Source organism: Schistocerca piceifrons, chromosome 1 (assembly GCF_021461385.2).
Source record: "Schistocerca piceifrons isolate TAMUIC-IGC-003096 chromosome 1, iqSchPice1.1, whole genome shotgun sequence".
Lineage (NCBI taxonomy): Eukaryota > Metazoa > Arthropoda > Insecta > Orthoptera > Acrididae > Schistocerca > Schistocerca piceifrons.
Window position 1 is genome coordinate 1,123,800,325 of NC_060138.1, and position 288,358 is coordinate 1,124,088,682.

General features: G+C 42.6%; 1 protein-coding gene across 1 annotated transcript; it reads left to right on the forward strand.

The window, feature by feature from the left end:
• The first annotated feature begins 25,565 nt into the window (after positions 1-25,565).
• Positions 25,566-195,339, forward strand: LOC124778201 (opsin, ultraviolet-sensitive-like). Its single transcript, XM_047253628.1, has 6 exons — positions 25,566-25,722; positions 148,466-148,574; positions 148,608-148,746; positions 180,588-180,782; positions 182,311-182,691; positions 195,076-195,339. Exons 1-6 carry the CDS (start codon positions 25,566-25,568, stop codon positions 195,337-195,339), a joined length of 1,245 nt encoding a protein of 414 aa, XP_047109584.1.
• The last annotated feature ends 93,019 nt before the right edge of the window (positions 195,340-288,358 follow it).

Here is a 288,358-nt window from a genome sequence, read left to right on the forward strand (position 1 = left end):
TAGCACAGTCCGCATTAACTCTGTAGCTACATGTCCTGTAATCTCATAACAAAATTCGAACGGAGGGCGATTGCTGCATCTTTTTAGAAAAATGTCAAAATACGGCTAAGAATTCTTTATTGCTATTAGAAGCGAAACTAAAAAGGTGCCATCAGCCCAAATTTTAAACTAACAGCTAATTTCACTGTCCTCACAGTTCACACCGTTTAGTACACACGCAAGACAGCCAGAAATGTGCTAAAGTCCAACCCGAATTATACGTGATTTTACAGTCAATACTCTGCTACAACATGTGAGTTTCACACTCGGTCATTTTCAGTAGATTTCTTTAACAGAAATTGCTCGCCAAAAATGTTCCGTAATTGAATACTGAACATGCCACGCGGAATTTCGCTACACAAAGGCCGAGAGTTCATACGCGTTTCTCACACCAACAAATTATTTCACAAAGCTCAAATTTTCACGATCTGTCCGTAAATGCATCTGCTTTCAAGGCGATATAAACTGAACGCAAAATAACAGTGTCTTCTTCATTTTACATATAACTTCTTCGGACACATCCAACATGACCTGTGCGTCCGACAGCAAGCCTATAACTGCCTCAATGCCATTCCTCACAGGGCGTATATTACTTGACAGAGCGCGGGAAAGATTTCACTCTGATTGGTTGATCAAATGAGCAGCCAATCAGATCAATCTTTCAAGATCGTATTCGCGCCTAAACTGTTTTACTGCAATCAGCATTCAAGGATGCATTTACGTCGTTTTATGCTGCAAATATTAATAATATCTTCCACCAAACCAAACCAAGCGAAAACTAGTCTTTAAATAGGTTAGTTAGGTTAGTGTTGTTTAACGTCCCGTCGACAACGAGGTCATTAGAGACAGAGCGCAAGCTCGGGTTAGGGAAGGATGGGGAAGGAAATCGGCCGTGCCCTTTCAAAGGAACCATCCCGGCATTCGCCCGAAACGATTTAGGGAAATCACGGAAAACCTAAATCAGGATGGCTGGAGACGGGATTGTACCGTCGTCCTCCCGAATGCGAGACCAGTGTGCTAACCACTAGTCTTTAAATAGCTTTCGAAAAACATTACTCTACAAACAACTACTCTGGCTGCCTTCTTACAAAAACAAGTACGCTTGGACATACGTCATCAGCAAGCAAGGGGGGTTACAGCTTGAATTGTCACAGCTTGCTGCACGTTTTCCCATAAGAAGGTTACATTACGCTTCACATAAAATATAATATTGAAACTTTTCGTATGTCCATCATACACACTCTAATTTAATCTCATTTACTCAAACAATAAAACAAATAGTGCTCAAATGAATGTTGACTCTCACTGAAGTTTGTATTATGAAAACGGAAAATGCAGAACACTGTTTAAGTAGAAAAAAGTCTAGCACATTGATCTAACATTTTGTAAGCTTCTGTATTAATTCCAAATGATAGTAGAAAGCTCAGATTTTGCAACCAGCTTCTTTTTAATAACAAAATGCTACATAGTAAGTTTTATCAAAATTGAATAATATTTAGTGTAGTTTATTTAGATTCTTAAGGGCTTGAATATTCTGTCGCTGGAACTGATTCAAGTAGCGCTTCCCATGGCCATGCTAGCGACAGGTGCGAGTGAATCACGCCGATATACAAGCGGCTGTCAACGCCACCGACTCCAAAGCTACGAGCCCGCACTGCAAGGTAGCTTACTGCAACAAAATGCTATTGCGGTTTGACTCGCGACGCTACATCCTGAGGCCAAAAACCGCATAAAATCCATCACTCATATCGGATTTTAATTGCCCTGAGGCCAAAAACAACGTAAAAAGTATCAATCACTTCGGTTTTTAATTGTCCTGAGGCCAAAAACCGCATAAAAAGCATCAATCAAACTCCAATCGGACTAATATTTTCCGTGTGACTGGCGCAAACCATGTTCAGCATGCTGTCCTCTGTTTTCTGCAACAAGTTGAAATCGAGAAACAGCATGTTCCACGACAGATCGAAGTGTTTCCGGGGTCACGTTCAGAATGTGTTGCGCAATGCGTGCCTTCAATGCAGCTAAGTTTGCAGTGGGAACACTGAACACAGCGTCCTTCAAATTGCCCCACAGTGAGAAGTCACACGGAATAAGAGAAGGTAGTCGGGATGGCTAGGCTGTAGGAAAATAGCGGCTGATAATTGTAGCATTTCCGAAATGGCGCTTCAGCAGCTGCTTAGCTGCGATTGCAATGTGCGCAGGTGTGCCATCTTGCATAAAAATGATCCTATCCACACATCCACGCTGTTGGAGAGCTGGATTTACGTGGTTGCGCAAAATCACTCATAGCGCTTACGTGACAGTACAGGTAATAGGACGGGAAGCACCTGTCTCTTCGAAAAAATGTGGCCCTATGATAAATGATGCCGTAAACCCGCACCACATAGGAACCCTTTCAGGATGGTTGATTTGCGAATGGACTTTCCATTGTCCATATTCGACAATTCTGTATATTGACATATTCTATCAGATCGAAGCGGGCTTCGTCTGTTCACAAAATCTTCCACGGCTCATTAATGTCCACTTCAATGCGAGCAAGAAATTCTAAAGCAAGGCAGTTCAACAAGAAGCATCTCGTGCACATAGGTAATTTTGATGTTTCGCAGGATTTTACGCACCACGCTGGCGTGCCACAGGGGAGTGTTATGGGACCATTGCTTTTCACAATATACATAAATGACCTAGTAGATAGTGTCGGAAGTTCCATGCGGCTTTTCGCGGATGATGCTATAGTATACAGAGAAGTTGCAGCATTAGAAAATTGTAGCGAAATGCAGGAAGATCTGCAGCAGATAGGCACTTGGTGCAGGGAGTGGCAATTGTCCCTTAACATAGACAAATGTAATGTATTGCGAATACATAGAAAGAAGGATCCTTTATTGTATGATTATATGATAGCGGTCCCAACACTGGTAGTAGTTACTTCTGTAAAATATCTGGGAGTATGCGTGCGGAACTATTTGAAGTGGAATGATCATATACAATTAATTGTTGGTAAGGCGGGTACCAGGTTGAGATTCATTGGGAGAGTGCTTAAAAAATATAGTCCATCAACAAAGGAGGTGGCTTACAAAACACTCGTTCGACCTATACTTGAGTGTTGCTCATCAGTGTGGGATCCATACCAGATCGGGTTGACGGAGGAGATAGAGAAGATCCAAAGAAGAGCGGCGCGTTTCGTCACAGGGTTATTTGGTAACCGTGATAGCGTTACGGAGATGTTTAATAAACTCAAGTGGCAGACTCTGCAAGAGAGGCGCTCTGCATCGCGGTGTAGCTTGCTCGCCAGGTTTCGAGAGGGTGCGTTTCTGGATGAGGTATCGAATATATTGCTTCCCCCTACTTATACCTCCCGAGGAGATCACGAATGTAAAATTAGAGAGATTAGAGCGCGCACGGAGGCTTTCAGACAGTCGTTCTTCCCGCGAACCATACGCGACTGGAACAGGAAAGGGAGGTAATGACAGTGGCACGCAAAGTGCCCTCCGCCACACACCGTTGGGTGGCTTGCGGAGTATAAATGTAGATGTAGATGTAGGTATGTCCAATCTTCAGGCAATTCTCCGTGCCCTACACGTTTGTACACCACTACTCGTCTCCCCCTGCATTGCTGTGGCCACTGCTTCCACTGACGTCGAATCACTTAGTTTCCTCCCTCTACCGGTTGCACACCAAAATAACCTGTCTTTTCGAATTTCCGAATCATTTTCTCCAGACCCACGGCAGTCATCAGACCAACGCCTTTCTTCAAACCCTTCAGTGTCCGGAACATCTGCACAGCGAGGTGTGCACAGTCATCATTCTTGTAATACAGCTTTACAAACAGAGCGCGATTTCAAACGAGACATGTCCGACCAGGAAACATGTTTCCAGTCATCAATAGTCCATTGTCGGTGTTGACGGGCCTAGGCGAGACGTAAAGCTTTGTGTCTTGCAGCCAGCAAGGATACACGACTGGGCCTTCGGCTCCGAAAGCCCATATCGATGAATGGTTCGTAAGCAGACATATGCTGATGGCCCAGCATTGAAACCTGCAGCAACTTTCGGTAGAGTTACACTTTTGTCACGTTGAACTTTTCTCGCCAGTCGCAGTTGGTCTCTTTCTTGCAGGATCTTTTTCCGGCCGCAGCGATGTCGGCTATCTGATGTTTTAGAGGTACAAAATGGTTCAAATAGCTCTGAGCACTATGCGACTCAACTTCTGAGGTCATTAGTCGCCTAGAACTTAGAACTAATTAAACGTAAATAACCTAAGGACATCACACACATCCATGCCCGAGGCAGGATTCGAACCTTCGACCGTAGTGGTCGCTCGGTTCCAGACTGTAGCGCCCAGAACCGCACGGCCACTCCGGCCGGCTTTAGCGGTACACTCCTGCAATAGTCGTGGAGGAAAATCCCCACTTTATCGCAACATCGGAGATGCTGTGTCCCATCGCTTGTACGCCGACTTTAACACCAGGGTCAAACTCACTTAAATCTCGATAACCTGCCATTGTAGCAGCAGTAACCGATCTAACAACTGCGCCAGACAATTGTTGTCTTAGCCGGACGGTGTGGCCGTGCGGTTAAAGGCGCTTCAGTCTGTAACCGCGTGACCGCTACGGTCGCAGGTTCGAATCCTGCCTCGGGCATGGATGTGTGTGATGTCCTTAGGTTGGTTAGGTTTAATTAGTTCTAAGTTCTAGGCGACTGATGACCTCAGAAGTTAAGTCGCATAGTGCTCAGAGCCATTTGAACCATTTGAATTGTTGTCTTATATAGGTGTTGCCGACCGCTGCGCCGTATTCTCTGTAATTGAAAACGCATGCCTATACCAGTTTCTTTGGCTCTTCAGTGCATATCTTCAAGCCTTACGCCCTCCTAACACTGTCGGTTCCTGACATTCGCGCTGGATGGCATGCACGTTTGAGGTATTCCAACAGTCATCAAGTAGTCGTATAACGGAACAGAGCGTGCGCAGTATCGTTAATGGTTTCATGAATCCAAATCAGTTGCTACACTTCAGAGGCGATCCAGGACTAAATATCGCAAGCCACCACCTCAAAGGCCAACTGTTATTAATTGGTACACTCGTTCACTGAAACTGGCTGTCTCTCGCAAAGGACGCTGGTACAGGGTCGACCAACAGCCTCTGAAGCAGCAGGTGAACAGCTTAGAATTGACTATACAGTGTGGAAGGTATTACAGAATTGCCTGCCATTCAACCCTACAAATCAGAAGCATTGCAGCCTTCACGACAAAGTGACAAACAAAAATGAACTGAATTTCGTGTAGAAATAGTTAACAAAATGCAGACTGAAGATGATTCTCTTAATAAAATTGTGTTCAGTAACGATTCCACCTTCCATACCTGCAGTAAGCTGAATCGGCATGAAGTTCGGATACGGGGTGAGTAGAAACCACGTCACGTAATCGAACATCTACCTGGCTCACCCGAGGTAAATATTTTTGTGCTGTAAGCTGTAGCAAGGCTTACGATCATTTATTTACAGAATCAGCTGCAACTGGCATATCATACCTGGACGTGCTTGAACATCTAATGCCTCACTTGCAACTGGATACGGGCACATAACTTATTTTCCCACAAGATGGTGCGCCACCATAATATTATCGGGAAATAGTAGAATATCTCCGTAGGAATGTGCCGACGTGGATTGCACATGGTGCAACGTATAATGACTACCACAATCACCTGGTTTAACCCCAACAGACTTCCGTGTATGAGGTTACATTAAGGTCAGACTGTTTGTTTCTGCGCTTCCGGGAGACGTCAACGAGCTGCGGCAACGGACAACACAAGCAGTTGCCACCATACATCAATATTTCTTCATACGGTTTGGTAGGAAATTGATTACAGGTGAGACGTTTGTCGTGTAACAAATGGTAGCTACATTGAACATTTGTCAATAATATATCAAGATAATTCTGTGCAGTATTAAATATTCCTGTAAGTCATTTTTGCCTTTTTCACAGTTACAGGTCACTTTTGTATAATTGATTTATAAACACCCAGTCCTGAAGGGAACTGTGTAGAAGTAACTGTAAAACTAATATACACACATCAAAAAAAAGTTTTGCGTCACCTCGGTTCCGGACGTTCCGGGACCTGTACAGAAAATTAGAATAGAGATCAACATAAACATCATGTCCGCCCTTTTTATTGCTCATGAAAAGAACATATTGCATATTGTACCACCATACAGCGAGACCTGCATAGGTGGTGGTCCGGATTTCTGTGCTCACCGGTGCCTCTAATAGCCAGTAGCTTCTCCTCTTCCATTGATGCATACCTGTATTCGTCGTGGGTTACTATCCACAAGTTCATCAAGGCACTGTTGGTCCATATTGTCCCACTCCTCAGTGGCGATTCGGCGTAGATCCCTCAGAGTGGTTGGTGGGTCACGTCGTCCATAAACAGCCCTTTTCAATCTAGCCCAGGCATGTTTGATAGGGTTCATGTCTGGAGAACATGCTGGCCACTCTAGTCGAGCGATGTCGTTATCCTGAAAGAAGTCATTCACAAGATGTGCACGATGGGGGTGCAAATTGTCGTCCATGAAGACGAATGCCTCGTCAATATGCTGCCAATATGGTTGCACTATTGGTCGGAGGATGACATTCACGTATCGTACAGCCGTTACGGCGCCTTCCATGACCACCAACGGCGTACGTCGGTCCCACATAATGCCACCTCCACCTTGCTACATTCGCTGGACAGTGCCTCTAAGGCGTTCAGCCTGACTGGGTTGCCTGCAAACACGTCTACGACGATTGTCTCGTTGAAGGCATATTCGACACTCATCGGTGAACAGAACGTGATGCCAATCCTGAGCGGTCCATTCGGTATGTTTTTGGGCACATCTGTACCGCGCTGCATAGTGTCGTGGTTGCAAAGGTGGGCCCCGCCAAGGACGTCGGGAGTGAAGTTGCGCATCATACAGGCTATTGCGTACAGTTTGAGTCGTAACACGACGTCCTGTGGCTGCACATGGTGCCGTTGCTGTCTGGGTTCCTCCGAGCCATAATCCGTAAGTAGCGGTCATCCACTGCAGTAGTAACACTTGGGCGGCCTGAGTGAGGCATGTCATCGACAGTTCCTTTTTCTCTGTATCTCCTCCATGTCCGAACAACAGCGTTTTGGTTCACTCCTAGACGCGTGGCACAAAGTAACAACGCGGACGCGATCGAACAGCGGTATTGATCGTCTAGGCATGGTTGAACTACTGACAGCACGAGCCATGTACCTCCTTCCTGGTTGAATGACGAACGGATCGGCTGTCGGACCTCCTCCGTCTAATAGGCGCTGCTCTTGTATTGTTGTCTGCAATTTTGGGCAGGTTTAGTGACATCTCTGATCAGTCAAAGGGACTGTGTCTGTGATACAATATCCACAGTCAACGTCTATCTTCAGGAGTTCTGGGAGCTGAGGTCATGTAATTTGTGTGTGTGTGTGTGTGTGTGTGTCTGTGTAGATACATTCATTGGTTTCGAGTCGGATACGTCATTGGCAATGTGCCAACCCATTTATTTCGTAGTATATCATGCGTCCTGAAGATAACACCAGTTAACAGCAGGCGAATCATAGAAAAGGAAACCACAACAAGACGTAATATTAATGGCAGTTGTTAAAGGCAGGTAACTCGGGGGCAGATTACATGAACAGTTATGTGAAGTAGGCTGATTTTCCGGAGGATGCAAACTTCGACGAAGAGATCCAGAGCAGATCCAGGTAAGTGGATGAAGACTTCAAAGCAAGCCTAGTGCCATCTAAAAATATTCAGCTACACTCCACGCACATGCGGAAAAATCCAGTTATACAAACTGACTACAAATTAATTGAAATGTATTAGTATATATTATCTTATAGAAACTGGCTGCCTAAGAAAGTGTGGCATTGCAGGAGGGCAGGAAAACGAAATGAAACTCCACCGATTAAGACGGTACATGACGTTATTTCGGTGATTACAAAATCGAGTTAAATTTGGAAAAAAAATTAGCAGTATGAACAAACTTCTTCTTTAAAGGTTTTTTCAGTTGAGATGGTTGTCATAGAGTTTTTTTTATCCTCTCCTGAGGCACACTAGTCCGAAAGTATTGTAACGTGTCCTTTATATCCCGGATACTGGTATTCGAGTAGAACTGATGTCGAAACTGGTTCCACACATGTAAGCGTAGGCTTCCGTGGCCTCTGTCACCCCTGTGGGGCCTGTAACAACAGTAAACAAGAGCAACACTTATACACTAAGGGGCCGTTAACAACAGCAAACACAAGCCACATTTATACCCTACAGGTCGTTTAACAACAGTAAACACAAACAATACTTATACCTATGGTGCCTTTAACAGTCGTAAACACCAGCAACACTTATACCCTACGGGGCCTTTAACACAGTAACACAAACAACACTTATACCCTACAGGACCTGTAACAACAGTAAACACGAGCAATACTGCCCTCTGCTGGCTGTTCTACACGTCACAATGAACTGCAATTCTAATCAATGACATAACTGCTGATGATGTTGTAGGTGTACTTACTGAAGTCGATATCGTTCCATATCTTCCGGGTGATCCAATTTTTTTTCCAGCAAGTGTCTGTTGTCATGTGGAAGCATGGAAGAAACTGAGAGTACACTTACAACGGATCAGTATTATCATCATCAGCTTTTTTTGTACTAATACCTAATACGTTCATTCTATCTAAATTTTCTTTGAATTTTCTTCTGAGCACCTTGTCTGCCTGCTACACAGATGGTTATGTCGAAATAGGCAGCTGTAACTCAGTTGATTCAAATCTCTCGTTTCCTGCATTGCACGCATGGCACGGGCTGGTGGAATTGGAAAAGTTTTCGTAATCTTGCGATAGCCTCCGAACTTCATTAAACTTTGAGTCTCTGCTTGCTCTTCGACAGAAAAATTGATACGTCACTGCGTTTGCTTGCCCGCTTCCTTGTCCTGTAAATCGGAAACGAACTCTCAGCGACTGCCGATGTTCTTAAGAGCAGAGCGAAGAAAGCATTAGAAGCTCTTGAAAAAATTCTGAAACATCACTCAGCGAATATTACGAAATCATTATCACTGCCATTCCAAGAAATGAAGCTGCCTGCTTAATTACTGACGTTGCTGATATTCTATTTGACCTACTTACTGCAGTTAAGCGTGTGCCTGCCTCTGTAGTTTCCACCTCCGCCCTCCTCCCCCCCCCCCCACCCCCTCTCCTACATACACTCATTTCTTTTCTTAAACTGTCAATTCCTTGATTCCACAGGACGTGTCCTATAAACCGATCCTTTCTTCTAACCTAATTATCGCATAACACTCTTTTCTCCCCAGTTAGATTCAATATACACTACTGGCCATTAAAATTGCTACACCAAGAAGAAATACAGATGATAAACGGATATTCATTGGACAAATATATTATACTAGAAGTGACATGTGATTAGATTTACACGCAATTTGGGTGCATAGATCCTGAGGATTCAGTACCCAGAACAACCACCTCTGGCCGTAATAACGGCTTCATACGCCTGGGCATTGAGTCAAACAGAGCTTGGATGGCGTGTACGGTACTGCTGCCCATGCAACTTCATCAAGATACCACACTTCATCAACAGTAGTGACTAGCGTATTGTGACGAGCCAGTTGCTCGGACACCATTGACCAGACGTTTTCAATTGGTGAGAGATCTGGAGAATGTGCTGGCCAGTGCAGCAGTCGAACATTTTCTGTATCCAGACAGGCCCGTACAGGACCTGCAACATGCGGTCGTGCATTATCTTGCTGAAATGTAGGGTTTCGCAGGGATGGAATGAAGGGTAGAGCCACGGGTCGTAACACATCTGAAATGTAACGTCCACTGTTCAAAGTGACGTGAATGCGAACAAGACGTGACCGAGGCGTGTAATCAATGGCACCCCATACCATCGCGTCGGGTGATACGCCAGTATGGCGATGACGAATACACGCTTCCAATGTGCATTCACCGCGATGTCGCCAAACACGGATGCGACAATCATGATACTGTAAACAGTACCTGGATTCATCCGAAAAAACGACGTTTTGCCATTCGTGCACCCAGGTTCGTCGTTGAGTGCACCATCGCAGGCGCTCCTGTCTGTGACGCAGCGTCAAGGGTAACCGTAGCCATGGTCTCCGAATTGATAGTACATGCTGCTGCAAACGTCATCGAATTGTTCGTGCAGATGGTTGTCTTGCAAACGTCCCCATCTGTTGACTCAGGTATCGAGATGTGGCTGCGCGATCCGTTACAGCAATGTGGATAAGATGCCTGTCATCTCGATTGCTAGTGATACGAGGCCGTTCGGATCTAGCACCGCGTTCCGTATTACCCTCCTGAACCCACCGATTGCATATTCTGCTAACAGCCATTGGATCTCGACCAACGCGAGCAGCAATGTCGCGATACCATAAACCGCAATCGCGAAAGGCTACAATCCGACCTTTATCAAAGTCGGAAACGTGACGGTACGCATTTCTCCTCCTTACGCGAGGTATCACAACAACGTTTCACCTGGCAATGCCGGGCAACTGCTGTTTGTGTATGAGAAATCGGTTGGAAACTTTCCTCATGTCAGCACGTTGTAGGTTTCGCCAGCGGCGCCAGCCTTGTGTGAATGCTCTCATTTGCGTATCACAGCATCATCTTCCTGTCGGTTAAATTTCGCGTGTGTGGCACGTCATCTTCGTGGTGTAGTAATTTTAATGGCCAGTAGTGTATTTTCATCAGAATAGACCCACTGACGTATTTTTCAGCGTTCTTCTGTAGCACCGTATTTCAAAACATTCTATCTTTTTCTCGTGTCAATCGTTTATCGTCCGCGTTTCACTTCAACTTTTTTCAGAAATACTTTTTCTTTCTATTGCCAGTTTGCGTTTTATATCCTTCGCACTTCGCCCATCATCATTTGTAGCTAAATTGGTCTACTATCTCTAGAATCTTATTTGGTAACCTAATTCCCTCGACGTTCCTCGATTTATTAGATTACAAACCACTACCCTTGTTTTACTATTGTTGGTGTCTTTTCAAGACACTGTCCATTCCGTTCAACTGTACATCCAAACCCATCAGGAGCCCTGAGACAACTGCAGTTTCATCGGAAAACCGAAAAGTTTTTACTTCTCCTCTCTCAATTTTAATTCAATTTCCAAATCTGTCCTTCGTTTCCTTTACTGTTTGCTCAAGGCACAGATTGAATAACATAGGGGACAGGCGACAACCCTGTCTCACTCCCCTCCCAGTCAGTGCTTCCCTTTCGCGTCCGTCGACTCTTATAACTGGCTCCTAGGACCCATCACGGACCACTAGTAGAACAAAAACCAAACAACACCCGATTTTCAGTCAGTTCTTACTACTTTTTTCTTTAAGCTAGCAGTTTGGATACTTCATTGGTGCTATCCTCATGCCCCTGTACATTACAACATAAACAACTACACAATGTAGCTTATGTCTAGAGTACAGTCAGTTCCACAAGAAATTGTACGCCATAATTTTAAATGTAACGTCCGTAACGACGTCTCGTCTAATGTCTATCGGTCCATTACGGCTTCGAATCTGCAATCAATGCGCTTTTGCACAGTGTATAGATAAACAGTTGAGAGTTGAATGTTTTGTTTTGTCGGTTGCAGTTTAAAATGAGTGTAAAATATCTGAAATGTCATTTATATTTATATTTATGTATTTATCAAAAATGCCTTCTGAGGACCGTTAAGAGGCAAGCTGGGTGCTTCAAGAGGATAATGATCCGAAAAATCGTAGCCGTCTCTGTGCCGACAATGGGGTGTCCACGATGGACTGGCCTGCAATGTCTCCGGATGCAAATCCAATCGCAAATGTTTGATCGTATATTAAGATGAAGCTTAAAGGAAAGCCAGTATAAACTTTGAATCATCTGCCATATCAAATCAGGACGATATGGAGATCGTTACCGAGAGAAAGTGCAGCAAATATCGTTAAAAGCATGCCAAAAAGGTGTTGTGCTATAACCGATAATGTCGGCGATTGGCTGAACTATAAGGTTATTAGTAGCAACTTGTATTTTCACGTAAACGTACAGCTATATTTATAATAGTGTCTTATTTCATACAGATAAAGGCGTACGCTTTCTTGTGGACCTGACTGCATTCCACAAAATAATAATGCAGGTACAAAGCAAGACCGGCTGAGGTCACTTAACTATACAAAATTAACTCAAAAGGATACCAAAAGTTAAATGTGCATAAAAATCGCATTACAACAGAACTTGTTCACGTACTGCTTGGCTTCAGAAACTACAAATAAAAGACATGTAATAGAAACTACAAAAGAGCATGAGATTTGACATAACCAGTCAAGTGCATGAAATGATCATAAATCAGAACACATACAAGTAAAGGGGTGCTTTTCTTATTCAAAAAATAAAAAATAAAAATAAAAAGATTAAAAATGAAAATGATTAAGCTTTGAAAATTACTGTTAATAAAACGGTTTTGTTCCAACGTCTGTAATCGATGTAGGCGGCAGAGAATTATGCTGAACATTTCCTATGATATTGATTTAAAATGAAGGCAGAAAATACCCTTACCAAATGCAGTAAATCTACGTCGAGAGCGTTACGAGAATGGGTGCGAAATCCCCAAACCAAAGAGTCAAAGAAATTTTGGTCTTATGTCAAAGCGGTAGGGGGATCAAAACAAAATGTCAGGACACTCTGTGACCAAAATGGTACTGAAACAGAGGATGACAGACTAAAGACCGAAATACTAAATGTCTTTTTCCAAAGTTGTTTCACAGAGGAAGACTGCACTGTAGTTCCTTCTCTAGATTGTCGCACAGATGACAAAATGGTAGATATCGAAATAGACGACAGAGGGATAGAGAAACAATTAAAATCGTTCAAAAGAGGAAAGGCCTCTGGACCTGATGGGATACCAGTTCGATTTTACACAGAGTACGCGAAGGAACTTGCCCCCCTTCTTGCAGCGGTGTACCGTAGGTCTCTAGAAGAGCGTAGCGTTCCAAAGGATTGGAAAAGGGCACAGGTCATTCCCGTTTTCAAGAATGGACGTCGAACAGATGTGCAGAACTATAGACCTATATCTCTAACGTCGATCAGTTGTAGAATTTTGGAACACGTATTGTGTTCGAGTATAATGACTTTTCTGGAGACTAGAAATCTACTCTGTAGGAATCGGCATGCGTTTCGAAAAAGACGGTCATGTGAAACCCACCTCGCGCTATTCGTCCACGAGACTCAGAGGGCCATAGACACGGGTTCACTGGTAGATGCCGTGTATCTTGACTTCCGCAAGGCGTTCAATACAGTTCCCCACAGTCGTTTAATGAACAAAGTAAGAGCATATGGACTATCGGACCAATTGTGTGATTGGATTGAAGAGTTCCTAGATAACAGAACGCAGCATGTCATTCTCAATGGAGAGAAGTCTTCCGAAGTAAGAGTGATTTCAGGTGTGCCGCAGGGGAGTGTCATAGGACCGTTGCTATTCACAATATACATAAATGACCTGGTGGATGACATCGGAAGTTCACTGAGGCTTTTTGCAGATGATGCTGTGGTGTATCGAGAGGTTGTAACAATGGAAAATTGTGCTGAAATGCAGGAGGATCTGCAGCGAATTGACGCATGGTGCAGGGAATGGCAATTGAATCTCAATGTAGACAAGTGTAATGTGCTGCAAATACACAGAAAGATAGATCCTTTATCATTTAGCTACAAAATAGCAGGTCAGCAACTGGAAGCAGTTAATACCATAAATTATCTGGGAGTACGCATTAGAAGTGATTTAAAATGGAATGATCATACAATGTTGATCGTCGGTAAAGCAGATGCCAGACAGATTCATTGGAAGAATCCTAAGGAAATGCAGTTCGAAAACAAAGGAAGTAGGTTACAGTACGCTTGTTCGCCCACTGCTTGAATACTGCTCAGCAGTGTGGGATCCGTACCAGATAGGGTTGATAGAAGATATAGAGAAGATCCAACGGAGAGCAGCGCGCTTCGTTACAGGATCATTTAGTAATCGCGAAATCGTTACGGAGATGATAGATAAACTCCAGTGGAAGACTCTGCAGGAGAGACGCTCAGTAACTCGGTACGGGCTTTTGTCAAAGTTTCGAGAACATACCTTCATCGAAGAGTCAAGCAGTATATTGCTCCCTCCTACGTATATCTCGCGAAGAGACCATGATGATAAAATCAGAGAGATTAGAGCCCACACAGAGGAATACCGACTATCCTTCTTTCCACCAACAATACGAGACTGGAATAGAAGGGAGAACCGATAGAGGTACTCAAGGTACCCTCCGCCACACACCGTCAGGTGGCTTGCGGAGTATGGATGTATATGTAGATGTAGATATGCGAAAACTAAGTCCATTTCGTAATCACAGTACACGAACTATTCACCAGCCCAAAGCAGTACAGACCGAGCGAGGTGGCGCAGTGGTTAGCACACTGGACTCGCATTCGGGAGGACGACGGTTCAATCCCGTCTCCAGCCATCCTGATTTAGGTTTTCCGTGATTTCCCTAAATCGTTTCAGGCAAATGCCGGGATGGTTCCTTCGAAAGGGCACGGCCGATTTCCTTCCCAATCCTTCCCTAACCCGAGCTTGCGCTCCGTCTCTAATGACCTCGTTGTCGACGGGACGTTAAACACTAACCACCACCACCACCACCACCACCACCAAAGCAGTACAGAGTTCAACAGGGTGATTTAAAGATTAACACACGAGAGATGGCGACTAGAAACTCGTAGTCAGTCTGTCCTCAGTTCCGCAGCACAAGCGGGAGAAGTTCAAACGGTTCAAATAGCTCTAAGTATTATGGGACTTAATATCCGAGGTCATCAGTCCCGTAGACTTAGAACTACTTAAACCTAACTAACTTAAAGACATCACACACGTCCATGCACGAGGCAGGATTCGAACCTGGGATCGTAGCAACAGCGCGGTTCCAGACTGAAGCGCCTAGAACCGCTCGGCCACAGAGGCCGGCTGCGGGAGAAGACAGACTCCTAGTAATGAGCACAAACAGACTTCTCGAAACAAAAAGTACCTTCAAAATTTGGGCACTGTAGACACCGGTCACCGACCAGCGTCTGTCACCGACATGACCGAACATTACCCAATAACACAGGCAGGTCTGCCTTCTTCCAGCACGAAACTCCAAGTTCACTGGACCGCCCCCTTGAGCTCTTCATTGGGAAAGACCCAGTCTCTACTTGACTCCAGTAGTTTTCCATTACTGTATACTTTTCCATTAGCTGAAGGCTGTCCTCACCAAAAGTACATCATTCTTAAGTTTAAGGACATGATCTGACTCAACTTGACTACTATCGAGACTAAACTAATCAACAATATTTAAATAACTTTCTGGTCTGTTCCTAAAGACTGGAAGGTAGCATAGGTCACACCAACATTCAAGAAAGGAAATAGGAGTAACCCATTGAATTACAGACCCATATCACTGACCTCAATTTGCAGTAGGATTTTGGAGCATATACTGTACTCGAACATTGTGAATCACCTTGAAGAAAATGACTTATTGATACATAACCAACACGGATTCAGAAAATATCGTTCTTGTGCAACACAGCTAGGTTTCTATTCCCATGAAGCAATGAGTGCTGTCCTCAAGGGATCTCAGATCGATTCCATATTCCTAGATTTCCAGAAGGCTTTTCATACAGTTCCTCACAAGTGACTATTAATCAAATTGCGTGCATATGGAGTATCGTCTCAGCTGTGGTGACTGGATTCTTGATTTCCTCTCAGAGAGGTCACAGTTCTTAGTGATAGACGGTAAATCATCGAGTAGAACAGAAGTGATATTTGGCGTTCCGCAAGGTAGAGTCATAGGCCCTCTGTTGTTCCTGATCTACGTAAATGATCTAGGCGATAATCTGAGCAGCCCCCTTAGATTGTTTGCAGATGACGCTGTAATTTACCGTCTAGTAAAGTCATCAGACGATCAATTCCAACTACAAAATCATCTAGAGAGAATTTCTGTATGGTGCGAAGAGTGGCAATTGGCACTAAACATAGAAAAGTGCGAGGTCATCCACATGGGTACTAAAAGAAATCCGATAAATTTTGGGTATACAATAAATCGCACAAATCTAAGGGTTGTCAGTTCGACTAAATACCTAGGAATTACAATTACGAGCAACTTAAATTGGAAAGACCACATAGATAACATTGTGGGGAAGGCGAAACTAAGACTGCGCTTTGTTGGCAGAACACTTAGAAGATGCGACAAACCCACTAAAGAGACGGCCTACATTACACTTGGCCGTCCTCTGCTGGAATATTGCTGCGTAGTATGGGATCCTTAACAGGTGCGATTGACGGAGGACATCGAGAAAGTGCAAAGAAGGGCAGCTCGTTTCGTGTTATCGCTTAATAGGGGTGAGAGTGTCACTGATACGATACGCGAGTTGGGGTGGCAGTCACTGAAACAAAGGCGGTTTTCTTTGCAGCGAGATCTATTTACGAAATTTCAGTCACCAACTTTCTCTTACTAATGCGAAAATATTTTGTTGACACCCACCTACTATGGAGAAATGGTCATCATAATAAAATAAGAGAAATCAAAGCTCTAACGGAAAGATTTAGGTGTTCCTTTCTCCCACGCGCTATTCGAGAATGCAATGGTAGAGTAGTAGTACGAAAATGGTTCGATGAACCCACTGCCAGGCACTTAAGTGTGAATTGCAGAGTAATCATGTAGATGTAAATACTCAGTCACACTCTGATCATTCAAATAATTACAAATCAAATTTGTTCGTAAATAAATAAGCCAGTATTCTTGCACAAGTATGCTCACGTTAAATGACAACGGTTTTTCCTTAAATGTTCTTTAGGCAATTATTTTTACCTTAACAGAAGCGTCTTTTGGTTCTCTTTTCGGTTGTGGTGTCTGTTAAAACGCGATTAACCACTTAAATTAGCACACGTTTTTAATAGCACTTGCAGTCAATATTTAAATAAAGTAACTGGCACAATAGAAAAGTGTTCATAAAATAACTACTCAAGTACGACAATATGTGAGAGTTACGCTGTATACATTGGCTGTGTGATGGTGGAGACTATGATGTTCTGACAAACACTTGCATAATAAAACACATAGGTACACTACGTGATCAAAAGTATCCGGACACGTGGCTGAAAATTACTCACAAGTTCGTGGCGCCTTCCTTCGGTAATGCTGGAATTCGGTATATGGTGTTGGCCCACCTTAGCCTTGATGAAAATTTCCACTCTCGCAGACGCGCGTTCAGCCAGGTGCTGGAAGATTTCTTGGGGAATGGCAGTCCATTCCTCACGGAGTGCCGCACTGAGGGGAGGTATCGATGTCGGTAGGTGAGGCCTGACACGAAGTCAGCGTTCCAAAACGTCTCAAAGGTGTTCTATAGGATTCAGGTTAGGAATCTGCGCAGGCCACTCCATTCAGGGATGTTATTGTCGTGTAACCACTCCGCCACAGGCCGTGTATTATGAACAGATGGTCGATCGTGTTGAAAGATGCAATCGCCACCCCCGAATTGCTCTTCAACAGTGGGAAGCAAGAAGTTGCTTAAAACATCAACGTAGGCCTGTGCTGTGTTAGTGCCACACAAAACAACAAGGGGTGCAAGGCCTCTCCGTGAAAAACATGACCACAGCATAACACCAACGCCTCCGAATTTTACTGTTGGCACTACACGCGCTGGCAGATGACGTTCACCGGGCATTCGCCACACCCACACCCTGCCATCGCATCTCTACATTGTGTATCGTGATTTGTCACTCCACACAACGTTTTTCCACTGTTCAGTCGTCCAATGTTTACGCTCCTTACACCAAGCGAGGCGTCGTTTGGCATTTACCGGCGTGATGTTTGGCTTATGAGCAGCCGCTCAACAATGAAATCCAAGTTTTCTCACCTACCGCCTAAATGTCATAGTACTTGCAGTGTATACTCATGCAGTTTGGAATTCCTATGTGATGGTCTGGATAGATGTCTGCCTATTACACATTACGATCCTCTTCAACTGCCGGCGGTCTCTATCAGTCAACAGACGAGGTCGGCCTGTACGCTTTTGTGATGTACGTGTCCCTTCACATCTCCACTTCACTATCACATCGGAAACAGTGGACCTAGGGATCTTTAGAAGTGCAGAAATCTCGCAAACAGACATATGACATAAGTGACAGCCAATCACCTGACCACGTTCGAAGTCCGTGAGTTCCGCGGAGCGCCGCATTCTGCTCTCTCACGATGTCTAATGACTACGGAGGTCGCTGATATGGAGTACCTGGCAGTAGGTGGTAGCACAATGCACGTAATGTGAAAAATGTATGTTTTTTGGCGTCCGGATACTTTTGATCACATATTGTGTAAAAGACGTCATAAGTCAATAAATACTATAGGTTCATATGGGTGGCTTTCTGGGATGATAGCTATCATGCAATGCTATTATCTGAGATATCGTTTGTTGAAATCGTATGAAGCGGATAAACGTTGTTAGTAATTCAGAGGTTCATTGTAAAAATGTTTATTCGCTGTGAAATATTAACTTCTGTAGTTTTCAAGAGGTAGAAAATATTGTTGTGTCAATGAATGTGCTTCATTTTTCTGAGATCGCTAATATGTTCAGATTTGCTTTAGTACCTGACACTAAATTACTATAGATTCTCAGTGCGCTGTAATTCGTACAACAATTTCACCTCGCCTCATATTACCTCCAGGCGGCCAAATCGCTAGCCTACGTGCACGTAACGCTACAAGGAGACGGAGGATGGCACTAGTGAAGTGCTGAAAGTAGAAGCTTAAAGAAAAGTGCATAAGAATTGATTGAAATAGGTTGTTGTTTGGTTCTTGTTCTACATGATGGTTACTGCCGTCTGGTTTCTGTTCACGCTGCAAATAATATTTCATTCGCATTATTTTTCTCTTTTTTCACATTGAACTGATCTATACCAGTCTCTCCATTTACAATTCGTCTGGTACCACTTTTGGGCGTTTTTGCGTGATTTGAAATTTTCACAAGGAAATTGGTTTATCTTTGTATTTATCCGTTATTAATACTAATTTAACCTTTTTGATAATTATGAGAACATTCGGTGGGATTGCTATACAACAGTTTGTGGACTTCAGAAAGATAGTTGTCTAGACACCGTTTACGTTGAGTTTAATTAAAAATAAATAAATTTATACATTTCGTACAGTAAAAATAATTGAATGAAACTATTTATTCAATAAATCTGCTCGTAAATTTGGTGCCACTTTGTAATACATGTTGTTATTATTGTTTTCTTCAGTCCAGAGACTGCTTTGATGCACCTCTCCACGCTACTCTATCTTGTGGAAACTTCATCTCCGAGTAACTACTGCAACCTACATCCTTCTGAATCTGCTTAGTGTATTCAACTCTTGGTCTCCCTCTACGATCTTTGCCCTCCGTGCTTCCCTCCAATACTAAATTGGTGGTCTCTTGATGCCTCAGTACGTGTCCTACCAACCGATCCCTCCTTTTAGTCAGGTTGTGCCACAAATACCTCTTCTCCCCAATTTTATTCAGTACCTCCTTATTAGTTACGTGATGTACCCATCTAATCTCCATCATTCCTCTGTAACACCACATTTATAAAGCTTCAAATGTCTTTTTGTCCAAACTATTTATCGTCCATGTTTCACTTCCATACAAATACTTTCAGAAAAGACTTCTTGACACTTAAATCTGTGCTCGATGTTAACAAATTTCTCTTCTTCAGAAACGTTTTCCTTGCCACAGCCAGCCTACATTTTATATCGTCTCTACTTCGACAAACAGTTTAATTTGCCTCTTCATCATCTGATTTAATTCGGCTGCATTCCACTATCCTCCTATTGCTTTTGTTGATGTTCACCGCATATCCTCCTTTAAAGACGCTGTCCACGTCCGTCACTGTCTCTGGCAGAATTACATTGTCATCAGCAAACCTAAAAGTTTTTATTTCTTCTCCATGGTTTTCAATTCCTACTCTACATTTGTGTTTTCTTTCCTTTACTGCTTGCTCAATATACAGATCCGGAATAGGCTGCAAACCTGTCTCACTCTCTTCTCAACCACTGCTTCCCTTTCAAACCCCTCGACTCATAACTGCCATCTGGTTTCTGTAAAAATTGTAAATAGCCTTTCGATAATACACAGAGAACATTTATTTCGAACTAAATAATCAAATATGTATTTTTGGTGTAACATTACCTTTGAACTCGTGATCGCGCCAAAGTGGCATTTATAACTCAGTTATCTGTGGTACACGTTGTTGGTTTTCTGTGGTTGAAGGAGCCAGACATATTTAACTGAAACTGTTCGATGCTGTGACTGTCAGAAAGATTTGAGAATGGAGATTATTTTCTGTGAACATTCTGTTTGTGAAGAAGTGTCTGATTAGAAATGAACGCAATAAATCGCCGAGATGAAAACGGAAAATGAGTTTCAGTCGTAACTATCTGAAGAATCCGGACCGACATATTAGAAAGGACGGATTCTTGATTTCAGCCGTATACTACAGTAGCTGTCCACAAGATACGTAGAGACTGACTTTTTATATAGCTTTCACCGAATGGGCTATTTTTATGCTGAAGAAAAGCGATGGTTCACTAAAATTTCATGCTGTCATTTTCACCTGTTACTGTCAGAGATACCATTGTGTGGGATAGTTATAACAGCTGCAATCATAATTTCAAAGATTTTATTTCAGTCAACATATTCACAAACTCTCTCTAAATACATAAATGCTGTAAACGTAAATCTCCCTTTCTTTCTTATAAGATGACGATTGCTGTACATACGAAAAGCTTCGTCTGACTTAGGCTCTGCAGCACAAACAATACATGTCTACGCCTATAGCGTACGCTACAACGAACTGTCATTTATTGCGCCAGGTGCTCTGTCTTCCATACTAATGGGAAGCCATACTCAACCCGTTAGTGATATTATATACTGGATGCTAGTTTAGCGTTACTCTCAAGGCAACAAGTGGTGAGGATCAATTTAAAAGTCGAGATTGTTTTGTTGGTAAATTTATCCAAAATATGGGAATAACAGCCAGTTATTTTGTTGAACGAAGTAGCGCTTTAAAGGCGGTCGAAACCCATTTTCAGCTTTCGTCTGGGAGGCGTTTGCCGGTATGTGGACAATCCCCTGTCTAGGTCCCTATCGGGCGCCAAAATCGCGTGCGCAAATCTGCGTCCAATTAACGCGAATTACATGACCCGTGCCGGCCGCGGTGGCTGTGCGGTTCTAGGCGCTCCAGTCCGGAGCCGCGCTGCTTCTACGGTCGCAGGTTCGAATCCTGCTTCGGGCATGGATGTGTGTGTGATGTCCTTAGGTTAGTTAGGTTTAAGTAGTTCTAAGTTCTAGGGGACTGATGACCACAGATGTTGAGTCCCATAGTGCTCAGAGCCATTTTGAACCATTTGTACATGACCCGTGCGTAGCCATCTAATGCCATATATTGCCACACCCTGATAACATAGAATCAGTGATGCATTTCGTTCCAAAGATGGACAAACAAGTTATAAAGTAGGTGGTTATAATGTTTTGGCTCATCAGTGTGTATAAGACGTCTATCATTTTAAAATATAACCTCTGTACTCGGGACCAGTTTAAAATAACATTACTGCTATAGTAGCGTGTATAGGAAAACATAAAAACCACAATATATAGCAAAGAACATTACTCTAGACGGGTTGATTCCACGCTGGGTGTCGAGCAATGCTCTGTGCGATGTATTTTTAGTTTTTATGTTTACCTTTGTATGGCACTATGGCTCACCAGCTACTTCGACTACTATCACAGATTCCTTTCCTGCATTTTATTTTTTTAACAACTGAGCAGCAACATCGCAGACATGGCGTTCTCCATACTTTGGCCTCGATAGTAAATATTTATGCACATTGGTGACTTTTGTGAATAAGCAAGTAATAACGCAGAGCAAAGGATAGTGAATCGCTCATACCATGCTGACGATTTTTTTCACGTTAAGTACCCAATGAAACCTTGAATGCCAGCCGTCTCAAATAAAATGTCTCTTGTACGTGAACGAGTAGTAGTTCCACATTTTGCATAGTACGTAAATTATTTTGCAGCATCCGTTTGAGAAACAATAAAGGTATTATAGTGCTTAGGTAGAGAGATAACGTGTTTCGTTCACAGCTAACGTAGTTACGCTAATGCACGTTTAGCCACACCAGAAATTTAGATTGCGAATTAAGAAACGTTGTGGCAGTGGTGGAACATTGCTGAAAGATTAATTCATTTGAGTTTTGATGTACGGCTTGATATTTATCTCGTCTCCCCAACAATGTACAAAAATGCCGGCGTATCTGCGTCAGCTACTCTCTCCTCGTGTTGACTTCTTCTTCTAAAAGTTTCATTAAAAATGCAAGTCGTCTTCGCATCGGGATGTGAAGATCGTAGTTCGATAGGAGAATAGAATGCAAACTTGCGATTTCTACATATTATAATTATCACAATATTGGGATAGTGCAAGTACATACGGCTTTATCGCACCAGCTCTCAAGACCAACAGGCACCGACATCTGTGAGAAAAACAACTGAGGTACATTAAAAAATTGATAGTATAGCTTTCAATTTATTGTCAGCTTACTCAGATATGATCAAACCTACCTAAAATAGTCTAAATCGTTTCAGGCAAATGCCGGGATGGTTCCTTTGAATGGGCACGGCCGATATCCTTCCCCATCCTTCCCTAACCCGAGCTTGCGCTCCGTCTCTAATGACCTCGTTATCGACGGGACGTTAACAACACTAACCACCACCACCACCACCACCACCACCACCTAAAATAGTAGGCCGAGGCGTTCTAGGCGCTACAGTCTGGAACCGAGCGACCGCTACGGTCGCAGGTTCGAATCCTGCCTCGGGCATGGATGTGTGTGATGTCCTTAGGTTAGTTAGGTTTAAGTAGTTCTAAGTTCTAGGGGACTGATGACCTCAGAAGTTAAGTCTCAGTGCTCAGACCATTTGAACTGTTGCCCTCTTAAAAAAAAGTTTTTAACTACTCACGTAATTATCTTAATTCCGTTTTGTATTCACATCGTGTTCGTAAATTTCATGGGTGCTTCAAAACTTTGTACGTATATGTAAGGTTTTTCCAAATCAGTACATATTCTGATTTACTGGTTATCGATATATATTACAAAAGAAAGTGTGCAATGTGCGTGCCGCTGAAAGTCAGAGACGAGTTCCGGTACGATCAAGGGAGTTACATGGTGCGGCAGCCCTCTATCTCCTCTCCTTGAAGAAGGTTCCTGTTTTTATCCGAAGGGCGTGCTTTTGAAGATGTAAGGGTCGGGAATTTTCACCCTCTAGAAATTTCTAGAACATTCCAGAACATTCGAGATAATTCAAGAGCATCCCGCAACATTCGAGAAAGTTCTGAAACGTTTTCCTACAATGATCCTGGATGTTCTGGAACATTCAGGAATAGTCTGGAACGGTCGTGAAGATTCCAGAATATTCGGAAGCATCCCATTACATGTCAAATAATTGTCGAACATTCCAGAACACTCTCGAATTATTCAAGAGCATTCCATAACATTGCAGAGTATTCTGAAATGTTCTACAATAATCCAAGATGTTGTGGAATATTCGGGAATAGTCTGGAATATTTGGGAAGATTCCAGAATACTCGGGAACTTCCCAGATCGCTGTGGAACCATCCAGAACACTCTCTAACGTTGTGGAACATTCTGGAACATTGTAGACCATTCGAAGCCTTTTTTGCATGATCTGGAATTAGCCACAGGTGGGGCTGCCCATTGGTAGGGGTATATAAAGCAAGACCCGTCTTGGGTTCGAACGTCAGTTTCTTATCAGTGACGAAGGGAGGAAACGAAAAAGTAGTGCAATGAGTGAATAAAAACAAACATTGAAGTGTGAGTAGCCAAAGTGATGCTGTGACTGAATATAAACGAAAAATAAAGTGTGTAAATAGTTAGAATAGGTTTTCAATAATACACTACTGGCCATTAAAATTTTTGCACCACTTAGATGACGTGCTACTGATGCGAAATTTAACCGACAGGAAGAAGATTCTGTGATATGCAAATGATTAGCTTTTCAGAGCATTCACATACGGTTGGCGCCGGTGGCGACACCTACAACGTGCTGACACGAGGAAAGCTTCCAACCGATTTCTCATACAAACAGCAGTTGACCGGCGTTGCCTGGTGAAACGTTGTTGTTATGCCTCGTGTAAGGAGGAGATATGCGTACCATCACGTTTCCGACTTTGGTAAAGGTCGGATTGTAGCCCCTCGTGATTGCGGTTTATCGTATCGCGACATTGCTGCCCGCGTTGGTCGAGATCCAATGATTGTTAGCAGAATATGGGATCGGTGGGTTCAGGAGGGTAATACGGAACGCCGTGCTGGATCCCAAGGGCCTCGTATCACTAGCAGTCGAGATGACAGGCATCTTATCCGCATGGCTGTAACGGATCGTGCAGCCACGTCTCGATCCCTGAGTCAACAGATGGGGACGTTTGCAAGACAACAACCATCTGCACGAACAGTTCGACGACGTTTGCAGCAGCACGGACTATCAGCTCGGAGACCATGGCTGCGGATACCCTTGACGCTGCATCACAGACAGGAGCGCCTGTGGTGGTGTACTCAACGACGAACCTGGGTGCACCAATGGCAAAACGTCATTTTCTCGGATGAATCCAGGTTCTGTTTACAGCACCATGACGGTCGCATCTGTGTTTGGCGGCATCGCGGTGAACGCACATTGGAAGTGTGTATTCGTCATCGCCATACTGGCGTATCACCCGGAGTGATGGTATGGGGTGCCATTGGTTACACGTCTCTGTCACCTCTTGTTCGCATTTGTTACATTTCAGATGTGTTACGACCCGTGGCTCTACCCATCATTCGATCCCTGTGAAACCCTACATTTCAGCAGGATAATGTACGACCGCATGTTGCAGGTCCTGTACGGGCCTTTCCGGATACAGAAAATGTTCGACTGCTGCCCTGGCCAACACAGTCTCCAGATCTCTCACCAACTGAAAACGTCTGGTCAGTGGTGTCCGAGCAACTGCCTCGTCACAATAGGCCAGTCACTACTCCTGATGAACTGTGGTATCGTGTTGAAGCAGCATGGACAGCTGTGCCTGTACGCGCCATCCAAGCTCTGTTTGACTCAATGCTCAGGCGTATCAAGGCCGTTATTACGGCCAGAGGTGGTTGTTCTGGGTACTGATTTCTCAGGATCTATGTACCCAAATTGCGTGAAAATGTAATCACACGTCAGTTCTAGTATATTTGTCCAATGAATACCCGTTTATTATCGGCATTTCTTCTTGGTGTAGCAATTTTAATAGCCAGTAGTGTATTTTTTCTTACCTCTTATACTTTAAGGTTTACCCTTTTATTCCAAGTACCACGCAATCTCGTATCAGCTCCCTGAGTGAAGCTGTGTACACTAGCAGTACTTTTACAAAGCATGACCTGTTGCCCCGCTGTTTCCAGGTGCCGCTCCCTGAGGACTCCGGCCAACGTACTGGTGACCAACCTGGCCGTCAGCGACCTGCTGCTGCTGCTCAACCTGGTCGTCTTCATCTACAACAGCGTCCACCGCGGACCCGCTCTGGGCGTTCCAGGTAAGCCGACGCGCCATCGCCGCCTGCTCCAGCCCGGGGTGCAAACTGCGAGATCAGTCACCCGGCTGCCCTTCTACATCGGACCTCAACGGCCCCTCTGGTCAGATTTCCTCTTCTCTTTCCTTTACTCTGGCAGATCTGTCTCACGACATCAACTGGACAGCTCTGTCCACTGTCAGTCCCGCTGATCTCGGAAAGAAGCAAGTGTTTTCGTCTGGTTTGGGTTTTCAAACTACTTGTAATGCAAAATGTAAAAATTCAGGACATTCACAGCATGTGGCAACAAGATTATATATATAATTTTATTACATAATTTGGCCAATTATAGACCGGTTAAAACCTAAGACGAAGGTACAATCTTCTTTTTATCTTGCCACAACGTCTTCATGCGTTGGCTGACGGCCTGCCTCTTTTGATTTGGCATTACCCTCATAGGTTGTGAATTTCGTTTTTGGGCAAGGAAATTTGCAGTAGTGATGAGTGGCCCGAAACTTTCCCTGTTCTGTATGATCTTTTCTGCGACGTGAAGTGTTCTCAAGCCCTTCCTTGTCTTTTCCAGCCATCCAGCCATCCAGTGGAAATGAAGTTAAAAATTCTCTTCGTTAGCCTATTGTCATTCATTCTGTACATATGACAGTAAAATTTTAATCTCGTTTTTCTTATTGGTTTTGTATGTCCATCCTTTTAGCAGGAGGTCTCTGGGACGACGGCCGTTTACTATCGTGACAAATAAATAAAACCACCTACAGCCATCCTTATGATTTGATTTTATTTTGTAGCCACCAGTTTTAACGTTTCAGTGCGTCATCTTCAGGCTGTTTTTGATGTCTGCGATTGATCTATGTTTCTATACAGATCTTCATTTATCTTCTTCTTTGTTGGTTTTTTATATGTATTTCGTCCAGCAGTTGTGTTTGTTCTTTATATATATATATATATATACTTCGTCTGTTATGCAAATTTGTAAATACATCCCTAGAAACTCTGGTGATGAAACTTCAGCAAAACACGTGTGGTTAGTATAAGAAATAATTCCGTTTTGCCCTAGCGCACGCTCTCCAAAAACAAATTTATTTTTACGCAAACACGGACAGAAGAGCTTCAGCCTAAAGATGATTACTTGTAGTTTGCTTGACAACACGATTAATCTAGTTCTTATTTTAGCGTATGGCATCCAAGTTCATTTGAATATTGAATTACGTTACCTTCTTTCAAATAGATAACACTTACAAACAAACATCTAGTGATTGCAGACCCTGTACAGGACGACTCAAAAGTCCTGTCCCATAGACCAAAGTCTAAACTTCAATAGTCTTGGCCTATGGGGCAAAGTCTTAATTAGTGGAGATAGAGAAATTACAAACGGACGAAAGCATGCTGCGGATGTGCTTTAATCGTACAAACAAAATGTTACATCATCCGACATTGCAGTGAATGCGTTATTCCAAACTATGACGCAACATTTTTCGGACATGCGTCCATGTCCGAAGGAACAGGCGCTGGGGCGACTACAGCCACTATTAAAGACGTGAAATGTATTCACAGTTGCGAATATGGACTACCGTCAGCTGTGTAATGGAATTACAATGAAAATTTGTGGCAGGCATTGCAACATAGTATTTATCCGCCGATACCAGGCAAGCAACTTCCAATTAAAATGTCTCCCAAGTATAGGAATATACACAATGGATGTATGAGTGCATGTTACGGACACATGGCTGACGACATAAGGAAGTTTGGGTGCAGGCATGAGTCGTTGTAGGATAGCCGAATGGTAAGGCGACCGCTCGAGATTATCCGGAAATTTGGGTTCGAGTCGCGGTCCAGCATAAATTTTTATTGTTGTCATTACATTATACAGCTGATGGTTACTGCCGTCTGGTTTCTGTTCACGCTGCAAATAATATTTCATTCGCATTATTTTTCTCTTTTTTCACATTGAACTGATCTATACCAGTCTCTCCATTTACAATTCGTCTGGTACCACTTTTGGGCGTTTTTGCGTGATTTGAAATTTTCACAAGGAAATTGGTTTATCTTTGTATTTATCCGTTATTAATACTAATTTAACCTTTTTGATAATTATGAGAACATTCGGTGGGATTGCTATACAACAGTTTGTGGACTTCAGAAAGCTAGTTGTCTAGACACCGTTTACGTTGAGTTTAATTAAAAATAAATAAATTTATACATTTCGTACAGTAAAAATAATTGAATGAAACTATTTATTCAATAAATCTGCGAGTACATTTACGTGTTACATCATTGGTCAATGCGACTTGAAACTTAACAGCACAGTGCAACCGCCAACCCTAGTCAGTTGTTCACACTTACGCCTAATTCAAAAGGTGTTCCAACTCAGCAAGTGACACATTTGAACACGACCGAACATTGTCGTTATTGATATTTCTGTATAGGTCCTGGCGATATTCTCGTGCAGGTCAGATAGCGTTATCGGTTTGTTTGTGTACACCATAGACTTGAGGTGCTCCCAAAGGAAAAAGTCCAGTGGCATCAGATCTTGGGAGCTAGGGGGGAGCGAGGTGACCATTCCATCGAACCCCATCTACCAATCCAACGCCGAGGTAGAACCTCATCCAGGAGTCGGCGGAAGTTTGATCCAAAGTGTAGGGGTGCGCCACCTTTCTGGAAGAAAGCACCACATCTCCGTTCGAGAGGCAGAATGTCCAAATAGGGTAGTACTATTTCATCAAGATGAGGTCTGTAACATGCAGCAGCGTGCCATTATAAAATGTGGGAGCAATGAGAACGTCCCCATGTACGCCACATCACACATTTAACCTAGGGTTAGTCCAAGTGCAGACATCGACAGCGAGATGGGGATTATCGTTTGCCCTGCAGATTGCATTAAGTCTATTTACTCTGCTGTTCAAATGGAAATTATCGTCCCCACTGAAGGTAGTATCAGCTTCAAAGTTCCACTGATGTGTGCTTCTTCAAATAACTCACAGAACTATACCCAGCTGTCTGTACTATCACCGTTGAGTTATTGCACAATGTAGATCAGACAGACATGGAAGTGATCAGAGGCCAGTATCCTGGACAGAGAGCGATGGCTAATGCTGCATCCCTGTGGTACCCTCCTCGTAGACTGAATTGGGCTCACTATCGCCTGTCACAGTTGCTGACTGTGTATCCACTGCTGCTGTGCGTGGTTGTCCAGAGCGAAGAGTCTATTACAGCAGAACTTTTGAAATGTGTCTGACAAAAATAAAAAATGAGCTAAAATTAATCGTTGTAAAAAACCTTGAAAACAGAAAACTTCCGCAAGAGTGGAAGTTGGCTTTGATACACTCACTGCATAAGAAAGGCAATAAACAATACGTTAACAACTAGAGTGGGATTTCTTTGCAACCAGTTTCATACAACATATTCTCGAAGATTATACTAAACAGTAGAAATAACACTGGAGAGTAACTTAGGTGGTTTTACGAAGCGCAAATGATGCTCTAAACAAATATTTAATCTGAAGTCAATCATGTGCCACAAATTACTGAATTCAAAAAATGTTTGTTGATTTGCAAAAGGCCACTGATTCCGTTGACAGAGACTGTAGATAAAATAAAACTGTGAGTAGAAACAAGTTGATGCCCCTTTCAAGTTCCTAGAATATTTCACCTGAGCGAGCGGTGGCAAAAGGTTGAACACTCTCTAAACATTTGCAAGTAGAGTACAAAGAATTTATGAGCAGCAGCTCACATATCAGCTTTGTAGCCCAGTGATTAAGAGTACTGAATTTCAATTTGTCAGTTACAAATTGAGTCCCGCTGCTCCCATATTTTCTTTGATTTTATTTTATTTCTCACAATGTTAAACAATTAATTACAACATTTAAAGATATTCGGACAGTTCAGTTTATATACATAATTTTATATATTAAATCTAGTTACGGTTGCTATCCTGTAAGTCTAAAGGCTGCAAGTCACCACATTATAGAACATTGGTAAAATTTTGCATCAGCTGCCACTGACTAACTTTCAAAAGGAATACGACACGCTTGTTTAGTAGTTTCCTTGTTCGCAGTACACATCACAATTAAAACGCGTATCACCGATAAATCAGTTTTTTAACATCAGCCAAAGACACGCAACTGCCATAATAACTTGACACGACAGTCACCTCCAATCTCGCTCAACGAATTCCTTTGTAAGGTCTCCTCTATCAAAAAATGGCTCTGAGCACTATGGGACTTAACTTCTAAGGTCATCAGTCCCCTAGAACTTAGAACTACTTAAACCTAACTAACCTAAGAACATCACACACATCCATGCCCGAGGCAGGATTCGATCCTGCGACCGTAGCGGTGGCGCGGTTCCAGACTGCAGCGCCTAGAACCGCTCGGCTACTCCGGCCCGCGGTTCCTCTATCGTCGTCTCGATAGATTCCTACAGCCCATCATATCTCACTTAGCATTACACCGAGTACAATGACTTACACTTTCAGTGAAACCACAATTTCATATTACCATGTTCAAGGAAAATAATTTAAATGATATGAGGTTCACCCAGAAAGTAATGCATCGCATTTTTTTAATCAACAATTCTTTATTGAACATAATGAGAAATACACACACGAAAGAATGGTGTTTTAGCCACGCACCCCATTTTTTCATGTAATCTCCATCCCGTTCTATGGCCTTCCTCAAGCGCGAAATAGGGGCGTGTATGCCCTGTCGGTACCAATCCATGTCCTGGTGGCGGAGCCAGTGCTTCACTGTGTGAATCACCTCATCGTCCTCAAAATTACTTCCGCGTACGGCATTCTTTAATGACCCAAACAACATTAACTCGGTGCAGCAAGTCAGGTGTGACAGCCGTGGATGGTCTCGCCGACCGCTGCGAATCGTGGAGCTCCGTCGAACCGCCTGATGATCTCACTCTCCGTGCCCAGCGACTAACTGTGCTTCTCTCGACACCAGATGCCCCATAGACTTTGCGCAAGCGTTCGTGAATATTCCCCACAATTTTTTTTCTCTGTAATGAGAAATTCAATGGCCGCAAGTTGCTTGTAACGTACATCACCTATCGACGCTATTTTGAAACAGTCCTGCAACTACGCTATCTGTTGGAAGTGACAGGAACTTGGCGCGCTCACTCAGGAGACTTCAAATAATACATAGACAACGTTTCGCATTCGTATCATTGTTTTCGGCTGAGAAAAAAAATGAGGTGCATTACTTTTTGGGTAACCATCGTATGTTCATAAATGTGCAAGCACGCAACATCAGACAGAATAAAAGTAGTAATTCCATAAGGTATACAGAATCATCATCATCATCATCATCATCATCATCATCATCATCATTTAAGACTGATTATGCCTTTCAGCGTTCAGTCTGGAGCATAGCCCCCTTATAAAATTCCTCCATGATCCCCTGTTCAGTGCTAACATTGGTGCCTCTTCTGATGTTAAACCTATTACTTCAAAATCATTCTTAACCGAATCCAGGTACCTTCTCCTTGGTCTGCCCCGAGTCCAAGGACCCTCTACTGCTGAACCCATGAGTCTCTTGGGTAACCTTGCTTCTCCCAAGCGTGTAACATGACCCCACCATCTAAGCCTGTTCGCCCTGACTGCTGCATCTATAGAGTTCATTCCCAGTTTTTCTTAGATTTCCTTATTGTGGACACCCTCCTGCCATTGTTCCCATCTACTAGTACCTGCAATCTTCCTAGCTACTTTTATATCCGTAACCTCTACCTTTTTGATAAGATAACCTGAATCCACCCAGCTTTCGCTCCCATACAACAAAGTTGGTTGAAAGATTGAACGATGCACAGATAACTTAGTCTTGGTACTGACTTCCTTCTTGCAGAAGAGAGTAGATCGTAGCTGAGCGCTCACTGCATTAGCGTTGCTACACCTCGCTTCCAGTTCTTTCACTATGTTGCCATCCTGTGAGAACATGCATCCGAGGTACTTGAAACCGTCCACCTGTTCTAACTTGGTTCCTCCTATTTGGCACTCAATCCGTTTATATTTCTTTCCCACTGACATTACTTTCGTTTTGGAGATGCTAATCTTCATACCATAATCCTTACATTTCTGATCTAGCTTTGAAATATTACTTTGCAAACTTTCAACCGAATCTGCCATCACAACTAAGTCATCCGCATATGCAAGACTGCTTATTCTGTGTTCACATATCTTGATCTCACCCAGCCAGTCTATTGTTTTCAACATATGATCCATAAATACTATGAACAACAGTGGAGACAGGTTGCAGCCTTGTCTTACCCCTGAAACTACTCTGAACCATGAACTCAATTTACCGTCAACTCTAACTGCTGCCTGACTATCCATGTAAAGACCTTTAATTGCTTGCAAAAGTTTGCCTCCTATTCCATAATCTCGTAGAACAGACAATAACTTCCTCCTAGGAACCCGGTCATATGCCTTTCCTAGATCTATAAAGCATAGATACCATTCCCTGTTCCACTCATAACACTTCTCCATTATTTGCCGTAAGCTAAAGATCTAGTCCTGACAACCTCTAAGAGGCCTAAACCCACACTGATTTTCATCCAATTGGTCCTCAACTAATACTCGCACTTTCCTTTCAACAATACCTGAGAAGATTTTACCCACAACGCTGATTAAAGAGATACCTCTGTAGTTGTTACAATCTTTTCTGTTTCCATGTTTAAAGATTGGTGTGATTACTGCTTTTGCCCAGTCTGATGGGACCTGTCCCGACTCCCAGGCCATTTCAATTATCCTGTGTAGCCATTTAAGACCTGTCATTCCACTGTATTTCATGAGTTCCGACTTAATTTCATCCACCCCAGCTGCTTTATTGCACTGCAATCTATTGACCATTTTCTCCACTTGCTCAAATGTGATCCTATTTCCATCATTATTCCTATCCCATTGTACCTCGAAATCTGAAACATTGCTGATCCTATATTCACCTACATTGAGCAACTCTTCAAAATATTCCCTCCATCTGCCCAAGGCATCCACAGGATTCACCAGCAGTTTTCCTGACCTGTCCAAAATACTTGTCATTTCCTTCTTACCTCCCTTTCGAAGACTGCTAATTACACTCCAGAATGGTTTTCCAGCAGCTTGACCCATAGTCTCCAACCTGTTTCCAAAGTCTTCCCAAGATTTTTTCTTGGATGCTGCAATTATCTATTTGGATTTGTTTCTTTCTTCAACATAACTTTCTCTGTCTACATGAGTTCTAGTATGTAGCCATGATACGCCTTCTTTTTCCTTTTACAGGCTGCCTTGACTTTGTATACAGAAACGAAGTCCAAAATGAAACAAAGTTACAAAATCCATACTATATTAAATATTCCAGATTACTAATAAGAGAAAGCAGAAAAGGAGAAAGCATAGGTAAATGAGAAAAAAAATCGTATCGGAGTGTTATTTTTGCAGGTGCAATTGGAAAACATAACACCTGAATACAAAATGGCTCTACAAACGGTCGCCTTGGGGAAAATTGCTTACTTTCACTTCTAGATTCTACACTGCTTCGTTAGTGCCAATGAATATGCATGGATGTGGTAACCTTATGTAACTACGTTGTATCTGTGAAGTACTACCAATATGATCACATATTTCTTGCGACCGTAATGGTACTCAAAGTAATTGTACAAGTTTTTTTTTCGCCCAAGTCGGTGTGTCTGTCTGTGTGTCTGTGTGTCTGTGTGTGTGTGTGTGTGTGTGTGTGTGTGTGTGTGTGTGGTGTGAAAAAGAGAGAGAGAAGGGGGAAGAGTGAGGGGAAGAGACAAACGAGGTGAGCTCCTGACAAATAGCTGTTTGTGACTTCGGTTTTGCAGGTTGGCAACTGGCGGTAAATTTGCTTCGGATATACGTCCAGCTCATAACTAAAAGTCTCGAAGGTCGAGAAACTTCTCCTTACCGAGAGATAAAGAGCTGAAGTTCAGAAGAGGGAAGCTACTGTAGCTGGACTGTCTGCATGCTTTGAGGTCCCGCATCCAGCAAACGAGGTCTCGACCGCCGTAAGGTCACGTCTTCCCCTGAGTAGGGAGATTTGATGAACGCCTTAGTTCTGTACTGCCATAAAGAACAAAAAAAGCGTTTCATCAGTGAAAAGCAAGTCTGTCTGGCAGCTTCTGTCAGGCGGCAAGAAGGTGGATAGAGCCACAGAGTAACACCGCAAAGGGCGGAAAGATGACAGGTAGTCACGTGAGTAAGCGATGCGCTAGTTTTTTGTAGCTACGGCAACGAAACCGAACAAAACCGAAGACGAAGACTTCTCGAGGATATAAAACTTCCTTCCAAAACTGCGTCGTAACAGTTTTACGTGCTTCTAAAGCAGTTCTCAAGAACATGCCTCGTAAAATGTTATCGATGGTAGTCAATATCTCCATTTTATGCGTCACATTAGCGGAGCATTAGTTCCTTCTTCGGCTTTTACTAGTGGTCATCAACAATTTACTGTTTAATTCATTATGTAGTGTATCTGAAACGTTACCGTCAAAATTGTGCAGATACCACAAGATTCTCTACATTGAGCACTTTCAGACACGTCACTTATAATAGATTTTTCAGTTACAATAAACAACTCAACTTACACTTTGTAGGAACACTGAAGCTTATAGCAACTGTGCGAACTACCTACCGTCGGTCCAATGCGACATAACCCAGTGACGAATCGCGGAATCGACACACAGCAGCAGACGAGGTCAACAGTGAACTGAAAACTGAGCTCTTTTCATCATCATATACGGGACCGGCAAAAGAAACTTTCTTGACGGCCGCTTATATACCCATACGGTAAACGCCGTGTAACGAAAACGCAGCGACCACGGCATTTTGTTCGGGGGCAGAGAACCTGTGTTCAACTGCCAAGTACATTAATTTTTTTCATTTGCATATTTTTCGTTTCGAAATTGATAGCAATAGGAAGGTTAATAAGAAAAATAAATGTAAATATCGTGTGACTAGGGCCTCTTGTCAGGTAGACCGTTCGCCGGGTGCAACTCTCGATTTGACGCCACCTCGGCGACTTGCGCGCCAATGGGGATTAAATGATGATGATTAGGACAACAGCCAGTCGCTGAGCGGAGAAATAATAATAAGGTAGGCAAACAAATCTCTCGGACAACAGACGTCGTTCACATTTTAAAATATTTATTTCTCGGGAGTTAATTTTGATGCATATCACGCGTACAGTCACATTTCCTGAAGAAATTGTGCTAAAAGCTGATCGTAATTTGTGCTGTGAATCGTTGTTACATCCACATGGTTCTGCAGCTCCCGATGGCTTTCTAGAAGCACACTGCTAATATGAAGCCTCGAAATTAAAACTTTAAGTTGGCGATAAAAATAAACATTACGTGGCTGGCACACAGGACTGCAGTTTGGCGCTAATAATTCTAACTTACAAGTCCGCTGACTCGTATTGTCCTGTTGCAATTCCCCAAGTCTGTCGGAATGCACAATCGACTTGAATGGATGCAGGTGATCAGACAGGATGCTTACGTACGTGTCACCTGGTAGAGTCGTATCTAGACGTTTCAAGGGTCCCTTATCACTCCAGCTACACACGTCCCACACAATTAAAGAGCCTCCACCAGCTTGAACAGTCCCCTGATGACATGCAGGGTCCATGGATTCATGAGGCTGTCTCCAAACCCGTACACGTCCATCCTCTCGATACAATTTGAAACGAGGTTCGTCCTACCAGGCGACATGCTTCCATTTATCAGCAGTCCAATGTTGGTGTTCACGGGCCCATGCGAGGCGTAAAGCTTTGTGTCGTGCTGTCATCAAGGGTACACGAGTGGGCCTTCGGCTCCGAAAGCCCATATCGATGATGTTTCGTTGAATGGTTCTCACGCTAACAGTTTTTGATGCCCCAGCACTGAAATATGCAGCAAGGTCCGGAACGGGTGCACTTCTGTCAAGTTGAACGATTCTCTTTAGTCGTCATTGGTTCCGTTCTTGCAGGAACTTTTTCGGCCGCAGCGATGTCGAAATTTGATGTTTTACTGGATTCCTGGTATTCACGGTACGCTCGTGAAATGGTCTTACGGGAAAATTCCCACTTCATCGCTACTTCGGAGATGCTGTGTCCCATCGCTCTTGCGCCAACTATAACACCACGTTCAAACTCACTTAAATTTTGATAACCTGCCATTCAAGCAGCAGTAACCAATGTAACAACTGTGCCTGACTCTTGTTGTCTTATATAGGCGTTGGCGACGGCAGGGCCGTATTCTACCTGTTTACATATCTCTGTATTTGAATAGACATGTCTATGCCAGTTTCCTTGGCGCTTCCGTGTATAAACATGCTATCATACATGACGGAATTATTTTGTCCATGCAAGGAATCAACACTTGTTATCAGCAACATATGGCTTTAAAATGTTATCACAATTTATAACTTCCTGGTAGATTAAAACTCTGTGCTGGGCCAAGATTCGAAATCACGACATTTGTCTTTCAGAAATAAGTGCTCTAGCAGGTGAGCTATCCAAGCACGACTCATAACACCTCCTCACAAGTTTACTTCCGCCAGTACCTCGTCCCCTACCTTCCAAAATTTGTTTTGTAAATTTATTTTTTTATTTTACCATATTTTAAGGCAGTCTCATAAACACTTTTTAACAAGTAGTTCAAACGATGGACCTCTCCTATCCCCTTAGAACCAAATTAATCATTTGTTCCTTATAAGCACAGGAGAACTTGAGACAACATTTTTCCAGATACAGTGATGGAACATTGGGCAGTGTACAAATGTATCATTTAATTACAGTAATGATGGAAGCTGAAGAAAAATGAATTAAAGTTAGTGCCACAGCACACAGCTTGAACCTGTGTCTCCTAGCTTACTAGGCTGGTGTGTTACCCATTACACCACCTTAGAAGTGTAGGTACTGCCCTAGTCCAGTGCCCTCCTCAACACAAACTTCATTTCACATCTTGAGCTTATTTTCCCTTCTTAAATCGTCACTGATGCTGATGCTCTCCGATACTGGAATAGCACCCAAGCTTTCAGCACAATTGGGTAGTTTGCACAGCTGTTCTATTTATACTGCTCTGGTGGTACAATGCCTAGCATACCTGCCTAGTAAGCAAGAAGACCCATATTCAAGTCCCAGCCACATCACTAATTTTAATTCATTTCTTCAGATTCCGTCATTATTGTAGATAAAGTTGAGACTCATACGTCTCAATGAAAATTTAATTATGTCAGCATTATTTCATGTACACTATGAACTGTGACGAGGGTATGTTTTTCTGCCTTATGTGATAAAATGCTTCGACTGCTTGTCTTCACAGCACCCTTACTCTGAATTGTTTTCGTGTTACAAGGCTTAAAATTTTAATTCTTTACTAACCCAGATCAATTGAGAAATTTATTTATCTACCTTGTTATTGACTGTAATTGAATTACTTACTGTATTAACCGCCTATTACTACTGCTTTCATTGCACAGCAGTGACCTTATCGGTACATAAACAGTAGTCAACAAATTTTCTTTCCTGGATTTCTAGGAAAACGTGTTGCAGATGCATGTTGAAGACTGTACCCAAGTCATCTGCCAAATATGAGCCAAACTGATTGTCAGTTCCTGAGACCTTCCCCTTGTGCATGTTTTTACCGTGTGGCTGGTTGCTGCTCGCCAGTCAGCAATGGTGGTAAGGAAAGACCCTGAGTGTAAGTGACTGGGTGTGGAGCAGAGATCAGAGACGGAACGAATACGAGGGTAATGTTGCGGGTTGCATACATTAGAAATCAAGGCGCTGCCGTCACGCCGGTGCCACACCGCCTTCCTTCCTACCTTTCTTTCTTCCCACTGTAGTCTGAGAAGTGTGACGCTGCAGATATTTCATCCTCCGACTAGTCTCTCTCTTACTGAAGCTTGCAGGGCTTGAAGGGCTACTGTTGACTTACAAGGGCTCCGTGCCTGCCTGTCATCACCTTTTTCATTCACACACTCCTGGAAATGGAAAAAAGAACACATTGACACCGGAGTGTCAGACCCACCATACTTGCTCCGGACACTGCGGGAGGGCTGTACAAGCAATGATCACACGCACGGCACAGCGGACACACCAGGAACCGCGGTGTTGGCCGTCGAATGGCGCTAGCTGCACAGCATTTGTGCACCGCCGCCGTCAGTGTCAGCCAGTTTGCCGTGGCATACGGAGCTCCATCGCAGTCTTTAACACTGGTAGCATGCCGCGACAGCGTGGACGTGAACCGTATGTGCAGTTGACGGACTTTGAGCGAGGGCGTATAGTGGGCATGCGGGAGGCCGGGTGGACGTACCGCCGAATTGCTCAACACGTGGGGCGTGAGGTCTCCACAGTACATCGATGTTGTCGCCAGTGGTCGGCGGAAGGTGCACGTGCCCGTCGACCTGAGACCGGACCGCAGCGACGCACGGATGCACGCCAAGACCGTAGGATCCTATGCAGTGCCGTAGGGGACCGCACCGCCACTTCCCAGCAAATTAGGGACACTGTTGCTCCTGGGGTATCGGCGAGGACCATTCGCAACCGTCTCCATGAAGCTGGGCTACGGTCCCGCACACCGTTAGGCCGTCTTCCGCTCACGCCCCAACATCGTGCAGCCCGCCTCCAGTGGTGTCGCGACAGGCGTGAATGGAGGGACGAATGGAGACGTGTCGTCTTCAGCGATGAGAGTCGCTTCTGCCTTGGTGCCAATGATGGTCGTATGCGTGTTTGGCGCCGTGCAGGTGAGCGTCACAATCAGGACTGCATACGACCGAGGCACACAGGGCCAACACCCGGCATCATGGTGTGGGGAGCGATCTCCTACACTGGCCGTACACCACTGGTGATCGTCGAGGGGACACTGAATAGTGCACGGTACATCCAAACCGTCATCGAACCCATCGTTCTACCATTTCTAGACCGGCAAGGGAACTTGCTGTTCCAACAGGACAATGCACGTCCGCATGTATCCCGTGCCACCCAACGTGCTCTAGAAGGTGTAAGTCAACTACCCTGGCCAGCAAGATCTCCGGATCTGTCCCCCATTGAGCATGTTTGGGACTGGATGAAGCGTCGTCTCACGCGGTCTGCACGTCCAGCACGAACGCTGGTCCAACTGAGGCGCCAGGTGGAAATGGCATGGCAAGCCGTTCCACAGGACTACATCCAGCATCTCTACGATCGTCTCCATGGGAGAATAGCAGCCTGCATTGCTGCGAAAGGTGGATATACACTGTACTAGTGCCGACATTGTGCATGCTCTGTTGCCTGTGTCTATGTGCCTGTGGTTCTGTCAGTGTGATCATGTGATGTATCTGACCGCAGGAATGTGTCAATAAAGTTTCCCCTTCCTGGGACAATGAATTCACGGTGTTCTTATTTCAATTTCCAGGAGTGTATTTATGGAATAGGCAGGGCTCGGTCAGAAATGAAAGTGACAGGGTGGGAGCTTCAGGTGGACCAACGTTTAGAGAAAAAATAGCATATTTGGTGCAGTTAGGGGAGGCATGAGCTATTTGAGCTTTCATAGTTTCCAGGCAGGGGCTATTGCACCGGAAGAAGTACAGAACGGTAATCCGACGGTTTGCCTACTGTCATGTGTCAGTGTTTTCCAGAACTGACCGGTAACCTGGGAAGTAAACCAATATGCACATCCGAGTAGGAAAGAGGTGGATATTGTTTTCTTATCTGTTTGTTTGTTCAGTACAAATTTTGCACTTCATTTTACACTAACTTCCTGATGGGCTAGAGATCTGAAACTTTAAATACAGCTCATAACTTGATGACAGTTTCGTAATGCTTTCTTTTCTGGTATGTGGCGGAGGGTACTTTGTTTCCATTGTCATTTCCTGGTGAGCTATAAACTTGAGACTTTCGACATAACTCAGAACTGGATAATAACACATTATCAACTCGTTTTCTTGTCTGGTGTGTTGTGAAGGGGACTTTGTATACAGCTGTTATTCGCCCTTTTGCATTTCAGTCCCGAATGGGTTTTGGGAAGAACAGCTGCTAGTGAGCCACTGTGTGAGCTCGAATCTTTCTAAGTTTTACCTTCGCGGTCTTATCGCGACGTATATGTAGGAGGAAGCAATATCTCGGTTGAGTCAGGTGAAGGGAAACTGAAAGAAACCTGAAGTTTAAATCTGTCCGTTGTAATCTCATCAAAAACCTTGTGATTTATTTCATACACATACAAGATTGAAAAATAAGAATAAGTTTACAGTACTACTTATTTAAATCTGACTAGAAAGCATAAAAAATTTTCCCCTGGCTCCACAGATTTCTAACCCCATACAGATTGTCCTCAGAATTTGTACTGTATATTTTAAATAGTTATGAAAATACTTCCAAGACTTACAACGAAAAACGTTGGGAGCAGGCAATACATAATTGATGCATGAATAGTCCTCATTTCGGGAATCGCATTCGGAGGGATGACGTTTCAAACCCGCGTCTGACCCCTCTGATTTAAGTTTTCCGTGATTTCCCTAAATCGCTTCAGGCAAATACTGGTATGGTTCCTTCCCTAATCCGATTGGACTGATGACCTCACTGTTTCGTCCCCCTCCCCCAGGTCAACCAATCAACCAATCTTCTTACCTTTACACTGCTTACTAACATGAATAGTTCACTTCCTTATTATTGTCTATTGTATGCGACCTACTTCTTCGTTTTAGATCTTACAACTATTTTCATAGCTACAAAAAATCATAATCACAAATTATCTGGGCTATCTGTGTTGGGTTAGGAATCTGTGTATGAGGCTTGAAGAAATTATTTTACAGTTTTTAGTTTGATTTAAAAATGGTTCATTTTAAAAATTCGTTTTTATTTAAATAACTATTTTATTTATTTACGGGACGAAATGTCCCTGAAAATAATTTGAAGGTCATTTTCATGCTCGAGTAACAGTTCATGTACATAAAAGTTGATGTACGTAAAGTTAATGACTTGTTCGACATGTCCAAATTACCCGCTCGTCGCGTTGACGCTGCTGAAATATTTGAGTAACGCAATTAATTATCATTTAAGGACCACAGTTACGATAGTTTTTTTTATGTGACCGATTTAAGAATTTTGAACTGACACTCAAATGTTTGGAACATCATTTTGTTACCCCATCAAAAATTAGATTTTACTGTGATTTAAGGATGCGCCAGTGAATTGCCTAATTTTTGACTCCATGACATTTAGATCTATGAAACCTTCGAGAGAGTTTGAAATTTCTAAAAAAAAATGGTTCAAATGGCTCTGAGCACTATTGGACTTAACATCTGTGGTCATCAGTCCCCTAGAACTTAGAACTACTTAAACCTAACTAACCTAAGGACATCACACACATCCATGCCCGAGGCAGGATTCGAACCTGCGACCGTAGCGGTCACGCGGTTCCAGACTGAAGCGCCTAGAACCGCACGGCCACACCAGCCGGCAAATTTCTAAAGTGGTCACATTTACTGAAGTATTCTAACAGTGACCCTGGAAAGATCATTGACTTCCTGAAATATTTCAACAGCAGCCTTTCATAAATTTCCTTATTACAAAATTACATATTGTTATTTACTTCACACCCGTAAAAATGTCCCCAGTGCTTCTTGACACAATGGCCTTTCTGCAAACATCGGGTTTCGCAATCTCCTTCCTTTTTATTCCGTACGTACTGACAGCGACGCAGATACACTACACTGCACAGCACAACAAACATCAAAAGACCCAAGCAGAGAATTATGCTTCTGATATGCCAAATAATCACCCGCCACCGACTCTTCAAGGATTCTAATTCCCTCTTGTAAAACAGCTTCTGGGTCTGATTACTTCACAAATGAGGTAATGCGTTAAATATTTGACGTAAGGAATGCAACACTTTTATTGCTGAAGATGCAAAACCGTAATTATTTTGGTATTGTCAGTATCGGATTAATGATCCATAAACTAATGAAAAAGGTGAAACCAAGGGAAGCTAGTTTCTAACGCATCTCGATGTTTATGATGTCATGTGTCTTGAACTTATGTGTCGTTCGGTGATATTATTTTTCTCATACATTCGGCGCTATACGTGGATACCGTCTGAAAAACGTGTTGTGAACAGAGTCCGCAGTATGTAAGTAATAAATTAAAACATCAGCGCTGATGCTGAATTTTTAATGCAGTCAGCTCAACCGTGGTACTACTCAATTTTTAGAAAATCAAAATTACAATCTCACCACAGTTATTTCAAGGAGATAGGAAGCCCGGAATCACTGTTGATGGCCAAACTTGTGACTATTGTAGAATTTTAATTTGACTCAAAACAAATTTTATTACAAATTTCAATTCGCACATTTGCCCTCTTACTGATGCAATATACAAATCTTCACTTTAATTTAATTACATAAACACGAGTAAGAATCATTATTTTGCGTCCGCAGCCAAAATCATTGATAGTAGATACAGTGAATAATCAATCACAAACAATAGTTTGTGTTTAACCATATCTCAACAGACTAATAACAGTACACACTTCCAACCAAAGTTACACAGCCAGACAATACCACAACTTCATAAACAACAAGAGATCTTAAAGTTTAATAAAATTGAACTGCACACATAGAGGTCCACAGTGAAACATGCTTGTACTAAAAATACAAGGTGGGCCAACCACGGTTGCAAAACTTGAACACAGAAATAATAACAAGTTGCATGTTCATTAAAAATAGACAAATGATTAAAACAGGTGTTAAATAAGAATGGCTACTAATGACTCAACCAATAAAATTACTTACGGAAGCGCCAAAATTAACAAGGTGGCCTCACTTAATTAATGGACATAATGACTCAGAATGACTCCCAAACTGCACCTAACTTCAGGCCCATAGCAGTGTTTGGAAGCAATAACGCTACGGCCGGCAGACAATACAAGCGTTCACTGCCCACGGCTTGTACACAGGATCACATAGCAGGCGGCATATATTTACATATAATCCGACCGGCACCACAATGAGCGGTCCTGACAATCCATAACCGCACCGACGCCAGGAAACAAGCAGTCTTAACAAATGGCCTGCAGCACAAATAGATTGCAATGAAACCAATGTCAAATCACAGCCACACTGGAATAAATAACATGCACACCCCCAAATTCTTGCGGAGCAATACTCTAACATTACCCGTCTCCCAGTAAACGAGCGGGAAACTTTAGAACTCGCTTCCAGTTACCTTAAGGCACTTTCAACATCAAATGAACGTACCAAATTCTGCCGTGACAAATGATTAAACCATAACTCTACGGCTGCCGGGCACGTACGCAACCACAGCCAGTCCCAAAGCTGGCAATATGAGCTACAACAAGTTAAAATTTGCATCAAAACCACTTAAAACACACGCTCCGCGGATAAACAGAAACGGAATGAGGAACATCAGCCTCCTTAAAATAGCCACTGCGGAACCAAGTTCAGAAACATCTCCGACAGCAACCCATGCCACCATAAGTTTCAACAATCTTGTTAATTGAACGCAGAATAAAACTCCTACGTAACTTGGAGTTTGCAAATTATGAGCTGAGAAGCTGTTTAGCGTGAGACAACGAATCCACCGCAATTTTGCACGTCAAGGCGCCCAGTGATCGGCACCGCACATCCGGCACGCGCCGAAAGACAAGGGTGGCGAGCACGGCGAGGCCCGTGCACCACTGTTAGGGACGCAGGCTTGTTTTCAACACAAGTTGGCTCGTTGAGCGCCGACCGGAGATTCACCCGTCACACGTTCACCCGGAAAACCGCCGGGGGAGCAGTCAGAGATAGCAGGACAGCCGAATATCGATATCAGCGATGCAAGTGAAGCACCCTAGCGCCAGCCACCACGGCACATCAGCAATCTACTTTCTTCCTTTTATCATTTAGTGGAGGGCGTCAGGAAAAGTTTTGGAAAGGTTTGAATTTGCGTCTAAACATTGTTGTAAGTCACTAGGTGCTCTCATCCTCAAATACTGGATGAATGTAGTGTAGATGATTTTTACTCCGAGCGTTATATCGCCTCGAGAGATACACGCAGTTTCTTACTTCGATGCTTATTGTGTCAGAAACCGCCCGGATAGCCGTGCGTGTTAAAACGCCCCTTCCAGGATTGGGAGGTGCGACGGCCCCGAATCGAATCCGATTCGTTTATGAGGGTCGGTGTGCAGGACAGCCTGAATATGGTTTTTAGGTGGCTTCCCGCATCCCATTAGTTGAATATCGGACTCATACCAAAGTCCTGTACAAGTGACACGACCCGAAAACATATAAAAACTTTACACGTCTACGTCTATATACATACTCCTTAACCCACTTTGTCTTGCGCGGCGGAGGGTACTTTTGCCACTACTAGTCATTTCCTTTGCTGTACCACTCGCAAACAGAGCGAGGAAAAACGACTATCTACATACCTCCGTATGACCCCTAATTTCTCGTATATTTGTGGTCACTGCGCGCAACGTACGTTGGCGGCGGTAGAATCGTTCTGCAGTCAGCTTCAAATGCCGGTTCTCTGATTTTTTTCAGTAGTGTTCCCCGAAGAGAACATCTCCTTTCCGCCAGGAGTTCCTATTTGAGTTCTCGAAGAATCACCGTAACACCTGCGTGTGTTTCGCACCTGCCGGTTCAAACCTAGCAGCCCGCCTCTGAAATGCTTCCTAGTCTTTCTTTAATCCGACCTGGTGGGGATACCAAACACATGAATATTGCTCAAGATCGAATCGCAGTAGTGTTCTATAGGTGTTCTCCTTTAAAAATCGACTACACTTTCCGAAAACCCTCTCAATAAACCGAAGTCAGCCATTCGTCTTACCTACTGCAGTTCTGAAATACTCGTTACATTTCGCATCGCCTTGCAACGTTGCGGCTACATACTTAATTAACGCGATTGTGTCAAGCAGCACACTACTAATGCTTTATTCGAATATTACGGGATTGTTTTTCCTATTCATCTGCATTAACCTACATTTTGCTCCATTTGGAGCTAGCTGCCATTCATCAAAACAAATAGAATTTTCGTCTTAGTCATCTTGTATCCGCCGGCCGGTGTGGCCGAGAGGTTGTAGACGCTACAGTCTGGAACCGCGGGACCACTACCGTCGCAGGTTCAAATCCTATCTCGGGCATGGATGTGTGTGATGTCCTTAGGTTAGTTAGGTTTAAGTAGTTCTAAGTTCTAGGGGACTGATGACCTCAGAAGTTAAGTCCCATAGTGCTCAGAGTCATTTTGAACCATCTTGTATCCGCCTGCAGTCACTCAACAACGACACCTTCCCGTACATCGCAAAATTATCAGCAAACAGCCGCATATTGCTGCCTACCCTGTCCGTCTGATCATTTATGTATATAGGGTCCTATCACACTTCGCTGAGCGGCTGGGTGTTTGTGTTGTCCTCATTATTTCATCAACATTCATGTAAGTGGCGAGACTGGACTGAGCAAAGGTTGGGAATTTGTACGGGCGCTGATGGTTCAAACCAGGTCAAATGGTTCTGAGCACTATGAGACTTAACATCTTGTAAGGTGTCAGGCAAATCCAACACCTTCCATGAAAACCCTGACATGATAAGCAAATCCAGCAATATGTCACATAGCTCCGAATAAATCGTGACATTAAATTAACCAAAGAAATACGAGTAACGAGTGAGCAAATGGAATACCACAGACTAACACAAGAATGCCTAAATGCATGTCGTACCTTCCCACCGTGAGACAGACGCAGTTCCGAGGGGAGAAACGAGAACAGAAGCCGAGAGCAGAACCGTGTTAAGCTAGAAGGCCCTACGATAAGGGACGGACACCCACGTAGCCAGCCAACCGCCAGGACCACCCCCCCCCCAGCCCATGTTAAAAGATAGAGCCCTCCAGAAGAACAGTATAGATCTTACAATAACACTAAAAGGGCCACACCAGCTGCAAGTTTTAGCGTGAGACTTTTTCGCGTCTCTGTTACGTTGCAAACGTTAAAAACATTGCTCCACCACGAAAAGTAACCGCCAGGACCACCCCCAGCCCATGTTAAAAGATAGAGCCCTCCAGAAGAACAGTATAGATCTTATGATAACACTAAAAGGGCCACACCAGCTGCAAGTTTTAGCGTGAGACTTTTTCGCGTCTCTGTTACGTTGTAAACGTTAAAAACATTGCCCCACCACGAAAAGTATAACGTTTCTCATTCGATAGACAGAATTTTTGTAGGTGGAGCTTAAGGTTAACATTGAGACCCTGATTGGTCAGATGAAAACGCAGCCAGTTTTTTTTAAGCCAACTTCGGTAAATTGTAGTAAGGAGAAGTTAGGGGAGAGTTGCTTCCGAGACGGCGAGCTGTATGGAGCTGCGCCGCCCGCCGCCCCCTGACACTGACTAACCAACGACAAGGTAATGAACGCACGCGATGCCGCATAACAGCGCATAAAGCTTCACTCAGAACTGCAGGAGTCTCATCTGTTACACCCTCTTTTTACGTAATACTAGTGTCGATCGTCAACTAAAGCTCCTGGTATTCACATCTGCTACGTAAGTTAAAATCCGAAACGCGATGATTTTTCTGTTATATAATTATTGAGAAGCCACATCAGCCACTGTAATTTACGACAAGTTAGATAAATAATTAAAGATAATTGAGGGTCACTGTAGACCATTTTGATAGTTTTCTCTTTTGTGAAACTTAATTTAAACCTTGATTATAGATGTGATATGGCATAGGTCATCCTTCCATCCATTGTAGAACTTGGAAACCCACTCAGGGAATATTCGTTCACATTTTTGTTGAACGCAGTTGGTTTTTATCATCCTGTATTAAAATATTTCCTTTTATCAATAGTGCAATTTATAAACAATGTTTTGTGAGTAGAATAAAATTTCCAGTGGTAAACTTAACTGCTTTTTCGACGTTATTTTACCAGCTAACTAAAAATAGGAAAGCCTTGAACCCCTTCCACTAAATTTAGTTAGTATTAAGATTCTTTTACAGGGAGTGCAGTGGAGCTGACGCTGAAATCTTCTGAACTCTACATGTCATGTGTGGTCTGGCGTCTCCTTACCAGCAACAGGTCCCAGGTTCAAACTAGTCAATTCCCTAAAAAAACACGCTCAGAGCGTCGTTGCGCGAAAGTGGTAGGGAGACACGATATAGAACAAACAGACACCACGCAGAATGTTAGAATCTGAGGTCATCAGTCCCCTAGAACGTATAACTACTTAAAACTAACTAACCTAAGGACATCGCACACATCCATACCAGAGGCAGAATTCGAACCTGCGACCGTAGCTACAGCGCGGTTCCTGACGGAACCGCCTAGAACAGCTCGGCCACGAAAGCCGGTACGGGCACCGATAACCGTGCAGTTGAGCCCCACATAAACCAAACATCATCATCATTATCATCGCTAAGGCGAAGACAAAAAAATGGTTCAAATGGCTCTGAGCACTATGCGATTTAACTTCTGAGGTCATCAGTCGCCTAGAACTTAGAACTAATTAAACTAACTAACCTAAGGACATCACACACATCCATGCCCGAGGCAGGATTCGAACCTGCGACCGTAGCGGTCGCTCGGCTCCAGACTGTAGCGCCTAGAACCGCACGGCCACTCCGCCCGGCAAGGCGAAGACACACTTGTCTCTGAATTCTCGTCAGCGAGGACAACGTACTGGGTTCTATTTTTTAGGATGTCTTCGAGCCAAACACCTTTCTGGGAACCTATTCCTCGTTCCTTCTTTAACAGTCTGCAGTTGGGCACAGTGTCAAACGCTTTTCGTAAATTCTCCATGCTGCCCTTGTCGCAGGGTGTCATGTGAAAAAAGGGCAAGCTGAGTTTTGGACGAGTGATGCTTTTCAAGACCGTTCTGAGTTTTGGAGATAAGCTTTTCCTCCTTTTATTTTATTCTTTAGTTCGGCCATTGTCACGTGCATAGACGGAGATACGGAGTCAGTTGGGATACACATCTTCTGTTCCGGAATTGGGTGGGGGGGGGGGGGGGCGGGAGGCCGGCCTAGGGGGAGCAAGCGGGGTGCCATTAGGAAACCTAAATAAACCATGGCAAATCCGTTAATAACCCTACTGACCGTGCGCCGATGTGGGAAAAAACACAAGAAAAGGAAAAATATTTAGTGTGTTAAACTTTTAACGTAATATTATAGTTCTTAATGAGTAAGTTGACAGCAATTTCAATTTTTAAACTGATCAATAACTATATGAAATACTGAAAATCAAATTTAGGCCATCAGCACATGGTTCCAGGTGCCCAAGTGACTGTTTTTGCGCTTTTAGGAATATAGGTCACTCATCGTAAATGCCATGTTCAGTAGTATTCAGTCTCTTATGACATAGATCTGCAAAAATAATTTTTGTCAGCTGCATGAGATATTTTTACTGAATTATGTGTTTTAGAATGCGCTGATTTCTGAAGTGATGTCCACTTTTTTCTATCACTTTTTTTTGCAATTTCAGACAAATAAATTGGTAAATTCACAGGTTTATTCAGAATTATCAAATGTAATATTTTTCTTACAACCAATGAAACATTATTTTGAGACATATAGTAACAATATTATACTTATTCGTGTTATTTATGAAAATTTTTCTTATTTTCCTTGATACTTCGTCGGCTCTTTTCCGATTTCTATCTTTAGTTTCCCGCTTAACCGTCTAATAGTAATCAGCCAGCGTAGTGACATCCCATCTTCCTTGTTACCGTTTCTAGATATCACGGACATCCTGATGAAACCGCTCCCCCTGTTCTTCACTGTAAGCTCCCAGGTTTTCAGGAAAACTGTCTATGTGGGAGTGTAAAAAATGGACCTTCAAGCTCATCTTGCAGCCTTGAGCTTCGTATGCTGCTAGAATCCGTTGAACAATGGTTTTTTAGTCAGGATCCTTTGTATTTCCCAAAAACTTTCGCGCTACATCCTTGAACGATACCCAAGCTTCTTTTTCCTTCTCATTCATATTTTCCACAAAGAGGGTGTCGGTTGAAAGTTTTCTTATGTCGGGGCCAGTGAAAACTTGCTCTTTCAACTTTCCTTCTGACAGCTTCGAGAATTTTGTACATAGATATTTAAAGCAGTCCCCATCCTTTTGCAACGATTTTACAAATTGTTTCATCAACCACAATTTGATATGGAGATGGGGCAACAAAACCTTTTCTTGCGGCACCAAAGTAGTACTGATAACATTTTTCTCTCCAGGTTTTAAAGTTTCTTGGGGTGGCCAATCACTTTTAGTCCAGTGCTGTTCTGTGGCTCTACTATGCCACAAGTATAAGAAGCATGGGTATTTAGTATAGCTCGCCTGCTGACCCAAAAGCATCGTGAATATTTTGAAGTCCCCACATACCGTCCACTGATGGACCTGATATTAGATTTTTTCCAGGATAATGGCCAAATCGTTATCGTTTTCGTCCATATGCACAGAATGTCCCATTGGAAACGATGCAAATTTATTTCCATTGTGCAATAAAACTACTTTAAGACTAGTTTTGGATTTTCTTCTGGCGCCCAGGAGTTCACGGTAAAACCTGCAAGTGGTAACAAAGAATAGTTAACATTGTAATTTTTTTTAAATCTAAGTTTACTTTATCAATTATAATTGATATAATTTTTAATAATTATTAAATTTAAAAAAACGCATACGTTTATTACTGATGAACATAAATACTGCAAAATACACTCCTGGAAATTGAAATAAGAACACCGTGAATTCATTGTCCCAGGAAGGGGAAACTTTATTGACACATTCCTGGGGTCAGATACATCACATGATCACACTGACAGAACCACAGGCACATAGACACAGGCAACAGAGCATGCACAATGTCGGCACTAGTACAGTGTATATCCACCTTTCGCAGCAATGCAGGCTGCTATTCTCCCATGGAGACGATCGTAGAGATGCTGGATGTAGTCCTGTGGAACGGCTTGCCATGCCATTTCCACCTGGCGCCTCAGTTGGACCAGCGTTCGTGCTGGACGTGCAGACCGCGTGAGACGACGCTTCATCCAGTCCCAAACATGCTCAATGGGGGACAGATCCGGAGATCTTGCTGGCCAGGGTAGTTGACTTACACCTTCTAGAGCACGTTGGGTGGCACGGGATACATGCGGACGTGCATTGTCCTGTTGGAACAGCAAGTTCCCTTGCCGGTCTAGGAATGGTAGAACGATGGGTTCGATGACGGTTTGGATGTACCATGCACTATTCAGTGTCCCCTCGACGATCACCAGTGGTGTACTGCCAGTGTAGGAGATCGCTCCCCACACCATGATGCCGGGTGTTGGCCCTGTGTGCCTCGGTCGTATGCAGTCCTGATTGTGGCGCTCACCCGTACGGCGCCAAACACGCATACGACCATCATTGGCACCAAGGCAGAAGCGACTCTCATCGCTGAAGACGACACGTCTCCATTCGTCCCTCCATTCACGCCTGTCGCGACACCACTGGAGGCGGGCTGCACGATGTTGGGGCGTGAGCGGAAGACGGCCTAACGGTGTGCGGGACCGTAGCCCAGCTTCATGGAGACGGTTGCGAATGGTCCTCGCCGATACCCCAGGAGCAACAGTGTCCCTAATTTGCTGGGAAGTGGCGGTGCGGTCCCCTACGGCGCTGCGTAGGATCCTACGGTCTTGGCGTGCATCCGTGCGTCGCTGCGGTCCGGTCCCAGGTCGACAGGCACGTGCACCTTCCGCCGACCACTGGCGACAACATCGATGTACAGTGGAGACCTCACGCCCCACGTGTTGAGCAATTCGGCGGTACGTCCACCCGGCCTCCCGCATGCCCACTATACGCCCTCGCTCAAAGTCCGTCAACTGCACATACGGTTCACGTCCACGCTGTCGTGGCATGCTACTAGTGTTAAAGACTGCGATGGAGCTCCGTATGCCACGGCAAACTGGCTGACACTGACGGCGGCAGTGCACAAATGCTGTGCAGCTAGCGCCATTCGACGGCCAACACCGCGGTTCCTGGTGTGTCCGCTGTGCCGTGCGTGTGATCATTGCTTGTACAGCCCTCTCGCAGTGTCCGGAGCAAGTATGGTGGGTCTGACACACCGGTGTCAATGTGTTCTTTTTTCCATTTCCAGGAGTGTACATAAAAACCTATGCAGTTTTATTGTCGCAGACCTGTGTAATCTTACTGCTGCGTGCAATCTAAATGCTGACTGTAAATACAGAAGCTACCATCTTCATTTGCATTGCTCTCTTCGGTAATTCATGAGGCAGCCACCCATTCTGAATCAGTAAGCCCCACACTACGGAGCACCCGCGGCTCCGCAGACTTACTGTACATGGATATTTTACGAGTTGTAACGTACAGAACCTTCAGCCTCCCCGCCCTTTTGTGAGAGTTAACTGCAGCATCATTCGGCCGCCCACGTGCACCTGCTTAAGTATTCATTGCTTTCCCGAACTTTCTACTTTACTGGAGGTGTGAACTTTCACTTTTTCGGTGTGGGTCGATAGAGTTTACGCCTCTGCAATCTAAAATCTGATAATAAGCCGCTACGTGTTCTGTAAATTCGCAGCCGGAATATACAATTATGTTCACTGCTTTCGTGCATTTTGTCTGGTACGTTCAATGACCGATTTAATAATTAAGTATTTTAATGGAACTTAGGTGATAGAATATTGACCCAGTACAAGTATATTCCATACTGGTTGTAATTGTTTCCGTTCAGATATACGGAAGGCTAAATTTGAAGAAAACAGCACAGGCCAGTAAGAGACTTCTGTTTATTTCTTTTCTTGTCCGTTCTGTCGCTCTTTCATTTTGCGTAACTGTTACTACTGAATAGCGGAATTAGTTAAGTCGGATTTCATAAACGTGTCGTGTAAGGTGGAACGACCTGACGTAAAGTACATTTCTACACCACAGGCCGTATCTTTTATTTTTTGGTCATCCGTATTCTGACTGTTTACGGAATTATTAGACGTTCATCTTTCTTTATATAATGAATTACGTGTTTACTCAATTACCCTTTCTCGATCTGCTTGTGACGTCGGCATCTATACCTCAACTATTGCTGTTGGCGTACGTGTGCTGTTGTTCTGAGAAGAATAATCCTATCATTGAACTGTTTCAAGTTAGCCACTTTCGGACTTACTTGCCTATTCATAAGGAACTCTCTCAGTCGCTCCCGCATTTTATACTACTATATATTCATCTGATCAGGAATTATTATCGTAATTCCATTTCACTTCACTGACACATTAGTTATCTAGACTGAGCCTTTAGTTTTCCTTCTCCAGATCCTCTAGCTTCCCTACCACGCCCAAACGTCTGGCAATTCCACTCCCCGAATCACAGAATGTTACCGTTTCGTTTATTCATTTCCTTTCTCGTGGTCACCTCCCCATTGGTATTCCCTCCCCGATACACGAAAGGGAGACTACCCCGGAATCTTTTATCAATGGAGAGATGACCGTGTTTCTTTTCACTTACAGGCCATATGTTCTGTGTCTTTATTGCAGTGATTTTCGTTGCCTTCCGGAGCCTTATCCCGTTCAATACTGTTGATTCTTCCGCTCATGATGGGCTGTTTCCGTTCCCAATGACATGAGGCTCCCCTGAACCTCTGTTCGCTCGTCCGTCCTCTTTGACAAGGCCGTTGCATAACGATGATGACTTCTTACACCGGGACTCTTCTACCGCCGTTGTCGATGACTTTTCTTCAAAATTTAAGCAGTTTCTGGGATGGAACCCGGAGCGCCGGACGTTTTGATTACTAGCCACAGACGCTACCTCTGGTGCACGAACTTAACAGAAGTTATACTTATGACACTTTAATGCGCGATTGGTAGTTTCTGTTTTATAACTGGGGAGCTACGAAAGTTTTGTCTTTCATAACACCGGCGCCATATCTGTCCGAAACTTGTTAATTTTGGTAAAATTTGTCAGCAAATTGTAAGGAACTGAGACGTCAATGGATAATACTGCTAACATACATACATCCAAATGTATAGACGGAAATAATTAAGTTCTCTGACAGTGTTTATGTACATCTAAAAACTTAATTGGAGATTAACTTCCAAGGTGCGGACGGAAATAAACTTTACGTTGCCTGGGACGGCACGCACATTCACTATGTGGTCAAAAGTAACCGGCCACCCCCAAATACATACGTTTTTCGTATTAGCTGCAGTGTGTTGTCACCTACTGCCAAGTACTCCATATCTACTAGGCATCGTGAGAGAGCAGAATGGGGCGCTCAGCAGACTCACAGGCTTGGAACGTGGTCAGGTGATTGGGTGTCACTTGGGTCATACGTCTGTACGCGTGATTTCCACACTCCTAAGCATCCCTAGTCCCACTGTTTCCGATGTGATAGTGAAGTGGAAACGTGAAAAGACACGTACAGCACAAAAATGTACAGGTTGATCTCGTCTGTTCACTGACAGAGACCGCCGACAGTTGAAGAGGGTCGTAATGTGTAATAGGCAGACATCTATCCAGACCATCACACAGAAATTCCAGGCTGCATCAGGATGCACTGCAAGTACTATGACAGTTAGGCGGGAGGTGAGAAAACTTGGATTTCATGGTCGAGCGGCTGCTCATAAGCCGCACATCACGCCGGCAAATGCCAAACGACGCCTCGCTTGATGTAAGGAGCGTCAACATTGGACGATAGAAGAGTGGAAAAACATTATGTGGAGTGACGAATCACGGTACACAATGTGGCGATCCGATGGCAGGGGGTGGGCAAAGCGAATGCCCGGTGAACTTCATCTGCCAGAGTGTGTAGTGCCAAAAGTAAAAATCGGAGGCGATAGTGTTATGGTGTTTTTCATGGAGGGGGCTTGCACCTCTTGTTGTTTTGCGTGGCACTATCACAGCACAGGCCTACATTGACGTTTTAAGCACCTTCTTGCTTCCCACTGGTGAAGAGCAATTCTGGGATGGCGATTGCATCTTCCAAAACGATCGAGCACCTGTTCATAATGCATGGCCTGTAGCGGAGTGGTTATACGACAATAACATCCTTGTAATGGACTAGCCTGCACAGAGTAGTGACCTGAATCCTATAGAACACCTTTGCGATGTTTTGGAACGCCGACTTCGTGCCAGGCCTCACTGACCGACATCGATACCTTTCCTCAGTGCAGCACTCCGTGAAGAATGGGTTGCCATTCCTCAAGAAACCTCCCGGCGCCTGATTTAAAGTATGTCTGGGGCTAAGGTGGGCCAACACCATAGTGAATTCCAGCATTACCTACGGAGGGCGCCACGAACTTGTAAGTCGTTTGCAGCCAGGTATTCGGATACTTTTGATCACACAGTGTGTAAATAAATATTGCAATTTAAATTACATGTTATATAATGGAGTTCTATTTGACCGTATAATGTGCACAACTACTTTTGGTTTGATCAAGTACCTTGTCAGTTGTATTTGTATAGCACTATATGGTATTATTTTTTAAAATTAGTCACAAACACTATAATAAACCACTGTATCTGTTGACGCATCCACAATGTTCTTTACGATATTAATTGGCCATCTTTGAAAATCGCCAGTAAAGTCAACGCAGCTGTTTCACACTTGTCCGTTTTCGCTGGTAAATCTGGGTGCAGAGCGCTGAAGCAGCAGGTCACAATTGTGGATCTGTAATCTTAGACCGTTTCTGAACGCTCGCCAGTTGCATTGCAAACCGTATCCACGTCCAGTTTCACGTCTCATGTGACGATGACTTAAATGGTTCAAATGGCTCTGAGCACTATGGGACTCAACATCTTAGGTCATAAGTCCCCTAGAACGTAGAACTACTTAAACCTAACTAACCTAAGGACAACACACACACCCATGCCCGAGGCAGGATTCGAACCTGCGACCGTAGCAGTCCCGCGGTTCCGGACTGCAGCGCCAGAACGATGACTTAAGTGATTTTCCGCTAGTAATAGCATGATGCATAGATATTGGCTGATTTTGCTATCAGTTCTTTTTTCTAATCCAACAATTTTATACCTAAGATGCTTTTTGACAAAATAAAAGCTGTTACTAATTGTTTTCTCTTTTTCAACAACTTGGAAGTTCTAGCACCTTTGTTAATGAAGCAGATGCTGTTACAAACTGTTTTCTCTTTTTCAACAACTTATAATATTACGATACTATCTAGTGCAATCCTCGTTGGAGTCGCAAGATAACACTTACAACCAAATCGTGTTCATGTAAGATGTGCAAATGCAATGGTCATTTATTTCGCAAAATAACGAGTAAATTATGTTTGTTATTGACCACTGTGCACAAGGACAATCCCGTCACGGTGAAGTGAATCAGTTGGGTATGAAACAGATTATACTAACGTTTTAATGGGTAGCCTGACCAGGATAAGTTGTAGGACAAGTTAAAGGATCTTGAAATCTAAATCAAGACTGAAATTGACAGTTATTTGCTCTAATGACTGACAGAGATTACAATGAAAGGAACAGAGATCAAAGTTCTATACAAGTTAAATCGAATTACAAAATGACGCTAACACCATGCGGTGCCAAAAAGAGTGGAGGACTCTACAGTGTAAGCACAAGATCTGCGCATATGGGCAGCTCGCAAATCGGAACTGTAAGTTACGACAATAAAAAAGCTAAACTCCCCCGAACAGGTGATTAAGGTCCAAAGGTACCGACCGGCCGCCGTGTCATCCTCAGTCGACAGGCGTCACTGGATGCGGATATGGAGGGGCATGTGGTCAGCACTCCGCTCTCCCAGCCTTATGTCAGTTTCCGACACCAGAGCCGCTACTTCTCACTCAAGCAGCTCCTCTGTTTGCCTCACTAGGGCTGAGTGCACCCCGCTAGCCAACAGCTCCCGGCAGACCGAATGCTCACCCATCCAAGTGCTGCGCCAGCCCGACAACGATGAACTTCGGTGATCTGACGGGAACGGGTGTTACCACTGCGGCAAGGCCGCTGGCAAGTTACGACAATAGGGCACAAAATATAACCAAATTAAGCAACACAAGTTGTGTGGGATAGTAACCAAGTAACAATCTGCACAGAATGTGGAGCTCGCTACTGCAATTGCGACACTTGCATTCCCCTAAACAGCGAACATGCACTGACGACCACCAGACGGTGGCTGGAGGTTACAGCATCTCTGTGACGGCCAGGAGCGGGACTCACAGCCCTCAACTCCCTACCCTTCAAAAAACCTCCACAGGGAGGGGGCGACTCCATGGTGTTGGCAACGTGTCGGGCGAGAGCTGTTGCTAAATTCAAGAAAAAGCGTGGGAAATCACACATAACTCCTCTCCTTTTGCGTACAGGACGTACATTTTCAACCCGAAGGTGGCACTGCTCCGGAGCAGTGTCCTCACGATTGGTCAACCTTACATACCAAGAACACTGTCCAGAGTGACAAAATACTGCTGACTGAACCACAGTTTTGGAGCGAGCGCAACTGACTCTCCCTCGCTGGTAAGGCAGTGGGCAACGTCTGGTTATTTGAAGTACCAGTATATGTAGAAACGCAAATATTTCGTGCTCAGTTATTCTCTTGGGGCTGTGGGGTTGGTTGGTTGGTTGGTTGGTTTGTGGGGTTGAAGGGACCAGACTACAAAGGCCATCGGTCCCTTTTTCCACGATCATGAAACACCCACAAGGAACAAAAACAAGCAACGGAGATGACAAGGATCGACACAGAACAAGACAGACATACAAAAAGACAAGAAAAGAGGAATTGAAAACACACAGAGTGTTACAATGTTTGGCCGACCATGGAAACAAGAAAAGGAAAAGCCAACCACCAAGAGACACACTAAAAATCCCAATCTAGAACCGCAGGCGAAAGGCCAGACTCAACACAAAAAAAAGACAACTCCTCAGATCGAATAATAAAAGCCCCCTGCTCGAATAAAACTCAAAACGAAGCCTGCCATTGCAGCGTCATTTGTTAAAAGAGCAGGGAGCGTATCAGGCAGCGCAAACGTCTGCCTGACCGCAGTTGAAAGCGGACAGTCCAACAAAATGTGGACCACTGTCAACGCTGAACCACAGCGACAGAGAGGTGGGTCCTCGCAGCGCAATAAATAGCCGTGCGTCAGCCAGGTGTGCCCAATGCGTAGCCGGCAGAGGACAACGGAGTCCATACGAGAGGCCCGCAAGGAGGAGCGCCATACACTGGTAGTCTCCTTGACGATCCGAAGTTTGAAACTTCCTGGCAGATTAAAACTGTGTGCCGGACCGGCACTCGAACTCGGGACCTTTGCCTTTCGCGGGTAAGGAAGAGCACTTGCCCGCGAAAGGCAAAGGTCCCGAGTTGGAGTCTCGGTCCGGCACACAGTTTTAATGTGCCAGGAAGTTTCATGTGAGCGCACATTCCCCTGTAGAGTGAAAATCTCATTCTGGATCCGAAGTTTGTTGGGTGAAGGCAGGGTGCGCCATTCATCACCCCAGGTGCCAAGGACCTTCTGCCGCAAAACTGACTGGAGATCACACTCCGAAAGGCCAATCTCCAGGGCTGATAGCCTGTTTGGCCAGCATGTCAACACGTTCATTGCTCGGGATGCCGACATGACCTGGGGCCCAAACAAAGACCCCGGAGCGGCCGCAATGGGAAATGGTATGGAGCGACTCCTGGATAGCCATAACCAGACGAGAGCGAGGGAAACACTAGTCGATAGCTCGTAAACCGTTCAGGGAGTCTGTACAGATAACGAAGGACTCACCTAAGCAGGAGCGGATACACTCTAGGGCGCGAGAGATGGCGGCGAGCTCTGCAGTGAAAACACTGCAGCCTTCCAGCAATGACTGTTGTTCATATTGTTCCCCAAGAGTAAAAACATACCAGACTCGACCAGGAACCATCAAACCGTCGGTATAGAGTACGGAAGAGCCGGAAAAAACGGCAAGGATGGAAAGAAAGCGTCGGCGGAGGGCCTAAGGAGGGGCTGAGTCCTTTGGGCCCTGTGTCAGATCCAGCCGGAGGCATGGGCGAGGCACACACCACAAGAGTAGACGTACATGGGCCTGGAAAAGAGATGGGAGAGGGAAAGGCTCAGTCCCAGAGAGAAGAGACCGGACGCGAACCGCAATCGGAAACCCTGACTGGGGCCGCCGCTCGGTAAGATGGACGACCGAGTTGGGGGACAGGAGACGGTAATTTGGATACCAAAGAAAGCTACAAACATGTGCAGCATAAGCGGTCAGTAGTCGTTGGCGCCGGATCCACAATGGAGGGAGACCAGCCTCCACAGGTATGCTGTTTACAGGGCTTGTGCGGAAAGCTCCAGTTGCGAGTCGGATCCCGCACTGAAGTATGGGATCAAGCAACCGCAAGGCGGAAGGCAGTGCCGAACAGTAAGCCAGGTTCCCAACGGGACTGAATCAACCCCTGGTACAGACGCAGAAGGGTAGACCGATCGGCACCCCAGCTGGTGTGACTCAAGAAACGAAGAGCGTTGAGACGGCGCCAGCAAGCTTGTTTAAGCTCCGATCATGAGGTAGCCAAGTCAACTGTGTAACGAAAAGCAAGCCCAAAAATTGATGCGTCTCCACCACGCAAGAGGTTCGCCGTCTAGATAAAGCCGTGGCTCAGGGTGAACAGTACGACGCCCGCAGAAATCCGTGACGCAAGTCTTGGCACCGATAACTGCGGATAGCGCCCTGTAGCTGCCGTTCAGCAATCACAATGCCTGTGGAGCTATAGTACAGGCAAAAGTCATCAGCATACAATGATACGGACGTTCCCACAGCTGCAGCTAGCCCATTGATAGCAACTAAAAACAGGCAGACACTCGACACAGAGCCTTGCGGGACGACATTCTCCTGGACTCGGGATGAACTATGGGAGGAACCAACTTGCATGCGGAAAGAACGTAGCGACAGAAAATTTTGAATAAAAATCGGGAGTGGGCCCCTAAGACCCCACCCATGATCTATGGTGAGGATGTGATGTCGCCATATGGTATCGTATGCCTTCCGCATGTCAAGAAAGACGGCAACCAGTTGCTGACGGCGGGCAATAACCGTACGGATGGCAGACTCCAGGCAGACAAGGTTATCGGTGGCTGAGCGGCCCTTACGGAACCCACCCTGAGACGGAGCCAGAAGGCTACGAGACTCAAGTAGCCAACTCAACCTCCGGCTCTCCATACGTTCGAGCAACTTGCACAGAACGTTGGTAAGGCTAATGGGGCGGTAGCTGTCCACCTTCAGTGGGTTTTTGCCAGGCTTCAACACTGGTATGATAAGGCTTTCCCGCCAGTGAGACGGCAACTCACCCCCAGGCTGTGGGGTGGCTTTCGCATTCCCTGTAGAGCGGGCTGTTGATCAAATATCGTACATCGATGTTTTTCAAAAACGTATCAATATTTATCAGCGATATTACTTTCAACGATATATCGATATCGAAATGGCAATATAGAATGCCGATATTTTTATTTTATATTGTATTTCCATCGCAATTTTTTGGTAAACGTCTGAAATTGTTCTTCTGAAATTCTAGTAGAACACAATTTCGCTTCCGTTGTGTGAAGGAGTCTTACTACTTCAAAAACAGTTGCTACAAATGATGAACAAAAATCTAAATGAGAAGACTGATCTTTGCTGTGGGCGGAGACGTGTGAGGGGAAATGCTGACGTAATCGGCGCTCGGCGGTACCAACGTTTAACTTCATCACGCGATTTTGCACTACGACTGCTAGGCCGCTGGCGTTTGCAGAAATGAAAGTCGACATGGAATGTTCCGCACAAGTCCGATACGTGACGAAACCAAACAACGGACCCATCTGCCACCTTTTATTGTGCCACTTGCATGCAGTTACCATTGTTGGCAAAGTGGTTATCGCCAAGGGTGAACGAGCATAGTTTTCGTTTCAGTTGTTGCTCTAAGAGGAATAAGCAGGCTGATAGCTTGTTGATGTACGGAATATCTAATAATAAATTAGTACTTAAATATACAGCTCTAAATATGGCAGTGTGTATACAATGTGCAGCCGATATTTGAATATGCCTATACGTCGATATTTTTCCGTCGATATACCGATACTTTTCCCCGACGTATCGAGGGCCGATTATGATATATTTTTAAATATCGGAATTTTGGATTCCCGATACTTTTAAAAATATCAACAGTCTCGATTCGGTGACCACAGAGGTGCAGGCGCCTGTCCGGAATTCAATAGCAGTCTAGTGGATGGCTTCCTGACTTCCGTATAATTGGCCCTCTTATCTAATGAGATTCACAGACTGCCTTCTGCCGTCAAAAGAGGCCAAAGAGGAACTTCCAGCGTCACATCAGACCAGCATTGCGAGCATAAGGCTGTCTTTCCAAACACACCGCTCCAGAATTTGCACTAAAATAAAGGAAAAATAGCGGCAGAAAATGAATTAATTGCAATATGTGACAGTAACGTCGCATCATGACGGTAACGTCACATATTTATTAATCGCCTTCCCTCCTAGAGTTATTCAACGTCGTATTAGTGAACACTCTACTGAATGCCTGAGATCACACCTTTACGCGTCCTCAGGGAAAATCTTCTCTGCAGCCGCGAACGTCACACATACTGGAACTTTCTTGTTGGAAAATGTAGTGTTAATTTCATTTTAGGAGGGCCCTTAGTACATCCATAGCTGTACCAAGAAGCTAAACTTTCTAGTAGCACAAGAAGCGTTCAATCAGTAATGCAAAACGTATGCACACACTGAAGAGCCAAAGAAACGCACACATGCCTAAAATAGAGTAGTACCCCCGCAAGCATGCAGAAATGCCGCAACACGACTTCGCATGAACTCGACTAATGTCTGAAGTAGTGCAGGATGGAACTGACACCATGAATGCTGCAGGGTTGTTCATAAATCCGTAAGAGTACGAGGGGTTGGAGATCTCTTCTGAACAGCACGTTGCAAGGCAACGCAGACATGCTCAATAATGTTCGTGTCGGGGGAGTTTGGTGGCCAGCGGAAGTGCTTAAGAGGCTCCGGAAAGGCTCAAAATCATGAAAAGTTCAATTTTTACTTTTTTGCGTTTTCTGAATCTGCAGACTATTACCTTTTAATAGATATATAATTTATTCAATTCCGAAGACTACAACTATTTTTAAACTTTTTTGAAATGTGTTCTACATGGCCGTGACCCACTGTGGCGCTGTTAAACTGCTGTCAAATGGTGTTATTATTAACGACCGTGTTCATCAGGTACATTTTAGTGATGTGAGATAAAGTATGTGTTGTGGATAACATGTCATGGTTCAATATATATCGCTGGTGTGATTGTCGATTGTTGCATGTTTATTTACTCTTTCGTTATCTCGAAAATATTCGTAATTAATTCTGTTTCTTGAGTCTCTGTTTTGTTGAAGTATAATAATGAGTAAAAGTAAAGTTATTAGAAATCCTCTGAAGGCTTTTAAGAAAAGGAGAAACATTGGAAAGCCAAAGGTATGTGTTATTACTGTAAACAATAAAGACGATAACCAAGTGAGTGAACCTAACCTCTCAAGTACACCTGCCCATAGCAGTCAAAGTGGGAAAGAAAATACTTCACAGAAGAAGCTTGGTTCAATGAGTGAAAACTATGAATGTTTTATGGGCGAATCGGATGTGAATGAAATATTTGATATGTCGGTTCTCAAAGGAATTCTTTCAAACTGTGTAAGATGTATTCATTGTAGTGAAGTTGGTCTGGAACTCTCCATAATAAAGCACGTAGGACTTGCTAGTGAAATACAACTGAAATGTGATAAGTGTTCAGACATGACCACCTTTTGGAACAGTGTTGCAGTAACTGCAACTGAAGAAAATGGTAGCAAAATCTACGAACACAACAACGAGCGATGCTTGCTTTAGACAAGGAACGCCTTCGGGCTGCAGACAGGGCTGTAAAGAGTCTAGAAATACAAGCAAGAGTAAACAGGAGGAGGAACAAGAGGAAGCTGGAGGAGGAGTTTGCAGAGGATGAAGATAATCCATCCTATGGACCTGGAATGCACTAAAAAGTTAATCCAATCTTTGTCGCTCGATTCCCAAAACTTTTATTTTCTCATATTAATTACATGTTTTCTAAGGATCTTCCAAACATATTTGTTTCAAATTTTCAGTAAATGTTACACAGTACCTTCTGCATAATTTAACACAGCCTTTTTCCAAAAAACTGTATATTTTTGAATATATAAATAAAAAATTGCAAAATAATGTTGTGAATTTTCATTACAATTGAAAAAAAATCATCTTTAATAACTGAACTAAAATTTTGTAAAATCCCTGTGTTAAGTTGTAGCCCATATTCCAATAAGTAATCTGTAAAAAGTTCAACTTCCTACCTCAAATACTTTGTGAGGAAAGATGTAATTTATAAGCGTTATTTTAACATTGCAAGTATAGGGCGTTCCGGAGCCCCTTAAACTCAGAAGAGTGTTCCTGGAGCCACTCTGTAGCAATTCTGTACTTGTGGGGTGTTGCATTGTCCTTCTGGAATGCAAAGATCAGCGTAACATGCAAAGATCAGCACATTCCTGAAACTGGGGAATTATCAAGAATGGGGTTCCACACGGGTCAGTCTTGGGTCCTTTGTTGTTCTTATTATATATTAATGACTTGCCATTCTATATTCATGAAGAGGCAAAGTTAGTTCTCTTTGCTGATGATACAAGTATAGTAATCACACCTGAGAAACAAGAATTAACTGATGAAATTGTCAATACTGTCTTTCAGAAAATTACTAAGTGGTTCCTTGTAAACGGACTCTCACTGAATTTTGATAAGACACAGTACATACAGTTCTGTACAGTGAATGGTATGACGCCATTAATAAATATAGACCTTAATCAGAAGCATATAGCTAAGGTAGAATATTCCAAATTTTTAGGTATGTCCATTGATGAGAGATTAAATTGGAAGAAACACATTGATGATCTGCTGAAACGTTTGAGTTCAGCTACTTATGCAATAAGGGTCATTGCAAATTTTGGTGATAAACATCTTAGTAAATTAGCTTACTACGCCTATTTTCACTCATTGCTTTCATATGGCATCATATTTTGGGGTAATTCATCACTGAGGAATAAAGTATTCATTGCACAAAAGCGTGTAATCAGAATAATAGCTAGAGTCCACCCAAGATCATCCTGCAGACATTTATTTAAGGATCTAGGGATATTCACAGTAGCTTCTCAGTATATATACTCTCTTATGAAATTTGTTATTAACAACCAAACCCAATTCAAAAGTAATAGCAGTGTGCATAACTACAATACTAGGAGAATGGACGATCTTCACTATTCAAGATTAAATCTAACTTTGGCACAGAAAGGGGTGAATTATACTGGCACTAAAGTCTTTGGTCACTTACCAAGTAGTATCAAAAGTCTGACAGATAACCGACAAGTATTTAAGAAGAAATTAAAAGAATTTCTGAATGACAACTCCTTCTACTCCATAGAAGAATTTTTAGATATAAATTAAGAAAAAAAAGAAAAAAAAACAAAACAAAAATATAAAAAAATAAAAAAATAAAAATAAAAAATAGAGAAAAAACACAAAAAAAAAAGTTGTTATATTAACTTAAGTATGTTGTTAAATTAACCTAATTATGTCATGTATTGGAAAATTCGACTCGTTCCACATCATTACGAAATATCGTATTCATGATCCATGGAACTAGTATTAATCTAATCTAATCTAACCTAAATACATCGGAATGCACAATGGACATGGATAGGTGCAGGTGATCAGACAGTGTGCTTACATACGTGTCATCTGCCAGAGTCGTATCTAGATGTACCAGTGTCCCATATCACTCCAACAGCACACGCCCCACACCATTACAGAGCCTCCATCAGCTTGAACGCACGAGCTGTTCGAGTTTTGACAAGCTAGAAAAATGAAAATGTTTTCAGGCAATTACCAGACTGCAGCAGAGAGATTCCAAGTTTGGAATATTCTGGGAAGCGAGTTGCGGTTCCGACATTTGCGTCACATCCAAGGAAATCCTGACAAAATCTTTGATCAGAATCATAGGACCGGGGCGGGGCGGGGAAGGTGGTGGCGAGGGCGAGACAAGAACTATTTTTAATTTTATTCTGGGACAACGTGCTCTAACAGAGAAACTACGTTATATATATATTGCTCTAAAATCCCTCTTACAACCTTTTAGGACTTTCAATTGAAACTCATGTCCGAAAACATCCCTTTTCCGTACTACGTGCTACATTCATTTGAAAACATGTTGGTAATTCGACCGTTTTAAAAATAATTTATTAGGCACGATCCAGTACATCACTTCTTTAACAGTTTCACTCATTAATAACCAAATAAACAAAAAGGAAATTTAATAAGTTTTCACGAACACTGTGCCTCTTATAATTCGGGTGTGCATCGTCTCTTTGGAGCACCACATCACCCCTCTTACTGTGGAGGTACCCCTTTTTCGGATCTGTTCCGTAATTGTGGTGAAAAGGGCATGCGATTGAGTCAGACATTGTGGATAACGGTCTTCATAAAAGCTACGAGCACCTCTTCCATTGCCGTGAGCTTCGCCGTATAAAATGGCCATCTCGATGCATTCTGCAAACGTGTCTTCTCACATGTTGTTCTAACATTCGCAAACATGTGAATGAGGCTCGAACCAGGTTAGAGAGGTAGGACAGACGTCAAATGACATCAGGGATTGGAACTTAAGAAGTGGCAACTATTTGTTCACAACCGATACAAAAGAGTTACATGTTCGCGCCTGTTACTGTCCTTCAAAGTCGTCACCGGCGTTGTGTAGAACCCATTTCCAGCGATGTGGAACGCGTAGTATGCTGTTAGCAGAGCCTGTTCTGTTGATGGTGCGAATGGAGCAGTCTATTTCCTGTCGAATCTCTGGAACAGTTCTGAACCGAATGCCACGAAGTGGTTCCTTCATTTTCGGAATCAAATAAAAGTCACAAGGACTTAAGTCCTCGGAATAAGGTGGATGGTACAGTACTTCCCAGTCCCATCGACCGAAAAGAGTAGCCACAGCTTGCGCTGTATGCGCCCGCGCATTGTCGTGCAAAATGATGGGTGGGTTGCGCAAAAAGTGTCGCCGCTTCTTTCACAAAGCTGGTCACAGGTGATGCTCCAAAAACGAACAGTAACATTGTGCATTGACGGCCTGCCGTGGAGGAACGTAATGCGTTAGGATAACACTATCATAGCCGTACACGAGAATCACCATAACTTTTACCATACTGGGGCTCTGACGCACTTCCGACTTACGCGGCGACCCATAATGACGCTATTCGTTGGATTCGCGTTTCAGTTTTGACTCGTACGATGTGACCCATGTCTCATGCAGTGTGACGATACGACGTAAGAAAGCTTCTCCTTCGCTCTCATAGCGCTCCAAGTACGTCTCAGAGCGTCGTAACGCATCCATTTCCGTCAAGTCATGCGGAACCCATCGTGATGAAATTTTTCGCATGCCCATAAGTTCCTTCAGGATGCGAAGTATGCGCTAATCCGGTATCGTGGGCGAGCTCACGAATTGCATGGCGTCCATCACTGTCCATAACGCGGCAACAGCTTGCACTACTTCTTCAGAGACGCTAGGACGACCTGTCCGATTCATGTCTGCCACAGTTTGCCGATCTTCGTTGGAGACTTTTACCCAACGTGCCACTGTTCTGTACAGCAATGCCGATTCCCCGCACTCCTCTTGAAGACTTGATGACACTGTCGTGCTTACGACCTCTGGCACATTCAATCTTGATCCAACTCCGTTGTTCCTGTTTCGAAAACATAGTGACACCGTTACGTTAGACCGCTCACTTACAAGTGACTGTGTTTCCCTGGATTGTTCGCACGCCGGTGACGTGGGACGGGCGAGTCCATTTGCTCAGAGGTAAGGTAGGTATGTCAACAACATGTGCTATCAGTTGTAAGTAGGCTGTTTAGGTTTTTTATATTGGTAACGCCACGTAGCGCTCTGTATGAAAATCACAGGCCGTGCTGTGTGCAGTCTGTGGCTGGTTTGCATTGTTGTTGGCTGTTAACAGCGTGTAGCGTTGCGCAGTTGAAGGTGAGCCGCCAGCAGTGGTGGATGTGGGGAAGTGAGATGGCGGATTTTTGAGAATGGATAATCTGGACGTGTGTCCATCAGAAACAGTTCATTTGTAAGAATGGATGTCATGAACAGCTATATATATTATGACCATTAAGATAAATACATTGTTTGTTCCCCATTAAAATCTTTCATTTGCTAACTATGCCTATCAGTAGTTAGTGCCTTCAATAGTTTGAATCTTTTATTTAGCTGGCAGTAGTGGCGCTCGCTGTATTGCAGTAGTTCGAGTAATGAAGATTTTTGGTGAGGTAAGTGATTTGTGAAAGGTATAGGTTAATGTTAGTCAGTGCCAGTCTTTTGTAGGGATTTTTGAAAGTCAGATTGCGTTGCGCCAAAAATATTGTGTGTCAGTTTAAGCACAGTCATGTATAATTTTTCTAAGGGGACGTTTCATATGGCGACCCTGCCAGGATTCGAACCTGGAATCTTCTGATTTTTTCTTGTAGTTTGTGCAATTAGTGCAGCCTTTGTTTATTACTAGCGTGTAATTGTAGAGAGAATTTCCTTTGTAGTTGTAGTTTTTCATTCTTGTACAGTAAAACAGTTGTGGCGTGCATGTAGATTTGCACCAAGTATTTCGTAGCTCCACTTGCAATTAACGAGATATCATTTTCAATGCTATGTTAATGTGTTTTCTTATTTTGCTCTTCAAATTGTGCTTTTCTGTTTTGTCGTGTGAAATATTGTGACAATAATGGCATGTGAAAAACGTAATACTAGGCTCCAAAGTAAACTGAGAAATGACAGTGAAGACGAAAGCAGTGTGTTAGTGCCACCGTCTAATGAATTAACTAATGTTCAAAGTAGTAAGTTGGTAATTGTGCATAGGCAAATGGAGCGGGCTGCAAATAATGGTATAGACAGTGAAACAATTAGTGAACAGGGAAGCATTATCGATCGATCGGTGGGCAACAGCTCGCCTCAGGAATTCGAAATGACAGGACACAATCTCGCAAATACTGTAGATTCAGGTTTTTGGTCCTCACCATTTTCTCAAAGTAGTCAAGACACATTTTCTGCTTTTCAAAATGCGAATATTGCCGGTTCAAATGCACTGCCCAATAGCACTGAGGAACATGTTTCAGACACCAGTGCATTGTTATTGCAATTAATGCAACAAATGGGACAAAAGCTTCAAAAGTTAGTCACAATGGAACAAAATCTTCAAAAGTTAGACACAATGTAACAACACCAGAGACAAACACAGCAACAGTTAGACACAATGGAACAAAATTAGAGACAAACACAGCAAAAGCTTCAAAAGTTAGACACAATGGAACAAAATCAGAGACAAACACAGCAAAAGCTTCAAAAGTTAGACACAATGGAACAAAACAGAGACAAACACAGCAAAAGCTTCAAAAGTTAGACACCACACTTGAACAAACACACGAAGATTTAACTACTGAGTTACATAACATTGAATCGAAATGTCAAAAAGTCTGTAATGACGTAAAAACACAAATTTGTGAGCATTTTCAGCCTTTTTTTTTTCGCGCCATGAAAATGCGTTACAGAATCACGAAGCAGCCATAAAAGAACTGCAAACCATTTTTCATGAAAATCATGAGACCTTGTGGGCTAAAATTGACTCAGTTGCATCTACCGATTCGGTTACGTTACTTGCAAAAACTCAGGAAAACTTAAAGGACACAGTAGATACGATTTCAACACAAATCGACACTCTGAAACTTGGTTCAGAAAAACACACTGAGGAAATAAGTATGCTATCGGAGAAAGTAGCCGAACTTTTGGATCAGTTCACTAACTTATCTGCAAAGGTACATGATGATCTGAGTGACACAAGACCTGTAGCCATCACTGACACAGAAGAGTATGAACAAATTAAGAAATTCAAACAAAGTCAGATTCAAATCAATACACAGTACAAAAGAGAAATCCGGGAAGTACAAGATCAGTTGACACAGGTAATACAAGAATTACATATTTCAGAGGATACTCGTGCTCCAGTACAGGAAGAGGGATATAGAAATACGGAACAGCCACAAAATAATAACACAGGGCATTTCGGAAATTATGAAAGAAATTGTCAAGGTGCACCGAATTTTGAGATGGAACCACCGACACGACGTAACAGTGACCGATATGCTACTCGCCGACAAAATTATTTTGACTATAAGCTGTTCATTACTACACGTAAATTCAAACATTTAAGAATTCTGGTAACGACATTCATCCACAAGCGTGGCTCCATCAATTCTCTCATTGCTTTCCTCCCAACTGGTCATTAGAGCACAGATTAGAATTTATGTGTGGCTACTTAGAGAATGAACCAGCTGTAAGATTGCGATCGGTCATTCACGACTGTCACAGCGAAGGAGAATTCTATCATGCCTTCCTCTCAGCATATTGGTCTCAAGCTATACAAGACCGAGTAAAATATAGCATCATAATGATGAAACATTTCGAACAATCTGAATTTGCCAGTCTTGTGAAATATTTTGAAGACATGTTGCACAAGAATCAGTACCTGTCAAACCCATACAGCCCCTCAGAACTCATCCGCATTTTCTTAATCAAATTACCTGAACGTTTACGAAATATTATTTTGGCAGGACGTTGCAAAGAGGACATTGAAGCTTTTCAGGGACTCTTACAAGAACTGGAAACTGACACTGACAATCGCAGAACGCGAAAACAGGAACACAACATTTACAGGTCTCATCCGTCACGATTCCGCGATGAAAGAAATAATAACTGGACACGACAAGGCTATTCTTACAACGCAAATCGTGAACAAAACAGACACCACCCATATGACAACCACTGGCAGAGTTATAGTTACAGAGAAAGATCGCATTTCCGTAGTAATGAATATGACAGAGACAATCATAGAAACAAACAATATGGCAACCAGAACTATTATTATCACGGGAGACAGAATAACTTCAGACGCAACGGTCCACCGTGCAGTGATAATTCTGGGAGAAATTCTCCACCACTTAACCGACAAGAAAGAAACTACAGGAACTACCGACATGACGACAGACGATATAATCATAACGACAGACCTGAATTTCATCAGAACTGGCGGGATTCAAACTGGGCAGGGCCCTCTCGGCAAGGAAAATTTGTAGAAGTTAGGTCTCCAAATCCCAATAACGATGCGCGCCAACAAAGAGACAATAAGCAATGACGCATACCGCTGGCAGCCGCAAAACGTACTTCTGAAACTGACGACGCAGCTGCTGTAGCTAGCAATTACGTAAAAATGGAAGACATTAGGGACATCTTACTCCAGGAACACGACGTAAAACATAACAACATTGCATATCCTGTGATTCACATTACTGTAAATGACGTAAAATTTACGGCAGTGCTTGACTCTGGCAGTCCCCTTTCAGTAATTAGTGAAACAGCCTTTATCAAATGCAACAAATCGAACGATTGCCCCACACTTCCGCTACGTAAGATTAAATTACAAGGTGCAATCGTTGGAAAGAGAGTAGATGTACGCCAACAAACCAACTTAGAATTCTTTTGTGAAAGCCACAGCTTCTCTATGAACTTTCTTATTGTTCCATTATTTTCGACGGAAATTATATTGGGAGTAGACTTTTTGAATGAATACAAAGCAATCTTAAACTTTCACGATGCTGAAATAGGTTTAGAGAAAGAAGGTAAGTCAATAGCTTTGAAATTTGAAGATTGGCTCTCAAACCATGACGAAGAAATTAATGGGCTTTACCTCCTGTTAGACAACAGTTCGGAATTTTCGACAGAACTTGACACTAACAATCACTCTGCAAGTACTGACAGGGATGATATCGACGGCGCATTTTATACTAATGAGTTAATTCAGAATAAAATTCAAACAATTGAGAATTGTAATGACACTGATAGGCAAGACCATTTTGAGATTTTACAAGCACATTCCAGAGTTTTTACTCACAAAACAGGAACAATCAAGGGATTTCAATACCAATTTCGTGTTCGTGAGCATACTAAATTTTGTGTTAGACCATACGTAATTCCAGCACATTTAGGGACCGTGTTAGAACAGAAATACAATCTGTGCTTGACGAGGGCATTATTGAGTTTGCAGTAAGCTCATACAACAATCCATTACATGTTGTTGAGAAGAAAAATGGATCGATCAGGCTTGTCTTAGATTCGAGACAAATCAATGCTATCATCATTCCTGAAACAGACAGGCCGCAAATGTTAGAAGAACTCAAAATTTTAACGATGTAAAAGTGTTGTCTTCTATTGATCACAGATCCAGCTTTTATCAGATCGAACTTCGCCCAGAATGTAGAAAATAAACAGCTTTCCTATGTTTCGGAGTTTGTTATCAGTTTGGTTTGAACATTTCTTCGGCAGCATTCATTCGTGGGCTAAATTCCATATTACCTGAGTTCTTAAAACGTCACATAACCTTATATGTGGACGATATTCTGATAGCAGAAGCCTCATGGGAACAACACAATCGCATCCTCAACAGCATGTTACATATTTTTGCAGAATCTGGAATTACAGTTAACTTGGAAAAGTCTGAATTCGGTAGGACATGCGCTGCTGCATTACCTCGTCCCTTAGTTTAGCATCTGAGCTCAGTAGATTTAAGTTAGCTTAAGATGGGGTAGGCTATATAAGAGAACGAGTTGTGATGAATGGAAAGAAATGCATTGAGAAGCTATAAGAAAATGGTTTGGCCAAAAAATTATTTTCAAAGAGAATATGAACAAAAAAGTAGGGTTTAGGGACAACAGGTTTAGGTAGGATTTTCTTGGAAATAAATAATTAGGTAAGATAATGGAAAATAAATAATGAGGTAAGAAATATGTGAACATATGAATACAGAAAGCATGCTTGGATAGGATTTTTTTGGTGGAAACGAATGTTGAAATAAGACAAAAGATGTATGGAATGAAGTAACAAATGTTACATTGAAAACAAACCCTGTCCTGTATTTTTGTGTTATTACACTATGTGAATTTGTGTTTTTCCTGTCTATATGTGTTTAGCTAATAAGATTTATGTTGTAGAATTTTTCTGATAATATGTTATTTACCTTGTAAAGATGCTTAGACATTATTTATTCTGTTTTGTTTTAATGCTCATGTGTAAAGTTGATGTTTCAAAAGTTATTCTGATCTTTTAGGTATTTACTTATGTCATAATTCCTGTAACACTGATGTATATGTTTATTTCTATTGTTTTGTAAAGCCTGTATTACTACAATTGTTATCTGTATTATTATGTTTTTGATTATGTATTTTGTACCTTTGTTATTGTATTCCTCAGTTATAAAATTGTAATTGACACCAGTTCATCAAATTAAGTAACTTGTAAGTTACATTTCACCGCACACATTTCTGTTGGTCATAGTATATGCATAATACGTGAAAAAAAAGAGGACTGTTAGTACTCGCATGTGTGTTAATAATTCAGCAAGGGACTGGTTAACAGCATTGTTGGTTCTAAGGACAATTCCAAAAGCTTTGTGAGTGTACAAGTGGTGGTTTATGGACTTGCTATATTCTCCGCAAGACTCTTCGATGGTGATTGTGCACCTGCACAGTCGCAACAGATGCCTGCTAGCCATCTCTACAAGGACTACAGTGGGTCTACACCTTTGATGACTCACCAATACCATTATTTCTACAAGGACTGCAGTGGGTCTGCACCTCTGGTGGCCCAGCAATACCATTCTCTCTACCAGGACTACAGTGGGTCTACTCTGTGATCACCTACCTATCAATATTCTTCAAAACTTCGACTGATTCTGCTGTGGGTTTGCTCTGTTGTGGCCCATTACCTGTCTGCATGTCAAGAATCAGCGCTGTCTTTCCGTTGGAAGGACAACACTACTTCTTCAAGACTGCATGGAATTCCACTACTTCCGTGTGCATTTTCTTTTACTGCTCAGACTTTGAGAAAAAAACTGCAGTTTTACTGTGATGGATGATCAGGACTGTCTTTATGGACTGTGAGAAAATTTTAGCTTTTGACCAACATTGTATCAATAAGTGTGTGCATTTGATATCTTTGTCATTGTAATTATGAGAAATTTTTTCAAATCTGTATTGGCCATGGCCCAAAACTATTTGTAAAATTTTTTGTGGGGAGCATGGGGGCTATGTAAGTGGGCTGTTTAGGTTTTTATATTGGTAACGCCACATAGCGCTCTGTATGAAAATCACTGGCTGTGCTGTGTGCAGTCTGCAGCTGGTTTGCATTGTTGTTGGCTATTGTAGTGTTGGGATGTTGGCTGTTAACAGCACGTAGCGTTGCGCAGTTGGAGGTGAGCCGCCAGCAGTGGTGGATGTGGGGAAGTGAGATGACGGGTTTTTGAGAATGGATAATCTGGACGTGTGTCCATCAGAAACAGTACATTTGTAAGAATGGATGTCATGAACTGCCATATATATTATAACCATTAAGGTAAATACATTGTTTGATCCCTATTAAAATCTTTCATTTCCTAACTATGCATATCAGTAGTTAGTGCCTTCAGTAGTTTGAATCTTTTATTTAGCTGGCAGTAGTGGCGCTCGCTGTATTGCAGTAGTTCGAGTAACGAAGATTTTTGGTGAGGTAAGTGATTTGTGAAAGGTATAGGTTAATGTTAGTCAGGGCCATTCTTTTATAGGGATTTTTGAAAGTCAGACTGCGTTGCGCCAAAAATATTGTGTGTCAGTTTAAGCACAGTTATGTATAATTTTTCTAAGGGGACGTTTCACAGTGACAATATTAGATTCCACTGCATAGTGTCTCCACAGCAGTGTTGACACTACTTAAGTTCCAATATATATACACTGGGTGTTACAAAAAGGTACGGCCAAACTTTCAGGAAACATTCCTCACACACAAATAAAGAAAAGATGTTATGTGGACATGTGTCAGGAAACGCTTGGTTTCCATGTTAGAGCTCACTTTTAGTTTCATCAGTATGTACTGTACTTCCTCGATTCACCGCCAGTTGGCCCAGTTGAAGGAAGGTAATGTTGACTTCGGTGCTTGTGTTGACATGCGACTCATTGCTCTACAGTACTAGCATCAAGCACATCAGTACGTAGCATCAACAGGTTAGTGTTCATCACGAACGTGGTTTTGCAGTCAGTGCAATGTTTGCAAATGCGATGTTGGCAGATGCCCATTTGATGTATGGATTACCACGGGGCAATAGCCTTGGCGCGGTACGTTTGTATCGAGACAGATTTCCAGAACGAAGGTGTCCCGACAGGAAGACGTTCGAAGCAATTGATCGGCGTCTTAGGGAGCACGGAACATTCCAGCCTATGACTCGCGACTGGGGAAGACCTAGAAAGACGAGGACACCTGCAATGGACGAGGCAATTCTTCGTGCAGCTGACGATAACCCTAATGTCAACGTCAAAGAAGTTGCTGCTGTACAAGATGACGTTGACCACGTCACTGTATGGAGAGTGCTACGGGAGAACCAGTTGTTTCCGTACTATGTACAGCGTGTGCAGGCACTATCAGCAGCTGATTGGCCTCCACGGGTACACTTCTACGAATGGTTCATCCAACAGTGTGTCAATCCTCACTTCAGTGCCAATGTTCTCTTTACGGATGAGGCTTCATTCCAACGTGATCAAATTGTAAATTTTCACAATCAACATGTGTGGGCTGACGAGAATCCGTACGCAATTGTGCAATCACGTCATCAACACAGATTTTCTGTGAACATTTGGGCAGGCATTGTTGGTGATGTCTTGATTGGGCCCCATGTTCTTCCACCTACGCTCAATGGAGCACGTTATCATGATTTCATACGGGATATTCTACCTGTGCTGCTAGAACATGTGCCTTTACAAATGCGACACAACATGTGATTCATGCACGATGGAGCTCTGCACATTTCAGTCGAAGTGTTCGTACGCTTCTCAACAACAGATTCGGTGACTGATGGTTAGGTAGAGGCGGACCAATTCCAAAGCCTCCACGCTCTCCTGACCTCAACCCTCTTCACTTTCATTTATGGGGCCATTTGAAAGCTCTTGTCTACGCAACCCCGGTACCAAATGTAGAGACTCTTCGTGCTCGTATTGTGGACGGCTGTGATACAATACGCCATTCTCCAGCGCGTCAGGGATTCCATGCGACGGAGGGTGGATGCATGTATCTTCGCTAACGGAGGACATTTTGAACATTTCCTGTAACAAAATGTTTGAAGTCACGCTGGTACGTTCTGTTGCTGTGTGTTTCCATTCCATGATTAATGTGATTTGAAGAGAAGTAATAAAATGGGCTCTAACATGGAAAGTAAGCGTTTCCGGACACATGTCCACATAATATGTTTCCTGAAAGTTTGTCCGTACCTTTTTGTAACACCCTGTATGTGTGTGTGTGTGTGTGTGTGTGTGTGACAGAGACAGAGAGAGAGAGAGAGAGAGAGAGAGAGAGAGAGAGAGAGAGAGTATATCTCTAAGACGACAAGACGAGTCATTCTACAAAAAAATGTTAATATTAGTAAAGAGGCCATCTGTCTGTACTATTACTGGCCACCTCCCAACCATCCCTCCTGTGTAGGCAAGGTCAACTTTGTATTTTCAAATGGCAACTCCCATTTTTATTGCATATTCCGATTCTACACCAAAAAATACGTACAGTTTACTCACACCATTGATTTCCATTCGTGGTTGCTGGCACTTTAATCGACAAATATGAATTAAGATACGACACATTTGATTCTACGTTTCTTTTACGATGTAAATGTAAACAGCTGTGTTCTGACGGTTGATATTTATTTCCGAACTTTACTTTAGTGTTGTAAATTTGACTGTACAGTACAATCTGGCTGGCGGTTACAAGGTCTCGTTAGAACCTACTTTCAGCGTGATCCAGGAACAACGACGTGGATGTAATAGATTCTTGTTCCCATAGGGATGCTAGATACCAGTGAATCCCCTTGCCTCTCACCATTCGGATGCTTGATTTCGGTCAGTCGTATTGCCTCTCACCATTGGGGTACTTGATTTCCGTAAGCCACTTTCATCTAGTCGTAATTGTAATTCAGAATAAATGCTCAAACGAACGACCTTCCACTTCGATGCATATGTTAATTCGTGGTCGGACTGCATGTACACAGGGATTTTCTCTGCCTCGTGATGACTGGGTGTTATGTGATGTCCTTAGGTTAGTTAGGTTTAAGTAGTTCTAAGTTCTAGGGGAATGATGACCTCAAATGTTAAGTCCCATAGTGCTCAGAGCCATTTGAACCAATCGTGGTTTCTTCGTATCTGCATGAGCGCGCAGTTACAAAACGGCATCCTATTCTGAAAATCATTCCCATGAAGAATTTGATGCGTGGGATGGTATATGACATCATTTGATCACCCAAACACGTGTGAAATTCCATATTGTCGCGATATGTCTCGGGTACTTTCATGTGGATTATGAGCCACCGCAGCTAGTATTGCAATATCATTATTGATAGTCAAAATATCCACGGGTGTGCTGCCGGTCTACAGTGTCCAACGGGCACAATATTTCGGCGATCATACATGTCGCCATCATCAGGTGAACTGACGGACTGAGCTCCTGTGAACGTGCCGGCACGGAGATCCGTACGCTATGGCTGCTCAGAGGGAACTGGGTTCGGTCGCGGCCGCGACCGAACCCAGTTCCCTCTGAGCAGCCATAGCGTACGGATCTCCGTGCCGGCACGTTCACAGGAGCTCAGTCCGTCAGTTCACCTGATGATGGCGACATGTATGATCGCCGAAATATTGTGCCCGTTGGACACTGTAGACCGGCAGCACACCCGTGGATATTTTGACTATCAAATACGCCGGGAGAAACTCAAGGATCACATCATTATTGATGCTCCCTTTCGTTTTTAGGTGCCACACTTCCTCTGGTAGTAAACTGTTGTACAACTAGATGAATAGTTGCACACGATCGTGGCCTATCGGCAAAACGTTCGGCATAAAGAGCAACAGCAACGTTCAGTTTTCTTGCAGCCTCACCATAAATTAAAATTTTTTGTGCCTTTTCTGCAACAAATGCAACGTCTACGATAATGATGGAAGCAGAAGAACTGAATTAAAATTTGTGCCACGGCCGGGACTCGAAATCGGGCCTTCTGATTTACTATGTACCACCGCTGATATATGCTGCGCGAAGTACCCAAGGTGAGTGCCGTCCCCAACTCAAACTTCAATTCATATCTTGAGTTCATTTTCCCCCTACATTGTCACATATGCCAGGGCTCTCCGGCACTGGAAAAGCACCCCAGCGTTGGACGTAATGGGAAAGTCCTGCACCGTAGGTGATGTTATAGATCTTATAATTAAATTTTTCCCCGAGACATTTAAGTCTTATCTTTATCTACGATAATGATGTAAGCAGAGGAAATGAATTAAAATTTGTGCCACAACTGGGACTCGAAACCAGGTATTCTTGTAGGGGGAATGTAGGGGGAAAATAACCTCGAGTTATTGAAGTTTGTATTGGGGAAGGCAATTGACTTGTGTACTTTCTGTAAGAGTGTTGACCGAAGTGCTGTGGTGGTGTAATAGTTAACATTCTAGCCTCGTGTTCGGTCAGAGGGTTAGCTGCCCTCTGTAATAAAAAAAACTGAGTTAATAGATCAACAACGAACTTAAAAGGGTGTCTTGCGACGTCCGTCCCGAGCAGATACAACGAACAAACACGAACAATAAGATCGCCGGCACCGTGGCTCAGCGTGTTCGGTCAGAGGGCTGCGTGCTCTCTGTAATAAAAAAAAAAGACTGAGTCAAGGAACCAACGATCAATTTGAACGGACGCTTGTGACGTCCGCCTCGACCAAACGCAACGAACTATATCGAACAAAATGAGTAAAAAAAAGAAAAAAAGCCTAGTAAGCAAGACGACCAGGGATGAAGTCCCGGCCGCGGTATAAATTTAAATTCATCTCTTCTGCTTCCATCATTATCGTAGACAAAGATGAGACTTAAATCTATAGGGGAAAATTTGATTAAAGGTCTATAAGATACAACGTCAGTTGTGCCAGAACAGGCTCCAAAGAGGCGTGGTGCAGTGACTACTGCAAATCGACATTAGCGATATCAGTCTGTAATTCAGCGAATTACTTCTACTTCTACTGGTGTGACTTGTGCAACTTTCCAGTCTTAACGTACCGTACGAATTTTTCGGCAAACGAGCGGATGTATGTGATTACTAACTACAAGTATGGAGTTATTGTCAGCACACGCTGGAAGGAACCTGACTGGTGTACGATCTGAAACGGAGGCCTTGATTTTATTAAACGACTTAAGCTGCTTCGCTTCACTAAGGATATCTACTTACTCATGTTAGCAGTTGTTCTAGATTAGAGTTCTAGAATATTTACTTCGTCTTCTGTGGTGAAGGAGTTTCGGAAAATCGTATTTAGTAGCTCTGTTTTAGTGGCACAGTCATCAATAACATCACCATTGCTATTACGCAGTGAAGGTATTGATTGTGTGTCTTGCCGTTGGTGTGCCTTACGTATGATTAGAATCCCTCTGGGATTTCTGCAAGATTTCGAAACAGACTTTTGCTGGGGAAATTATTGTTTGAAGCTCGGCCCAGATTTCAAGCAGAAGTAAAACTTCGACAACCTTGGAGATTTTGACTTCTTTTAAAATTGTCACACTTTTTCCCTTGCTTCTGCAATAATGTTGTCACCCGTTTTGAGTACCATGGGGGAGCAGTACCATCCCTGATTAATTTGTATGGTATATACCTCTCAGCTGCTGTTGATACTGTGCACGGCGTGTTCAGACACACTTGTACTCTGCCCAGCATTAAAGTCTGATGTTAGTTCCGCTACAGTTCCCCGCCTGTCCTGTTTACCAGTCTGCCCAGCCCACGACGTCCGACGTCTGTAATGCGGGGTGATCGCCCGACCCCAAGACGTCTGGACGTGGTTTCGCCTTAGTTTCCCCACGTGTTGAAGACACTGACCACGGCACTCCTCGAACACCCGACAAGTTGCGCAGTTTCCAAAATGCTCATGCCGATCCTCTGGGCCATCACAATCTGCCCTCGGTCAAACTCAGATACGTTACGCGCCTTCCCCATTCTACACACAGACACCGAACTCACTGATACTCGTACTACATGCACAGTGCATGTGTCTGACTAGCAGTCATTCCTAGCCACGTGACTCTACTATCCCCTGGACGGCTGTATATCAATAGTAGATCGGTAGTCATAATGTTCTGGCTGATCAGTGAATATTTTTCCAACTTATCGAGCATCACCACCAACTACAACTATTTTATGAGTAGGGTACCCATTTGAAACGACACTCAGGTGTTCTTTGAACTGTTCAGCATCTATAACATTTGAATCAGGCTGTGGTAAAAGGAAGCAAGTATTAATTTATTCCGGCTGTCGAGTACAGCCCCTACCCACACTAACTCACAGAACTGCCTACTTCGATTTCACTACAAAGTAGAGAACAAAAACTATTAGGAAACACAGAGTGAAACAAATTCAACAAATAATTGATGACACAGGGTGCAAAAGCTACTCTTAGATGAAGAGGTTTGCGCAAGAGAGGAATTCGTGGCGGGCCGCATCAAACCAGTCAGAAGATCGATGACTCAAAACGAAATGACTCAGATAACTTCAAGGTCGATTCATCACTGTTTCAAACCTGATAACGGATACCTGCTATCCCAAACCAGTCGCCAAAAACTGTATTGTGCAAGTAAGACTCTATAATACATACTCCCGCAACATGGACAGCCCCGCAAGTCAAACGAAGACACAGATTAATCAGTGTTTCAGCAAATGTAGATACACATTTTGTTGATAGCTGAATGCATGTCTCTTAGCCATGGAAAAAAACTAATTAATCTTCCATCTCAGTGACAGTGCGCGACTTTCTCGCGTCCATTGTGCTTATTTGCTTCCCCAGATTAATGAAATGCTTTTAATGAGTCTCGGTAATTCGCCCTGTTAATCCTGTTCTGTGATGTCAGTATAATTCTCACAAAACGCCTGTTTGTTTACAGGGTGAGTGTTTGGCAGTTCGTGTACCAGATTCAGTTTGTGAGAAATTCATTGTACACATTTCCGTAGGAGCGACCTCACAGCAACAGTCTGCATTCTCCGTAAAAAAACTCTTTTGGCACGTTGCCATTTGGCTTCCCAGTAAATTATCTTCCTTGCATCCTCTCTAGCGAAACTGTTCTTACCACTTTTTGATTTACGTCACCTGAGGAACACGGGTATCAAAATACTAATACCCGTCGAAATGTAACAATACGTTCTTCTTGGCGTGTATTCTGACGTACATGTTGTCAATAGGCAATGTCGCCATGTTTTTCAGTTTCTTGCATCTGTGAGAAAGTATTCCCACCATTTGTATCAGCTCAGTATGATGAAAATAATACTACCTTGCGAAATCGTCCAGTTTGTAACTAATCTCTACTTCTAATTCTCCCAGCCAATGAAGACTGTATTCTCCTGAATACCGGTACGCTTCACATTAATTGCCGAACTATTTCACAAACGAAGATGTGAACTGAAAGAGCTTAGAAACTGATGAATAGACCCACAATGACAACAGTTACCATGAATTAATCGCCAGTATGATACTGTTATAGTGAAATTGAGAACAGGCTCTAAATCATTCATCTGAGTGGTATTCTTTTCGCTTATTACACGGCGAATATCGTTTGCCGAGATCAGTGTTTGATCAATGAATTATTCATTGGTGGGAAGCGTCGTACTTCATCCATTATTTATAGTGAGGCTCGTTATTCAGTCTCCGTGAAAAGTCGGTTAGGAAATTGACTCATTATATTTGTATTGCTCCGAGAAAGTGACATTTATGTTGCATATATTTGAGTCAGAAACCAGTAGTGCATCTGTCGACAAGCCTCTCCAGACTTCGTTTCAGGAAGTCTCTATTCTGATAAAATATTCATGCTATCTCATCCTATACCAATCGTATTTTGAAACAAACAGCGGATACTGATATCAATTTAGTTTATCGTACATCTTTTATGTAAGACAGTCTTCGAACCGTAAGATTACATGTATTCTATCATACAGTACTTTAGTGTTCTACAGTACCACACTATAATCAAACAGAGGAACCTAAACAATGGGCTATAGCAAGATTCTATTCAGGCACCCACTTCATTCAATATTTATATCTCAGATCAGCCTAACATAGCTGCAAGAAAATGGGTATGGTGATGATCTAGCTTTAGCTGTTCAAAAATTATCCGGTCGCTGAGACTATTTCAACAGAAAAATGGTCGAATGTGTGTGAATATCTAAGGGACCAAACTGCTAAAGTAATCGGTCCCTAGACTTACACACTACTTAAACTAACTTTGACTAACTTACACTAAAGACAGCACTCACACCCAAGCCCGAGGGAAGACTCGAACCTCGGCCGGGAGGGGCCGCGCAATTAGTGACATAGCGCCTCGCATTTCTGTAGAAGATCTGTCCACTATGAAAGGGTAGTGGCTCATGTTGTCTGTAGTTCAACCATGCCTAGACGGTCAATACCGCGGTTCGATCGCATCCGCATTGATACTCTGTGCCAGGAAGGGCTCTCAACAAGGGAAGTCTCCAGGCCTCTCTTAGTGAACCAAAGCGATGTCGTTCGGACGTAGAGGAGATATAGAGAGACAGGAACTGTCAGGCCGCCCAAGGGCTACAACTGCAGTGGATGACCACTACCTACGGGCTATGGCTCGGAGAAACCCTGACAGCAACGCCACCGTGCTCAATAATGCTTTTCGTCCAGCCACAGGACGTCATGTTAAGACTCAAACTGTGCGTAATAGGCTGCATGATGATCAACTTCCTTCCCGACGTCCATGGTGAAGAGCGGTACAGATGGGCCCAACATCATGCCGAATGGACCGCTCAGGATTGGCATCACGTTCTCTTCACCGGTGAGTGTTGCATATGCCTTCAACCAGACAATCGTCAGAGACGTGTTTGGAGGAAACCTGGTCAAGCTGAACGCCTTAGACACACTGCCCAGCGAGTGCAGCAAGGTGGAGCTTCCCTGCTGTTTTTGGGGTGGCATTATGTGGGGCCGACTTATACGGCTGGTGGTCATGGACGGCGCCGTAATGGCTGTACGATACGTGAATGCCATCCTCCGACCGACAGTGCAACCATATCGGCAGCATATTGGCGAGGCATTCGTCTTCATGGACGACAATTCGCGCCTCCATAGTGCACATCCTGTGAATGACTTCCGTCAGGGTAACGACATCGCCCGCGTAGAGTGGCCAGCATGTTCTCCAGACATGAACCCTTTCGAACATGCCTGGGATAGATTGAAAAGGGCTGTTTATGCACGACGTGACCCACCAACCACTCTGAGGGATCTAAGCCAAATAATTGTGGAGGAATGGGACAATCTGGACCAAGCCTTGATGAACTTGTGGATAGTATGGCAGTACGAATACAGGCATGTATCAATGCAAGAGGACGTGCTGCTGGGTATTAGAGATAGAGGTGTGCACAACAGTCTGGACCACCACCTCTGTAGGTCTCACCATATGGTGGTACAACATGCAATGTGTGGTTTTCATGAGCAATAAAAATATCGGGTATGATGTTTATGTTGATCTATCTTCCTATTTTCTGTACAGGTTCCGGAACTCTCGGAACCGAGATGATGCAAAACTTTTTTTTATGTGTGTGTAATCGTTAAAGCTGGTATGAATATATTGTTAATTCATGAGCTATAGAATTTTTCTGCTAGGAAAATACTAAATATTTTTGAAACTAGTTGTAACGGGTGTCTGGGAAGAAAGGGCGAATTTTAATTTTGAGCGATTTTGTGATATGACGATTGGTAGCCGTAGTTTTTTCGTGTTTGTTATTTGCGATCCTTCCCATTAGAGGCCTGATGAGTATTGTGTGGTGAGCATTGTTGTTTGATGTTATTTTTGTCATGAAGCAGCTGACAACTGAGCAACGTATCCAAGTGATAAAATGTTATTACAAAAACAATGAAAGTCCTACGGCAACCGTTCGTAATAGCGTATGACTCTCACATGCAATGCTGGTCCAACCGAATCATCAAATCGGAAGTTGATACGGAAATTTGAGACATGTTCTGTTTAAAACGTTAAGAAAAGAGGACGAGCGAGTTCTGTTCGATCGCAAGGAAACACTGCTGTCGCGCGTGACAGGGTGAGCGTAAGCTCCAGAAAGTCGGTTCGCAGACTAGCTCAACAACTGACTGTGTCACCAAGTTCACTGCATGAAATCCTTTCAAAAGATCTGAAAATGTGTACGTACATGCTTCAACTTACATAAGAGTTGTGGCCTGCAGGTCATGGAAAAGAGACATCGATTTGCCCAATGCGTCTTGGCTCGACAAGCGGAGAACGAGAACTTCACAGAAAGAATAATTTTCTCAGATGAGGCGCACTTCCACTTCAGTGAGTACGTAAATAAGCAGAACTGAAGGATGAGGGGTAACAAGAATCAGCGAGTGACTGTGGAAGACGAGATGCGTCCACAATGCGCGACTGTGTGGTGTGGGTTGTGGGAACGAGGAGTGATCGGCCGGTGCTTTTTTGAAAATTATGAGGGAGCTGCCGTCACTGTGAACGGCGACCGTTTCCGAAACCTGCTTTCTGATTAGTCATTCCTTCTTATTGATGAAAATGTCCACCCCGATAGTTGAGTGGTCAGCGTGACGCATTGCCGTCCGACGGGCCCAGGTTCAGTTCCCGACTGGGTCGGGGATTTTCTCCGCTCAGGGACTGGGTGTTGTACTGTCTTCATCATCATTTGATCCTCATCTGACGTGCAGGTCGCCCATGTGGCGTCACCAAGGCAGCCGGACCTGCCCCGCAAGGGGACTCCCGGCTAATGACGCCAGACGCTCATTTCCATTTTTTCATTGATGAAAATTACAATTTTTGGTTTCAATAAAATGGTGAGATTTGTCACACATTCCGTAAAACGATTGCTCTGTTGAATTAAAAGATTCCTCAAAAAGTTATGTCTTTGTGTGGTAACCAGGACTTTTTGTGGCGATTTGTGAAATCAAAAGTGTACGTGAACAAACCACAAACAATACATCAATCGAAGGATGAAATTAAAAGGGTTATTAGCGGCGTCTCACCAGATGTTTGTGAACGCGTCATCGAGAACTTCAATGAACGGATTGCTCGTTGCCGCGAGGCCTTGGGTGGTCATATAGAGCATATACTTTTTCGTACATAAATGGGAGAAGTTACTTAATGTGTCTGTAAAAAAACATTACATTTCCAATAAATTTTTTATGTTCTATAGAACTATAATATTCGTTGCTACTTCCCGGACACCCTCTACAACACTGGACGGTTACATCGTACTTCTTCAGTCGTACTCCATCTTAAACCTTGGAACAGAAGTAGTTCTACTTCCGTGGAACGTGTTCCAACATATGAAGTATTATTTCTACTTATTTTCTCGTTTTAGATAAGGATGTCTCTCAGTAAATTCGGTAAGAAGAGGTTACCTGTGCATGCAGAATCTATCAAAAAAAGCAAATGAAGGTGCCACCGCCACTGATCACAAAAATATTTCAGTTACGGGCATTTAAGGAGTATAGTGTTAAACTGGCAACATTTCTCAGATATCTTTATAGCCTAAAAAAAATTACAGGAATTCTGAAGAACCTGCTCGTATAGCGTAATGTACAGCACACTGGCCTGTGGGACATGATGAAGGAAAAAGGTGCAACGCTGAATAAATAAACGATATTTCAAAAATGATTATGTTTAGCCTAAAAATGGTGAAATAATCCTAAAATACATCGGGCCCTGAAACTTTCAATCATTATCGAATATTACTGATCGCATAATCCATTGTAAAATTTTGCACAACATCCGGATTTATGACGAATTTATTGTTATTTTTTATTTCATTTAGCTATACAGGGTGTTTATAAATTAAAATCGTGGTTTTAACGCTTTATAATATTTATTACATTAAACTTAGTGTTATAAATGATATGTCAAATGAAAGAGCAACTCAAACAGTTGTGTTTGGCACCAGTGCGTATGCGCAGCACGCAATGTTTCCGCCGCAATTGGTTGAACTTCACTGTACTCAAGCGATGGATAGGCCCCAAGGGGCCCAATGACAGGGCTAGCTTTGCATGGCCTCAACGTTCACCCGACCTAACCCCATGCGATTTTTTCCTTTGGGTCTTCATCAAGGATCCTGCGCATGTGCCTCCGCTACAAGCAGACCTCCCTGAATTAAGAAACCGGATTGAAGCAGCTGTTGCTACAATCACTGAAGACACACATATCAACTTTTGGGAAGAACTCGGCTATAGACTTGATGTGTGACGTGTGACAAATGGTGCTCACATTGAACATTTATAACGTTCTTGGTAAAAATGTTTGAGTTGCTCTTTCATTTGACATATCATTTATAACTATAAGTTTAATATAATAAATATTATAAAGCGTTAAAATCCCGATATTCATTTGTAAACACCCTGTATATATTTCACCATAGGCTTATTTTATTTGGTGTGTTGTGATTAATATTTAACTGAAGATGCTGCTCAGTATTCTGTGGCGATCCGTAATTCTTGATTTATTCCTGTTTAAGTGTTGGGTGACGCTGCCTACGAGTTCGAAATCACTGCACATACTCTTCGATACTAAATGTAACTGGGTTTTCTCTTTTGATGCTAGTCAATTGTCAGGATGAGCATTCTAAAGCATTATGTCACGGTGAAAATACTAAATTAATTAATTTTTCTCACTTAACAACATGTGGGCAGGGTGGGTTCTTCCTTGGCTCGGGTATGAGGTCGAATGAAACATCATTTTTACATAAGATAACTTTTATTGAAGATTTGTACAACTGTTTCTTACTCGATGTTCTGGCTCGGAGAGCGGCAGTTGTGTCGTTTGCGAAGTCTTCTGCTGCGGCAGCGGCGACGACTGATTACGCGTGGCAGTGTGTATCTCGTGTCGCCGTCCCGCCCAGCTGACTGGAGACGCGCAGCGCGAGGTGGCCCGTTTAATTATTGCGAGGGAAGTCGTGCATCGGATGGTGATACCTTGGATGTGGCGTCCCAGTGTTTCTCTTCTCTAAGCGGCCGCGTGTGTTGTGCGTCGGCCAGCGGAGCGGCGCGGCGGGGGAAGGCCCGTGTCCCAGACTCGAACAACGGACTCCCGCTGGCCAGTCTTCGGCTGTCAGATCTTCATCCCAGCTCACAGGTGACTGGTGATGTGAGGCCGTCTCCTTCCCATCCTCATGAGTCACCCAGGTACGTAAAAATCAGACTTCAAATACCTTTTAACTTCTGTCTTCTGGCGCCGAGGCCGCTGCTTGCTATTCCATTACAGCGGCGGATTTGGTGCGTCTGTGCATGATGTAGTCTCTTCTTGCATGACGGTCTTCAGCACCGAAACTGACTGAAAACTACTGCTACTCTTCTCTTCTTCCTTCGTCTTCCTCGTCTCACGTCTGTTGGGCCCACTGCATCTCGCGTATTTATTCACTTCAGTTTACTGGAGGTGAACGACTTCACGGTCATTGCCTCTTCTGTCACGTTGAGAAGCTTCTCGAAGAATCTTCTTAACTTCGGTCATTGGCTCTTGGAATGTAGGCGAGGGCCTTAGCTCACATGCGACAACTGAGAAACACGTGAGCCGGTTGGGCGATGCCCTGACCGCTGAATCGACAGCGCCCGCTTATGTGGAACTTGCTGACTTCACGGTCATTGTCTCTTCTGCTCTGCTGTTCTGCCCGCTGTTTGTCAGTATGTAACTCTCTAAACTAAACCAAGTCTTTCATTTATATTCTAATTTCTACTTCATTTTTATTTCACTAATTTATTTACTCAACAGATAAGACGAATCGCGTTCTGTGGGACATGCTCTCCAGTTCCAAGTTTTCGCCCGTTTCCGGGTTCCCATGTTTATTGTCTAGTCATTCCATAATCTGGGAAGAAGTAGGAGGCTTCTGTCACAGTAACGAAAATCCCCTTGTTTCCACTGGAGAGAATTACACCCTGTTACTTGTAACAGCTTTAGAAAAGCTTCATCCTGTTCGGATTATTCTCTTAGTATTAGGAGTGTGGTACCGTTGTAGGGGGTATAAACATGTACTTCCCGTTAACTGTGTGCCGTTGTAACAAATGCTATTTTATGCACAGATTTGTGGTATTTGGTCCAGCTGCATAGTCATGGCATGATAATCTCTATAGAAATCTGGTAGAAAATCCAAAAATCTTCTGCTCGTATGAAAAGTACACCAGGAACAAGGCACAAGCGATATCTTCACTGGATGTTAGAGATGGTAACGTTACCTGTCACACTACCACTAAAGCTGAGTTACTAAACACGGTATTTTGAAAACGCACCAAAGAAGACGAAGTAAATATCCCAGAATTCGAATTTGTAATTGCTGCCAAAATGGGTATCTTACAGTGAAGACCGGAAGAAACTGGTACACCTGCCTAATATCGTGTAGGGCCTCCGCAGAAGTGCCACAACACGACGAGGCATGGACTCGAATAATGTCTGAAGTAGTCTGGTTAGATTGACATCATGAATCCTGTAGGTCTGTTCATAAACCCGTAAGAGCACGATGGGATGGGAATATCTTCTGAACAGCACGTTTCAAGGTATCCCAGATACGATCAATGCTGTTCATGTCTGGGCAGTTTGGTGGGCACAGGAAGTGTTTAAACTCAGACGAGTGTTCCTGGAGCCACTCTGTAGCAATTCTGGACGCGTGGGGTCTTGCATTGTCCTGTTGGAATGCACAAAGGACATGAATGTGTCCAGGTGATCAGACAGGATGCTTACGTACGTGCCAGCTGTCAGAATCGTATCTAGACGTTTCAGGGTCCCATATTACACCAACTGCAGACGCCACACACCATTACAGAGCCCCCACCACCCGACATACAAGGTCCACGCATTTATTAGGTTGTCTCCAAACCCGTAGACTTCCATCCGCTCGATACAATTTGAAACGAGACTCGTCCGACCAGGCAACGTGTTTCCAGTCATCAACAGTCCGGTGTGGGTGTTTACAGGCTCAGGCGTGGCGTAAGGCTTCGTGTCGTGCAGTCATCAAGGGTACACGAGTGGGCGTTCGGCTCCAAAAGCCCATATCGATGATGTTTCGTTGAATGGTACGCACGCTGACGCTTCTTGATGGCCCAGCACTGAAATCTGCGGCAATTTGGGAAAGGATTGCACTTCTGTCACGTTGAACGATTCTCTTCAGTCATCGTTTTTCCTGTTCTTTTTCGGGATCTTTTTCCAGCCTCAGCGATTTCGGAAATTTGATGTTTCACGGTACACTCGTGATCTGATGTTTCACGGTACACACTTGAAATGGACGTACGCGAAAATCCCCACTTCATCGCTACCTCGGGGATGCCGTGTAGACTATAACATCACGTTCAAACGCACTTAAATCTTGATAACCTGCCATTTTAGCAGCAGTAACCGACCTAACAAATGCGCCAGACACTTGTTGTCTTATATAGGCGCTGCCGACCGCAGCGCCGTGTTCTGCCTGTTTACATATCTCTGTATTTGAATCCGCATGCCTATACCAGTTTCTTTGGCGCTTGAGTGTAAAGCAACAGTCTGGTGGTTGACCTGTGTCGTACACGCAGTATACGATGGGGAATTTGAGAGTTAATTGTTTTTCGCTCATCGCACATATTTTTAGAGATATGACTCTGTTTCATTGGTTCTGTAGCAAATGGCACCACTGTCCAATTCTTATTTTGATGTTGGCTTACTAATGATGTGAGACTATTTCACTTCTGAAGATGACAGTTTAAACTGTCGAAACCGGTAAAGTGAACGGAATAAAGGATTTTTTGTGCAGCTAATGACTGATTTTTTTATCTTTATTGAAATATTCTGCAGATGCTGTACGAACAAAATCATGAAAGCAAATTAATTGTAACTGCATCTGAATTAAAGGAGGCGATGCCGACGGAATCGGTTTAGCAAGTTAGACACTGTAAGTAGTAAATGCGTTTTACCAATAGGGTAGTAAAATGATGATGGCCTACGTGCAGAGGATATAAAATGCAGAGAGATAACAGAAATAAGAGAGTTAATGAAAGTAATGGTTTCGTTAGCATCGAATATAAATGTGAAATATACTGGTGTGCAAAGTTACGAAAGAAAATGGTGGACTTAGCCTCATTTGACGACAGGTTGCAACACGTAATGCACGTAACCACGTCATCGAACATAATCGTTTTTGTGGTCCAGGTCTTTTGGTGCTGGAATGTATAAATTTGGATGGGTGCACTGACTTCCAGATGTTTGAATACCATACACTCGCCGGTCAACATTACTGTGACACTGTACTGTGCTCATTCCCCATGTGCGTCTTTACAAGCATGCATGCAACGCTGACTTCACTTTTGTGGATGAGAATGCGCGACCGCATCGAACAGTGCAAGTGGAGAAGCTCTTGGAACAAGAGGACATTCGGAGAATGGACTGACCGCCCGTTTCGCCGACTTAATCCCACTGAGTGAACGTGTAATGTTTTGGAGAGACGTATTGCAGGATGTCTACTTGCACCAATGACCATAGAGCACTTGTCAACTGCGCTGGTGAAAGAGTGGAACGTCATATCACAAGAACTCCATACCAAAATTGGACCAGCATGGGAGCGTGCATAGTCGCTTGGGGTGATCACACACCACTTTGGTTATCATGTCCTGCGTTTTGTAATATCCAGGAGACCATCACGAATCGCGGTGATTTCAGTGCAGTTATTATCTTTGAATGAACGTGTAATTTCTTTTCCTCCCATTGCGTATGTCTTGCAGTTCTCTTTCGTACTATACTGCAGCAGTTCTTTCCATGTACGGGCCAGGTTCCATCCAGCTATGTTACTGGGCAGTGACACGTCATGCGAAAGTTTCTTTCCTGCTTAGGTTTTGCACATATGTGATTGTGGGTCTGGAGCTTTTCGTTGCCGTTATCGTCGATGACCAATAGCGGCCAGCACTTTTTAAATCATTAACTCCACTCTCTGCTGCGATATTACCTGATATTACCCTTTACTTGAGATATACTTTCATGAATAAAGATTATTCAACATAACACTCTGGTTTGGTCAAAATCAATTGCATATGTTAGAATAGAACACTTTTGTTAATTAATCATTTATCTTTTATTTAATATTTCTGTGAACAGAAGAGCCAAAGAAACTGATACACCTGCCTAATATAGTGTAGGGCCCAAGCGAGCACGCAGAAGTGCCGCAACACGACGTGTAATGGACTAGAATAATGTCTGACAAGTCCGCCCCGATAGCTGAGTGGTCAGCGCGACGGATTGCCGTCCTACGGGCCCGGGTTCGATTTCCGGCTGGGTCGGAGATTTTCTCCGCTCAGGGACTGGGTGTTGTGTTCTCTTCATCATCATTTCATCCCCATCCAGCGCGCAGGTCGCCCAATGTGGCGTCGAATGTAATAAGACCTGCTCCAAGGCGGCCAGACCTGCCCCGCAAGGGGCCTCCCGGCCAATGACGCCAAACACTCATTTCTATTTTGTTACTGACCTGTGATCTCTAACCAGCATTTCATATGAGCAAATCAATTGCAACTTCACCTGTGGTTACTCGTACTTCAGGTTATTCGGATTTCATGCAAAGTAGCTAACTCGCTGCAAATATACTGAAGAGTCAAAGAAACTGGCATAGGCGTGCGTATCCAGAAACCCTGGCAGAATACGGCGCTGCGGTCGGCAATGCCTATATAAGGCAACAAGTGTCCGGTGCAGTTGATAGATCGGTTACTGCTGCTACAATGGCAGGTTATCAAGATTAAAGTGCGTTTGAACGTGGTGTTATAGTCCACACAGCATCTCCGAGATAGCGATGAAGTGGGGAATTTCCCGTACGATCATTTCACGAGCGTACCGTGCATATCACAAACCAGGTAAAACATCAAACCTCCGACATCGCTGCGGCTGGAAAAACATCCTGCAAGAACAGGACCGACGACGAGTGAAGAGAATCATTCAACGTGACAGAAGTGTAACCCTTCCGCAAATTGCTGCAGATTCCAATGCTGGGCCATCAACAAGTGTCAGCGTGCAAACCATTCAACGAAACATCATCGATATAGGTTTTCAGAGTCGAAGGCCCACTCGTGTACCCTTGATGACAGCACGACACAAAACTTTACGTTTCACCTGGGCCAGTCAACACCGTCATTGGATTGTAGATAACTGCAAACATGTTGCCTGGTCGGACGAGTCTCGTTTCACATCGTATCGAGAAGATGGACGTAAACGGGTATGGAGACAACCTCATGAACCCATGGATCCTACATGTCAGCAGGGAATTGTTCAAGCTGGTGGAGCCTCTGTAATGGTGTGGGGCTTGTGCAGTTGGTGTGATATGGGTCCCATGAAACGTCTAGATATGACCCTGACGGCTGACATGTAAGCATCCTGTCTGACCAGCTGAACACAATCATGCCCATGTGCATTCCGGCGGACTTGGATAATTCCAACAGGACAATGCAACACCCCACACGTCCAGAATTGCTACAAAGTGGCTCCAGGAACACTCTTCTCAGTTTAAACACTTCCTCTGCCCACCAAACTCCCCAGACAGTATTGAGCATATTTGCGATGCCTTGAAACGTGCTGTTCAACAGAGATCTACATCCCATCGTGCCCTTACGGATTTGTGGGCAGACCTGCATGATTCATGGTGTCAATCCCACCAGCACTATCTCAGACATTATTCGAGTGCATTCCACGTCGTGTTGCGACACTTCTGCGTGCTCGCGGGGCTCCTACATGATATTAGGCAGGTGTATCGGTTTTCTTTTGCTCTTCAGTTCACAGAAATATTAAATAAAAATAAATGATTAATTAACGAACGTGTTCTGTTCTAACATATGTAATTGATTTCGACCAAATCAGAGTATTATGTTGAATGACCTTTATTCTTGAAAGTACACTTCTGGCCAGTAAAATTGCTACTCCAAGAAGAAATGCAGATGATACACGGGTATTCATTGGACAAATGTATTACACTAGAACTGACATGTGATTACATTTTCACGCAATTTGGGTGCATAGATCCTGAGACATCAGTACTGAGAACAACCACCTCTGGCCGTAATAACGGCCTTGATACGTCTGGGCATTGAGCCAAACAGAGCTTGGATGGCGTGTACAGGTACAGCTGCCCATGCAGCTTCAACAAGATACAACAGTTCATCAAGATTTGTGACTGGCGTATTGTGACGAGCCAGTTGTCGGCCACTGACGAGACGTTTTCAATGGGTGAGAGATCTGGAGAATGTGCTGACCAGGGCAGCAGTCGAACATTATCTGTATCCAGAAAGGCCCGTACAGGACCTGCAACATGTGGTCGTGCATTATCCTGCTGAAATATAGGGTTTAGCAGGGATCGAATGAAGGGTAGAGCCACGGGTTGTAACACATCTGAAATGTCCCCATCTGTTGACTCAGGGATCGAGACGTGGCTGCATGATTCGTTACAGCCATGCAGATAAGATGCCTGTCATCTCGACTGCTAGTGATACGCGGCCGTTGGGATCCAGCACGGCGTTCCGTATTACCCTCCTGAACCCACCGATTCCATATTCTGCTAACAGTCATTGGATCTCGACCAACGCGAGCAGCAATGTCGTGATACGATAAACCGCAGTCGCGATATGCTAAAATCCGACCTTTATCAAAGTCGGAAACGTGATGGTACGCATTTCTCCTCCTTACATGAGGCATCGCAACAACGTTTCACCAAGCAACGCCGTTCAACTGCTGTTTGTGTATGAGAAATCGGTTGGAAACTTTCCTCATGTCAGCACATTGTAGGTGTCGCCACCGGTGCCAACCTTGTGTGAATGCTCTGAAAGCTAACCATTTGCATATCACAGCATCTTCTTCCTGTGGGTTAAATTTCGCGTCTGTAGCACGTCATCTTCGTGGTGTAGCAATTTTAATGCCCAGTAGTGTATGTCTCAAGTAAACGGAGAGTGGTCCTACAATAGCTAAGTATAGTACACACAGAAATGCTCTTCTTAAAAGCACAAAAGTTGCGTTGAGAGTGTTACAATAATGGTAGCAAAATTCCAAAGCTAAACGGTCTTCCAAGATACGTGAATAATTAACTTCCTTTCGTAATCACAATACACGAAATATTTGTCATCTCAAAATAATTCAGAGCTCACAGTTCACACTATCACACACAAGAGACAACGAGTAGAAACTCATACTCTGTCTAATCTCAGGTCCGTAATGCAATTGGAAAAAGTTTGAATTCTTCCCTGGAGCACATTCAGACACCACGAAAACGAAGTCCGCCGAGCGGTCTAAGGCGCTGCAGTCATGGACTGTGCGGCCGGTCCCGGCGGAGGTTCGAGTCCTCCGTCGGGCATGGGTGTGTGTGTTTGTCCTTAGGATAATTTAGGTATAGTAGTGTGTAAGCTTAGGGACTGATGACCTTACCAGTTAAGTCCCATAAGATTTCACACACATTTTTTGATGAAGAAGTCCCTCCAAATGTTAAAGTAGGATAACGGCCGTTCACAGCCTAGAATTAGTCACTCACATTACCACAGACAGGTCTGGCTCTCACCAGACCTCAACATAAAGTGTTCAGAATCGCTCCCTTGCTCTCTTCACGTGAAGAGTGTCCGTCTCCTCTTGATTTCAGCAGTGTTCCGTCACTGTCTGCGTCTCGATTGGTAGAAGGCCGTCCCCACAAGAACTACATCGTCCTTATATTCTACAGACATGGTCTGTCTCAGCCTGACCAGTTCTCACACTTATCTAATATAATACAACAGTATTTAAATAAAGAAATGTTATAAACATTCAGTCACACTAAGATCATGCACGATAAATATAAATAAAGATTTTTTCGCAAATAGATAAACCAAAATTTTTGGGCAAGTACCCTCATGTTAAATGACAACAGATTGACCACTTCTTAAATTATCAAAATATTGTATTAGCATTGTAATTAATCCTTAAATAAATATCTGACAAAATTAGAAAATTATTCATTAAGTAAACACGCGAGTGTGACATAATATGAGGTATTCATGCTGCTTTCATTTGGTGTGCTATTCTACCTACTACATCTACATTTATACTTCGCAAGCCACCCAACGGTGTGTGGCGGAGGGCACTTTACGTGCCACTGTCATTACCTCCCTTTTCTGTTCCAGTCGCGTATGGTTCGCGGGAAGAACGACTGTCTGAAAGCCTCCGTGCGCGCTCGAATCTCTCTAATTTTACATTCGTGATCTCCTCGGGAGGTATAAGTAGGGGGAAGCAATATATTCGATACCTCATCCAGAAACGCACCCTCTCGAAACCTGGCGAGAAAGCTACACCGTGATGCAGAGCGCCTCTCTTGCAGAGCCTGCCACTTGAGTTTGATAAACATCTCCGTAACGCTATCACGGTTACCAAATAACCCTGTGACGAAACGCGCCGCTCTTCTTTGGATCTTCTCTATCTCCTCTGTCAACCCGATCTGGTACGGATCCCACACTGATGAGCAATACTCAAGTATAGGTCGAACGAGTGTTTTGTAAGCCACCTCCTTTGTTGATGGACTACATTTTCTAAGGACTCTCCCAATGAATCTCAACCTGGTACCCGCCTTACCAGCCGGCCGAAGTGGCCGTGAGGTTAAGGGGCTCCGGAAAGGCTCAAAATCATGAAAAGTTCAATTTTTACTTTTTTGCGTTTTCTGAATCTGCAGAATATTACCTTTTAATAGATATATAATTTATTCAATTCCGAAGACTACAACTATTTTTAAATTTTTTTTGAAATGTGTTCTACATGGGTGTGACCCATTGTGGCGCTGTTAAACTGCTGTCAAATGGTGTTATTATTAACGTCCGTGTTCATCAGGTACATTTTAGTGATGTGAGATAAAGTATGTGTTGTGGCTAACCTGTGATGGTTCAATATATATCACTGGTGTGATTGTCGATTGTTTCATGTTTATTTACTCTGTCGTTATCTCGAAAATATTCGTAATTAATTCTGTTTCTTGAGTCTCTGTTTTGTTGAAGTATAATAATGAGTAAAAGTAAAGTTATTAGAAATCCTCTGAAGGCTTTTAAGAAAAAGAGAAATGTTGGAAAGCCAAAGGTATGTGTTATTACTGTAAACAATAAAGACGATAACCAAGTGAGTGAACCTAACCTCTCAAGTACACCTGCCCATAGCAGTCAAAGTGGGAAAGAAAATACTTCACAGAAGAAGCTTGGTTCAATGAGTGAAAACTATGAATGTTTTATGGGCGAATCGGATGTGAATGAAATATTTGATATGTCGGTTCTCAAAGGAATTTTTTCAAACTGTGTAAGATGTATTCATTGTAGTGAAGTTGGTCTGGAACTCTCCATAATAAAGCACGTAGGACTTGCTAGTGAAATACAACTGAAATTTGATAAGTGTTCATACATGACCACCTTTTGGAACAGTGTTGCAGTAACTGCAACTGAAGAAAATGGTAGCAAAATCTACGAACACAACAACGAGTGATGCTTGCTTTAGACAAGGAACGCCTTCGGGCTGCAGACAGGGCTGTAAAGAGTCTAGAAATACAAGCAAGAGTAAACAGGAGGAGGAACAAGAGGAAGCTGGAGGAGGAGTTTGCAGAGGATGAAGATAATCCATCCTATGGACCTGGAATGCACTAAAAAGTTAATCCAATCTTTGTCGCTCGATTCCCAAAACTTTTATTTTCTCATACTAATTACATGTTTTCTAAGGATCTTCCAAACATATTTGTTTCAGACTTTCAGTAAATGTTACACAGTACCTTCTGCATAATTTAACACAGCCTTTTTCCAAAAAACTGTATAGTTTTGAATATATAAATAAAAAACTGCAAAAAAATGTTGTGAAATTTCATTACAATTGAAAAAAAATCATCTTTAATAACTGAACTAAAATTTTGTAAAATCCCTGCGTTAAGTTGTAGCCCATATTCCAATAAATAATCTGTAAAAAGTTCAACTTCCTACCTCAAATACTTTTGAGGAAAGATGTAATTTATAAGCGTTATTTTAACATTGCAAGTATAGGGCGTTCCGGAGCCCCTTAAAGGCGCTGCAGTCTGGAACCGCAAGACCGCTACGGTCGCAGGTTCGAATCCTGCCTCGGGCATGGATGTTTGTGATGTCCTTAGGCTAGTTAGGTTTAACTAGTTCTAAGTTCTAGGGGACTAATAACCTCAGCAGTTGAGTCCCATAGTGCTCAGGGCCATTTGAACCATTTTTCAACCCGCCTTACCAACAATTAATTTTATATGATCATTCCACTTCAAATAGTTCCGCACGCATACTCCCAGATATTTTACAGAAGTAACTGCTACCAGTGTTTGTTCCGCTATCATATAATCATACAATAAAGGATCTTTCTTTCTACGTATTCGCAATACATTACATTAGTCTATGTCAACAGTCAGTTGCCACTCCCTGCACCAAGTGCCTATCCGCTGCAGATCTTCCTGCATTTCGCTACAATTTTCTAATGCTGCAACTTCTCTATATACTACAGCATCATCCGCGAAAAGCCGCATGAAACTTCCGACACTATCTACTAGGTCATTTATATATATTGTGAAAAGCAATTGTCCCATAACACTCCCCTGTGGCACGCCAGAGGTTACTTTAACGTCTGTAGACGTCTCTCCATTGATAACAACATGCTGTGTGCTGTTTGCTAAAAACTCTTCAATCCAGCCACACAGCTGGTCTGATATTCCGTAGGCTCTTACTTTGTTTATCAGGCGACAGTGCGGAACTGTATCGAACGCCTTCCGGAAGTCAAGGAAAATAGCATCAACCTGGGAGCCTGTATCTAATATTTTCTGGGTCTCATGAACAAATAAAGCGAGTTGGGTCTCACACTATCGCTGTTTCCGGAATCCATGTTGATTCCTACAGGGTAGATTTTGGGTTTCCAAAACGACATGATACTCGAGCAAAAAACATGTTCTAAAATTCTACAACAGATCGACGTCAGAGATATAGGTCTATAGTTTTGCGCATCTGCTCGATGACCCTTCTTGAAGACTGGGACTACCTGTGCTCTTTTCCAATCATGTGGAACCTTCCGTTCTTTTAGATACTTGCGGAACACGGCTGTTAGAAGTGGGGCAAGTTCTTTCGCGTATTCTGTGTAGAATCGAATTGGTATCGCGTCAGGTTCAGTGAACTTTCCTCTGTTGAGTGATTCCAGTTGCTTTGCTATTCCTTGGACACTTATTTCGATGTCAGCCATTTTTTCGTTGTGCGAGGATTTAGAGAAGGAACTGCAGTGCGGTCTTCCTCTGTGAAACAGCTTTGGAAAAAGATGTTTAGTATTTCAGCTTTACGCGTGTCATCCTCTGTTTCAATGCCATCATCATCCCGGAGTATCTGGATATGCTGTTTCGAGCCACTTACTGATTTAACGTAAGACCAGAACTTCCTAGGATTTTCTGTCAAGTCGGTACATATAATTTCACTTTCGAATTCACTGAACGCTTAACGCATAGCCCTCCTTACGCTAACTTTGACATCGTTTAGCTTCTGTTTGCCTGAGAGGTTTTGGCTGCGTTTAAACATGGAGTGAAGCTCTCTTTGCTTTCGCAGTAGTTTCCTAACTTTTTTGTTGAACCACGGTGGGTTTTTCCTGTCCCTCACAGTTTTAGTCGGCACGTACCTGTCTAAAACGCATTTTACAATTGCCTTAAACTTTTTCCATAAACACTCAACATTGTCAGTGTCGGAACAGAAATTTTCGTTTTGATCTGTTAGGTAGTCTGAAATCTGCCTTCTATTACTCTTGCTAAACAGATAAACCTTCCTCCCTTTTTTTATATTCCTATTAACTTCCATATTCAGGGATGCTGCAACGGCCTTGTGATCACTGATTCCCTGTTCTGCACTTACAGAGTCGAAAAGTTCGGATCTGTTTGTTATCAGTAGGTCCAAGATGTTATCTCCACGAGTCGGTTCTCTGTTTAACTGCTCGAGGTAATTTTCGGATAGTGCACTCAGTATAATGTCACTCGATGCTCTGTCCCTACCACCCGTCCTAAACATCTGAGTGTCCCAGTCTATATCTGGTAAATTGAAATCTCCACCTAAGACTACAATATGCTGAGAAAACTTATATGAAATGCATTCCAAATTTTCTCGCAGTTGTTCTGCCACTAATGCTGCTGAGTCGGGAGGCCGGTAAAAGGAGCCAATTATTAACCTAGCACAGTTGTTGAGTGTAGCCTCCACCCATAATATTTCGCAGGAACTATCCACTTCCACTTCACTACAGGATAAACTACTACTAACAGCAACAAACACGCCACCACCGGTTGCATGCAATCTATCCTTTCTAAACACCGTCTGTGCCTTTGTAAAAATTGTGGTGAATATGATGTTCTGATAAATATTTGCATATTAAAAAGATACAAATATGTAGTAAATCCATAAATAAATTACAGATTAGTGGCTTTCAGGGATGGTACCTATAGTGCAACGCTCTCTTCTGAGACATCACTTGTTGATATCACGTGTACTGTTTTAACGTTGTTAATTCTGAGGTTAATTGTGAAAATATTTAGTCACTCTAAATTATTAACTTTTTTAGTTTTTAAGATATTGAAATTGATTTTGTTTCACTGTATGTGCCTCTTTTATCTGAGATCACCGGCATATTCAGATTTGCTCTATTATTTGATTGTGATTTATTGTTGGATTTCTAAGAGCTGTAAGAAGCCATCTTTCAGTATCTCTGACATTCCGCCATTGTTGGTCGATCTCTCGTCCTCTTAAGGGCTCGAACATCGTCCAGATTCTCTGCAGCGAGGTTCATCCACATCCGACCATTTGTTGATGCCTCTGCTCCTTGGACCAGACTTTGCCAGTCATCTCCTCTGGGTCAACCACCAAGCCACTCCGGCTAGCAGTCAGCTGCACAACCAAGTTCACCTCACCTCATACTAACTGTATGTGGCCGAATAGCTAGCCCATATACGCGTAACGTTAGACCAAAAAAGTGGGGTAAAACAGCCTTTTCTACACGAACATGACACTGTCTTTCGGCAGTGTTCAGCCATCCAGAAACACCAGATTAATTCTGAAGAAGATCCCAGAAGAAGGATCAGATGTTCCAGCAAGGAAGAAGTTTGAAGAGGAGTATGACACGGCGTAACTACTCACAAAATATGATTATCATGAATGTAAACTGTTATGAAAACATTTTATGGACGTTATTTTCTGCAGTAGAAACATACGTGTAAGTGAAGTGTGGAAATTAAGCGTACGTGCAAAGGGACATTGAAGCCTTAGAAATGTCGTGCTGCACAAGAATCTTGAAGGTTAGGTGGGTAGGTTGAGTAACTAATAAAGAGTTACTAAATAGAGTTGGAGACAAATGCGCTTCACGACATAACTTGACTAAAAGCAGCGATAGGTTAATAGGGCACATCTTGAGGTATTAAGGAATAAATCTTTATGAAGTCAAATAAAACCGAGCGGTAAAAATTATAGGACATAGTAAGCAGACTCAAGGAAATGTAGAGTGCAGTAGTTTTGCGCAAGATAGACGTCCATGAAAATCTGCATCAAATCAGTCTACATACCGAACACCACACCAACTACACGGGGCCTAAATACTTGAAACGAAACTCCGCTGAACTTCATTGTTACAGATATTCTCACAGTAAGTAAATTTTCTATTACCGTCGCTCTCACAGCGAATTCTAATTGGTCGTCTCTCTTTCTAAACACGCGCCCTGAAAAAATAACATTACGTGACCCAGGCGCTGCTCACTGGCGTAAAACTGTCGCCTTAGAACATACTTGGGGGGGGGGGGGGGTTCTCGTTTCCTTTTTGTCTTTACGTCGCATTTCAGGTCCATAGCAACGCGACTGAGTTAGTGTGCGGACTACGTGAACGGACTGCTAACATTGCACAAATCGAATACAGTGTACTGTTCCGTCAGACCGTAGTATTTTTTTTTTGTATATCCATCCATGTGCCAGTAGGTCTGGGTGACTACGGCCGTTCACTATAGTAAGAAAATAAAACCCCTACAGCCGTCCTTATGTTGTTATTTATTGTGTATCTACCAGTTTCGGCGGCGCTTCGATGCACCATCTTCAGACCTTAGTTAATACTGAAGGGATTATCACGATCCATATATGCGATGCATCAGCGGCCAACATAACTGGTTTATGTAGTCTACCTGCAACTGTGACGTCGTCTCTCCAACCATCAGCTGTCAATTAACTGGAGAAACGTTCAAAATAGATACAAAAACTGGTAGCTACACAATAAATGACAACTTAATTACGGCTGTAGGTGTTTCATTTTCTTACGTAGTAGCTTGTTCACTCGGAAGACAGGTTAATCTCTGCCCGGACTACGGATCGACGTTTTATGTTTTCTCTGGTTAAGAGCGCTCACTCATCAGCTCGTATCGCGTCAGGGAGGTGATCCACACCCAATTTGAATCCGCGCTGTGAATTAACGACATCCGGTGGGTTGGTTCACCAGCCAGACTGCATGTGGTTTTTATGCGGTTTACCACGCTCGTTTAACCAAATGCTGGGATGGTATTCATTTTCAACCTAAGAGTATAACACGGAACACAGTTTACACGAAAACTGTAAGTAGTTCTCAGACGTCCATATTAAGGAGTAACACTACTGTAATGGCCTAAAAAAAGCATTTTTTGACAATTTGTTTTAGGTGAAAGTAAAGTTGATAGAGAAATAATACTCGGGGTTATTGAGCATATATTTAAGTATATCACAAAAAAAATTATCGTAATATATTACAAAATGACGACACTGCAGCAATTCTCCCGAGAAATGTTGAATTTGAGGCGATCTGTGACATGCACTATAATTGGTGCCACTTTGAATCTGGAAAAAAGAAAAAAAATCTTTGTAATCTACATGATTGTAACTAGTGAATCACATAGAGGATTTTAGAAATATTGATTTTTCTGTAATTGAGGAATGTTTGAAAAAAGTAGTCCAATTTTCACCAAAAAAGAAGGCAGTCATTCATCAGTAAATATCGTTTAAATTAACTAATCGAAAATCTCGTACTTAGTTCACTTTTAAATGTTATTTCGAAATTTTGGGTAAATTTTGAAATAAAGAGATTGAAAATTGTTGGACTAACGATGCACGCCGTTTTGATAAATCGTATTCCGAGAAAAACCTGTGTGAAGTTCTGAAATGTGTTATAGACATCAACAAATAAAAAAATTGTATTTTTAGAAAACTCTTACCATTAATTTGCTATCCCAGGGCGGGCCTGTCGTATTGTTGCCGTTTCGATCGAAATCATGTCCACTTGTTTGTCACAGAACGATTGGAACATCAGCCACGGCAGTTCCATGAACGCAAAAAACTTTACAATTCCGTTAATTCTACTCCAAGCAGTCGGACTGCTAAGACAGTTAACGGTTGGTTACACATGCATTCCTAATAAACCTACTACTTGGTATAACAAGTAATAATTATTGTGAAGCCTAAGCCTCGAGGACTTTGTTCTCACAACGTGACATGTGCATTGCACGTTTTAAATTTCACGTGTTGAGAAACATCAGAGAAGACAGCAAGAAAATTTATAATCCTACAGCTCAATACAAAATTGACATCAAAATCCTGGTCATTGTCTTTCAGTTTCTTACATGAGGCCCCGACTACTTCCAAACTGCTCTCAGCCTCATGTCTATTCTTTGGAGGCTCTGATGACATACTACTTCGACGCTGAATTCGATACGATGTTTTCGTACCTTTTCCGTCACAGTGCACTTTCTTATCGGTCATTCTTACTTGAAAGACAAAACTGTGTACTATGAGATCACGAGTACGTTATTAAAAGTCAACACTGCACACAAAAATCAAGATTCGAAGCAACAGAGTTGTTTTTCCTTACACGTACTGACACTTGCTGACGCGAGGCTAACGTATTATTGTTCCGAAACGCTTTTAAAACTACACTCAGACACTACAGGGGGTATCGAATTGGTCCAGGTAGGCAGTTTCGGGTCATCCAAGGCGCGACAGGAGAAGCTCGGAATTCCTTAGAACAATTTTTTTTTCAAAGTTTAGACCTTTTGTCTATGTTGGAAGGTTCAAAGTATCTTTTAAGCCAATTTAAAGAAAAAGATTTTTTGAAAATTCTACAGTCGTGTTACTCCTTAGGCGTGATCATCGGTTTCTTGTGGCACAATCAAAACCAGTATTAATTCTAGCCTGCGATGAAAATGAGCTCAAAAACAGTTAACTTCCTCTATCCTCAAATCTTTTTTAAATTGTTCCACACGTCCTCCGCATCACGCTCGTATCTGTAAATCCATCTCCCTCTCTCACCCGTCTCTCTCTCTCTCTCTCTCTCTCTCTCTCTCTCTCTCTCTCTCTCTCTCTCTCTCTCTCGCCGAGTCTGTGTATGTGTGTGTATTGCCTTGTGCTCGTATCACGGCCACTGTACGTGACTGTTTCAGTCAGCCTCTAACTTCGATTGTGACTCCAGTTGAATGAAACCCCTCGGCCTAAAAGCAGCGCCCGAAAACTCGATTAATGAATATTTCGAAGTTTTAAATAAGCAGACCCATGGTGCCTTTGTGCCGCCTCGACAATAACGAACTGACATAAAATGAAGCAGAATTACACTTCTGTTTTATGAGACGAAAGTAACGCAGTGAAATTTTTTTACGTGAAGCGTTGAAGACCTCTGTGCATACGTCGGTTCACGCAATAGAAATAATGAGACCCACTCGGAACAAACATAACCGATAGCTTACGCTTGAGGAAAATCATACCAGCATACCGATTCCTATTTTTCTCCTTGGTGTCGTATATTATACACTACTAGCTTAGCGCCCACTGCTTGGCTCGCGTAATTATAAGGTCTGCAAATTTTTTTTTCCTTTTTTTATTTTTCTTTGATTGAATTTGCATGTTGTTACGTCCATTGCTCATGCGTAAATTTTCACACTATAAAAGAGTCAGAGACCCTTTAAGTCAGCGACCCTTTACATGGCTAGCAGTCTTTTCATAATTGAAGTGTTCCAACGGGTTTAATTTAATTTCATGTAGGTAATTAAAAAAGAAAGAGACGGTTCTATAGTTGTTAACGTCAGTCTTACACACGATACTGAATTCTCTCATCTCAGACGGATATTCGTGTACATAGAATCGCGTTTAAACAAGGGATCTATTTTGTCATCAGTAATGGCAATATTATTCGTTGATTTTATGAAAGTCCATGACAGTATATCCAGAGATAAGTTGTGGGAGAAAATGCACAGATTCGGAATACCGAAGAAGATTACAAATCTTGTGAAAGGGGCACTGAAAATGGATGGGGAATATTCCAAGGTGTTTGACACGAAAACAAGAGTCAGGCAAGGAGATGGAATATCACATCCCTATTGTTGAACATTGTAATACAGGAAGCGCTGGACGCAGCAAGTGAAGCAGAACAGTGAATTAAAATTGGAGCAAAAATAAATGTACTGGTCTTTGCAGATGACGTAACATCGCTGAAAACCCGGATGACCTTAAAATATTGGCAAAAATACTCTTTCAAAAAGCAAAGGAAGCTGGATTAGAAGTATATGATGAGAACACCAAATTCATGAGAGCAGAAAGAAAGTACAGAACAAAAAGATGGGAAACTCTGCAGGTCGATAACAACATGTTTGAAGAAGTACTAGAAGTTGAAAATCCGTTTCAGTTGTAAATTTGTTTTATTATCACGATCGGTTTCGGGCTCTCAAAAGCCCATCCTCAGGTGTCGCACTGTGCTGTTGCCCCCGAGCGCCGCGGTGGAAGTGTACTAGGCGTGGTGTGCTACCTATGAGCGCAGGACTCCCTGTTCAGCGATCATAGGTAGCACACCGCACCTAGTGGCTCGGGAGCCACAGCGCAGTTGCGACACCTGAGAATGGGCTTATGAGAGTCCGAAACCGGTCGTGATAATAAAACAAATTTACAGCTGAAGCGGATTTTCAACCTCTGGTGGCATGCTCATTTGCGGATGTTCTTCCAACAGGATTGTTTGAAGAAGTTGGTGAGTAAATCTCTGGAGGTAGCAGTAAACAACAAAAACGACGAGAAGCGAGAAAAAATCACAATCATACGAGTATTACTACACTACTGGACAATAAGATATGCTACACCACGAAGATGACGTGCTACAGACGCGAAATTTAAGCGACAGGAAGAAGATGCTGTGATATGCAAATGATTAGCTTTTCAGAGCATTCACACAAGGTTGGCGCCGGTGGCGACACCTACAATGTGCTCACATGAGGAAAGTTTCCAACCGATTTCTCATACACAAACAGCAGTTGACCAGCGTTGCCTGGTGAAACGTTGTTGTGATGCCTCGTCTAAGGAGGACAAATGCGTACCATCACGTTTCCGACTTTGTTAAAGGTCGGATTGTAGCCTATTGCGATTGTGGTTAATCGTTTCGCGACATTGCCGCTCGCGTTGGTCTAGATCCAATGACTGTTAGCAGAATATGAAATCGGTGGGTTCAGGAGGGTAATACGGATCGCGGTGCTGGATCCCAACGGCCTCGTATCACTAGCAGTCGAGATGACAGGCATCTTAACCGCATGGCTGTAACGGATGGTGCAGCCACGTCTCGATCCCTGAGTCAACAGATGGGGCGTTTGCAAGACAACAACCATCTGCACAAACAGTTCGACGACGTTTGCAGTGGCATGGACTATTCACTCGAAGACCATGGCTGCGGTTACCCTTGACGTGGCATCACAGACAGGAGCGCCTGCGATGGTGTACTCAGCGACGAACCTGGGTGCACGAATGGCAAAACGTCATTTTTTCAGATGAATCCAGGTTCTGTTTACAGCATCATGATGGTCGCATCCGTGTTTGGCGACATAGCGGTGAACGCACATTGGAAGCGTGTATTCGTCATCGCCATACTGGCGTATCACCCGGAGTGATGGTATGGGGTGCCACTGTTTACGTGTCTCGGTCACCTCTTGTTCGCATTGACGGCACTTTGAACAGTGGGCGTTACATTTCAGATGTGTTACGACCCGTGGCTCTACCCATCATTCGATACCTGCGAAACCCCACATTTCAGCAGGATAATGCACGACCGCATGTTGCACGTCCTGTACGGGCCTTTCTGGGTACAGAAAATGTTCGACTGCTGCCCTGGCCAGCACATTCTCCAGATCTCTCACCAACTGAAAACGTCAGCTCAATGGTGGCCGAGCAACTGGTTCGTCACAATACGCCAGTCACTACTACTCTTGATGAACTGTGGTATCATGTTGAAGCTGCACGGGCAGCTGTACCTGTACACGCCATCCAAGCTCTGTTTGACTCAATGCCCAGACGTATCATGGCCGTTATTACGGCCAGAGGTGGTTGTTCTGGGTACTGATTTCTCAGGATCTATGCACCCAAACTGCGTGAAAACGTAATCACATCTCAGTTCTAGTATAATATATTTGTCCAATGAATACCCGTTTATCATCTGCGTTTCTTCTTGGTGTAGCAATTTTAATGGCCAGTAGTGTATATGGGGCAGAAACATGGGGAACAGATAAATACACGCAGAGAAAGATAAAAGTTTTTGAAAATAAAATCCTGCGAAAGGTATTTGGACCAATCTGTGAGGGAGGAGAATGGCGAATAAGAAAGGACAAGGAACTCAGTGAGCTATACAATGAACCAGATGTAGTTGCGGAAGCCAAGAAAAGAAGACTAAGATGGGCTGGCCACGTCTGTAGAAGAGAGAAGGGATCTTTAGCGAGAGACGTCTAAAAGAATAAACCGGAAGGACGAAGATCTCTAGGCAGGCCGAAAGTATGATGGAGAGACCAGGTTGCCAAGCGTCTCCAAGTACTGGGAGCAAGGAAAGAAGATGCCGAAAGCAGACTACTGCGGAGGAGGCTACTTGACAAAGCCAGAAACCGACTGCAGTTTGTGGGCCCAGGAGAGTAAGAGTAACAGTAAGTAATGATTAATTTGGGTAGTAATTACAACAAAAATAATTTTGTATATTAGGCCTATTGAAAAGTTAATGTGTTACAGAGCTGTTTCTTTCTTTTTCTACTCAATTGTGATAAAGCTGATTTGTCGTGGTGACAGTTGAACAGCTTTCTTTGTTTTAGTTCACAAACTGGAGAACCTTCTAAACTTCTCATGCTAATTAAGGCCATAAAACATGGTCTTTTCCCAATATACTGCTTACCAAAAAGCGATTCTGTTTCCATAATGAAATATTTTCATCATCCCCTCAGTGGCTAAATTTCCAAAAACACTGAACCACGTATTTTTTTTAAAAAATCTAACCGATTAGTCAAATACCAGTTTTCATAGACGAACCTTTAAAAATGCTTTAGTAGCTCTTTAATAACGATTTATTTAAGAAATCTTTTACCCACCATTTCATCCCCCCCCCCCCTTAGGGACTGAATCTCCAAAAATTCTGAAACATATATTTTTTTCATTGTGACTGAGAAATCAAATACCGATTTTCGTACGTATAGCTTCAAAATTGCCTTAGTAGTGAGGTATATTCAAAAAACATTTCACCCCTACGATGTCTACCGTGTAATATCAACACCATCTCCAAATTTCAACTTTCAATCCGTAGCGGTTTCGGCTGAGCGATAGTGAGTCAGTGAATCAGTCAGGACACTTTTTTACATAGAGATACGTTGTTTCAGGTTAAACAGAATACACTTTAAATTATTTATTCGAAAGGTGGAAAAAGGATCATTATTCTAATAGCCTCTAGATGACAGGTACTCAATACTCTGTCCTAGACAACACACATACTCGTAGAAAGCCTATGTTACAGCGGCCAGTCAAGCTATTGATTGCCCGTGATCGGCTAAGAGTTCTGTGCTGTACCCTAAGTTTCCTTCGGCGAGTGTACTGTTATGTGTTTGGTGATGTTGATTGTTTTAAAGCCCCATTATGTTTTATACACGGAAATATGTTCTCACCTCACCATTGCATGTCTTTTGTCAATCCATTCTACGTAGTTTGTTCTGCTAAATTCTCGCACTATATATAGGGTCTTTGGCGATAGTTTGCGAATAAAATTTTGAAAGTAATTTTTTAGATTAAATTTCCAATGAAGGTGAATTACCGGTTGTATATGCATCACATGCATAATTTGAACAACACTTTACCCTCGATTCTTAGCTGTAAAAGTAGAGGAGACAATAGCTTCAAGATACTAAAATTTCCGGGGAATAGAAACGGAAACAATGGTAGCTTTCCGGGAATACTAGAATCGTAATGCCGTCGTGTGGAGACCTATAAATTCTTTCTTAGTGTATTAATAAAATATATTGTCCTGTGATGTAGCATTAGTAACGTAAAATCAGCAGCGTCTTGTATATCTGTTGTTAAGGAAATAGTTAGTGTTGCAGTATATAATATTTATATTTCTAATAGAAGAAATACAATTTCATACTTTTGTTTCCGAACAGACGACATACTGTATTCTTAGTAGTACACAGATCGTTAAAATCGCTTCTCACACAGAGTATAACGCAATGCAGCTCACAGATAACTAAAGATTGTTCTAGAATAATGATTTATCGTATTATATTCCGACCTTGATTGGTGATCCCATGCACACAATGACAAAATATAGTAAATCTGTTCCTTTTTGTCACCTTTGGTGATGTATCCGTAGGTGACATAATTGCTACAAACTTTTTTATATTTAATGACACGAAATGCAAGTAAAGGAAGACGTTTGCTAGAAACCCCACTTACAAGAAAAACAAATGTTAAGGCCACATTGCCAGACGGAATATACATTGTGTGGAGTAGAGAGAAGGTTTTCTGTGCTTATTGGCTACTTACATCGCCGATGAATGTCCAAGCAAGAAAAACTGCAGTCGTTTAAGTCTCTCTGAAACGAAAAAAATTAAGCTGTTTTCTGGTCAGTTTTTGTTATTTCCGAGATGTGAGATCTTGTGATCAATCTCTCACTGATTATGACATTCATGGGACATATACACTATTTCGTTTACTTCGTTATTAACATACCTATACATGAGAACGCTCGACAGGTATTGCAACTTTTTTTTCTTGGCCAATTTCGGTTTGAACAACGGGGAATTTGTAATGGGACATTGTGGAATATTCCCACTTCAGCCCCTATAGTTTCATTAAGTTTCAATAGATAGCGGCGCTATAAATAGCCCTCAAAATGGCATCTGTAAACGGTGGGTTCCAATCACAGAACTCTCATTGAGTTTCTTTTATCGGAAAGGAAGTGCGCCGCAGAAAGTCATACGCGCTCGCAGAATGTCTGCGGACACCTGGCAGCGAACAAAAGCACGGTGAGTCGTTGGACGAGGCGTCTGTCATCGTGGCAACAAGGTCGCGTAAGCCTGTTCGATCTCCCGCTTACCGACCGGTCACACATAGCTGTGACTCCTGAAGTGTTGGAACGTGCGGACACTCTCATTCGAGGTGATCGACGAATCGCAATCAGCCATCTCGCTGCAGAACGGGAAGTCTTGGTCGGTAGTGCTGACACACTTATCCACTAGTTGGGGTACTCAAAGGTGTGTGCCGGTTGGGTTACTCGCCGCCTAACAGAAGACGATAAAGGACAACGGAGGACTCTCTGTTCGAAACTGGCTGCGCGTTATTAGGCTTATCGTGACAATGTTTTATCGAACATTGTCAGAGGCGATGAAATATGGGTTCACCACTTCGAGCAGGAAATAAAACAGCAATCCATGGAATGGCGCCTCACCACCTCTGCTTTGAAGAAAAAGTTGAAAGCCACACCATCAGCCAGTGAAGTCACGGCGACGGTCTTCCGGGATTCTGAACGGGGTATTCTCTTTGATGTTCTCCCTTACGCTGCTACGACTGACGTGTATTTTGCTTCCCCCAGGAAACTGAAGAAACGACTTTAGCGTGTTCGTAGCCACAAAAATACAAACGAACTTCTCCTTCTCCATGACAACGCAAGGCCTCACGCAAGTCTGCTTATCCGAGAGAAGCTAACTAAACTTCATTGGACTGTTCTTCCTCATCCACCCTACAGCTCGGATCTCGCCCTTCCGACTTGCATCTGTTTGGCCCAATGAAAGATGCACCCCACGGGAATGAGGGGGGAGGTTACTGATGCAGCAGGAAGCCTGCTCCGACGTCGACCACTTGAGTGGTACCATGTGGGGAAAAAGGCCCTCCCAGTAAGGTGCCGTAAAGCCGTCCCACTGAACGAGATTATGTTGAAAAATAGGATTCTGTGGGCAAAAGAATGGGGAATAATATGGTGTACTGGAATCCTGAACAAAATCAACCTGCTTTCAGAAAATAAATTGTTGCATTACTTATTGGACACCCCTCGTAAAAATGATGGTTGCTGTTCAATCTCTTATCAAATAACATTTTAGAAGTACTGTTATGTTGCTGTTCACCAAATCCTTCTCTAGTTGAAGTTCGGTGCTTGTGAGGCCCATACACAATGCCAGTTATTTGTTCTAAAATATAAAGTAACATTGAAGTACAAGTTTGTTTGTGTGGCCATCCTCCGCAGTAAAATATATATAAATACTTCTTTTGTAAATAAAACTGCTTTTCCCTGCTGCTAGTTACTTCATTTATCCCATACGCGTTTCACCTTCTCCTGTTCTAAGGCATCATCAGTGGGATCTATAACGATATAGGTTTGTTAGTTTTAGATTATTAAACAGTTCACTTCACGATTTTTTGCGAAAAAAGTAATTACTTACAATTTGCCGATCTGCTTTTCCTCACATCTGGTCTAGAGGTCGCACTACCACCTTTATCACTGCCATATAATCACATATTTGTGTTCTCGCCTTCCTTTGTACTTTAATGTGTGTTGTTGTTGTTGTGGTCTTCAGTCCAGAGACTGGTTTGATGCAGCTCTCTATCCTACTCTATCCTGTGCAAGCTTCTTCATCTCCCAGTACCTACTGCAACCTACATCCTTCTGAATCTGCTTAGTGTATTCATCTCCTGGTCTCCCTCTACGATTTTTACCCTCCACGCTGCCCTCCAATACTAAATTGGTGATCCCTTGATGCCTCAGAACGTGTCCTGCCAACCGATCCCATCTTCTATTCAAGTTGTGCCACAAATTTCTCTTCTCCCAAATTCTATTCAATACCCCCTCATTAGTTATGTGATTTACCCATCTAATCTTCAACATTCTTCTGTAGCACCACATTTCGTAAGCTTATATTCTCTTCTTGTCTAAACTATTTATCGTCCATGATTCACATTCATACATGGCTACACTCCATACAAATACTTTCAGAAACGACTTCCTGACACTTAAATCTATACTCGACGTTAACAAATTTCTCTTCTTCAGAAACGCTTTCCTTGTCATTGCCAGTCTACATTTTGTATCCTCTCTACTTCGACCATCATCAGTTATTTTGCCCCCCAAGTAGCAAAACTAATCTACTACTTTAAGTGTCTCAGTTCCTAATCTAATTCCCTCAGCATCACCCGACTTAATTCGACTACATTCCATTATCCTCGTTTTGCTTTTGTTGATGTTCATCTTATATCCTCCTTTCAAGACACTGTCCATTCCGTTCAACTGCTCTTCCAGGTCCTTTGCTGTCTGTGATAGAATTACAATGTCATCGGATAACCTCAGAGTTTTTATTCCTCCTCCATAGATTTTAATTCCTACTCCAAATTTTTCTTTTGTTTCCTTTACTGCTTCCTCAATATACAGATTGAATAAAATCAGGGATAGGGTTTAGACTATAATCAGAACGATTAGGAGGCCTACACCCATAAATAACTCATCTCACATTTTTTTATCAAAACACTAATTTTTGGAGCAACTGGCATGGCAGACAACAGCAGGTTCGTTACGTCGTGAAAACTCCCCTTATTATACCTCTACGGAGGCCGGTTATTAAATGTTGTCTGTGGTTGTCTTGATAACTGCTGTTCATTGAGAATAAGTCGCGATTTCCAAGGGTGTGGTTAGGAAGAGTACACCTTAAATTGCTGCGAATGATTTTCCTATACGTGTGTATTATTATTTCTATTAGGGTTTTTTTTGGATTGCTGTTTGTACTTGAGCTGTGTAGGACAGTTTTCCTAGTCGAAATTTCTTATTTATCGCCTTTTTAGCAGTAGTACAGACAGCGATACTAAAAAGTTAACCCTTAACAAAATAACAATACACACCCAATAAAATATCACGTAAAATAACGAAACGTGAGTCGTCAATTAGAATCGACCTATGGGGAATCGACCTATGGCGCTCAAACGCACAGGACGATACCAAAACTGAAAATCCTAAAAGAAAGCACGCTACACACCAACTGCTGAAACGCAAAAGATAACAAACTGTAGAATCAACACCTAGAATTGCCCTGTATAGATGAATTCTAGCTGTCGATTCAACGATTCGTTATTTTTCGTGAATTTTCGTTGCGTGTATAGTGCGAATTCTTTTAGGACTTCTTTATTGATTTTCCGCTGTTTCCCATTACCGCTGTTGTTACGTTTTCTATATATTATTATTTGTTTAATTATTTCGTTGTTGTGTTAGACTGTAGTTCGTGCCCGCATTACATATCCACTTCCTCGCAGTAGTCCCCTTAAATTCGATATTCATAATTAAGAATTACCGTGAGTCTATAATGTCTTGCGTTTGCGATGTGGTGTATTTACTGGAAAGTGAAGGTTGTCTTAGGTGTTTTAGTTACTCGCGTAAACTATGATTCTAATTCATTTTATGTATTTGTATTTCCTTTCTTTTTGTATGTATAGATACTTTACCCTTGTATGCATTCGACAAATATATTACAAACCTCCTCATCTTCCTTCCCTGTGTGCTTCTCTTCCTCCCTCTGTCTTCCTGTCCACCTCAGCTTTGCACCTCTACCTATCACCTCCTCTCAATTCTCTCTTTCTCTTCAGTTCCTCCCCCCCACTCTCTTTGTCTATCTCCTTTGCCTGCTCTCTCTGACCACATCTTTCTCCTGCTTCTCTTGATCCACACACTCGTCCCCCCTCTATCTGCTTATCCCCTCCTCCTCCTCCTCTTCTTTTTCGACTTACCCACACCACACTACCTTGCATCTCCACCTCCTCCTCCTTCTCTCAGTCCGTCTCTTCCTCCACTCTCTCTGACAATATCCTCATCCCCCTGTCTCTGTCCATCACCTCCTGTCCCACCTCTCTTCCCATCTCCTCTAACATTTCGTTCTTCCCCCAGCCATGCCCATCCACACATTTAGCCCCTGCAATGCATGTCGATAAAGACGCTGACACTACTACCATAATACATCTGTCATGCAGGGTGGCTTCACATCAGGGATTTAAAATCGTTTTTGGTCCTGATGTATAGGCAGCCACGCAAATCAGGTCGACGAAGTAGACCAATACTACTCCAACATAACATGCCTGTCGTTCAGGACAGCCTGTACAGTAGGGTCTGAAAAACACATTTATACCAGTATCTCCCCTCCTATTGAAACTAGAAGGTTATAAACCCCACAGTGCTGATACTCATGCAGTTTGGTGTTTGTGGCCAAATTTGGTTTAGATCCATCCTCAGGTTTGGGACGAAATCCTAGACATACACACACACACACACACACACACACATATATATATATATATATATATATATATATATATATATATATATATATATATATATAACAGAAACAAACACATACATGCATACATACCATAAATTATGATCATTGTTCATGAATATAAATATAATTACTGTTTGTGGGTGTGTACATATATATAAACATACATACATATATATCTCCATGAACAATGATCATAATTTATGGTATGTACGCCTATATGTGTTTGCTTCTGTTGTATGTTCATTTTTATGTTAATCCAAAAGATCCATGACTTAGATCTCAATTAAAAATAAACAAGGAAAATTCTTAGTTTAGTCCAATTGTTAATTCTAGGAATGGCCCTTTATCTGAATTTACCAAAATTCTTAATAAAAAATTAGAAGAGTTTTACATCTTCAAGGTTATTTTTTTATATAAGTTGCATATGTTGCTCAGTGCGACATATTTGGTGAAAAATAAAAATTATTGTAGCAAGACAGAGCCTATCTTTTGAAACAGCAACCATACAGCACTAATCAATGGAATCAAGGGCTGTTGTTGTTGCTGTTGTGGTCTTCAGTCCTGAGACTGGTTTGATGCAGCTCTCCATGCTACTCTATCCTCTGTAAGCTTCTTCATCTCCCAGTACCTACTGCAGCCTACATCCTTCTGAATTCGCTTAGTGTATTCATCTCTTGGTCTCCCTCTACGATTTTTGCCCTCCACGCTGCCTTCCAATATTAATTGGTGATTCCTTGATGCCTCAGAACATGTACTACCAACCGATCCCTTCTTTTGGTCAAGTTGTGCCACAAACTCCTCTTCTCCCCAATTCTATTCAATACCTCTTCATTAGTTATGTGAAAATGCCTTTAGTTAGCATTGCCAACTTCTATCTTTAGACATTAGAAACATGTATAGGAAATTTTCTGTTAATGACACCTTTGAGTTCATCAAAGCATATTCACCAAAGTATAAAAGACTATCTCAGCATAAAATCTCCAACTTTATTGCATTTTAGATTTTGTTCTTAAATAAAACTATTTTTCTTTTAACAATAAATTTCATATGGAAAGGAATGGACTTGCTGTGAGCTCGAGTTGTAACATTAGGCATCTGTAGGTGAGTTATTCAGCCAGCTAGTATTGGTACAAGATGGGGTGAATTTGTTTTTGCAGCTAAATGCTAGCTAGTCTCAGGGCCCAAGACATGCCACGGTCGGTCCAGGTCAAGTGACCAGTACGATTATGCTCTGGTATGAAAGAGGTCAGTGTGGCCTAAAATGCAAAAATCCCTAGTGCAGAGAATCTGGACAGTAGCTGCTCACTTAACTGAAGAACAGATGGTGCAACAGAAATGGCGGAGTGTCAGACAGTCTGAAGTATGGCTGCTTACAGTTCTTAGACATTCCATACAAACTTGAATACAGCTGAAATTTCATAAAAATGAAACATATCCAATGAAACAATGATACTGCCAATACCTTAAAAACCATTAAAGTTAATATTTTATAGTGACTGAATATTGTCACTACACACCTTTGAATTAACAGCTTTTACTACAGCTCTCATGCAATTTCAACAAACGATATCTCAGATGATAGTACTGCTCCTTAGCTATCATCCTGTAAATCAACTCATCTGTATATAATTTATTTATTGACTAACTATATATTAATATCTTTTTCTTATGCAAATATTTGTCAGACTTTTGTATCCCGCACAGTAACACAGCAACTGAATGCAACACAAATACCTCATATCTTATCACACTTTTCTAGTTATTTAAGTATGATTATAACTGATACTAAAAAAATATAATAATTTAAAAATTGTCAGTTGCATGTGTTAGGTGAAACCACCATTGAAAACAGTACCAAAAACACATCCATCAAGCAGACGTAAATAATTGTTTAAACAACATGAGCACATTGGTGCAAGATTATTAGACTATTTATTTATGAACAAACTTTTATTTCCATGTATTTGAAATTGTATGTATGTGACTGAATATTTATAACACTTATTGTATTTAAAAATTAGTTTAGCACACAAAGTGGTCAAGCTGTAACGCCAGAAATGCATATTCTCCTATTTCCATCTATTGTACTACGAATTTTTTCCTGATTTTGTTACCTGAAGATATGACATTTCTGTGTCTTTATATATTGAAATTTTTTTACTATTTGTATATATATACATATATATATATATATATATATATATATATATATATATATATATATACATATACATATACATTTATGTCGATGTATAATTGGTTTGTTTTGTACATATTGTTTGTATTTTTACGCTGGGTCTGGCCTAGGGAAAACTATGCTATCGAACGATTACATCGATAGGTCGTGTGGAGAACCAAAGTGTTTAGGATCTTTGGTAGTGTTAAGTCTGCCGCGTGGAGCGCGGGCAGAGCAGAGTCTGTCTGGCGGGAGTAGGCCAGTGGAGCAGGTGTGTTGTGTGACGCTCCCGCGAGTTTCCGCGCGCTCGGAGTTTGGCAGCATGTAATTGCGCTCGCCTTGCTATGTTAGTTTCTGACATGGTGTCGCGGACGGGAAGCGTTAGCTGGCACACATCAAGAGCCCGTTTCGGCTGGAGACCGTGTCGAGAAGAAGGCGCGCCAACATCCAGCTTCTGCAATGGCGACAGCCGACAATGAGTGACTGTCGCCACCTCCCCGATCGACGACTGCAAACCTTCAATCAGCCAACAAGGAAGACTGGAAGCACCTAAAGTTTTATAACTGTATGGCAGACCTCAGCTTTTTAAAATTGTTCCATTTGCTTCAGAAAATTACAGCAACTTAGCATGAACCTTTGCTGCTCATTGTCCCAATTGCATTACCAAGCAGAGTCCCTTCCTTTTCCGAAATTAACCCGAGTGTCGTTGAAAATCAAACGCCAGTATTAAAGTAATATCATTCCATTTCACTGCTTTAATTTCAAAGTTCAGTTAAAGTATTCATAGCTGGCTACAATATTTAGATTACACAAACACAAATTAAGAGTGCGAGTTTTGTTACCATATTTTAACTTTCCTGTGACTGCAGCTCAGCTTGGTACGTACTAAATTTTACTATTGTTAGTTGTTCAGAATCATTTAATTCAAGTTCAAAGTTAAATCTCTCATTTCTAAATTGCGTAGATTCAAGTAGCTTTTGAAATGATTGTTGAGGTAGCCCAAGACTAACCTTATTTTATTGGATTTCGTAGTGCTTCAGAAACAAAGTTCACTATTCATTTCAGTTACTAAATTAACTTTAATTTTCCGGTTTTATTAATTCTTTTGCTAAATGAAGTCAGAGTGTAGCGAAATTTATTACTTCTGACAAACATTCAGTTTTCACACAACACGTGTCAACCTTCAGTTGCCACGCTTTTAGTGCTCATTATATGTGCTTTAATCTTTCATTTTCAGTTATTATAGTAGTTGTCCATGGGACTGGCGACCGTAATTTTCCCCAAATCTCAAATATCTAATTAACGCCAATTAATTGTTAACGTAACGATCGCACATTTACTTTCTATATTAACTTTACTCCTTTTCAAAATTAATTTCCACCAGTTTCATTTGCATTTTTCCTTTCATTTAGATGTAACCCTTTCCTCCCTCTTTACCGACAGATTAACTTTGGTGACGATTGCTTTTCCCAAATTTCCGTTAGGTACACGCGGTTTAAGTTTTACTGTCATTAAGGTCGATAAGTGAGGGGATAATCTTCGGATTTGAGGTTGTCCTGGACACGAATTTTGCATTGTGCAAATCTCGTAACTAAGTACTGGTTATGAACAGGTCGTTACGTCAGCGAGAATAAGTAGTGGGAGTAATCGTAATTAGATTTGAGATTTGGCATTTATATTGAAAATTATTAAAATGAGTGAAAGCAACAATTACCAAAATTTGGTAGACTTAGATACGGAACAATCGGTCGATCAGTGGGAAACGCGCACCGTGGAACCCATTGTTCAGGGCAGGCGGCTAGCATGAAAGACGCGACCGCCGAAACGCAACAAAGAGCAGAAATGGAATTCCAAACTTTAGAAAATGTTTCGGAATCGGAAGTGAAAATCAAATCTGAACCCCTTGATGACGAATACTGGGGGACAATTAAAGAGGTACCCGCTACGGAAGTAAAACCGCTGGTTTCCGGGAATTTAACTGATTTATTGAATGTTTTGATGAACAAAATCAAGGCTCAGTCTAGCAAGATAGAAACTCAAACGGCAGAAATTAAAGCTCAGTCTGCCAAGCAAGAAGCTCAGTCTGAAAAAATTGACAGGAAGCTAGACAATCAGAATAAAGCTATTAATGTTGTTAACAACAATGTTGGAGTTCTTAACACAAAAGTTGGTAAAATCAAAGAAGATATTGTTGTGATTAATCTGAAATCGGTAATCTTTAACAGGAAATGATAGGCATTCAGGCGGTAATTGCGAGCATAAATACTCGTTTTGACTGCGAAATTAGCAGAATCGAGAAAAGTGTAGGAGAAGCAGTTGCTCCGATCATCGAGAATAAGGTGACGGAACAAATTCAATTAGTGAAAAAAGAGGATCAACAGAAGGTGGAAACTTTAAAGGCTTTAGTATCCGAGGTAGATATTAAAGTAAGGAAGCAGGCTAATACCTGCGAAAAGAAAAGAGGGAAGTGGAAACGCTTGCAACAACCACTTGCCAAGTAATCACGAGAGTGTCGGAATTAGAAAAGAAAGTTGACGAAAAACAGAGCTATGTGCCACTCTGTGTACACAGTTCGGATTGTTGACGAAAGAAGAGCGGTTCGACCCCTTGAAAAAAAGCGATATACACGCGACGGATTACATTAAAAATTGTGAAAGAGTTTTACCCAGATCATGGACTAATAAGAGAAAAATTAAGCGGTTATTGACGTGTTGGCTGGTGATGCCAAGCGTTGGGGCTTAAACCTCAACATTACGAACCTGACTTTTGACGAGTTTAAAAATCTGTTTCTGGCTGAATACTGGTCAGAGCAAAAACAACAAAGCGTCTGGCGCGAATTTGTCGTATCGAGGCCTCTCGATGCGAATTCGCGTGGCTCGATGAAGGAGTTTTGTGAGGGCTGGACCCGCAAGTTGGAATATTTGCGTGATCGCCGCACAGAATCCGAAATAGTCTGGGAACTCTACAGGAAGCTTCCAGATGATACAAAACGCTACGTAGGAAGCAATTACAGGACAATCAATGATTTCCTGGAAAGAGTTGAGGACGAGGACAATTGGCGCAATAATCGCGATAGTGGTAGAGGCCGTGGTAACAACAACCACAACAACGATAACCGTGGGAATAATGCATACCGCAACCATGGCAGCAATAACAATAATGGTTCGGACCGTAATGACAATCGGTACAATACAAATAATAACAGGAATGATGGATACCAGTAACATACTATCGTGATACGGGCTTCGCAGAATAGTAATAACGCCAGAGGGTGTGATCAGCCGCCTCAGCAGTATCCGGGGAGCGTATCTGCTGGGGCGAGACAGGGAGACCATTAGCCGCGCCGGTGAGGGGCCGACCGGGTGTGGAGAAATTTTGGCGGCCCAACAACAGTAGAAAACCGAGGTGTCGTCGTTATCAAAATTCCGTATGGAATAATCAACGGCGGGAGAGCGTGCAAGTGTTAGGAGAAAGGAGTGCGCCCACAAGTAGTAGATCAGTTGTAGACACGGCAGTAGAAAATACATTCACTGTCAGTGAGAACAATTTAAGTAGTGGTCCGGAAATCGATTTTAAAGTGGCGGCTGTAACACCCACAGCGGAACTGGAGATTGAGTTTAAGAATGATTCGCAGGTGTTGAGAGAAGATCAGATGTCGGATAACGCGTCCGTCATCGAGCGAGGGGATGCAGAGAGGGATGAGGTCTGGTTAAAGCAGTTCGGTCGCTTATACGACGAACTAAGACATTATAGGGGCCTGTATTGGAGAAGTGTTTATGAGGAGCGCGTGCAGGATTTGCCGCGTCTCGTCCCGCAAGAAGGTAGTGTTGGTGAAGTGATAGAAAGTTCTGGCCCTAACCGGCAGACTTTACCAGAAATAGTTGATGTTAATGGGGAGCTCGAACAAGATTCGTCGTATTTCGTCCCGCAGGAGTTGGATGTTTAAGTAGTAACGGAAAGTTCTCGCCCTAACCGGCAGACTTTACCGAAAGTTATAGTGGTAGAAGTGGCCGACCCATCCGATGCAAAACTCCAGTTTAAACATTGCGAAAGTATTAAGGAGAAAGATTACGAGAATTTTAGTGATAGCCTGAGACGATTGGTAGAAAAGCACGCAGATTATAGCGTGTATGAGATTAGAGGTGACGTTATACGGTCGGACGATAGCAGTGTGGGTTGCGCAGACCAGGGGAAGTAATTGCAGAGACTACTGGACACATTCCTCCAGGTAGATTGGCAGATGAGATCAATATGGCCAAAGAGGAATCAACGAATGTGACAATTAGTGAATTGATAGCAAAGCAACAATCACTAGTTGACGAATTATAGGAAAAAGTTTCGGTATTGGAGGCGAAGCTATAGACTAAGCCTCAGGACAAACGTGTTGAAATTAAAACTGTATGTGGACAGAGGCTGAAAAAGCCACCAGATAAGCCGGAGCCGCGAGGGATTAGCCGAGCGGTCTAAGGCGCTGCAGTCATGGACCGTGCGGCTGGTCCAGGTGGAGGTTCGAGTCCTCCCTCGGGCATGGGTGCGTGTGTTTGTCCTTAGGATAATTTAGGTTAAGTAATGTGTAAGCTTAGGGACTGATGACCTTAGTAGTTAAGTCCCATAAGATTTCACACACATTTGAACATTTGATAAGCCGGATTTAGGATCACAACCGGATGGTTTTTTCTGGGATGTCCTGGATATAGACGAGGATTTATTGTGGGAAAATAAAGAAACAGTCGAGGACAAGTGTAGACAGATAGTAGTGTCTGTTAATATGCACGACTACAACTAAACGTGTTGATTGACACCGGTGCAGAATTGAGTGCTGTATCTGGGAAAATATTTGAGTTACTGAAGGACAGACCTGGTATCGTAGTTAAGCCAGTTACAGGAGCAAAAATTATCGGTGCTACTGGGAAGGCCAGTAAACCGGTCACAAAACAGATCTTTGTCAACTTAGAGATATGTGGGGCACGATTTGAACAAGAGTTTGTCGTCGTGCCAGACTTAACTACAGAAGTAATTATCGGGTTAGATTGGCTATTAAAGTACCGTGCAGTGATTAATTGCGAAAGCAAAACTTTGTCATGCACGTCACAAGATAAAACAATAGTAGTTAGTTTTGACGAGGCAGGAGACAGTGTGCATAGGCAATATCAACCAGCCTATACACATTGTTAACTGGCCGGATGCCATTGGCGTAGGCATGAATTTGAACTACTGTAACGTGAGGAATCTCGGCATTGACAGTAGTGTGGAAAGTTAATTGGAAAGTATTGTAGACGGTGTGTCAAACTTAACACACGAACAAAGACGAGACTTAGTAATTGTAAAAGCTCATGAGAAATCGAGCGAGATAGACAATGAAATCTCTAAATTTAAGATGTTTATGAGGGACCATATAAAGTCACTGGTATACCTCACACAAATGCTTATTGCTTAGAGTATCCAAGCTCTGGAAAACCATTAGGTATACGGAACATTGTAGAGTTGAAATTGTACCAACCAAGGATTGATTAATACCACAGAATGAGTAATTTTTACAGTATGTAAATATAGACTGTAAGATTTAAGGATTTGCTTGGTTGCCATGCTTTTGTCTGACCAAGATGTCATTAAAGAAGTTGTAATTAATAAGTAATTAATTTTGATTAAATGATTTAAGAGTAACTGATTATTAATCAATTGAAAAATCCAAGCTGCTAGTTTAAGTTTTCAGCTGAGTCACAGTAGATTAAGGAATGTAAATACGATTTTCTGACTAGCTGTAAGATTTCATGAATGTGTGTTTCACTAGCCATTGCCGATGTACTTAGATGCTATTTTAAGTTTGAGGCTAGTACATGCGTGTGATGATGGACAGTGTTGAGTTATCCACTGTGGTAATGTTAATGGACTCCTTGAGATTACTGGGGAGTGAGTTTCTCCGAAAGAATTCAGTGAAACGGACGTTCTGGAAATGCCGTTACACAGGCGAGTGAGATCAAGCGTGCTGCACAGGCGGGCGCAACAATACTGGCGAGGCGGAGCCGCTGTCAGCTCTTATGCCGCTCTCGGCATTCTTTGTACTTGCGGGTACGGAAGGCGAAGTTGTTTTTCTTCCCGAACAGCTGACGTGAAAAAATTCTGCTGTCAATAGTTAGTTTTTTTCGATCTGCTGTGTATTATTTTCTTGTTTAGCGTTAAGTGGTCTCTCATGACAAGAATATTAAATATGAAAAGATTATATGAAATGTGTATTCTATGTAATTAATTACTAATTTGCGTATTTTGATCTACCTGTTTTTATGACCATGTACTCTGATTAATTTTTTAAATAGTATTCCATTTCTTGATACTGTTAGGAATTTTGCTTATTTTAGAATAGCTAAACCATTTTCTATGTTTCCTATGAATTTTAATATGTTGTGAACCTGTTTTCTTTTGTGTAAGATGACAGAGTTGAATAAGGTTAGGAGTGTCTCCTCTCAATTATTATGGTCTAAAAATTGGTTTATGGTTAATTAGCCTAATGCTAAATTTTCTTGATGTTTGGAGCATATGCATTTCCGCTGTTTTTTTTTCCTTTTTGGGACATTTTCTGAGTCTGTCTAAGTTACACGAACATCCTCAGACAATGTGGGGCACGTGTAACGCCGGAAATGCATATCCTCCTATTTCCATCTATTGTACTATGAATTTTTTGCTGATTTTGTTACCTGAAGATATGACATTTCCGTGTCTTTATATATTGTAACTGTTTTACTATTTGTATATATATATTTATGCATTTATATCGATGTATAATTGGTTTGTTTAGTAAATATTGTTTGTATTTTTACGCTGGGTCTGGCTTAGGGAAAACTATGCTATCGAACGATTACATCGATAGGTCGTGTGGAGAACCAAAGTGTTTATGATGGACCATGTGGAGCGCGGGCAGAGCAAAGTCTGTCTGGAGGGAGTAGGCCAGTGGAGCAGGTGTGTTGTGTGACGCTCCCGCGAGTTGCCGCGCGTTCGGCGTTTGACAGCATGTAATTGCGCTCGACTTGCTATGTTAGTTTCTGACATGGTGTCGCGGACGGGAAGCGTTAGCTGGCACACATCAAGAGCCCGTTTCGGCTGGAGACCGTGTCGAGAAGAAGGCGCGCCAACATCCAGCTTCTGCAACAGCGACAGCCGACAATGAGTGACTGTCGCCACCTCCCCGATCGACGACTGCAAACCTTCAATCAGCCAACAAGGAAGACTGGAAGCACCTAAAGTTTTATAACTGTATGGCAGACCTCAGCTTTTTAAAATTGTTCCATTTGCTTCAGAAAATTACAGCAACTTAGCATGAACCTTTGCTGCTCATTGTCCCAATTGCATTACCAAGCAGAGTCCCTTCCTTTTCCGAAATGAACCCGAGTGTCGTTGAAAATCAAACGCCAGTATTAAAGTAATATCATTCCATTTCACTGCTTTAATTTCAAAGTTCAGTTAAAGTATTCATAGCTGGCTACAATATTTAGATTACACAAGCACAAATTAAGAGCGCGAGTTTTGTTACCATATGTTAGCTTACCTGTGACTGCAGCTCAGCTTGGTACGTACTAAATTTTACTATTGTTAGTTGTTCAGAATCATTTAATTCAAGTTCAAATTTAAATCTCTTATTTCTAAATTGCGTAGATTCAAGTAGCTTTTGAAATGATTGTTGAGGTAGCCCAAAACTAACCTTATTTTATTGGATTTCGTTATGCTTCAGAAACAAAGTTCACTATTCATTTCAGTTACTAAATTAACTTTAATTTTCCGGTTTTATTAATTCTTATGCTAAATTAAGTCAGAGTGTAGCGAAATTTATTACTCCTGACAAACATTCAGTTTTCACGCAACACATGTCAACCTTCAGTTGCCACGCTTTTAGTGCTCATTATATGTGCTTTAATCTTTCATTTTCAGTTATTATAGTAGTTGTCCATGGGACTGGCGACCGTAATTTTCCCCAAATCTCAAATATCTAATCAACGCCAATTAATTGTTAACGTAACGACCGCACATTTACTTTCTTTATTAACTTTACCCCTTTTCAAAATTAATTTCCACCAGTTTCATTTGCATTTTTCCTTTCATTTAGATGTAACCCTTTCCTCCCTCTTTACCGACAGATTAACTTCAGTGACGATTGCTTTACCCAAATTTCCATTAGATACACGCGGTTTAATTTTTACTGTCATTAAAGTAGGTAAGTGAGGGGGAGGTTACAAAGCTGAAGCAAAATCTTGAGTGCAGAACATAATAACAATGTATTTTTGGTGGGGACAGCCTTCAGCGAATGGAGAAGCAGATAGATGCAGAATGCTGCTGAAGTCAAGTGGAGAACAGACACTTCTCTAGTGGTGCACTCATGGGAGCGAATTAGACTTTACGTTGACATCAAGAAGAACATTTTTATGTGAGTTCTGGAAGAAGAAAGGCCTGTCTGTGGTAAACTGGGTTATTCAGTTGTGTGGTAATTGATTCTGGGCGGTGATCAGCCGCTACAATACTCTGACTTTTGAAGGGACTAATTCTCCCGAGGTGTGAAGGTGCTCCAGTGTTGAGTTTTCCACATGCTTTACAGAACTGAGACTAGGCACAATATGAGTGTCTATTCTCTGTGTTATTTTGTAAAATGTCATAATCACCTAATGGATTCTGCTTTCGCGAGCCTTGGCTGACTATTTAGTTTGGGGATTTTCCTACCACCCTCTTAACTCTGTCCACGCAACCTAACTGCATTTCATAACATTATTTCTGTCTGTATTATGAGTCGTTATCGTAGGACCATTGCCCGTTTATTTGATATAGACTTTCCAGAATAAACGTTACTCAGCAGATTTCTCTGGCGTCGTCTACATCAATTACAAACGTTATAATGTAACCGTTTTATCAATTAGTCATTTATCTAACATTCCTTTGTATTTCATCAGTTCGCAATTCCAGCCTACGGATAGACTAATTGACTACAGGATCACTGATACAGGTCACTATCTGCAGCGAGTTGGCTGCTGGGCAAGAAAGCAGACGTACGTTACTCGACCGTACGACATTAACGAGCTATTCTTTTCAAACGGAGCCGTGCATAGCCCAGTAGCACTCAAAACCAGGTCGCAGTTGGTTTACTGGCATGAAATACTGGTTAAAGAAGCTACCATTCAGCAGAATACTCGTTAGGTAACGTCGCACGGTGTATCTGGAACAGCAGCAGACATGCTCACTAATCATCTTGGAAAGAGAATCAGCACTAATCCGCAATACTCCTTGGATAAAATATTCTACTACAAGCACTATAGAGACGATACGCTGTTTCTTATCGATGAAGGGGAAAAAGAAGTTACGGTATTTGCAAATAAATTTAATGTCTTACATGAAACTAAATTTGAGTTCACTGTAGAACAGGACGTAAGTGTTATGAAGCAAGATGCTAGGAAAAGCTTTCAAAATATTTAGGAAACCAACAACATCACATATTTTGATACAAAGTAAATCCCACACGAATAGCGATAAGCTTTCTCCCTTAGCTAATAGATGGTGTTTAAAGTCCCAATGAACGAGCAAGATAGAACAGCTGAGATAAACGTCATAAAACTACTAGCCAGAGCAAACGGTTACCTCGAAAACACTGAATAAATTAATACGTAAAAAATGGGACATGAAAAGCCAGGAGAATGCAGTGCGGAATACAGGAAAATCACAGTTCCATACTTTGTTAATGTTTCTCAGAAAGCGGTTAAGATCACAGTATCAACAAATAGTTCTGCTACGTAAACGAAATTTTGTAGGTGTGTTTGAACATCTGAAAGATGATGTCTATTCAAATTTCGCGCCAGTATCATAGGAGTGGCGCTAGTATTGCCATTATGCGGATGCAAATCAAGTTTCCTTTAAATACAAGCAGTAATGGTTGTGAGCCTTAGTCAGTTTTGAGATGGGATGTGGTGAGTTGATGTTAGTCAAGAATGTCTTTAAGCCAACAAAGACGCCACTATCAACACCTCACTGAGTTTGAACGAGGTCGTCTAATACGGCTACGGTTAACTGGATGTTCCTTCTGCAGAGAGACTTGGCAGGAATGCAGCCACTGCGCATGATTGCTGGCAGCGTTCTGCATCCGCAGCAGCAATCTAAGAAGCAGTTGGCACCACAGTGACACAGCGAATTGTTACAAATCGATTATTTCAAGAGCAGATCCGAACCAGGCGGCCAGTAGGGTACATTCCACTGTCCGCAATGGTGTCAAGCGAGAGCTCATTGGAATTCAAATGGTTCAAATGGCTCTGAGGACTATGGGTCTTAACATCTGAGATCAGTCCCCTAGAACTTAGGACTACTTAAACCCAGCTAACCTAAGGACATCACACACATCCATGCCCGAGGCAGGATTCGAACCTGCGACCGTAGCAGTCGCGCGGTTCTGGACTGAAGCGCCTAGAAGCGCTCGGCCACCGCGGCCGGCGAGAGCTCATTGGAGAGCAGGGTGAGGGACTGTTGTTTTTCCTGATAAAGCTGGTTCTGCCTCGGTGCCAGTGATGGCCGTGTGTTGGTTAGGAGGAGGCAATCAACCTGTTTCGTGCTAGACACACTGGATCTACACCTGGTGTTATGGCCTGATGTGCGATTTCGTGCGACAGCAGCAGTACTCTCGAGGCTATCCCACGCACCCTGACTGCAAATTTCTATGTCTGTCTGTCTGGTGATTCGACCTGTTGTGCTGCTATTCATAAACAGCGTGCGGCGGGACGGGTATTGAAATTGCGGTGTAAATGTTTGATCACTGTCTTTCGTCGTACTGTTGACTACAAAAGTTCCACCTACCTCAGTACAGCGTCTGATCACCAGCCCGTTTCTCTGCATACGTAGGTACTGTTCACACGACGTTAAAATCAGCACTGATGAAAAACGTCGTAGATACTCACGTTGCAAAGTCCGCGTAAACTCGAGTAGCAAGCTTTCCTGTAATGTCTTATAACAATTTTCGTGTGGAGGGCAATTGCTTCATCTCTTTAGTAAAAGGTCAAAATTCTGAAACCGATGTATTTATTTTCTTAGTTCAACAAAAAACAACTGACATTAGCCCGAATTTACTTAACTAACAATATCACTGTTCTCAGTTCACAGTCATGTAATACATTTCACACGCAAAGCGGACTGAAATGTGCTTAAGACCAACCCGAGTAATAACGTGATCTACAGTCAAGTACTCCGCTACTATACAGGGTGGTCCATTGATCGTGACCGGGTCAAATATCTCACGAAATAAGCATCAAACAAAAAACTACAAAGAACGAAACTTGTCTATCTTGAAAAATGGTTCAAATGGCTCTGAGCACTATGGGACTTAACATCTGAGGTCATCAGTCCCCTAGAACTCAGAACTACTTAAACCTAACTAACCTAAGCACACCACACAAATCCATGCCCGAGGCAGGATTCGAACCTGCGACCGTAGCGGTCGCACGGTTCCAGACTGTAGCGCCTAGAACCTCTCGGCCACACCGGCCGGCGTCTAGCTTGAAGGGGGAAACCAGATGGCGCTATGGTTGATCCACTAGATGGCGCTGCCATAGGTCAAACGGATTGTTGTTGTGGTCTTCAGTCCTGAGACTGGTTTGATGCAGCTCTCCATGTTACTCTATCCTGTGCAAGCTTCTTCATCTCCCAGTACCTACTGCAACCTACATCCTTCTGAATCTGCTTAGTGTATTGATCTCTTGGTCTCCCTCTACGATTTTTACCCTCCACGCTGCCCTCCAATGCTAAATTTGTGATCCTTTGATGCCTCAAAACATGTCCTACCAACCGATCCCTTCTTCTAGTCAAGTTGTGCCACAAACTTCTCTTCTCCCCAATCCTATTCAATACCTCCTCATTAGTTACGTGATCTACCCACCTTATCTTCAGCATTCTTCTGTAGCACCACATTTCGAAAGCTTCTATTCTCTTCTTGTCCAAACTGGTTATCGTCCATGTTTCACTTCCATACATGGCTACACTCCATACAAATACTTTCAGAAACGATTTCCTGCCACTTAAATCTATACTCGATGTTAACAAATTTCTCTTCTTCAGAAACGATTTCCTTGCCATTGCCAGTCTACATTTTATATCCTCTCTACTTCGACCATCATTAGTTATTTTACTCCCTAGATAGCAAAACTCCTTTACTACTTTAAGTGTCTCATTTCCTAATCTAATCCCCTCAGCATCACTCGATTTAATTTGACTACATTCCATTATCCTCGTTTTGCTTTTGTTGATGTTCATCTTATATCCTCCTTTCAAGACACTGTCCATTCCGTTCAACTGCTCTTCCAAGTCCTTTGCTGTCTCTGACAGAATTACAATGTCATCGGCGAACCTCAAAGTTTTTACTTCTTCTCAATGAATTTTAATACCTACTCCGAATTTTTCTTTTGTTTCCTTTACTGCTTGCTCAATATACAGATTGAATAACATCGGGGACAGGCTACAACCCTGTCTCACTCCTTTCCCAACCACTGCTTCCCTTTCATGCCCCTCGACTCTTATAACTGCCATCTGGTTTCTGTACAAATTGTAAATAGCCTTTCGCTCCCTGTATTTTACCCCTGCTACTTTCAGAATTTGAAAGAGAGTATTCCAGTTAACGTTGTCAAAAGCTTTCTCTATGTCTACAAATGCTAGAAACGTAGGTTTGCCTTTTCTTAATCTTTCTTCTAAGATAAGTCGTAAGGTTAGTATTGCCTCACGTGTTCCAACATTTCTACGGAATCCAAACTGATCTTCCCTGAGGTCCGCTTCTACCAGTTTTTCCATTCGTCTGTAAAGAATTCGCGTTAGTATTTTGCAGCTGTGACTTATTATACTGATAGTTCGGTAATTTTCACATCTGTCAACACCTGCTTTCTTTGGGATTGGAATTATTATATTCTTCTTGAAGTCTGTGGGTATTTCGCCTGTCTCATACATCTTGCTCACCAGATGGTAGAGTTTTGTCATGACTGGCTCTCCCAAGGCCATCAGTAGTTCTAATGGAATGTTGTGTACCCCCGGGGCCTTGTTTCGACTCAGGTCTTTCAGTGCTCTGTCAAACTCTTCACGCAGTATCTTATCTCCCATTTCATCTTCATCTACATCCTCTTCCATTTCCATAATATTGTCCTCAAGTACATCGCCATTGTATAAACCCTCTATATACTCCTTCCACCTTTCTGCCTTCCCTTCTTTGCTTAGAACTGGGTTACCATCTGAGCTCTTGATATTGATACAAGTGGTTCTCTTCTCTCCAAAGGTCTCTTTAATTTTCCTGTAGGCAGTATCTATCTTACCCCCAGTGAGACAAGCCTCTACATCCTTACATTTGTCCTCTAGCCATCCCTGCTTAGCCATTTTGCACTTCCTGTCGATCTCATTTGTGAGACGTTTGTATTCCTTTTTGCCTGCTTCATTTACTGCATTTTTATATTTTCTCCTTTCATCAATTAAATTCAATATTTCTTCTGTTACCCAAGGATTTCTATTAGCCCTCGTCTTTTTACCTACTTGATCCTCAGCTGCCTTCACTACTTCATCCCTCAGAGCTACCCATTCTTCTTCTACTGTATTTCTTTCCCCCATTCCTGTCAATTGTTCCCTTATGCTCTCCCTGAAACTCTCTACAACATCTGGTTCTTTCAATTTATCCAGGTCCCATCTCCTTAAATTCCCGCCTTTTTGCAGTTTCTTCAGTTTCAATCTGCAGTTCATAACCAATAGATTGTGGTCAGAATCCACATCTGCCCCTGGAAATGTCTTGCAATTTAAAACCTGGTTCCTAAATCTCTGTCTTACCATTATGTAATCTATCTGATACCTTTTAGTATCTCCAGGATTCTTTCAAGGTATACAACCTGCTTTCATGATTCTTGAACCAAGTGTTAGCTATGATTAAGTTATGCTCTGTGCAAAATTCGACAAGGCGGCTTCCTCTTTCATTTCTTCCCCCCAATCCATATTCACCTACTATGTTTCCTTCTCTCCCTTTTCCTACTGACGAATTCCAGTCACCCATGACTATTAAATTTTCGTCTCCCTTCACTACCTGAATAATTTCTTTTATCTCGTCATACATTTCATCAATTTCTTCATCATCTACAGAGCTAGTTGGCATATAAACTTGTACTACTGTAGTAGGCATGGGCTTTGTGTCTATCTTGGCCACAATAATGCGTTCACTATGCCGTTTGTAGTAGCTAACCCGCACTCCTATTTTTTTATTCATTATTAAACGGATATCAACAGCGTTTTTTAAAATAGGAACCCCCTTTTTATTACATATTCGTGTAGTACGAAAAGAAATATCAATGTTTTAACTGGACCTCGCTTCCCACGCCCGGGTTCCCGGGTTCGATTCCCGGCGGGGTCAGGGATTTTCTCTGCCTTGTGATGACTGGGTGTTGTGTGATGTTCTTAGGTTAGTTAGGTATAAGTAGTTCTAAGTTCTAGGGGACTGATGACCATAGATGTTAAGTCCCATAGTGCTCAGAGTCATTTTTTTTAACTGGACCACTATTTTCGCTTTGTGATAGATGCCGCTGTAATAGTCACAAACATATGGCTAACAATTTTAGACGAACGGTTGGTAACAGGCAGGCTTGTTAAATTAAAATACAGAACGTGGGTACGTTTCATCATTTTATTTCGGTTGTTCTAATGTGATACATCTACCTTTGTGAACTTATCATTTCTGAGAACGCATGCTGTTACAGCGTGATTGCCTGTAAATACCACATTAATGCAATAAATGCTCAAAATGATGTCACTCAACCTCAATGCATTTGGCAATACGTGTAACGACATTCCTCTCAACAGCGAGTAGTTCGCCTTCCGTAATGTTCGCACGTGCATTGACAATGCGCTGACGCATGTTGTCAGGCGTTGTCGGTGGATCACGATAGCAAATATCCTTCAACTTTCCCCGCAGAAAGAAATCCGGGGACGTCAGATCCGGTGAACGTGCGGGCCATGGTATGGTGCTTCGACGACCAATCCACCTGTCATGAAATATGCTATTCAATACCGCTTCAACCGCACGCGAGCTATGTGCCGGACATCCATCATGTTGGAAGTACATCGCCATTTGTCATGCAGTGAAACATCTTGTAGTAACACCGGTAGAACATTACGTAAGAAATCAGCATACATTTCACCATTTAGACTGCCATCGATAAAATTGAGGCCAATTATCCTTCCTCCCATAATGCCGCACCATACATTAACCCTCCAAGGTCGCTCATGTTCCACTTGTCGCAGCCAGCGTGGATTTTCGTTGCCCAATAGTGCATATTATGCAAGTTTACGTTACGGCTGTTGGTGAATGACGCTTCGTCGCTAAATAGAACGCGTGCAAAAAATCTGTCATCGTCCCGCAATTTCTCTTGTGCCCAGTGGTAAAACTGTACACGACGTTCAAAGTCGTCGCCATCCAATTCCTGGTGCATAGAAATATGGTACGGGTGCAATCGATGTTGATGTAGCATTCACAACACCTACGTTTTTGAGATTCCCGATTCTCGCGCAATTTCTGCTACTGATGTGCGGATTAACCGCGACAGCAGCTAAAATACCTACTTGGGCGTCATCATTTGTTGCAGGTCGTGGTTGACGTTTCACATGTGGCTGAACACTTCCTGTTTCCTTAACTAACGTAACTATCCGGCGAACGGTCCGGACTCTTGGATGATGTCCAGGATACCGAGCAACATATATAGCACACGCCCATTGGGCATTCTGATCACAATAGCCATACATCAACACGATATCGACCTTTTCCACAATTGGTAAACGGTCCATTTTAACACGGGTAATGTATCACGAAGCAAATACCATCCGCACTGGCGGAATGTTACGTGATACCACGTACTTATACGTTTGTGACTATTACAGTGCCATCTATCACAAAGCGAAAACAGTGGTCCAATTAAAACATTCATATTTCTTTACGTACTACACGAATATGTAATAAAAAATGGGGGTTGCCATTTTTAAAAAACGCAGTTGATATCCGTTTTACCTATGGCAACGGTATCTAGCGGGCCAACCATAGCGCCATCTGGTTTCCCCTTCCAAGCTAGACGAGCTTCGTTCTTTGTAGTTTTCTCGTTTGATGCTTATCTCGTGAGATATTTGCCCTGTCACTATCAATGGACCACCCTGTATATGAGTTTCATCTTCAGTCCTTTACAGTGGATTTCTATTAAAGAAACTGCTCGCCAAATATTCCATAAACGAATACCAAACATGCCACGCGGAATTTTTACTAAGGCCGAAAGTTCACACGCGGTTCTCTTTCCAGCAAAACAATCCAAAAATTTCTAAACTTCGAAAAAATGCAACTGCTATTACAGCCACACAATCTGGACGCGAGAAGCCAAATATTACTTAATTTTACATATAATAAAGACGGAAGCGTTCAACATGACCTGCACGTCCGATAGCTGACTAGCGACTCCTGTTCAGTCTGCTTCTCTCCCAGTATAACTACGTAGCAGTGCGCAGGAACTGCTTTACTCTGATTGGTCGATCAAAATGATCAGCCAATCAGAACTATCCTTCGAGATAATTCTCGCACCAAAACTGTCCTATGCCAATCACTATTCACAGATGCATTTATGTCATTTCAATATGCAAATATTAATATAATGTTTAGCAAAACCCAACAAATAGAAAACTAATCTTGAAATAAATTTAGAAACTTGCTACTCTGCAAACGGCTATTCTGGCTGCCTCTTTACAAAAGCAAGTACACTTAGACATACGTCATCAGCAATGTCGGTAAAACACAACTTTCCCATGGCACAATTACATAATGGTGTATATGATATAATATTGAAAATTTTCGTAAGCCCCACATACACACTCTCACTCATTCTCATTTACTCACACAACAACACATTACATAAATACTGATTTTTTCTGAATTTTATATTACGAAAATGAAAAATAGTTAACGTTTTTAATTATGAAAATTCAAACCAATTGACCTAATATCTTGTGAACTTCAGTAATGATTGCAAATGATACTAAAACACAAACTGTTTTGAATCCTAACTGACTTTAATCTTACAAGTGTTGGTTTGTGATCTTTTAAGTGAATTTCTCTGAGACTATGACACATAGAAAGCTGAAATTTTTATACAATATTCTCTTGAATAATATTAGGTAGTGTACCGATTTTTAAGTAGATTGAATTATATTTAATATAGTTTATTTAGATTCTTAGGGATTTGAATATACTGTTGCTCAAGGTGACATGGATACCACTTCTCACGGCTAGCATAGTGAGAGGTGCGAATGACTCATTGCTAAGACACAACTGGCGGTCTCCTTCCCAGCCAACGACTCCAATGCTACGGGCTGTTCTGCAAAGTACCTTACTGCAATAAAGTTATCTCGTATTGATAAGCGTTCCAGAGGATGTTTCCCAACAAGATAACTCTCGTCCACATACTGCTTTTCTAACCCTACATGCTTTACAGAGTCAACATGTTGCCTTGGCCTGCTCGATCATCAGATCTTTCTCCAATAGAGCACGTATGGGACAATATTGGACGACAACTGCAGCGTCATCTGATACCAGCATTAACCGTCCCTGTATTGACCGACAAAGTATAACAGTCATGGATCTCCATCCAATTAACTGACATCCAGCACCAGTAAAACAAAATGCGTGCACGTTTGCGTACTTGCATTCAACATTCTGGAGGTTACACGGATTATTAGTGTACCAGCCTTTCACATTTACAATGGCTTATCTCACGGTTACATTAACCTGTGATCTTGCAATGTTACTCACTTAAATATGTTACCTAACCATTACATTTCCGAAATTTCATTACTCTGCATTAATTAGTTTTGGGTTTTGCGATTTATTTTTCCGTCGTTGTATTTTCAAGTATTTTGAAGTCGATGCCGCTTTTTAAGACCAACAGTACTCTGCAATTTAAATTAAGAAACAATTCACATCATGAAGTTGAGAAATACGAGAGGACTGGTACGTACAAAATTGAGTTTAACACCTGTATTGCGTAGGCCATACTGGTAGGTCTTTTAAGTTAAGGTACAAAGAACATAGCGGCGCTTTTCGGTTTAGCAGTTTTGAGAAATTAGTCGTAGTCAAGCATATTTTGGCCACCCCTTGTTGGGAATTGAAGATTTAGATAAGCAAGAAACTGGATCGGGTAGAACAATTGGAGATTACCGTGTACAGCGTGAGAAATCCTGTTGTTGTTGTTGTGGTCTTCAGTCCTGAGACTGGTTTGATGCAGCTCTCCATGCTATTCTATCCTGTGCAAGCTTCTTCATCTCCCAGTACCTACTGCAGCCTACATCCTTCTGAATCTGCTTAGTGTATTCATCTCTTGGTCTCCCTCTACGATTTTTACCCTCCACACTGCCTTCCAGTACTAAATTCGTGATCCCTCGATGTCTCAGAATATGTCCTACCAACCGATCCCTTCTACTAGTCAAGTTGTTCCACAAGCTCCTCTTCTCCCCAATTCTATTCAATACCTCCTTATTAGTTATGTGATCTAATCTTCAGCATTCTTCTGTAGCACCACATTTCGAAAGCTTCTGTTCTCTTCTTGTCTAAACTATTTATCGTCCACGTTTCACTTCCATACATGGCTACACTCCATACAAATACTTTCAGAAACGACTTCCTGACATTTAAATCTATACTCGATGTTAACAAATTTTTCTTCTTCAGAAACTCTTTCCTTGCCATTGCCAGTCTAAATTTTATATACTCTCTACTTCGACCATCATCAGTTATTTTGCTCCTCAAATAGCAAAACTCATTTACTACTTTAAGTGTCTCATTTCCAAATCTAATTCCCTCAGCATCACTTGACTTAGTTCGACTACATTCCATTATCCTCGTTTTGCTTTTGTTGATGTTCATCTTATATCCTCCTTTCAAGACACTATCCATTCCGTTCAACTGCTCTTCCAAGTCCTTTGCTGTCTCTGACAGAATTACAAGGTCATCGGCAAACCTCAAAGTTTTTATTACTTCTCCATGGATTTTAATACCTTCTCCGAATTTTTCTTTTGTTTCCTTCACTGCTTGCTTAATATACAGATTGAACAACATCGGGGAGAGGCTAAAACCCTGTCTCACTCCCTTCCCAACCACTGCGTCCCTTTCATACCCCTCGACTCTTATAACAGCCATCTGCTTTCTGTACAAATTGTAAATAGTCTTTCGCTCCCTGTATTTTACCCCTGCCACCGTCAGAATTTGAAAGAGAGTATTCCAATCAACATTGTCAAAAGCTTTCTCTAAGTCTACAAATGCTAGAAACGTAGGTTTGCCTTTTCTTAATCTAGGTTCTAAGATAAGTCGTAGGGTCAGTATTGCCTCACGTGTTCCAACATTTCTACGGAATCCAAACTGACCTACCCTGAGGTCGGGTTCTATCAGTTTTTCCATTCGTCTGTAAAGAATTCACGTTAGTATTTTGCAGCAGTGACTTATTAAACTGATAGTCGGTAATTTTCACATCTGTCAACAAGAAATCCTAAAATTATTAAATCATTAAATGAACAGCTTACATGTGGCACAAATAACTTTATCAGAAACTTTTCAGATCTTTCTTAGTATTTGTTAATTATTTACAGATTTTAATTTTTGGAATACGTGCAGTAGTTACACATCTTTGTTGTCCTCATTATTCTCTCTGGATTACTCGATTACTTTCACGATGCACTCACTCTTGTTTGTTCTGTGTTTACCAGCGGAGATGTGGCTTTCACGAAGATGCACGGGCTGTAGACGCATATGGCTGCTATTGCTGCTATTGTGCTGCTATGGCTGCTATTGTGACAGTGCTCAGGATAACATATGGAATTCAGTCTTCATCTATTTTATCAGCTGACAGTGAGGTGAATGTACATCTTAAAGAGATCACAGCTGCAGACAAGTAGCCACGTCATTTTATTATTACTGTTATTATTCGTCTTTAGGTTTTATATTGGTCACTTTTAGAGATTCTTGTACGGTTATTCTGAGGATGAAAGCGTGACCGTCGAAACGCGCAAATTCTAGTGTTTTCTTGCATCGTAAATAGGTGATTCAGCTGATATTTTAACATTGACTTTCATAACCACTACCTCATATCCATTACGGGTAAAATCGAAACACTGATGCTCTCGCTATTTTGTCGAGAGTCGACATGTTAAGAAACGTGGCTGTTGTACTTAAGGTTTATAATTTATATAAAAAACAGCTACCAGCCACATGTATGGTTTAAAAAGGTTTATTATCTTCAGACCATGACCGGTTTCGGATTTTTCTTTACAAATCCATCTTCAGATGGCAGATTACAAGCATTCTTAGTTGGACCTAGTTTTGTTTGTGTTATTCGTTTGCTGCACTGGGAAAGAAAAGAAATATTTTTGTTGTCATATCGGTAATGGTATTTTTACGAAAGATTTACTTCTTTTACAAAATCTAATTGCTCATGAGAAGGTTTTTATAAACATTAGTAAACTTGCAGGTTAGTGTACTTACGAGCTGTGTAGCTCTGCCTGACGATATATTCGTGCGTTTATGTGTTCGAACGCAAGCTTAATACACTTTTCAATATGCACTATGTGAGTGCTATTCCAGTCAATGGACGTCACTTTCAACCTCATCATCATAGTTACACACGCAGCACACACGAATAACGTTTACAAAATGTGGCCCAGCTTCACTTTACAAACGAGAACAATATTTGCAAATAGCTTACAGTCATAACGATGTTAACTTACAGATGCTGTATAGTCGATATGGATACAGTAAAATATCTCTTTGCTATTGTATGAAATTAATCTAAAACGGAATAAATAAAATTACATACAAATTAGATTACAAACATTATATGTAATACAGAATAACTGTGTGTTACTAATTAGTTGTTACAATAGTAGGAGATAAATTTTAATATATGACATAATATGCAATGCACATGTTTTCATTATGTAATTTTTCAATGACATATGAGCAGTTTTTGGGGCCTGTATACTGAATGTTTTTGACGGAATATTGGGCTTAAGTTATTTTAAAAAAGTAAAAGCTTCTTCAAAGTTATTTAAGAAGGGGGTGCTAACTGACTCTGCCTGTTCATTCAAACTGAGATCAGGGAACCTGTTTTTATGTGTATGAGTCTCAATCTCCTCTAGGAGATTCAATGTGAAACCTTTGTCTTTGAGGTGTAATATCTGCAGGTTGTTTTCTATATTCTCAACTGTATGATTGTTTTCTGCAAGATGGGTGGCAAAAGCAGATTTGCTTAGGTTTTTCAGACGTAGGGCATCAAGGTGTTCCTTGAATCTTGTTTCAAAAGCTCTACCTGTTTGGCCAATGTAGAATTTAGGACAGTTGTTACACTTGAGTTTATAAATTCCAGATCTTTTATGGGGTATGCTATTGTGTGGGAGTGAGTGTATGACTCTTTGTTGGAGTTTGTTATTGCTAGAGAAACTAATTTTGACATTCTTCTTCTTGAATAAGTTGGAAATTTTATATTAAAGTGGGCCTATATATGGTAGGGCTACATATTTTACTGATTTTTTGTCTTTCGTAGTTATTGTGGCTGTTGCTTGTTGCAAAGACATATTGCTAGCAATTTTTACTTTTGTTTTTTGAGAGAGTGTGTCTATGATTGAAGCATCATAGCCATTATTTTGGGCAATTGATTTGATTATGCTGATTTCTTTGTGCTGTTCAGTGGGGGTGAGGGGGACTTTATGCATACGATGTAGCATTGACCGGAAATTAGCCATCTTATGTTGGTTCGGGTGGCAGGACGTGTTACTGATGGTAACATCTGTGGTTGTTGGTTTTTGAAAGATACCAAAATGGTGTTTGTTATTTATGTTTGATATTTTGAGATCCAGAAAATTGGTGCTATTATTTATTTCATGCTCCACTGTAAATTTGATGTTGTTGTGTAATTTCCTCAGATCTTCAGTTAAGGCATCAATTTCGCTGCTGTTACCATCAAAAAGTAACAGAGTGTCATCTACGTATCTCTTGTAGTAAATTATTTAACTGTTCATTTGGTTATTGGATGAGAAGAACTTTTGCTCAAGATGGTTAATGTAAATATCGGCTAATAATCCAGCAAGACTGCTACCCATTGCAAGGCCATCATTTTGTTTATAGACTTTATTATTGAAGGTGAAGTAATTATTAGACAAAATGAGCAATTAGATTTTGTAAAAGAAGTAAATATTTCGTAAAAATACCATTACCGATATGACAACAAAAATATTTCTTTTCTTTCCCAGTGCAGCAAACGAATAACACAAACAAAACTAGGTCCAACTAAGAATGCTTGTAATCTGCCATCTGAAGATGGATTTGTAAAGAAAAATCAGAAACCGGTCATGGTCTGAAGATAATAAACCTTTTTAAACCATACATGTGGCTGGTAGCTGTTTTTTATATAAATTATAAACTGATGCTCTCTATTGACCGTTGTAGCTGGTGCGTGAATTGCACACCCACTGATAGCGTGAACGTGCAAGAAGATAATTTGAACATCCGACCGTGTCTTCTGGGTATTTCACTTCTTTTTTTGTCAGGCAGTGTACTTTTTTTATGAAATCTCGTTAAAAACTGCAAGACTGTGAGACAGGTAGAGAGGTGATGTCATTCGGCGGCCCGTCAAGGTGCGGCGGCGCGGTTCTTTCCGTCCCATTACGACGGACCTGCTCCTACCTACGAACATTGTCTCAGCAGATCATCCGTAGGAAAGCCGAGTGAAACCTACTGCACTTCGACGTGAACCAGGCTGCAATTTAAGTCACTAATCTACGTTTCGGGAGAAAGTTTTCACACAAATGAAAGGTTGGAAATTTTGTCCTCAATTAATATATTCTGAAACTTAGGTGAACAAGTATCACTGCTAAGCCCGTGCTAGTCTTAACACAGTCACTCATAATCCCTTTCACTCACGTTAGCAAGTTTATGGTGTTGCATTTCCCGAAAACGCAATAGCTACAAAAATACTGATTGTTTTTGATTGAGAATGCTCGCCAAATATTAACTCTGTCGGCACCTAATGCAGTCACAGTTTTTAGCCACCGACCTGCTCAATACGCCACGCGGAATATATGTCTTTTTTCGTCACAGAATTCACTTAAAAATTCCGAAATTTCTACACGCCCATCGGAATAATTATGCCGTCACTTTACCACACTTTTTATGTATGAAACACCGCTAGATCCGGCAACTTACCGTTTCCTTCGGAACTACTACTACACACGTCCGAACTGTTTCATGGCTAGGCTCCGACACTTGTCTAGAATACTCTAAGTCTTCTCCACCAGCAGAGAAGGCGCGCGAAGAATATTGCTCTACCATTGGTCAGTTTACTTAACAGCCAATAGCAGAACAACATTCTCTCGCGTCAGTCCGCGCTTTCCATCCATAACCAATCGCAAAATAGTATACCTCACGACTGCACTTTTTACCGACGTAATTATCTAATATGCTGAAGTTTTGTTTGTGCATAAAGTTATTTACTATTGTTATTTATACCTGAATTAACTTTCTCTTTACCATAAACGTACTTTACAAAACTATTCTACAAAAATCCCCTCTGTTCATATTCATACTTCTCCGAAATATTCCCACACTAAATCCTACTACACAACTCGTTAAACAATTATCTTCATATTAACCTTAAACCACGCTCACGCATAATTCATACTGCTAAAAGACATTTATAACATTTTACATACACAAAAAGACATAATAACACTTTATGGAAATACTAGAACAGTTTATGAAAAACATTCTATTACTTTAGTGCGCTCTAGTGGGCACAATCGAAACTAAAATCACAGTCCTCCTATCCAATACTGTCCTCTATCGGCTGATTCATAAACTACGTGCGCGTCCAGTCTCGCGTCACCATCTGTCACTATCCAGCTCTGAGACACATCTCCCACTTAACCGCCTCCAAGGCAGGATCGTTATACGGCGCTACGCCTCAAAGGCCAACTGTTGTCTGTCAGTGGTTAATTAGTGGGCGTTCTCAGTTCTCTCTTGGGAGACGGAGGGCGCTGCGTCAACAGTGCAAAATCCCAGTAAGGCGACCTAAGGCCGGCTGGCTGAGTTCTGAAGGCAAGCAGGGTCCGGTGGGTGACCCCTGAAGCACAACTTCAGCGTTATTTGGTTAATTACTCTCGGAGAAGTACTGTGGTTGTATTTGGCTTGCTATTGTGTCCATACTAAATGTTTCCTGCAACAGTTGCTGTCTTACTCGCTTCTGAACTAGATCTGTAACCCAAAGCCGTGGGGCGCAGATTCCGGCCAGATCTACATCTACATCGTATGGTACGTGGTGGAGGGTACCCTGTACCACTACTACTCATTTCCTTTATTGTTTCACTCGCAAACAGAGCGATGGAAAAACGACTATCTATATACCTCAGTATGAGCCCTGATTTGTTGTATCTCATGTTCGAGGTCCTTACTCGAAATGTACGTTGGCGGCCGTGGAATCGTTCTGCGGTCAGCCTCAAATGCTGGTTCTCTAAATTTTCTCAATAGTCCTCCCCCAAAAGAACGTCGCCTTCCTTCCAATCATTTTCATTTGAGTTCCCGAAGCATCTCCGTGTTCTTCGAGCCTACCAGTAACAAATCTAGCACCCCGCCTCTGATGTCTTCCTTTAATACAACCTGGTGCGGATCCCAAACACTCGAACAGTACTTAACAATGTCCTATATGCGGTCTCCTTTAACAGATTAACCTCACTTTGCTAAAATTCTCCCAAAAAACCGAAGCCGATCATTCCCCTTCCCTACTGCAGTCCTCACATGCTCGGTCCACCTCATATCCACCCGGCCAATTGTGTGATTGGATTGAAGAGTTCGTAGATAACACAACGCAGCATGTCATTCTCAATGGAGAGAAGTCTTCCGAAGTAAGAGTGATTTCAGGTGTGCCACAGGGGAGTGTCGTAGGACCATTGCTATTCACAATATATGTAAATGACCTTGTGGATAACATCGGAAGTTCACTGAGGCTCTTTGCGGATGATGCTGTAGTATATCGAGTAGTTGTAAGAATGGAAAATTGTACTGAAATGCAGGAGGATCTGCAACGAATTGACGCATGGTGCAGGGAATGGCAATTGAATGTCAATGTAGACAAGTGTAATGTGCTGCGAATACACAGAAAGAAAGATCCTTTATCATTTAGCTACAATATAGCAGGTCAGAAACTGGAAGCAGTTAATTCCATAAATTATCTGGGAGTAGGCAGTAGGAGTGATTTAAAATGGAATGATCATATAAAGTTGATCGTCGGTAAAGCAGATGCCAGACTTAGATTCATTGGAAGAATCCTAAGGAAATGCAATCGGAAAACAAAGGAAGTAGATTACAGTACGCTTGTTCGCCCACTGCTTGAATACTGCTCAGCAGTGTGGGATCCGAACCAGATAGGGTTGATAGAAGAGATAGAGAAGATCCAACGGAGAGCAGCGCGCTTCGTTACAGGATCATTTAATAATCGCGAAAGCGTTACAGAGGTGATAGATAAACTCCAGTGGAAGAGACGCTCAGTAGCTCGGAACGGCCTTTTGTTGAAATTTCCAGAACATACCTTCACCGAGGAGTCAAGCAGTATATCGCCCCCTCCTACGTTGTTGTTCTTGTTGTGGTCTTCAGTCCTGAGACTGGTTTGATGCAGCTCTCCATGCTACTCTATCCTGTCAAGCTTCTTCATCTCCCAATACGTACTGCAGCCTACATCCTTCTGAATTTGTTTAGTGTATTCATCTCTTGGTCTCCCTCTGCGATTTTTACCCTCTACGCTCCCCTCCAATACTAAATTGGTGATCCCTTGATGCCTCAGAACATGTCCTATCAACCGATCCCTTCTTCTTGTCAAGTTGTGCCACAAACTCCTCTTCTCCCCAATCCTATTCAATACCTCCTCATTAGTTACGTGATCTACTCATCTAATCTTCAGCATTCTTCTGCAGCACCACATTTCGAAAACTTCTATTCTCTTCTTGTCCAAAATATTTATCGTCCATGTTTCACTTCCATACGTGGCTACACTCCATACAAATACTTTCAGAAATGACTTCCTGACACTTAAATCTATACTCGATGTTAACAAATTTCTCTTCTTCAGAAACGCTTCCCTTGCCATTGCCAGTCTACATTTTATATCCTCTCTACTTCGACCATCTTCAGTTATTTTGCTCCCCAAATAGCAAAACACCTTTACTACTTTAAGTGTCTCATTTCCTAATCTAATTCCCTCAGCATCGCCCGACTTAATTCGACTACATTCCATTATCCTCGTTTTGCTTTTGTTGATGTTCATCTTATATCCTCCCTTCAAGACCCTGTCCATTCCGTTCAACTGCTCTTCCAAGTCCTTTGCTGTCTCTGACAGAATTACAATGTCATCGGCGAACCTTAAAGTTTTTATTTCTTCTCAATGGATTTTAATACGTACTCCGAATTTTTCTTTTGTTTCCTTTACTGCTTGCTCAATATACAGATTGAATAACATCGGGGAGAGGCTACAACCCTGTATCACTCCCTTCCCAACCACGGCTTCCCTTCTATGCCCCTCGACTCTTATAACTGCCATCTGGTTTCTGTACAAATTGTAAATAGCCTTTCGCACCCTGTATTTTACCCCTGCCACCTTCAAAATTTGAAAGAGATTATTCCAGTCAACATTGTCAAAAGCTTTCTCCAAGTCTACAAATGCTAGAAACGTAGGTTTGCCTTTTCTTAATCTAGCTTCTAAGATAAGTCGTAGGGTCAATATTGCCGCACGTGTTCCCATATTTCTACGGAATACAAATTGATCTTCCCCGAGGTCGGCTTCTACCAGTTTTTCCATTCGTCTGTACAGAATTCGCGTTAGTATTTTGCAGCCGTGACTTATTAAACTGACAGTTCGGTAATTTTCACATCTGTCAACGCCTGCTTTCTTTGGGATTGGAATTATCATATTCTTCTTGAAGTCTGAGGGTATTTCGCCTGTCTCATAAATTTTGCTCACCAGATGGTAGAGTTTTGTCAGGACTGGCTCTCCCAAGGCTGTCAGTAGTGCTAATGGAATGTTGTCTACTCCCGGGGCCTTGTTTCGACTTAGGTCTTTCAGTGCTCTGTCAAACTCTTCACACAGTATCATATCTCCCATTTCATCTTCATCTACATCCTCTTCCATTTCCCTAATATTGTCCTCAAGAACATCGCCCTTGTATAGTCCCTCTATATACGCCTTCCACCTTTCTGCTTTCCCTTCTTTGCTTAGAACTGGGTTTCCATCTGAGCCCTTGATATTCTTACAAGTGGTTCTCTTTTCTCCAAAGGTCTCTTTAATTTTCCTGTAAGCAGTATCTTTCTTATCTCCTACGTATATCTCGCGAAGAGACCATGAGGATAAAATCAGAGAGATTAGAGCCCACACAGAGGCATACCGACAATCTTTCTTTCCACGAACAATACGAGACTGGAATAGAAGGGAGAACCGATAGAGGTACTCAAAGTACCCTCCGCTACACACCGTCAGGTGGCTTGCGGAGTATGGATGTACATATGGATGTACATGTAGATATCTCTTTGCAACATTACGCCAAGATAGTTAAACGACTTGACTGTGTCAAGCAGGACACTAGCAACACTGTATCCGAACATCACGAGTTTGATCTTGCTATTCATCCGCATTAACTTACATTTTTCCACATTTAGGACTAGCTGCCAACCATCACACCAGCTGGAAATTTTGTGTAAGTTGTCTTGCATCTCCCTACAGTCACTAAACTTCGACACCTTACCGTACACCACTGCTTCGTCAGCAAATAACCGCAGGTTTCTGCCCACCCTGCCCGCCAAATCATTTATGGACATGGAGGACAACAGCGGTCCTATCACACTTCCCTGGGGCACTCCTCTCTGATGAACACTCGTCGTCGAGGAAAATGTAGTAGGTTCTGTTACTTAAGAAGTCTTCGAGCCACTCACATATCTGTGGACTTATTCCATACGCTTGAACCTTCGTCAACTCTGGGCAGTGTGGTACAGTGTCAAAGGCTTTCCGCAAATGTATAAGCATGGAATCTGACTGTTGCCTTTCATCCATAGTTCGCAGTACATCATGTGATTAAAGCGCATGCTGAGTTTAGAATGAGCCATGCTTTCTAAAACCGTGCTGATCTGTGCACATTAGCTTTTCCTTCTCTAGGAAATTTACTATACTCGAGCTGAGAATATGTTCAAGGATTCTGCAACAAACCAATGTTACAGATATTGGTCTGCAGAAGTTGTTTAATGTCGTTGCTGTTGTTGTTTAGTCCAAAGTCTAGTTTGATGCAGCTCTCCACACTAGCCTATCATCTGCGAGCCTCTCCATATTTCTGCATAACTACTGAAAACCTGCGTCCATTTCAACCTGCTCCTTGTATTCAGGTCCTGTCCTCCTTCTACAATTTTTACCTCTCACACTTCCCTCCATAACAAAACTGACTCTTTCTTGACGCCTCAAGAGGTTTCATATAGCCGACTCCCCCCCCCCCCCCCTATTAATGAAACTGTGCCAAAATTTCCTTTTTTCCCGATTTGAATCACTGCCTGCACATTTGTTAATTCGATTTGCCGATTGAATATGCAGCAATCTTCTGTAGCCCCACATTTTAAAATCTGTTTTCTTTCGGTCTAAGCTGCTTGCGATTAAAGTTGCGCTCTGTAACGTGGTCGTTAATCAGCAGACACTACGCATGTCTTATAATCGATCTGAAGATAGCTGTGTAAGCAGCTGCAACTAATGACCTTTTAATACTGCTTACTTGGGATCTTCAGTATTAAAGTCTAACAGCATGAAGGCTGGAAGACCCCCAAAGAGCAGGTACAGATACCTAATTCGTTAGGTTTTTCCTATCCTCAGTGCCTGCAGGCACCTTTCTTTCACGAAAGAAGAGAGCTGTGAAAGTGTGTCTGTCAAGTATAGATGACAGTAATGGTGTGGGTGTTGCAGATTATGAGGATAGGGATAGGATTAAAGCTGGTGCCATCACATAGCTTACTCCTCTCAAAGAGTACCAAGGCCACAGCCAACCTTAACGTCCTCATCCAATAGACGAATCGCCATCAATAGTGTCAAATGCCCTCGCATCGCGAGACGCTGAGGAGGGGTTTGGAATTTAATACAGGACATTGGAGCTAAGACTGGTGATCAGCGAAATCAACTCACCGCCCCTCTTGTGCCATGTACCGTAAAAGCAAAGGGAAAACTGTCAACAGCACGAGGCGTACCTGGACGCTCACCCATCCGAGTACTGGCCATGCCTGACACTGCTAACTCCGGCGCTCTGACGGAACCCGGTGTATCCACCTCGGCACGATCGTTGACGTTGTAACGATGCAACCTTCCCCAAAATTCATATGAAATGTCTGATACCACCTTTTTTTATATGCATCCTGATAGTTACCGGACAATGTAGTGCTTCCTAAGGCCTTGTATGTGTGTCTTTTATATATCATTATGTGCTATTTGATAAGAAACTTAATATTCATTGCGAAGGCGTGTGGAATGTTCTGGAAGGACGTGCGTTGTCATCATTATCGGTGGATTGTTGTCGTTGATAAAATTATATACATACTCTAAATTAAGTAACTAATCAAAAAATTGAAGTAATAAGTCCTTAGCAACAAATAACTAGAGACAGCAGAGATGTTAGTATGAAAAATCAATGCTTCTAATTAACAAAATGGTAATCTAAAAATCCAGTAACAGAAGACTTCACTATCTTGAGAAACAGCTTAAAAGTTATTACCAAGCGATGTATTTTCATTTGTTATTTATTTTTATGTCTTCCTCTGTAATTAATATTCTTTGTAATTACATTTCTAATTAACTCTCCAATTGTTTACATCCTGTAGTTTTCCAATTTCCAGAATCTGAGGCCTTATTTGTGCATTTTATGTATGCAATCAGATAAAGCACAAGCTCTGTACTACCATCGAATATTAGTAACCAAATCCAAACTGTAATTATTTACGTAACTAAAGTAATATGAGAGACAGTATTGTAATTATAGTTCAGAATGATTTTCTAATGGAAAACTAAAGATATTACTATAAAAGATTGTCACTGAATATTGTATTTTACATCCTATTCGGCTGTAACATCAGTTTATTTACATTTTGTAAATTTTAATTGTAAGATCAAAATTGTACAAAATTAATAATGCTTTATTTTGGAAGTTATTGTTAAAATTCTATATAAAGCGATGCTGCGACAGGTCAGTTTCGAAGTTACTATTGGAATTCAAAGAGGTCACTGAAGTCTGTCCGTGTTTTGTTACACGACGAGAGTGCAGTTCGGATGTCAATTAATGTGAATAAATTTTGTGAAGTATGAAAATTTCGCATTCATTCATTAATGGACCAGGCAGAAGAAAGTTAAGTAACATTCAACATGAATCGTTACAACCTCTTGAGTATTATAAGATTTTATTTAAAAATTTTAACTTTATTATGAACAAACCTACTGTCTTTCTTCTGTCCAAGGAATATTTTTTCTTGAATTACATTCATACTGTGATGTTAAGCGCTCATGTTGTGGCTGTAGAAGTTGTCTGCCAAGTGTTATTTCAACATGTTTCGCTTGCAAATAACGGGGATTTGTTCTGAGTTTCAAGGGATATACTCCTGCCTAAATTCAGTAATTTCCCAGTGCACTCGCTTGTTTCTTGGTAATAGGTCATGTTTCAGCCATGTACTCTGTACATTACTGTATATAAAGCACATTACATTCTTCATATATGCTTTCCTTCCTTTATGAAGAAAGCAAAACTGAGGACACTGTTGGTCGTTGGAACACACTCTACTAATTCGTTGTTGCAGCTTCACTGTGTCGCCAGTGGAAGACATCTGTATGTTGACAACAGCCTGCAAGGTGCAGGGGCGCTACTCCGAACCAGTAGTATCAGGCACCCAAAAACATATGTGTTACAACTACTGAAATAACCACAAATGACTCTACAAGAAATTTAAACGTAGTTTCGAATATAGACAATCATCAGCTGCATGATGGAATGACGACAACGAAAATTGTGCCGGATCAGGACTCGAACCCGGATTTCTGGCTTATCGCGAGTGGTTGCCTTACCATTAGGGTAACTTCCATATGCCGTCAACCACCTGTCTACAACCTGTGCTCGTACATCCATTATGTGTATTCCTGTACAGAGGAGACATTTTAATTGAAAGTCGCTTGACCGGTGTCGGCGGATAAATACTATATTGCAGATCCTGCGTTCTTCAGAAGTACGATGCAATGTTACTTCGGACATGCATGCATCTGTTTCATGACGGATGTTGTCACTGCAGTGCTTGCATAGCATCGAACTTCTGAACAATACAGGAACTGAAATATCGTACAAATGTCCAAAGCAATAATTTATACAATAAGGACAAAAACCCTAGTGTGATCGTTGTACAAATGGTCCCAGCCTGTACCAGTGTTCTGTTTAGAGAGACTGCTCCAGGGCAATGTCTTGCATTCTTGTTGGGCTGCTGATTTCCTATCGAACTCATCGCCAGCGTGTATGACGATTCCTATAACAAGCAGATCGATTCTTCTCAGCAGGTGGGCTGCGATGAAGCTGTCTTTTAAGCCACAGAGTTTCTGTTAGGCTGGTGGCCTTTGTTGTCCGGCGCTCTACTTGCTAATGGTCTCGTTCCACCTCGCGAGTAGGCTGCTCTGTGCAACCTGCATGACTAGAGGGAAGACTAACCTGTAGGCGTGTTGCGACCACACGACTCGAGGTCACCACATTCATATTTCTAGCTGCTAACCTGCTGTCTTTTGTTTACTTTGATCTGCCTGGAGTGACACATTAAACTGGCGTTTCTTGCACTTTGGGTAAATTTGGTGTGTTGCTTTCTCTCTTTAATTCATTTGTACTTTTCTGCAGTAGCTGTGATTGCAGGCTTAACAAACTATGTAATACTAGTTGTAAGGTCTTTGTTCGTACATCAGAGCATACTCAGATGTATTTATTGCTAGATGGTTTGTCCACATAGTTAAAATGAGCCTTCAATAATGCAAACTGTTTATCTGTTACTCATTCCAACGAAAGGGGGCAAGTAGAGGACAATGAAACAAGCAAATAATTTTAATAAAAATAGCTCTGTAAACTTATAGTATCCCCAATATAGCCTAATTTCCTGCATGGCCGACTTACTGGTAGTGTGTAACATCATTTCCTGCAACACAAGCTAATCGACTATTTTGATGATATTCTTCTCTGTGAAAGGATGTGTATGTGGTACATGCATGGTATTGCACTAGCCCACATTCATATTCATACAATCTAATTTTATGAGAGTTGCTTTTTTAGCATAATGCTGTGATTTCTTGCCACACATTTGTGGGTAGTTTGGATCCTTGGGGACTCTGTTAAAATGTGTTCATGTACCCAGTTGTAATAAATCGTATTGGGGGAAACCACTGGACCCGAGTTTATTAGGATTATTTGCTTGTCTCATTCATCTCTAGATGCCTCATCCATTTGTACCTATAATAGTGAATTCCCTGTACATTGTTTGCTAACCTTTCCCCTGCACATTCACTTTCATAAGTGTTGGACATGACTAATGCAGAGATCTCCTCCATCTCAATATTCACCTCTTCCTCCGTCCCATTTCCTTGCCTACCTCATCCTCCCAACTCTCTATATGTACATTTCCTCATTCCCAATGTCTCTGCATCTCCCCTCTATTTATCTATCTCCACTGCTCCTCTCTCCAATCACTTTTCCTTCCCCCCTACCTCCATCCACATCCTTCTCGACTCCTTCTGTCTATATGCGCCCACCCTTTTCTCTGTCTACTTCATCTTCCCCCTCTACCATCTTCCCCCCATCCCATATCTTTGCTAAGCCCTGCCTCTCTGCACATGAAGCCCCTGCAAAGGAGGTCAATATAGCATGCTGGCACTACTACCACACAACAAGCCTGCACTGCAGGGCAGCCTAGATGTTGGGGGCAGGAAACCCAGTTTCTGCCCCTGATGTGTAGACTACACTGCAGAGGATGTCAGTAAGGTAGGACAATACTATCCCCCACAACCCACCTGTTCACATCAGCCTCAGGGATTGGAAAAGACACGTTTTTGTCCATATCTCCACTCCTATAGGAGCTAGGAAGTCATAAACGACACAGTGCTCATACTAGTGAGGCTGCTGTTTCTGTACCAAATTTAATTGAAATAGATTCAGGGGTTTGCAAGGAACTCCCACTCCACTGTTTTTTCTGTATATACAAAAAAACAGCAGAGTGGAAACCACTCATATATATATATACTGGGTGATCAAAAAGTCAGTATAAATTTGAAAACTTTATAAAACACGGAATAATGCAGTTAGAAAGGTAAAAGTTGACACACATGCTTGGAATGACATGGGGTTTTATTAGAACAGAAAAAAATATTGCTAGATATGTGAAACATCTCTTGCGCACGTCGTTTAGTGATGATCGTGTGCTCAGCCACCTCCCAGGTCCCCAGACCTCAGTCCGTGCGGTTATTGGCTTTGGGGTTACCTGAAGGCGCAAGTGTATCGTGATCGACCGACATCTCTAGGGATGCTGAAAGACAACATCCAATGCCAATGCCTCACCATAACTCCGGACATGCTTTACAGTACTGTTCACAACATTATTCCTCAACTACAGCTATTGTTGAGGAATGATGGTGGACATATTGAGCATTTCCTGTAAAGAACATCATCTTTGCTTTGTCTTACTTTGCTATGCTAATTATTGCTATTCTGATCAGATGAAGCACCATCTGTCGGACATTTTTTGAACTTTTCTATTTTTTGGAGGGGTTCTAATAAAACCCCATGTCATTCCAAGCATGTGTGTCAATTTGTACCTCTCTATGTACATTATTCCGTGATTTATTCAGTTTTCAAATTTATACTGACTTTTTGATCATCTGGTACATACAATAAATCACGGAATAATGTAGATAGAGAGGTAAAAATTGACACACATATACACATGCTTGGAATGACATGGGGTTTTATTAGAGCCAAAAAAAAAATACAAAAGTTCAAAAAATGTCCGACAGATGGTGCTTCGTCTGATCAGAATAGCAATAATTAGCCTAACAAAGTAAGACAAAGCAAAGATGATGTTATTTACAAGAAATGCTCAATATGTCCACCATCATTCCTCAACAATAGCTGTAGTCGAGGAACAATGTTGTGAACAGTACTGTAAAGCATGTCTGGAATTATGGTGAGGCATTAGCGTCGGATGTTGTCTTTCAGCATCCCTTGAGATGTCAGTCGATCATGATACACTTGCGACTTCAGGTAACCCCAAAGCCAATAACCGCACGGACTGAGGTCTGGGGACCTGGGAGGCCAAGCATGACGAAAGTGACGGATGAGCACACGATCATCACCAAACTACGCGTGCAAGATATATATATATATATATATATATATATATATATATATATATATATATATATATGAGTGGAAAAACCTCACATATATATAATGCTAAAAATAAATAAATTATTGTTATTATGGTAATAATGAATGTTGGTCTGTTATATAATTTTTCTAAAGGTATTGTTATTTCTTGGTAATTGATTGAATTATCAATATTTATAGTTTCAGAATTTTTGATTAAGTCTATAAATATATATGAGTGGAAAATCCTCACAAACACCTGAATATATATATATATATATATATATATCCTCGTAGATAAACACACACACATATATATATACCCACGGTTTTTCAAGAAGTTTCCAATATGCTGTGGGTGTGTGTGTGTGTGTCTATATAGTAAGGCGACACTTGCTTTGCTTACAGCACGTGACTCTTCACAGTGGGGACTTGTGACACACAGCTTGTTGTTTTTACCTGTGGTCGTGCCGGCAGGGTGCCAGGTGTACGGCTTCGTGGGAGGCCTTACGGGCACGGTGTCGATCGCCACCCTCACGGCGATCGCGGTGGACCGCTACTGCGTGATCGTGCACCCGCTGCGGGGGCGCGGCCGCAGCGGCCTCTGGCGCTCTCCCAGGGCGCGCGCGCGGGTCGGCGTCTGCGCCGCCTGGCTGTACGGCGTCGTGTGGGCGGCGCCGCCCCTCACCGGCGCCGCGTGGGCCGGCCGGTACGTGCCCGAGGGCTTCCTCACCTCCTGCAGCTTCGACTACCTGCAGGTGCGCAACACTCCGTTCTCACCAGCCCATCTGCTCCTCTGCATGTTGCTGTTGTATACGTCTCTCTCAATTCCTCTGACTCTCTGTATATGAGGTGAATCGACGAAAGTGATTCGAGATATCGAAACATGGTTGTCAGAAAACGATACTAGGCAGAAGGGCACGTAATTTCATGAACAGATAATATTCTTAACTATAGCCAACATGTTCACCGGCGAGACAAACGGGTGGTTCCTGAAGAGGGGTAGTTGCAGGGTCAACAGACTGGATGATTGACTGATCTGGCCTTGTAACATTAACCAAAATGGCCTTGCTGTGCTGGTACTGCGAACGGCTGAAATCAAGGGGAAACTACAGCCATAATTTTTCCTGAGTGCATGCAGCTTCACTGTATGATTAACTGATGATGGAGTCATCTTGGGCAATATATTCCGGAGGTAACATAGTCTCCCATTCGGATCTCCAGGTGGGGACTACTCAGCAGGTAAGCGTTATCATGAGAAATAAAACTGGCGTTCTACGTATCGGAGCGTGGAATATCAGATCCCTTAATCGGGCAGATAGATTAGAATATTTAAAAACGGAAGTGGATAGGTTAAAGTTAGGTATAGTGGGAATTAGTGAAGTTCGGTGAGCACGTGAATAGAGGGTTATAAATACAAAACAAAATAGAGGCATTGTAGGAGTAAGTTTAGTAATGAATACAAAAACAGGAGCGCCAGTAAGCTACTACGAACAGCAGAGCGCGAATTCTTTGCAGATGAATGGAAAAACTGGTAGTAGGCGACGTCGGGGAAGGTCAGTTGCCATCCCGTAGAAACGTTGTAACACATGAGGCAATACTGAGCCTACGACTTATCTTAGAAGACAGACTTAGAGAAAGCTTTTGACAATGTTGAGTCGAATATTCTCTTTCAAATTCTGAAGGTGGCAGGGGTCAAATACAGGGAGCAAAAGGCTATTTACAATTTGTACAGAAACCAGATGGCAGTTATAAGAGTCGAAGGGCACGAAGGGGAAGCAGTGGTTGGGAAGGGAGTGAGACAGGGTTGTAGCCTATCCCAAATGATATTCAATCTGTATATTGAGCAAGCAGTAAAGGAAACAAAAGAAAAAATTGAAGTAGAAATTAAAATCCATGGAAAATAAATAAAAAATTCGAGGTTTGCCAACGACATTGTAATTCTGTCAGAGACAGCAAAGGATCTGAAAGAGCAGCTGAACGGAATGGACAGTGTCTTGAAAGGAGGATATAAGATGAACATCAACAAAAGCAAAACGAGGATCATGGAATGTACTCGAATTAAATCAGGTGATGCTGAGGGAATTAGATTAGGAAATGAGGCACTTAAAGTAGGAGATGAGTCTATTTGGGGAGCAAAATAATGGATGATGGTCGAAGTAGAGAGAATATAAAATGTAGTGGCAAGGAAAGTGTTTCTGAAGAAGAGAAATTTGTTAACATCGAGTATAGATTTAAGTATCAGCAAGTCTTTTCTGAAAGTATTTGTATGGAGTGTAGCCATGTATGAAAGTGAAACATGGACGATAAATATTTTAGACAAGAAGAGAATAGAAACTTTCGAAATGTGGTGCTACAGAAGACTGCTGAAGATTATATGGGTAGATCACGTTACTAATGAGGAGGTACTCAATAGGATTGGGGAGAAGAGGACTTGTGGCTCAACTTGACTAGAAGGAGGGATCGGTTGGCAGGACGTGTTCGAAGGCTTCAAGGGATCACCAATTAAATACTGAACGGCAGCGTGGAGAGTAAAAATCGTAGAGCGAGACCAAGAGATGAATACACTAGCATATTCAGAAGGATGCAGGTTGCAGTAGTTACTTTTAGATGGAGAAGCTTGCACAGGATAGAGCAGCATGGAGAGCTGCATAAAACCAATCTCTGGACTGAAGACCGCCGACCGTTGTGGCCGTGCGGTTCTAGGCGCGTCAGTCTGGAGCCGTGTGATCGCTCCGGTCGCAGGTTCGAATCCTGCCTCGGGCATGGATGTGTGTGATGTCCTTAGGTTAGTTAGGTTTAAGTAGTTCTAAGTTCTAGATGACTGATGACCTCAGAAGTTAAGTCCCATAGTGCTCAGAGCCACTTGAACCATTTGACTGAAGACCACAACAACAACACAGTAGTAGCGGTATCACAGGAAAAATTCGTCGGTTTTGAAACCTTCGTTGTCGTCTCTTCTTTCATAGGGATTAGCTTACGTCCAAGTTCCCTTTGTTTCGTGCGTTTTGTGTTCAGAATGTACAGCGAAGAGGGGAAACGTCTGGAGCAAACCATGTACAAAGTTCCTGACGAGTCTGCAGATGAAGGGATCAAAATATTTGATGACGGTTCAGATTACACGTTCATCGTATTATTTTCACCGATCGTATTGTTATGAAGGATTTTCCTCCAGGTAAATCAGGAAACAGTTCCGAGTGTACGATTCCAGTGAGCGTAAGATTGTTTATGTATCTTTCCATGTTTCAGTTTTGTCAGACTGCGCTCCACTATGAAAGCTAAATTTTATTTTGTGTGTTTCTTTATATTTTGATAGGCTGAATGAGAAGTTTAAGCAGAAAGACCACTTGTTTGCTTATCGGGCTATGTATTTGAATACCAGAGCTCCTTTTCAATAATTTTAATATTATAAGTATTATTAAATTGAGGTTTCACCTGTGGATTCAGATTTAACATTATCAGTGCCAGAATATATATATTTAAAGTGGAAACTCCAATAAACCCAAAAACGTTTTGAAGTTTCAACTACATATTTGTACACAAGTGTTATAACTTCCAAAACCCCACATGTTTCATCCAGTCCACAGGTAATGGCAGCTATCTGAAAGACCAGCACCGGAAGTGTTAAAGACATTAGGTGCCAGTGGGCATTGATTTATATCAATAGGGGAAGTTGAAAATTTGTGCTCGACCGAGCTTCACACCCAAGTCTTCTGCTTACAACGCAGGTGCGCTGATCACTTATACCGGTACCTAAGTAACGGCGCCGTAAGGAAGTGCAAATACGTGGATTGTTTCAAGGTGTGTGGCTGGTGGAAACTTTCAGCAGCAGCAATTCACATGCCTGACTTCGCATCTTCACAGTCTGTCACTACGATTACTACTGTAACAGTCTAAATTGATTGATATATTAACTCTACTTTGAACAGAGTGATATTTACCTCTTCTTTCTTGAAGAAAAGGGTTCACCGTCCAGCTCCATGATAAAGAATGCAGTATAATACGAACATAAATAATGTCGTTTTCCGAAGTTTGCAGGCTGCGGTTTACCCAGGTATCATTTTCAGGATGAAGCAATTTAGAAATGAAAGAAACTGCCTCGCTTTCCAGAGGATACATTGTAAAAACTTTTACACAACAATATGTTGTCTGACATACACGCAGTATGTCCACCCAGAATCATGGACACGAAGGCATAGATGGATGGAGAGTATAAAATTTGACATCGGCTCTAGGAAACATTGGGATAAAGATATGTGTTCATCTTTCTTTTCGTACATAACTCTTCTTGGCGGGCCGGCCGGATTGGCCGAGCGGATCTAGGCGCTACAGTCTGGAACCGCGCTACCGCTACGGTCGCAGGTTCGAATCCTGCTTCGGGCATGGGTGTGTAGGATGTCCTGAGGTTAGTTAGGTTTAAGTAGTTCTAAGTTCTAGGGGACTGATGACCTCAGAATAACGTCCCATAGTGCTCAGAGCCATTTGAACCATTCTTCTTGGCGCGGGTATGTTTATATTGCATCTTTGCCCCGCACAGAGTCCGATGCTTATTAAATGACATACACTTTATGGCTAAACCAAAATAAAACCTATCACGCGCTGCACCATCCGAACACACTGGTCACCACAAACACAATGACTCCCCTAGCCTGCTTCCCGCCAGACCCAAATTCTCAACTTACACCACACATTACTGATGTAGTGCCACTGCACGTCTGCCACGTAAGTAGGAGATCCGGGTTTGAATCCCAGTGTGTTAAAAATTTTCAACTTCCCCCATTGATATAAATCAATAACCAATGGCAGATAACGTCTTTAATTCCTTTGTGTCTTCATTTGTAGTGGCCGCAGGATCAACATGTTGTCTGTTGTAGCTCTCTAAGAACAATGCAAAAGAGTCAGGAACCGAGACGATAAATAAAAGCCTATTGTCGTTTAATGAAACAATATCTTACGATGAATGCTTACACGCACAAGAATAAGTATGAAAATCATTAAGCTCGTCTCCCACGGTCAGCACTCGAAACAGTTCGGAGACTATATCTATTGTTTGTTTCCATTCAAGAAAATTGCACCTCAAATGTAGAGAATAATCTCCTACGATTGCCATGAGGTTTTCTATTATATAGTGGACGGAACACAGAATAAAGACAACGAAGCATTGGCTTTCCGGATAAATTCTTAATCCGAGTTAGGTTCACTTCTACACAGTCTCACCAGTTATGTGCGATATGTCGTTCTAACGAAACACAGTAATGTCGACCACTATTAACGCCATCCGAGGCATAAGAGGTCGAGAACATATGCACAGTGGACCGTAGCACGTTCCCATAAGACTGACAACGATCTAATAACCTGCCAGACACTGACTCCTCGTTATTTATGTATGCTCGGTGAGGTCAACGAAGGGAACGCTTTTTCCAAAACTGCTTCTAGCGTTGGCAGCAGTGCCCAGCCGGCAACGACTACAAAGGTATTTATATCGTTGTTAGTTGAAGGCTTACAACGATCCCAATATTTCTACAAGTAAATCTGTACATTATTTACATTCTATAAAATCCTTAGACCGATTATTCTTAAAATTTGAACTCTACAATTTTTTAGGCGGAACAGATGGTAGATGGTGGCCTCTGAACTGTCTCTTTTTGTGTCTGTACCTTTTAAAAATTACCTTATTACCTTCAAACCTTGTACAGCATAATTATTACATATATCAAATACAGTGCAGTCTTTTTATATTTGTAGCTTAATAACAAAGACTAGTAAATCTAACTCGTTTTACGAAATTTTAGTACATGACTTGGTTTCTTTCTTAATAACTCAAAAAGTAGATTATTTACCTTCACGGGAACGTCTACCATAGTTTTGCGTGATAAACTGCACCAGAAGATGACCTCTGTAACTGTAATATTATGCCCTTCCAGTATTTCGCAAAAAATGGAATAATTCAAAAGGTATACTTCCGCCATGTGTTTTCGTGACAAACCGCATTCAATTCCAAAAGTATGAGTTTCTGTTGTGTGCCTCTTACAAGTTATGCAGGGAGCGGATTTTTGAAGTACCGTAACTAATTGGTTCTGAGCACTATGGGACTTAACATCTATGGTCATCAGTCCCCTAGAACTTAGAACTACTTAAACCTAACCAACCTAAGGACAGCACACAACACCCAGCCATCACGAGGCAGAGAAAATCCCTGACCCCGCCGGGAATCGAACCCGGGAACCCGGGCGTGGGAAGCGAGAACGCTACCGCACGACCACGAGCTGCGGGCATGTAACTAATTAGTGAGCCATATTGAGACGGACAGTACTTAACAGCCGCGCGGGGTGCCGTGCGGTCTATGGCGCCTTGTCGCGGTTCGCGCGGTTACCCTCGTCGGAGGTTCGAGTCCTCCCGACGGCATGGGTGTGTGTGTTGTCCTTAGTATAAGTTAGTTTAAGTTAGATGAAGTAATGTGTAAGCCTAGGGACCGATGACCTTACCACAAATTTCTAAATTCCCCAATACTTAACATTTTCATAGTCTTTTAAACAATCTGACCAAGTTCCGGAATGATATTTAAACATTTAAGTTTCACTTAAGTATACCGTTCAATCTCCTTGTTGGCAGCTCACAGCATGTTCGCCGGAGCTCTTCATCACGCAGCTCATGAGCGCCGAACCCGGGCAATACTGGGCTGTCATACACACTGCCATCACAACACTCTTTCACACTCTTACATGAATAATATACCACACCCGGCCCATAACGCAAACCCGCACACACTATCACAGATCCTGTTCTGGAATGCAGACTCGATCCACAACAAAAGGACAGAATTTGTCGTATTCATGGAGCGCAAGGGAATCCTTGTCGCGCTACTGAGCGAGACTAAGCTTAAACCGCACAAACAATTAAACTTTCCTGGCTACTGCGTCCATCGTACCGACCGACCGGGCGACGCCGTGGCAGGTGGAACTGCAATCGTCATACATAAAGACATTGAACACACAAACATAGAGCTCCCGGAACTGGAAAAAATCGAGGCGACGGCCGTCAGAGTCAAGTTCAACGGAGCCTACGCCACACTGATATCGGTATACAACAGCCCTGTAGGCACTTCAACACGCGATATCAGCACACTGCTCAACATTTCACAGCGAGTAATAGTCGCTGGAGATCTGAACGCAAAACACCCAGAATGGAATTCACGCATACGAAATCCCAACGGCAAAAAACTGTACGAACATTCACTAGACAGAAACTACATTATACTAGCGCCGACTGAACCGATGCACATTCCCTATCAGAGGGGACACAGGCCAGACATGATAGACGTGGCCCTCATCAAGGGCATTACATCGACACTCAACGTTGCCGCTGAAAACGATCTGCCCTCAAACCACCAACCTGTAATACTATACATTGAGGAAACACTGCAGCACATGGAACAAAGCAAGATCTTGGACTACGGGCGTGCGAATTGGACATTGTTCAAGGAAACGCTCGATAGCCACGTCCCACCCATACACGAAATTAATGAGACAGCACAAATTGACGAGGCAGTAGAAACCCTCACCAACGCCGTCCAGGACGCAATGGCAGGCACCATACCTGATCGCACCTCACAACAACACAGTGCGGCCCTGCCCCGGGAAATCCTGGGCCTCATCTCAATGAGGAATCGCCTCAGGAGACAATGGCAGCGCACCAGGCGTCAGTACTTCAAACGGCACATTAACAGGCTACAGGGCATCATACACGACAAAATACAAACACATTGAACACAACAGTGGAACCAAAAACTCGAAGGCCTGGACACCGCACGACCTGGCGTGTGGCAACTAGCCCGACACTTCACCAGGGAGACAATATACACACCAACGCTTCAAGGGCCTGACGGACCTGCATACTCAGCGAAAGAGAAAGCAGAACTAATGGCCCGCACACTCGCAGCGTCATTCACACCGAACCTGGTACCATCAGATCCAGTGTTCACACCTGCTACTGACCAAGAGGTTACACGCATTCTAGCCCAACCATCGCGCGACGACATTCGACATGCTAGCACAGCCTAAGTCTCCTGGGCTATAATGCATTCCGCTGCTAGGAAAGCCCTTGGTCATGATGGCATTCAAAACCGTGTCCTCCAGGAGTTCACGGATAAAGCAACTGAGTACCTAACACACATAACGAATGCCATACTAAAACACCAACACTTCCCCGCCTTTTTGAAGACGGCCAAGGTTCTGACGTTCAGGAAGCCGGGGAAAGACCACAGCCTCCCACAAAATTACCGACACATCAGCCTTCTGATCTCGCTCAGTAAGATTGTTGAGAAGGTGATTCTCAAACGCATCATTAGGCACTGCATAACAAATGACATCCTGAGACCGGAGCAATTCGGCTTCAGGAATAATCACTCCACAACACAACAACTCTTACGGGTCGTTGAACATACAACATATGGCTTCAACATAAACAAAGCTACAGGGGCGGTGTTCCTGGACATCGAAAAGGCTTTCGACCGTCTATGGCACAACGGCCTCATTCGCAAACTCAGCCACGCGGGATTCCCCGACGGGCTGGTGCGTCTAATACACTCATACCTCACAGACAGGAGTTTCAACACTGACCTGCAGGGAAAACAATCAACACGACACGGTATACACACGGGAGTACCCCAGGGAAGCATCCTAGGGCCCCTACTGTTAACCTCTACATAAACCATCTCCCAACCACACACAACACAACGATGGCAATCTACGCGGATGACACAGCCATCCTCGCGCAAGATTGGAAACCATCAAACATTACGTCACCCCTACAGACTGCACTCAGAGTGTCTGAGCCTTGGTTGGAGAAATGGCGTGTTAGAGTAAACGTCGACAAGTGCGAAGTCGTTTTGTTCACTAGAAGACCGAAGCAACTGCGCAAACACCGCTACTGCAGACCAATAACTCTACATGCACGCCCAATACGTTTCCGCGAGAAAGTCAAATACCTCGGTGTCTGGCTGGACCGGAAATTACTCTGGGGGGACCACATACAACACATGACCAACCGAGCTAGCGCGAGGCTCAAACAGCTCTACCCTATGCTCAACAGGCGTAGCACACTGAACAGAAGGGTGTCGAGGTCCATGCACATGACACTTATCCGATCCCTGATGACGTACGCAGCTCCTGTCTGGGGATACGCTGCGCCTACACGCCTGCGCCGTCTGCAGCTCATACAAAACAAAGTACTCAAAATCATAAGCAATGCTCCACGATACACACGCATTGCGGACCTTCACCGGGAATACCGACTTGAGGCACTCACGGAGGTAATCCACAAACTCACCACAAGACTATACAGAAACTCCAGACACCCGCAGAACCCGTTTATTCTGAATCTGGGGAACTACGACCACAACCATAGATGGAAACATAAAAGACCAAAAGACATACTTGTAAGGACCTAACATCTATGGCCAAGCATACGCAAACATAACGGTACAGGCGAGCCTCTGTTAATCAGACGCCATTACTGGATATCCAGCTGGAATACACTGCCGAATAACTGGCACCACGCAGGGAAGCCGTACCGTACACTGCATGCAGACAAGCTCCACACATCCCCCACACAGTGAGATGATCTATGGCCGATCTCCCACTACTGTATAACGATCTTGATTGTTCCAGGAATGTAGCGGCTGCAGCAACTGGGATACATCGCCATCGCTTACCACGGTAATGATGCATGATGCCCAAACTAACAAATCCAACCTTGCATGAACTATCGCAGCTAGTAAGCCACTACTGCTCTTACTACCCATTCCACTGTCGCAGAGGTTATTTTCCCACGGCACGAGCCATGGCACTTTTTTCCCTCTGTTCTTCAAATCGCTACCCTCACTCGCGTTTCGTCCACTACCTATCACCTGATGGACCGTGTTAATGCGTACTCTTACCCAGACGCACGTATAACATCACAGCCAAATATCCTGTGATCCACTTACTAGATAACTAACATGTTTACGGAGGTGACAGTAGAACTTTTGGTTTGGTCACCACGTTGGTGCGGGCGTGGAGGGGCCCCATCTCTCTTTTGCTGGATTGACCTTGACCAAGCAGCTGGGAGGAAAATCAGTGCTTTACTCCCCGTACTAGCGTGGCTTTGCTTCCCTTCATATCGTTCATTTTTCGGTCTCAGTTGCACATTTTTTATTACTTGACATGTTTCGATCTTCCTGGATCATCTTCAGAACTAAAAACAAAGTAAAAGATATATTATTATACAATATTATGACATTTCAGGTTTATTTACTTTACATCATCATCATCATCATCATCATTGTCATCATGATTATTATCATTGTGCTCTGGCAAAGGCAGAATTTTTCGTATGGTAACTCTCCGTACTCCCGTGTTCTCTGCCATCCTCTTCAGTTCCGCAAAATTTCCGCTTCTGTTTATGCCATCTGTCATCTTGTACCTCCTCCTTTCTCTCAATCTCCTCACGCAGACCAGTCCTTCTGAAGCCTGTGTTAGCAAGCACTCCCGTCTCAACGAATGTCTGAAAGTAATGGACAGAGGTGAGAAAGCACATAAAAATAACATGGCAGGAAGACTCTTAAAGTTTCAGTTATTACTTCGACAGATCAATCTGCGGTCTTGAGACACTTTGATTGTACGAGTCTCTCTCTATATATTCACCGTCGAAAGTGACATATTTTTCACACGACTCTCGACGTGTTGGAGGTAACGTTGCTTGCAGAAGTCAGCAATTTGGTTCTTCATTTAAGATTCCTTCTCGGAAAGCACCGCGCCATCCTTCGGTCCTGACTCCATTTCTGTGGCACAAGATTTGGTACGTTGAATAACTGCAACTGGGAGGCATGCTTAATTAATTTTAAAAGATCCGATTCAATTTTACTAGTGATTATTCAAATCATGACTGTTCCTGTGATGTAAAAATCCTGTCTACAGGTGTATAAAACTGTAATATACAAAGGAGAGGAGGTAAGAAATACAATGCAACATGTCTGGAAAAACCGGAAGAGGAGACCACTGAATCAATGCGACTCACGTATTAAATGCCGACATCCATATCATGAGATGATGTGAGTCAGTGCAAAGGTTTCGTATCACTGCATCTTGGCGGAACTAGAAAAAGGGAAAGGGCCTAATCATCAAAGGGACCTCAAAGTGTAACATGTGCGTGGGTAGGACCAAGGAAGCAGAAACCGAGAACAAACACTGTATCAATCATATAGAAGATTTGGACTGACTGCTCCAAGCGCTAACAATACTTCACTTAAAAGTATAACAGAGTATGAACGAGCTGTGGTATGCTGTTTGGCTAAATAATTTTCAAATGTGTACCAACGTGTGACATTTTAGGCAACGAGGCAGTGGTACATAGGCACAATGAATGAACAAGAGATAAGAAACAGTAAAAACAATTACGAAAATTAATGGCAACATATACCACGCTAAGTAAATAGTCATATGTATAATGCATTACGGGCTCAAGTTCCTTTGCCCCGTTGGCTAAAACATGTTTGAGTGTTATTTAGCCTAACGACATACTGATGTCTCTTACTGTCCTTGTAAACAATCACTCCATCTACCCGGCTAGGTTTCTGGTTGTCTGCCCCTTCACCCTGCGATAGTAGATACTGGTTTAGCCGATAAAAGCATTGTTGATGAAAAATCAGCTAAATACCTACCACACTAAGACCACGTAACTGCAGTTAACTGAACTATCGGGGCCGCGCGGGATTAGCCGAGCGGTTTTGGGCGCTGCAGTCTTGGACTGTGCGGCTGGTCCCGGCGGAGGTTCGAGTTCTCCCTCGGGCATGGGTGTGTGTGTTTGTCCTTAAGATAATTTAGGTTAAGTAGTTTGTAAGCTTAGGGACTGATGACCTTAGAGTTAAGTCCCATAAGATTTCACACACATTTGAACATTTTTTTAGCTATCGGGCGTTCGGTTTTCTTGCATGACTCGTTTCAACAAATGTCTAAAGTTTACTGTAAGCTGGTTTATTGCTTTTAAAGCACATAAAATGGTTATCAAGTCCTTATATAATGTCCGACACTACTTATGCAATGTTACTGTCTCTATTACAAGTTCATATCCAAAACGAGCCAGAAGATATTTATTCCGACCCGATATTTTAAAAGTCCTAAACAGTCACTGACCCACGACTATTTGCGAGTTAACACAGCCAGTCGTTCAGCAATCTTCTTGGACAGATGTGCTCGTCATAATGTCTCGTAATTTGTAAGAAACGCCCCACGCGGAGTTTATGTACGACTTGAAATATTCACACGAAATCTCCTAAAATAAATTACTCACAAAGCTCAAAACTTTCTCAAAATACTCAACATTGTAGTCGCTTTTCATCAACCACAGAAGAACCGATCAAATGTGCGGATTTCTTCATTTTGGTACAAATTTGATCATCGAGAGTTAACATCTGTGTTTACCAGAAGACGGCACCCTAGCAACTACCTCGACTCATAGAACTGAGGCACATTGCCCTACCAAAGGCGCGGAAAATGCTGAATTCATATTGGCTAGTACGTTAAACAGTCAATCAGATCATCTCGAGTACTTCTGTACTCGCGGTATTTCTGTCAGCCGCTCAGACTACCACAAGTAATTTAGACTAGAAATCACGTAATTCCGAAACTAAATAGAATTTAATGAAAACAAAATACGATTCCTTTCCACAAAATAAATTACTAATAAATTTAATACCCAAAGCCCTTTCTGGCTGCCCTTTCCGAAATCAAGCCCACTCGGACGCATCTTACAAAATTCCCTATCACACAACAACTTTCTCAAGCTTACATGATCGTAGTTTCAATAAAATATCACATTCTCACTCTACGTATGTCCTCCATTCAGTTCCTCAGTCTCTCCAAAACACACAACAAAAACACAATGAAATAATAATTTTCTGGTGCCAAAAATCGGTGGCAATGAAACTAAAGGAAATTCCAGAAAATTAGATTATGTGAACCTATCATCTTGGTTGTAGCTTCAATTGACGCTATCGATGAATACATTACAGTACCTAACTCGGTTTCACAATGTCAGCATGGTTATTAGGTGTTTTAGGTAAAAACTTATATCTCCGAAAGTAGTGAAGTTATTGATTTGAAATTGTAACAGTATTGTTCTGTTACCCATAGAATTTGGTATACAAAGTATGAAAAGGACCGATTAATATTTAACAGTACTTCTTCAGAATCATAGATAGTATGTGTAACGTACTGCACGCAGCGTTAAGCAAGCACAACGGATGGCTTGGCCCAGTAGCCAGCGTCAGCTGTGCCTGCGTGAGAACCAAACATATCCTCTCCTCCGGACTCCACGGCAAGCTACGCTACGCTGTCAATCCAAGATGACACGACAGCTCTTAATAATTTGCTACGTCACATTACCACAGCTCGTTCATATTCTATTATACACACATCAAAAAAAGTTATGCATCACCTCGGTTCCGAGAGTTCCGAAACCTGTACAGAAAACTGGAATAGGTATCAACATAAACATCATTCCCGCCCTTTTCATTGCTCATGAAAACCACACATTGCATGTTGTACCACCATACAGTGAGAACTTCAGAGGTGGCGGTCCAGATTGCTGTACACACCGGTACGTCAGATACCCAGTAGCACGTCCTCTTGCATTGATGCATGCCTGTATTCGTCGTGGCATACTATCCACAAGTTCATCAAGACACTTTTGGTCCAGATTGTCCCACTCCTCAACGGCGATTCGGCGTGGATCCCTCAGAGTAGTTGGTGGGTCGCGTCGTCCATAAACAGCCCTTTTCAAATTTCCCAGGCATTGTCGATAGGGTTCATGTCTGGAGAACATGCTGGCCACTCTAGTCGAGCGCTGTCGTTATCCTGAAGGAAGTCGTTCACAAGATGCGCACGATTGGGGGGGGGGGTGTTCCGAATTGTCGTATATGAAGACGAATGCCTCGCCAATATGCTGTCGGTATGGTTGCACCATCGGTCGGAGGATGGCAATCACGTGTGGTACAGCCGTTACGGTACCTTCCATGACCAACAGCGGCGTACATCGGGCCTACATAATGCCACCGCAAAACAGCAGGGAGCCTCCACCTTGCTGCACTCGCTGGGCAGTGTATCTAGGGCGTTCAGCCTGACCTGGTTGCCTCCAAACACGTCTCCGACTATTGTCTGGTTGGAGGCATATCCGACACTCATCAGTGAAGAGAACGTGATGTCAACCCTTAGCGGTCCGTTCGACACGTTGTTGGGCCCATCTGTACCGCACTGCATGGTCCTGTGGCTCCAAAAACGGACTTCGATATGGACGTCCTGTGGCTGCACGAAAAGCGTTATTCAACATGGTGGCGTTGCTACCAGGCTCCCTCCGAGCCATAATCCGTAGGTAGTGGTCATCCACTGCAGTAGCAGCCCTTGGGCGGCCTGAGCGAGGCATGTCATCGACAGTTCCTGTGTTTCTGTATCTCCTCCGCGTCCGAACAACATCGCTTTGGTTCACTCCGAGACTCTAGACACTTCCCTTGTTGAGAACCCTTCCTGGCACAAAGTAACAATGCGGACGCGATCGAACTGCGGTATTGACCGTCTAGGCACAGTTGAACTACAGACAACACTAGCTGTGTCCTTCCTTCCTGGTGGGATGACTGGAACTGATTGCTGTCGGACCCCCTCCGTCTAATAGGCGCTACTCATGCATGGATGTTTACATCTTTGGGCGGGTTTAGTGACATTTCTGAACAGTCAAAGGGACTGTGTCTGTGATACAATATCTACAACCAAGGAGTTTTGGGAACTGGGCTGATGCAAAACTTTTTCTGATGTGTGTTCTTTTACATGAAGTACTGGAAGCATTCGGAGCAGTTAGTCCTAATCTTCTTCGTCATCGCTAGTAACGTCAGGTCACTTGCTTGAACCTCGCCTCCAGACCTCCGGCGTGGCGCTCCTCTCACAAGGGAAACTCCCCATCGCACCCCCCACCCATACCCAAGCCACTAGATTTAGAGGCAAGATGTCCCAGTGGATAGCCCATCAAAAATTGGACGAAGATAAAGCATAAAAACAGGAAGAAGGTGCACTGAACTGTCACAAAAGAAGCAAAATCGAAACAGCGAACAGTCTAAGCTCAAGACGTGCAACTTCGAGCGAACTGTGAGAGCAATGGCCTCATGGTCATATTTGCAGAGTGCTGGACTGCGAAGGGGGTAATCTGTGTTCAAATCTCCCCATGTCTCATTTTTCAAACAATGGAAAATCCAGGATGGAATGTAACAATATTATGAAAAGGAAAGTTGCTACTCACCATATGCAGGAGATCCTGAGTAACAGATAAGCACAATAAAAATACTGTCACAAATAAAGCTTTCTGCCATTAAGGCCTTAGTCAATAGCAGATCACACACACACACACACACACACACACACACACACTCACTCACGCAAATCCAACTCATGCACACGACAGGCAACTGAAGCCACTCTGCGAGCAGCAGCAACAGTGTATGATGGAAGTGGCGACTGGGTGGGGGTAAGGAGGAGGCTGGGGTGGGGAGGGGAAGGACATTGAAGTCCTGCTGGTTAGATGGAGGGCAGGGGAGACGGGGGGAGGGAGGTGGGAAGTAGAAAAAAATGAGAGAAGTAAAAAGACTGGTTGTGATGATGGAATGACGGCTGTGGAGTGTTGGAATGAGAACAGGGAAGGGGCTACATGGGTGAGGACAGTGACTAACGAAGGTTGAGGCCAGGAGGGTTATGGAAATGTAGGACGTATTGCAGGGAAAGTTCCCATCTGCGCAATTCGGAAAAGCTGGTGTTGGTGGGAAGGATCCATATGAGACACGCTGTGAAGCAGTCATTGAAATAAAGGATGTCATGTTTGGCAGTGTGCTCAGCAACAGGGTGGTCCACTTGTTTTCTGGCCACAGTCTGTCGGTGGCCATTCATGCGGACAGACAGCTTGTTGGTTGTCATGTCCACACAGAACGCAGCACAGTGGTTGCAGCTTAGCTTGTAGATCACATGACTAGTTTCACATGTAGCTCTGCCTTTGATGGGATAGGTGAGGTTAGTGACAAGATTGGAGTAGATTGTGGTTGGAGGATGTATGGGACAGGTCTTGCATCTAGGTCTATTTCAGGGGTGTGCAGCATGAGGTAAGAGGTTGTGAGCAGCGGCTGGATAGGGATGGACAAGTATATTGTGTAGGTTCGGTGTACAGCGGAATATCACTGTGGTGGGGTGGGAAGGGTAATGGGCCGGACATTTCTCATTTCAGGGCACGACGAGAGCGATTCCAGCAGAACAATGCGACACCCTACACGTCCAGAATTGCTACAGAATGGCTCCAGGAACATTGTTCTGAGTTTAAAGACTTCTGCTGGCCACTAAACTCCCCAAACATGAACATTATTGAACATATCTGGGATGCCTTGCAACGTTCTGTTCAGAAGAGATCTCCACGCCCTACTCTTACGGATTTATGGATATCCCTGGAGGATTCATGGTGTCAGTTTCTTCGATCACTGCTTCAGCCATTAGTCGACTCCATGCCACATAGTGTTGCAGCACTTCTGCGCGCTCGCGGGGGCTCTATTAGGGGGATGTACCAGTTTCTTTGGCTCTTCAGTGTATATTCTTAGCACATGACTCATATTCTATAACCAGTGTATAATATGACAATTGCCAAGACTATAAAAGGAAAACAAACACGTCAATCATCGAACGTAAAGTTCAAAAGTTTTTGAAAAGAAAGAATCTGGGTTACGAACGAGATTTGAACCTCTTCTCAGTCCAACACGGTGACATTGTAAGCGCGCCGCTGTGATTGCTGCAACTCGCTCGATGTTGCATATCTTCAGCTTGAACCACTCACTGTTTCTATTTTTCTTCTTTTTTTCTATGTTCAATAGACCTTCTTCCTGTTTTCATGCCTGATCTGTGTTCAGTTTACAATGGGCTAACCAACCACTGGGCCACTTTACCGCTAAAACTGAGGGGGGGTGCGATGGGGAGTTTCCCTTGTCAGTCGTGGTAGGCGTTCTCACCATGCAGCTGCCCGGCGACAGACAGTGTTAGTACTGGAGATGTTATCAGTTTCTGTTTCCTTTGTCTCACCCACCGTGAGGTTACATTTCTAGGTCTGATTGATGATTAGGCCCTTTCCTTTTCTTATACAAGATGCAGCGATATGGAACCTTTGCACTGAGTGACCCCATCGCGTGTTTCGATGTCCAAATATACCAGGTGGTTGCAATTAAACTTTCCCTATTTAACACATAATAACACGGAAACTAATTACTGTATTAGTACCAACTTGGTAGCATTAATGTCCACAGCATGGGGTCCATGATTTCCATGCATCACAACGCTACCGTCCAATTCAAACTATGGTCACCAGGTGCCGTGATCAGCCATCGTGATAGTCTCACACACCTGACCAGTCGCAGTGCACTTGTTGACGTGTCAACTTGAGCTTGGACAAAAGGAACAGGGCGTTATTGGTGAAGCTCTGTTATCAAAACAACAGTAATGTTTTGCAGCTGCATATCGAGACTATCGCCGGCTGAAAGGATTGCGGAAGGGCCTTCTTTCTCTACCTGCTGTGCGGAACGTGATGATGCAGTTCGAATCAACTGGAGAACTGGCCGTCGCTCCGGGAAGAGGCCGACGACCGGTTGTACCAGAAGTGGTTGACGAAATCACTATTGTTGTGGCAGACAACGCCAATTCGCTATCGTCAGGTAGTGCGCGAGCTGTGTCACGACAGTTGAACATCCCATGGTCCACTGTACGGAAGGTACTTCAAACCATTCTCAAATGGTATCTGTACAAGATCCATATCGAACAGCAGCTTGCACCGCAGGATGCACAATGTGTTGACTTCGCTCTCCACTTCCTCGCAAGGACTGAAGTTGACGAGGGCCGGCCCCGGACCATCCTATGGACAAAGGAAGCTCAATTTTCTCTGACAGGTGAGGTGAACACACAGAATTGCGAAGTGAGGGGGTCTGCATCTGCAGTCACTGTGCGTGAAGTTCCTCTGTATGGAGAACGTGTCACTGCACGGTGTGGCTTCGCGGCTATGTTCATCATTGGCCCATTTGTTTTTGAACAGGTTGGCGCTCAAGGATCAAAGACGTGCATTGTGACTGGGCAGCGTTGTTGCGATGTGCTTCGCCAGCATGTCGTACCCGCCCTAATGGACAGAGACGGATTGAAATCTACAGTTTTCATGTAAGATGGAGCCCCACCGCACATCGCTCATGAAGTTTACCTTTTCACCGAAACACACTTGAAAGCGATCGAATTATCAACAGATCGTTTCCAAATGCTTGGCTGGCCCGATAACCTGATTTCTGGTTGTGGGTCTACCTGAAGGACAGGGTTTACTAGGGAAACATTCACACATGTGATGATCTGAAGCGCAGCATATCAAGAGAGGAAGCCAGCGTAACTACGGACATGCTTCGTTCTGCTGTGCAGAATGCAATCCTGCGCTTTCAGACTCTTCTGAACACTGATGGGCGTCAGACTGAGCCCCTTTTGTAGCAGTACAGGCACCGGTATGCAATGATATCATTTACCGTAGTAGTACGTTAAAAGTGTTTCAGTTCAACTGATTTTGCATTATTTTTCTTCCCCGTGTCCTTGACGTTAATGCTACCAAGTTTGATAATCGTATGGTAATTACTTTCCGTATTGTAAGGTGTTAAAGAGAGAAAGTTTAATTGTAACCACGCGATAATAAATGAGTCTCCTTGTTTCAGTGGTCTGCTCCTCTGGTTTTTACAGTTATTTTGCATTATATTTCTTCCCTCCTCTCCTTTGAATGTTGCAGTCTTATACAGCTCAAGATGAGACTTTAACATTCCATAACCAGTCTTGATTTGAGTAATCATTAGTACAAGTGAAGCGGATCTCTTTAAAATAATTAAGGCAGTCTATGGATGACAATGCGTGACTGCATCGGTAACAGCAGGTGAAGAATCTCTTGGAACGAGAGGACGTTCAGCGACTTGACTGGCCTACCCTTTCCCCCAACTTAAATACCATCGATACAATCGAACACGTGTGTTATGAAATGGGGAGACGTATTACAGCAGGTCACGTGCTCCAACGGCCATCAGGCAGCTGCCAACTCCGCTGGTGAAGGAACGAACCGCCCTGCCACAGTAACTATATATCAACCTTGTGCCCAGAAAGGCAGCACATTGCAGACGATACGTCGCCGTCCGTGGAGATCACAGTGCGGCGGGGCGGGTTATAAGTTATCAACACGAACAGTTCAGTCCACCTACAGTGAAGAGCCAATACTGAGTGGCGCCCCCGCGAACACGCGGAAGTGCCGCAACGCGACGTGGCGTGGACTCGACTAATGTCTGAAGTATTGCTGTAGGGAATTGACACCATGAATTCTGCAGGGCTGTCCATAAATCCGTAAGAGTACGAGTGGATGGAGATCTCCTCTGAAGAGCACGTCGCAGGCATTCCAGATATGCTCAACAATGTTCATGTCTGGGGAATCTGGTGGCCCGCGGAAGTGTTTAAACTCAGAAGAGTGTTCCTGGAGCCACTCTGTAGCGATTCTGGGCGTGTGGGGTGTCGCATTGTCCTGCTGGAATTGCCCAAGTCCGTCGGAATGCACAATGGACATGTTTGGATGCACGTGATCAGACAGGATGGTAACGTACGTGTCACCTGTCAGGGTCGTATCTAGAGGTGTCAGAGGTCCCATAACACTCGAACTGCAAACACCACATACCATTACGGAGCCTCTATCAGCTTAAACAGGCCCCGCTGACATGCTGGGTCCATGGATTCATGAGGTTGTCTCCATACCTGTATGCGTCCATCCGCTCGATACAATTTGGAACGAGACTCGTCCGACCAGTCAACATGTTTCCAGTCATCAACAGTCCAATGTCGGTATTGACGGGTCCAGGCTAGGCGTTAAGATTTGTATCGTGCAGTCATCAAGGGTACCCGAGGGGGCCTTCGGCTCCGAAAGCCCATATCGATGATGATTCGTTGAATGGTTCGCACACTGACACTTGTTGATGGCCCAGCATTGAAATCTGCAGCAATTTGCGGAAGGGTTGCACTTCTGTCACGTTGAGCGATTCTCTTTAGTCGTCGTTGGTCCCCTTCTTGCAGGATCTCTTTCCGGCCGCAGCGATGTCGGAGATTTGATGTTTTACCGGATTCCTGATATTCACGGTACACTCATGGAATGGTCGCACGAGTAAATCCCCACTTCATCGCTACCTCGGAGACGCTGTGTCCCATCGATCCTGCGCCGACTGTAATACTACGCTCAAATTCACTTTAATTTTTATAACCGGCCGTTGTAGTAGCAGTAACCGATATAACAACTGCGCCAGACACTTCACTTATATAGACGTTGCCGACCGCAGCACCGTATCCTGCCTGTTTACATACCTCTGTATTTGAATACGCATGCCTATACGTTTCTTTGGCGCTTCAGTGTAACTTTCTGTGTAGTCACCGAACCGCAGCTGTTTGCGAGTTACTACATCAAGTCGTTCGGTGGGCTTATTAAAAAGAAGTACTACTCGCCATAACGTTTCATGATATTTACGAAACACGCCACACGGAGTTTAAGTATGTACAAAAATCCCACTTGCAAACACCTTCCAGACCTTCACCATAACGTTCAAAACTAAAGCCGCTTCACAAATTCGTTAAAAGAACCGATAGGATGTAAGATTTCTTTCACCTTGAAACAAAAACTCGCGTGCAGCGGTACCACATTGGTTTGTAGAAAAATAAACTACAAAACGATTCCCAGAGATACATTCAGAAACGCAGCACGATGCACTACCACAAATCGCGGGAAAAGCTTAATTCCTATTGGCGCGTAATTTGGGCAGCCAATCGGACACTCATATACTCTCGGTAATTCCTAAGCCCTCCAGTGGCATTACAGAGAGCAATTTATAAAAGGAATTCTCTATTTGCGAAACCAAATTTAATTTAAATAAATTAAAGCATAACTTAGCCACAGAAATGAATTACTATTTGATTTAAACTCGAATTTCTCTTCTGGCTGCTTTTATACAAAAACGTGCACACTAGGACATACGTCTCATGGTCGTACAAGAATTTCTTCCGCTAACATTTTACATAGTTTTAATAACATAAAACATGCACACATCACTTATGGCTTCCATACATTCTCTTACTTTCTCCACAACTCTCACACAGCGAAACATAATTATATCAGCAGCTATTGTATTGACACGAAAGAAAAGTCTACAAAAATAATTACTATGAACTGACCGTTTTTGTGGCCTCGAACAATATTATAAGTGAATCATTTAGAAGCCTTAGCTTTGTTCTGTGGTACCAGACAATTTATTGTGGTTTTTAACTAAAATTTTGAATCTCCAAAAGTACTGAAGGTAATGATCTGGGATCTTTTCAGTACTGTTGTAGTATCAATAAAAGCCAAGTATATACAAAATAACTTGTAAGACTTGCTCAAGCTACTATATAGGAAAAACTGGCAGGAATTTTCAAATTAGATACCTTGAACACATCAACTGTTACAAACACAACTAATTTACTAAATCAACACACAAAAAACACTGGTAACCCATTCGAAAACATAGATGGTCTTAAGATACTCCACCACTTCCAAAAATCTTATACAATGGATTTAATGAACGAACCTGAAATTCTCGTGCACTACAAAAAGCAAAGAGAAAAATTCTCAGTGACAAGCTAGACAGTGAATCAGTTAATTTCTTCAAATGTTTCCGCCGGTTTTCATACATATATACATTTTCTCATTAGAAAGAAAAATATAATAGATAATTTAGCAGTCAATAGGGATAAAAAGTACATTTTATTATATGCAACCTTATATACACACGTAATATCACTGTAACAACTCGGACTGCGTAGGAACTCATTGTTAAGCCACAGTGTCATAGTATATTACCTGCATGTACTGTAAACGAGCAGTGTAACTGATGATTTGCAAGTCTGTGATATTTTGTACAATGGAGAAGGCACAATACCTGTAAGTTAACAAACAAAAGTATCATTTTTAACATTAGCATTTAAAAACCCTCAAAAATTCTTTTTGGTCGATTTTTCGATTGCAGTCTAACCTCGAAAAGACGCAAGAGAGACAGAAAATCACACATACAAACTTCACCAAACGTATTCATTTAACAAATGCATTTCAAAATGGAAGTGAATTCTCGAAACGCTTCCTGGTAAGCAGCAAAAATTAAGTAACTAGTGAAGTTCTCATTATTTATTTTTAAAAAAAGACTGCTCTCTCCGGGAATGTGATGAGACGCTCTTAGATCGTGTACTTCAATGCAGGATGGGATGACTCGTAATAATTTGCTACAACACATTCCATTAAGACCCATGAGCCCCCTTTTGTAATGTCCAGGGGACCATTATGAATCGCAGCGACTTCATTGTAATTATTGTCTTTGAACAGAGGAGTCATTTGTGTACGTCTCACTTCGTATTTCTTGCAGTTACCTTCTGCACTATACTGTGGCAATTCTTTCTATGTATGGCACAAGTTTTTTCGAGCTATGATACTTCACAGTGACAATGAGGCGGCAGTTACTTTCGAATTTAAGTTTTGCATGCCACTGTAGATTGGAGTGGCAAGGCATGAGGTATTCGTAGCTGTAATCGCTTTTAAAGCATTGTTAAAAGTATCAGTATTGTTGTTGTAATTATTATTATTGCCATTGTTATTATTATAGCTATTGTTTACAGCTATCCAGTTAACAGGATTGTTATTCTATTTATTATCATTATTATTGTCATAGTTATTATTATTATTATTATGTTATTGTTTATTATTATTCGTTACTGCGTCGCATCACGCCCCCATCTTACATTGAATAATGTCGTATGCCGTCTATTAAAGTGTAAGGCCCAACCTCGTAGAGATTAGGCCTACTGAGCGATACCAGATACTCGGAAAATAACCGTTATTGTGTCTACATAAATAAGGATAATATTAAAAGTTCCCGTTGTAGGGAAGCAGCCTACTCACGCCGTATAAAATTCACATCAGTCTTTCCACTGTGTGCCAGTCTAGTCCGCTGTAACTAGCTCTGACGTCATAAATGTTGCGCAATACTTTAAAAATCAAGTAAATAACCTGAAACGTTTCTAGCATGTCCGGAGTAATACTAAATCAATATATGTTGAATATCAGTTCAATAACTTTAACCATTTTCGAAATTTGGACGTTTTTCTGTAAAAATCATTGGCGCAACAGAAAAGAGGTAGAAACTTAAAAATTTATATTTAGATTCCTTTTTCATAATAATTTAGTAGAAACAGTATTCTGGATCTCACAAATTAAAATTTTGGTAGAAATTCATGATTTTCTGGTTTTTGTCTTAGAAATTAAGGAAGCAAGATAGATTAAGTAGGCGAATAAATAAAGCTAGGATGTTTAAATTTAAGTAGAAGGGAGATCCGCTATAATCATAAAGATGTGAGAAGTTTCAACCGAACAACTATAAAACCATAGCTATAGCGTATCTCCAAAGAGCAAGCTCAGAGCTCGTCTACTGCATGTAGTGTAATTAAATTAATTATCTCGCCCAAAATATTTGACTTAGCCACGTCAGACTGTTATTATGATTACTTACCTGTGTGCTGATTGCACATTTAAATTGAGAGCTTCATCGGCCATCAGCAAAGGAAGCAATGATTTATTCGATAACTTAAAGTGGAGCATTACTAGCCCAGCGGCTAGTCGGGAGAGCAGATTTGATCAGGCGTTCCCTTAGCCGTCCGCACCGCGGCTTTATATACAAGACCGCTGCATGAGAAAGAAAGGCCCCAGTTCTCTCCAGATGCTGATTAGCGCACCACCTGTGCCGGGAGTCGCGTCGCCTCGGTATCATTACTATAAACAGCCTCGGATGCCGTAATAAGTTACTCGGGATACGCGTAACCATGAAATCGTTTTCAAGTGAAGTGTTAATTCTGGGATGACTTTAATGATCTATCTTCAGTTTGCATATGTTGTATTTTCACGTACCGCCGCGGGACACACATTCTACCATTATTTAGCGTGGTGTTTGATGAACATTATCATCAAATTATGGCGACCATTCACTTAAACATTTAATTTGAACAGTTATAGTGGCATCAGTGCATTAGACTCTGAACTGCTCTGGTAGTTGGATTGTCTGGATTCTTTTTTGGTCTGTGACTTTCAGAATATAGTGAACATTTTAGAGAGAATCGTTTTTGATTATGAATCCCAGACAATCTCCCAATCCTCAGAGCTATAAGCTGTAGCTATAAATGTATTTCTCAGATGAAGTGGGCACTAGGAATTCTAATTACAGCCTTCACGTTTTGCTAATCACTTTCTGGTTGCCAATATTGTAGTTAGAGAGCCAGTGATGAGAATGGCATCAAACAGCATAAATACAAAACATTTTATTCACAATTATATAACCCGCCACCCCACACCATGCTCACAGTTTTATTTCTATTTGATGTAAATTCTACAATCTTCCTTGTCTAAAACTTCAATTAAGTAGTTGTAGAATAACACTTGTTGTTTCGCGGACGGGGAAATCGTTTTTCAATGAACAACAAAGCCAGTTGATAAAGTCTGGTCTGCGACAGTGCATTTCGAAGATAAGTTTTGATTCTCTTCAACACCGAAAATGATCTTTCTGTTGAAGCTCTGGTTGCTGGAATGGTTACAATTAATTTCATTAGTCCTGATGCTTCAGGTACTGTTACACTGAGACCAGGGAGGTGAGGTATTGACTCTGTCTAAATACTAGCTTGTTCTAGAATTCCTATGAAGTATGTTATCACAGATAGTTCCGTCCTTAGTAGAGGGATATCAAACTGTCTGCAGTAGGGGCAGCCACAGGGAAGTTGTCTGTTTATTGACCATACTTTTCACAATTCATAAGTGAAAGAAACTCCAGATTATCCAACTCAGCCCACCTGCCAGTGAACAGACGCGAGGGAGCATCAACAATTTCACAAAACAAGGCACGGTACGGTACTTCTCTGTGAGTCACGTCATTCCATTGCTTCTTTTTTTTGGAAGCTCACTTTGCTTTCTTCCGTCTCGGTTTTAGACCACATTTCTTCAAATTTACCACGAAGTTCCTGTAACTCAGTCTTAAACCGGTCAACTTTCTTGAAACAGCATTCGAAGTCAGAGAATTTAGCTTTCAGTATTTTGAAAAGAGGTACTGACTACGGAAGTATACACAAAGAAACATAAATTAAGAAATTGAAACTAAATTGCTTAAGCGTGAGTTAAAAGCCTTTGGCACACGCCTGTGTTTCGCCATACCTCTGATTAAGATCATCTTTCATAGACTTGAAATGTTCTTCGAGCTGAGTGTTATAGTTCACCACTAGCTCGATTAATCTTGTGTTGTATAACGATCTGGTACTGGATAGAAGGAAAACGGTTCTTGATCAGTTCATCCAATGAGTTGCATTTTTAGGTGATTTGGATAAAAAAGAAACACAACCAGAAACTGTCTGCAAAAATATTTTGCTCTCCTGTATATGTTCAATAGACAGTTTCAGTACTAAATTCAATTTATAAGGATGGCAATGTACGAAGAGAAGTGAGGGATATTTGCCTCTTATAAGTTTTTTACCCCATTATGTTACCCAGCCATGATGGCACAGCCATGGCGGCACAGCCATCCTATGTCAGAGCTACAAGTCTTCTAAGCACTCCGTCTTCAGGCCACGAGTGGCCTACCGGGACCATCCGACCGCCGTGTCATCCTCCATGGAGGATGCTGATAGGTGGGGCGTGGGGTCAGCACACCGCCCTCCAGGTCGTTATGATGGTATTCTTGACCGAAGCCGCTACTATTCGGTCGAGTAGCTCCTCAATTGGCATCACGAGGCTGAGTGCACACCGAAAAATAGCAACAGTGCATGGCAGCCTGGATGGTCACCCATCCAAGTGCCGGCCACATATGACAGTGCTTAACTTCGGTGATCTCACGTGAACCGGTGTAGCCACTGTGGCAAGGCCGTTGCCACTACAAGTCTTCTACCACAATGAAATTCACTAATGCTGTCAGACAGATGCCTACTAAACTAGCAGCACTTTAGTTCTCAATGACATTAACAAATCCCAAAAATCTCTCACACATTTCACCAGCAGATAACTCATATCGCAGGTCCGCCTGTTTATATCGCCATCGTGTCACCGTGTCACCGACTGCTTACAATCTTCTTCTTGCCATGTATTGATTTCCTTGGAGATGAAATATCTTCAAAATTCCAGTTCACATGATAACACTGTCTCGCCATGCAGGTGGGCTAGGTAAAAACAACGTGCGCACTCAGTGTCCTGCGGTCTTCATAAATAGAACATCCAAAATAATCAGCAGCAATCAGATAGGGATATCCAAGAGTCTATTCACCCCCTTAATACATCAGGATGTGAGGCCGCCAATGAACACTGGGCACGTCAACCAACAGCTGCGAAACATCCTCGTCTACTTCACGGAAATCCGCTGCCTGCACCAGTTGCCTCAACATTTTAGTACCTTTACACTTTAAGTTGAACGACAAAGAGACAGCAATGAAATCCGATCGAAAAGAAACACCCGGATAAAACATGGAAACGTATATGTGCGAACATCACCAACCCCATTCTTACGTCGGACATAGCTGCTATATTATGACATCGTAAATGAAAAGATCACCACAGGCGACAAGATGCATGAAATTAAACTATGCCCTACACCACATTGTAACCATTGTCACCTTATAGACACACTGGCTCACACCTTCGTTTGCAGAGAGTGTGGTGTCACCGCCAGACACCACACTTGCTAGGTGGTAGTTTAAATCGGCCGCGGTCCATGTAGTACATGTCGGACCCGCGTGTCGCCACTGTGATCGCAGACCTAGCGCCACCACCAAGGCAGGTCTCGTGATACGAGAGTGGACTCGACCCCAGTTGTACGAGAACCAAGCTACCGCCCAGTTGTACGCGAACCTAGCTATCGCCCAGTTGTACGAAGCCTTTCTCTCTCATTAGCCGAGAGACAGAATAGCCATCAGAAGTTAATGGCTACGAACTAGCAAGGAGCCATTTGTATCAGTGCCTATAGCTTACGAGTATTCAAGAGAGATGTATTCCAAGGAATAAATAAAAGTTAAGTAAAAAGCATCTACATACTTTTCTTCTTATTCATTCATAAGTTCTCATGTTCCAGACTTCACGCCCGTCTGCGTATTGCCGTTCGTGCACTATCGGCCACAGCGTTAGTTTAGCATTCCTTTTCAGCAATCAACATCACGGTGTCGGTCCAGCTACCGACACTACAGAGAGAACATCGTGGTGTGGAACTGGACGAGGAAGGAGTTATCGATTATTAAGAGGACGACAGAGAATGCGATCGCTATGGACGATGTGTTGCACCCGGAGTGGCACATGTTCCCTGCCGCAAAGAACAATGCGCGTACTGCATTCTCACGGAACAACATGCAGACCTCAAAGCATTCATTTTTTATATTACGGAACAACATCATAATTTGAAAAAACATCCTAAGTATAAACAGTTGTTCCAAAACTTTCTTATTTGCACTTTGCCCCAAAACTAAGCGTCATTCCACGTTGTATTACTTCATGTTCAGAAAAGCAACTTACATACAGTTGAGGAGCGCAAGCGCGACAAAGCCACATGCACACACGCCAGTCAAGATAACTACACTCCTGGAAATTGAAATAAGAACACCGTGAATTCATTGTCCCAGGAAGGGGAAACTTTATTGACACATTCCTGGGGTCAGATACATCACATGATCACACTGACAGAACCACAGGCACATAGACACAGGCAACAGAGCATGCACAATGTCGGCACTAGTACAGTGTATATCCACCTTTCGCAGCAATGCAGGCTGCTATTCTCCCATGGAGACGATCGTAGAGATGCTGGATGTAGTCTTGTGGAACGGCTTGCCATGCCATTTCCACCTGGAGCCTCAGTTGGACCAGCGTTCGTGCTGGACGTGCAGACCGCGTGAGACGACGCTTCATCCAGTCCCAAACATGCTCAATGGGGGACAGATCCGGAGATCTTGCTGGCCAGGGTAGTTGACTTACACCTTCTAGAGCACGTTGGGTGGCACGGGATACATGCGGACGTGCATTGTCCTGTTGGAACAGCAAGTTCCCTTGCCGGTCTAGGAATGGTAGAACGATGGGTTCGATGACGGTTTGGATGTACCGTGCACTATTCAGTGTCCCCTCGACGATCACCAGTGGTGTACGGCCAGTGTAGGAGATCGCTCCCCACACCATGATGCCGGGTGTTGGCCCTGTGTGCCTCGGTCGTATGCAGTCCTGATTGTGGCGCTCACCTGCACGGCGCCAAACACGCATACGACCATCATTGGCACCAAGGCAGGAGCGACTCTCATCGCTGAAGACGACACGTCTCCATTCGTCCCTCCATTCACGCCTGTCGCGACAACCCTGGAGGCGGGCTGCACGATGTTGGGGCGTGAGCGGAAGACGGCCTAACGGTGTGCGGGACCGTAGCCCAGCTTCATGGAGACGGTTGCGAATGGTCCTCGCCGATACCCCAGGAGCAACAGTGTCCCTAATTTGCTGGGAATTGGCGGTGCGGTCCCCTACGGCACTGCGTAGGATCCTACGGTCTTGGCGTGCATCCGTGCGTCGCTGCGGTCCGGTCCCAGGTCGACGGGCACGTGCACCTTCCGCCGACCACTGGCGACAACATCGATGTACTGTGGAGACCTCACGCCCCACGTGTTGAGCAATTCGGCGGTACGTCCACCCGGCCTCCCGCATGCCCACTATACGCCCTCGCTCAAAGTCCGTCAACTGCACATACGGTTCACGTCCACGCTGTCGCGGCATGCTACCAGTGTTAAAGACTGCGATGGAGCTCCGTATGCCACGGCAAACTGGCTGACACTGACGGCGGCGGTGCACAAATGCTGCGCAGCTAGCGCCATTCGACGGCCAACACCGCGGTTCCTGGTGTGTCCGCTGTGCCGTGCGTGTGATCATTGCTTGTACAGCCCTCTCGCAGTGTCCGGAGCAAGTATGGTGGGTCTGACACACCGGTGTCAATGTGTTCTTTTTTCCATTTCCAGGAGTGTATAAATACTCAAAGGAGAAATGCTGTGAAATTTGTTGGAGAAACCTTTGCTTTGCTTTTACTTTCTTTATTTTAAACTGGCGATTACATGTTGCTGCGAAGTAAATTTCATTTCCAAATGGTGAGAAGCTACCACCACAGAAGAAGCAACTTTCCTTCCTTTTCTTTACGTTTATTTGTTACGAATAGCACTCATGCGCAACATTCATTTGGATATTAAAAGAAGAAACCCACGACATGAATGTGATATCCTCCTTATATTCTGATGCACCCTAGCTGCGAGAAAGGATCTTTCAGAGTGTGACGGTGAGAGTTCAGAAAAGATAAACAGAGAAACCCAAACTCGGGAAATTAGTGTGAGGATACATACCTGACACGAAACGGAAAACCAAGAAACTACCCTTCGAGAAGAGCAACTTGAAGCAGTTTCTTAAAAAGCGCATATTTTCTTATATCTCGCAGCAATGGCGGCTGTCGTTTCTTTTTTTAACAATAGAAGTACACCTCCTTTGAAAATATGTCCTTCCGTATTCAGCCACGCGGGGTAGCCGAGTGGTCTGGGTGCCTTGCCACGGTTCGCGCGGCTCGTCCCGTCGGAGGATCGAGTCCTCCTTCGGGCATGGTGAAACATCCCATTAGAAAAATTAATAATGACAGTGCTGGTAAACCTCTTACGTTATTTGATTTTCTAACACCTGAGCAAAACTGAACGTACTCAGACATTTCTCTCTTTACTTATACTGATCAACAGTAAACTGACACACAATATTTTTTTTTTTTAGCGCAACACAATCTGTCTTTCAATAATCCCTACAAAAGAATGGCCCTGACTAACAATAATGTATATCTTTCATGAATCACTTACCTCACAAAAATCTTCGTTACTCCAACTACTGCAATACAGCGTGCGCCAATACTGCCAGCTAAATAAAAGACTACTGAAGACACTAACTACTGATAGCCATAGTTAGCAAATGAAACATTTTGATGGAGAACAAACAATGTATTAATCTTAATAGTGTTCAAAAGTCATAATACATATATCAGTTCATGACATCTGATCTTACAAATTTCGTTTTTCTGACGGACACACGTCCAGATCGTCCGCTCTCAAAACCCTGCCATTACTCTCCCCACATCCACCACTGCTGGCGGCTCACCTCCAACTGCACAACGCTACACGCTGTTCACATCCAATTGCCCGACACTACAATAGTGAATATTCCAACAATGCCAACCAGCCACAGATTGCACATAGCACAGTCAGTGATTTTCATACAGAGCGCTACGTGGCGTTACCAACATAAAAACCTAAACAGCCTACTTACAATGGGTGTGTGTGTGTGTGTGTGTTGTTCTTAGCGTAAGTTAGTTTAAGCTAGATTAAGTAGTGTGTAAGTCTAGGGATCGATGACCTCAGCCGTTTGGTGCAATAGGAGCTTATCACCAGTTCCCAGTTTCCTTCCGTATTCAAGACTACTATCATAGAAAAAATCATTAGTAAAGTCACGGAATTGACAACATTGTTAAACAACACAGAACGCTAACAAGCTAGCGATGTTTCCAGAATGAGATTTTCACTCTGCAGCGGAGTGTGCGCTGATATGAAACTTCCTGGCAGATTAAAACTGTGTGCCCGACCGAGACTCGAACTCGGGACCTTTGCCTTTCGCGGGCAGGTAGTCCACCATCTGAGCTACCGAAGCACGACTCACGCCCGGCCCTCACAGCTTTACTTCTGCGATGTTATTTACAATGCTGCGCTCTCGCAGGCGAAAACGATAATTCAGGTTATTTATCACTGAGAGTTCCTGTGTTGTACATCTCATATATAATTACTATCCATTCATTTTCACGTCTTATTATTTCACAATAATTGTACCTGCAGCTTCACTTGAACCTTCATATAATGGCTTTCAGATGTGTAGCTGCCCATAACATAACCTAGGCTACGTGTCCCGTGCTCGACTCTGCATTATGCAGACACTGGGGCAACCCAGCCAGCGATATGATAATGTATGCCAAAAATCGTGAAATATATACAATATAAAGTACACTACTGGCCATTAAAATTGCTACACCACGAAGATGAGTGCTACAGACGTGAAATTTAATCGATGGGAAGAAGATGCTGTGATATGCAAATGATTAGCTTTTCAGAGCATTCACGTACAACGTACTGACATGAGGAAAGTTTCCAACCGATTTCTCATACAAACAGCAGTTGACCGGCGTTGCCTGGTGAAACGTTGTTTTGATGCCTCGTGTAAGGAGGAGATATGCGTACCATCACGTTTCCGACTTCGATGAAGGTCGGATTGTAGCCTTTCGCGATTGCGGTTTATCGTATCGCGACAATGCTGCTCGCGTTGGTCGAGATCCAATGACTGTTAGCAGAATATGGAATCGGTGGGTTCAGAAGGGTAATACAGAACGCCGTGCTGGATCCGAACGGCCTCGTACCACTAGCACTCGAGATGACAGGCATCTTATCCGCATGGCCGTAACGGATCGTGCAGCCACGTCTCGATCCCTGATTCAACAGATGGGGACGTTTGCAAGACAACAACCATCTGTACGAACAGTTCGACGATGTTCGCAGCAGCATTGGCTATGAGCTCGGAGACCATGGCTGCGGTTATCCTTGACGCTGCATCACAGACAGGAGCTCCTGCGATTGTGTACTCAACGACGAACCTGGGTGCAGGAATGGCAAGACGTCATTTTTTCGGATGAATCCAGGTTCCGTATACAGCATCATGACGGTCGCATCCGTGTTTGGCGACATCGCGGTGAACGCACTATGGAAGCGTTACAAGTCTCGGTCACCTCTTGTTCGCATTGGCGGCACTTCGAACAGTGGACGTTAAACTTCAGATGTGTTACCACCCGTGGCTCTACCGTCCATTCAATCCCAGCGAAATCCTACATTTCAGTAGGATAATGCACGACCACGTGTTGCAGGTCCTGTGCGGGCCTTTCTGGATCTTCGACTGCTGCCCTGGCCAGCACATTCTCCAGATCTCTCACCAATTGAAAACGTCTGGTCAATGGTGGCCGAGCAGCTGACTCGTCACAATACGCCAGTCACTATTCTTGATTAACTGTGGTATCGTGTTGAAGCTGCAGGGGCAGCTGTACCTGTCTGTATACGCCCAATGCCCAGGCGTATCGAGGCCGTTATTACGGCCAGATGTTGTTGTTCTGGGTACTGGTTTCTCAGGATCTATGCACCCAAATTGCGTAAAAATGTAATCACATATCAGTTCTAGTATAATATATTTGACCAATTTATCATCTGCATTTCTTCTTGGTGTAGCAATTTTAATGGCCAGTAATGTAAAAATATCGGCACTCGACAATGCCATTTTGATATCGATATATCAGAGATAAAAATATCGCCCGCGCTGTGTGTTGCAGTGCACGGGCGAGACGACGGCGTACATCGTGTCGTTCGGCGTGGCGGCGTGGCTGCTGCCGCTGGCCCTCATCTCGTACTGCTACTGCGCCATCTGCAGGGCCGCCCTCAGGGCCAAGGGCGACGCCGCGCAGGGCCACGACGGCCGCCACACGCACTCCGCCAAGCGCCGCACCGAGCTGCGCCTCGCAGCAGTCGTCAGTAACTCGCCTCAGCTTAGCTCAGCAGTTAGCTTACAACGGGAAAGTTTGTACATTTTTTGTCGTACATGAGTTTCACTGCTGTAATATTACTCCCCCGAAGCAAGTCTCAAAGATTCTGAAGAAAATCGATTTTGAGGTCTACTCAGAGTGTATAATTCACCAAAATATAAAATGGGCCGCGTGGTTCTGTGGCAGAATGATTGTCTGCCAAGTGTGCGTCCCGGGTTCGACTCTCGACCGATGGAAATTTTTAAACAAAGGTGCACGGTCCACGGGCGTTACCGTGAAGGGCGGTATACATCAACAATCCTCGGTAGCGTTCGAGACTGGTAATCGCAGGTTCGAGTGACGTTTCGGTCATTATATTTTTCCTTTTCTGTCTAATTAGAATAATTAAGTCACTTATACATTCCCTCTAAGACAAAAAATTCGACACGCTACAAATACGAGGGAAATAGGTACATGTGACGCATACGCGCAGAAAAAAAAAATCACAAATTCAGAAAAAATTATCATTTATGCAAGAGAAAGAGCTGTACAGCAAGTTGAAAAAGAGATAGGGTGATATATACGTGCGTATGATGAATCCCTTCCCTCAAAAATATTTCTCTTCTTCATACTTGCTCTGTGTTACCACAGATGACGTGTCACTGATCTCATTTGTAGTAAGACTGCAGTACACGTGAGGTGTCTATTTGCTCCCACCTCCCCGAGTGGAATGCATAAGTTCTATGGAATGTTCACCAACCTGCAGTCTTCCACAGTTGTTGTCCCCTGCGCAGAAAACTGCACGTAGGTCGTGAATCCGTTATCTTGAGGCTGTAAGAAACTCTTAGCGAGGAACTGTTGTTTTAGAAATGATTAAATTTCCCATCAGTTTGCTTATACAGGATGCCAGTCGCTTTTTATTGGCAGAACATGAGAGCCTCCACAATTACGTTCCTTTTAAGAGTCACAAATGATTTTAATTTTTCAGCAAATTAATGAACTCCATGTTCCCATAATTAGTATCACACTGTTCTCAACTATATGTCTATATAACCATACAATGCTAATAAAGTCTTAAGTTACGTTGGTCGTGAGAGACTACGTGTCTGTCTTGCAACACTGCCGAACCACCTCTATTCACAAATTAGACATTGCAAATTAAGTTGGCAATATTGTTATTATTTCCTTCCTACCTCTTTCACATCCAGTTTCCTTTCCATTGCTTTCAACCCAAATATTCATGTATGTGTCCCAGTTGCTTCATCATCAGTGGGAGCCCAGAAAGTCTGATCGATGTAGTGCTACACAAGGCACATGCTTTACTTTAACTGAAATGCTGCAAATCTTTTGATTGTAGTGTTCTACCGATCGGTAGTGCTAGTGATGACTGTGGGTATGTTTACAAACATCACAACAGCAACACATCTGGGCCAGACACTGGGGTGATACAACACTTCTGAATGCGTGTGTAGATGCACTGCGCAGTAACTGGTGAGGTGGCTGGGTTGTAGCAGATGCCTCGCTCGGCCGGCAGGTGGCGGGAGTGGTGGGGCTGTGGTTCGTGTCGTGGACGCCGTATGCAGTGGTGTCGCTTCTGGGCGTGCTGGGCCTCCACGGCGCCATCTCGCCACTGGGCTCGATGCTGCCAGCGCTCTTCTGCAAGACAGCCTCGTGCCTCGACCCGTTCCTGTATGCAGTGACGCACCCGCGCTTCCGGCGCGAGCTGGCAACGCTGTTGCGGCGGCCGCGGCAGCTGTTGCAACGTCGCTGGCACTGTGGGTGGGCGTGGGGTCGCCACCGGCCGGCCGGCCACCACGGGGGTCTGCGATTCTCTGTGGCGCCCCCCTGCAGCCTGGGCCCACACAGTGGCTTCCACACTGGCGTCTCGCACCGGCGACCCTCCGAAACCAGCGAGGTAACTTACCAGCCGCCTTCTTTTTTATTTATCACGGTGTCACACTAAATTCTTCCATAAAATTTCGAGTGAGCTTCCGTATGTCAATAACTTGCTGCCACATGGTTTCAGACCATAGTCTTCTGCCCATCATCAGGTGTATTCTGGTGACTGTACACTGAGCCCCCATATTTAACACCCCACCGCTACAAGTGCAGTGTAACCAGTTGTCAATGTGCATGCATTGCTTGCTTCTGCTGCTTTTGCTGCTGCAATGCCCTCCACAGTCAAAACTCGCCTCGTCTATGTCAGACCGACCGTCTTTATGAGGATCACTTTAACCTTATGTTTTCTTTGTAATCTGCCTATCTGATGGAAACATTCCCAATATGAGAGCTGGCCATTGTGGTCGAGCAGCTCTACGCACTTCAGTTCGGAACTGTGCTGCTGCTACACTCACAGGTTCGAATCCTGCCTCAGGCATGGATATGTGTGATGTCCTTAGGTTAGTTAGGTTTAATTAGTTTCAAGTCTAGGAGACTGACGACCTCAGATGTTAAGTCTCATAGTGCTCAGAGCCATTTGAACACAATATGAGCCAGGTAAGCTGTCGTCTTGAAGGTCTCATCCTCATCCTCTTCCTTGTTCAACAGTTTACATTTCTGTACCGCTCTCTGTACCTGCTGAGATGAATATCCATTTTCTGGGGCGTGGTCCTACAAAAATAGAGTGCTTTGAAAACATAAGGCCAAAGCGATTTTTTTATCCTTGATAAAAAAAATTTGGCACTTCTGGGATCGGTCAGAGAGATCTTAGAGATACAGATGGCAGATGTTTGTAAGATTGCATGTGACGGAGGCAAACCATAGGAGAACAATAGGACACTCAATGTTCAAGACCATGGAACACCAACGGTGTATTCGCCTCCTCCAGTCTAGCTAATCAGCTTTATTTCTGCTGGTCATTCGATAAAATACAATGCAACTAAAACTGTAGTTCATACTTCAGATTTCTGGTATTTATTTATCAAAGAATCATTATAAATACCACTACCTGGGGCTTTTACCAACCAGGAAGGCAGTTTCCAGTTGGGTTCCACGTAGAATCCTGTCATAGATAAACTTAATGCTTTGTGCAGCTGGCACTGTCCCGCGAAGGTCGGTCTCACGTCAATGATGGGAGTTTCCCTGATTTCCAGTTGGATTCTGTATGGAATCCTGTCACAGAAAAGCTTCATGCTTTGGCGTAGCTGGTGCGGTTCTGCGACTTTACTTTGTGAAGACGATCGATCTCACAGCAACAAGGTGACGAGTTTTCACCAAAGAGGATGCTATCAAAAGTGCTGAGACCTGGAGCAGGAGTGCACATGCTCAAGCAACACAAGCACAGAAACAAATGGATGCGTCACGCATGTACCAGACAAGTTTTAAATAGGGGGGCCCAGTGTACTGTCGCCGTCATACATATGCAGGTGGCCAGAAGACGCTGCACGGACTGTCGTGCTACTGACATATGGCATTTAGCACAAAATTTTATAGTGAAGTCGTACACTGGGAAAGTTTTAAATTCCAAATAGTAAATTCTTTATATATTTACGAGTTGTTTCCTGCAGTACCTGCTCATACAGTTTGTGCACAGCATCTTGCCGCACAGAGAGGTGAGCTAGAGGTGGAGGTACCATTACTGATACAAAGTGGCTCAATATGGCACCTGGCGCCTTTCAGTGTCCAGAAGAGTTTGAAAGCGCAGGATTGCATTCTGCACAGCAGAACGAAATATGTCTGTAAGCATGCTGGCTGCCTCTCTTGATATGCTGCATTTCAGATCAGCATATGTGGGAATACTCCCCTGGAAAACCTTGTCCTTCAGGTAGCCCCACAACCATAAATCACAGGGAATGAGATTAGGTGATCATGCTGGCCAAGCATTTGGAAACGATCGGCTGATAATTCGATCGTTTCCAAATGTGTTTCAGAGAAGCAGGTGAACTTCACGAGCGATGTGTGGTGGAGCCCCATCTTGCATGAAAACTGTTGCGTTCAATGCGTCTCTCTCCTCTAGGGTGTTATTTACATGCTGGCGAAGCATATCGCATTAATGCTGGCCAGTCACATTGCATGTCTTTGGTCCTCGAGCGCCAGCCTGTTCAAAAAAGAAAGGCCCAATGATCAACATAGCCATGAAGCCACATCACACAGTGACATGTTCACCACACAGACAAACTTCATGCACAGTGGTTGGAGGTGAAGATCCTCACACTCAGCAATTCTGTGTGTTCTCTTCGCCTGTCAGAGGAAAATGAGCTTCATCTATCCATAGAACAATCCAAGGCCAGCCCTCATCAACTTCAGTCCTAGCAAAAAAGTGGAGAGTGAAATCAACACGTCTTTGTGCGTCCTGTGGTGCAAGTTGCTGTATGCTATGGGTCTTGTATAGATACCATTTGAGAATGGCTCGAAGCACCTTCATGGTGGACCACGGGATTTTCAACTGTCGTGACACAGCATGCACGCTGCTTGACGACCGGGAGTTGCGCGCAGAGTTGTCTGCCATAGCAACAGCAATTTCGACAACCACCTGTAGTGCGACCAGTCGTCGGCTTCTTCCTGGAGCGACGCCCGTTTCTCCAACTGATTCGAAATTCTTCAACACGCTCCACACAGCAGGTGAGACAGAGGGGTCTTCCATAATCATTTCAGCCGGCGATATTCTCAAAGTGCAGCTGCAGCATTACTGTTGTTTTGATAACAGAGCTTCACGAATAATGCCTTCTCCTTTGATCCAAGCTCGTGTTGACATGTCAACAAGTGCACTGCGACTAGTCAGGTGTGTGAGATTATGAATCATGAAGACTGATCATGCCACCTGGTGGCCTTAGTTGGAACTAGACGGTGACCCTGTGATACATGGACATCATGCACCCCATACTCTGGACATTAATGCTACCAAGTTTGGTACTTGTACAGTAATTAGTTTCCATGTTTTAACGCGTTAAATAGGGAAAGTTTAATTACAAAAAATGGTTCAAATGGCTCTAAGCACTATGGGACTTAACTTCTGAGGTCATCAGTCCCCTAGACTTAGAACTACTTAAACCTAGCTAACCTAAGGACATCACACACAACCATGCCCAAGGCAGGATTCGAACCTGCGACTGTAGCAGCAGCGTGGTTTCGGACTGAAGCGTCTAGAACCGCTCGGCCACAGCGGTTAGCTTTAATTACAACCACCAGGTATGTTCACAAATAAGCATTTCACGTGGCTGCACTGTTCACACGTTGCTTTTTACATGTCGTTTTTGAAAAACTTTCAGAACCACTCATTAAAAAACATGGTTCAAATGGCTCTGAGCACTATGGGACTTAACTTCTGAGGTCATCAGTCCCCTAGAACTTAGAACTACTTAAACCTAACTAACCTAAGGACATTACACACATCAATGCCCGAGGCAGGATTCGAACGTGCGACAGTAGCGTTCGCGTGGGTCCAGACTGAAGCGACTAGAACCGCACAGCCACACCGGCAGGTCAGTTATCTCAGATGTTGACAGATGTGAACTTTTATCACAAATGATTCAGAGTAACCTATCTGATTGTGTGGTACGTCGGCACTATTATCCGATGTACGTGCATAAAAGAACGTCAAAAATTAATTTTGCACACAAACGTCAACCTTTTGGCGACACATTCCGCTCGATGGCTCTGACGAAGGCTGCAGCACTCCTTAATAGTGTATCCCAACTCTTTCTAGTAGACCTGTAGTTAACGTGCGTCTGTCCGAGGACCCTTGCACACTTGCCCCTTCACCAAACCACTTTGAAGTCTTCATTACTCCAGTGACCTCTGATGAACTGCATTTAGAAGGATAATAGTCCTCTCTCATACACTGCATCCAAACAGTGTCAAAGGCAGCATGAATACGCTGCTCCAGTGTCTCCACATCTGGAATGGCTCTGCATGGATGATACTTTTGAGATGGCCCCATAACCGGAAATCACATGGGTTCAGAACCAGTGAACGAGCAAGCCATGCAACTGGATGCCCTACTCCGATCCATCAACCAGGGACGACACGATTGAGATATGTCCGGACGTTAGCGGTGAAGAGGGCTAGAGCACCATCATGTAGCAGCCACAAAATCCATAGAATCGTCAACGAAACTTCTTCCAGCAGGGGAGTCAAAGTCATCTGCAAGAAACACCGATAGTTCTGGCCTGTTAGGTGACGTGGAAGGAAGACCGGGCCAAGAAACAGTCGCCAGTTAAACCAGGCCACACATTTCTGCTGCACCGATGCTGATGATTCACTGTCACCATAGCATGGGGGTTCTGCATACTATCCCACAGATGATTGTTATGAAAGTCGAAGATACCATTCCGCATAAAGGTGGCCTCATCTGTGTATAGGATGGATGACACAAATCCCAGAATCGTGGTTGCCTTGTGAAGAAACCAATGCCAAAACTGCTCCCAATATGGAAAGTCTGTCGCTAGTAAGCCCTGCACACGCTGTAAGTGATAAGGGTAGTAACATTTATTAAGGGGCCCCGGAAAGGCTCAAAATCATGAAAAGTTCAATTTTTACTTTTTTGCGTTTTCTGAATCTGCAGACTATTACCTTTTAATAGATATATAATTTATTCAATTCCGAAGACTACAACTATTTTTAAATTTTTTTGAAATGTGTTCTACATGGGCGTGACCCACTGTGGCGCTGTTAAACTGCTGTCAAATGGTGTTATTATTAACGTCCGTGTTCATCAGGTACATTTTAGTGATGTGAGATAAAGTATGTGTTGTGGCTAACCTGTGATGGTTCAATATATATCGCTGGTGTGATTGTTGATTGTTTCATGTTTATTTACTCTGTCGTTATCTCGAAAATATTCGTAATTAATCCTGTTTCTTGAGTCTCTGTTTTGTTGAAGTGTAATAATGAGTAAAAGTAAAGTTATTAGAAATCCTCTGAAGGCTTTTAAGAATAGGAGAAATGTTGGAAAGCCAAAGGTATGTGTTATTACTGTAAACAATAAAGATGATAACCAAGTGAGTGAACCTAACCTCTCAAGTACACCTGCCCATAGCAGTCAAAGTGGGAAAGAAATACTTCACAGAAGAAGCTTGGTTCAATGAGTGAAAACTATGAATGTTTTATGGGCGAATCGGATGTGAATGAAATATTTGATATGTCGGTTCTCAAAGGAATTTTTTCAAACTATGTAAGATGTATTCATTGTAGTGAAGTTGGTGTGGAACTCTCCATAATAAAGCACGTAGGACTTGCTAGTGAAATACAACTCAAATGTGATAAGTGTTCATACATGACCACCTTTTGGAACAGTGTTGCAGTAACTGCAACTGAAGAAAATGGTAGCAAAATCTACGAACACAACAATGAGCGATGCTTGCTTTAGACAAGGAACGCCTTCGGGCTGCAGGCAGGGCTGTAAAGAGTCTAGAAATACAAGCAAGAGTAAACAGGAGGAGGAACAAGAGGAAGCTGGAGGAGGAGTTTGCAGAGGATGAAGATAATCCATCCCATGGACCTGGAATGCACTAAAAAGTTAATCCAATCTTTGTCGCTCGATTCCCAAAACTTTTATTTTCTCGTACTAATTACATGTTTTCTAAGGATCTTCCAAACATATTTGTTTCAAACTTTCAGTAAATGTTACACAGTACCTTCTGCATAATTTAACACAGCCTTTTTCCAAAAAAACTGTATATTTTTGAATATATAAATAAAAAATTGCAAAAAAATGTTGTGAATTTTCATTACAATTGAAAAAAAATCATCTTTAATAACTGAACTAAAATTTTGTAAAATCCCTGTGTTAAGTTGTAGCCCATATTCCAATAAATAATCTGTAAAAAGTTGAACTTCCTACCTCAAATACTTTGTGAGGAAAGATGTAATTTATAAGTGTTATTTTAACATTGCAAGTATAGGGCGTTCCGGAGCCCCTTAAGGAGAATGTTCCACATGGTCGTCTGGCTTTCCCTGTAATGGCAAGTCAACTGCCCGGTACTGACACAGTGGTTGCCTTCCACAGTGTTAATTACATTTTCCTCCAAGCCTGTGGCTGAACATTTCGGGTACGTCCTTCATTATTTCATGCTTCCTGAAACGACCCTATCTAAGACAAACGGCAAAACACTTTTGCCAACATTAACTGTTGTGGTTGATGTCGGCAGGGATAGGTCCACTGATGCTACCTTGCTGCCCCCCGCCTGTTGCTATTTGCCTAGAAGTAAGTAAACACCATGTCGGCAGGTACTCAGTTCGAATACGTATCCATTGTGTACAACTCTGCATCACATCCTCTACAAGGTCAGTCAACAACAGAAGTGAGTCAGACACAACATTACCAATTACTATGGCAGGAGAGGGCACTAGCGCATGGCGTATGAGGAACATTACCACCCTCTAGGAGGAAGCTATACATACTGTAACTGTGGCTGCATGGTGCAGCACCGCATGTGCTCCAGCACAGCATGGTATTACACCGCAGCCTCTGTAACGAAGTATGACTGAATAAGTGGTCTCTAGCAAGGAGATCATGCATTTCCAGACATACGTTTATTAGACCTTTTTTGTTCTGTATCCTCGCAGCGATTAATCCCTATAGTTTGTACACGTTGGAAAAAGTCACCCTGTAGAATCACAGCGATATTCCATAATGTCCAGGAGCCAATAAGCCACGAATACGTTTTTCATATTAAAAATGTGAAACCAGGATTAGAGCTGAGGGAAGGGGGAGTGGTGGTGGGAAGGAGGGAAATTCATATTAGTATTACACTGAACGATTAAATAAGTTGTATGGATAACGATTACTCCCTTGAGGTACTTTCAGCTTTCTGTACTTCCTATCAAATTCAGTTGTTGGGTCATGATATGTTTACACACTCGTCGTACCAGCTGTATAAAAAGATGGCAGTTTCGGAATATTGATCTGTCCTGGTTACTGGCAGACGCTCGTGACAGCAACTGCGTAACAATTCCTGACCAAAACAAGTGAAGCACTTGGAAGAGGAGGTGGAAATAAATACGAACTTCACACGTTGAGAGAGTACGCGATGCTATTTCAGTGATTACAAAATAGAGTCAAAAGAAATTGGCATTATGAGTTCACTTATCAGTATGATTTATCTGGCCTGGGTGCATGCCCTGACTTGGTTGGGAGCGGTGTCCTCTCCTAGGAAACCTAACCCACAACAGTTATAACTGTTCCTTGATATCCCAGAAGTGGCACATGGGTGGTGTTGACATCCAAGTTGGTCCCTCATATGTTCTATTAGGGACAAATCATAAAATCTTACTGACCACGAGAGTACTTAAATATCACCCACACATTTCATACGGGCATGTGCCAAGTGTGAATATGCATTGCCCTGTTGAAAAATGGTACCACGATACTGTTGCTAGCAGCCGTGACGTGAAGTTATATGTGATGCCTCCCCACACCATGATGCGAAGAGTGACATTGGTGTGCCTCTCCAAAACCTGGAAGACTGGGGTAGTGCAGACCCACAATTTATATGTGAACACAATGTGACCTTATCCATCAACAGTGCGTGATCCCCCTGGCACAGCACCACTAAAAACGCAACCGTTTGTTTTGTATTCTTAATGATATCTACACATCAGACAGTAATTGCCCAGTTCGTCTACTACTAGTCTCCAACTAACGGTGTGGGATGAGCTAGTAAGCTGCAGGGAGTCGATTAGTTGTTCTAGGATAGTAGATATGCAACAGTTATTGTACAACTTACTGAATACAGCGTTTGACCCTTGTGGTGGTCAGACGTGTTCGTCCAGAATCTTGACTACGTATATACCTGCACTCATGTTCCCATGTAGTCCAACAATGGGCCAGTGTCACATCCAAATGCTCCAAAAATCAGGATATCCCTCGACTTGACCGCCAGCCAAATCGAGATGCACAATGAAGGTCCCTTAAAACTGACGGGTGCTAATAACGCTGCCTTGGACGAGTATGTGGCATCTCTGTGTCCTTCACAGTCATCTCTCACCACCTGACATTGGTCACACCCCTTGTCCCCTTGTATACCCTACCAAACCTGATAACAATAGTACACACACACACACAACACTAATGCTATCTTCTGGCTGCAAGTTGTAGAAAATTGCGACTTCAGTCATTTACATACTCATCAATGGAGTGTACGTGTGCAAAGTTACACTGTCAGGCTGCCAGGTCTTCTGGATTTATCACTTTTTTTTATCAGGTGGTGTGCTATAAGTAGAGACCGGATTATATGCATTTGCGTGTTGCATATGCATTTGCATATTTGGCTCCTTTTCACCGGTTATTGCATATTTTAACTAAAAACTAATGACGATGCATATTTTCACACTAAGTTTGCAATATTTTAAAAAATTTAAACGGGCTGTCTCTAGCTCTATCTAGTTTTGATGTCTCACACATTGACTGTGACCTAGAACTGCGTGCAATCGCTACCCAAATGGCCACTGCCTAGCGAAATCATTACAGAAGAGTAACATAAACAGGCAGGCAGAGTCCATGCTCCTGCGCCCGTGCCCCCGGTTAATCCCCTCCGTTGTCATACCGTATGCGTCGGCAACAATTCAGTTAAACTACGCAAGCTTTTAGTCGCAAGTCCATTGTTTCAGTTTAGCTTTCTGTTTACTTGCACACAGTTGAACGTTTTTACGACGTGTAGTGTGTAACGTGTCGTGCGCCGTGCCACCGAAGAAGGAAACGTCGTTTTCGTGGATATTGGCTCCGAGCACTATGGGTCTTAACATCTGAGGTCATCAGTCCCCTAGAACTTACAACTACTTAAACATAACTAACCTAAGGACACCACACACATCCATGCCCGAGGCAGGATTCGAACCTGTGACCGTAGCAGTCGCGCGGTTCCAGACTGAAGCGCCTAGAACCGCTCGGCCACACTGGGCGCCCTTTCGTGGATAGCTAACCATCCTGAAACATTTACATATTACGGAATTGTTTTATATTGTCGAGTTTTCGGGGAAAACGTTTGCTGCAAACAAAAGTTTCGAATAGACCAGCATTTCAAGACAAGTCTTCATATAGCAGATATGCAGAATGAAGGACCACGACAACTTCTGACAACAGGAAGTTGCAGTAGTAGGGATTTGTCCAAATGTAACCAAATAGGTCGATTTAACATGGATCTATGTGAAGCATTCATTGTAAGCAATATTCCTCTTCACAAACTTACAAACCCTATACTCAAGGGCTTCCTGCGCTAATACTGCTTAAATCAAAATACACTAGATGAATCAACATGGCGTAAAAATTACACCCCGACAGTTTACGTAAATGCTCTGAAAAAAATACGAAATGAACTCAAGGACAGCATTATCTGGATTTCAGTTGACGAAAATACAGACACTTGTGGCCGTTACATTGCAAATTTAATTGTTGGTGCTTCAAAAGAAGAGCCTTCTTCTTCCTGATAGAGGCAAAGAGCTTGAAAAAAATTAATCGTTCTACGATCGCCAGATTTGTGAATGGGGGTATTAGAAAAACATTTCTAGAATCTTCTGCAGATGAAAGGGTGTTTGTGTTCATTTCAACTGCTGCTCCCTATATGATCAAGGCAGGAAACGCCCTCCGAGTATTTTATCCCAATTTGATTCATGTGACGTCCTTTGCTCATGGACTATATCGCTTTGCTGAAGAAGTACTTTACACGTTTGTGAATGTAAATAAACCGATTTCATCCACAAAGAAAGTGTTTCCAAAGTCTCCTGCTCGCATCAAGACCTACAAAGAAAAACTACCAAATGTGCCTGTACCTTCCGAACCAGTGGTAAGTCGTTGGAGTACGTGGGTCTAAGCTGTGTTGTTTTACAACGAACATTTCGAGGCCATTAGAGGGGCAGTAAACGACTTCGATAGTGCAGAGACTTTGGCAGTTCGCCAGTGCAAGGAAAGCTTTTAATGATTCCTGTATTAAAAAGGACATTGCTGTGTTTGGCACTCATTTTTGCCATCTACCTGCAAGTATTAAAAAGCTTGAAACTCACGGTTTGACGTTGAATAAATCTATTCAGTTAATGAATAAAATTATTATGGTGAACTCCTCATTGCCGGAAATATTCCCAAGAAAACTTAAAGAAAAGTTTGAAAACATTTTAAACAATAACCCAGTCTCTGAATCCTTGTGCCAAATTGATAGTTTTATTAATGGGATGTGTGAACTTTTACCAAAAACAGTAAGTGCCAACATAGCACTGAAATTCAAATACTGCCCAGTTTCCTCAGTTGATGTAGAACGGCCCATTTCTGTTTATAAAAATGTTCTGAGTGATCGAAGACACAATATCAGTACCGAACATTAGGAACAGTACTTGGTTGTTTATGTTTACAATAGTAAAAAATGTAAAATAGATTGTAAATTATGCTTTGGTCCAATAGTATTAATTAAAAGTTAATGCTGCTCAAAAAATTCATGATTGTATGTTTTTTTAAATAAAATATTTAGTTTTTGAGCGTGCCCTTCTGCGTGCGAATATCTCGAAGTTGGTCCTGTACATATTTATTGTTTCGCTGCGACTCACTCGCATCGCATCCACTTGTTACCAACACCAATAGCAAAGAAGGAAAACTTCTTGAAACACGGTATGCGTCCCCATTTTGCAAATTTTTCGATAATAAACGCAGAAAGGGCCCCTCCCTAACCTCTACCAGAAAGTATTCACAAAATGATGTCAGCGTTCTAAATGTACCGATATTTCGCGTGGCCAGCGCTATTCTTCATAACTGATATGCACAGGTTCTACTTTGCGATACAATTCCCGCAGCAACTACCGTGTTCTTAGATTATTTGATCTTGCACATTTCGACACTTTTTTAAGCATTTTTCTTACATACACTACTGGCCATTAAAATTGCTACACCAAGAAGAAATGCAGCTGATAAACGGGTATTCATTGGACAAATATATTATACTAGAACTGACATGTGATTACATTTTCACGCAATTTGGGTTCATAGATCCTGAGAAATCAGTACCCAGAACAACCACCTCTGGCCGTAATAACGGCCTTGATACGCCTGGGCATTGTGTCAAACAGAGCTTGGATGGCGTGTACAGGTACAACTGCCCATGCAGCTTCAACACGATACCACAGTTGATCAAGAGTAGTGACTGGCGTATTGTGACGAGCCAGTTGCTCGGCCACCATTGACTAGACGTTTTCAATTTGGTGAGAGATCTGGAGAATGTGCTGGCCAGGACAGCAGTCGAACATTTTCTGTATTCAGAAAGGCCCGTACAGGACCGCAACATGCGGTCGTTCATTATCCTGCTGAAATGTAGGGTTTCGCAGGGATCGAATGAAGGGTACAGCCACGGGTCGTAACACATCTGAAATGTAACGTCCACTGTTCAAAGTGCCGTCAATGCGAACAAGAGGTGACCGAGACGTGTAACCAATGGCACCCCATACCATCAGGCCGGGTGATACGCCAGTATGGCGATGACGAATACACGCTTCCAATGTGCGTTCACCGCTATGTCGCCAAACACGGATGCGACCATCATGATGCTGTAAACATAACCTGGATTCATCCGAAAAAATGAGGTTTTCCCATTCGCGCACCCAAGTTCGTCGTTGAGTACACCATCGCAGACGCTCCTGTCTGTGATGCAGCGTCAAGGATAACCGCAGCCATGGTCTCCGAGCTGAGAGTCCATGCTGCTGCAAAAGTCATCGAACTGTTCATGCAGATGGTTGTTGTCTTCCAAACGTCCCCATATCTGTTGACTCAGGGATCGAGACATGACTGCACAATCCGTTACAGCCATGTGGATAAGATGCCTGTCATCTCGACTGCTAGTGATACGAGGTCGTTGGGATCCAGCACGGCGTTCCGTGTTACCCTCCTCAACCCACCGATTACATATTCTGCTAACAGTCATCGGATCTCGGCCAACACGAGCAGCAATGTCGCTATACGATAAACCGCAATCGGGATTGGCTACAATCCAACCTTTATCAAAGTCGGAAACGTGATGGTACGCATTTCTCCTCCTTACACGAGGCATCACAACAACGTTTCACCAAGTAACGGCGGTAAACTGCTGTTTGTGTATGAGAAATCGGTTGGAAACTTTCCTCATGTCAGCACGTTGTAGGTGTCGCCACCGGCGCCAACCTTGTGTGAATGCTCTGAAAAGCTAATCATTTGCATATCACAGCATCTTCTTCTTGTCGGTTAAATTTCGCGTCTGTAGCACGTCATCTTCATGGTGTAGCAATTTTAATGGCCAGTAGTGTATTTTAAGATTTTTATGATGCATGTAATCAGGTCTCTAATTAAACGCATTACGTTGCCCCTTGGAGTGTTGTGTTGCCACTAGCCGGTGCGCCCCCTTGTGCACAGATGGACGTGGAGGAGGTGATGGTGATGGTGGACCTGCGGTCGCAGTCGCAGTCGCAGTCGCAGCAGGAGGACTCGTGGCCGCCGCCCCCGCAGCAGGCGCCGTCGGCCGTGGCGAGGGCGGCGACGCGTCCCGGCCCCCTGCCGCTGGCGGTGGCGCCTTTCCCACCCCCGGCGTCGCGCGCGCTGCAGCCGCCCAGCTGGTTCGCGCCGCCGCTGCCCCACGTGGACCGCCGCACCAGCCTGCGACGCGGCCGCTCGCGATGACCACCCCCGCCCCACCCCACCTGCAGCGGCCGTGGTCCACTCGCGCATCCTGTATCTGCGAGACAACAGCTGGGCTGGCGCTCTGCTTAAACGTCACGCACTGTGGCAGTGATACGAGCGTGCAGCCAGCCTACACCTCGTCACTGCACGAGAGAGTCCCACACTTCGAGAGCAAATATATACGTGTCACAGCAGTACGATATGGAAATCACTCTGACAGTACTATTACCGCTTTGTTAACTCTACTGAGTAACAAGTAAACCAGAGGCTCTACTCCAGGTTGTAATCTTACCCTCCCACACATCTCCATTAAATTTCTCTGTCTCTAAAACCTTCGTAAAGTTCGAGAGGCGTAAGGTATACAAAAGAAAAACTTTTTACTTATCTTCATTTTCTCTTGTTGTTGGCTGCAGTTGTCGCGTCCAGGAGTACATTCCTGAGGCTGAAATTTTGATTTTTGTAGATTCCTTTATTTTTTGTCGCTTTTGTCGGTATCACACTGACTTTACAATTTCCGATTCAGAACACAAATGCACATGGTTAAAATGATAAATACGTCTGTTTCCATCAGAGGCTTGCCCACTACTACTTACATTATGTGGTACTCACAACATTCCAAAGAGTTTACAAACTTTCCTGACAAAAGAAGAATCTTTGCAAAGACATATCATTATTTACTACCCGTGAGGCCATTTTCTAGGATGGCCTTCGGCTGTGCGTCTGAGGTATGACTTTTGAGGTTATTTTATTGGAGTTCTAATAATTGTACCACAGTGACCTATAACGACCTTGCCTAAAATCAAAGTACCTGTTTCCAGACCTTATACCGTTTGGCATAAATACATATTCTCTATAAGCGTCACTAAACTGACGCACTAAATCATCCGAATTAGGCTTATAATATCACAGTTCTTCCAACACTAAAACAGCTGCAAAATAATTAATCTTGTTGCCATAAAACGTAATAGCAAGTTCATCAATCCTCTGTTGAACAGTTTAAGCATTCACTTGAGCACGAACAACTGCTACAATTCCGCACTGCATTGACAATGACCTGACACAGGTCGAAATCGGACTATAAATGTCATATTAAAGCAACTTAATTCTACGACTGATTGCTGCTCTATCTAACTCCATATCATTATTTTGTAAATGAGTCCAGAAATAAATTTTATAATTATCGTCAGATTGTGCAATTAATAATAGGAATTTTAAGTATGCCAGATATTTCGTAATTTCTAATATTTCTAAAAGAAGACTAATTTTAACTTTACATACACAGTACTAACAAATTAATTTCTTTTTATACATTTTAGCCTGAAATATTATACATCGTTTACCAAATCATATGAAATTCATTTAGCTAAACACCTGAGATTATGTTCACCTGTACAAGTTACTTGGTATCGACTATTTCTATAAAGAAAAGAGGAGGGTGTCCCGTTACAAGGTACACAAAATTTCATTCCTGAAACTCACTGTACCATACGTTACATCCCATTTATCTTGACCACCCCAAAAAATATTTCGTCAAAAAAAAATCAAGCAAATGTTGTTTGGATACAAGGAGACATTTATTCTAACTTGCTCGTTACGAAGATATGTCCTCTTTTAATAGCGCCCTATATTTTTATTCAGTAACACACTTCCTCTTCTGACGTTTATGTCACTTTGCAGTATTCATTTTATTTTAGCACTGAATCCCATCGACTGATATAGGGGAAGTTAGGGTATTATCAGGTAACTAAGGAGAAAGCTACATAACAATGATAATTTTCATTGTGGGGACTTCAAATTTATTTCATTGAAAGATAAACAAGGCATGCCCAACATATGTGACCCATGAGGACTTAATTTTTGATGATTTAAATTACATTTAATATAACTCATCACTGTACAATATACAGTTATATCCCATACCTTGGAGTTAACGGAGGTACCCTGTGGGACACAAATGGCACTGTTATATTTTCCATCTCAGGCATGGGACACAGTAATACTCATGCAAGTCATCTTCAGTCCACCCTGTACAGTCCTCATGAACCAACTTCTCATATTTTAAATACTTTTTACTTGTTGGCGAGTAAGTCTCTTTGCAGAGAATACGTAGTGTTACATTGTCATTTTCAGAAGAGCTCATTTGCCTCACACATCTTCAGACTCTTCCGACTATTTTTCACAGTCTAGATCTGGAATCATTCAAAAACTTTTTTAACCTGCCAAGAGGAAACATTTGTTGCCTCGAGTTCATTTTTATAGAGAGACTTCGTGATCGCAGCACATTCCCCTCTTCACTTGGTTGATGACGGGCTCTCATAATGAGGACCTGGCTTTACACTCTCTGATGATACAGTGAATGAAAAGTCTGCATTTCAGTCGTCGTATCAGGCTCTGGAGAAACGGCAGTAACTGACTCTGTTGTGTCCTGGGAATCTAGAATTATTCTTTCTCTTTCATGCAAATTCTTTCTCTTTCATGCAAATTCCTCTACTCCAAACGCATTTGCAGTAAGCGGGAAAATATCCGTCTTTTTAAACCGAGGTAGGTCATTTTGCATTGTTCCTGTTCTAGTACATGCAAGCCCTAACAACTGAGCTATTTGGTACTGGGTTGCCACTCTTTGTGTATGTCTTTTAAGCCATGTCTTAATTTCCTCACAGTATAAAGCGCTTAATGGTCCCATCTCAAATGAAATATACCTCTTCAATAAGGGATAATTAATCAGACTATTAGTAACAAAAAATCTAAAAACCGGACCAAAATAACTGTAAATTCTATATGTAATTATTAAATTATAATTATTAAAACGGGTACAAAGAAATAGCGTGTACCTCTTATGTTCCACATATAAGTTATAAGTAACATAGTCATGCAGTAATATCAGATAGTTTTGGTTTCACCCCAGTGCTTCTATCTGGCTTTACCCCTACTGTAGCTTATCTGCAAAATTCTATCTGCCTAGGAAAGAAAGAGAAGAAGCGATTAACAGGGAATACGTTCATGAAGCCTGTTAAAAATGTTATTTATTGTATTACTAGTTTCTGGTTGTAAAACGATGGTGTACGTTCCTTATTTTTAACACAGCAATGTAAAATGGTGCAAGATGTTAGAATTTCTGAGATAAACGGGACTAAGCTAAAGGGAAAGACAGGTGATATACAATATGTACTAGAATCAAGAGGAAACAACAAGAGTGGGAGACAAAGAATGAAGTGCTCAGATTAAAAACAGTGTAAGACAGGGATCTAGTCTTTCGTCCCTACTATTCAATCTATACATCGAAGAAGCGATTATGGAAGTAAAAAGGGTTCAAGAGTGGAATTAAAATTCAAACAGAAGGGATATCAATAATAAGATTTGGCGGTGACGTTGCTATTCTCAGTGAAAGTGAAGAATAATTACACGATATGCTAAACGGAATAATCAGTCTAGTGAGTACAGAATATGGATTCAGAGTGAATCAAGGAAAGGTGAAAGTAATGACAAATAACAGAAATGAGAACAGCGAGAAACTTAACATCAGGATTCGTGATCATGAAGAAGATGAAACTAAGGAATTCTGCTACTAAGCAGTAAAATAACCCATGACGGTCGGAGCAAGGAGGACATCAAAGTAGGCTAGCTCTGGCAAAACGAGCATTCCTGGCCAAGAGATGTCTACGGGTATCAAGCATAGGCCATAATTTGAAGAAGATATTTCTGAGAAAATTCGTTTAGAGCTCAGCACTGTATGGTAGTGAGACTTGGACTGTGGGAAAATCAGAAAAGAAGAGAATTGAAGCATTTGAGATGTGGTGCTACAGACGAATGGCGAAAATTAGGTGGACTGATAAGGTAGGGAATGAGGAGGTTCTTCGGAGAATTTGCAAGGACAGGAATATGTGGAAAACACTTTCAAGGAGAAGGGACAGGATGGTAGGACATCTGTTAATACATCGGGGAATAACTATAGGGAGCTGTAGAGGGTAAAAGTTGTCTGGGAAAACAGAGATTGGAATACATCCAGCAAGCGATTGAGGACGTAGGTTGCAAGTGCTACCCCGAAATGAACAGTTTGGCACAGCAGAGGAATTCTTGGTGGGCCGCATCAAACCAGTCAGAAGACTGATGACTCTAAAAAACGGACCCTAAAATATCACAAAGTAAGATACTCCAATCACAGAAGTCTAACAAATGATTTTGCTCAACAGCAACGGCTCATGGCATTACTGAAGCTGACTGCTGTCTTCATGGTGTAAAAGCCAAAAAACAAATTTTACCAACTAGCAAAAAGAAATATGAGGATCCCGATATCACCCCCATATCCAATTGTACCACAACTTCCCCTGTAGTGGTCTGCAAAGCATAAGGAGGAAAGTAACTTCTGCATGCTGTGTCACTGTCAAGTAACATAGCCTGCAACCAGATCGCGCAAATTTGGTTATGCTGACGACTGGGCTCTGGCAACAGCCCACAGAAATATAGAAACTGCCGAAGATATCCTTACGAGTGACCTATGGATTCTCAGCAAGTACTATAGAAAATGGAGGCTACAACCTAGTGCTACAAAGACGGAAGTATCTGTCTTCCATTTGAACAACAAAATGGCCAACAGAGAACTACATGTATATCTAGACGGGAAAATACTAAATCACAACAAACACTCAAAGTACCTTGGGGTTACCCTAGATAGGACACTAACATTCAAAGAACACCTGACGAAAACTGCAGCGAAACTTAAAACACGCAAAAACATATTGCAGACGCTCTGTGGCACCACTTGGGGCTCCACAGCATCTACCTTAAGAACATCCGCACTCGGCTTTATGTATCCAGTGGCAGAATACTGTGCCCCAGTGTGGCTCAACAGCAAACACACACACATGGTAGATAGCCAACTTAATGCAACAATGCGTATTATATCAGGCACAATCAGGCCAACTCCTACAGTGTGGCTGCCCGTTCTCAGTAACATAGCCCCTCCTAACCTACGGCGAGAACACGCTCTGGTTAGAGAATTTCAAAACATCACGACCAACCCTCAATTATAAATCCATGAAGATACTCACGACATCCAAGGAAACCGACTCCGGTCTAGGCATCCTCCAATAAAGACCGCACGGGCGCTGCACCAAATTAACTTTAAAATAAATTACCGATGGAAAGAGGAATGGGAGAGCAGAACAGCAGTAAACTGCCACAGTAGGCCATGCATCTTTAGTAAACCAAAAGGATTTGATTGCCCTCGCAAAGTTTGGTCAATTCTTATATACAAACTGTTATTTATTGTTCTGTTTATACATATGTGATTTTTTTTTAAATCGTGTTGTTTCTGTAATTTTTACTGTGATGTTATGAGCCATACACTAAATAAAATAAATAAATAAACATAGCTCGATGAAACTTTGGTCACACACAGAAAGAACCGCTACAGTATACTGTAGTACAGCATAGTATAATATGGTATAGTATAGAAGGTAACCGAAAGAAGTACACAATGATACCAACAGAAATGACACTTTTATTCAAAGACGATAATTACCATGAAGTCACACGGTGGTCCTCTGGGTATTACAAAGTGCAGGATGTGGTTCTTAAAAGGTTTTGTGATCACCGCGGACGGAAGTCCATATTCTGCAACATGCTCACAAGCTGGCCACGAGGTTGGCCGGGAGTTCTTTTGGAAGGGCATTTCAACCTCCACAGAGCGTTTGATAACTGGTGGATGGTCATTGTAGTATGTAGACATGGTCCAATACGTCTCCCCACCGTTTCCCACACGTGCTCAATGGAGTTTAGGTCGGGTTAACAGACAGGCCTGTCCATTCACCGAATATCCTCTCGTTCCAAGAGCTACCCCAGTTGCGCTGTTCGATGTGGTCAGGCATTTTCATGCTAAAAAATGAAGTCAGGGCCGCTTTCACCCTTGATAAGACACACACGTGGGGAAGGTGTACAATGTCAAAATAAAGTTGACCAGGGAGTGGACTGCGCTCAGATATCTGGATGTAAGTACACACCTCCAACATTACCTTCTCACACCACAACAGATGGACCACCAACACGATCATGTTCGACAATGTTCCTAGATGCATTACGTGTTCCCATCTCTCACCGTATGATGCTGCGTCCAGAATCACTACTCAGACCGAATCTGCTTTCATCCGAGAGGGCCACTTGATCTCACTCCTGTTGCTCTAGTTCCTATACTCTTGGCATCATCCTAAAGGTTGTCGCCGATTTGCGGCTGTCAGCGGAATACGACGCACTGGCCTTTGGGCAAAGAGACCACCCCTCCCCCCATGCAGCCTCTGTGCGATTGTGAAGTGTGGGAAGGCGTACCTTCCTGTAGTGTCAAATGTGGTTGGAATGATGACTGTGTTTCCACATCAGTCGACGGACCACGATGTGGAGAAGAAACAGTAACTGGGAATCTAGCTCTATTCTTTCTGTTGTATCTGATGGTGCAAATGTGTCCTCATCAAACGCATTTGCATTAATATTTGTTTTGTAAATAAAACCTCCTTTTCTTGCTGCAGCTGTAATTTATTTTTCCAGACGCGTTTTGCCTTTTTCTTACTCTAAGGCATCTTCAGTGCAATAGTGCTTTGCTCAGGCATAATCACGTCACATTCCTTTTCATCCTCTGCTTTCGTCCGGCCATCCTGATTTAGGTTTTCCGTGATTTCCCTAAATCGCTTCGGGCAAATGCCGGGATGGTTCCTTTGAAAGGGCACGGCCGACTTCCTTCCCTAATTGGATGAGACCGATGACCTCGCAGTTTGGTCTCCTCCCCAAATCCTCACAACCCCCCCCCCCTCTGCTTTCGCCTCATCCACATGACAAATATTCATAGAATTAAGTGAATTCGAAGGGTCTGTTGTCCTCTCAAAAAGTTCATTTCATCAACAAACCACTGTGTTGGTTCATGTAATACTTCAGTACTAGCTCCACTTTCTGAAGCATTTTTTCGTTTCTTTCCTGAAAATTGTATGCAAAGAATTCAATTTCATGATCAGCGGAAGCTTGTCTGCTGCTGGGTACATTTTCCTGTATTTAGCCAAAAACAGTTTACATCGTTAATTTTTGTTTTAGCGCTTACTGTAATCCATATAACGCACCATATAGCTGGTAGACCCCGGTACTCTTCCAAGAGCTCTCAAGTGAAAGTGCTTTCTGCTAATTTAGATGCCATTTTTCAACACAGAACAACAGATTTTCTCACGACGGCGCAACAAATTAAAAGAAAGCAAACAGCTCAGCGGATGAGACTGAGACCATTGCATTTGCGTTAAACGGCAAAATACCTGTCTTTTTAAACCCATATAGGTCATTTTGCACTGTTGCTGTTCTACCAGGTGTAGAAGTGTGAAACCGGAAGTTGATTGCAATAATTATATGTCTGTTGTTTGAATCTGCCAGCTGGTCGTATATTATTATTTAATGCTTGTACTATTTGATGAGTGCATGTAAAAAAGGGCATTCTCTGTTGAGTAACTGTTCTGGATTCCAAACTGTGATGTTCTACGTAAATTGTTTCCTCTTAAGTGTACGGCTACGCTTAAGTACATTGGTGTTTCGAAGATTTTTGAAAACATTCTTGGTACACTGTCGTCGAGATACAACACTCTCACTTACAGGGTGAACGTCAGTTTGGTATTACGTTTTTAATAGTGTTGTGTTTGCGTGAATGGTAGACTTCAATACGTTTTTGAACATGTCTTGAGGAGAGGACGTGGATTACCGAATAAAAAATATTCGGTGCCGTTTAAAGAAGATGTACTGCCGTTCTCATCTTCATAACTAATCAAGTTACAAGAAAGTAGCCTAATGACAAATGCTGTTGTTGCCACTTGTTCGTCCGTCTATTGAATCAATAACTATTATATCAGTGGCCACTTGGCCTAAATCATATATACATGGCCTAATACACAAGAGACAAGTACTATTCACATACTTGTTCCTACTAGCAAATGAAATCCGTTGCACTGCTTATGTTCAACACTGTTCAGTGAAACATATATGTATGCGGTATGTAACCGTATAAGTGCAGATATCTCTATTGGTAACTGAGGACGATGATGTACTGCATAACATTACATCAGTATTTACGTCATTTGCAGATTAATAACTAGTTGGTTGATTGATTTGGGGGAGGAGACCAAGCAGCGAGGTCATCGGTCACATTGGATTAGGGAAGGATGCAGAAGGATGTCGGCCGTGCCCTTTCAAAGGAACCATCCCGGCATTTGCATGAAGAGATTTAGGGAAATCACGGAAAACCTAAAACAGAATGGCCTGACGTGGGTTTGAACCGTCGTCCTCCCGAATGCGTGTCCAGTATGCTACCCAGTGCGCCAGTTCAATTGTTGGAGTGATAATAATAGTTATTATAAGTTGTATGATATTAGGTTGGTTAGTACCTTCAAGTACGTGTGTCAGGAGCAAGCCAGTAATGGTTATTTTCCCGTGGGCAGCAGGTCAGGTGTGGATGATTGGACGAAAAATTGTGAGTCAATACTAACAGTCATAGTCCACTTAGAGGTATAATTACGACAGTGCAGAAAACATCATATCATAAAAGTTGGTGACACGTTTGTGGGAAGACTGTTAGATGCAGAGGAAAAACAACCAACACGCTGATGTCTGTACATATTAGGGTACCCCATATTAAAACATCTGCACTTATACCCACTGCGCTGCCCAGATTAATGCTGTCCCCTCATGGATGAACTGTTACTGCTCCGTCAGTAGCTGCTGCCGTCAAAGTTATCGACACATTTGTTGACACTCCCACATAATGTCTAAACCTGCGACATCCTTCCACTCTCATTTGGTACTAGCTGTGGCTGCCCGTTTCTACGCTTCTTTAGGTCTTTTTTCCACTTGGATCTGGTTGCACATGACTCTCTTCATTACTTTCCTGGCCTGCTGGAACATTCCATCTCCAGATTCTTAGTCTACTTCCTCCGATCAGAAACGTTGCCTCAGACCTTCGCCTCCTTGGCGTTTTGACAAGTGCCAACCACATGCTGGCGCCTTGGTTGACCTTCAAGTGACAACTCAGTGCCAGCTGGGTTCACAAGCGCTATATTTCCCAAACATCCTGTCACCCTTCCGTCACCCAATTGAGCATGCTGGCACGTCCGCCAAGAACTTTTGCGGGAAGCTTCTTCACTTATACTCAGACAATGAACTAAAATATTTCTCAGTCATGACAGAACGAAATACTGGAGCTACTGGGAACTCAGGCTGGCTCGTCCACAGTGTAATCAGATGTGCTGATAGCCCAGTCAGGAATGGAATTCTTCATCTTTCATTATGCATGTCATCATGAACAAGGAGATCTGCTTGACTCTTTTGAAATAAGGTATTCTTTGCTAAATGATTAATTTCTTGGCAAAATGCCTTTTAGCCTGAGCACATTGTCAAACTCCATTCAGTAACTGATGAAGAGGCGAACAGTTATTAATTGCATCTCACCATAAATTTCTTATCCATGTGAGGCTTCAGGTACTGACTACAGTGCTGATGTAGCCTGGACTCACTAGATGACAACCAAGAGAGGTGATACCATACTAATAGACCTCTCTGAATATTTATTGGAGCCAAAACGCAAACAAAATTTGTGAACTTCGAAATAGTATGTCAGGCGATGCGTTCTTGATATTTAGTTCAAGTGGGGATGCCAGCGACACCGAGATGACTAAGTGGCAGTGAGAGCAGTCTCTCGCCATATCAACTTGCAGCTCCAAATGAGCTTTCTGCGTGGTCCTCAACACACTTGTGTTTGCTGTAAGACAAGATTTCGCAACAAGCAATGCTGCTTGTTCACTCATTATCTTCGTATCAGTCAGTGACATCACTCACTAGTCTTCGACTAACATTACAAATAAGCTGCATTAAGTGCAGAACACTACAACTTCCTCCCTCCCATTCAACCCCCACCACGTACTTGGTAAGGTGGAAGGGGGTGGAGAACATTCTGAAGCTGTATTTTTGTCCCAAGTTCTACATTGTAAACTGGATGAAATTAGTGTCTGTGTAGAGATATTATATTCCAGAAAATATACACGCCCGTTTTCATCAACTAAAACAAAAATTAGAACATTAACACTGATTTAGGAGAGCCAATGGAATCAAAGAACAGAGAAACGTATAAGGAAAGAAATGTTTTATGTGGCACAGTCACATATTCAGATACAATGAGACTGAGATGGACCTGTAACTAAGAGCTTTCTCAATAATCATCATATAGAATCTAGCTCTAACAAAATAATCTATTTTACATTGGTAATATATTGTGAAATATTTTTCTTATATGTAGGACGTGAGTTAGCGAGTTCCATAGGGACATATGTTCCGCTTGCAATAAAGTAACAAGTTACTAGAAACAGTACTTTTAATTTTGACTCGTATCTTCCTGGCAGGTAATACAGGCCCTGAGGAAATTTTATCTTTTCTGTCAATACGATCATGCATAGTATCAGAGACAGGCTACAAACTGCACCACTGCAGTCTTGCATTATAATTTAAGTAGTCTATGCATTCTACAAGTCATATCAATCTCCTTTTATTCTCTTATTTTTATTGCAAACTCCTTTTGTAGATGCAATTGAGGATTGTATTTATAACTACAGTTTCCTAACAGTGTTCCTCTTTTTTGTGTGTGTACATCACTTTTCTAGTCAGTAGCATATTATTGAAAATATGTGATATAGTTTTATTTTCAGAATGTACAGTGGAAAAATCTAAAGATGTGGTATTTCTTGTACAAATTGTACTGTAAGAAATGGAAATAAACGAATAATTTCAGTTTTTAAGCATAGTTTTATTGTGCAGTAACTATCGAAACTAAACCATCAGGAGAGCAAAAACTAACCACAGTCGTAAAATAAAACAATATACAGCTGACGTTAGTAAAACATTTTCCTGCTAATGGTAGTGCATAACGCGAAATAAGTAATCCCAGAATCTGTGTTATAAGAGCTGCTAAAAATATATTTTCTTTCCACAAACTTACCTCAGTTAAGTTATATTAGACAAAAATACATACACATAGCTGTAAATTTCTGTTACATTTCTCAGATAACAATTATATGGTAACAATGGGAAAATATTTATAGATTTTTCCACATCTCAGATCAAATAGCTTTGAAAATACACAGGAAAAAGTTACAGAGTAAAGTTTATCGTATTCTTCCCAACCATGTTTGTTTCGTTTTAATATCTCTATTTCCTTTAAATATAATGATCTTGGTGAGGAGCAGATAGAACTGAAAGTGAAAACTATAACATTTTATGAGAATTGGGGAACGTGCATCTCCAAGGCCAGAAGTGGATTGGACACTATCTTATTTAAGACACAAAAATTATAACAATTTTATTTAATATTATGGATGCATATCAGATTAAATTAAGCAGTAAGTGCAGCATTTTAGAAAATGAATTGACATAGAGAAACAAGGGTCAGTTATTTAACAAAGATATTTAGATACACAGAAATGGATGTTGCTGATGCGAAGAAGGGAAAGGTAAAGAAAATCTCAAACACAACAAAGCAAAAATATTACTGGCCATTAGAATTGCAACACCATGTAGACAGCTTGCAACTAATGATCAGATTGGCATGCATTGTGTGTATGCTCTTCAGTATGAAAATGATTAGCATTTCAGCACAGTCACAGTAAGTGATTAGGGATACCACCAACTATGTTCTGAATATATGGAAAGATTAGGCTACGAATGTCTCATTCAGTTTCGTATTTGAGTGTTGTTTGTTTGTGAGAATATTGTGCTGTATCTCATGTAGAGAAGCGTCTAGCAGCATGTGTGATAATTCAACTGCAGCAGAATCTTGGCCTGTAGAGAGTACAGTTCATCATTCCACGATATCGTTACTCTCATTTAGTTGTATTCCGCAATTGCCGTGGGAATATGTAATTAATGGGTAGGCAGAGCCATACTTGATAACCTGCAGGATGTCAACGGCCCTACGCGACTAGCACACGAGAGGACAGATACACTTTCCGCTCGACCTGCAGAATCTTATGGTGTTGCCACATACCTTGAGTCACGAACTGGGCTTCTTTCCAGCGTAGAAGTATCCTGACAGACAGGAAGATGACAGCTGGATCACCCCCATCTCTCTGCACTGCAACAGCTGTTGCAGCTTCCGTCCTTGATACGACTATTTTTTCTGATCTATGTGTGGATGGGCACGGCCAGTGGAAGTTTGATACAGATGGAGGAGAGTGTGGACAGATGTAGGGCAGGAGGAGATGTATAGGGAAGGGATGAAGGAGGGAATGGATGCAGAGGGGGGAGGGTAGAGAGTGATGGGCAGAGAGGGAGTAGAAGGAGGGGTTGGATAGAGGGAGGGAGGTAGGGACAGGGGTGGACAGATAGAAAAAGAGGGGAAGATGGATAAGGAGAGGGGAGCAGAAAGACGTGGAGAGGGTTGAAGGAAGAGATCAATACATTGAGTGGTGGAGGAGGTGTACAGAGAGCAGGGGGAGATGTATAGGGACAGGGGCACAGGATGAGATGGATATAGGGGTGGAGGAAGCCGTGGATAAAGAGAGAGTGGAGGAAGGGATGGAGAGGGAGAGGATAAGGACAGGATGGACAGATAGAGAAGAGGAAGGAGGAGATTGCAAGAGAGAGAGAGATGGGGGAGGTGGAGCAAATAGACAGTCACGGGAAGTAAGAGACAGAGAGGGGGAGAAGTTCAACAGACATCGTGATGAGGAGGAGATGGGCAGACAGGGGAAAACAGGAGGTTGATCAGAGAGGGATAAACGGAAAATGGAAAAAGGTGGGAGAAGGGCATTGACAGAGAGATAGTGGGAGGAGGAGGCAGTCAGAGAGAGTGGGAGGAGACATGTAGAGTGAGGTGTCAAAACGAAATGGGCCAAGAGTGGGCAGGGAGGGGAAGAGGACATGTGTGCAATATACTCATATCCATCAAACACATATGCTGGTGAGGCCATGGGGAAAAGGCTAATGCAGACTGTATATATGTATGTATGTATGTATGTATGCACAGGATGACCCCTCAGGTGTCTGGGTCAGTTTCAACAAAATTTTGTCACACAATCAGCAAACTGCATGAATATCAGAAAAGGAAGCAATCAGGAATGGACAGAGAGAGGAAGGAGGGGAGGGACAGGGAGAGAGAGAGAAAGAGGAGGAAATGGACAGGAAGAATGATGGAGTAGGAGACAGATAGGGAGAAGATGGATTGGAAGAGGTGCAGGAGAAGATGGATAGTGAAAGGTAGCAGCAGAATATGAATAGTGAGAGATGGGAGGAGGAAGTGGATACAGAGGGGTAAGGAAGAGAGGGGAGGAAAAGGAAGTTGATGTGCAGAGGAGGCAGGGGGAAATGCAGGAGGCAGGTGAAATGTGAAGAGTGGTAATGGGCAGGTGGAAAAAGAATATGGGAGGGTGATGGCAGATAGAGAGTGAGAAGGATATTGACAGAAGGAGGGGGACAAACATGTTCAGGTGGGATGTAAAAGCAAAGAGAGAGGGAGAAGGAGATGGACAGAGAGAGTGAATGGAAGAGATAGAAAGGAGGAAAGAAGAGATGGTTTGAGAAATGGAATGAGGAGATGGATAGATGGGGAGGCAAGAAGGTGATGAGCAGAGAGGGGAGAGGAGGACATGGGCCAAGAGATATATGTGTTACATGAGACACACAAGTACACAGGTGAAGCTGTGGTGAGAAGGCTATATATGTGTAGGCTATATATATATATATATATATATATATATATATATATATATATATATGTGTGTGTGTGTGTGTACATATATACAAAAGAGCATATATAGATATATACATATGTGAGATCTCCTCCAAAACCCATGGATCTATTTCAAAAAAATTTGGAACCCAAAAAGCATCTTTATGTGTGTGTATATATATATATATATATATATATATATATATATATATATATATATATATATCTGAAAATATGTATGTATGTCCATGGACTCCCCCCAGGTCCCTGGATCAAAGTGGACCAAATTTGTCACACAAACTCCTTGCCTGGAGAGGACTGACATGAGGGGTCTATAACACTCTAGCTATTATGTTTACACAAATACAGACTCATGACTTTTTTAAGCTTCTGCCATACAGGCTGAATGTGAGGAATCTCCTGCAAAACCACTGAATCGGTTTCAAATAAATTTGACACAGAAACATCACAGTTCACAAATACACTCCTGGAAATGGAAAAAAAAACACATTGACACCGGTGTGTCAGACCCACCATACTTGCTCCGGACACTGCGAGAGGGCTGAACAAGCAATGATCACACGCACGGCACAGCGGACACACCAGGAACCGCGGTGTTGGCCGTCGAATGGCGCTAGCTGCGCAGCATTTGTGCACCGCCGCCGTCAGTGTCAGCCAGTTTGCCGTGGCATACGGAGCTCCATCGCAGTCTTTAACACTGGTAGCATGCCGCGACAGCGTGGACGTGAACCGTATGTGCAGTTGACGGACTTTGAGCGAGGGTGTATAGTGGGCATGCGGGAGGCCGGGTGGACGTACCGCCGAATTGCTCAACACATGGGGCGTGAGGTCTCCACAGTACATCGATGTTGTCGCCAGTGGTCGGCGGAAGGTGCACGTGCCCGTCGACCTGGGACCGGACCGCAGCGACGGATGCACGCCAAGACCGTAGGATCCTACGCAGTGCCGTAGGGAACAACACCGCCACTTCCCAGCAAATTAGGGACACTGTTGCTCCTGGGGTATCGGCGAGGACCATTCGCAACCGTCTCCATGAAGCTGGGCTACGGTGCCGCACACCGTTAGGCCGTCTTCCGCTCACGCCCCAACATCGTGCAGCCCACCTCCAGTGGTGTCGCGACAGGCGTGAATGGAGGGACGAATGGAGACGTGTCGTCTTCAGAGATGAGAGTCGCTTCTGCCTTGGTGCCAATGATGGTCGTATGCGTGTTTGGCGCCGTGCAGGTGAGCGCCACAATCAGGACTGCATACGACCGAGGCACACAGGGCCAACACCCGGCATCATGGTGTGGGGAGCGATCTCCTACACTGGCCGTACACCACTGGTGATCGTCGAGGGGACACTGAATAGCGCACGGTACATCCAAACCGTCGTCGAACCCATCGTTCTACCATTCCTAGACCGGCAAGGGAACTTGCTGTTCCAACAGGACAATGCACGTCCGCATGTATCCCGTGCCACCCAACGTGCTCTAGAAGGTGTAAGTCAACTACCCTGGCCAGCAAGATCTCCGGATCTGTCCCCCATTGAGCATGTTTGGGACTGGATGAAGCGTCATCTCACGCGGTCTGCACGTCCAGCACGAACGCTGGTCCAACTGAGGCGCCAGGTGGAAATGGCATGGCAAGCCGTTCCACAGGACTACATCCAGCATCTCTACGATCGTTTCCATGGGAGAATAGCAGCCTGCATTGCTGCGAAAGGTGGATATACACTGTACTAGTGCCGACATTGTGCATGCTCTGTTGCCTGTGTCTATGTGCCTGTGGTTCTGTCAGTGTCATCATGTGATGTATCTGACCCCAGGAATGTGTCAATAAAGTTTCCCCTTCCTGGGACAACCTGGGACAATGAATTCATGGTGTTCTTATTTCAATTTCCAGGAGTGTATCAGCACTGAGACCAATAGGAATGGAGATATGGCAAAAAAACTTGTTTTTCAGTCCCTGCCATATAGGCTGCCCTGTGTAACATGCATGGTGTGTGGAAGTAGAATTGTACTGCCTTATCAATCTGCTTTCCAGAGCAGCCTACATATATAGAGCAAGAAATTTTTTCCAGCCCCTGACGTTTATGCTGCTCTTCATGACAGATGTGTTTTGCTGGAGTAGCATTAGGCTGCCTAATAAACCTGCTTGCTTTGTAGTGCAACCTACACCTGAGGGGCAAAAATGTTTTTGAAGGAGAATGGCAGAGAAGGGAGGAGGACGAGATGGTCAGACAGTGGGACAAGAAAGTAATTGACCGACATTGAGAGTGGGTAGGAGATATGAACAAGTGTGGGAGGACAGAGGTAGAGGGGGGGAGGAGGAGATGGAAAGAGAGACGAATGGAAAGAGTGGGAGGATGAAGGAATGGACAGAGAGAGGATGCTAGAGGGTGTCAACAGACAGACAGGGAAGAGGAAATAGACAGAGACAGGGAGAAGGGGGAGGATTTGGAGGTGGACAGATGTAGAAGGAAGGAGGAGGTGGATAGAGAGAAGGGGGTGGAGGACATGGATAGGGAGAAGGGGTATGATTAGACGAACAGGGAGAGGCAGTGGCAGTAGATGAATAGGAAGTGGAGGGAAAGAAAATATTAACATAGTAGGAGGCAGGAAGAGATGGATGGGTAGAAGGGGGACATGAAGAGATGGGGAGAAAGGGATGGAGAAAGAGGGAGAGGCAGAGGAGATGGTCAGGGTAGGTTGGAGAAGGAAACTGATACAAAGGAGGGAGTAGCAGAAGGGGAGAGTGGTGGGAAGGAGGGAATGAGTGGAAAGAGGGGTGAGGAGGAGTTCAGCAATGAGAGCAGGGAGGAGGAGATGGACAGACAGGAAGTGACCAGGTGTGGATGGACGGACAGAGGGGGGGGGGGGGGGGAGGACGATGGACGATGTGGTCAGGGAGAGATAGGGTGCAAAAGAGATGGGCAGAGAGTGTGTGAAGGAGGAGATAGAGAGAGGAGGTCAAGGAGATGGATAGGGAGAGGGGCTTAAGAAAAGGTAGACAGAGAGAAGGGGAAGGAGGAGACAGGTAGAGAGAGGGAGGAGGAGAGAAAATGTAGGGGGCATGTGGAGAATGACAAAGGGTAGTTGGAAGGTGAAAAAAGAAGTGGTGTGAGAACGCAACTGCAAAGGAGAGAGAGTGTGAGATGGAAGATGGAGAGTGTGTGAGAAGGCAGGTGGAAGGGGAATAAGATGAAAAACATAAATTCCTGGGCAAAGCTGGGGTATTAAGCTAGTTGTGCCGCACCATTCTGACAAATGGATGGAAGAATTTGGGTTCAGTGAACGGCTAGAGAACATTGCTTGTCGTCATGTGAGATCATTGAAGCATGGAAGAGATGGTATTACAGTATGGGGTGTATTTCATGGTTATGTTGTGGTCCCCTTGTTGAGATTAAGAAAATGCTATATATGGAAGGAGATGGAGACATTTTACAGCATTGTGTACTGTAAACAGTAGAGGAACAGTTCAGAGATGTTTGTTGTATCAGAATGACAATTCACCCCGTCACAAAGCAGCATCTATGGAGTAATGGTTTATGGACAACACGAACCTGAAATGGATTGTCTGACGTGAACCTAATGGAACACATTTGTGATGAGCTAGAACGTTGACATCACTCTAGATTCCAATGCCCAACACAACAGGCAGTGACAATCATAAAACGAACAAACACCAGCACCACATACTAAAACTGTAGTAATAGGGTAATGTCGCTTGGGAGAAGAAGGTTCGAAGAACTTTTATTCTGAGGCTCCTCCTCCTCAATGACTTATTGCATAGTGTGTAAAGTATACTGCACACAAACAGTAATGTATTTCTCGTCTTATTGGGTGTAGACAGAAGTATATTTTCTTCTCTCTTCAAAGCTACAATCAATGAATTTTGTGTATCAAATGCATTTTCTGTATGAGGTATGTATAAAAATAAAATGTAGTGTATAAGTTACTCAAGGAATAATGTGTTCAAGTAGCAATGAACTATAGTCTATTTCTGCTAACAAATTTACAAACATAAGTGTATTTCTGATGTAAAGCTAAAATTCATGTAGTCCATGTAACTAATGCTCAATCAGTATTTAATCTATATAGTAGCAGGTGTATATATGTAAGGTATCACATAGAATATACGACAACTACCAACAATAAGAGAAACAAAAAGATTCTGGATGTCATGTAATGTCCTGACTTGCAACACTCCCAGTAATATACCAACACACACAAACACAGTAAACATACATAAGCACAAACCATTTCAGATGAGAATAGCTTGAGATTCTACCGAGACCTTCTCACCTGAAATAGATAGAAATAGGCCTTTATCAACCAACATGCTACTTACACTATATTCCACATCCAAATACACTATATCACTTCCCTCTACATATTGCAAATTATTTTCTCCACACTCAATGTATTACATTTTCTTTTTTTATTTCTCTTTATATAAATTATAATATTATCAACTAGGCAGAAACAAATTATATAGACCCATTTTAACAATTGTTAAGCATTCAATTCGCTGTAACCTTAGAGAAATCTTTATATATTATGTTCTTCATATTATTTTTAAAAAACCGTTAACAATAAGATTGTAACAACGAGAAATCTTTACTGTTAGATTTAGAAGCATCCGACCTACCGTACATTTCAAGACAGTGGGTTACTCTCTACTGTTAATGAAATAAATAAATAAAATAAACCACTATCTTCTCTGGGTTACCTTTTGAGGTAGAATGGGCTGCCATTCTCCCACAGACATTGAGACACCTTATTGAAAGTGTCCCTAGAAGAAGAAGAGTTGGTAGCCCTGCAGCCAGGCGACTAGCGCGAGTTTTGGTGTTCTCGTAAAGATAAATCATTTTAGATTATAAAAACATATAGTTTACTACTGATTACGTGGTAAATTGGTGTATTAGTGTGCCTTTTAAGTATACCATTAAAGATTTCATTTTTCCTTACGTAACATAGCAGAAAACGCGAAAAGATCGTACAGTCGTATTTTCTGTTTACGTTTTGCTGCAGCAAATTTATGGAATACCGTTTAGTTGTTCTTTGCTCTCCCCAGCAATTTAGCTATAGCGTACCTCTTCATTATTTAACTAGCATTTCCGGAAAGTAGCATTGAGTTTAAGTTGTTGTTTCAGAAACTTTGCACTATTGTTTTTGTTTACACACAGTTGCGTATAGGCCAAATTTGTGGAACCATATTTTCGCGTTTATCTGTAATTTAACTGACTTATTCTTAATAAACTATTACGTTTATCATGAGTGAAAAGTGCCTGACTTGCCGTAGAATTGTTGGGTCGGGTCTATGATGTGATGGGTGCTGTAGTTTTTCCATGTGGGTGAATGTAGTGGCGGAAGTAAATGAGACTTATCAGTGGTTTTGTAGGTTTTGTAGTAGAGATAGGTACATACTAGAACAGGAGGGGAAAATTGCCGCCCTTCAGGCTGAGTTAGACAAGGCCAGGGGAGATCTTGACAGGTTAACGAGGGAGAAGGGTAAAGAGAGGTTAGAAGTGGCAACAGGCAACAGGAGGAACAGGCCTAGAACTTTGTCTGACAGCTTCGTGGTGAATGTGGAAAATAGATTTGACCTGTTGCTTCAGTTAGAAGTTGGTGAGCCTCAAGCAGTTGCAGATGTAGACAGGGCACAACAAACTTTCAGCAGCAAATTGAAAAGTAAGAATGTAGGGAAATCAGTAAAGAGAAAGGAAGTGTTGTTCTTAGGTAGTTCCCACAGAAGAGGGATTGCCCAACTTTTGCAGGATTAACTAGGATCAGAATACCAGATCACCAATTTTTTTTAAATCTAGTGCTGGTCTGGAGCAGGTGACAGAGGATTTAAGATCATCACTTTGCTAATATTTCACTAAGCAAGACACCATGGTCATAGTGGATGGGGCAGGTAACAATATTGACAGAGACCCTGGGTACAGTATAGAGTGTAACCTGGCAAAGATTGCATCGGCATCGAAGCATACTAGTGTTCGAGTTTGTATCTGTTCTTGGACGCCATGACCGACCTCATTTGAACTCTTCTGTCAAGAGAGTTAATTTGGAATTGGAACGGCTGCTTATGTTGGGTGCAGGGTCACACATTGGTGTGGTTCCTGTTAATTCTCTCAATAGGTGGGATTATACTAGGCATGGCCATCACCTCAACAGGAAGGGGAAGTGTAAACTGGCTGGGAAAACAGCAGGAAAGTTAAAGGCGGGAGGCACTCTCATGAATGATAAAATACCAGTGGTTATAGGGTTCAGAAAAGACACTTTTTTTAGGGTAGGGAGGACAGAAAGCAAACCTTCAGTTTGAGAGAGAAACCAAAAAACATAATTCTAGCTTATGACATCAGCATAAGCAGTTACTGGTTAAGAATTTTCAAGAGTCAGCAGATATTTCAACTCTACCCAATTTTAACTCAGTCAATGTGAAATATCAGCTACCTTTGTTGCATCAAAATATTCGAGGACTGAGAAATAAAATTAATGAATTAATTATCTGCATAGATGAATTAGAGTCTTCAAACTCAGCTGACATAATCTGCCTCTCTGAACATCATGGGACCCCTGGTATAGAACTTTTAAGTGTTACAGGGTTTAGTTTAGCATCTCACTTTTGTAAATCAGAAATGAAGAAAGGAGAAGTTGCCAAATTCGTCAGTAACAGTCATAAATTTAAGAACATAGACATTCGTAAATTGTGCCTAGAACAGCAATGAAAGCATGTGGAAGAGAAGTAAAGTTTCATAAAAAATCCTTCATAATATTAAGAGTATATTGAGCACCTGCAAGTAACTTTAATCTGTTCGTAAACCTCCTTGAAGCTGTACTGGCCTATTTAACAACCAAAAACAAAGAAATAGTTGTTGCTGGTGATTTCAATGTAGATTTCCTTAAAGACTCAATAAGAACTTATTTGAGTTAGTAACACTATCATTCAACTTAATCCCACTGTAAAGGTAGCCAATTGCTCACAAACAGCCATTGATAATATCTTTACAGAAAAGTCCAAGGAACAAAATTATATTACAAAACCAACAGTCAATGGCCTCTCAGACCAGGACAAGCAGTTCCTTCTGTTAAATGTTAATACTGAACAAGATATAAAATCTGTTAAATCTGAGCTCAAGAGGGTAATCAATAAGCCAAAAATTGATTATTTTAGGACAATCCTCAGGGACATTCACTGGACTGACGTTTACAGTGCTCATGGCATGATTGAAAAATATAACACTTTTGCTAATAAAGTGCTTACCTTATTTGAACACTGTTTCCCCCAAAACTTACTAAGGTTAGAGCAAAGTCTGCAAAGAACCCATGGATTATTCAAGGAATAGAGGTATCTTGTAAAACAAGAAGGAAACTGTATCTATCAATCCAAAACAGTTCGGATGTTGATGCTATAGCAGATTACAAAGAATATTGCAAAATATTAAAGACTGTAATACGGACATCATAACAAATATATTACAAGGAAAAGATAGTCATATCAGATAACAAAATAAAGACAATATGGGATATAGTGAAAGAGGAGACCAGTAGAACAAGACATGAAGAGGGACAAATAGCATTAAGAGTAAATGATACATTGATGACAGATGTCTATAGCGTTGCAGAACTTTTTAACAAACATTTTATAACTGTTACTGAAAAGATGGGGTTGTTAGGTTCTGTAGATGCGGCTATGGAATACCTCAGACCAGACATTTCAAGTAACTTCCATAGTATGAATTTGACCCTCACTACCCCAGCAGAAATAATGTCAATTATAATATCTTTAAAATCAAAAACATCTAGTGGGTATGATGAAATATCAACAAAGTTAATTAAAGAATGTGATTCTAAGTAACATATAAAGCTATCTGTGTAACCAGTCGTTTATCAGTGGAATATTTCCTGAATGGTTGAAATATGCTGAAGTTAAGCTACTATTTAAGAAGGGAGATAAAGGAATAGCATCAAATTTCCGTCCAATTTCACTTTTGCCAGCATTCTCAAAAATTTTAGAAAAAGTAATGTACAATCGGCTTTATAACCATCTTACCTCAAATAACGTACTGCCAAACTCACAGTTCGGATTTCTAAAGGGTTCTGATATTGAGAAGGCTATCTACACTTACAGTGAAAATGTGCTTAATTGATTAGACAAAAAATTGCAGGCTACTGGTATATTTTGTGATCTGTCAGAGGCATTTGACTGTGTAAATCGCAATATCCTTTAAAGTAAATTAGAATATTATAGTATTTTGTACACCTTTAAGTTCTTTTTATGTCTGCCTTTATCATTATTGTTATTACTCTCATTATTATCAGTAGTAGTATTACTATTATTATCATTGTTGCTGCCAACAATAGAAGTAATAGAAAAACTGGCAGTATTAATAATACTAGTTCATAGTCAGTATTAGTTACTCACATTGCTTCTATAGACAGTCATATCATGTTAATATTATCACAATAAAATCAATATTTCTGAAGTTACTACGATGTAAAAAGGGTACTGTATGTGTGAAACCCTCATCTGAAGTAAGGGACAGACTGACAGCCCTAATCGGATCAGATTAAACAAGTAAATAAATCAAATGTGATATGGCTCTGAGCACTATGGGACTTAACATCTGAGGTCATCAGTCCCCTAGAACTTAGAACTAATTAAACCAAACTAACCTAAGGACATCACACATATCCATGCCCGAGGCAGGATTCGAACCCGCGACTGTAGCGGTCGCGCGGTTCCAGACTAAAGTGCCTAGAACCACTCGGCCACACTGGCCGGCCAAATGTTATATACAATCACACATAAATAGTAATATTCCACCCCATATGCAGCAAAAAATCATTGTTTTTATTAACATTTAAAGTTCCTTTTCATTTTTCAACTTTGGAAAAAACCATTGTAATTTGTTTATCATAAATGTGTATTATTAACTACTTATTTTATATACTGCCACCTTGGAAGTAAAAAATACCCTTGATGGACCAAGCAAGGAGGACTTAAAATGCAGACTAGCAGAGACAAAAAGGGCATTCCTGACCAACAGAAGTCTACTAGTATCAAAAATTTTTGAGAAAGAAATTTGTGAGAATGTGCAGTGCAGCACACATTGCCTGGTAGTCAATCACGAACTGATGAGAAACTGGGACAGAAGAGAATGATAGCATTTAAGATGCAGTGCTACAGAAAAAAGCTGAAAATTTGGTGGACTGGTAAGGTTCTAAGCAGAATTGGCAAAGAAAGGAAAATATGGAAACCACAGACAAGAACAATGGACAGGTTCATGGGACATGTGTTAAACCATCAGGGCATAATCTTCATGGTACTAGAAAAAGCTGTAGACGGTAAAAACAGCAGTGGAAGACACAGATTGTAATACATCTATCAGGTAATTGAGAACATAGGTTGCAAGTGTTACATTGAGATGAAGAATTGGCATGACAGAGTAGTTCATGGCAGGCCACATCGAACCAAGTAAAAGTCTATTATTGTAACTACAATAATATGTGTATTTGTGTCACCATAGATATTTCCATTCATTGGTTTAAAACATCATCAGTAGTAGCGTTTTTCCTGATTCTAAGTTCTGTAATTTAAGGCAGCAACCAGCCACAAGTATGTTTTAAATTTTTTTATTATATCAGACATCGTTTTGTAGTCGTTATTTTTTTGTGCTCTAAGAGAAACAAAAAGAATTTCGTTCAAAATTCGGTAAACTTACGAGAGCTGTATTGTTTTTCTACCTTTTGGTCCTATAAGAAAACAAACATGAAATCATTTTAAACTTAACTAAACATAAAATGTTGCGAAAACTTAAGTAGCATATATTACTGTGCAATGAATTTCCCAAGTATTATGATGTTTCCACATTTTGACTGGTGCACTATCTGGCTGCTTTTTAAATGCTCGAGAAGCATGCATTAATCCTTGTTCCATAGATCATGAATATGTAAGTTTTCTTTACACAAAATAATTAATTAATTAATTTTTTTACAATTACTACTTTATATCTAGGAATTCATCTACTGAGTAGAAGGAGTTGTGATTCATAAAGTACTTTAATTTGCTTTTAAATGTTGGTTGGCTACCTGTCAGACTTTCTGTGCAAAAGTGACATTTAATCCAGAATAGTGTAGATCGTCCTTTCTTCTAGTGTTGTAGCTATGCACTACACGTTGTTAATTTTGAATTGGGATGAATTATTAAGACAAATTTCATAAGTGAATATACGTATTGTGAAGGTACTGTGAATATCCAGAGCTCCTTAATTAAATGTCTGCAAGGTGATCTTGCGTGGGCTCCAGCTATTATTCTGATTACATGTTTTTGTACAATGAATACTTTCTCTCTTAATGACGAATTACCCCAAAATACAATGCCATATGAAAGCAGTGAATGAAAATAAGCATAGTGCGCTAATATACTGATACGTTTATCAGCAAAATTTGCAATAACCTTAATACCATAAGTAGCTGAACCTAACCATTTCAGCGGATCATTGAGGTGTTTTTTCCAGTTCAATTTCTCATCAGTGAACACACTCAGAAATTTTTAGTATTCTGCCTTAGCAACAGACTTTTTCTCATAGTCTATATTTGTTAATGTTGTTATGCCATTTACTGTACAGAATTGTATAAACTGTGTTTTCTCAAAATTTATTGAGAGTCCATTTTCAGAGAAACACTTAATAATTTTCTGAAAGACATTATTTATAATTTACTCAGCTGATTCTTCCTTGTTGGGTGTTATTACTATACTTGTATCATCAGCAAAAAGAACTAGCTTTGCATCTTCATGAATATAGCGTGGCAAGTCGTTAATATATATAAAGAACAATAAGGGACCCAAGACTGAACTCTGTGGGACACCATTCTTGATACCACCCCAGTTAGAGGACTCTGCTGATTTTTGCAGACTATCTGTGCTGTTAATTTTCCATTTCTCTGTTGAAAAGCCTTTCTGAAACCCAAATTGACATTTTGTTAGTACTTCATTTCTACAAATATGGGATGCTGCTCTTGAATACATTACTTGTTCAAGAATTTGGGATAAGGCTGTCAGATGTGAGAGTGGGTGGTAGTTGTTAGCACCAGACCTATCCCCTTTTTTGTGTAATGGTTTAACAATAGCGTATTCCAGTCTATCTGGAAAAATGCCCTGTTTCAGTGAGCTACTACATATGTGGCTGAGAATCCTACTTATTTATTGGGAACAAGTTTTTAGTACTCTTTTGGAAATGCCATCAATTCCATGTGAGCTGCTTGGATACAGATCATTCTACATTTTATGAGAGCACACACACTCGGTGTTTACATAATCTGGTCCAGCTTCACATAAGTAACAAAAACATTAGTTTTGCAGAGGACAAGGGGTTTTTTTAGGAAATATGGTGCGAAATTGTGATTTAGTGTGTTTCAGTGCGCGATGCGCCAGCCTCACGGCAAACGGCGGACGAAGGCTGGCCGGCACGTTATGCAGGTGACACAGTTTTGCAACGAGCGTCGGTATATGTCTACGTGTGTGGCAGCTGTCAACAGCCAGAATGCAGCATTAGCAGAATTTTGCAGGCACGGGCCGCGTGTGGTGTGGTTGCCTTAGCCAACTCATCGAGAACATTCTAATAAACACGCCGCCTCATAATCGGCGGATTCAGCAGCGGTCTGCGCTATTTAAGGGCATCAGAGGTGGGCGTCGGCATCGGTTCGACTGATTGGGCGTTCGGTAGCTGTTACGTCGTCATCATCAGTGACGCTGTCCCGGAGGACCAGCCGGCGGAGGGCGTTGCCTGCTGTTGCACTGGCGACTCCCAGCGTCGTCACGAGCCGCAGCGTCTGCAGGAGTCGAGCTAGGCCGGGCCTTGTGCTGCTAACCTCCCACCGCCGGCGCAGCCGCTGACCGAGCACAGCGTCACGTTCCCTGGGCTGCGCGCATCAGCATGTCTCCACCACGACACAAGCAGATGGGGCTGAGCTACTGGAAAATTTATTGGAAGAACCAACAATAAAGAGGAAGACTGCTAAAAACAGCCAGCTTCTTCTACCCAGCCACGCCCTACAACCCAGACCACGCCACCCGCTACGGTGATCCTATTACAGTTTCAAAGACGTTAGAGTAGTAAAGGTGTTAAGTAATAGATGTTGTATGTAGTACATAGACATTGTAAAATATATCTTTGCTAGAGCTAATCAAAGGACCAAAAGACAAGTGAAACTATGTCGAATGATGTCTAGTAAGGCAGTCATCAGATGGCTAAGATTACACAAACAAGCATTATTTATAAACAACGAAAGGTTTATAGGCGTGAATTATCTAATTAGATCTTATGTATGTTATCTTGTGTCAGATAAAGTATTTATACATTGAACAGAACTAGCATTGACCATGAATGATCAAAACTATATAAGGTACAGTAAAAGAGATACATTGATAAAACAGTATAAAGATCGACTCTAAAGTTGCATTCTATATTACAAATAGTATTATGATACATTATTTATAGTCATGGTGTAAAAGATAAGCTGCAATGTTTGTGCACTGAACATGGTCCTCTAATGACAGACTCTGTGCATAGCAGAAGAGGTTTTTTTTTTTTTCAGTGACAAATATCGAATATCGAACCTTATGCTGTATTCTACATTATAAATAGCAATATGATACAATTTACAGATTGGTCAGTTGTATTGGAAGAAATAATCTGTAAAGTTTTTATCTATCAAACTATGAATGTCATATAAAAGTGAATTTCACAATCAAAGTATAGATAATTTATGTTGTATTCATACATAATAGGTACAAAAATTAAATGAAACAGCATGAAGATGTTGTGCTGTCTCCTGGCGTATTTTCCCCTGTGGATGTACTTGAAAGAAAAGGACTTATATTTTTTTCTGTAACGTGTGGAAAACATTGACATTTTTTCATGTGAAGTGCTTCAAGTGAAAAGGACAAAGGCAATACGAACGATTTATTATGTGTGTAGTCAATAATGATTAAAGATGGCAATATATACTCTGTTAATTTCCATTTGTCAGATAAGAGACACTCTACCCTTTTCGAGTAGTACCACTGACCTAGCAAGATGAACTCTTCCTGTCTTGTAAATTAACAAGTCTGTAATAAGTGTACTAACTGTTAATTTATCTAAATCGTTTTTAGAATACAAAATATAGCTTGTTACTATTGAAACCAATCTTTATTTATAGGATAATTGTGTCGTTCCCTGTAGTTATTAAATGTTTTATTAGTTATGAAATTACCCTGTTGTTGTTCACCACTACAGTCGGTATGACTATTTTTGATAATTACCGCTCTTCTAGCCCAGATATTATTGCATTATTGCGTATTTATGAAAATACTGAAGTGTCTCTGTCATTATTTTCATTTTCCAATGCAAATTTTGGCATACTGGGCCACTAATGTTTGGTACATTATTTTTCATGTAGGCGCCATTACAGAGAAAGCTGAAACTAAATATACTTCATGGAATTAGAATCAACAAACAGTGTGCTACTAATAAACATACATATGTATGAACCCTAAAGTTTCAATCCCTGAGACCAGAAGAGATCATGTTAACATGTTGTCTTTGCTTTGGTGTGCAATAACGTATCAGCACGTTAACGTAACTTCAATAACAGGAAATAATTATAACTGATTATTTAGCACAGCAAAGTGTTGGCTGCATTAAGTCTGCTAAACATTTTTACAGTATAAAAGATTGTAAGAAAATCTGGAACAAAAGTAATTAACTGTTATCTGTTTAAAAGACAATTTCATAGAAGACGTTACATTTACAACATATGTATATACAATACAACACACACACACGTATGTATATATACAGGGTGAGTCACCTAACGTTACCGTTGGATATATTTCGTAAACCACATCAAATACTGACGAATCGATTCCACAGACCGAACGTGAGGACAGGGGCTAGTGTAATTGATTAATACAAACCATAAAAAAATGCACGGAAGTATGTTTTTTAACACAAACCTACGTTTTTTAAAATGGAACCCCGTTAGTTTTGTTAGCACATCTGAACACATAAACAAATACGTAATCAGTGCCATTTGTTGCATTGTAAAATGTTAATTACATCCGGAGATATTGTAACCTAAAGTTGACGCTTGAGTACCACTCCTCCGCTGTTCGATCGTGTGTATCGGAGAGCACCGAATTCCGTAGGGATCCAAAGGGAATGGTGATGGACCTTAGGTACAGAAGAAACTGGAACAACACCTTTTTATAGGTCTTTTTCACTGACGCACATGTACATTACCATGAGGGGTGAGGTACACGTACACACATGGTTTCCGTTTTCAATTACGGAGTGGAATAGAGTGGTAGCATGTGGACGTAATGTGCTGTTCCAGTCTCTTCTGTACCTAAGGTCCATCACCGTTCCCTTTGGATCCCTACGTAATTCGGTGCTCCCCGATACACACGATCGAACAGCAGAGGAGTGGTACTCAAGCGTCAACTTTAGGTTACAATATCTCCGGATGTAAGTAACATTTTGCAATGCAACAAACGGCACTGATTACGTATTTGTTTATACGTTCAGATGTGCTAACAAAACTAACGGGGTTCTATTTAAAAAAACGTAGGGTTGTGTTAAAAAACATACTTCCGTTCATTTTTTTATGGTTTGTATTAACCAATTACACTAGCCCCTCTCCTCACGTTCGGTCTGTGGAATCGATTCGTCAGTATTTGATGTGGTTTACGAAATATATCCAGCGGTAATGTTAGGTGACTCACCCTGTACATATATATATATATATACTCCTGGAAATTGAAATAAGAACACCGTGAATTCATTGTCCCAGGAAGGGGAAACTTTATTGACACATTCCTGGGCTCAGATACATCACATGATCACACTGACAGAACCACAGGCACATAGACACAGGCAACAGAGCATGCACAATGTCGGCACTAGTACAGTGTATATCCACCTTTCGCAGCAATGCAGGCTACTATTCTCCCATGGAGACGATCGTAGAGATGCTGGATGTAGTCCTGTGGAACGGCTTGTCATGCCATTTCCACCTGGCGCCTCAGTTGGACCAGCGTTCGTGCTGGACGTGCAGACCGCGTGAGACGACGCTTCATCCAGTCCCAAACATGCTCAATGGGGGACAGATCCGGAGATCTTGCTGGCCAGGGTAGTTGACTTACACCTTCTAGAGCACGTTGGGTGGCTCGGGATACATGCAGACGTGCATTGTCCTGTTGGAACAGCAAGTTCCCTTGCCGGTCTAGGAATGGTAGAACGATGGGCTCGATGACGGTTTGGATGTACCGTGCACTATTCAGTGTCCCCTCGACGATCACCAGTGGTGTACGGCCAGTGTAGGAGATCGCTCCCCACACCATGATGCCGGGTGTTGGCCCTGTGTGCCTCGGTCGTATGCGGTCCTGATTGTGGCGCTCACCTGCACGGCGCCAAACACGCATACGACCATCATTGGCACCAAGGCAGAAGCGACTCTCATCGCTGAAGACGACACGTCTCCATTCGTCCCTCCATTCACGCCTGTCGCGACACCACTGGAGGTGGGCTGCACGATGTTGGGGCGTGAGCGGAAGACGGCCTAACGGTGTGCGGGACCGTAGCCCAGCTTCATGGAGACGGTTGCGAATGGTCCTCGCCGATACCCCAGGAGCAACAGTGTCCCTAATTTGCTGGGAAGTGGTGGTGTTGTTCCCTACGGCACTGCGTAGAATCCTACGGTCTTGGCGTGCATCCGTGCGTCGTTGCGGTCCGGTCCCAGGTCGACGGGCACGTGCACCTTCCGCCGACCACTGGCGACAACATCGATGTACTGTGGAGACCTCACGCCCCACGTGTTGAGCAATTCGGCGGTACGTCCACCCGGCCTCCCGCATGCCCACTATACGCCCTCGCTCAAAGTCCGTCAACTGCACATACGGTTCACGTCCACGCTGTCGCGGCATGCTACCAGTGTTAAAGACTGCGATGGAGCTCCGTATGCCACGGCAAACTGGCTGACACTGACGGCGGCGGTGCACAAATGCTGCGCAGCTAGCGCCATTCGACGGCCAACACCGCGGTTCCTGGTGTGTCCGCTGTGCCGTGCGTGTGATCATTGCTTGTACAGCTCTCTCGCAGTGTCCGGAGCAAGTATGGTGGGTCTGACACACCGGTGTCAATGTGTTCTTTTTTCCATTTCCAGGAGTGTATATATATATATATATATATATATATATATATATATATATATATATATATATTTATTTATTTATTTATTTATTTATTTATATTTATATATAATTTAGCTACAATGTGTTATGCTCATCACAGACACGGTAGTAATATGTTGCTTTAAAAGATGAGAAGACCTTTTGGAAATTATAGGGCTGTAGTGTTGAATGAGTCTGCTTGCACAAACAGAGGACTTTTTCCTGATTTCCACTTACTCTGGAAATCTCATCTGTTCGCACATTTTCTAGGTGTTCCTGCGTTGGGCACTGATATTTTCGGCCCAGTTACGTATTTTTTTTGCAGCACAACACATTTCTTTATGTGAAATACAACGAAATACAGCATCGGTAGTATTTGTTTACGTTCACCTGGCAAAGCGTATCTCTTGAATGTGTGAGTGTATGTGTGTTTGTGATGGGTATGTTGATATAAAACGTTGCAACGCCAACAAAGCATCTTTATCTAGGGCGGGCGAGAAACTGAAAATAACGAAAGGAAAATCCATACACAGAGTTGAAATTTCATTTATCCAGGCCACAAGCAAAAACAAATGCGTATCCTGCATTTACGAGCACGACAGTATCCTCGACGCAGCACCCCATTCATCCCAGTTAGCTTTTTGTGTCGGTCCACTCCATGGCGGCAGTCATTTCAGGCCTGCACTTCAGAATGAAACGCGTGTCGTTCGCTGCTACTGCTGCCGCTAGCACGGACGACAACTCCGCACGCCAGTCGCGAATTCGGCAGAATGTTGCGAGATGCGGCGAGGCGTGTCCCCTGCGAACGGCAGCCTCCACCCCCCGCGAATCCCGCACACTGCCGGCGTGCGTGGCGGGCGGTGAATCCCGGCGCGTGCTGAGCACGCTAAACACGGCTGTAGATTTCAGTCTGTCTCCCCCACCCCCACGCCTACCCGCGTCCGTGCCACGCGACAATATCGGAAATTCGCTGCGGAAGAGCCACGCGCAGTACGGTCGATTGCATAGTATCTACGCGCACTGAAGAGCCAAAGGAACTGGTACACCTGACTAAAATCGTGTAGGGTCCCCGCGAGCACGCAGATCTGCCGCAACACGATGTGGCATAGACGCCACTAATATCTGTAGTAGTGCTGGAGGGAACTGACACCATGAATCCTGCAGGGCTCTTCATAAATCCACAAGAGTACGTGGGGGTGGAGGTCTCTTATGAACAACACGTTGCAAGGTATCTCAGATATGCTCAATAATGTTCGTGCCTGGGAAGTGTTTCAACTCAGAAGGGTGTTTCTCGAGCCACATTCTAGCTATTCTGGGCGTGTGGGCTGTCGCATTGTCCTGCTGGAATTGCCCAAGTCTGTCGGAATGCACAACGCACATGAATGGATGCAGATGATTAGACAGGATGCTTACGTACGTGCCACCTGTCAGAGTGGTCTCTAGACGTATCAAGGGTCCCATATCACTCCAACTGTACACGCCCCACACCGTTACGGAGCCTCCACTAGCTTGAACAGTCGCCTGCTGACATGCAGGTTATATGGATTCATGAGGTTGTAAGTAGGCTGTTTAGGTATAAGTAGGCTGTTTAGGTTTTTAATGTTGGTAGCGCCACGTAGCACTCTGTATGAAAATCACTGACTGTGCTGTGTGCAGTCTGTGGCTGGTTTGCATTGTTGGAATATTCTAGTTTTGGGCAGTTGGATGTGAACAGCGCGTAGCGTTGCGCAGTTGGAGGTGAGCCGCCAGCAGTGGTGGATTTGGGGAGAGAGATGGAGGAGTTTTGAGAGCGGATGATCTGGACATGAGTCCATCAGAGACAGTAAATTTGTAAGGACTGGATGTCATGAACTGATATATGTCTTATGACGTTTGAACACTATTAAGGTAAATACATAGTTTGTTCTCTATCAAAATCTTTCATTTGCTAACTATGCCTATCAGTAGTTAGTGCCTTCAGTAGTTAGGATCTTTTATTTAGCTGTCAGCACTAGCGCTCGCTGTATTGCAGTAGTTCGAGTAACAAAGATTTTTGTGAAGTAAGTGATTCATGAAAGGTATAGGTTATTGTTAGTCAGGGCCATTCTTTTGTAGGGATTATTGAAAATCAGATTGTGTTGCGCTAAAAATATTGTGTGACAGTTTAGTGATCAGAATAAGTAAAGAGAGAAATTCCTTCGTACGTTCAGTTTTGCTCAGCTGTTTGAAAATCAAATAACGTAAGGGGTTTATCAGCACAATCATTCATAAATTTTTCTAAGGGGACGTTTCAAGGTTGTCTCCATATCCATACACGTCCATCCGCTCGATACAATTTGAAACGAGACTCGCCCGACCAGGCAACATGTTTCCAGTCATCAACAATTCGATGTCGGTGTTGACGGACGCAGGCGAGACATAAAGTTTTGTGTGGTGCAGTCATCAAGAGTACACGAGTGGGTCTTCGGGTCCGAAAGCCAATATCAGTGATGTTAAGTAGAATGGTTCGCACACTGACACTTGTTGATGGCTCAGCATTGACATCTGGAGTAATTTGCGGAATGGTTGCCCTTGTCACGTTGAACGATTCTCTTCAGTCGTCGTTGGTCCTGTTCTTGCAGGCTCTTTTTCCGGTTGCAGCGATGTCGGAGATTTGTTTTACTGGATTCCTGTTATTCACGGTACACTCGTGAAATGTTCATACTGGAAATTCCCCGCTTCATAAATACCTCGGAGATGCTGTGTCCCATCGCTGGTGCACTGACTATAACACCACGTTTAAACTCGCTTAAATCTTGATAACCTGCTGTTGAAGCACCAGACACTTGTTGTCTTATACGGGCGTCTCCGATGGCAGCGCCGTCTTCTGCCTGTTTATATATCTCTGTATTTGAATACACATGCCTGTACCAATTTCTTTGGCGCTTCAGTGTAGATTTAGATGTAGATGTAGAAGCAGAAGTGTCACTCCAGAGAGCTGGCAGCAGCGAATGGCAACGTCTGTTTCTACAGAGTCACTTCATGACGATCTCACAAACTTTCAGAGACGATGGAGAAGGATAAATGTGTCAGTTTGGGGTAAGCGACCTTGGTCCGGGAACGACCGAGTCGAAAGTTATAAGCGAAAATCATTCCGATACCTCTGGCATTTGAATACATGTACCGGTACTGTATTTGCTAAGGATGCAGCTTAGAGAACTTTCTGAGGTAGTAGTACGCAGCAAGACAAGAAAAAAAAGTCTATTAAACATGGGCTCTAAAATGCTTTCCTTAAGAGCTATGAGCACTTGTTAATCTTTGATATTATGAAACACATCTCCTCTACCTAGTGCCCATAGCTCTTAAGATATACGTTGTAGGGATCATGTTTACGACACTTTTTTTCTTGCTTTGGTCTTTACTACTACCTCTAAAAATTCGCCTGCCCTACAATCTTAGCAACAAAGTAGTGGTGTATGTATTCCGCTGTCAGAGGTATCAGAACGATTTTCGCTTACACGTTTCGACTCGACCAATTCCAGACCAAGTTTGTTACCTGAACTTGATACATTTATTCTTCTCGATCATCTCTGAAAGTTTATAATTTCATCATGGAACCATCCTGAATACATCATTGTCTTTGACAGACTGCTTGAAAAAATGTGATGTCTAAAATTTTAAAGTAACGTCCTGAAGTGATTTGAAAGCTGCCTGAGAAGCAGACAGTAGAGTATCGTAAGTGTAAGTGAACAATAGACCTCGATGTATGTTCTCTCGGGAGTGCCACAGGGTTCATTGTTAGGCCTAATATTATTCTCCTTGTATGTCAATAACGGCTCGTTGATTCTATCGTTGCAGACGCACTAGTGTTACTCCAGAGCTGGCAGCAGCGAAAATCTACATCTAATTCTGTGTGACCAAGAAGACAGAAACTTTCAGTATCTTGCTACCGAAACTAGATGGCAGGAGGCAGATGACCTTTAAACACTGTGGAAAACATAAAATTACTGATCAGTTAGTAAATGTGTTAACGAGCTCCATCTATCATGTCATACAAGGAAGTGTGCATCACAAAGAACGTCGATATTACTGGCTTAATAAAATGGCCCTTTTTATTACGCCTTTGTTACTTAAGATTTTTTTTTGCTCCTGTAAGCTAGACCACAGACACATGTGATTTGAGAGTATGTGGCGGTTGTGCGTCTCCTTGCACGTTATGTTCGATAACAGCATAATGAAAAGGCGAGGGGTCTGACGAATTCCGTCCAGAGCTGTACATACATGGTTTCACACTTCAGACTTCCCATAAATGCAGCAGATCTAACATTTCACCCATAAATAAAAAGAAATTTGTGTTAATGAAGGATGAGTTAAATTGAGAATCTACAACTGCATTTATTGCACTATTAGCTAAAATGTATGCACTGGAGATTGAATCACAGTGTGTGTACAGACAGAAGAAGAAGAAAACTATTCAAGAGATAACCATTAATGATTATGGTGAATGTGCATTAAAGTCAGAGATTAAATTTACTTTCACTTTGTTATTTCATTAAAGAATCATATTGCTTACACCATGCTAGAGCAAAAGTTAGTTTTATTGGCAGAAGATGAAATGTTTTAGACTGCAAGATAAAGTTAATAACCTAGTATCAGACCACTGTAACATAAAAAACTACTATTCTAGTTGATTTAATTGTTGAACCGATTTCGGTGGTTGGGATAGGATGGTTACGATTTTATTATTCACTGAGGTTGAGCTGGAAATCATTTATTGGTGAATTCATTTGCGGCAATAATTGCGAAGGGAAGGCGACTTCAGGCACAACCAATTCCCAAGTAATGGCACCCGAAACCTACCTGTAACTGAGGTCAGTGTAAGAACAACGGATCACTTACAATGTTACCACCTTTTAAATACCAAAGACACACAAGATTTGATATGAATTTCATAAGATTAGAGACTTTCTATGAAAGGAATTTATGTGAAGGAATTTTACTTTTAAAATTTTTATAGATGCAGTATTAAGGAAATTTTATAGCCTTAAACCAACACTCAGAGATCCATAGGTCCTCATTTAAGACAAAAATTTTAAATCTCACTGAAAACTCTACTTTTTGCAGGATTTAGTTTAATCGTGTTTCATATTGAAATTTAATGATTAATATCAACATTTGGCTATTGTTTGAATAGGTTTCCACCTTAAAATACTCAGACAAGTACTTTCCTTGATGAGAATTAGCCACAATAACAATCTACACCATGTGTAAGAACTAATGAACCTCTGGTCACCAATAACCACAGATAAACACAGCAGAGAACTACTAGTGTCCAATGCACCACGTTAACGATATAGCATTATGCGTTATGCTCATTACATGCCAAAGCATCAGCCCAAATTAGTTATTTTTCGCTCAGCAGGACATAAGTAACTCAGCACGGCTGAAGGTAGATCTATTCTGAAGTAGGCCAGGTTAACTGCGCTAGATTTGCACAGATATCACTGGTTCTAGATAACTAACCGGTATACTATCCTAAGGGAGCGTAGCGCATCATATATAACTTACAATTAGTGGGCAGCCTTATTGGGAGCAAGAAAGTTTCTTACATTAATAATTTTACAGTGAAGCGCAAAAGAAACGAGAATAGGCATACGTATTCAGATACAGAAGCAGGTAAATAGAGACAATGCGGCGCTGCGGTTGGCAACGCCTATATAAGACAACAAGTGTCTGGCGCAGTTGCTAGATCGGTTACTCTTGCTACAACGGCAGGTTATCTAGATTTAAGTGAGTTTATGCGTTGTGTTATAGTCAGCGCACGATCGATGGGACACAGCGTCTCAGAGGTAGCGATGAAGTGAGGATTTTCCCGTACGACCATTTCACGACTGTACCGAGAATATCAGGAATCCGGTAAAATATCAAATCTCCGACATCGCTGCAGCAGGAAAAAGACCCTGCAACAACGGGACCAACGACGTCTTAAGAGAATCGTTCAACGTGACAGAAGTGCAACCCTTCCGCAAATTGCTGCAGATGTCAATGCTGGGCCATCAACAAGAGTCAGCGTGCGAACCATTCAACGAAACATTATCGAAATGGGACTTTGGAGGCGAAGACCCACTCGTATAGCCTTGATGACTGCACGACACAAAGTTTTACATCTACCCTGGGTCCGTCAACATCGACATTGGAAACAAGTTGTCTGATCGGACGAGTCACGTTTCAAATTGTATCGACATGTACGGGTATTAAGACAATCTCATGAATCCATGGACACTGCACATCAGCAGGGCACTGTTCAGTCTGGTGGAGGCTCTGTAATGGTGTGGGGCGTGTGTACTTGGAATGATGTGGGATCCCTGCTACATCTAGATACGACTCCAACAGCTGACACATACGTAAGCATCCTGTCTGATCACCTGCATCCATTCATGTGCACTGCGCATTCCGACGGACTTGGGCAATTCCAGCAAGACAATGCGACACCCCACACGTCCACAATTGCTACAGAGTGGCTCCAGGAACACTACTCCGAGTTTAAACGCTTCCGCTGGCCACCATACTCCCCAGACACGAACATTATTCAGCATATCTTGGATGCTTTGCAACATGCTGTTGAGAAGAGATCTCCACGCCCACGTACTCTTACGGATTTATGGACAGCCCTGCAGGATTCACGGTGTCAGTTTCCTCCAGCAGCACTTCAGACATTAGTCGAGTTCATGCCACGACGGGTTGCAGCACTTCTGCATGCTCTCGGGTGCCCTACACGACATTTGACAGGTGTACCAGTGTCTTTGGCTCTTCAGTGTATTTTAATTAAGCAGAACACTGGCAACCAATATCAAAAGTCCGCACTGACTGCGCTTTCTCATAAATTACAGAATCAGTCCCTTGCTCTCACTGAATGTGGTGAGACTGCAATTACACTTCATGGCATCTTTCACCAGGATACATAAAATATTACTACGGGCACTATCGCTAACGGCGCAACCCTCTGCTTTTATAGCGCATGTGGCACAGGGAAAACAAATCTCAAAAAGAATCACAAACATGATATTGCAGGACCAGCACACTTGCTTAAAATCTGTAATCGCGTTCCGCCGCAGGACTGCAAAAGCCCACTGTAGGAAGCTTATAGCAATGAGCACAGAGAGAATTAACGACTCACCGCTTGGTATTACCCTCAAGCCAGACAAACGGAATAACAGTAATACCATGCGACAACGCTGGAACAACTGACGTGGGCCACAAAATCCACAGTTAATTTATTGTGTCTGCTGTCCAGGTGCTTCTACAGAATTCCAGTCCCGGTCGCTGTGCACGCAACAGTACCTTTTCCACTGTAACGACTATTGAGCACTTCGTCAAAACAGCGAAGCCAAGGGTCTCCCAGTAACTGCAACGATGGAACCAAGGCCAAAATGCACGCCACTCACAATTTCGTCGACCAGAGCGTTGATACAGAAAACTGTCACCAACCACGATGTTGAACGAAGACAATTAATATCAGATCTAAAACATTTCCCATTCAGTAACAGGCATCTGCCTTTTGTATCAACAACATTGCACACTACTATAATACCACTCTGTCAAACCGACGATTCAGACAAATCATACGCAGTCCGCAGTGCAAAACCTGCATATCAATCGTGTGACCACAGTCACCAGCCATTAACACTTCGCCATATTACACTGAGGTGACAACAGCGATATGTACATACAGGGTGTTTCTCTAAATGTGTTTGCCTCTGCAAGTTACGAAGTAATAGGCAACGGAAACATTTATTGCAGTAAGTCACCATAAGAAACGTTACACTATCTGAAGAGCTACGAATATAATTTATTGTGTTATCATCCAAAGAGTTACAGCAAAAAGATACAATTTTTAAATGGAACAATAGTTGTTTCCATCATGCACTGGAATCAGAAACACCAGTTGTGTGTACATCAATTTAAATTACATTCCTATCACTTTTAGTTTGGGAGCTACAACCCTTCAAAGATTCAGGGGCAGATACTAAACGCTATACATAATACATGGCTGTGTGGTGGGTGATGGATGTTCTGGCGGTGGGAAGTTGATTTAAATGAGATGTTCAAATGTGTGTCCATGTTCTGCAGACGAGATGTAACATCGCCGGTGTCACGGAGCAACATGCGTCCTCGATGCACTGTTTTAGATCATCTGGGGATGTGGACTGCGGGCTTTCAAATAACTACGCACCCTCCGACTCAGAGTTGCTATATTAAAAGTTTTGGCTGGTTTCGTTGTCTAGGGGCTGGGATACGTAGTTGCCACATTACAGACCAAATACTCCTGAGTCTACAGTATATGATAAGAATACACACATGAATCGAATGGTCGAAGGTTTTTCACAGGCATGGATATGCATGGTGAAAATAAAAAAAAGGAAAAACCTCTTTTGATTTGCAGCATCATTTGAGGCAACCCAAAAATTTTATGCGTAAATTTTTTCTAAGCGATGCAGTTTCGTTTGACTGACGTGCTACACGATTTCGAGACATGACTACACATCAAGAGAGTTCCCGGTATATGGTGTGGTATGCGGAAACAAAATGAACCATTGCTCATCACCTTCCAAAAAATGTTACCATCTTGAATTTCTAAGAGCTCCACCAGAGGTTAACACAGCTAAGGTATTGTATGGTAAGTTCATACTGAGTAAGGGTAAAAGTAGATAGTCTGATCCTGGTAGAAAACGCATATTCGTTGGTGTGGTTGAGGAGATTAGAGAGACTCCCAAACAAGGCCATCTAAGTCAGTTGCCGAGTATCTCGAGAACTGATCAACCCTCGCAGCACCGTTGACAATGTGCTGCATCATCTGTTTCCCTTGCACGCTTACAAGATTCAAGTTGCGGAAGCAATGCAGCGAAATGACTTGCAATTCCGCCACGAAGTTGCTGTTGAGGTATTGGACCGGATCGAGCGAAATTCCAACTACCTGAGAATCGTCGTTTTCTCTTACGCAGCAACTTCTCCACATATTTGTGAAAGTGAAGAGGGGCAACATTTGCGTTTGGGATTATCGGGAACAAGTGGGAGATAGTGAAAATGTGAATGAGTGAGGTTCGCAGAAGGAACACTTCACAGCTGCGCCATTCTTCTTCATCGAGCAAACAGTAACACTAGCCATTCATACAGACATACTTCAGCAGTTTTCTATCCCTTAGCTTCTCCCTTTTCTGTGATTTTAGAGTTAGATGCATTTTGTCCGGTCTTGGTGTTCCTTGCTCCTTCCGTCATGTAACATTTTGCTTCGAATGTAACAAATCACTACTTTTGAAGTTGAGTTTGTCACTGATTTCAATTATGACCTTTGTCATTTCTGTCGTCTTTGTTTGGTGTACTCTCAGTGTATTACATGCTGAATTCATTAGCCGGTTCCTCTTTTCAACAGATCCTGTAATTGTTTCACACGTTCACTGAGGACGACAGTATCGCATGCGAATCAAATGATTTATATCCTTTCTTCCATAATTTTAATAACGCTTCTTCCCCTTTCCGCTATCGTTCTTCAGATCAACGAGAGGGTTGGACATCACCTGTCGGCTTTGACCAACGACGTCATATTAATCGGCCAGATGCTACACATTCCCATGACGGAAACATAAAAACATCACATACAGGAGAGTACCAACACTTAATAGAAAATATTGCAAGCTCACGAGACAACTCCTAGACCCTATAAATCTCCAAAGTATAAAGCAACAACAGTAACATCACAATCATAATAAAAAAATAAACAACTGGGGTATGACGATTTGACGTTAGTCTTAATATTACAAAAAACGTAGAATTAGCACAAATGAGCTTTGCCTTGTATATAAAACATTACTCAACGTTACATGTTGCCATGGCGCGAAGATACACTACTTGCCATTAATACTGCTACACCAAGAAGAAATGCAGATGATAAACGGGTATTCATTTGACAAATATATTATACTAGAACTGACATGTGATTACATTTTCACGCAGTTTGGGTGCATAGATACTGAGAAATCAGCACCCAGAACAACCACCTCTGGCCGTAATAACGGCCTTGATACGCCTAGGCATTGAGTCAAACAGAGCTTGGATGTTGTGTACAGTTACAGCTGCCCATGCAGCTTCAGCGCGATACCACAGTTCATCAAGAGTAGTGACTGGCGTATTGTGAGGAGCCAGTTCCTCGGCCACCATTGACTAGACGTTTTCAATTGGTGAGAGATCTGGAGAATGTGCTGGCCAGGGCAGCAGTCGAACATTTTCTGTTCCAGAAAGGCCCGTACAGGACCTGCAACATGCCGTCTTGCATTATCCTACTGAAATGTAGGATATCGCGGGGATCGAATGAAGGGTAGAGCCACGGGTCGTAACACATCTGAAATGTAACGTCCACTGTTCAAAGTGCCGTCTATGAGAACAAGAGGTGACGAAGACGTGTAACCAATGGCACCCCATATCATCACGCAGGTTGACACGCCAGTATGGCAATAACGAATACTTTGTCATATGTAATACAACGTAGGAAACCTACCTCTTTTCGTCTCGGAATGGACACACATAGGTTCTGTACGGCTTTCAAGGGAATCTTATACCAGTCTTCCATCAAAATAGTGGCAATTTTAGTAAACTGCGGTCTCTCCATGGTAGACCACAAAATCTCAACAAGACTGAGATCTGGTGCACGTCGTGGCTAGGGGAGATGCGACAGTTCACTCTGGTGCTCACAAAACGATGCGGTCTTTGTGAAGAGGGATCCTGTCAGCTAGGAACACAGCATAAGCATTGGGGGGGCAAACGTGTACCGTTAGATGAATATGAACAGCCAAAGTAGTTCCATAACCCTTGGCAGACGTGCAGCACCTCAGAGTAACCATGGGACACTTGGAATACCACGACATGGCTGCTTGAATGATCACCGAACTTCCGCTGTGTTTCGCTCTTCTGACGTAAATTCGGCCTCAAGATTAAAATAGTGTGAAACCTGATTCGTAGGACCAAACGAATTTCTTCCACGTCGTCCTTTTGTGGCCATTTGCTTCGCTGATGAATTGTTTTGGAATTCCTGCTCGCCCTATCACAGTCTGGTTATGGATTCCCCTTCGTGTTGTTGACGGGGGTCCTGACGGAGAAATTCTGTTCTATAGTGACTTTCGTAGCTGTCGTCCTCTTATTTTTCGTCACGATCCTCTTCAGTGACCGTCTGTCACGAACACTCAACTTACACTTTCGTTCCCTGTATGCGGAATAAGTCTAATCTTCTATACGGTGCCTTTTGAGACATCAAACATTTCGGCTACGTTGGTTACGGAAGCACCCACCGTACGTGCACTAAGAATTTGAAAATCTTCCCACGCTCCAATTCACGTATCTTCGATACAACGCACGCTCAACTGTAGAGAACATCGTTCTGCTCGCGACTGACATTTGCAGCATGCAGACGACACTGCACAGATGCCGCTCCTGGTCAAATAAAACAGTGCAACCTACTGACTTGGCTGGCATCGCCACTTATGTTCAAGCCTTTCCTTCTCGAGCTGTTTCTATATTTTTGTCCACCCCCTGTGTAAACTCCAACATAAAACATGATTGGCAGCATAGGTGAACTACGAAACGAAACATAATTCACACTTACAGCGATAGTCTTCGTCAGCAATTACTTCGGCACAGCAAATGATCCGTAAGCGTTCATGAGCTGTCTCAGACTGTTGCTACACAACGGTTATTGGAGCCTCCAACCACTCCTTATTGTTGACAGCGTCACTCGTCGCTAGTTAAGAGTGAAGGCGGTACGTCTCCATCGCATGACATCAACTTTCTAATCCACACATTATCGTCTGTGACTAAGCATCGCCGGAAGTTGTAGTGATGTAGATAAAACAGGAAGACATATTAAGCATTTCCCTCAACCTTCATGATTTAAATCTAGCATTGGATCTACTTACGGTAAGTGAGATGAATATCGTGCATGCGATCATACTGCTAATGGCCGGCCGCTGGTGGCCGAGCGGTTCTGGCGCTACAGTCTGGAACCGCGCGACCGCTACGGTCGCAGGTTCGAATCCTGCCTCGGGCATGGCTGTGTGTGTTGTCCTTAGGTTAGTTAGGTTTAAGTAGTTCTAAGTTCTAGGGGACTTATGACCTCAGCAGTTGAGTCCCATAGTGCTCAGAGCCATTTGAACCATACTGCTAATGGTGTTAGGGTTGAGAGCACTATCTTTCGATATCAAAGACCTTAGTTCGACATACATGAACGATAATGTAATAAAGTATTGCCAACAACTAGTTTACCATAATTATACAACCTGAAGAAATGTCAGATACCGAAAATTATGCGTAGTATGTGGAAACAGACTTAAGATATCTACAGGTTTGACACTGTTAGCAGAGGTAATGAATCGAAGAAAGGCTTCGTCGGACTAAATGTGAAGCTCACGCCATCTGAACTTGTGCTCCGTCTCTAACGACCTAGATGTCGGCGGGTCGTTATATCCAATCTCCTGTGTGTTTAACGCTTTCTGTAATTAGTAAATTGAGTATCAATTGTAGACACACATTTTAAAGAGTAAGAAAACACACAGTCTCATTCCATTAATATACTGTACTGTCAGACCGAACTAGTTAATCTCTAGACAGAAGTTAGAAGAGTACGTAAATAAGGCAATGAAACAAATGAAGAAACATCAGAAAATCATTACCATGTTCACAAGCAAACCGGCTGAGCATAGAGATGCTGATTTAAAAAATTAAACGGGTGGCTACATCATACTGTTGACATAAGGTTGCATTTTCTGCATCCTATAAGTCCCCTTCATTCATTTATGTGAGTCATACGTGGCTTTGAGACCCTATTTCTACTCACGAGTGAGAAATCAGGTACAGATAAAGCAGACAGGAAACCGTGACCAAAGTCAATTGTGAAAGACCTTCCATCTGACATATTCAAATTTTCTTCTGCGTTCAGCGTTGAGCATTTGACGCACGGACTGATTGCCATAGTGGGAAATCTCTTTGCCTGCAGCAATGCGCATTAATATACAGACGAGAGACTTAACAAAGAAAAATTTGATTGGAACAGGTTTATTCCACGAAGATGTCGATTTAAAAAGTAAATGGGGTACTACATCTAACTGTTGGCGTACGATAGCCGCTTATTGGAGCAGAAGTAAGCAACCAAGACTTCCAGGATGAGAATTCACCCTCGTTATGCCAACGGATTTTTCAAAGAGAGAGAAGGGCGGGCAGATGTGTAGGGCAGAAGGAATAAGAGGAAAAAGACCAGCTGAGTTCAGCAATAAACATCAGCTAGTAGTAGCGAATATTCTGGTCAGGCAGAGATTCCGAAATCAGATACTGGGTTGTAAAGCGTATGCAGGAACAAATATAGATTCAGATCATATTTTAGCAGTGGTGAAGAATTGGCTGAAGTTTAAGAAACTAGTCAGGAAGAATCAATGCGCCAAGAAGTGGGATACGGAAGTGCTAAGGCCTGAAGACATAGGCTTGAAGTCCTCTGAGTCTATAGATACTGTGGTAAGGTTTACATCAGTAGACAGTACCGCAGAAGCGTAATATCCAATCACGGAAGTTGGGAAGAAAAACATTGGTACAAAGAAGGTAACTGTGAAGAAACCATGGATAACTGAAGAAACACTTCAGTTGGTTCATGGAAAATGAAGCACAAGAATTTTCAGAAAAATTCGGGAATACGGAAGCACAGGTGCGGGAAGTATAACTTGTAAATGTTTGCATGGGAAATATGAAGAAATTGAAAAAGGAATGCTTGTTGGAAGGACTGACTCAGAAAAGTCAAAACAAACTTCGGTGAAAATAAAAGCAATGGCGGTACTGTAAAAGGCAGAGGAGAGGGAGCAGAGCGGATGGGTGGAAGGAATACATTGAAAGCCTCTTCTGGGGGGGGGGGGGGGGGGTGCGTCTTATGACGTGATATAAGGAGAAACAAGAGCCGATGTAGAAGAAGTAGCGACTCCAGTCTTAGAACCAGAATTTAAAAGAGCTTTGGAAGATCGCGTAAGGCAGAAGGAATAAGTAATATACCATCGGAATTCCTAAAATCATGGGCGAAATATTCACGTTCGAGTTTAGAATATATGAGGCTGGCGATTTACCGTCTGACTTGGAGAAAAGTAACATCCGCACAATTCCGAAGACTGCGAGAGCTAACAAGCGCGAGAATTAAAGCACAATCGGCTTAACAGCTCATTGATCCAAGTTGCTGACCAGACGAATATACAGATGATTCGAAAAGACAATTGAGGATGTGTTAGACGACGATCAGTTTGGCCTTAAGAAAGGTAAACCCACCAGAGAGGCAGTTTGACATTGCGTTTGATAATGTGACCAAGACTGAAGAAAAATCAAGATACGTTCATAGGATTTGTCGATTTAGAAAAAGCGATCGACAGCGTCAAATGGTGCAAGATGTTAGGAATCCCGAGGAAAAAAAGAGGTAAACTATAGTGAAAACGGGTAACATATAATAAGTACAAAGACCCTGAGGGAAAAATGGGAGTTCAAGACGAAGAACGAAGTGAAAGGATTGAAATGGGTATAAGACAAGGACGTAGTTTTTCGCACCTACTGTTCAATCTATACATCGAAGACACAATGACGAAAATAAAGGAAAATTTCCAGAGTTGGATTAAAATTGAGGGTGAGTAGGTATCACTGACGAGATTCACTGATGAAATAGCTACCCTCAAAGAAAGTGAAGAGGAATTATAATATAGGGGAAAAATTATGTTTTCAAAAATATATATGTAAATGCTAATTCGTATTAGAGATCGACTCTCATTTTGTGATGTTGTGTTAAAGTGGAAAAAAGTTGTCTAGTGTAAAGAGTCCAAGTAGTAGCGCATTTGCCTGCCGGGGTGGCCGAGCGGTTCCAGGCGCTACAGTCTGGAACCGCACGACCGCTACGGTCGCAGGTTCGAATCCTACCTAGGGCATGGATGTGTGTGGTGTACTTAGGTTAGTTAGGTTTAAGTAGTTCTAAGTTCTAGCGGACTGATGACCTCAGAAGTTTAGTCCCATAATGCTCACAGCTATTTCAACCATTTAGTAGCGTATTTCAGCTGCTGCTTGCGCTTGGCAGGTTTCGCCGTGTCTGATGTTCCACTCACCTCCACCACTAGCCATTCATACAGACATACTTCAGCAGTTTTCTATCCCTTAGCTTCTTCCTTTTCAGTGATCTTAGAGTTAGATGCATTTTGTCCGGTCTCTGTGTTCCTTGCTGCTTCCGTCATGCGTCATTTTGCTTCGAAGGTAACAAATCACTACTTTTGAAGTTGAGTTTGTCACTCATTTCATTTCTGACCTTCGTCATTTCTGTCGTCTTTGTTTGGTGTACTCTCAGTGTATTACATGCTGAATTCATTAGCCGGTTCGTCTTTTCAACAGATCTAGTAATTGCTTCATACGTTCACTGGGGACGACAGTATCGCCTGCGAATCTAATCATTTACATCCTTTCTTCCATAATTTTAATACCTCTTCTTCACCTTTCCGCCATCGTTCTTCGGATCAACGAGAGGGTTCGATACCATCTGTCGGCTTTGACCAACACAACATCACATACAAGAGTGTACCAACACTTAATAGAAAATATTGAAAGCTTACGAGACAACTCCTAGGAACTATTGATCTCTAAAATCTAAAGCAACAACAGTAACAAAATGGCTCTCAGCACTATGGGACTTAACAGCTGAGGTCATCAGTCCCCTAGAACTTAGGACTACTTAAACCTAACTAACCTAAGGACATCACACAACACCCAGTCATCATGAGGCAGAGAAAATCCCTGACCCCGCCGGGAAACGAACCCGGGAACCCGGGCTCGGGAAGCGAGAACGCTACCGCACGACCACGAGCTGCAGATAACAACAGTAACATCTCAATGATAGTAAATAAACTAAACAACTGGGCAATGACGATATGAAATTAGTCTTAAAAATCCAAACAACCTAATATTAGCACAGATCAGCTATATCTTGAATATAAAACATTACTTGACTTACATAGCTCAACGTTACACGTTACCATGGCGCGAAGATATAAATATCAACCACAGAATTGTACCAGCGTTTAATAGTAAGTATTGACAGCTTGGTAAACAACTCCAAGAAATGGCGGATTTCTCAAGTATAAAATAACAGCAACAATAACACAATAATAATAAAAGATACGAAACTAAACAACCAGTCAACAAGGGTATCACGTTAGTTTCAATATATCGAAAACACGAAATTAACGCAAACCAACTGTAACTGGAATATAAAACATCACTTGACTTACGTAGCTCGGCGTGAAAGGCCGCTATTGTTACTGAAAGCCAAAAACGGATAGAAAGCCAAAAGGCGATCTCAGTGCACATGGTGAAAGACCGCAACGAACTAACGAAAGGCGGTATCTACAACATGACTTGAGATGTGGACGGTGGACAAAAATACGGAAACACCAATATCACTGTGGTGTCACCGCCAGACACCACACTTGCTAGGTGGTAGCCTTTAAATCGGCCGCGGTCTGCTAGTATACGTCGGACCCGCGTGTCGCCACTATCAGTGATTGCAGACCGAGCGCTGCCACACGGCAGGTCTAGAGAGACTTCCTAGCACTCGCCCCAGTTGTACAGCCGACTTTGCTAGCGATGGTTCACTGACAAATACGCTCTCATTTGCCGAGACGATAGTTAGCATAGCCTTCAGCTACGTCATTTGCTACGACCTAGCAAGGCGCCATTACCAGACCATATTGATTCTGTAAAACATGTACCGCCAAGAGCGATGTTCACCAATTATGGATTTAAGTTAAGTATTCCAGAAGCTACGTACCTTTTTTTGCTAGTCTCAAGACCTTGTCCTGTTCCAGACCTCACGCCAGCTTGTGTGAGCTTAAACGAGTGCCTTTCGGCTTCCCGTCATAGTCGATTGGCTGTCTTGCCAGTCCACAACAATCACAACACTTCGTCATATGTAATACAACGCAGGAAACCTGTTGGCATACAAAACTACTTCTGTTCGTTTCGGCTTGCAAGGGAATCTTATACAAGTTTTCCATCAAAATAGTGGCAAGTTTAGCTAACTGCGGTCTCTCCATAGTAGACCACAAAACCTCAATAACACTGAGATCTGGTGAGATCTTTGTGAAGACGGATCCTGCCATCTAGGAACACAGCATCAGCACTGGGGGACAAACGTGTACCGTTGGATGAATCTGAAGAGCCGAAATAGTTCCATAACCCTTGGCAGACGTGCAACACTCCAGAGTAACCATGGGACACTTGGAATACCACTACATGGCTGCTTAAATGATCGCCAAACATCCGCTGTGTTTCGCTCTTCTGATGTAAACTCGGCCACAAGTTGGAAATAGTGTGAAACCTGATTCGTAGGACCAAACGAATTCCTTCCACGTCGTCCTTTTGTGGCCATTTGCTTCGCTGATGAATGGTTTCGTAATCCCAGCTCGCCCTATAACTGTCTGGGCAACGGCCTTGCCGCAATGGATACACCGTTTCCCGTCAGATCACCGAAGTTAAGCGCTGTCGGGCGTGGCGGCACTTGGATGGGTAACCATCCGGGCCGTCATACGCTGTTGCCATTTTTCGGGGTGCACTCAGCCTCGTGATGCGAATTGAGGAGCTACTCGACGGAACAGTAGTGGCTCCGGTCAAAGAAAACCAGGAAATACAGAAGCGTCCGATCTTACCCGTCGGCTTTGACCCATGACGTCACAAATGTAGCGGAAACGACTATAAACGACAATTCCAATATGGCGGATATAAAAACATCGCATACGTATTATCCAATATGGCGGATATAAAAACATCGCATACGTATTATAAACACTGAAATACACAAGTTTCACAAAAAGCCTAATGACTCTAACGGGACAAGCGTGGGAAATTGGGGGTTTTTGGGTGGGGACAAACTAAATATACACAAATGTAGCCACCGACCGCCATACAAAACCACGCAAAACAACGAAATAAATCAACATCACAAAACTGACCAAATACCAAAAAACACATTCCTATCCAGAATCGGACACTTCCCTTGACCTATATCGCTCAACAGAACCTACCGATCACATCCTCCAATACAAAAAAAAAACGAACACTTCCCTTACACCTACATACATCTACAACAGCTCCCAATCACATAAATTACGATCGAACACTTCCGTTGACCTATATAGCTCCACAGAACCTACCGATCACATCCTCCAATACAAAAAAAAACGAACACTTCCCTTACACCTACATACATCTACAACAGCTCCCAATCACATAAATTACGATCGAACACTTCCGTTGACCTATATAGCTCAACAGAACCTACCGATCACATCCCCCAACACCAACCTAAAAAACCAACACTTCCCTTACACCTACATACATCTACAACAGCTCCCAATCACATAAATTACGATCGAACAAAGATAATAATAAACAAGTGGTACTCGAGGCCAGGCAGGGGGGGGGGGGCTGCGCCCCCCCCCCCCCTGACCCCCCGCCAAAAAAAAACCTCCCAACCTAACCTCGTATTCAGGGCTACGCTACAGATCAATGTGTAGGTCCCTAACGTCACGGGTCAAAGCCGACGCGTGAGATCGGATGTTTCTGTTGACACAAAACATACATCAAAAACAAAAAAAATAGGAACTTACCTCAAAAAAGTTCCAGCCCCACAAACTAGATTGGCCACCACAATCACACACAAATGCACGCACGCACGCGGGAAATACAGAAGCGTCCGATCAACAACTTCGGCGATTAAACCGAATAGTTGTAAGAACTTGATAACTTCTAACGGTGTCTTTCATATCCATTCCTGAACAAAAAACCACAACCAAATACACTCAATAACAAACTCACCCGACATACAGCAATGAGCATTAAATTAAAACAAACGAAAACCATAAACACACCACCAGAGAGCACCACAAACAAAAACAAGACATCTACAAACACGCCACAATCGCAAAACAAACTCCGCGCCGTAATGACGTCACACACCACAACACGCTTACGTCACGGGTCAAAGCCGACGAGTAAGATCGAAGGTTTCTGTTGACCCGAAAACCATCGTAACGACAGGGATAGCGGTGTGCTGACCACACGCCCCTCCTATCCGCATCCTCAGCTGAGGATGACACGGCGGTCTGATGGCCCCGGAAGGCCACTTGTGGCCTGATGACGGACTACTATAATTGTCTGGTTATGGATGCCCTTTCCTGTTGTTGTCAGGGGTCCTGACTGAGAAATTCTATTCTACAGTGACTTTATTTTTATTTTTCGTTACGATCCTCTTCAGTGACCGTCTGTCACGAACACTCAACCCTAAACTTTCGTTCCCTGTATGCGGAATAAGTCTAATCTTCTATACGGTGCCTGTTGAGACATCAAACGTTTCGGCTACGTTGGTTACGGAAGCACCCACCGTACGTGCACTAAGAATTTGAAAATCTTTCCACGCTTCAGATCACCTAACTTCGATACAATACACGCTCAACTGTAGAGAACTTTGCTCTGCTCGCGACTGACACTTGCAACATGCAAACGACATTGCACAAATGCCGCTCCTGGTCAAATAAAACAGTGCAACCTACTGACTTGACTGGCATCAGCATTTATGTTCAAGCATTTCCTTCTCGAGCTGTTTCTATATTTTTGTCCACCCCTGTGTAATCTCCCACATAAAACATGATTGGCAGCATAGGTGAACTACGAAACGAAACATAATTCACACTTACAGCGATAGTCTTCGTCAGCAATTACTTCGACACAGCAAACGATCCGTAAGCGTTCACGAGCTGTCTCAGACTGTTGCTACACAACGGTTATTGAAGCCTCCAGCCACTGCTTATTGTTGAAAGCTTCGCTCGTCGCAGATGTTAAGTAGCAAAGATGGTGATGATTCTCCGTCACAAGGAATGAAGTTTTTAATTCAGTCATTATCGTCTGTGGCTGTGCGTCACAGTTAGAGGCAGTATTGGGGATAAAAAAGGAAAAAATAGAAAGTATTTCTCTTAAGGGGAGGTTTACTATCTTTGCCCGAAAAAGGCATGTTTTTTGAGAATTTTTTTCTCGGGATGTGTTATAGATATCAATGTCAAATTTGGTCAAAATGTGTATTGATATTTCCTCTACAAACTGATAATTTTTCGATCGGGAATGTTGAAGAGCAAAGACGGAAGTGCCGTCAGAACGAAACAAAATTTCGATGTAGATCTTCACAGGTCAGCCGGCTCGTCTGAAATCAAATTTGAGTTGACGTTAGCGACGTATATAAGATTCTCTAGCAGTTGTACCTTGCTTAAGTTATTTGGACCATGGGAAACAAAACTGCAGCCATTTGAAAAAAAAATAATGTTTTTTTCGTCGATTTTTCGACTTCGTCGGTCAAGTAAGAATATTTATAGTTGATGGATCGGAATAAAAGTGGTATAACGCCTAGACAATTTAGTTAGCTTCGTCGGAAGCAAAGAATCATGCCAATCATTTCAGTAGATTTGAAGTTACCATACTACACGATTAAAAAAAAGGTCATTTCCAGAAAACCGCGTTTGAAGTTTTGACTACATAAAAATGCAATATTATGCAACTTACGTTCAATCTGCTATTCCGCATCCACAAACTAGTCCTTCCTCTTCCTCATAGAGGGCGTTCTGCTCGATCTGGGCCATTCTGCGCTGCTCCAGAGCCGCTCGTACGGCCGGTGACAAGCGGTTTTGGGCTGCTTGAATCCGGTGATCGTCGGTGTCCGGACATTTGCCACGGCGCACATTTGCCACGGTTTTACCTGCTCCGAAGAGTTCGGTCCCTTGTCTCCTCCCCCCCCCCCCTCCCTTCTCCTCCTCCTGCTCCTTCTCCTCCTCCTCCTCACCCGCCGGCCCAGTTTGCTTTCGAAGTTCCTAACGTGACCATCAGTATGGAAGTTATTACAACGAACAAGGGCAGGCCTCCTGCTCATTATAAAGGTTACGCGTGTCTTAAACAGAGGGAATCTAAAGAAGGTGTTGTTACATGGATGTGCTTACGCCGAAAAGCGGATCATTCCAAGGGAAAGCAGGTTTCGAGGAACGGAGAAGTGTTGAGCGTATTAGAACATCTCTGTGGACCACCTGACGATGCAGCTCTGAAAGTGAGAAAGCAAGGGGAAAGAGCGAAGAGAAGGTCTCGAGAAGAAACTACACAGTTATCGGAGATATACGCGGATAAAATGGGAAATCTATATAATAAAGTTTATGACTTTGTTACAGTGATGCCTAATTCAGAATCTATGAAGAGAACCGTGCGTCGTCGATGGAGTCAAGAGTGGGGGAACCAACAAGAGCCTAAGAACTCTTATGAAATTGATCTTCATGAAGATCTATTAAAAATGGGAGATGGAAGTAGTTTTCTTCTGGAAGACGATAGATTAGAGGTGAGAATAATGATTTTTAGTGGAAGCATAGGAAAAGAAAGTTTAAAAACGTGTTCCCATTTTCTTATGGATGGAGCATTTAAGAGATGCAGCAAGCAGTTTGCACAGATCTACACCATACACGTAGACTTAGGAGGTCCGATTAAAGAAACAAACATTCTTCCTACTGTATTTGCACTGCTCCCTAATAAGAAGAAAGACACATATGTTCGTCTGTTTCGTCTGATAAAACAGGCAGTTGTAATCTCCCCCTCACTTATCGACCTTAATGACAGTGAAAAATTAAACCGCGTGTACCTAATGGAAATTTGGAAAAAGCAATCGTCACCGAAGTTAATCTGTCGGTAAAGAGGGAGGAAAGGGTTACATCTTTATGAAAGGAAAAATGCCAATGAAACTGGTGGAAATTAATTTTGAAAAGGGGTAAAGTTAATAAAGAAAGTAAATGTGCGGCCGTTACGTTAACAATTAATTAGATATTTGAGATTTGGGGGAAATTACGGTCGCCAGTCCTATGGACAATTACTATAGTAACTGAAAAAGAAAGGTTATTACACATATAATTAGCACTAGAAGCGTGGGAACTGAAGGTTGACACGTGTAGTATGAAAACTGAAAGTTTGTCAGAAGTAATAAATTTCGCTACACTCTGACTTAATTTAGCAAAAGAATTAACAAAACCGGAAAATCGAAAGTTAATTTAGTGACTGAAGTTAATAGTGAGCTTTCTTTCTGAAGCACATCGAAATTCAGTAAAATACGGTTACTCTTGAACTACTTCAACAATCATTTCAAAAGCAACTTGAATCTACGCAATTTAGAAATAAGAGATTTAACTTTGAACTTGAATTAAATGATTCTGAACAATTAACAATAGTAAAATTTAGTACGTACCAAGCTGAGCTGCAGTCACAGGTAAGCTAAAATACGGTAACAAAACTTGCACTCTTAATTTGTGCTTGTGTAATCTAAATATTGTAGCCAGCTATGAATACTTAAACTGAACTTTGAAATTAAAGCAGTGAAATGGAATGATCGTACTTTAATGCTGGCGTCTGAATTTCAACGACACTCGGGTTCATTTCGGAAAAGGAAGGGACCCTGCTTGGCAATGCAATTGGGACAATGAGCAACAAAGGTTCATGCTAAGTTGCTGTAATTTTGCGAGGCAAATGGAACAGTTTGAAAAGCTGAGGTCTGCCATACAGTTCTGAAACTTTACGTGCTTTTAGTCTTCCTTGTTGGTTGATTGAAGGTTTGAAGTCGTCGATCGAGGAGGTGGCGACAATCACTCATTGTCGGCCGTCGCTGTTGCAGAAGCTGGATGCTGGAGCGCCTTCTCCTCGACACGGACACCAGACGAAACGGGCTCTTGATGTGTGCCAGCTAATGCTTCCCGTCCGCGACACCGTGCTAGAAACTATTATAGCCAGTCGAGCGCAATTACATGCTGCCAAACCCCGAAAGCGCGGCAACACAACACACCTGCTCAACCGCACTACTCCAGCCAGACTCCCTCTCCCTGCCCGCGCTCCACGCGACAGAGTTAACACTACCAAAGATCCTAAACACTTTGGTTCTCCACACGACCTATCGATGTATTCGTTCGATAGCATAGTTTTCCGTAGGCCAGACCCAGCATAAAAATACAAATAATATTCACAAAACAAACAAATTATACATCGACATAAATGCATATATATATATATATATATATATATATATATATATATATAGTAAAACAATTACAATATATAAAGAGACAGAAATGTCATATCTTCGGGTAACAAAATAACGAAAAATCTATAGTACAATAGATGGAAATAGGAGGATATGCATTTCCGGCGTTACACGTGCCCCACATTGTCTGAGGATGTTCGTGTAACGTAAACAGACTCAGAAAATGTCCCAAAAAGGAAAAAAAAAACTGTGGAAATGCATATGCTCAAAACAGAAAGAAAATTTAGCATTTGTCTAATTAACCATAAACCAACTTTAGACCATAATAATGGAGTGGAGACACTCCTAATCTTATTCCACTCTGTCATCTTGCACAAAATAAAACAGGTTGACACCATATTAAAATTCATGGAAAACATAGAAAATGGTTTAGCTATTCTAAAATCGTCAATATTCGTAACAGTATCAAGAAATGGAATTCTATTTTCAAAATTAACCAGAGTACATGGTCATAAAAACAGGTAGATCAAAATACGCAAATTAATAATTAATTACATAGAATACACATTTTTATGTAACCTTTTCATAATTAATATTCTCGACATGAGAGTCCACTTAACGCTAAACAAGAAAATAATATTAAGCAGATCGAAAAAAAACATAAATATTGACAGCAGAATTCCTTCACATCAGTTGTCCGGGAAGAAAAACTATTCCGCCTTTCGTACCCGCAAGTACAAAGAATGCCGAGAGCGGCACAAGAGCCGACAGCGGCTCCGCCTCGCCAGTATTGTTGCGCCCGCCTGTGCGGCACGCTTGATCTCACTCGCCTGTCTAACGGCATTTCCAGAACGTCCGTTTCACTGAATTCTTTCGGAAAATCTCACTTCCGAGTAATCTCAAGGAGTCCATTAATACTATCACAGTGGATAACTCAACACTTCCACTATCACACGCATGTACTAGCCTGAAACTTAAAACAGCGTCTAAGTACATAGGCAATGACAAGTAAAACACATATTCATGAAATCTTACAGCTAGTTACAAAATCATATTTACATTGCTTAATCTACTGTGACTCAGCTGAAAACTTAAACTTGCAGCTTGGATTTTTCAATTGATTATTAATCAATTCCTCTTAAATCATTTAGTCAAAATTAATTACTCATTAATTACAACTTCTTTAATGTCCTCTTGGCCAGGCCAAAGCATGGCAATCTAGCAAACCTTAAATCTTACACTCTATATTTACATACTGTACAAATTACCCATTGTGTGGTATTAATCGATCCTAGGTTGGTACAATTTCAAGTCTACAATATTCCGTATACCTAATAGTTTTCCAGAGCTTGGATACTCTAAGCAATAAGCATTTGTGTGAGGTATACCAATGACTTTATATGGTCCATTATACACAAACTTAAATTTAGAGATTTCATTGTCTATCTCGCTCGATTTCTCATGAGCTTTCACAAGTACTAAGTCTCCGATTGCAAACTTAGCAAAACGCGCTTCAGCGTCATGACGACGTATGCGAGCATCGGCTTTTAGCTTCATTACTTCTCGCAAACGATCTTTTTCACACCAATACTAATGTCAATCCGTGGAGGGAATTTGATTATCTCTTCCACTAAACTTTTACTTCTGTCATCCAACGGGATTTCCTCTGGAGAAAATCCCGTCGATTCATGTCTCAAGGTGTTCATAATTCTCTCAAATACCGCTACATATTTGCCCCATGCCCTATGGTTGTGATGGCAATAGGTACGGCAAAGTCGGCCTAGCTCGCGCGTATACCTCTCAGCGGGATTCCCAGCCGGACAATAAGCTGAAATATGGATCACCTCGACCCCATTACTTTCCATGCCTTCATTCCACAATTCTGCCCCATTGTCTGATAGAATCGCCTTGGGCTTAGCAATATGAACAAAATAATCGTTCACAAGCTTGCTATAGACCGCTTTGGATGTAGCTTTCCTAATCGGTTATAGCTTGATGAACTTGGAAAAAGCTTCTCTAGCACTACTAAAATGTAGGCAAAGTTTCCTGATGACTTGGGCAAAGGTCCGTACAAGTCCACGCACAGTAATTCAAATGTATCGTTAGGCCTTATACTTTGCATAGGACCACGACTCGTACCGTTGGTAACCTTCACCTTCTGACATAAATCGCAAGTTTTCACTCTGTCAGCAACGCGTTTTAACATGTTGTTAAAATGCACTACTTCACTCAGCCTTTCCGTACATTTCTTTGGTCCACAGTGACCATACGCCAAATGGTAGTAGTCTATTATTCCCGTGACGAATTTGGTGGGCCAGCATACCCGCCAAATATTACTATCTTCACCCTTACGTATGTACAAGATATGATCGTATATCTTGTAATACTTCCATAATTTCTCTCCTTCTGGACTCCTTTCGTCATATTGGGTTTTCACCATATTTAAACAACCATCCTCGTTCTGATGACGACGTAGATTCTTACAGACGTTCACTATTAATTTGCGTCCCTCAACTTCTTTAAAATAGTATAATTTGACCACTCCATCTGCCTCATCTTTCAATAGATCTTGATTAGACTTGGGCAACCGCGACAGCGCATCCGCTACGCAATTGTCGGTCTCTTTTACGTAACAGATGTCATAGTTAAATTGCTGTAAATACAGCGACCACCTAGTCAGCCTTTCGTGAAGTAGTTTACAATCCTTCAGATAAGTGAGCGCCTTATGGTCCGTATGAATAATCACCTTACGGTCCCATAGGTAACCCTTGAACTTCTTGAATCCCTACACGATAGCGAGACACTCTTTCTCAGAAATCGTGTAGTTTCGCTTACTTTTTGATAAAGTTCGACTCGCGAACGCTATCGTCCGGTGTTCCTTATCCTCTCCTTTACCAACTTCTTGGAACAGTTCTACCCCCACCCTGTAATTCGACGAATCCGTTCCCAGATGGAAGGGTAGCGATAAATCAGGATGCAATAATATGTTAGATCTTAACAACTCGTCTTTTAATCTCTCGAAAGCGGCCTGACACCCGTCAGTCCACACAAACGGAACATTTTTGCGTAAGAGGTTATTCAAATTTTCATCATTAAACACTTGTCCTTTTACAAATTTACGGTAAAATCCTGTGAGCCCTAGTAAAAACTTTTTAACTGTTTCCTAGACTTGGGTGGAGGACAATTCCTTATTGCCTCTAGTTTCTCTGGGTCTTTCGTAATACCAGCAGAGGTAATTACATGCCCTAAAAATCTCAGTTCCTGCTTCACAAATTCGCATTTCTTTAGCTTTAGAGTCATTCCGCCATGGCGCAATGCTCTAAAAACTTCATCTAACAGGTCACAATGGTCATGCCAAGTGTCATTGGCCAACAATAGGTCGTCAACATATACAGTTAATCTTGAACTCAAAGCCGGTCCTAGCACTTTACCTAGGGCCCTGATGAATACAGACACAGATATATTAAGTCCAAAAGGCAGTACTCTATACTGATAACACCTGCCCGCGAACAAGAAGGCGGTGTATGGCCTAGATCCTTCTTCGAGTTCTATTTGCCAGTAACTAGCCGTCAGATCGAGGCTAGTCATGAACTTAACGTCATGAAAACGTTGCAAAATCTCCTCCATACTCTCTGGTCTGCCTGTTTCGCGTTGAACGACCCTATTCAACGTGCGTGCGTCAATCACAATACGCACACTACCATCCCGTTTTGCTACAATGACCAAACCGTTATTGTATGGACTCGTACTTCTTTCAATCACTCCCCATTCGATCATCTTATCTATCTCTCGTTGCACTGCTTCCTTTTTGGACAGCGGTACAGCATACGGTCTCACGAAGAATGGTTCGTGCGGTATTACATGCAACTTGCATTTATATCCTTCCACAAGTCCCGGTTTGTCTGAAAACACACTCTTATTCAGCATTATCACTTCATACAGGCCTCGTCTTTGTTCGTGTGTTACGTTTGACACATCGTCTACACTACTTCCGAATTCACTTTCTACACTATTGTCAATGCCGAGATTCCTCACATTACAGTAGTTCAAATTCATACCTACGTCAATACCATCCGGCCAGTTAACAATGTGTATAGGCTGGTATTGCCTATGCACACCGTCTCCTGCCTCGTCAAAGCTAACTACTATTGTATTATCTTGTGACGTACATGTCAAAGTTTTGCTTTCGCAATTAATCACTGCACGGTACTTTAATAGCCAATCTAACCCGATAATTACTTCCGTAGTCAAGTCTGGCATGACGACAAACTCTAGTTCAAATCGTGCCCCACATATCTCGAAGTTGACAAAAATCTGTTTTGTGACCGGTTTACTGGCCTTCCCAGTAGCACCGATAATTTTCACTACTGTTACTGGCATAACTACGATGTCGGGTCTGTCTTTCAGTAACTTAAATATTTTCCCAGATACAGCACTCAATTCTGCACCGGTGTCAATCAACACGTTTAGTTGTAGGTCGCGCATATTAACAGACACTACTATCTGTCTACACTTGTCCTCGACTGTTTCTTTATTTTCCCACAGTAAATCCTCGTCTATATCCAGGTGATTCCAGAAAAAACCATCCGGTTTTGATCCTAAATCCGGCTTATCTGGTGGCCTTTTCAGCCTCTGTTCACATACAGTTTTAATTTTAACACGTCTGTCCTGAGGCTTAGTCTGTAGCTTCGCCTCCAATACCGAAACCTTTTCCTGTAACTCGTCAACTAGTGAGTGTTGCTTTGCTATCAATTCACTAATTGTCACCTTCGTTGATTCCTCTTTGGTCAGATTGATCTCATCTGCCAATCTACCTGGAGGAATGTGCCCAGTAGTATCTGCAATTACTTCCTCTGGATCTGCGCAACCCACACTGCTACCGTCTGACCGTATAACGTCAGTTCTAACCTCATACACGCTGTAATCTATGTGCTTTTCTACCAATCGTGTCCGGCTATCACTAAAAGTTTCGTAATCTTTCTCCTTAATACTCTCGCAATGTTTAAACTGGAGGTTTGCGTCGGATGGGTCGGCTACTTCTACCACTATAACTTTCGGTAAAGTCTGCCGGTTAGGGCCAAAACTTTCCGTTACTACTTCAACATCCAACTCCTGCGGGACGAAACACGACGAATCTTGCTCGTGCTCCCCATTAACATCAACTATTTCTAGTAAAGTCTGCCGGTTAGGGCCAGAACTTTCTATCACTTTACAAATACTATCTTCCTGTGGGACGAGACGCGGCAAATCCTGCCCGCGCTCCCCATAAACACTTCTCCCGTACAGGCCCCTATAATCTCTTAGTTCGTCGTATAAGCGACCGAACTGCCTTAACCAGACCTCATCCCTCTCAGCATCCCCTCGCTCAATGACGGACGTGTTATCCGACATTTGATCTTCTCTCAACAATTGCGAATCATTCTTAAACTCAATCTCCAGTTCTGCTGTGGGTGTTACAGCTGCCACTTTATAATCTATTTCCGGAACACTACTTACATTGTTCTCACTGACAGTGAATGTATTTTCTACTGCCATGTCTACAGCTGATCTACTACTTGTGGGCGCACTCCTTTCTCCTAACACTGGCACACTCTTCCGCCGTTGATTATTCCATACGGAATTTTTATAACGACGACACCTGGGTTTTCTCTTGTTATTGGGCCTCCAAAATTTCTCCACACCCGGTCGGCCCCTCACCGGCGCGGCTAATGGTTTCCCTGTCTCGTCCCAGCAGATACGCTCCCCGGATGCTGCTGAGGCGGCTGATCACACCCTCTAGCGTTATTACTATTCTGCGAAGGCCGTATCACGCTAGTATGATACTGGTTTCCGTCATTCCTGTTATTATTTGCATTGTACCGATTGTCATTACGGCCCGAACCACTATTGTTATTGCTGCCATGGTTGCGGTATGCATTATTCCCATGGTTATCGTTGTTGTGGTTCCCGTTGTTGTTACCACGGCCTCTACCACTGTCGCGATTATTGCGCCAATTGTCATCGTCCTCAACTCTTTCCAGGAAATCATTGGTTGTCTTGTAATTGCTTCCTACGCGGCGTTTTGTATCATCTGAAAGCTTCTTGTAGAGTTCCTAGACTATTTCGGATTCCGTGCGGCGATCACGCAAATATTCCAACTTGCGGATCGAGCCCTCACAAAACTCCTTCATCGAACCGCACGAATTCGCATCGAAAGGCCTCGATACGACAAATTCGCGCCAGACACTTTGCTGTTTTTGCTCTGACCAGTATTCAGCCAGAAACAAATTTTTAAACTCGTCAAAAGTCAGGTTCGTAATGTTGAGGTTTAAGCCCCAACGCTTGGCATCACCAGCCAGCACATCAGTAACCGCATTAATTTTTCTCTCATTGTCCATGATCTGGGTAAAACTATTTCACAATTTTTAATGAAATCCGTCGCGTGTATACCGCCTTTTTTCAAGGGGTCAAACCGCTCCTCTTTCGTCAACAATTCCGAACTATGTGCACAGATTGGCACATAGCTCTGTTTTTCGTCAAGTTTCTTTTCTAACTCCGACACTCTCGTAATTACTTGGCAAGTGGTTGTCGCAAGCATTTCTACTTCCCTTTTTTTCTCTTCGCAGGTATTAGCCTGCTTCGTCACTTTGGTATCTACTTCGGATACCAAAGCCTTTAAAGTTTCCACCTTCTTTTGATCCTCTTTTTTCACTAATTAAATTTGTTCCGTCACCTTATTCTCGATGATAGGAGCAACTGCTTCTCCTGCACTTGTCTCGATTCTGCTAATTTCGGGATAAAAACGAGTATTTATGCTCGCAATTTCCGCCTGAACGCCTATCATTTCCTGTTTAAGATTACCGATTTCGGTATTAATCACAACAATATCTTCTTTGATTTTATCAACTTTTGTGTTAACAACTCCAACATTGTTGTTAACAACGTTAATAGCTTTGTTCTGATTGTGTAGCTTTCGTTCAGTTTTTTCAGACTGAGCTTCTTGCTTGGCAGCCTGAGCTTCTTGCTTGGCAGCCTGATCATCTTGCTTGGCAGACAGAGCTTTAATTTCTGCCGATTGACTCTTAATTTCGTTAATCAAAACATTCAATAAATCAGTTAAATTCCTGGAAACTACCGGTTTTACTTCCGTAGCGGCTTCCTCTTTAATTGACCCCCCCGTATTCGTCATCAAGGGATTCAGATTTGATTTTCACTTCCGATTCCGAACCATTTTCTAAAGTTTGGAATTCCACTTCTGCTCTTTGTTGCGTTTCGGCGGTCGCGTCTTTCATGCTAGCCGCCTGCCCCTGAACAATGGGTTCCGCGGTGCGCGTTTCCCACTGTTCGACCGATTGTTCCGTACCCAAGTCTACCAAATTTTGGTAATTGTTGCCTTCACTCATTTTAATAATTTTCAATATAAATGACAAATCTCAAATCTACTTAGGATTCCTCCCACTACTTAATCTCGCTGACGTAACGACCTGTCCGTAACCAATACTTTGTTACGAGATTTGCACCATACAAAATTCGTGTCCAGAACAACCTCAAATCCGAAGATTGTCCTGTCACCAGGTCGCCACGTGTAACCTCCCCCTCACTTATCGATCTTAATGACAGTGAAAAATTAAACCGCGTGTACCTAATGTAAATTTGGAAAAAGCAATCGTCACCGAAGTTAATCTGTCGGTAAAGAGGGAGGAAAGGGTTACATCTTTATGAAAGGAAAAATGCCAATGAAACTGGTGGAAATTAATTTTGAAAAGGGGTAAAGTTAATAAAGAAAGTAAATGTGCGGCCGTTACGTTAACAATTAATTAGATATTTGAGATTTGGGGGAAATTACGGTCGCCAGTCCTATGGACAATTACTATAGTAACTGAAAAAGAAAGGTTATTACACATATAATTAGCACTAGAAGCGTGGGAACTGAAGGTTGACACGTGTAGTATGAAAACTGAAAGTTTGTCAGAAGTAATAAATTTCGCTACACTCTGACTTAATTTAGCAAAAGAATTAACAAAACCGGAAAATCGAAAGTTAATTTAGTGACTGAAGTTAATAGTGAGCTTTCTTTCTGAAGCACATCGAAATTCAGTAAAATACGGTTAGTCTTGGACTACCTCAACAATCATTTCAAAAGCAACTTGAATCTACGCAATTTAGAAATAAGAGATTTAACTTTGAACTTGAATTAAATGATTCTGAACAATTAACAATAGTAAAATTTAGTACGTACCAAGCTGAGCTGCAGTCACAGGTAAGCTAAAATACGGTAACAAAACTCGCACTCTTAATTTGTGCTTGTGTAATCTAAATATTGTAGCCAGCTATGAATACTTAAATTGAACTTTGACATTAAAGCAGTGAAATGGAATGATCGTACTTTAATGCTGGCGTCTGAATTTCAACGACACTCGGGTTCATTTCGGAAAAGGAAGGGACCCTGCTTGGCAATGCAATTGGGACAATGATCAACAAAGGTTCATGCTAAGTTGCTGTAATTTTGCGAGGCAAATGGAACAGTTTGAAAAGCTGAGGTCTGCCATACAGTTCTGAAACTTTACGTGCTTTTAGTCTTCCTTGTTGGTTGATTGAAGGTTTGAAGTCGTCGATAGAGGAGGTGGCGACAGTCACTCATTGTCGGCCGTCGCTGTTGCAGAAGCTGGATGCTGGCGCGCCTTCTTCTCGACACGGTCACCAGGCGAAACGGGCTCTTGATGTGTGCCAGCTAATGCTTCCCGTCCGCGACACCGTGCTAGAAACTATTATAGCCAGTCGAGCGCAATTACATGCTGCCAAACCCCGAAAGCGCGGCAACACAACACACCTGCTCAACCGCACTACTCCAGCCAGACTCCCTCTCCCTGCCCGCACTCCACGCGACAGAGTTAACACTACCAAAGATCCTAAACACTTTGGTTCTCCACACGACCTATCGATGTATTCGTTCGATAGCATAGTTTTCCCTAGGCCAGACCCAGCATAAAAATACAAATAATATTCACAAAACAAACAAATTATACATCGACATAAATGCATAAATATATATATATATACATATATATATATATATATATATATATATATATATATATATATATATATACAAATAGTAAAACAATTACAATATATAAAGAGACAGACGGGTAACAAAATAACGAAAAATCTATAGCACAATAGATGGAAATAGGAGGATATGCATTTCCGGCGTTACACAGTCTCTGAGTGGTGTCCTAAACAAGTAAAGATGGACTTTGAGGTAACTGCGATATCGGCCACTCGTCAAGTTTTTCCCACAACTGAAATAAATGAATTCTGTTTCCATATGAAGAAGAGTTGATAAAGAAGAACTCGAATTCTCGGTCTAACTGAGGAGTACCGGTAGAACGAGGATTTAAGACTTCACGTCAGCATGTGTGCAGCGCTGGAAGCTGTAAAACCGGAGGACGTAAGCAATGGATGGATTGAGATTCACGCAGAAGTTCCTGATAACGGAAGGTTCTCTCAATTTTTTGACTACTTTGTGGATAACTGGCTAGAGAATGAGGATATCGCAATAGAAATGTGGGACTGTTACGGAAAAAGGCACCGAACGACGAATGCTGTTGAAGGGTGGCACAACAAAATAAATAGTATTATTGGAGGCCCTCACCCTAAAATCAACTATTTGGTGCAGTGCTTGAAAAAGGAAGCAGAGCTCACAAAATGCATGTACATGAAATTGGAAATGAATCTTGAAGGTAAGAAAAGGAAGAAGAAGTACTTGAAGCTGGACGGCAGGATAGAGAAAATCGTATAGAGACTGCCAACATTAGGCCTTGCTTGAAAGCCATTGCCCATATTCAGAAACTGGACTAAAATACGTTAAAATTAATTTTTCAAAAACTATGAAGACCACTGAGTCCTCGCATGCTACTGAGATAAAAACATTGAAGCAGCATTTTCGGAGCTAATATTAAGTTGTAGCCGGCCGGAGTGGCCGAGCGGTTCTAGGCGCTACAGTCTGGAATCGCGCGACAGCTGCGGTCGCAGGTTCGAATCCTGCCTCGGGCATGGATGTGTGTGATGTCCTTAGGTTAGTTAGGTTTAAGTAGTTCTAAGTTCTAGGGGACTGATGACCACAGCAGTTGAGTCCCATAGTGCTCAGAGCCATTTCGACCATTAAGTTGTAATTGTAAATAGAGTGTACATTAGTTCAGCGTGTTTAGGCTGATTTTACACACACCCGAATGGTAGAAGGTCATTTATCATTTTCACGGTCCAAAGCCTGTGCGAAGTGTGATGCGAATCAGCCTTTAATGTAAAAATTAAAAAGTGTTTCAAGCCTCAGAAAAGTATGCCCATTGTTGTCACGTTAAGATAACTTTTTCTACCTTCCAATATTATGGCCATACTATTAAATAATTGTGAGTTCTAAAATAATTTTCTGAAGCTTCAGAATCGCAACTATCACCTAAAATATCATGGTTCGTTAAACTGATAGTATACGCTTTCGTAAAAGAAAATAGGAACTGAACCTTTGAATTGCACCTAAAATTGACATCCCAAAACTGATATGATGCTAAGGTTGACAATTTTGGCACCTCAGATATTTTTTATTTAAGTTTAGCTGCAAACATTTATAGTAGATGTAAATCTACTTAAGTACATTTAGATATGGTCCTTTAAAAATTAAAATTTCTTACTAAATTGTTGATTATCTTTAAACAGATCAGTAAAAGCAAGGAGCTTCCTACTGAAAATTAATTGTTACTAAAGAACATCAGAAACAAATGTATTAGACCTACTTTTCTTATACATTAGAGACTCTTTGAAAAGATATTTGACCATTTCCTCTGCCACTGACAGTGTAATTTCAGTTGCTTTGCAACACCAGGGATATCTACTTCTAAATTATGTTTGCAGCTGTTCTCATTTCGAATTCTGGAATATTTACTTCGTCTTCTTTGGTGGAGGAATTTCCGAAAATGCATTTACTAACTCCACTTTAGTGGCACTGTCATCAGTAACATTACCTTCGCTGTCGCGCAGTAAAGGTACTTACTGAGCCTTTCCGCTGGTTTACTTAACATGGGACCAGTATCTCTTTCGATTTTCCGCCACATTTCTAGAGCGAGTTTCGTTGTGGAAACTATTAAATGCATGTCGCATTGAAATCCGCACCAAATTTCGAGCCTCAGTAAAAATTCACCAATCTTGGAGATTTTGCGTTCGTCTAAATTATACGTGCCTCTTTGCGAGGCTCCTGCAACAGCTTTCTGTCCTGTTTTGTGTACCATGGGGGATCAGTTCCGTCTCTTATTAATTTATTTGGTACGAATATCTCGAGTGCTGTTGATACTATTTCTTTGAACTTAAGCCACATATGGTCTTCATTTACATAGTGTGGAAGGATTGGAGACTATCTCTTAGAACGACGTCACCCGAATTTTTAGCTGCTTTTATAAATAGATATATTTCGCCTTTAGTTTTGGTGAATTTCTTTGTTACGGAACTGAGCGTCTCTACGACTGCGTGTTCACTAATCCCTGTATCCGTCGTGATGCTCAGGATTATTTGTGGCTAAGAGGTCAAGCGTATTTTCGTAACCATTTACAATTTGAATGGCCTCGTCAACTAATTGTTAAAAATAATTTTAAAAAAGCATTTAGAACAATTACGGAAGTTGTTTTCTATTTACAATAGGGTATGAAAATGTATTTTTTTCAACACGCGGAAGGTAGATTGAAGTAACTGCCAACTATTATTCTATGAGGAGGGTACATATTTGTGATAAGACTCAAGTTTTCTTTTCTTTGAACTGTTCAGCAACTGTTTCATCTGAGACGGGGGATCGCTGAAAGGAGCCAGTTATTAATTTATTCCGGTTGTCGAATATAACCTCTGCCCATACTAAGTTAGCCGGCCGCGGTGGTCTCGCGGTTCTAGGCGCGCAGTCCGGAACCGTGCGACTGCTACGGTCACAGGTTCGAATCCTGCCTCGGGCATGGATGTGTGTGATGTCCTTAGGTTAGTTAGGTTTAAGTAGTTCTAAGTTCTAGGGGACTGATGACCACAGCAGTTGAGTCCCATAGTGCTCAGAGCCATTTCGACCATTAAGTTGTAATTGTAAATAGAGTGTACATTAGTTCAGCGTGTTTAGGCTGATTTTACACACACCCGAATGGTAGAAGGTCATTTATCATTTTCACGGTCCAAAGCCTGTGCGAAGTGTGATGCGAATCAGCCTTTAATGTAAAAATTAAAAAGTGTTTCAAGCCTCAGAAAAGTATGCCCATTGTTGTCACGTTAAGATAACTTTTTCTACCTTCCAATATTATGGCCATACTATTAAATAATTGTGAGTTCTAAAATAATTTTCTGAAGCTTCAGAATCGCAACTATCACCTAAAATATCATGGTTCGTTAAACTGATAGTATACGCTTTCGTAAAAGAAAATAGGAACTGAACCTTTGAATTGCACCTAAAATTGACATCCCAAAACTGATATGATGCTAAGGTTGACAATTTTGGCACCTCAGATATTTTTTATTTAAGTTTAGCTGCAAACATTTATAGTAGATGTAAATCTACTTAAGTACATTTAGATATGGTCCTTTAAAAATTAAAATTTCTTACTAAATTGTTGATTATCTTTAAACAGATCAGTAAAAGCAAGGAGCTTCCTACTGAAAATTAATTGTTACTAAAGAACATCAGAAACAAATGTATTAGACCTACTTTTCTTATACATTAGAGACTCTTTGAAAAGATATTTGATCATTTCCTCTGCCACTGACAGTGTAATTTCAGTTGCTTTGCAACACCAGGGATATCTACTTCTAAATTATGTTTGCAGCTGTTCTCATTTCGAATTCTGGAATATTTACTTCGTCTTCTTTGGTGGAGGAATTTCCGAAAATGCATTTACTAACTCCACTTTAGTGGCACTGTCATCAGTAACATTACCTTCGCTGTCGCGCAGTAAAGGTACTTACTGAGCCTTTCCGCTGGTTTACTTAACATGGGACCAGTATCTCTTTCGATTTTCCGCCACATTTCTAGAGCGAGTTTCGTTGTGGAAACTATTAAATGCATGTCGCATTGAAATCCGCACCAAATTTCGAGCCTCAGTAAAAATTCACCAATCTTGGAGATTTTGCGTTCGTCTAAATTATACGTGCCTCTTTGCGAGGCTCCTGCAACAGCTTTCTGTCCTGTTTTGTGTACCATGGGGGATCAGTTCCGTCTCTTATTAATTTATTTGGTACGAATATCTCGAGTGCTGTTGATACTATTTCTTTGAACTTAAGCCACATATGGTCTTCATTTACATAGTGTGGAAGGATTGGAGACTATCTCTTAGAACGACGTCACCCGAATTTTTAGCTGCTTTTATAAATAGATATATTTCGCCTTTAGTTTTGGTGAATTTCTTTGTTACGGAACTGAGCGTCTCTACGACTGCGTGTTCACTAATCCCTGTATCCGTCGTGATGCTCAGGATTATTTGTGGCTAAGAGGTCAAGCGTATTTTCGTAACCATTTACAATTTGAATGGCCTCGTCAACTAATTGTTAAAAATAATTTTAAAAAAGCATTTAGAACAATTACGGAAGTTGTTTTCTATTTACAATAGGGTATGAAAATGTATTTTTTTCAACACGCGGAAGGTAGATTGAAGTAACTGCCAACTATTATTCTATGAGGAGGGTACATATTTGTGATAAGACTCAAGTTTTCTTTTCTTTGAACTGTTCAGCAACTGTTTCATCTGAGACGGGGGATCGCTGAAAGGAGCCAGTTATTAATTTATTCCGGTTGTCGAATATAACCTCTGCCCATACTAAGTTACAGGAGCTATCTGCTTCAATGTCGATTGTGAGCTTACATTATTTTTCCGTAAGTTGTCCTTGTTTCTGTTGTAGTGCAGATAATTACAATTACGGCTTTTCCCTCCAGAACCTAAGATGCTTTCTCTGTGACCCTGTAAATACCAGAGCTAAACAATGTAGAACAACAACGTACGTTACAAGCGTAGCATTCTCTATTACTTCATTTTCTTATTTCTAACATTGTCCCGCTACGCTTTATTAACTAATGTTTTTAGAGAGTAAATTAACATGGAGTATGTCGCTCTTCTTTTCAAACATTCACAAACCCATTTATTCTTTCCCTGTTGTCTTTTGGGTATGCAGTTGTAGTAATTAAAGTAGGCACAAATGCAGTGATAAAAAATAAATGATTAGCGTACATTTGCATTCTCGTTTCATCGTTCCTTTCTTGTTGCTCCTATGCTGATGGACTGTTTCTATCGCAATCAGTAAGCGTGAAAGGAAGTTACCGTACAGACAGAGGAATCTATATTTATACTTGGCAGAACTAATTACATACTGACATAATCGTCGGTATTGCTTTCGTTTCCCAAAAGTTATAAATATTTCGATTTCGGAAAAGAAGCTCTGTATTTGACCAAGATGTCGAAAAAGAAGGTCCCTTACGTACTGGTTGTATCGAGTAAGATGTGGAGACAGCGGTTTGAAAGCGGACAGAAGTAGTATGAGGAAGGGCGTCCCCTACCTGAGGCATCGCTTCTCAAGATACCTGGCGAAGGGCAAGTGTGGCAAATGTCCGGCGTGACAAATTTCCGGCTTGGCAAATGTCCGGCATTCGATCGTCCGAATGCTTGGCGAACTGCGGCGAATAGGGTCCCAGGGTGACGTCCATCTTTGTCATGGTCTTCAGAATTGCTGAATACCCTTCGTTGAAGCTGCTCACTGCCAGGAAAGTCACAATCTCCACAGTCTTCGCATCAGAATGCAAATGCTTGGGAGCTAACTTCCAAATACACGCGTTCAAACTTTCATTTGAATTTTGTCTGTTTCCTCCCAAGCACCGGTACAATAACGCGTCCTCCGAGAGGGCCTCGTAGATCGTATGAATCACTTTTTGAACTTCTTTGGAGAGCGGCTGGTCGTGTTGCTATTCGTTCAGATGTCCGGTAGCCTCTGCAATGCGCCACTTACACCAACTAGTTTCCCAAACCGGACAATTTTGGTGTTGTGGTTGGCCATCCGTCGAACACTTGTGGAAATACGTTGCCCAAATTGCCTTCTTCATCTGTTCCACCGAACTGGTATGCCGTCGGATTGCCAAGCCGTAGTACGTCGTAAGCTCCTTGATTACTTGATCCTTGGGAAAGCACGTGGAATAGTTTTTCCCCGCTACAAAGTCGAAATTCCCGAAAAAACTGGTGCGTGGAAAAGGCCGATTTCAGGCAGGTGCATTTTTTGGTTCAACCACGAGTAACCAACATTTCCGTTCCGTATTCGGAAAAACCGTTTCAGGGGTGCATTCGAAACACTTTTATGAATCCAAAAATGTAATTTAAAAAAAATTTATGTTTTGAACCAAAATATAGTAAACCTCCCCTTAACTTCCGTATTTTAAACATGGTGTAGGAGCTGTTTACGGTAATTGTGATGATTCTCGAGTATGCTCTCACACTGATAATGGTGTTAGGGTTCAGAGCATTAGCTTTCGATAACAAAGTCGATATTTGGACATTCATGTAGGGTATGAAAGGAATATTGTCGAAATCAAATTTACCGTAGTTTGACACAATGAAAGAAACATACGTCCCGAAAAGTTAGAGTTATATCTGGAAACAGACTTAAGAAATCAACGTGACCGACTCTGTAGGAACAGTCAATGAATCAGCGGAAAGGTTCATTAAACTCCATCTACTACTCACCACAAACACACACACACACACACACACACACACACACACACACACACACATTCCTTTCTGTTGTTCAGAACTTGTGTTTGAAGTGTAGCCGTTATAGTAGACAGTCAGTTTAAAGTGTCCTTTATGTAACTTTAGAGAAACTCACAGCCAACTGATTGTATTGTTAGGTGTAGTCCATACAGTCAGCACACAGGAGCTGTATGAGCGGACAAATCAGGTAATGAAATAATTCAAAAAATGCCAGAAAATCGTTAAGAACTTTAGAAATAAGCTACATGAAGACAGGGTCCGCGGTTTAGAAAAGAAAATGGAGACCACATCGAGCTGTTACCATACGGTAACTCCTTGAACATCCGACATGAACTCAACATTACGCCACGCATGTCATACGTGATTCTGAGATCTAATTTCTACTCCTGAGTTAGGAACCACGTCTATACGCGCCAGATATGATAAGGAGATACTGTAAATCTTTGATCGAGCTGGAAACTTGGAATTCCTTGTTTCTCTTATATTCAAGCCTGTATCGTACCCACAATACGTGGCGTGAGGCTGGTCATCTCAGTGTACTGTCTTTCCGTCAGCAGTAAAGTGCAAAAATACATGAAAGGGAGTTTTAAGACGGAGAATAATGATGCAGACAGCTCTATATTCAAAGGCAGGAAGCAAGATATCGTTGCTTTTGTCTTCAGTGCGAAGACTGGCTTGATACTGCTCACCATGCTACTCAATCCTGCGCAAGTTTCTTCATCTCCGAATAACTTCTGCAACTTACATCTTTCTGACACTGCTTGCTGTATTCATCTCGGTCCGCCTCTACGATTTTTATCCCAAACGCTTCCCTCTAACGCTAAACTGGTGATCCCTTGACATCTCAGAATGTGCCCTATCAAGCAATACCTTCTTCTATTCGGGTTGTGCAGCAAATTCCCTTTCTCCCCCTTTCTTTTCAGAACTTTCTCATTAGTTAGTTGATGTACCCACCTAGTCCTCAGTATTCTTGTGTAGCGCCACATTTCATAAGCTTATATTCTCTTCTTGTATAAACTGTTTACCATCTATGTTTCACTTCAATACTTGAAAACAATCCATACAAATATTTTCAGAAAAAACTTCCTAACGCTTAGACCTGTATTCGATGTTAAAGAAATTATCTTCTTCAGAACCCCTTTTTTGCCATTGCGAATCATCATTTTATATCCTCTCTACTTTGGCCATCATTACCTAGTTTGCTGTCCAGATAACAAAACTCATCTACTACTTCAGTCTGTCGGTTGGTAATCTAATTCCCTCAGCATCACCTGATACAATTTAGCTACTTTCAGTTATCTCTGTTTTGGTTTTGCTGATGTTGATCTTATATCCTCCCTTCAAGACACTGTCCATTTCGTCCATTTATCCCAAGTTCTTTGCTGTTACTGACAGAGTTACAATGTTATCGGCAAACCTGAAACTCTCTGAAATTTTATTCTTACTCAGAATTTTTCTTTGGTTTCCTTTAATACTTGCTCAGCCCTGTGTCAATCCCTTCTCAACCACTGCTTCCCTTTCATGATCCCTGACTCTTGCAACCGCCGTCTAGTTCGCGTAAAATATTTCGATATCCATTGGCTCCCTGTATTTTCACCGTCCAACATTCAGAATTTCAAAGAGTGTGCTCCAGTTAACATTGACAAAAACGTTCTCTGAACCCACAAATGCTATGAACATAGCTTTGCCTTTCCTTACCCCATCTTCCGTCAAAATTCGTACGGTCGGTATTGCCTCACGTGTTCATATATCTCTCCGAAATCAAAACTGATCTTCCTCGAGGTCGGTTTCTACCACTTATGTCATTCTTCTGTAAGGAATTCGTATTAGTATTTTGCACCCATGACTTACTAAACAGATGGCACGGTAATATTCACACCAATCAGTAACTGCTTTATTTGGAACTGAAATCTGAGAATTGAAGTCTGAGGCTATATCACGTGCGTCATACATCTTGCACATCATATGAAAATGTTTTGCCACTGCTGGCTCTCCCATAGCTATCAGTGCCACATCTTACGACTCTTGCGTTCCATTTTGGAAGTTTTGACTTTCGAGTTCCTTTGTTGTAACATTGCTCACATCCGCTTATTTGCTGTTTTCATTTCTGTGAAAGGTCGATACGTCATCTCGCCTTCTGATACTGTTCATAATATTTACTTGCAATAGTAGTACATTCTTAGCACATGACGTATCCTGTAACTAGTGTATAGTATGACAATTTCCGAGACTGCAGAAGGAGAAAATACATGTCAAAAACCGTACGGAAGAATCATAATTTTGTGAAAAGAATGGGGCATGAGCGAGATTTGAATACGTGTCTTCCCCTTCGCAGTCCAACACCGTGGCCACACAACCACGACGTCGCAGCTACACAACTATGCTCGGTGCTGCACATCTTGAGCTTGCACTGTTTACTGTTTCTATTTTGCTTCATTTTCACGGTTCAGTACACATTCTTTTTGTTTTAAGACTTCTACATCTACATCTACATGACTACTCTGCAATTCACATTTAAGTGCTTGGCAGAGGGTTCATCGAACCACAATCATACTATCTCTCTACCATTCCACTCCAGAACAGCGCACGGGAAAAACGAACACCTAAATCTTTCTGTTAGAGCTATGATTTCTCTTATTCTATTTTGATGATCATTCCTACCTATGTAGGTTGGGCTCAACAAAATATTTTCGCATTCGGAAGAGAAAGTTGGTGACTGAAATTTCGTAAACAGATCTCGCCGCGACGAAAAACGTCTTTGCTTTAATGACTTCCATCCCAACTCGCGTATCATATCTGCCACACTCTCTCCCCTATTAGGTGATAATACAAAACGAGCTGCCCTTTTTTGCACCCTTTCGATATCCTCCGTCATTCCCACCTGGTAAGGATCCCACACCGCGCAACAATATTCTAAAAGAGGACGAACGAGTGTAGTGTAAGCTGTCTCTTTAGTGGACTTGTTGCATCTACTAAGTGTTCTGCCAATGAAACGCAACCTTTGGCTCGCCTTCCCCACAATACTATCTGTGTGGTCTTTCCAACTGAAGTTGTTCGTAATTTTAACACCCAGGTTCTTAGTTGAATTGACAGCCTTGAGAATTGTACTATTTATCGAGTAATCGAATTCCAACGGATTACTTTTGGAACTCATGTGGATCACGTCACACTTTTCGTTATTTAGAGTCAACTGCCACCTGCCACACCATACAGCAATCTTTTCTAAATCGCTTTGCAACTGATACTGGTCTTCGGATGACCTTACTAGACGGTAAATTACAGCATCATCTGCGAACAACCTAAGAGAACTGCTCAGATTGTCACCCAGGTCATTTGTATAGATCGGGAACAGCAGAGGTCCCAGGACGCTTCCCTGGGGAACACCTGATATCACTTCAGTTTTACTCGATGATTTGCCTTTTATTACTACGAATTGCAACCTTCCTGACAGGAAATCACGAATCCAGTCGCACAACTGAGACGATACCCCATAGGCCGGCGGCTTGATTAGAAGTCGATTGTGAGGAACGGTGTCAAAAGCTTTCCGGATATCTAGAAATACGGAATCAACTTGAGATCCCCTGTCGATAGCGGCCATTACTTCGTGCGAATAAAGAGCTAGCTGCGTTGCACAAGAACGATGTTTTCTGAAACCATGCTGATTACGTATCAATAGGTCGTTCCTTTCGAGGTGATTCATAATGTTTGAATACAGTATATGCTCCAAAACCCTACTGCAAACCGACGTCAGTCATACAGGTCTGTAGTTCGAGGTATTACTCCTACTACCCTTCTTAAACACTGGTGCGACCTGCGCAATTTTCCAATCTGTAGGTACAGATCTATCGGTGAGCGAGCGGTTGTATATGATTGCTAAGTAGGGAGCTATTGTATCAGCGTAATCTGAAAGGAACCTAATCGGTATACAATCTGGACCTGAAGACTTGCCCGTATCAAGCGATTTGAGTTGCTTCGCAACCCCTAAGGCATCTACTTCTAAGAAACTCATGCCAGCAACTGTTCGTGTTTCAAATTCAGGAATATTCCATTCGTCTTCCCTGGTGAAGGAATTTCGGAAAACTGCGTTCAATAACTCCGCTTTAGCGGCACAGTCGTCGGTAACAGTACCATCGGCACTGCGCAGCGAAGGTATTGACTGCGTCTTGCCGCTTGTGTACTTTACATACGACCAAAATTTCTTCGGATTTTCTACCAAATTTCGAGACAATGTTTCGTTGTGGAACCTATTAAAGGCATCTCGCATTGAAGTCCGTGGCAAATTTCGCGCGTCTGTAAATTTTAGCCAATCTTCGGGATTTCGCGTTCTTCTGAACTTCGCATGGTTTTTCCGTTGCCTCTGCAACAGCGTTCGGACCTGTTTTGTGTACCATGGGGGAGAAAATCTCCCTCCCCAGCCGGGAATGGAACCCGTGCTCCCGTGCGTGGCAGTTGTCTAGGTGTTACACTACCACTTTTGTGTATCTCGTTGTGGAGGCTGATAAATAATTGCGTAGATGGTTGATGTCCATTGGGATACCTAGGAGCATACACCGTGCAAGAACGAACTGCATTCTTCCTACACCCTCCATACACCATGAGCATGTCGGCTTCTCCTGCATTGGCAAAGACCATCGTCCTACTACCCGGACTGTCACACGCTAACTGACTGGCAAGTAGCAGGGCACTCAAGGAACACACAACCACACTGTAAGCAAACAAACAACATCGTACCTAGGAATTACGCAAGCCGAATGGCACAAACGGGATTAGCCGAGCGGTCTAACGCGCTGCAGTCATGGACTGTGCGGCTGGTCCCGGCGGAGGTTCGAGTCCTACCTCGGGCATGGGTGTGTGTGTTTGTCCTTCGGATAATTTAGGTTGGGTAGTGTGTGAGCTTAGGGACTGATGACCTTAGCGGTTAAGTCCCATAATATTTCACACACGTTTGAACTTTTTTTTTGAATGGCACAAACAAGCGACTGTGTGGAAGCTTTTCAAAATGCCATGTGTCGTAAATTACTCGCGCTAAATTCCTGCAACAAACACCAATTACTTTTAATATTTTCATGTCAATACTCATCGTTCCGTTTAAGACAGTGTGCGTTTCCACAAAAACACACTTTCTAAGCCGGCCGGTGTGGCCGTGCGGTTAAAGGCGCTTCAGTCTGGAACCGCGTGACCGCTACGGTCGCAGGTTCGAATCCTGCCTCGGGCATGGATGTGTGTGATGTCCTTAGGTTAGTTAGGTTTAAGTAGTTCTAAGTTCTAGGGGACTTATGACCACAGCTGTTGAGTCCCATAGTGCTCAGAGCCATTTGAACCATTTTTGAACACTTTCTAAGTGTTATTACAATCTGTTTATTGACTAACAATAAGAGCCTGTGACTACCAATCCATTCTGTGCAAAACGCACTTTTAATGAACATTCCATTTCTGCAATATTTGCGGTGCACGTGTTGGATGATTCACCCTGCATAGCCATACAATGTTACAAATGAAATATTTATTCATAACTAAAGATCGCTGCAGATTAGTTACATTCCATAAGTATACATAACCTCGTGGCACGCGAGGCCACACCTTCTGGGTCTGCCCTGGACGACTGTTCGTATCAGAGTTTTGCTAAGCTGATAGCACAGCTTACCCGTGACACACTCTAGGTTTCCTGACCAAGGTAAGAAGTCATTTCCAGGTGACATCACCATAAAGTAGTGTAACTTCACTTTCAGCCTTGATTATGGCCCCAGTGCGACGAGGAAGACAGTGCATGAGTTCCTTCAGCTACGCTGTAGCCAGCTGAACTCGCACGTTGACCATTAGATCTCGTAGAGTTACTAAATTACGAGGTTTTTGAATGCTGTTTCGCTCGCTGTTCGAAATAATCGAAAGCATTTTATATGATATTATGATCGGGTGATATAGCGGGCCAGCTGATTTGCAGTAACTTGCCTCAGAAATTGGAAATTTGTGGTAAGGGCTTATGGGACCAAATTGCTGAGGTCATCGGTCCCTAAGCTTACGCACTACTTAATCCAACTTATCTAACTTACGCTAAGGAACCAACACATACACCCGTACCCGAGGGAGGACTCGAAACTAAGACGGGGGGAGCCGCGTGGACCGTGACAAGACGTCCCTGACCGCACGGCTGCCCCGCGCTGCAGGTGCCTCTGAGTTCGTCACACCAGGAACATACGGTTGCAGCCTTGTGAACACTGCTGTTGTACTGGAAAACTGAAATGGCTCTGAGCACCCCTAGAACTTAGAACTACTTAAACCTAACTAACCTAAGGACATCACACACATCCATGCCCGAGGCAGGATTCGAACCTGCGACCGTAGCAGTCGCTCGGTTCCGGACTGAGCGCCTAGAACCGCTAGACCATCGCGGCCGGCAAAACTGAAATGTTCACAACTCATAGTGAAGATGTAGAAACCAGGGGAGACTTGATCACCGAGCATGCTGAAATAAGCACCGAACTAAACCCGCAATACAATGTGAGTTAAACGCTACATTAAGTCCTCGATGGGCATGACGCCTCATTTCAAAAGTGATAAAGTTTCCTCAAGTCAACCACTATCCAGTTTTAGAATTTGGTCCACTGATGACGTACGTGACTCTATGCACAATGGTCTCTTGCGAAGTATCAAAATCCAAGCCTCCACTTACTGCAGTTCCTTAGAAGTATTCTTTCGGAAACTGATTGAGTTGTATTTGCATTCTCTAACAGCAGTAGATCGTGTTGTATTGACAGTGTGTGTCCAGCCACTGTTGACAGGTAGCATATAAGAAGACTGTCTGTATGCCTTGTGACATGGCTGCAAATAGTAACTGTTCCACGTGGACACGTTGGGCAGTCTGCGATGATATGTCAACAAATGGGGAAACTTCATATATGGTGCCTTAAATCGCATATCTGTATATGAAGTGCATTCTGTCACTCTGCACGTGACCACGTAGACCAATCTTACTGCACTGATTTCTACTCCTCTGCACGGTACACACTACCTAAGACCCTCACATACATCGAAGGTGGTTATTACGTGCTGCCTGACTCTATGTACAGTGATACAAAACGGCCACAGTGCTCTTTTACGGGGATGACAAAAATTTGGTTTAATATCTTTACTTACAATGAATATTGTTCTGCAGGGGTTCGGAAGGCAGTGAGACAGGGTTGTAGCCTATCCCCGATGTTATTCAATCTGTATATTGAGCAAGCAGTAAAGAGAACAAAAGAAAAATTCGGAGTGGGAATTAAAATCTATGGAGAAGAAATAAAAACTTTGAGGTTCGTCGATGACATTGTAATTCTGTCAGAGACAGCAAAGAACCTGGGAGAGCAGTTGAACGGAATGGACAGTGTCTTGGAAGGAGGATATGAGATGAACATCAACAAAAGCAAAACGAGGATAATGGAATGTAGTCGAATTAAATCAGATGATGCTGAGGGAATTAGATTAGGAAATGAGACACTTGAAGCAGTAAATGAGTTTTGCTATTTGGAGAGCAAAATAACTGATGATGGTCAAAGTAGAGAGGATATAAAATGTTGACTGGCAGTGGCAAGGAAAGCATTTCTGAAGAAGAGAAATTTGTTGACATCGAGTATAGATTGAAGTGTCAGGAAGTAGTTTCTGAAAGTATTTATATGGAGTGTAGCCATATATGGAAGTGAAACGTAGACGATAAATAGTTTGGACAAGAAGAAAATCGAAGCTTTCGAAATGAGGTGCCACAGAAGAGTGCTGAAGATTAGATGGGTAGATAACATAACTAATGTGGAGGTATTGAATAGAACTGGAGAGAAGAGAAATTTGTGGCACTACTTGACTAGAAGAAGGGATCAGTTGAGAGGACATATTCTGATTCATCAAGGGATCACCAATTTAGTATTGGAGGGCAGCGTGAAGGTAAAAATCGTAGAGGTAGACCAAGAGATGAATACACTAAACAGATTAAGAAGGATGTAGGTTGCAGTAGGTACTTGGAGATGAAGAAGCTTGCACAGGATAGAGTAGCATGGAGAGCTGCATCTAACCAGTCTCTGGGTTGAAGACCACAACAACAACAACAAGCTCAAGTCGTGTGTTTATCATTTCAAATTCATTATCCGTATCATCTTTAAACAGAAATTTGTGATGATAAAATACATTTTCATTTCGCTCTTTGAAAAACAATCGTTTACAAGTTTAGTGAATCGTCATTACAATTCATGTTAACATAAACGATGAACTGCCTTTTTTAATAAAAGGTTACAATTTTTCTCGTCGTATACAAAACCAAATTATTTCGTCCCAAAAATCGTGTTGTAAATGTTACATATTGAGTATATATTGTACCATGTAGACGATTATGAACATCATTTAATTGATCAACCGTTTTGTTGAATAGAGGTTTCATACTAATTATTTGCGCAGTATCGATGCATTTAACCTTGTACTCGTCTCGTCAGATACCTCTCGCCACAACTTTCCGAAATCTGACTGAGGTTTCCATTCGATAGTTGAAGATCGATCTCAAAGATGGTAGTATATAATATGTTTGTAAATATTTAGTTTTTTCTGGAATAAACAGGTGCATTACACGAGACTTGCTACCATAGCAATGGATGTCTCCTTTTCTGGTTACAAGTTGCTTTATTTGTAGTTGTAAAATTGACCGTCCCAGAAGAATATTGTACATCAGTGAAAACGGCGCGTATGGCTAAAGTAAGTTTCACTACAGAGGTATTGTGCAGTTAACTAAAAGTACAGAAAGGAATATAGGACGACCAAACTCGAAGATGTCAAAAAAAAGTAGGAGGAACAGTGTAGTTATATTTCTGCAGCTAGTAAGGACGTGCCTGAAAAATCGGCATCAAATGTGGTAGATGCAAGCACATTGTATATCACCATAATGTAAAAACTGTACGCTAGAATAATTTGTTTGGTCTTGCCGTTGGCTTTGACAAAACAGCAACGGTACAATAATACTTCTGTACAATTACCTTGTTTTGGTAGGATATTTTACAATAGCATATGAAAAACTTATTTCTTCAGAACATAACTTTCTGACCTGAGACCATAGTTTTGCATTAATCAAAAACAGAGTAATGGATCTTGCGAATACCTATTATAGTAACCAGTATTGAGCGACACCGGAGCGCACCGGCTGACGGACCGACGGTGTCAATGGGTAACAGTTGGTACAGTGCAGACACACACAACAGGGATGACTGACAACACAGACCACACGGCGAAACATCAAACCCTGAGAGCAAAACCAAATCGGACACCAAGACGTAGCAACTGCCAGTGACCAGTGCAATGATGAAGAGAGATACATTCAAGAGTGCTGTCAGAACACAACTACAGTCTGAGCCTTTTTTTTTATCGTTATTGTAATTTTTTTCCCCTGCCCCATATGGGCTGGCAGTGGCACAGTCCACCACTCTTCAGGCAATTGGGTTTACAAAATACACGAAATGGGAATGGTTACAAAAAAAGGGGAGATAAAAGGGGGACATAAAAAAAACAGTAAATGGAGTTGATGGGAGTTAAAAAATACACTAATACGGGGACATGTACAGGGGGACAGTTAAAAAGTTGACATAAAATTAAAAGAACACAGCTGGCAGTTTGTTGTGTGCTTAAAATCACTGGAGTCAAACACAAGTTAAAAAGTCGGCCACAGTAGAAAAAAATGACTCAATTAATCATGGACTATGGATAGATCGAGCACACAATTAAAACCACATCACTTGATGACACTATATAATGGCACTGAACATAACACTAACGCAGCACACTTGATAATGAATAAAAACCTGTGAGGATCTGCTGAGGGTTGGGGCAAGGGAGAAGGGAAAAGGAGGCGAGAAGGAGGGGAGGGAAAGGGGGATGAGGTGGTGGGCACCCTGAAGAAGGGGTGGGGAGGGAAGGGACAGGAGAAGAAAACCGTTGAGGAGGGGGTGCAGGGACAAGGGGGGGGGGCGAAGAAGGAAAATTTGATCTGGGAGAAGGAGGGGAGATGAAAAGCGGGGCCCTGGGGAGGGGCGGGAATCAAGGCCAGGCTACAGTTGGTAGCAAGGGTGGATGTCACAGCGAAGTTCCACATCAGGGAGGGGGAGGTGCTAGAAATTGGCCTGATGAAGGAGATGGAGGTTGTGAAGGTGGAGAGAGGGAGGGATACAGTGACAGAGGCGCAGCAACAGGCAGTGGTGGAGAGGAAGGAGGAAACCAGGGGTGGAGGGATCAAGCCTGCAGACAGAGTAAAGGATGCAGAGATTTTGGAGGAAAAGGAGGAGTTGGGAGAAGGGGATGAGGTCATACAGGAGTCGTGTGCGGGAGGGAAGGCAGATACAGAGGCAAGGCAGAGCGCGTGACATTCTAGGATTTGGAGGGCCGCATAAAAGTGGAGGGAGTGAAGATCCAGGCAATTATGGCATAACAGAGGATAGGACAGATGAGGGATTTGTAGGTGGAGAGGATGTCCAGCTAGACAGGAGTTCCAGGAAGTGGAGGTGGGAATGGGCTTCCTGCTGGATAGTCAGGAGATGAGGGGTCCAGGTGAAGTTATGGTCAAGGGTGAGGCCCAAGTTTCTCAGGGTGTGGGTAAGCTGGATGGGATGACCATAAATGGTGAGGTAGAAACCATGGTGCAGCCTATGATGATTGCCTGGGTTTTGGAGGAATTGATATGAAGGAACCACTGGTTACACCGAGGGGTGAACCGGTCAAGGTGGATTTGGAGGGTGTACTGGGACCGTTGTAGGGTAGGACAACCAGGATGGCGGTGTCATCAGCATACTGGAGGAGGTGGACAGGTGGTGGTGTCTTGGGCATATCCGCGGTGTCCAAGAGATAGAGGAGTGGGGAGAAGACGGAGCCCTGGGCCACCAGCAGTGGGATAAAAGAGATAGGAGTTGGTGTCGTGGGGGGTGACATAGGAAGGACGGTGTGAGAGGAAGGAAGAGACCAAACTGACAGAATTGATAGTCAGGGCGTAGATTTGGGAGTTTAAAGTGGGGACCGGGATGCTATACACGGTCATAGGCATTTCAGAGATCGAGGGAAACAAAAATGGCAGAGCGACGGGAGTTAAATTGGAGGGAGAGAAGGTGGACGAGGTTAATGAGTCGGTCTTCAGTGGAGAAGGAGGGTTGGAAGCCACACTGGGTGAGGGGGAGGGTCTGAGCCCATGCACTGCCGGGTTTATAGGACCACCGTGAGCGCCAATAGGCTGGCGCCGTAGGGGTGGCCCTCGTATAGCGCTGTGGCGGCGGCAGAAGCGCTCGCATATTATAGGGACGCCGCCTAGCGGCTGTCGTCGAGGTCTACGCCTACTGGCGGGCTGTCGGAATTGTCGGACCGGGATACCAGACCTATGAGTGGAAGTGTGCAATATCTAAACTGATTTCAGTACATCTACCACTACAAAGGAAACGAGCGAAAATGGCTTCGTTCCTGTCAATGTTCTTGTGACTTAAGGGGAGTAGGACGTCAAACGGGCCGACTTGGAGCAGGAGAGGCACCACAGGTCATTTTAATTTCCACTGTCTATAATTTTATAAATAAATTCATAAAACTTTATCAGCATTACCAGGAAGGAATCAGAATTAACACTCATAGCAGTGGAAGTTCGAAAACATAACGAACTAATTTTTTTTACGTGTGAAATTTCATCATTTTTTCACTTACTAATGGCTGCATTTGTTGCTATAGGTACACTTTTCTTCATAAGTAAGAGAGATGGTTCGATGAATTTTGCACACCATACAAACCATACTTAAAGGTGTATGAAACTCTAGACTTTTCCAAATCTATTAAAAACTATGGTAAAAATTCAGGTAATTAACTGAAAAATTTGTGTTTTTCTAAACATGAAGTTTAAAATACAACAGATCATTCGTTTCCTCATAAATTAAATAAATTCCAGAGTTTCATACACCTGTAAGTATGGTGTGTATGCTGTGCAAAATTCATCGAAGAATCTCTCTAACTTATGAAGAAAAAAGTACCTATAGCAACAAATGCAGCCATTAGTAAGTGAAAAAATGATGAAATTTCACACTTAAAAAAAATTAGTTCGTTATGTTTTCGAACTTCCACTGCAATGAGTGTGAATCATTAATCCTTCCTGGTCATGCTGATAAAGTTTTATGAATTTATTTGTAAAAGTACAGACACTGGAAATTAGAATGTCCTGTGATGCCTTTCCCGCTCCAAGTCGGACCGTTTGACGTCCTACACCCCTTAAGCCGTCGGTACAGGAACCGTTCTGTCGAGCGTCAGCATTAAGCGTGCCGTGTTCAGTGTGCTCCTGAACGCTTGGAAACGATGCAGCTTGTGCGTACGGTACATGTTCTCTACGTGATATACGCGATCGCAGCACGCTCCAGCGTGTATCCAGCTGTATCTGAGTCGCACATGACACTTTTTACGAAAGGGACGGGCGTAAAATACCTACGTTAGTTCTATTCAAACGTACATTTCCTCCGTTTTCCGTATGCTATTGCTGTTCCTCCGTCTGTAGAAAGCACAAATAGGAACTTCAGCATCTGTGACCATGTTATAAGGCAAAAAGGAAAGTGCAATACCATTCCCAATCAACATGGACAACAGCTTAAAGAAGTTAGATTAAAAATAGTGCGATAAAACTGTACAGTAGTTCTCCACAAAAGGTAAAAATTACGCAGTCCAACGAAAAAGTTTTTTTGAAAAACTTTTTTTACTTTGATAGCTGATCTTTAAAGATTTTTATGAGCTGAATCCAAATCTCGCCTTAGTTTTTTTGTATCTCCCGTAGTTTTCGAGCAATATGCTTTTTATCATATAGTATGAAAATCCTGAACTTCTCAGTGAAGTGACCTACGGTAGTCCCCTACCATGTTGGTGTTCCAGCGGCCTTTTTTTGTCCTTTTTGGGCCATTTTCTCAGATCTTCAACACACACATAACATACCTTTAACAGCGTCCGAGATTTATCTTGATCACTATGTTTAGATCCAAAGTATGATTGATAAGCCTTTTTCACAAAGTCTGTGGTGTTTTTTAATCACAAATTCACCACAAATATAATAAAAACTGTGAGAGTTTTTACAACCACGATTAGACATTGTACTGAGCATGCGTACAGGGAATGGGAAAGGGAGGTTAGGTTGACAATAAACTAAACACCATCTGTTAACACAAAAATAGAATCGACCTTTTTTGCCAGCAAATGTTTTTCAGCAGTGCTACCTACGTCATCTACCATTACACCTCCTTTTTAAATTGTTTTAACTATATAAAAGCTGTTAAATTCTTTAAAAATCGCTTAAATTAATAAATTTAACTGTAAAATGTGAAGAACTGGTGGGTGATACAGGTTTTTAAGTGTTATATTTGGATTTCCCACTGAAGCAAACCAAGCGCTGTATCATGTGTGAGATACAGAGGCTAGCGAGTGCGCCGGGACTTACCCCAGTTCACTGCTAGCACCGCCCCGTCACCTTAATACGTCTGCATGTAGCGCACAAGTATTGCATCACAATTTAGTATGAAATTAAAAATCAAAATTTAACTTTGTTAAATTATAGTTTAGTGTAATAATGTTCCAAATACCAAGTTTTGATGTTCTAAACTCAATAGTTTACGGAAAATTGCCGTTTTAAGAGAAAAATCAGAGGCGCTAAATAATGACGCTAGGAAGCCAGAGTTTGGTCAGAAGGTGCAGTTAGAAGTTATAAATGAGTGATGCTGGTTTCCAAAACCATAAAACAAAAATTAACGCCAGAATCCACGTTTTTCGGAAAAATCAGAGGCGCTAAATAATGGACTTGAAAATTTGTTTTATGCTTCAGTACACCCCAAAAATAATAACAGAGAGTCCACGTTAATCTACCTCTTACAGTTTTTGAGTAATTAAAAACTAATTTTGTAACTAAAATGTACCTAAGTGTTGTAGATTAAGTACTTGAAATTTTAATGATAGAGGATTTTGGTTACATGAGATTATGAAATATATCGAATAATAGAACAGCACCAAGTTTAAGACTTGTAACATATATAGCAACTGATATAAGTCTGGTTCAGAGGTAACAATCTACCGTTAGTTCCACTAAATAAATTCTATTAAGCAAAGTTTTCATTCTAGCGAGCTGAAACTTTCTACCTGCTTTCAAAAGTGCTTATCTACATACCAGCAAAAATTAAGAAGTTTCTGAAGTAATTGGTAACTATATTATTAAAGATTATGTGCCCGAGATAGCGGTCGTTTGTAGACTGCCACCGTATGCAAATAGACAGAGACAACAGATGTTTTCTCGGCAGTCCGCACCGGCACCTTATAAATACAGCCCCTGAAGCAGTAGGAAGGTTCACTTAGCTCTCAGACACTGTGAGGTCCACGCTAGTTAAACTCTGCTCGCGCTCTGCCTCGGATGACGTCAGAGCCGAGCTGTGACAAGCGCGTATTTGGCAGTGAAAACGGATAGTGAACTCGCGAGGACTGTACACCGTCCTGGATCGTTTAGAATTCGGCAAAATAACTGGTAGTGTGCCCTCCGTGTGAAACTCAATTCCGCGTGGCAAGTGGTGAATTTATTTCCACTTTTATGGCGAGCATTAATTTTTGAACATTTATTGCGAACTTTCAATTGAGGGATGTTAGTCAGGGCGAAAAACAATCTGGTAGGAAGTTACCGTAGAGGTCGCCTCTGAACTGCTAAAGGTGTTGTTAGATTAGAAAGACGTGTTTTCAATTGAACATAACGCAATTTTAACTGTTGTTTGTGCCGGCCAGTGTGGCCGAGCGGTTCTAGGCGCTACAGTCTGGAACCGCGCGACCGCTACGGTCGCAGGTTCGAATCCTGCTTCGGGCATGGATGTGTGTGATGTCCTTAGATTAGTTAGGTTTAAATAGTTCTAAGTTCTAGGGGACTGATGACCTTAGAAGTTAAGTCCCATAGTGCTCAGAGCCATTTGAACCATTTAACTGTTGTTTGTGAGAAACTTTAATTAAATTAAATCTTGATTGGAACTTTAAACTTTTACTGAAGTCACAGTCCTGATCCCGCAAAGAAATGGGAAATAGACACTTTTCTTTCAGTGGGCTGGACCGGAATGTGGCCGTGCTGACTGGAAACTAAGGTCAGTATGTTTCCCTTCGCTTTCTGGCTGACCACCAAATTAGTTGCCAGGCTCACGTGATTAAAGACGGCATCAAAACTTTAAACCAGTGAAGTATAAATTCTCGCCGCCCCACACCACCCTAAAAAACGTAAGAATAAGGTATTTTCAGCAAAAAAGTTTTTCCATCGTTGGCCTGTGTTATTTAACCTTTCTCACTGTTTAATAGAACCATAAAGTCATTCTTACTTGATCAATGTTCCTATTCAATAGCAGAATCTTTACGACATGTGAAATACAAAACTTAAAACAAAATGGTTCAAATGGCTCTGAGCACTATGGGACTCAATTACTGAGGTCATTAGTCCCCTAGAACTTAGAATTAGTTGAACCTAACTAACCTAAGGACATCACACACATCCATGCCCGAGGCAGGATTCGAACCTGCGACCGTAACAGTCGCGCGGTTCCAGACTGCAGCGCCTAGAACCGCACGGCCACTTCGGCCGACTAAAACAAGAAAGCGCAAAATATCTTACTGCATGCTCTCTGGTAGATGGAGCCAATCAAACGCTATCACTCCTCAGAAACAGCGCGCACTTATATTTACGTAACATCGAATGCTATACAATATATTTTTATTAAACCGACAATAAAATATCACAACCTGTTAATAAACTCGAAGGCTAGTAAGAAAAAAATAGACCCAGTGTGTAACATTATGTGATTTCCCTACCATTTTAAATCATTCACTAATCGAGCAGTCGCTCGGCAACAGCTGCAGTTAGCAAATAACGTTGAAAAAAAAAAAAAAACAACGTCCTGTGACGTGACGTGTTTATTGTGGAAGCGCCGTCAGAGATGCATTGAGCTATTGACTTTAAAAGCCGCTGCGTGAAAGGCGGACAAAAGAAGAACACTTTTACACATTCCTCTCATGTACGAGATATTCTCAATGAACAGTTACTCCCTCTTCTGTGTCTTGTACTTTGTGTCGGACACGTATTTCTTGCCACCGTATTATTATTGTTTGCAAATATTATTTTAGTGTAATGTGAAAGTGCCATACTGCATAGCAGTAGATTTATGTGAGAAGCTATATTGTGCGCCGTGTATCTGCACCTTCAGAGCATTGTAAGTTCGTTATCTATTGATTGCCATAAATTCAAAGTTAAATGGAACTTGTGTATGGACTATTTATTTAGTATAGAAACTATGTCTCACTACTTCATGACCATATGTATGTGATTTGCTTTTATTTTTCTGCAAAGTTTGATGGTTCACAGTCACGAACTGTTTCGTCGAAATCGGACGGAAGTTGCATACACGAAATACAGGGTGATTCAAAAAGAATACCACAACTTTAAAATTGTGTATTTAATGAAAGAAACATAATATAACCTTCTGTTATACATCATTACAAAGAGTATTTAAAAAGGTTTTTTTTTCACTCAAAAACAAGTTCAGAGATGTTCAATATGGCCCCCTCCAGGCACTCGAGCAATATCAACCCGATACTCCAACTCGTTCCACACTCTCTGTAGCATATCAGGCGTAACAGTTCGGATAGCTGCTGTTATTTCTCGTTTCAAATCATCAATGGTGGCTGGGAGAGGTGGCCGAAACACCATATCCTTAACATACCCCCATAAGAAAAAATCGCAGGGGGTAAGATCAGGGCTTCTTGGAGGCCAGTGATGAAGTGCTCTGTCACGGGCTGCCTGGCGGCCGATCCATCGCCTCGGGTAGTTGACGTTCAGGTAGTTACGGACAGATAAGTGCCAATGTGGTGGCGCTCCATCCTGCTGAAATATGAATTGTTGTGCTTCTTGTTCGAGCTGAGGGAACAGCCAATTCTCTAACATCTCCAGAGAGTGTGGAACGAGTTGGAGTATCGGGTTGATATTGCTCGAGTGTCTGGAGGGGGCCATATTGAACATCTCTGAACTTGTTTTTGAGTGAAAAAAAACTTTTTTAAATACTCTTTGTAATGATGTATAACAGAAGGTTATATTATGTTTCTTTCATTAAATACACATTTTTAAAGTTGTGGTATTCTTTTTGAATCACCCTGTATTTTCTCCGCGCCTTATTCTACTAGTAAATGCATGATAAACTTCGGTCCCTTAGGAAATTCATGTTGAGCTATCCAAAAACAATTATGTTTTCAATAGTCATTTACACGCCTCTGCAAAGCAACTTCTGACTGATCAGACGATTCAACAAGAAACAGTCGCACACAGTCGGCGTAAAATTCCTGACCAGTAAAGGTACTCAAAACCACTACAATAACTAGTTATGTCTGTTGGCTTAAAATACAATATATATCATTATGTGCTTTTCTCTGCCAATATATTTCCACCGCCGATTATAGCTGTATGTCAATGCACAAAAGTAAACCTACTGTTGTAAGTGAGACATGAACCATACCCTACAATTCAGCGACTCTACTCATTGCGCTGTACCGATCGTAAGTATTATATACCACTATTTTACAAGTTACAAATTTTTTTAACCATCAATACGACTTTACCTTGATTTTATTACCAATCATCAGTTTGCTGACGCTTATAAACAGTATATATATGTATGGGCTTCAGCTCAAAGACAATAAGGCGTTTCGCAACTCTACACTGAGGTGACATAGCGCATGTGACGTAGATGGCGTTCTTTCCTCTCGTTGGTCAACGTTCAAACGCACGTTGAGAACATCCATCGTGTTAGATATTTCTCTGCACGTTCAGAAAGACTCCGCAACGTGCTCTTTCCACGCTATAACTCAGAAACTCGTCACACTCAACGCTCAACGTTCGAATCCACCATCCGTGTGCTGATGCCCTTAGACCCCAGAGCTACAGTTGTAAAAATACTGAGGCTTCCGTAGAGTATCATAAATAAGCGTAGACCACAGTAGGTTTCGCAGTGGCTTTGGTCAGTTAAGTTTGTACCAACATTACCTGTATGTTAGGTGTGTTCCATAACTATCCCGCGTTACCTCATAACCACCACTTTGTTTGCATATGCGATCAGTGTCTTTCCAGATTCCCCTAAAACCGGAAAACTGGCGTCATATGAAGGCCGAGGTAACCTACAGAACTTTTTTGTCCAGCACAGTTATCCTCCTGTCTGTTACTTAAAAATAAACAGTACTGGCAGCAAAATTGAAATTGTCAATTTTTAATTCAGATTTTATTGTTGATTTGTAATGTGAAACAGAGGAATGTAGTAGTAAAAATAAAGAAAACAGTACAGATTTATCATATAGCTCTAGAAAATGCAATTTCCTCCCAGAAACATAAACAAAAAACATCAAACTTCGCTTCAGTATTTCGTCGAACTTATACAAAACATATTTCTGTTATTCATAAACAACTTTCGTATTTATTAGTAATAACGAGAAATTCTTGCCTTCGATCATTGAGAAGAACGTTCTATCTAGTGCAAAAGAACAACATTAATAATACATAGTTTTATGGTTCCAATGGCTCTGAGCACTATGGGACTCAACATCTTAGGTCATAAGTCCCCTAGAACTTAGAACTACTTAAACCTAACTAACCTAAGGACATCACACACACCCATGCCCGAGGCAGGATTCGAACCTGCGACCGTAGCAGTCCCGCGGTTCCGGACTGCAGCGCCAGAACCGCAAGGCCACCGCGGCCGGCACATAGTTTTATGTTTGTGCATGTAAACTGTACTTGTATCAAAAGTGATCTGACTCTGTTTATGCCCTTATGTACCCTACGAGGGTTGGTAACAACGCAAAATGTGAACAACACTGAAGCACTCTGCTGGCCGTTCTTCCTGTCACAGAGAATTGTAATTCTAATCATTTATATGTCTGCCCATGATGTGTACGTGTGCGAAGTTAGACTACCTTCCGACCATGGCTACTGTGTACTATTTGTTAGGCATTGTAACGTTTCATAACACAGTAAAAATAAATAACTTAGATATGTAAACACATAGAACATATACTGATGTTTTACGAGGACATGACAGGTCTTTGGTCTCTGTATACTGTCATCCCACACACTTCGGACGCACGCTGGCGGCTCCAGCACGGTGAACAGCTGCTATACTCCATAAAAACACGGGAGAACTGCCGGATATCAGTAACGTCCTGCCACGATATTTCGGCGCAGAGTCTTCTGGCCATCTTCAGGTGAGTGCCACTGTAGTAGTACTGGTGAGTACGCTTTTTTTTCTTTCTTTATTGTTATTTTCAAACCCGTACAAACAGGCAGGCTGTCAGCAGCATGTTACGCCGCTCTTCAGCCATAGAGTAGATAAATAAACAACAGAAAGAATACACAGATGTGACATAACGGTGGGTAATAAAACAGTAGACACATAAAGACAAACACGGAGCCGTTCACACTCGACGATAATCCATACTACAAACTGTTGTCACGACGCACTAACACTGAATATGGCGATGGCACAGGTGAACGATGGAGTGTGACGGTGAACACTGAACACTAAACACGACGGCACACACGAGACACTGATGGCGATGATCTCCGGCGCGCGAATGTCCACTTAGCGTGTACGAGTCCGGGGACCTGCCAAGAGGGGAAGAAGGGTGAGGTGGGGGAGAGGGGAGAACAAAGATGCCAATGGCTGAGGAGATGGGGGAAGGAGGAGAGGGACAGGGGAGGAGAAGCCCGAGGGACATCGCTTGTTTGAGTTGGAGAGAGAGTTTTAGCGGCTGGGCTATACCTTCTGGGGTGGATAGCACCCAAACAGTGACCGCGGACATGACTGCAATATGAGGAATCAGTCGAAATGGAACGTAGAGTTATCAGCTATTCCGTCAGTGTGAGAGACGAGTTTAAATGTAGAGCTCGTGAATCACCTTCGGACTGTAGTTTGGAGACTCTACACAACATGAGCAAACTCTTCCGGTTTCCTTATGTTGTAACTGTCTTTTATTTAAAATCAGCTGCTGTGTGGTGTATTATGGTGTCCGCCATAAGAACACGATTTACACCATACAACGTCTTGTTTCCTGCGAAATGCCGTTGATCAGAACTTCCTAATGTCAGTATAGAACCTGACACAGGACTCAAAGTTGTGGCAGAAAAAATAGAATGTATGGCATTGTACAAAAGCGTGTTAGAAAACAATATTTCAAACGGCTAAACAGGACCAGAGGGAGCATCTCTTGCGACTAACAGTATAGTCTGTGGGATACGATCATTCGCCTAGGGTATAGGTGATCAAACTTTAAAGTGGTCTCTGCAGTGCCTGTATATTTAATAGGATCATGCCACACAGGCAGCAGTTTGACAGAATGGGGTGACCCATTAGGAATGCTGTTCGGGGGAGCATTGTGAGATCTCTTTCTCCACACTGGACTGCACTGCAGCTATGCATCATTGCGCCAGCATCTGTGCCTAGGTGACTTCTCATCGGATGAAGTTAGTGGAGCTTTTATAGTTCGTAATTTTTCTCTGTTGGGGGGTAGAGAAAACGATGATAGCATCTTGAGCTGATTGATTTGAATGGATGCGGATCTGCTTCGGACTGTAGTATCTGTAACTAGTTTGGAGACGTACCATATTGCCCGCATTTCCACCGAATGGTCAAAACATGGTACTGTTGCACTATTGGAACGATCACATGAGGAAAAGTGTAGAAATGGGAGCAGTTGCAAGATGCGTTTGGGGGGGGGGGGGGGGGGAGTGACTAAAACCAAGTCGGAATTTTACTGTAGCAGCTAGGTTCGGAAATGGTGACTTGTTTCTAGATATGGGAGTGCCAGAAATATGACTGAGTAGTGGTTGTAATCATTAAAGCTTTTGTCAATAGGATCTAATGCAGGTATGTGCGTGAATGGAAAGCCCTGATTCCAAATCATGGACATCATTTCTAGTGGATAGCATAACACTAGAGATCTGGGAAGCTAGCGTACATTTTCTTATGATCTCAATCAGTACATCATATACTACTACTGTTTGTGTTCCTTCTCAATCAGCCATCGCAGAACCTCTGATATGGTATCAAGACAGAATGCGCTACAAATACTATAGAATTATCTATGTGGGGCGGTGTGAGGGAGTCGCAAATGCCGCTTGCATACCACGTTCCTTAGCCGAATCACATTCAAATGGTTCAAATGGCTCTGAGCACTATGGGACTTAACATCTGTGGTCATCAGTCCCCTAGAACTTAGAACTACTTGAACCTAACTAACCTAAGGACATCACACACATCCATGCCCGAGGCAGGATTCGAACCTGCGACCGTAGCAGTCGCGCGGTTCCGGACTGAGCGCCTTAACCGCGAGACCACCGCGGCCGGCGAGTCACATTCGAAACGAGGTAATTTTATCGCTAGGTTGCATCGTGGGCTATGTGTTGGTCCGATAACACACATTCCTACATTCACCGTCACGGTATTTGTCCGAAAAAAACACCTCATTCAGAGGTAATGCACCACAATTAGTAAAGCGGGTATAGCTTTTAACATGGATACTTGTGTGCAGCTGTAGAACCAAGACCGCTTGTGACAGTAACATACAGTAGTTGTTGCGATCGGATTTTTTTAGCATCTGGCTGATTACATCTCTCTTTCTAAGACACAGTGCTAGCACTCGTAAGAAAAACCTAATAGACATGCCCACCCATCGTTGATTTTCGGTCAGTATTATTTTGAATCATGTGGCATCATTTATTGGTCAAGTATTATACTTAGTAGTAGTGCAGGGTGCGTGAAATGTTCTCATTTGAGCATCAGGCTTATAATGTGTGTGTTTGTGTTCCGACATGTATAAAGGAAATGACTATGTCCAGTCGTAAGGATGGTACAGATATTTCCATTTCCAGACCCACAGCCTTCAGCAGGGTGTATTTCCGATACTTCGCTCATTGTCGAATGCCATTCAATTGAGACTGCGATCATAACATTTAATTGTAAGTATAATGATAAAATATATATGTGACTGGTTTTCTAGAACGATTCCGTATATGCATGGCCTGCGGTGGGAATGATTCACGTTAACAGCAGCAGTCGTTCGAATGCAGATGCCTGTTGGAGTTTATGAATGTATCTGAGTTAACTTTGCCGTCCTCTAGACGGCCGAATAGCGAACTAATACTTAGTATGTGTTGGGCGGCTTTCATGATCAAGTGGAAATTGAGAAGATTGTGTATGGAGGTGTGTTTGCACTGGACCGTTAATCCCTTCCACATAAACTGTTCTGTTGACTGCTTCTGCACATTTCGCGCCTTTATTTAGTTGAGAGAAGATCGATTGTGGTGTGTGCATCTAGCATGTGGAAGACACATTTGCCTGTTCTCTAGACATGGGAAAGACCTTAGTTGGGTTGTAAATTATAGGGGTGATTTGGAATCTGTTACATCAGCAGATTCGGTATTCGAGAATGGAAATATCAGTTTCCTCTATTTGTTTCTAGTTACTCAGTGGTTTACAGCATGCCCCACCTATCTTAAGTTCCGGGTTTGTAGAGAAATAATTTTCAGTCTATATCTTAGGAATTATGTTGCGCTAACGATCGGTAGGGTGCTACCTAGTGCTTGATATCGAGAAGTACCACGAAAATGGTATAAAATTATGACGAACCATGCAAAAAAATACATGTTTTCTTGTAATCCCCAAGTCTGGAGATGTGTGTAGAAAAGCGAGCAAGCAAGGAAGCAGGTTCAGAGCAGAAACAGTAATGTGTTTGTGCCGAGGGGAAACGATCCCGAATTTGTAGAACAGTTCTGAAAGCGACTTCAGTCCACTGAGGGTACTCTGGTCTCGCATTGGGGGGTGGATGACTTGTGATCGCTGGCTGTGGGAAAATATCTAGTGCTGAGAGGAGTATATATACAGTACTGTATGTCTTCGCAGTATATATATGAATGGTGTAAAAGGAATTATTTTGTTTGGTGCAGAATACGAATTGTATGTTTACTACATTGACATGGTACGTGGCGATATATTGCTGGGTTGGAGATCTGTTGCACCCACTAATATTCAAGCTCCTGTCCTCAGTGGGAGAGCAGTGTAATCGAGAAGAAATCTTTCCATGTTTCACTATATGTATGGTAGTTTGCAAGATTTAATTGCCAGTGAAATATGGCGATCTGTGTAAAATAACCACTGAAACTCTCGTCTGCAGAAGGAAAAAACGTGGATGGTGCTTTGATACCGGCGGCATCAATAATTCGGCTGGTAAATTCGATAAGAGCCAATCATAATGCTCGATTCACTTACATCCTTTGTGCTGGGATATAGGAGGCTCTACACAGCGAAGGGAACGTTTGTGTGTGTTGAAAGCAGGAAGGGTAACACATGATGGAATGGGTACCACGTTAGGTCTGCAAGGAAGACTACTGCATTCGGCGTTATTCGGCGCTTTTTTCGTAAACAGGTTCTGTTAGGGCAAGAATTGCCGTGCATACAAGTTGAGACAACAAGAAAGCGAGCTTTCTGAGACACTATACACTTCCCAAGAGATCGGCTTGACTCTAATTTTTTACAAAGCCATGTGACATCAGAATAACATTGAGAACATTTTAGATGGCGATTCGCCATGTGGACGTTTTGCGGCGAGGTGTCAGTCACACTGGGGCAGGTACGTATGGCTGGATGCCGCCTAAAGCCGCTATCTGGGTTAATGGTAGTTGCGTCATAAGCTAACGTCATGGCCGCCATCTTGGATTACGTCATGTGCTGTTGCCAAGTCTACACGCCGCCACCTTGGATGACGTCATCGCCGACATTTTGGATACATCTGGCAACAATGCCGAGTGTGCCAGAACCCACCTTGTCCCAATACTGTTTGTTTTCAACAGCTTGTGGGATAAAAGAGAGGAAAAAACATTTTTAGGGATGGATAGGGACTGCGCTTGTTGTGTACTGATTCAGGGGGAATTTCCCACCGTCCATAAACAGCTGGAAGCTGTGTTGGCTGTGGCTGACAGGTTCCAGGCTGTTGCCCTGGGCTGCAGAGAGATTGGGACACCCAAGGCGAGCGCTTTGGCGCCTCTGGAACCTGTAGCATCGCCTGGGATCTCTGACGCCACTGCCCCTCGGATTCGGACGTCCCTGCCGGTCGCCACTTGCCTGACGGTGATTGGCGAACCATGGTAGGGTTGCGAATCCC

Bases quoted from the DNA above. Each gene is read 5' to 3' on its own strand.
- LOC124778201 (XM_047253628.1), top strand. From the start codon at position 25,566: ATGACCTGTTGCCCCGCTGTTTCCAGGTGCCGCTCCCTGAGGACTCCG. The intron at 148,747-180,587 runs GTGCGCAACACT...TGTGTGTTGCAG, and splicing joins GCAGCTTCGACTACCTGCAG to TGCACGGGCGAGACGACGGC. The intron at 180,783-182,310 runs GTCAGTAACTCG...CTCGGCCGGCAG, and splicing joins AGCTGCGCCTCGCAGCAGTC to GTGGCGGGAGTGGTGGGGCT.